Source organism: Colletotrichum fioriniae (assembly GCF_027942845.1).
Source record: "Colletotrichum fioriniae strain IMI 355084 chromosome Unknown scaffold_1, whole genome shotgun sequence".
Lineage (NCBI taxonomy): Eukaryota > Fungi > Ascomycota > Sordariomycetes > Glomerellales > Glomerellaceae > Colletotrichum > Colletotrichum fioriniae.
This window is the reverse complement of record NW_027076837.1, coordinates 4,351,533-4,624,072: the sequence shown is the minus strand read 5'-3', so window position 1 is coordinate 4,624,072 and position 272,540 is coordinate 4,351,533. Positions and strand designations below refer to the sequence as shown.

General features: G+C 52.7%; 64 protein-coding genes and 1 non-coding gene across 65 annotated transcripts; 28 read left to right on the top strand and 37 right to left on the bottom strand.

Moving 5' to 3' along the window:
- Nucleotides 1-453: 453 nt before the first annotated feature.
- On the bottom strand, nt 454-2,270 carry N0V96_001164 (uncharacterized protein; the record flags this gene model as incomplete). Its single annotated transcript, XM_053196853.1, has 6 exons — nt 454-478; nt 530-1,044; nt 1,110-1,491; nt 1,544-1,951; nt 2,011-2,058; nt 2,119-2,270. The coding sequence occupies 6 exons, from the start codon at nt 2,268-2,270 to the stop codon at nt 454-456; spliced, it is 1,530 nt and encodes a 509-aa protein (XP_053045780.1).
- An 893-nt stretch (nt 2,271-3,163) lies between these two features.
- SUB2_1 (Suppressor of the cold-sensitive snRNP biogenesis mutant brr1-1) lies at nt 3,164-4,522 on the bottom strand (the record flags this gene model as incomplete). The annotated part of the gene is made up of 3 exons (XM_065756150.1): nt 3,164-3,618; nt 3,677-4,145; nt 4,217-4,522. 3 exons carry the CDS (start codon nt 4,520-4,522, stop codon nt 3,164-3,166), a joined length of 1,230 nt encoding a protein of 409 aa, XP_065615390.1.
- A 1,665-nt stretch (nt 4,523-6,187) lies between these two features.
- Nucleotides 6,188-7,319, top strand: N0V96_001162 (uncharacterized protein; the record flags this gene model as incomplete). The annotated part of the gene is made up of 4 exons (XM_053196855.1): nt 6,188-6,214; nt 6,276-6,461; nt 6,535-6,866; nt 6,926-7,319. 4 exons carry the CDS (start codon nt 6,188-6,190, stop codon nt 7,317-7,319), a joined length of 939 nt encoding a protein of 312 aa, XP_053045782.1.
- A 997-nt stretch (nt 7,320-8,316) lies between these two features.
- N0V96_001161 (uncharacterized protein) lies at nt 8,317-10,348 on the top strand (the record flags this gene model as incomplete). The annotated part of the gene is made up of 4 exons (XM_053196856.1): nt 8,317-8,707; nt 8,762-9,778; nt 9,832-9,910; nt 10,258-10,348. The coding sequence occupies 4 exons, from the start codon at nt 8,317-8,319 to the stop codon at nt 10,346-10,348; spliced, it is 1,578 nt and encodes a 525-aa protein (XP_053045783.1).
- A 4,336-nt stretch (nt 10,349-14,684) lies between these two features.
- N0V96_001160 (uncharacterized protein) lies at nt 14,685-15,417 on the bottom strand (the record flags this gene model as incomplete). Its single annotated transcript, XM_053196858.2, has 2 exons — nt 14,685-15,167; nt 15,409-15,417. 2 exons carry the CDS (start codon nt 15,415-15,417, stop codon nt 14,685-14,687), a joined length of 492 nt encoding a protein of 163 aa, XP_053045785.2.
- Nucleotides 15,418-16,191: 774 nt separating this feature from the next.
- On the bottom strand, nt 16,192-18,038 carry N0V96_001159 (uncharacterized protein; the record flags this gene model as incomplete). Its single annotated transcript, XM_065756149.1, has 3 exons — nt 16,192-16,332; nt 16,403-17,224; nt 17,286-18,038. The coding sequence occupies 3 exons, from the start codon at nt 18,036-18,038 to the stop codon at nt 16,192-16,194; spliced, it is 1,716 nt and encodes a 571-aa protein (XP_065615389.1).
- A 4,048-nt stretch (nt 18,039-22,086) lies between these two features.
- N0V96_001158 (uncharacterized protein) lies at nt 22,087-24,123 on the top strand (the record flags this gene model as incomplete). The annotated part of the gene is made up of 7 exons (XM_065756148.1): nt 22,087-22,410; nt 22,469-22,564; nt 22,627-22,746; nt 22,798-22,920; nt 23,000-23,355; nt 23,408-23,548; nt 23,610-24,123. The coding sequence occupies 7 exons, from the start codon at nt 22,087-22,089 to the stop codon at nt 24,121-24,123; spliced, it is 1,674 nt and encodes a 557-aa protein (XP_065615388.1).
- Nucleotides 24,124-26,597: 2,474 nt separating this feature from the next.
- Nucleotides 26,598-28,456, bottom strand: N0V96_001157 (uncharacterized protein; the record flags this gene model as incomplete). Its single annotated transcript, XM_053196862.1, has 5 exons — nt 26,598-26,713; nt 26,781-27,013; nt 27,069-27,362; nt 27,414-27,838; nt 27,896-28,456. 5 exons carry the CDS (start codon nt 28,454-28,456, stop codon nt 26,598-26,600), a joined length of 1,629 nt encoding a protein of 542 aa, XP_053045789.1.
- A 2,149-nt stretch (nt 28,457-30,605) lies between these two features.
- On the top strand, nt 30,606-31,705 carry N0V96_001156 (uncharacterized protein; the record flags this gene model as incomplete). The annotated part of the gene is made up of 3 exons (XM_053196863.1): nt 30,606-30,865; nt 31,160-31,489; nt 31,543-31,705. 3 exons carry the CDS (start codon nt 30,606-30,608, stop codon nt 31,703-31,705), a joined length of 753 nt encoding a protein of 250 aa, XP_053045790.1.
- Nucleotides 31,706-32,428: 723 nt separating this feature from the next.
- ERG11_1 (Lanosterol 14-alpha-demethylase) lies at nt 32,429-34,146 on the top strand (the record flags this gene model as incomplete). The annotated part of the gene is made up of 2 exons (XM_053196864.1): nt 32,429-32,650; nt 32,818-34,146. The coding sequence occupies 2 exons, from the start codon at nt 32,429-32,431 to the stop codon at nt 34,144-34,146; spliced, it is 1,551 nt and encodes a 516-aa protein (XP_053045791.1).
- Nucleotides 34,147-37,348: 3,202 nt separating this feature from the next.
- N0V96_001154 (uncharacterized protein) lies at nt 37,349-38,309 on the bottom strand (the record flags this gene model as incomplete). The annotated part of the gene is made up of 2 exons (XM_053196865.1): nt 37,349-37,943; nt 38,005-38,309. The coding sequence occupies 2 exons, from the start codon at nt 38,307-38,309 to the stop codon at nt 37,349-37,351; spliced, it is 900 nt and encodes a 299-aa protein (XP_053045792.1).
- Nucleotides 38,310-43,517: 5,208 nt separating this feature from the next.
- On the bottom strand, nt 43,518-46,875 carry N0V96_001153 (uncharacterized protein; the record flags this gene model as incomplete). The annotated part of the gene is made up of 7 exons (XM_065756147.1): nt 43,518-45,260; nt 45,323-45,416; nt 45,468-45,752; nt 45,807-45,903; nt 45,975-46,046; nt 46,097-46,231; nt 46,299-46,875. 7 exons carry the CDS (start codon nt 46,873-46,875, stop codon nt 43,518-43,520), a joined length of 3,003 nt encoding a protein of 1,000 aa, XP_065615387.1.
- Nucleotides 46,876-50,803: 3,928 nt separating this feature from the next.
- N0V96_001152 (uncharacterized protein) lies at nt 50,804-51,686 on the top strand (the record flags this gene model as incomplete). The annotated part of the gene is made up of 3 exons (XM_053196867.1): nt 50,804-50,930; nt 51,148-51,207; nt 51,370-51,686. 3 exons carry the CDS (start codon nt 50,804-50,806, stop codon nt 51,684-51,686), a joined length of 504 nt encoding a protein of 167 aa, XP_053045794.1.
- Nucleotides 51,687-53,014: 1,328 nt separating this feature from the next.
- Nucleotides 53,015-54,451, bottom strand: N0V96_001151 (uncharacterized protein; the record flags this gene model as incomplete). Its single annotated transcript, XM_053196868.2, has 2 exons — nt 53,015-54,218; nt 54,279-54,451. The coding sequence occupies 2 exons, from the start codon at nt 54,449-54,451 to the stop codon at nt 53,015-53,017; spliced, it is 1,377 nt and encodes a 458-aa protein (XP_053045795.2).
- A 2,092-nt stretch (nt 54,452-56,543) lies between these two features.
- Nucleotides 56,544-56,633, bottom strand: N0V96_001150. The gene has a single exon. It is a non-coding gene; the product is annotated as a tRNA-His (tRNA).
- A 2,577-nt stretch (nt 56,634-59,210) lies between these two features.
- Nucleotides 59,211-61,487, bottom strand: SDA1 (Severe Depolymerization of Actin; the record flags this gene model as incomplete). The annotated part of the gene is made up of 2 exons (XM_053196869.2): nt 59,211-61,392; nt 61,441-61,487. The coding sequence occupies 2 exons, from the start codon at nt 61,485-61,487 to the stop codon at nt 59,211-59,213; spliced, it is 2,229 nt and encodes a 742-aa protein (XP_053045796.2).
- A 4,701-nt stretch (nt 61,488-66,188) lies between these two features.
- On the top strand, nt 66,189-67,352 carry N0V96_001148 (uncharacterized protein; the record flags this gene model as incomplete). The annotated part of the gene is made up of 1 exon (XM_065756146.1): nt 66,189-67,352. The coding sequence occupies one exon, from the start codon at nt 66,189-66,191 to the stop codon at nt 67,350-67,352; it is 1,164 nt and encodes a 387-aa protein (XP_065615386.1).
- Nucleotides 67,353-68,070: 718 nt separating this feature from the next.
- N0V96_001147 (uncharacterized protein) lies at nt 68,071-72,030 on the bottom strand (the record flags this gene model as incomplete). The annotated part of the gene is made up of 1 exon (XM_053196872.2): nt 68,071-72,030. One exon carries the CDS (start codon nt 72,028-72,030, stop codon nt 68,071-68,073), a length of 3,960 nt encoding a protein of 1,319 aa, XP_053045799.2.
- Nucleotides 72,031-74,148: 2,118 nt separating this feature from the next.
- On the bottom strand, nt 74,149-75,444 carry MIR1_1 (mitochondrial phosphate carrier protein; the record flags this gene model as incomplete). The annotated part of the gene is given in 4 exon segments (XM_065756145.1): nt 74,149-74,533; nt 74,637-74,890; nt 74,907-75,057; nt 75,275-75,444. The coding sequence occupies 4 exon segments, from the start codon at nt 75,442-75,444 to the stop codon at nt 74,149-74,151; spliced, it is 960 nt and encodes a 319-aa protein (XP_065615385.1).
- Nucleotides 75,445-76,966: 1,522 nt separating this feature from the next.
- On the bottom strand, nt 76,967-79,866 carry N0V96_001145 (uncharacterized protein; the record flags this gene model as incomplete). Its single annotated transcript, XM_065756144.1, has 2 exons — nt 76,967-79,838; nt 79,862-79,866. 2 exons carry the CDS (start codon nt 79,864-79,866, stop codon nt 76,967-76,969), a joined length of 2,877 nt encoding a protein of 958 aa, XP_065615384.1.
- Nucleotides 79,867-83,312: 3,446 nt separating this feature from the next.
- N0V96_001144 (uncharacterized protein) lies at nt 83,313-85,742 on the bottom strand (the record flags this gene model as incomplete). The annotated part of the gene is made up of 6 exons (XM_065756143.1): nt 83,313-84,167; nt 84,221-84,331; nt 84,387-85,256; nt 85,360-85,369; nt 85,438-85,450; nt 85,685-85,742. The coding sequence occupies 6 exons, from the start codon at nt 85,740-85,742 to the stop codon at nt 83,313-83,315; spliced, it is 1,917 nt and encodes a 638-aa protein (XP_065615383.1).
- Nucleotides 85,743-100,593: 14,851 nt separating this feature from the next.
- On the top strand, nt 100,594-101,129 carry N0V96_001143 (uncharacterized protein; the record flags this gene model as incomplete). Its single annotated transcript, XM_053199274.2, has 2 exons — nt 100,594-100,778; nt 100,847-101,129. The coding sequence occupies 2 exons, from the start codon at nt 100,594-100,596 to the stop codon at nt 101,127-101,129; spliced, it is 468 nt and encodes a 155-aa protein (XP_053043297.2).
- Nucleotides 101,130-106,303: 5,174 nt separating this feature from the next.
- Nucleotides 106,304-106,862, top strand: N0V96_001142 (uncharacterized protein; the record flags this gene model as incomplete). Its single annotated transcript, XM_053199272.2, has 3 exons — nt 106,304-106,555; nt 106,640-106,755; nt 106,826-106,862. 3 exons carry the CDS (start codon nt 106,304-106,306, stop codon nt 106,860-106,862), a joined length of 405 nt encoding a protein of 134 aa, XP_053043295.2.
- A 1,010-nt stretch (nt 106,863-107,872) lies between these two features.
- On the top strand, nt 107,873-110,480 carry N0V96_001141 (uncharacterized protein; the record flags this gene model as incomplete). Its single annotated transcript, XM_053199271.1, has 5 exons — nt 107,873-107,933; nt 108,015-108,149; nt 108,538-108,683; nt 108,733-109,002; nt 109,059-110,480. The coding sequence occupies 5 exons, from the start codon at nt 107,873-107,875 to the stop codon at nt 110,478-110,480; spliced, it is 2,034 nt and encodes a 677-aa protein (XP_053043294.1).
- A 2,949-nt stretch (nt 110,481-113,429) lies between these two features.
- On the top strand, nt 113,430-115,045 carry agn1_1 (Glucan endo-1,3-alpha-glucosidase agn1; the record flags this gene model as incomplete). Its single annotated transcript, XM_053199270.2, has 3 exons — nt 113,430-113,510; nt 113,594-114,237; nt 114,301-115,045. The coding sequence occupies 3 exons, from the start codon at nt 113,430-113,432 to the stop codon at nt 115,043-115,045; spliced, it is 1,470 nt and encodes a 489-aa protein (XP_053043293.2).
- An 878-nt stretch (nt 115,046-115,923) lies between these two features.
- N0V96_001139 (uncharacterized protein) lies at nt 115,924-117,423 on the top strand (the record flags this gene model as incomplete). Its single annotated transcript, XM_053199269.2, has 3 exons — nt 115,924-116,112; nt 116,173-117,109; nt 117,173-117,423. The coding sequence occupies 3 exons, from the start codon at nt 115,924-115,926 to the stop codon at nt 117,421-117,423; spliced, it is 1,377 nt and encodes a 458-aa protein (XP_053043292.2).
- Nucleotides 117,424-117,584: 161 nt separating this feature from the next.
- ARO2 (bifunctional chorismate synthase/riboflavin reductase [NAD(P)H] aro2) lies at nt 117,585-118,893 on the bottom strand (the record flags this gene model as incomplete). Its single annotated transcript, XM_065756142.1, has 3 exons — nt 117,585-118,298; nt 118,334-118,775; nt 118,859-118,893. The coding sequence occupies 3 exons, from the start codon at nt 118,891-118,893 to the stop codon at nt 117,585-117,587; spliced, it is 1,191 nt and encodes a 396-aa protein (XP_065615382.1).
- Nucleotides 118,894-119,406: 513 nt separating this feature from the next.
- Nucleotides 119,407-120,372, top strand: N0V96_001137 (uncharacterized protein; the record flags this gene model as incomplete). The annotated part of the gene is made up of 1 exon (XM_053199267.2): nt 119,407-120,372. The coding sequence occupies one exon, from the start codon at nt 119,407-119,409 to the stop codon at nt 120,370-120,372; it is 966 nt and encodes a 321-aa protein (XP_053043290.2).
- Nucleotides 120,373-136,839: 16,467 nt separating this feature from the next.
- Nucleotides 136,840-140,399, top strand: N0V96_001136 (uncharacterized protein; the record flags this gene model as incomplete). Its single annotated transcript, XM_065756141.1, is given in 2 exon segments — nt 136,840-138,052; nt 138,067-140,399. 2 exon segments carry the CDS (start codon nt 136,840-136,842, stop codon nt 140,397-140,399), a joined length of 3,546 nt encoding a protein of 1,181 aa, XP_065615381.1.
- Nucleotides 140,400-142,035: 1,636 nt separating this feature from the next.
- Nucleotides 142,036-145,548, bottom strand: VPS11 (Vacuolar protein sorting-associated protein 11; the record flags this gene model as incomplete). The annotated part of the gene is made up of 6 exons (XM_065756140.1): nt 142,036-143,376; nt 143,427-143,762; nt 143,815-144,702; nt 144,761-144,880; nt 144,936-145,187; nt 145,255-145,548. 6 exons carry the CDS (start codon nt 145,546-145,548, stop codon nt 142,036-142,038), a joined length of 3,231 nt encoding a protein of 1,076 aa, XP_065615380.1.
- A 511-nt stretch (nt 145,549-146,059) lies between these two features.
- Nucleotides 146,060-147,390, bottom strand: N0V96_001134 (uncharacterized protein; the record flags this gene model as incomplete). Its single annotated transcript, XM_053199264.2, has 2 exons — nt 146,060-147,120; nt 147,186-147,390. The coding sequence occupies 2 exons, from the start codon at nt 147,388-147,390 to the stop codon at nt 146,060-146,062; spliced, it is 1,266 nt and encodes a 421-aa protein (XP_053043287.2).
- Nucleotides 147,391-149,088: 1,698 nt separating this feature from the next.
- Nucleotides 149,089-150,293, bottom strand: N0V96_001133 (uncharacterized protein; the record flags this gene model as incomplete). The annotated part of the gene is made up of 5 exons (XM_065756139.1): nt 149,089-149,294; nt 149,391-149,443; nt 149,500-149,915; nt 150,056-150,156; nt 150,215-150,293. The coding sequence occupies 5 exons, from the start codon at nt 150,291-150,293 to the stop codon at nt 149,089-149,091; spliced, it is 855 nt and encodes a 284-aa protein (XP_065615379.1).
- A 705-nt stretch (nt 150,294-150,998) lies between these two features.
- Nucleotides 150,999-151,936, bottom strand: N0V96_001132 (uncharacterized protein; the record flags this gene model as incomplete). Its single annotated transcript, XM_053199262.1, has 3 exons — nt 150,999-151,336; nt 151,393-151,690; nt 151,751-151,936. 3 exons carry the CDS (start codon nt 151,934-151,936, stop codon nt 150,999-151,001), a joined length of 822 nt encoding a protein of 273 aa, XP_053043285.1.
- Nucleotides 151,937-154,182: 2,246 nt separating this feature from the next.
- N0V96_001131 (uncharacterized protein) lies at nt 154,183-154,947 on the top strand (the record flags this gene model as incomplete). The annotated part of the gene is made up of 1 exon (XM_053199261.2): nt 154,183-154,947. One exon carries the CDS (start codon nt 154,183-154,185, stop codon nt 154,945-154,947), a length of 765 nt encoding a protein of 254 aa, XP_053043284.1.
- A 982-nt stretch (nt 154,948-155,929) lies between these two features.
- Nucleotides 155,930-156,500, bottom strand: N0V96_001130 (uncharacterized protein; the record flags this gene model as incomplete). The annotated part of the gene is made up of 2 exons (XM_065756138.1): nt 155,930-156,270; nt 156,494-156,500. 2 exons carry the CDS (start codon nt 156,498-156,500, stop codon nt 155,930-155,932), a joined length of 348 nt encoding a protein of 115 aa, XP_065615378.1.
- Nucleotides 156,501-159,663: 3,163 nt separating this feature from the next.
- On the bottom strand, nt 159,664-161,612 carry N0V96_001129 (uncharacterized protein; the record flags this gene model as incomplete). Its single annotated transcript, XM_053199259.2, has 4 exons — nt 159,664-159,752; nt 159,809-160,069; nt 160,138-161,311; nt 161,388-161,612. 4 exons carry the CDS (start codon nt 161,610-161,612, stop codon nt 159,664-159,666), a joined length of 1,749 nt encoding a protein of 582 aa, XP_053043282.2.
- A 1,393-nt stretch (nt 161,613-163,005) lies between these two features.
- N0V96_001128 (uncharacterized protein) lies at nt 163,006-164,752 on the top strand (the record flags this gene model as incomplete). The annotated part of the gene is made up of 6 exons (XM_053199258.2): nt 163,006-163,509; nt 163,564-163,844; nt 163,931-164,074; nt 164,127-164,236; nt 164,312-164,533; nt 164,610-164,752. 6 exons carry the CDS (start codon nt 163,006-163,008, stop codon nt 164,750-164,752), a joined length of 1,404 nt encoding a protein of 467 aa, XP_053043281.2.
- A 1,025-nt stretch (nt 164,753-165,777) lies between these two features.
- Nucleotides 165,778-166,823, top strand: N0V96_001127 (uncharacterized protein; the record flags this gene model as incomplete). Its single annotated transcript, XM_065756137.1, has 2 exons — nt 165,778-166,005; nt 166,053-166,823. The coding sequence occupies 2 exons, from the start codon at nt 165,778-165,780 to the stop codon at nt 166,821-166,823; spliced, it is 999 nt and encodes a 332-aa protein (XP_065615377.1).
- A 3,364-nt stretch (nt 166,824-170,187) lies between these two features.
- Nucleotides 170,188-171,699, bottom strand: ALG2 (Alpha-1,3-mannosyltransferase-like protein; the record flags this gene model as incomplete). Its single annotated transcript, XM_065756136.1, is given in 3 exon segments — nt 170,188-170,424; nt 170,436-171,436; nt 171,522-171,699. 3 exon segments carry the CDS (start codon nt 171,697-171,699, stop codon nt 170,188-170,190), a joined length of 1,416 nt encoding a protein of 471 aa, XP_065615376.1.
- A 996-nt stretch (nt 171,700-172,695) lies between these two features.
- Nucleotides 172,696-173,527, top strand: N0V96_001125 (uncharacterized protein; the record flags this gene model as incomplete). The annotated part of the gene is given in 2 exon segments (XM_065756135.1): nt 172,696-173,144; nt 173,164-173,527. The coding sequence occupies 2 exon segments, from the start codon at nt 172,696-172,698 to the stop codon at nt 173,525-173,527; spliced, it is 813 nt and encodes a 270-aa protein (XP_065615375.1).
- Nucleotides 173,528-173,793: 266 nt separating this feature from the next.
- Nucleotides 173,794-177,015, bottom strand: N0V96_001124 (uncharacterized protein; the record flags this gene model as incomplete). The annotated part of the gene is made up of 1 exon (XM_053195213.1): nt 173,794-177,015. One exon carries the CDS (start codon nt 177,013-177,015, stop codon nt 173,794-173,796), a length of 3,222 nt encoding a protein of 1,073 aa, XP_053047183.1.
- A 3,051-nt stretch (nt 177,016-180,066) lies between these two features.
- On the bottom strand, nt 180,067-180,852 carry NUD1_2 (Protein nud1; the record flags this gene model as incomplete). The annotated part of the gene is made up of 2 exons (XM_065756134.1): nt 180,067-180,812; nt 180,846-180,852. The coding sequence occupies 2 exons, from the start codon at nt 180,850-180,852 to the stop codon at nt 180,067-180,069; spliced, it is 753 nt and encodes a 250-aa protein (XP_065615374.1).
- Nucleotides 180,853-181,150: 298 nt separating this feature from the next.
- On the bottom strand, nt 181,151-185,271 carry NUD1_1 (Protein nud1; the record flags this gene model as incomplete). Its single annotated transcript, XM_065756133.1, has 2 exons — nt 181,151-185,228; nt 185,264-185,271. The coding sequence occupies 2 exons, from the start codon at nt 185,269-185,271 to the stop codon at nt 181,151-181,153; spliced, it is 4,086 nt and encodes a 1,361-aa protein (XP_065615373.1).
- A 3,352-nt stretch (nt 185,272-188,623) lies between these two features.
- Nucleotides 188,624-189,499, top strand: N0V96_001121 (uncharacterized protein; the record flags this gene model as incomplete). The annotated part of the gene is made up of 1 exon (XM_065756132.1): nt 188,624-189,499. One exon carries the CDS (start codon nt 188,624-188,626, stop codon nt 189,497-189,499), a length of 876 nt encoding a protein of 291 aa, XP_065615372.1.
- Nucleotides 189,500-190,156: 657 nt separating this feature from the next.
- N0V96_001120 (uncharacterized protein) lies at nt 190,157-191,017 on the bottom strand (the record flags this gene model as incomplete). The annotated part of the gene is made up of 2 exons (XM_053195217.1): nt 190,157-190,639; nt 190,724-191,017. The coding sequence occupies 2 exons, from the start codon at nt 191,015-191,017 to the stop codon at nt 190,157-190,159; spliced, it is 777 nt and encodes a 258-aa protein (XP_053047187.1).
- An 8,428-nt stretch (nt 191,018-199,445) lies between these two features.
- On the top strand, nt 199,446-203,717 carry KCS1 (inositol polyphosphate kinase kcs1; the record flags this gene model as incomplete). The annotated part of the gene is made up of 1 exon (XM_065756131.1): nt 199,446-203,717. One exon carries the CDS (start codon nt 199,446-199,448, stop codon nt 203,715-203,717), a length of 4,272 nt encoding a protein of 1,423 aa, XP_065615371.1.
- Nucleotides 203,718-204,629: 912 nt separating this feature from the next.
- N0V96_001118 (uncharacterized protein) lies at nt 204,630-206,375 on the top strand (the record flags this gene model as incomplete). The annotated part of the gene is made up of 1 exon (XM_053195219.2): nt 204,630-206,375. One exon carries the CDS (start codon nt 204,630-204,632, stop codon nt 206,373-206,375), a length of 1,746 nt encoding a protein of 581 aa, XP_053047189.2.
- A 7,119-nt stretch (nt 206,376-213,494) lies between these two features.
- Nucleotides 213,495-214,791, top strand: N0V96_001117 (uncharacterized protein; the record flags this gene model as incomplete). Its single annotated transcript, XM_053195220.1, has 2 exons — nt 213,495-213,989; nt 214,072-214,791. 2 exons carry the CDS (start codon nt 213,495-213,497, stop codon nt 214,789-214,791), a joined length of 1,215 nt encoding a protein of 404 aa, XP_053047190.1.
- Nucleotides 214,792-215,126: 335 nt separating this feature from the next.
- N0V96_001116 (uncharacterized protein) lies at nt 215,127-216,374 on the bottom strand (the record flags this gene model as incomplete). The annotated part of the gene is made up of 1 exon (XM_053195221.1): nt 215,127-216,374. One exon carries the CDS (start codon nt 216,372-216,374, stop codon nt 215,127-215,129), a length of 1,248 nt encoding a protein of 415 aa, XP_053047191.1.
- A 3,021-nt stretch (nt 216,375-219,395) lies between these two features.
- MLH3 (DNA mismatch repair protein) lies at nt 219,396-221,914 on the top strand (the record flags this gene model as incomplete). Its single annotated transcript, XM_065756130.1, has 4 exons — nt 219,396-219,627; nt 219,677-221,044; nt 221,348-221,782; nt 221,844-221,914. The coding sequence occupies 4 exons, from the start codon at nt 219,396-219,398 to the stop codon at nt 221,912-221,914; spliced, it is 2,106 nt and encodes a 701-aa protein (XP_065615370.1).
- Nucleotides 221,915-222,898: 984 nt separating this feature from the next.
- Nucleotides 222,899-223,923, top strand: PMU1_1 (putative phosphoglycerate mutase pmu1; the record flags this gene model as incomplete). Its single annotated transcript, XM_053195223.1, has 2 exons — nt 222,899-223,261; nt 223,324-223,923. The coding sequence occupies 2 exons, from the start codon at nt 222,899-222,901 to the stop codon at nt 223,921-223,923; spliced, it is 963 nt and encodes a 320-aa protein (XP_053047193.1).
- A 90-nt stretch (nt 223,924-224,013) lies between these two features.
- N0V96_001113 (uncharacterized protein) lies at nt 224,014-224,364 on the bottom strand (the record flags this gene model as incomplete). The annotated part of the gene is made up of 1 exon (XM_053195224.1): nt 224,014-224,364. One exon carries the CDS (start codon nt 224,362-224,364, stop codon nt 224,014-224,016), a length of 351 nt encoding a protein of 116 aa, XP_053047194.1.
- Nucleotides 224,365-225,465: 1,101 nt separating this feature from the next.
- N0V96_001112 (uncharacterized protein) lies at nt 225,466-226,807 on the bottom strand (the record flags this gene model as incomplete). Its single annotated transcript, XM_053195225.2, has 4 exons — nt 225,466-225,814; nt 225,879-226,195; nt 226,263-226,392; nt 226,464-226,807. The coding sequence occupies 4 exons, from the start codon at nt 226,805-226,807 to the stop codon at nt 225,466-225,468; spliced, it is 1,140 nt and encodes a 379-aa protein (XP_053047195.1).
- Nucleotides 226,808-229,262: 2,455 nt separating this feature from the next.
- On the bottom strand, nt 229,263-231,169 carry N0V96_001111 (uncharacterized protein; the record flags this gene model as incomplete). The annotated part of the gene is made up of 5 exons (XM_053195226.2): nt 229,263-230,227; nt 230,389-230,649; nt 230,724-230,775; nt 230,832-230,885; nt 230,987-231,169. 5 exons carry the CDS (start codon nt 231,167-231,169, stop codon nt 229,263-229,265), a joined length of 1,515 nt encoding a protein of 504 aa, XP_053047196.1.
- Nucleotides 231,170-234,393: 3,224 nt separating this feature from the next.
- Nucleotides 234,394-234,774, bottom strand: N0V96_001110 (uncharacterized protein; the record flags this gene model as incomplete). The annotated part of the gene is made up of 1 exon (XM_053195227.2): nt 234,394-234,774. The coding sequence occupies one exon, from the start codon at nt 234,772-234,774 to the stop codon at nt 234,394-234,396; it is 381 nt and encodes a 126-aa protein (XP_053047197.2).
- A 42-nt stretch (nt 234,775-234,816) lies between these two features.
- N0V96_001109 (uncharacterized protein) lies at nt 234,817-235,689 on the bottom strand (the record flags this gene model as incomplete). Its single annotated transcript, XM_065756129.1, has 1 exon — nt 234,817-235,689. One exon carries the CDS (start codon nt 235,687-235,689, stop codon nt 234,817-234,819), a length of 873 nt encoding a protein of 290 aa, XP_065615369.1.
- A 2,063-nt stretch (nt 235,690-237,752) lies between these two features.
- Nucleotides 237,753-239,642, bottom strand: N0V96_001108 (uncharacterized protein; the record flags this gene model as incomplete). The annotated part of the gene is made up of 1 exon (XM_053195228.2): nt 237,753-239,642. One exon carries the CDS (start codon nt 239,640-239,642, stop codon nt 237,753-237,755), a length of 1,890 nt encoding a protein of 629 aa, XP_053047198.2.
- Nucleotides 239,643-240,938: 1,296 nt separating this feature from the next.
- Nucleotides 240,939-242,609, bottom strand: UGA2_2 (succinate semialdehyde dehydrogenase NADP+ linked; the record flags this gene model as incomplete). Its single annotated transcript, XM_053195229.2, has 4 exons — nt 240,939-241,063; nt 241,124-242,365; nt 242,425-242,512; nt 242,592-242,609. The coding sequence occupies 4 exons, from the start codon at nt 242,607-242,609 to the stop codon at nt 240,939-240,941; spliced, it is 1,473 nt and encodes a 490-aa protein (XP_053047199.2).
- Nucleotides 242,610-243,310: 701 nt separating this feature from the next.
- UGA1_1 (4-aminobutyrate transaminase) lies at nt 243,311-245,071 on the top strand (the record flags this gene model as incomplete). The annotated part of the gene is made up of 7 exons (XM_053195230.1): nt 243,311-243,450; nt 243,509-243,544; nt 243,638-244,332; nt 244,388-244,541; nt 244,598-244,679; nt 244,733-244,958; nt 245,025-245,071. 7 exons carry the CDS (start codon nt 243,311-243,313, stop codon nt 245,069-245,071), a joined length of 1,380 nt encoding a protein of 459 aa, XP_053047200.1.
- Nucleotides 245,072-246,073: 1,002 nt separating this feature from the next.
- Nucleotides 246,074-248,987, top strand: N0V96_001105 (uncharacterized protein; the record flags this gene model as incomplete). The annotated part of the gene is made up of 3 exons (XM_065756128.1): nt 246,074-246,711; nt 247,507-248,074; nt 248,136-248,987. The coding sequence occupies 3 exons, from the start codon at nt 246,074-246,076 to the stop codon at nt 248,985-248,987; spliced, it is 2,058 nt and encodes a 685-aa protein (XP_065615368.1).
- Nucleotides 248,988-250,475: 1,488 nt separating this feature from the next.
- On the top strand, nt 250,476-253,109 carry N0V96_001104 (uncharacterized protein; the record flags this gene model as incomplete). Its single annotated transcript, XM_065756127.1, has 5 exons — nt 250,476-250,776; nt 250,940-251,010; nt 251,075-251,706; nt 251,767-251,937; nt 251,996-253,109. The coding sequence occupies 5 exons, from the start codon at nt 250,476-250,478 to the stop codon at nt 253,107-253,109; spliced, it is 2,289 nt and encodes a 762-aa protein (XP_065615367.1).
- A 1,143-nt stretch (nt 253,110-254,252) lies between these two features.
- On the bottom strand, nt 254,253-256,114 carry N0V96_001103 (uncharacterized protein; the record flags this gene model as incomplete). The annotated part of the gene is made up of 6 exons (XM_065756126.1): nt 254,253-254,466; nt 254,612-254,634; nt 254,853-255,596; nt 255,676-255,864; nt 255,951-256,018; nt 256,072-256,114. 6 exons carry the CDS (start codon nt 256,112-256,114, stop codon nt 254,253-254,255), a joined length of 1,281 nt encoding a protein of 426 aa, XP_065615366.1.
- A 995-nt stretch (nt 256,115-257,109) lies between these two features.
- N0V96_001102 (uncharacterized protein) lies at nt 257,110-260,762 on the bottom strand (the record flags this gene model as incomplete). The annotated part of the gene is made up of 3 exons (XM_065756125.1): nt 257,110-257,535; nt 257,599-260,429; nt 260,555-260,762. 3 exons carry the CDS (start codon nt 260,760-260,762, stop codon nt 257,110-257,112), a joined length of 3,465 nt encoding a protein of 1,154 aa, XP_065615365.1.
- Nucleotides 260,763-263,743: 2,981 nt separating this feature from the next.
- LET1 (26S protease regulatory subunit 8) lies at nt 263,744-265,028 on the top strand (the record flags this gene model as incomplete). Its single annotated transcript, XM_053195236.2, has 2 exons — nt 263,744-263,978; nt 264,094-265,028. The coding sequence occupies 2 exons, from the start codon at nt 263,744-263,746 to the stop codon at nt 265,026-265,028; spliced, it is 1,170 nt and encodes a 389-aa protein (XP_053047206.1).
- A 1,137-nt stretch (nt 265,029-266,165) lies between these two features.
- On the bottom strand, nt 266,166-269,121 carry Ptp2 (phosphotyrosine-specific ptp2-like protein; the record flags this gene model as incomplete). The annotated part of the gene is made up of 2 exons (XM_053195237.2): nt 266,166-267,221; nt 267,277-269,121. The coding sequence occupies 2 exons, from the start codon at nt 269,119-269,121 to the stop codon at nt 266,166-266,168; spliced, it is 2,901 nt and encodes a 966-aa protein (XP_053047207.2).
- Between the last annotated feature and the right edge of the window lie 3,419 nt (nt 269,122-272,540).

The following is a 272,540-nucleotide window of genomic DNA, read 5'->3' as shown; positions in this document are numbered from 1 at the left end:
AAGTAGGATGAGGTGATATACTAATATTGAGCACCATGGCGGGGTAGGTTGGTCTTCGGGTCCGGGCTACGGGCCCACCTCTCGGCCGCCTGCTCCCCCGAAGATCTCTCTCGAGGCTCTGCCCGGTCACTGGGAGCAAAGACTATAATCTTTTGAAAAGATCTGTGAACAAGAGCTGCCAGTGTGTGCTCATTGTTTCGCATAAAGCTCAGCCGCCATGGCGAGGAACGAACTGCCGAATGGCAGGCGCACCATGTCATGAGTGCAAGGGCACTTGAAGAGCTCGGAAGCGCAAGGCTGAAGAGGACTGTTGTTCCTGAGTTTGACCATTTGATTAAACTTGATTATTTTTCCATCAAACACATACTCGTGTGAAGCATAAAATCTACAGCTACTTGGTAGCTATTCTAGGAACTCCAATTCTTCCCCTGGCCTAGTCCCATCATATCTACTCTATTCCTCGTAGATGTTCGAGTCACTGTCAAGGTTAGTTCCCATTCGCTTCTTCCATGGGGTCACAAATACTCACAATTCTTCGTTGAACTTGTCTCTGCCGTCAGCATTCTTGTTGACAAAGATGCTCACCGAGGTACCAGAGCACACGAACTCGCCAAAGCCGTCGTCGCCAATGGTGACCTCTCTGTCATTCCAGCCCAAAACATCGGTCCAGACCTCGCCGGCGTGCATCTCACCGACATGCATTCGCTTGGATCCCGGCCCAGCGTTGCTGGCCACCACGGCGCAGCCGTAGGGGCGGTCCCAGGTACCGTACTTGACCCAGCCCAGGCATGTCGCGTAGTCAAAGTAGTCGGCTTGCTTGCCATAGGCGTAGAGCTTCCTGGCCAGCGTCATCTTCGGCACCGCGCCGCCGCACGAGGGCGGGAAGGGATGCTCGCCCTTGATGCCGTAAATATCGCCGTACCAAACGCAGGGGTATCCGTCGGTGCGAAGAAGAATGAGGGCGTACGCGATGGGCTTGAACCAGCCCTCGATCGGGGCCTCCAGGGCCTGGTAGGGTTGCGTGTCGTGGTTCATGACCAAGGTCTGCGGACAGTCAGATTACCGTCTCGTTAATGTGGTGGGAGTGAAGCGATGCTGATGATGCGTACCACTGCGTTGATGGGCTCCTTCTGCACCAGAGTGCCGTCAAAGACCTTTCTCATGTCGGCACCGTTACCCTTGCTGATCTCGCTAAAGTTGTAGACCAGAGGCGCATCGAAGAGGGTGAACTGCCTGCCCATGCGCTGCAGGTACTCGGACATGTCGTCGAGACTGTCCTTCCAGAACTCGCCGACAAAGAACCAGCCCTTGCCGTACTCCTTGTCCAGCTCGGTGATGAATTGACGCAAAAAGTCCTCACTATAGTGCTTGATGGCGTCGAAACGGATGCCCTTGAGTGGCACCTCCTGGGCCAGCCACTTGCCCCAGTTGAGAACGTCCTTAACAACCTCGGGGTGGTCGTAGTCGAGATCAGAACCCATCAGGAAGTCGCTACACATTATTAGCATGGCTCATGTTCCAGCCAACGAATGCCTGATCTTACTAGTTGCCCTTCTCGTCATCGACGCTCTCCGCCCACTGCTGGTCACCCTTATCACCCAAGATCTTATAGATTGCCGTCTTCTCGTTTCTGGCATTGTAGTCCACACCACTGAAATGGTACCAATGGTACTTCTGTTCGCTGTACTTGCCCTTGCGACCGGGGAAGTCATAGCCGACCCAGGCGTCGATCTCGTACTTGTCGCTGACGAACTTTGTGCGGTCGTCGGAGTCGACCTCGGCAGCGAGGCACTTCTCCTTGCGGTCGGCCGCGAACTTGTGGTTGAGGACGGCGTCCCAGTAGATGCCGACGCCGTTGTCTTTGGCGGTGTGCGCCAGCTTCAGAAGCTCCTCCTTCGTACCCCATTTTGTCGCTACGGAACCCTTTTGGTCAAATTCACCCAAGTCGTAGCTTTCAGGATGATTAGCAAGATGTGCTGGCTCGGCAGAAAATTGGATCGCAATACGTACAGATCGTAGATGTCGTAACCGTTTCCAGTCTTTGATGATCCCTTGCACCTAGATTCGGAGTCAATTGGGCTGGCCTTGGTCTTCGTGATTCAATCGGGATCGTCTTACGCTGGCGGGATCCAGATGTTGTCCACACCGAATCGCTTGAGCTGGGGAACATGCTTCTCGAGGCGGACCCAGTGCTTCTGATCCGCAGGCACGTACCACTCGAAGCCCTGCATCATCGTGTGGTTCTCGGGGGTCGGTTCCTGGTCTCCCATGATGGGCGATTGTGCCGTTGCGGCTGACGGCTGGCGGGGAAGTGAATGGAGGGGTTGGAGGGGTCGAGGAGGGGGTAGGTAGAACAAGGGTGAATTGGCGTTTAGGAATTTGGGGAAGGCGAATGATTGAGAGGAGAGAGAGAAGAGAAAAAGGGATCGGGACAAGACGTCAGGCTGTAGAAGAAGAAGTAACTCCCATATGATATAATTTCTAGACTGCCGACCGCCGAGCTACAGAATGCACGCACCGTCCTCTCCTATCGGTTGGTTCACCAACAGAATCTTACGACGCATCGTAGCTGCTGCTGCTGCTGCTCCTCATGCAACACAAAACGCAGGTTGACGCGGCGACTGCGAGCAAATCAAATTGTCGAATCGCAGCATTCCACACGGTAGCTCGATACGGTAGCTCCAACGCATGGCCAGACACAAAACTACATGCGCTTTCTGCGACAACAAAGGGCCTGTCTCCCCGAGTCCCCCCCCTAACCTGGAAAATGGCGCGACGCTAGCAGGATGCCATGAATCCATGGACGGCTGGCCCGTCAATTCTGTTGGGACTGGCGTCGAATCGCGATGGAATTCCAGGCGTCTTCTGCCTTGGATTTTCCAACTTGACAGGGAAGCTTGACGTCATGCCGCAGCTGGTGTCCCAGATAAGCCCGCAGAAGCCCGGCGCTTGCATTCAATTGCTTTGTGTTTGCAAAGGTCTAGACCATCCTGCCTGGAACTTTTTGCGTTTAATGGCGGTGGAAAAAGGTCACTAGAGCTTTGCTGACTACTCATACCGAGGTGAGCTTCGGTGACGGCTCCAGATCTGTGCCCTCACCTTGATCGGAGGCAACTCCGGTCTGCGGTTAACATCTGTCCAGTTAACAACACCTTTTAACCCCTCATCGTCGACCATTCCCATTGTATGCAACAAGATTGGGGCTTCCAACTCCAGCATCGGTGACAACATCCTTGGTAGCAAGTTCCTTGATGCGAGCTCCAATCGCCGCAGGTGCATCCACAGCAGAGCCCTCCAATCCCTTCAAGTACAACGCCAACCCGGAAATGTGTGGTGTTGACATTGACGTTCCCGACAGAAGCTCAGTCCCATCTTGGTACAACGAAGTCGATCTCACATCCACACCGGCGGCAAAGACATCCACAGAAGGCCCATAGTTGGACCACGTAGCTCTGGTGCTGTTAATGTCAATCGCGCCAACGGTGAAGGCAGTCGGCGCACTAGCCGGCGATCTCGTGGACGCATCCTTTCCGTCGTTCCCAGCACCGACGACAACGAAGACGCCTAAGCTTGTAGCTGCGTCTACGGCGTCATTCAAAGCCGTGGATGTAGCGGTCGCTAATGTTGGGTCAGAAGTGAGGCTTTGAGCGTTTCAATGAAGGAGCAGACGACCTACCTAGGCTGATGCTGATGACGGACTTGCCAACCCTCCCAGGCGTGTCGGTGATATTCTGTACAGACCACTCCAACGCCTCGATAATCTTGGCCGTCGTGCTATAAGCAACCCTGGTCGTCTTCACGTCGACAATAGTCGCATTCTTTGCGACACCGAACCGTAAGGATCCAATGATGCCAGCCACGTGCGTACCGTGCCCAAAATCATCGTCGTGGGCAACTTCGGGAAAGACGTTGGTGCCCTTGATCGCGCGCCCCTGGAAGTCGGGATGGGAGATGCGAATCCCGGTATCTAGAACATAGGCAAATGTGCCTGTTCCCGCACTCGTGTCGTAGACGTAGCTTTGGTGATCCACGTCGGCGCTGATAAGTTTTGATCGCGACGAGAGGCTGGCTAGGCCCCAGGGCTGGTCGCTAACCTCGGTGAGCGCTGTCAATGCAGCTTCATGATCTGGCTCGATTGCAATGACCTGAGAGGCGCCGTATCAATGTCAATTACCGGGACATCGTCAAGAATCTCGTCACGTCCAGGAACACGCACCTCATCTTTGGCTTCAATCTCGGCCAACAGCTGCTGATCAAACTCGCCAGTGTAGCCATGAAAATTCCCGATTCCGAATGTCCTTTCGATTCCAGTGGTCTGACGACGGGATAAGCTTCGTCTGTGAGTATCATGGATCCAATCGAGATGCTGCTTTACGTCGCTTTTGTCGATACCTAACTTGAGAGTGACGATCCATCTGCAAGGGATAGCAGCCGTGCTTTGTTGTTGCTGCGGATTTGGCGCGGCAGCTCCTTGCGCAACAAGAGAGGCGATGGCGATGCCAAACACACAAAATCCTTTCATTTTGAAGCTCATGAAGGTTGTTGATGGCGGAACTTGGACCAATTTTCAGAATGATAGCTCAGAAAAGTCGATAACTAGACCCTGGTGCAGGACCGGGGCTTTTGATCATTTAATGCTCCTCTTCTCATGTGATGTTTGTCGCATCCTGCCATACCCCTCGACTTTCACGTCAGGCAATTCGAATCTTAGCAAGCCCCGATACGAGATGTCCTCATCTGCATGGCCATTGAGCTGCTCTTCGTGGAAGCCACGCCGCGGAGAGGGTTACGGTGCCAGGTTCTGTGAGTGGGGTGATCGCAACGCCAAGTGCTTGAAACGGAAGGTGTCCGTTGGACGACTGGGATACAGTGTAACTCTGGAAGTCTGACTGGCAACCACAGATCCTACGCCTATAGCCTCAAGGCACCGTGAAAGCAGATAAGCCTCAAGCTTGTAGAAATTGTCAAAGCTTTGAGTCTCACAGAGAAAAGTCGAGTAGACTTCTTCCGGTGAATCTTTTGACCCCTTAGGGACCTGCTTCTCTCCTGGAAGTGAGATTATTTGTCCAATCTCAACTAACAGGTTTCTCAAAATGCCACAATAAGGATATGGTCCCTCGAGCTTGCATTGGGGTGAAATGAGATGTGAATAAGCACTACTGATCCTTCTGAAGATGGGGAAATATTTGCTCAAGGCCTACTATAGATCATGCCATAGTTGATCATGTGTAAACTACCATGGTGTTGGTTAGATCAAGAAGTCAGCAAATTTCATTGCGGAATCGAATTTTTCAAGATGGAAACCGGTAGGGTGGAGGCAATGGGATCTGTATGAGTTGACTCAAACTGACACGAGGCAAGGCAATACCTTTTTAGGACAGGGGCGCACATCTCGTCGTGCCTTCTACTTGAGCCCTTCTTTGAAGCTCAGCAGTGATATATCTTCATGTGAAGTACAAAGCCTTTCTATTATCGTTAAAAGAAGTCAATATTTGACCGGTATCGACGGACCTATAGGCACTTACATACTCCGAGAACTCAAGGGACTGCCCGAAATTGACTTACATCATTCGCCTTTGTGTAAACGCAAAGATAAGATCGGATCTTTACCGAAAGACGCCACCCCTCGGTCTGTAATCCGACAGCAAGCAAGATCGGCCAAGGAATTCGATGAAAGTAGTGCTAAAACAGACCAACGACACTTGTGTCGACTGCTCGGACCTCGACTCCGAAAGCGGGCATGTTAGATCTCTTGGAGTGCGGAGTGGGTCCCGGGCGGATCATCCGAGAGATGCTTATCAGCCATTCTCGGATTGCGGGCCGGCATCGCTGCACCACATCAGCATTTGAGCAGGAAGAGGATTGAGATTGGAAGTAAAAGGTATGGTTTCGTCGATTCGAGCTTAGATTGAAGCTTATCTTTTGTCCACATCATTGATAGGCGATGAGCCATTATCCTCCGCCAGCAATATAGGCCTCACGGCATCGCCGCTTGACGTCGGGTCGCAAGCCGACGAAGGAGGCAAAAATGCTTCAAGAAGCCAGACATAAAGGCCGGTTTACGATGGAAGAAAACAAAACGAATACTGATGAGAATACATTTGGGACTTGGACTACCACTATATTTCGTTCAACTTGAATCTAGAGCCACTCTACCGGCTACCTACTTAGACCTCACTTACACAATATGCAGAAAATCAAGCCTGTCGGCTGGGTAAGTGGACTGAATCGTAACATTTTCAGTTTGTTGGAGTGACGTACTAACCAAGAAGCAGTTCGGCCTTGGATCCATGGGTTTGCCCATGGCCATCAACCTGCAAAAGAAGCTTCAGTCTCACGGCGCCAACCTGACATTCTCAAACCGCACTGTATCAAAGGGAGCCGCTTTGGTAGAAGCAGGAGCTGTTGCAAAGAACAACATCGTAGAGGTTGCGCAAATATGCGACGATATTTTCACCATGGTCAGTCTTGCCATGATACACTACCTCGCCTGGAAGTTGTGTCTTGAGGACTGCCTTCTGACTGTCCAAACAGGTCTCGGCAGACGCGGTTCTCCAATCGCTAGTCGAGGAACTCCTTGCAAGCGGCATCGATCTCAGCGGCAAGACGTTCATCGACTGCTCCACAATACACCCCGACACGGCGGGATCCGTATCGGAGACCCTGCAAAAGGCCGGTGCCACCTTCATCGCTGCCCCGGTCTTTGGTGCCAACCCAGTCGCTCAGGCCGGAAGACTCATCTTCGCCATGGCGGGCCCCGCGGCGGCTATCGAGCGTCTTGAACCTCTGGTTGTTGATGTGATGGGAAGGAAAGTCATCAACATGGGCGAGGATGTCAAGAAGGCCCCCATGTTGAAAGTGACAGGGTATGTGGCGTCTCGAGGTACGCGTGACTTTGCGATGGTGGCTAACATGACCTTTGCAGAAACGTGCTTCTCGTCGTCTTCCTCGAGGCTATTGCCGAGACTCAAGTCTTGGCTGAGCAGAACGGCATTGGCAGCAACGTGATGGAAGATCTCATCTTTGAGAACTTTGGACCGGTATTGGGGAGCTATTCGCGCAGGATGACTAGCGGATCCTGGGCTCCCAAGGAAGGCACGGCTGGATTCCTTGTGTCGAACACCATCAAGGACGCGAAACATGCGCTCCGAGTTGCCAACGACCTGGGTGTGAGGATGCCGGCGCTGGATACTGCGACAAACAATATGCTCAGCGCAAGAGCGTATGGAGGCGAGAACCTGGACGGTGCGGCTCTGTATGGAACTCTCAGGGCCCAGTCAGGTCTTTCCTTCTGGTCCGAGAACAGTCGTCAAGAGTGAGGAATCAGGTTGGAATCAGTGTCGGGAGTATCCATGATTAGAAGATATAGACGGGAGCAGATCCTTAGAAGCATAATGATGTACCACGCATGCGGCGAATGGGCCATGATGCACGCAGATAGAGCACGATAATAGCCAAGTAAAGCTGGACTTTGACTTTGTGGCCAGATCAGATTCCTTTGCAGTAAGTGAAGTCTCGAGACAAGGAATCTTAAAAGAAACTCCTACGAGAGGAAGATCTCCACGGTGGAATAAACCTCGACTGAATTTCCATGTCGCCATGCTTCAACCAAATTACGAAATCGGCACCCGCTCATTATAAATACAGCGCTCGCCTCCTGAACAAGGTTGCCAAGGCGCATTACCAAGACTACCAAGCAACCGCTAAATGCTGCCTGTAGTCTTGTCATTGCAAACTTATCGCAGACAAAAGCACGTCTTTCTCTTGGTAAATCGCATCATCATCCCAGTCTCGCTCACAATTGCTCCTTTCTCACTTCTTCTCGTAGCCATCCTCGGGACGCGAATTGTTCATTCGCTGTCGGCGAGGAACGAACACTGCCACGGCCAAGAACTACCAAGAACACAATTTTGAGGAAATCAGCTGTGAAAATGGATTTAGCTGGGGGTTGAAGTGATGTCTGCGGATACATCATTGGCGTTCAGCCATGAAGTGTCGAGCTATCAGTGTTGAGAATACTTGGCAGTGTCTTCCCCTTGTTTTTTTGTCATTGTTGCCATAAGACCGGGTAGAAGGGATCGAATATCGCGCAAAACAATCTGCCAACTACAGCCTGAACATCCAGGTGCGCAACGCACGAATATTACGCTAACAAGATCACGCCAATGGCCAGGTTGTTGTGTTCACTGTAGCCAGACTAAAAACAGAATCCTCAAATACGTATCCTCGGCCCCCGTGATGTCGAGGGAATGATTCTTTGCTCGAGTTGAGCTTCCAAAAACCATCAACTCTTCTGGGAAGCCTGTGCACCCAAAAATGTCCGAGAAGCAAATCGTCGAGAAATCCTCGGCCTCGGCCTCGGAGCCCGAGAGCAAGAAAGACACTGACACGATCAATCTCGAGGCGACTGACGAGGAGATCGAGCAAACAAAGAATCGCATCCTCCGTGAGCAAGCCGACCTCCGCCAGCAAGATGCTCCCATCATCCCAATTTTGTCCTTCTTCAAGAAGAAGAATGGGTACGATCCCAGTGCGATAGCAACACAGCCGTCCGTCTACGACCACCCTTCCACTGCGAAGTTCTTCCAGCCACATCCAAAGTATGAGAATCTGCATCGCTTTGATCCGACATTTCGATGGAGCTGGGGCGAGGAGCTGCCTCTAATCACGAAGATGGATTGGCGTGTGACACTTTGGGCGTGTCTCGGTATGTGTATCATGGTATATGAACCCCGATGCTTAGATTCTAACGTTGCCACAGCTTTCTTCGCTCTCGATCTGCCTCGAGGCAATCTGAGTCAAGCCAACTCGGCCTCTTTCCTCGAGAACCTTGGCATGAACACCAACGACTACAATCTTGGCAACACAGTCTTCCAAATATCTTTCCTCTGCGCAGAGTTGCCGTCGCAGATGGTCAGCAAGAAGCTCGGCCCGGACCGCTGGATTCCCTTCATCATGTGTTCCTGGAGCCTGGTATCGGGCTGTCAATTCTGGCTAAGTGGTCGAACCTCCTTCCTTGTATGTCGTGCACTCCTGGGTGTCCTTCAGGGCGGCTTCATTCCCGATGTGGTCTTGTACTTGACGTACTTCTTCAAGTCAACCGAGCTCCCCTTTCGACTTGCCATGTTTTGGACAGTCCGTCGAATCACGGACATCGTCGCACCCCTGCTAGCGCTTGGTGTTCTTCGCATGGATGGGATCAACGGCTACGAGGGCTGGAGATGGCTCTTCCTAATTGAAGGGATCATTACTCTGTCAATCAGTGTGTGGTCCTGGTTCGCAATGGCAGCTTCACCAACGCAAACAAAGGCTTGGTGGCGACCTAATGGATGGTTCAACGAACAGGAAGAGAAGATCCTGGTTAACCGAATCCTTCGCGACGACCCCTCGAAATGCGATATGCACAATCGGCAGGCAATCACACCCAAGCTACTCCTCAAATCTCTCGCTGACTGGGAGCTTTGGCCCATTTACATCTTTGGTCTTCTCTGGGAAATCCCGGCCGGCCCTCCCGACCAATATCTCACGCTGACTCTCCGTAACCTGGGATTCAACACGAACGATACGAATTTGCTGAGTATTCCGCCTCAGTTCTTGGGAGCTATTTTCATGTTGATCATGACATATCTATCCGAGATATGGGACACAAGGGCGTTGTTTGGTGCATTCACGCAGCTGTGGTACCTCCCGAATCTCATAGCTATGGCTGTTCTTCCGGCAGATGCTAGTCCCTGGGCGCAGTACGCTGTTGTCACTGTTCTCCTGTCATATCCATCGCGTACGTCTCAGTTCTGTTAAAGATCAGGAAATGACTGAATCTGACGTTATTAGCTCATGCCATGCACGTCTCTTGGGCATCTCGGAACTCTCACTCTGTTCGTACCAGGGCCGTCTCCGCGGCTTTGTATAAGTAAGTCAAGACCAAACTCTACTCAACAAACATCTATCTAATGGTTCCATGTTGCCAGTATGATGGTTCAGCTTGCTCGCGTCATCTACTCCAATATTTACCGAGAAGATGATAGACCGGAATGTGAGTGCCGTCGCATAACTCCATAACTGTCGTGAAAGGCTGACGAGATCTGTGATGTTGAAGACCGACGTGGTAACCGGGTTCTAATTGGAATCTGCTGCATGAATATCTGTGTTTATCTGATTGCTAAGGCGTTCTATATGTGGTGTAACAAGAAAAGAGAAAAAGAATGGAATGCAATGACAGAAGAGGTAAGTCATATCACAGTTATTAATAATCTCCAGAGCTAATGGTGGCCTCCAGGAGAGGATTCACTACCTTGAGACGACAAAGGACGAGGGCAGTAACCGCAAGGACATTCGCTTCAAGCACTAGGCCATATCAGTCTCTGAGAGTTGGAAGTTCTCTTTCGATCTGCCATCAATCAGGTCAACATCAAAGTCGTCCTTGTTTCCTCTACCACCGTACGCCACTGGCTCGTCACACGACCATCGGACGAGGGTCCCCGTTTCCACACTTCATACACAACTTGAGTACCTGTTCTCACAGCCTTGATGCCGTAAACCGCAACCTTCGCATACCACTGGCGAAATCGGTCTTGAAGATGCTGGTCATGAGCTTTCGTTGCCGCCATAAATGCCGGCCAGAAAAGGGGTGCAGCGAGTAGCTTAGTCTTGATCTTGATGGTCTCGATGGCCTCAATGTCATGCAAAACCTCTGTTACGTACTGACGGAGGTATCGATGACTGAGTAGTCTGACGTTCTGGGAGAAGTAAATAATGAGAGCGTTGTGAAATGAACGTGTTTGATGGTAAATGATACCAAAGCTCGTGCCAATGTCGGAATCGCGATACCGAGTGAGTTCCAAGTCGAGTGGCCAGTCAAAGATGTTTTTTTCAATATCATCACATATTTTGTCCAAATCTTTCGGCATCGATGCGATGCCAAGTTTCTCTCTTGCGGCATCGACCTTGTCAACAAGATCAATGGTTCTTTGAAGTAAGACCAGCAAGCTTTGGGGGATGCCGTAAATGCACTCATATGAAGCCATTTCGCTTGCTGCCTGCGCAGGGCCAGAGTACGTAGATATTGTATCCTCGTCTGGGAAAGGAACGGTAATGGTGGAGACCTGTTGACTTGGGGAGCGAGACACATGAAGACCATCTTCTCCAGATGATGGTGAAAAGCGACATGTGTTTATCCTCAAGGGAGCGGTGCTTTCGTAAATAACGCGAAGGTAATAGTATATCCTATGCAAAGCGCGAGCTTTTGAAGACAGCCTGGACTTCCCCCTGCCCATGTGGATGATGAGCTGTTGAGCGCCGTCTAAGTGAACACCACAGGTGCTTGTGTCTCCTGACATAACCTAGCTTCTGTGTTAGTAAGATATGGAAAGATTTCATCGGTATTTATCAAGGATCAAAGAGACTGGAGTGGGTGTAGTAGACGTAGACAGGCAGATCAAGCACAGAATTTCGTTCCTCATCTATGGAAAACTTGATAACCTTTGTTGCGTGGAGGGGTAAAACTGAATAAAACTGCAACTCACGTTTATCGTAATCATCGACAACATTGTTGCTAAGAACTCCTTGTACTTGGGTCTTCCTGGCGTGTGGAGGTCAACTTCCACAGCTTGTTTGAGTAATCCAATTGCATTATAGCGATAGAGAGTGGCTGCTTCCACCCACTTGGACTCTGCTTCCTGCCTTGTTTCTGATGCCTGCACATTTGAGAAGTAGTAGGCACTGACGGAGAGCAGTGCATTTCGAAGGGCGTTGCGGATCCTAGATGTTGTGCCCATCACACTCAGCTCACCGGCTCCCTGAATAGCTCGTGGCAGATGTATTGTCTTCCAGGGACTTTTCGCATTATCGATGACGCAAAATATGTTGACTACTCTATGCATGTAGTGATGCATCAGAAACCGCTCTCGTTCAGAGATCAATGCCAGTGGTGGATTTGCAAGCTCGGTGGGGACGTTGCTCCAAAGCCACCGCTGATGTGTTGATGAAAATGACGAGATTTCGATAACGGGTTCCTCGCCTTGAAGGTCATCTGAATGATCTACGGCAAATTCTGTACCTAAAGTACCTATCTCCGTCTCTGGATGCTGTTGCACATGCAGATTGCACAACTCCCAAGCTGCTTCAGCTTCGGAATGTGAAGGCGATGGCAAAGTTTGCTGTCTTTCGGGACTTGGCACACTGGGAGAGGAACTGTAGAGAGCCAGGTCTATGCCCACAATTTGCTCAGGCTCTTTATCGCAAGCCTTGGTTGCCGTGAAAGTATCTTGCATCAGTAAAGTGCCGGCAGTGATCCGAGAACCGATGATCGATGGTGCCCTTGCACCAAACACTCCGAAATTCTCTACGTTGATACCCACGTCATCGCTCAAGTTGGTTGCCGATGATGGTTCCACAGAGTCAATGAGTTTGAGGATCCCTTCGACCTGACTCCATGTCAGAACTTGTTCAGCGGGTGCTACATAATTCTTAGTTCTGCGTGGAGAGGTGTCTGTGGAGATCGGAGAGCTTACAGACTGGAACTTGTCGCCTTAGAGATCTAAGCGCTGATGCATCGTTCGCCAGTCCGATAGAATCTGACGGGACCGTAGTCTCGGGATGCAGCCATTGAAGCCGAACACCATAACCTTGGCAGTCAAGTCCCCGTACTTTGCATGGAGAGCAGTGTGGTTTGGCCTCGTCACACTTTACTTTTCTTGAGCGGCATGTCCAGCAACCAGTGAAAGTCTTGGTGCGCTTTCGACCGAGATACGCCACAGGCCTCGGAGAGGACATCGGTCAAGTTGAGGTTGACAGCGATCGAGTTGCTGGCTTCTCCTACCCTTGTGTGAAACAGGAAGCTGAGAGCGAGAGCAGCGGACTACTGGATCCCGTCCGACCGACTTCGTAATCTGTTGCTTTCTTGGACGACCCTGGTCTTGGAGATAAACACGGGGCCCCGGAAAGTATCCGGGAGGAGATACGGATAAGCTTATCATGATTCGCGAGGCCGGCGCCGATTGGAGTGGAGACGATGATAAGGCAGGTAGGAGTAGATCCCGCGATGGAAGGCGACAGCGAAGCTAGCAGCTAGTCGCAGTTGATTACCAGATGCAACATGTTCGGGTCGATGGTCAAGGACATCAAGTCTTGCTTGGAATTTGGGCAATGTTCACATTCGTAAAGAGGACTATTGCTGGATAAGAAGCGTGGTAAACGAGCCACCCGGTATTGCATCGCGAGATAAGCAAGATCGCATCTAGTTCACCACTGCATTCGAGTCCGACTACGAGGATTCTATGTACCAAGCACAGGTTTCACCTCAACCATGTCGACAACAATCACTATGGCCGCTGCATATAGCGAAACTATCACACAATCATCGGAAACTCTGGCAACACCGCTAGCCGCCGAAAAGCCTGCGGAAAAATCAGGAGTGACAGCCCTATCGACAGGCGGCTATGAGTTTCCCGGTATCCCAAATATCTCGGACCCGTACAAGAAGAGACAATGGCAGCTCGAGCACATGGCTGGCGCTTTCAGAGTATTTGCGCGTAAAGGGTTCACTGAAGGAACCAGTGGACACATCAGTGTTAGAGACCCAGTAGACCCAAATACTTTCTGGATCAACCCGTGAGAGTCCCTTAGAACCCGTTGTTATCTCGAAATACTTGCTTCTAACACCAAATCAGGCTTGGAAAACACTTTGGAATGCTCAAAGCTAGTGACATGGTTCAAATTGACGAAGAGGGTCAAGTCATCGGTGGCAACAGGGCAGCTGTCAACGCAGCAGGCTTTATGATCCATAGCGCCATTCATAAAGCTCGCCCTGATATTCATGCGGCCTGTCATACACATTCGCCAGCCGGAAAAGCCTGGTCAACATTTGGAAGACCGCTTGACATTATCAGTCAAGACACTTGCAACTTTTGGGGAATTCAGGCTGTGTACAGGTCTTTCGGTGGTGTTGTTTTGGAAGCTGACGAAAGTGAAAAGATCGCGGAGTCTCTGGGTGAAAAGGGCCGCGTCATTATCCTTCAAAATCATGGCTTGTTGACGACTGGAGGCACGGTTGATGAGGCAGCGTATCTTTTCACCCTGATGGAGAAGTCATGCGAGGTTCAGATTATGGTGGAAAGCACAGGTCTCCCCAAGAATATGATCGGGGCAAAGGAGGCTGAGTTCACAGCCAAAGTCAATGCTGATCCGGTATGTAAAAAAGCCTGCGTGATACTCAACCTCGACAAGAATAGCTGAAGGCTAACTCCGATTGAACACATAGGAGACATTATACACAGAGTTTCAACCCGACTTCGAGTATGAAATCTGGAAGTCGCGTGGAGAGTTGTGCAAAGGAGAGTAAAGATTATGTCCGAATCTTTAGTGCCTCTCAAGATTCGTGTATACACGATGACAATTGGACTGTTTCCGGCCGGCCTTGAAAACTTTGATTAGTGGCGCACCTGTTTTGATTTGAGACGGCGTATATGATCGCCGACATTGTGTTTTCCGAAGGTGTTCTCCGAAGGATGTGAAGCGGAGGTGATCTCTAGGTGATGCGCGGGCCTGTATTGGATGTCGTGTTTTCTTTTGGTAAAAGCGAATGATTGCTTGGTTCTTGAACATCTTGAATCTCTCTGTCCAAGTAAAAGTCATTGTATTATATGTTGCGTACGTCTATCGCGATGTAAGCTCTGTGATCCTACGACTCATGCTTTCCCTGTTAAGATCTTCCGGTGGACCTCCACCCAGTTCTTCTCTAGTTCGCCTTTTACAACGCCCACAAGGAAACGGGAACAGTGAGCGTCCACAACCTCTTCTAACTCGAGACTTCCGTCGCTCCCCTTCCGAACACGCCACCGCGTTTCCAAAAGGACGCTCATGGGACAGTGAATTTTGACGAAACTCCCATCCGGGGTAAAAGTAAATTCGTACTCGCTGACGCTCTTCTTCTCCAACATGCCCTTGGGCAGCGCCTTTGGGAGGTTGGTAGGCACCGTATCCGTGATCGTGTAACACTCAGTGACGGCGATAGAATCGACATCGTCGGGGACAGTGGGGGGTACTTTTGGCGTGCGGGGCGTCCAGTGCGTCAAATTGGGGTCGCTCTTGATGTGGACTTCCGCATTGTGGAGGTGGGAGAGGACCTCCTCGCGCGTCATGTAGTCGGGAATCGGTGTGACATGAGTCAACTGGAATGATGTGGTGAGCATTTTGGATGTACAGGTCGCTATGGACGCCGATGTGTCTTCGGAAAGATGTTAAGCTGCCTCGAAAAATCCAGACCTCAGAAGTGACTCGCAAAGAAGTCTACAAGTCGGATTGGGCAGATAAGTCAGTAGATGCCGGCGAAAGGGAAATTCAGAATGAACGCAACCGCTAGCATTCATATCCTCAGACACGTTTTTCAGGCTACGTATTTGAACTACTGACCACATACATGTACAAGACAATCCCATCGATAAGCGCAACATCCAATGTCAAAGTCGCAACCTCAAGGGCCGTTGGTCGAAGTCAAAAGAGGTATGATACATCTAACGTATCAAATCAGGCATTCCCAGAATCCCGAGTCCATCGTACTGGATCGAATTACAGTGGCAGCTTTCCAATTGATACCCTGCACTTCCCCCACAAACCGAGATTACCGAGCGCCCATCAACAAAAGCCAGGCATTATCTGTATCTGCTTGGCTATTGCGACAAACACTACGGTACCAATGCTTCGGAAGGGGAAACCTTAACTCACTGCGCCAGTGAAAAGATCGGCCGATTGTGAATGGATGAAGCTTGTATGCCATGCCGGTGGGCGAAACACCAGGCTGATGCACAGAGGCCGGCACCGCGCGACAGCGCTCTCGTCCCTTGTCTGAGCGGCATGGTCTTCTAGAATGGCAACCATGCAGAAGCCCGGCGCCGCTACATACAACACCGTGAGCTGTTGGTAGTGGACTCTTGAGCCAGATCCCAGCATTCGGGGCTGATACCACGCTGCTTATAAGTTAGCGTGCAGCAATAGTGATATGGTCTGGTAGTAGAACATGATATCTCAGATTATAGCTTCAATGGAGATAAATGCTTACCTCTACTTCAGTAGAAAAGTCAAATGTTTCGTATCGGCAAAGACATACCTTCAAGCCCGTGTAATATTATCGAGCTTATTAACCAAGGAATACATGAGGTAACTAGAGGCGTGATACTAGACCGCCTTGAAGACCTTTCACAACTTCCGCAGCCGCCCGCTCTCCACTTCGTACAGCGCCTTCCATGTATCCCTTCCATTCACCTGCGGTTTCTGTTCCCGCGAAATGGATATCACGATACGGCTCCCGAAGCCCATCTCCACCAAGCGTGTCAAGAACTCCAGGAGTGAGTGACGTGCAAGGGCATCCCCATCCCGAAAACTCATCGTTAACCCATTCGTAGAAAACCATCTGCTTGAAGAGCCGACGAATATTCTCAACACCGTACAGTAGGCTCAGTTGCTGCAGAAGGCTGCTCTCTCGCTCGGCGGTTGCCGTTGCCGCCCATGCCTGGCCAGGCTCGCCGGCCATGAAACATGTAAGTACGAACTTTTTGTCTGCCGGACTGCTCGTGTCACGGATTACAGAAGCAGGGCCGACGAAAGATTGTGCCAATCCGCAATATCCCTTCTCGACCCAGAACGGGGTGCTGAATTCCATCATAGCTTTCGTGTAGTACCCGTATGTTTGGGACTCGATCCAGGCCAGCTTCGTATGGGGTAGCGCCGGCTGAAATGAAATCGCTTTGAGGACGGGGCCAGGTAGGGTAGTGATGACCTTTTGCGCAGAGTAGACCTTACCGCCAGCTTCGACTTTGACGGAGCGATTCTCGTTCTGTACAACAGCCTGAACGGGGCTAGAGAGACGAACGACACCTTCAGGCAATGAAGAGGCCAGCCCTCTAGAGAAGAGCTGCGTGCCTTGCCGGACTCGGAGATACTGTCCTCCATCTTTTCTATCCGACCGCATCTGCAACAGTCCACCGCCCGACTTGCAATAGTTCAGGAAGTACAGTGCTGAGATGTCTCTCGGCTCTTGACCCAACATGGCCCGTGTCCACACAGTGGCTGTGGCTAGAGCAACACTATCAGCACCTCGGGATTTAAGGTAGGCCTCGAATGTGAGAGAGTCGAGAGATGTGTCCCTTGGTCTGAAAACGTCAAGGGCTTGGCAATCTGCTTCTGCCATGTCTCTGATCTGGGCAAGATGATCACGCGTCGTTTCGCTGAACTATTTCCATGACAAACATGTGAGGAATGGTCATATCTGACAGGGTGTATTTGAAACTGACCTTGGGCAGCTCCCCATACGGGAAAGGACTGCATTTGCCATCAAAATCTTGAAGAACACAATTACCCTTGGTGTTCTGCTCGATCAACTCGGCGCCATATCTCTTCGCAAGTTCATACATCCTGCTTTGGTTCGTGTCGTTGATCCACGCCGCGCCGAGGTCGAATACCCCGTTATCCCTGCCATCCTCCATCGGTTGGCTCCACGTTTTGCCGCCTACACGATCTCGGGCCTCTAGGACAACGCAGCTTAGCCCAGCCCGTCGGACCTCATGAGCAGCAGAAAGACCCGCCAATCCCGCACCAATGATGACAACATCGACAGTCTCCTGCCCCGATGGGAGGCTTCGAGGAACTGAAAGTGCATCTGGTCGAGCGACCACGGCGTTGATCTCGATTAACCAGCCCGGCACCGCCAATTTTTGTACGGGAACAAGCGTCATTGCGGGGCGGTGCGTTCCCAGGAACCGCTGAACGTGGCGGGCGTGTTGGCGCTTGGAGGCATCGTAGTCCACAATGTAGAGAGTCAAGCTTGCAATGTTTGATACTGTCGATCCGGCAGCTATGATTACTTTGCGTAAGTTGAGCAGTGCGAGGTGGATTTGGGAGTCGTAGTCTGACGGCACCTGGCCATCTTTGGTGTTGCCGGGCAAGCCTGATACGTGCACTAAGGAACCAGCACGCGTGATTGTTGCTGGAGCGTAGTATGCCGAGGACGTGTTCGAGAGGTCGACAGTTTGGATGAGTTTGGTCATCTTGATTGCCTGGAAATGGGCACGTTGCTTGTGTCTGGTCGGGCCAGGGTGAATTGGGCTGGCTTTTCAAAGATTGATCACCGTCCCCAAAGGCGCTGGTGAGAGTCTATGTCGTCTCTGGATGGCTTCACAAGTGTCGCATTCAACAGGGAAGTGTTCTAAGACAGAGAGCGGTATCAATCTTTCAGAAAAAGACACGAAAGCGACATGATGGTCGCGATACCGGACGTTGATCCAACTCATGGGCTGTGCCACTCCGTTGGCTTCTGGAATAGGCATCCGACAGCGATCGACGACCCCGCTCAGTTGCGATTGCTCAGGTAGCCAACGCCAGGGCTTGACCACAATGAACTGTCGGGGGGGCCTGGGATTGCCCTATCAACACGGCGACCCCTCCCCCAAAGCTGCGCCCACCAGTTCAGTCAACCCCAAGGAGACGTGAGCAAGGTTAAGGGTGCCATGGTGCATCTATCCCGGCAGGGTATTTTCTCCTGATCGGATAATACAGCCGATTGCCCGCGGGCGTTGTTATCTCGAGAAGGCACCCCGCAATCCTTACCCTTTCATATCTACGGAATGCAGCACCGAAGCAGCCAAGCATTCGAGAAAGGTAGACGATGAACAGGCTCTCTAACGAATACGAAGTCACCGAACTCTAGTCTGTCTCGGCGGTTCCTTACCCCTTAGAGTCCAGACCAAGTTGTTGGTCGGCTACAAAGGGAGTCTCACTATTGGTCTTCCCGTATCAACGTACACGGTGATAGAACTTGACGTCTTGTAAGGCCGATTGAAATATCACACAAAACGTCTACTGGCATGAGCGTGGAGACTCGACACAATCCTCACCATTTGCGACACGGTTTCGATCGAAGTAATTTACCCCAGACTCCCGCCACCTCGAAAGGTACAACCTAGAAACCTTTTGTGTAGGTACACATAAGTACTTAGACAAGATACTCCAAGAAGGCATTTGGTGATGGCGAAACGTTTAAGTCTATCTACTCAAGACTCTGAAGCAAGTGAAAAGTCTAGCGTCTAGGTCTAATTGTGCGCTGATCCCCGGACAATTCCTTGTGTCTAATCTACTAAAAGATGAAACTCTATTCCTTCAAGATGCGGTCAACCAGCTTAGTTGCCTGTAACACTTCTTCATCTTGGAAGTGCTTTCCGACAAGCTGTAAACAAATAGGCATGTCGTGGAAAAGGTCGGCGTCATCTGCACAACATCACACCGTCAGCAATCGCGACAAATGAACGAACTCCAGTGAGCTATGGGGGCTGACTTACAGGCCTTCCATTCTTTAGCATCATATTCATTCCGAGGTGTGTAGTCTTCTTCGGGCTCGTCAATGGATTTGTCAACTTTTAGTCCGCTCGGCAAGATGGCTGCTGGTTGGTCGAGCACGTTCCAAATGGCCGTGTAATTCCAGTACTCGGCGCCGCCTTGCAACACACCCGCACCAACGTATGCAGGACACAGTATGACATCCACGCCTTTGTATCTCATTAGAGCATGATAATCTCGCCGATATGCCTCTCTCCGGTAATTGAGGTCCCAGTTCTCTGCGACTGTAAGAGGCTCGTCTTTTGAGAACCTAAAAGCATGCTCGGTAAGTGGGAGGACCGGCTCGCCACTTTCAGCAAATGTGTCGAGGTACGGCTTGGACCCTTGAGGAAAGTACAGGGCGGACTGACTCTAGTTAGTCGAGGTGAATCTTGCACATAGAACCTATCTAATGAAGAAAAGAAAAGAGAGCCTAGGTGAAGGAACAAAAAAACAAGGCGACTTACCACTATTTCCCAGCCGCGCTGGTGGTCAAAGGGTTCCCAATCTACCACTTTCACGCCTGCCTGTTTCAATTTGTCCGCAGCTGAACTAAGAGCCCGCAGAACGGGAGGATGTGGCTTGACGAAACTTAAATCCGCTCAAGTCAGTGGCAAAGATAACAGAAGACGAAAAAATAGACATACCCATCATCAAACATGATTCCCACCGTGAGTTCTTTCCTGATATTGACAGGTCTCCAAGGCACGGGAACCAACATGGTCTCTGTATCCCACGGTTCAGCTGCGAGAACAGCACTCATAAACAGATCCAGATCATCAACGCTCTGGCCCAAAGGTCCAACCACACCCCGGATGCTCTCTTGGCCAGATGTGATACCAAAGTTTCCAAGGTTTGGCACGCGCAGAGCCGTCGGTCGAAGTCCATAACAACCGTTGAAGGCGGCAGGAATGCGTATACTGCCACCGATATCTGTGCCCACGCCAATCACTGAGCATTTTGCGCCGACTGATACTCCTTCGCCACCGGAGGATCCTCCAGGCGAACAAAGAAGGTTGTGTGGATTTCTAGTTAGCCCGGTGATGTTGTTATTGCAGTCCAGATGCTATGGAGGAAAGGATGTTAGCTTATTTGCACACTCTCGAACTTTATTGTCATAAGTAGAAAAGACTGATATACCCACCATGAGACTTTGAGGTTGATTCGTTCTAACATGAATAACTGCTCCAGCCTTTTTCAAAATCTGGATGGAAAGGGCGTCTTCGAGCGGAATGTTTGTGATCTTTGATACAAACCCTGCGTGAGTGATATGGCCACCCATACCGATGTGTTCCTTTTAGAAGCGAGTTAGCAACCGGATGTCTCCATACGGGAAGGGAAAAATCAACCTTGACTGATATTGGGATGCCATGAAGAGGGCCGGCCAACTGGCCTGTTTTTTGGAGGTGCGCATCAAGCTCCCCAGCCTTCTTCATAGCATCATCTGCTAGAATCTCGGTGGCAAAGTTGGTCTGCCACGTGAAAACCTCCGTTAGCTAGGAATATTATGTCCTATACCATGTGAATTATTCATACCAATTGCTGAATGATGGTTGTCTTTTTTAGAAAAGCCGTGACAACTTGTTTCACAGTCCATTGGCCGCTCTTGTACTTTTCTAACAAGCTTGAGGCATCTTGCTCAGTCATCCGAATTTCCTCCGTAGTCAAAATTCCAGACTCGGCTGGGACATTAAGCACATTTCGACGATCTTTGGGAGGAACTTGGCCGCTTGGCAGTTCATATTGCTTGGGTATTGACTTTTGCTGGATGTCGATGCAGACTTGTGCGAGTTCCCGCCAGCCTTTCGGAATTGCGGTGATTGCCATTGTGGGCGAACTTCGGAATGGTTGGGGTCGGGATGCTGTCTAAGTTGCGGTCACGTTGCACAGCACTTCAAAGCAAGACCACAAAAACGAAAACATAGCACAAAACAGCTGCTTGACTTCACAAATATCATTTGCCCACCTCTAGAGTACACGTTGTAAGAGGCATCCTACCTTATCTGAAGCGATAATGTCTTCCCTATCTGCCATTCCCAGATAGCGCCAAACTGAGCTCTGTCGGCCTATCGCTGTCAACTGCCAACTTGGTCTAGTGGTGGGCCTTGAAGCCTCTATCCTAGTGCAACATCCCGCACCCTTGTTTTTGGGGGGCTCCGCTCTATGCGGGCGGTTGACGACCCAGGAACGAGGAGATGTAAGCGCATATCTTTAAGCGGATCCATGGTAGATGTCTGCTATCGTTATCCAGGGCTCTCCTAAAGCGTGGCGTTCAACGTTCGCGTGCCTCTCGGGCGTCGTTATCTAGCATTCGGCACAGTTCGACTGTCAGTCATCTCGTGCGGGACGCCCATGGCAATGTCCGAGACTGAGAACCTGGTTGTCTTATCATTATTCCCGGCAAAGTGACGCCTTGGCCAACGCAGGCTGTTATAAATGCAATCCGTAACTCGCTGCATACCGAGATAGCTGAGTGCCGTACCCGGGTGGCTGATGTATGCATCTAGTTTGGTTGAACCGTTCCTGGGGATTGCCATACCGCGTCAACGTTTCCACGAGTAATGCTGATAAGTAGCTGAAGTCGCACATGGATCCCATCTATTCAAGAACACTCTTCTACTGATTCAAATACCTCCTACGCCAGCTGCCATCTGCGCAGGACGTCTGAAAGATAGACACAGCCGCATCATTTGAGTCTCTTTGGGGTTGACAGACAGCAACCGAATGGCTCACGCAAACCCCGCTCAGACTAATGGCGATGGCCTCCCTCCTGGCACCACCAGACTCATTGACGTGGACGGCACCGTCATCAGCAAACATGCTACCGGATCCGATGAGGCGGACATCGTCCTCATTCCTCGCCCGTCGGAAGACCCAGAGGACCCATTAAATTGGACAAAGAAGCGAAAATGGCTTGCGACATCTTGCGTCTTGGTTTACACCGTCATGATCGCAATCCCGAGTAGTGCTGTCTATTCTGTCGTTACCCCCATCAGAAAGGCAACTGGATTATCGCTTTCAGATATCAACAATGGCACGGGAATCATGGTGAGGAGAGTCCGAATCTCAACTTCGGTGCAATGCTGACATGTTACTCTTGCTCTAGTTTCTGTTCTATGGCTGGGGTTGTCTGATCTGGCAACCATTTGCGCTTCAATATGGGAAGCGACCAGCGTACCTGGCGTCTCTTATCGCCAACATTGTAAGTCCTTCGAGCGAACCCAGCGTCCAAGGTGGAATCATTCCTAATGTCTCGGCTCCCAGATTATCCTTGCTACCGCCCCGATGTGCACCACGAAACACACATATCTAGCTAATCGCATCCTACTAGGTCTATTTGGGGCTCCGGTGGAATCTTTGTGCGAAATTTCCATCACAGATATAGTAGGAACCCAAGCAGGCCCCCATGAATGTGCTCAACTGACAATCGAACAGTGGTTCGCGCACCAGCGCCCCAAATACCTTGCACTCTACGGGTGGGGTCTCTCAATGACGGGAAAGCTCGCCCCAATGCTTTCAGGCTTCATCAACGTGGGCATGGGTTGGAAATGGACTCTGGTAAGTCATGTTCTCTTGCAGCCTCGCGCCCCCCTCCCTGACGCACCTGGCGCACCTGGCTAACTTTCGCCTTTCAAAGTGGTGGTGTTCTATTTTCAACGGCATTGCTCTCGTCTACTGCTTCCTTTTCATGGAGGAGACCAATTATGATCGTCCTGCGAGGCTTGTCGAGGACAGAACATCCTTAGGCCATGCGGCCGGAGCTCAAGAGCAACACAACGGAAGCGATGCGGACGAGAAGTCTTCTGATAAAGCGGGCGAGAAAAACTTGACAAATGCCAAACCTATTGATACCGAAACCGGACAGATGATCTATCCTCGCAAGACTTATATCCAAAAGCTCAGTGTCAAGGACAAGCCTAGGCCCAATCGCATGTTGGATATCGCACTAGGTGGACTTAGAGGCTTCACATACCCCTCAGTCGTCTACGCAGGGTGAGAACTTGCTTCTACAATAAGTTGAATCCAGAAGTTAACTTTTGCTTAGCCTGATGTACGGTGCCAACAACTTGGTATGGTCGGGTGTGCAGAATGCTACCGCTGGCACTGTCTACACCACCATGTACGGCTTCTCTACTGCCGGTGTAGCAGCGGCCTATGCCGGAGGCTTACTTGGTACTATGGTTGGGTAAGTGTTCCCTGCATACTTCCCAAGATAAAAGAGATCATTGACTTACGCGTCTTGACAGAGGCTATTACTGCGGCAAGGTTGGTCGGCTGCTCACGATCCGCCTCGCCCGACGCAACAATGGAATCTCCGAGTCGGAACACTCCCTCTGGCTCTTCTCCGCATCAATGTTCCTGGTCCCGTTCAGCATGCTCCTGTACGGTCTGGGTGTGACCTACCATATTCACTGGATGGGTCTCGTAATCTCCCAGTTCACCCTCGCCATCAACAACGCCCTCGCCGTGGCAGGATCCCTCGGATATGCTATCGCGTCGTATCCGCAGCTTAGCGGTGACATGATTACCACATGCGTCATCATCCGCAACACCATGTCGTTTGCAATCAACTATGGAATCACTCCTTGGTTGAATCACATGGGATATCGCGATACCTACATCATTGTTGCCGCGATTGGATTCGTCTGGAATGCTAGTATCTTTGTCATGACCAAGTATGGTAGAACTATCAGAGAGAAGAGTGCAAAGAGGTACTGGCGCCATGTTGCCAAAGCGCATGCTAAAGGCCTCAGTCACTGAGTTGCGGTGCAACCACGATGCTCGTCGCCGATTGTTGTTTAATTAGTACCATAGAATGGAAAAATATCATGAGCGCTGTATACTTGAGCGACTATCCCCCAACAATCTCCCACCTTCTCGTGTTGTAAGTTGGATACGGAGGCGTTCGCCCACATCCCTTCATCACAACGAACAAGTCCTCTCAATAGCACCTGTCACCAAAGACTCTCTCAGAATCTCGCCACCTGGGTTCCGACAATCAGCGCGCATAGTCCAGACTCCTTCCAGATCATCGAGAATCCTTTGAATTTCCCCATACCCCATACGCTCTACCATTTGCGTCAGAACACCTCGTATCAACGAGATATCCTCAGATGAGGTAACGGAGTACCCAAGTATCAACATCGGCCAAGCACCCAAGAAGCACCGAGTCCACGTTTCATAAGCGGCTGGTCGACGAAGAATCTCAAAGGCTCGCTGCACTTGCCACCTGGGTGCACTTAATGCTTGCTGTTGTGGGTTCCATCTGTCCTGCGTATTCCTTGAAACCTGGGGCGTTGACATGTGGTTAGAGAATGAAGACTCTGCGACGTAGTCTAGGAGCAGCGAAGCGCCCAAAACGAAGAGAGTAACAGCGTCTTTGTGGAAGCTCGTCATAGACGAAGGGTATCTGGCTGCGCCATCGTCTACCAGTACGAGGCCTTCCCATGTTTCTATCTCCTCTCTCATCCGAATCACGAACGCTTCACTCGGGTGCTTGGGTGAGTTGAGGAAGTCAATGAGGTCCGTTATTAGACGGTATAACGGCAGTGGTAAGCCCAGTACGGGGCTATCGCCTTCGGATAATATGTCGATAAGTTTCCTTGTGTTGAGAACATGTTCGGATCGATCGAGAAATTGTTCATCCACATGGAAGTTGGGCGCGAATGGCTTTCGCATTGCAAGCAGGAATGCCTGATAAAGCACGCTCTCGGTATTGATTCGGTGTAGAGGCCTCGACATTGACATGGGTGAGTAAGTGTCTTCGTATCTGAGCTTGAGCAGGTTCATAGCGCCGTCGACATGCTTCCTCGCGTCTAAAGTCTCGTCGGGCGGCCCCCACATCTTTCGAAATAATGAGACTGGGATGGAATTTGAGACTCAAAAACAACGGGGAACTTACATCGTACAAGTAAAGATACACAACGGTGGTCAGCAGGGGATCGTCCGGCCCCTTGGCGGATGCACCCAAGTCATGGAGAGCACGGTTGACCAGTTCCACGGCGCGGAAGTAGTACCCCAGTGCTGCATCGTGATACTTTCTTGACCTCAAAAGCATGTACTTGTTTGAAGCACACGCAGCAAGGACAGCGCATTTTACGCTTTCTGAGCGAAGCATCATGCTCATTACCTGCGACCCATAGCCTTCCAGGTCACTTTCCCTCACTGTGGGGAGTAAGAGCACCGAGAGAAATACGTTAAGATAGTGGTGGCTCAGTTCCTGTTCAAGGTCCGGCAGCTCTCTCAACTCGAGAGAGATGGTGGATTCCTCGCTACAAGAGGACGGCGAAGGTAACGTCCTATCATCAGAGAAAGATCGACGAGATCGGTGACGTCTGTCATACATGTCGTCGGAGGATGGCCACATGCAACTGCGTCCTGAAGCAACGCAGGCGCGACATACCGGTTTCTCCTCGCCACATTTCACTCTTCTCTTCCTACCTGTTCTGTATCAGCAACGTTACCGACGTCCGATAGGTGAACAGGATGAACTTACAAGTAGAGCACCCGGTCTTCGTTCGCAATTTGGCTTTGGGCATTTTGACGCATGTATAATGTACATGTATTGATGCGCTGAAATCAGCAATCGGCAATGACGAAGCATATACGCCAGCCCCGAAGCCAGGCTACTCCAAAGACCCGACGAAAGAGATTGCGCAGGATCGGCATGTCTTATCATGGGAGGTCGGATGTACAACCCCGCATGAAAATCTTCCTAACATTCTTGGTGGGTCGGTCGGCTTATCGTGTCGCTTGGAGTAGCTCCCAGTCCTTTGCGGGGTTAAGTTGGTCGCACATGTCTACAACCTAGAACCTTGCACACCCTTTGAGTTCGTCTGTGGTATATAAGGCATTCACCCCAGGCAGTTGCTCAATGAAAAACATATTCTTTCGCACAAATGCGTGTTGTCCGTTCAGATTGACGTCTTGGAGGGGCCAGGATTCTGGCTCACTTGTCAAGTCTGCAATCTGGAGGATGACTTCGAGTATTGATTGGCCGTCGTGATGGGTTCGTATTATCATGGTGGCGTTGCAAACTTTGGCTCAGAAATCTAGTCCTGAGCTACGCTGCGAGGGTCCAAATTGAGCAATCTACCTATAAAGGGACTTATGTTCTCTTGATGATTGGAATATATGTGGTCGGCAATGATTCAAAATCATTTAATTATTCAACGGTAACTCCAAATCATCCAAACAGGGATTCATTGCAAAATGAAGGGCCAACCAAGGTTACCTCAATTTTGGATGATCTTCGTCACTAAATCTGCTGCGGCCACTGTCTCCTCATCCCGGAAGTGTTTGCCGGCGAGCTGTAAGGCAACCGGGGCATCTACAAATGCTTCGGGAATATCTAAGTTTTGGTAAATATCAATAGCTCAACCGAGAAAGTATAGCCACAGGGCGTGTTATAGTCTTACATTTCTTGTACTCCCTCTCATCGGTTGCTGAGCGAGGCTTGTAATCGGCATCAACTACGTCAACCGTAGGATCGGCATAAAGCCCAGTTGGGAAAGTGATACTTGGTTGATCCAGAATATTCCAGATGGTCGTGTAATGCCAGTATTGAGGAGTGCCGCACTTCGCGGCAACGCCGACATAGGCGGGGCAGAGGATGAAATCCACGCCGCGATCTTTCATCACCTTATGATACCTGAAAGCCAACGGTATCAGCTATAAGCCAAGATAACGAATATGATAGTCCTTACTCTTCACGGAAAGCTTCCCTTCGTAAGTTGAGTTCCCAGTTCTCTCTGATGGTGAGCGGCTCCGGCTTTGAGTACTGGAATGCCCACTCCGTAAGTGGTGCTACCGGCTCACCTCCTTCTGCAAGGACCTCCTTCTGTGTCTCGGCTGCATCTGGGAAATAGAGAAGCTCAATTATCTCGGCCCCTTCGCTATGCTTGTATGGCTCAAAGTCTACAACTTTGACCCCAGCTGCCTTAAGCTTGTCGACAGCGTGCTTGAGGCCACGGATTACTGGAGGATGAGGATGAACCATTCTGAATAACTAGTATCAGTGCCAATTCAAAGACATGGGTCAAATCACCTACCCATCATCCCAAATAACACCAACAGTAAATTGGCCTGGTTGATATGGCTCCATCTTCTTCCAGGGCAGAGGAACCAGAGAGGTCTCTTCGTCCCAGGGCTCTTGGTTAAGTACAACATCTTCAAAGAGCTGAATATCTGAGATGCTGTTCGCCAAGGGGCCCAGGATACACTTGATGCTCTCTTGACCTAGGCCTGGCAGGCAAATGCCCTTGTAGGGATTGCGCAGAGCCGTTGTACGAAGGCCATAACAGCCGCAAAAGGCCGCCGGTCCACGAACGGAACCCCCGATATCTGTGCCGAGTCCCAAGACAGAGCCACGAAGTCCGAGGCACGCTCCTTCACCGCCACTAGAGCCGCCCGATGTGAGGTTGCGATTGTAAGGGTTGACTGTTGTGCCGTAAATGGGATTGCTGCAGTCCAGGTGCTGTAGTACGACCAGTCAGTCTGGTTGTCTCGGAATATCATGAACGACGTGGCTCACCATGCAACTCTGTGGTACATTGGTGCGGACATGGAAGACAGCACCCGCCTTCGCAGCCAGTCGAAGAACAAGAGCGTCTTCTTGGGCAATATTGTCCGCCCAAGCCACGTAGGCAGAATGCACAATCTTCCCTTTGAGTCCGATATGCTCTTTGATAGAAATCGGCAGACCATGCAGCGGTCCAACGATCTTTCCAGTCTCCTGAAATTTCGCATCGAGCTTTGCAGCAGCAGCTAAAGAGTCGTCTACCAAGAACTCGGTCGCAAAGTTGGTCAGCTGATGAGCCACATGGGCGCGCTTGAGAAACGCTGTCACTGTCTCAACGGCGGTAAGCTTGCCAGCGGCCATCCGGCTAACTAGCTCGGTGCCGCTACATGCCGTGATCTCCTGCTCCTGTGGGGTCAACAGTTTGCATGTGTCGATGAACTTGGAGATGTTCAGCTGGCCTGGAGGAGGCAGGTCTTCAGGGGCCAAGAGCCATTTCGGATTGAGAGAGTCTTTGAGGATCTTCCTCAACTTATCGGCCTTAAGTTCCCACCGAGCTGGTGCAAGTGAGCCCATGATGGATGATGCACTGGAGAAGATACTGGGACGAAATGATGGAAGTTGATGATGGCGAAAGAGGGTGTACTAGGGGAAACAACCACCAGACGTCAGATATGATTGGGATAATGTCTTTATCAATGTTCCTATTCTAAGGAAGGGAGGGAGGGGTAATCAGCAACCCGACCGTTCCCCATTGACTGAAGATTGGAACTTATCCAACTTTACATGCACATCGACCGATGACTTATCGCCGCTGGTTGTGACGACAGCGTACATAATCTGTTGGAGTCTGGAAATGGATTCCCCTCATCAATGCAGCTTTGTCTCCCTCGGCCTAAGATGGATATATGGCCAAAACAGGTACTAGTAGACAGGACTTGGCGCCACAACCTCCTCTTGAGATACCGCAGTTGGAGTACCCCCTCGGCATGCTCTGCCGATCTGGTGACATTCTATTGCTGTCGCATCAGGCAAATTCTTTTGTTGTCGCTGGTGTCTCCTCAAGGATCAGATTATCACCCCAACAAGAGGACGGGCTTGATCCGTGCCTTATCAGAGTTGGCTCCTCTCAATCCCTCGCAAATCCAAGTGATTGGCTGGTTCACGGCATTTAACAGCAATCAGCCGGTGCCGAACTCTCGTAATTCTCAGTCATTGGCTATTTTCTTATCCACACCAGTTTGATGCATGTCATAATCTGCTGGTCGTTGTCAAGGTAGCAGACAAAGGAGGCAGAATTTATCCTCACACTCACACTCATCATTTGGTGCATCTGCAACCCTGTAACAGTGTAACTACGACAGTGCAGGGCGCAGCAAAATTGCTGGGCGCGCAGAGATCAAGTCCATCTACCCCATCGTCAAGTCACCCATATGGTGGAGATTACCCCAGACTCAAGGGCCGACCCATATGAGATAAGTTCGTAATTACACATGATTGGCTCCACTCAAGAAAGTTGCGGCCGCCGCGTCGACCATGGTCCCTTTAGTTGCTACCATGCTTCCCATGTGCTTTATCAAGAAGATGTTTATCTTCTCACAATGAAACTTGGAACATGTGGTCAAAGTCTGATATCACCCGTTCCGGAATTACTTCTCAGCTTCATTTTCATCAGTGTTATCAATATCTGAGCAGAAGATAGATAGAGTCGATTGTCTCTTCTACATATTACCTACGTTTACTCCCTTCTCGGAACCCTTTAGTTTACTCCATGCCTCACGGACCACGCAAACTTTTCCACAAACCTCTCTTTCAACATCGACCATGGGCTCTGACACGGTCGGAACGGCCCCGCCGCCGGGCTTCATCCCTGGAACGGTCCATTTGGTAGATCTTGAGGGTACGATGGCCTCACGGCACGCCGAGGGCAATGGGAAAGACATCGTTCTAATTCCAACGCCATCCAATGACCCGGACGACCCTTTGAATTGGAGTTCCCGCAGAAAATATCAGCTCCTAGCATGCATCTGCGTGTAAGTCGACTCCATCCAGCGACTCTTTTGCACTCCTTGGAGCTAATCAGACGACATTTTCCTGCAGTTACTGCCTCGCCGTTGGCATTGCATCAGCTGCGATCTACTCTGTCCTTGTACCGATATCCACCGCGACCGGTCTGACTCTCGCAGACTTGAACTCTGGAACCGGCTATATGTTTCTGGCATTTGGCTGGGGCTGTCTGATATGGCAGCCGCTTGCCCAGAAATTTGGCAAACGTCCAGTATACTTGTTTACTCTGCTGGGAAGCATGGTCAGTTCTCACACAATGTCGGCTGATGCTAGTCTTCGACCTGACACTAGGCAACCTAGGCCATCATGTTGTGGGCTCCATATGCCACCACGGGCAGTAATTGGATTGCGAATAAAGTATTGCAGGGAGCCATCGGTGCCCCCATAGAATCTCTGTGCGAGATATCCATTGCTGATGTGGTACGTGAAGCGTTCATATATACTTTAGATACCTATCTTAGTATTCTTACCTTTTGTATCTCAGCTGACCATGCAAAAAGTGGTTCACACACGAGAGAGGCACTTACATGGGCTTCTATGCCTTGTTCTTAGTGGGAAGCAATTTTCTTGCACCAGTCATTGCCGGATTCGTCAATGACGGCCAAGGTTGGGAATGGGTCTTGGTGAGTCTTCGAATCCGGAGGTTGCATTCGCTCCTATGGCTGACTCCGAAATCCAGTACTGGTGTGCTATCTTCTGCGGAGCTGGCTTTGTCATCTGTTTCTTCTTCATGGAAGAGACCAATTATCAGCGTGTGGACGTGTTGACGGCTGAACCCTACCAAGTGGACTACACACCATCAGCACTTGAGAAGGGCTCCAAAGACCCATCCGACTCAGATCGAGTAGCGCCTGTGCAGACGCCTCCCAGCCCCGAACCAACTATGACAAAGAAGTCATACCTTGACAAGCTCAAAATGTTCAGAAAACAGGACATCAATCATCACGCCTCACTTGTAGAGATGGTGGTCAGACCATTCCTTTACTTCCAATTCCCATCAATCGTATTCGCAGGCTTCATGTATGGAGCTGTTGTTTGTTATTTCAATGTCTTGAATGGTACTGCATCGTTGATTTATCGAGCTCGCCTTACAATTTCAGATCAAGCATTGTTGGATTGTCATACATATCATGTTTGATCGGCGTCGGCATTGGGTAAGTAACGTTAACCTGTCTCTCTCGCTATGGTATAGTCTCTAATGCGTTTCTTTAGGACAGTATACTCAGGCCTCTTTGGCGACAAGTTCGTCATATGGAAGGCACGCCGTAACAACGGAATAATGGAACCTGAGTTTCGATTGTGGCTCTTCACAGCACTGTTGATCTGCATCCCAGGCGCTCTTCTCCTCTGGGGCGTCGGGGCTGCGCACGAAGTCCACTGGTTTGGCCTTATCTTTGCAATGGGGGTCTTCGGCGCAGCCATTACTGCTGGCAGTCAGCTTTCGATCAGCTACTGCATTGACTGCTACAAGGAGCTGGGCGAAGATGCCATTGTCACCGTCATCCTGATCCGCAACACAATGTCTTTTGCTGTTTCCTATGGGTAAGTCGCCATTAATCTGTTGGCAAGGGGTGTATCTGGCTAACTGGCATCAGCATAACCCCTTGGGTTGAAAACATGGGGTATCAAAACGCGTTTCTAGTTGCTGCGTTTGCTGCTCTTGCGCAGATCTCGTCATACTTCGCCATGATCAAATGGGGTCGACAGATCCGTGCAGCGAGCGTCATCCGGTATTGGAAGTACTGCCAGAAAGAGTAGAGAAACTTGAAGTGCAACAAGTCTAATACCCCAAGAGAGACTTGCATTTGAATCCTTATCCATCATGTATTCTAAGTAAAACATGCATGTAAGGGTAAACACTAGAGAAGTGGATATGGGTAGACCAAGATCCGACTTGCATGAGATCCAACCTGCTCCAAGTTAATACCTTACCTTAGGGAGCAAGATCTGAGTAATGGCGACTGAACCGCACCGTAGTCGCACAAGCTTTATGAAACGTTGAGATTGTGCATTCGTCAATAAAGATGTTCTAGGAGACCACAGTGATTCTCTAGTGCTTATCCCTAGGCCCACTGGTCTCAACTGAAATCAGCAGCGCCTACGGCTTAATGGAGGTGGGTACGTACCTAATACGAATACGAACCACCTTTGAGCTCCAGGGTCATCAATGAAAGCAGGAAACTCGATGTGGACATCGCCGTTACTAACACGTCGAATGCCTGTAGGTCCAGACGAATACGAATTCGAGAGGCATTGGGTGTTGTCAGGTTGCTGGACTTGGCTCCAAATCACCGACGGAGTTTTGGGTAATTGCCATTGCCTACTACCGACACAAGTACGAGTTGAAAAGAAATCTCGTGGTCTTGCCTGACCAAGCTATCGCAATGTTTTGTGTTAGTCCAGACACAGTCCTCGTCCACTTCTTACCGACAAACCTTTTTAATCATTCTGCAAAATATCGACAAAGTCCAATCGCTGAAAATGGCAGACTCTTTCAAGGCCGTAGACCTATCGAGTTTGGCCACCATTGCCTTTTATGGCTTCATCGGGTTAATCGTCTCGGTTCTGGTCAATGCCTGCCGTCAGACGTTTTTTCACGGGAAGAGCGAACCGCCAGCTGTGTTTCATTGGATTCCCTACATTGGCAATGCTATTTCCTATGGCATGGATCCCGTAGCGTTCTTCGTCAAGTACCGTGCTCAGGTATGTTCTATCAGAGTCCCGCGCAGGATATGTATGAGCTCTCGACGTTCATTTCGCTAACATTTGGTGAGTACGGTGATGTCTTCACTTTCACCCTTTTTGGGAGGAAAATGACGTGTTATCTGGGGATCGAAGGCAACGACTTCATTCTCAATGGAAAGCTACAGGACATCAACGCCGAAGAAATTTACGGCCCCCTCACAATTCCCGTATTTGGGAAAGATGTTATTTACGACTGCCCTAACTCAAAGCTCATGGAGCAGAAGAAGTTCGTCAAGTTTGGACTGACACAAAAGGCTCTGGAATCTCACGTCCCGTTAATTGAGAAGGAAGTGGTGGATTACATCAAGATGAGCCCTGCATGGAAGGGGTCGTCGGGTGTTGTTGATATTTCTACCGCCATGTCTGAGATCACGCTGTTCACAGCAGCGCGCTCATTGCAAGGAGAAGAAGTCAGGCAAAAGCTGACGGCTGAGTTTGCGGGATTGTACCATGACCTCGACATGGTAGGTGCCCCCTATTCCGTGCCCCAATCCATATATGGCTTCTCAAGATGCAAGGATGATACTGATAGCGGGGCCATCCAGGGCTTCACCCCAATCAACTTTCTCTTCCCTTGGTTACCTCTACCCCGAAATCGCCGTCGCGATGTTGCCCATAATAAGATGCGAGACGTCTACGAGGATATCATCATTCAACGTCGTAAACATGGTCTCGAGTCCGACGACGAGTACGACATGCTCTGGAATCTCATGAACTCGAACTACAAAGATGGAACGCCGGTGCCCGATAAAGAGGTTGCGTGCATGATGATCACACTACTCATGGGAGGTCAACACTCGTCGTCCTCGGCAAGTGCATGGATCATGCATCGTTTAGCCGCGCATCCCGACATTGCAGAAGAGCTCTATCAAGAGCAAATACAGAATCTTGGCCATGGAGACAAACGACTACTCTCACCAATGCAGTATTCCGACCTAGACAAGCTGCCGCTTTTACACAACGTCGTGAAGGAGACCCTTCGCCTACATGGCTCCATACATTCCATTCTTCGCAAGGTTATGAACCCTCTGACCATCCCCGGAAGTCCTTACGTGGTCGGCACTGACAAAGTGTTGCTGGCCTCGCCAATGGTAACTGCCATAAGCGACGACTATTTCCTGGACGCAAAGGCTTGGAATCCTCATCGATGGGATGAGCCCCAGCCTAGTGAGGACATCGTTGATGCCAACGATGTTGTAGACTACGGCTATGGTGCAGTTTCCAAGGGTACCAGGAGTCCTTACATCCCGTTCGGGGCGGGGCGACACCGCTGCATTGGCGAGAAATTTGCATACTTGAATCTAGGTGTCATTGTCGGCACTATCGTGCGCAACTTCAAATTGGGCACTATGGATGGAAGAACAGGCATCGTGCCGCCGACGGATCACACATCTATGTTTGCGCGCCCGGTTCAACCTGGGCTCATCCGTTGGACTCGCCGGGAGTATGAATAATCGGCGCCGAACTGATACAATTCAGGAAATCGAACATGACGTTTTCCCTTTCTGTCTTTCTGTCTTTCTATCTCTCTCTCTCTCTGAGGTGAAAAAAAAGTGATGATACGTACTCTCACTCAGGAATCTAGGCGTTACCTAGCTATAAGACCGCACTTGCCTTTGAGCAAGAGAAAGTTTATTGGCCCATCTTATGTCAAGTGGACAGACTCAATTGACATGACTACATGATGCTTGTTCCAAACGAGGTCTGCGGTAGAACAATAAGGCTAATCATCGGGTCAGATCGAAGCTATGAGATTTGGTCTGAGCACAAGACACAACCGCCAACACTCCATCAGTGAACCTTGTTACGAAGCGCAAGCAAAAGTAACAAAGTTGGAACATGTTCCTAAAAAGGCAACGTCTAGACGATCATCCGAAGCTTTGCCGACTCAGCTCTCAAGCCCTGAAACCGTTAATAATCACTGACACCCTCCATTCCAACTCATTAACTTACCCCAATGTCATAAGGTAGTCTAAGGAAGCAACATAGCAGCCAATTTTCGTTCATGGTGACCCTAACACCTCCAAGTATGGCACCCAACACGATACCATCAGAATTCAATGGTGCAACAGAATCAGAACGGTTGCTTGGCACTGGAAGTGCAGATTCAATAATCGAGCCCAGGACACATGAATTTATCAGCGGACAAGACCGAGAAGCCATCGCATTGAAACTTGCCGCGGCAGCCTACTCCTTCGTAGTCGCGGGCCTCTTCGTGGCTACAATTGGAGTTACACTCCCGCACCAGCAAACATATTATCAGCTCAACGACATTCAAGTCTCTGCCATTTTTCTCGTTGGACCAGTCGGCTACTGCTTGGCATCTCTTCTCAATAGTCGCATCCATGAGAAACTCGGGCAACGCGGAATTGCTTTCGTAGGCCCCGCGTGCCATCTGGTCTACGCCGCAGTAGGCTCCTTCCATCCACCTTTCCCGGTATTGCTTCTGGGAGTCACTGTTGGTTCTTTCGGAGTTGGCATAGTCGATGGATCCTGGTGTGCTTGGGTCGCTGCACTGAACAACGCGAATACCCTATCGGGTCTCTTGCATGGCTCATTCTCGATTGGAGCTGCGACTTGCCCCTACCTAGCAGGGATTATGTTGTCTGCAAACAACGGACAGTGGTACCAGTGGTTCTATGTGTTGGTGAGTTTCTATCAAGTAGACTTGGGCAAGACTTGAGTCCTTTCTTGGTTGGTTACTAACATTTTTAAGGCTATTGCATCTACTGCAGAAGTGGTCTTTCTGCCACTGGCGTTCAGACACGAGACTGCCGCGATGTACCACGAAAAAAAGAAGAAGCAGGGAAACACTGAAGATGGGGTTGACCAACGAGCCATCTTTCGATACAGCGCGACCTGGATATACGCCGCTTACCTTCTGGCATACGTAGGCACTGAGTGCACTGTTTCCGGCTGGGTTGTCACTTTCATGCTCCGCGTCCGCCACACCAGCACTTACGCATCCAGTATATGCTCCTCTGGCTTCTGGGCAGGTATGGCGGTTGGACGACTGGCTTTGGGTGCAGTCACGGAGAAATTGACCCCAAAACGGGCAGTCATCATCTACTTGGCGCTCGCTCCCGCCATCGTGATGCTTTTCATGATAGTGCAGGTTCTGTGGGTCTCGGTACTTTCGATGGCGCTGCTCGGCTTCGTCATGGGCCCGCTGTTCCCCTCTTGCATCGTCGAGTTTGTTCATTACCTACCAAAAGAGCTGCATGTTGGTGCGGTTTCGTTTGTTGCTTCCCTCGGCCAAGTCGGCGGCGCCATACTTCCATATATGCTCGGCGTTATCACACAAGTGGCAGGGCTTCATGTGTTTCCTTACATGCTTCTTTCACAGTTTGCTGTCATTCTTCTTCTATGGCTCATTTCATTTAAGGTGGCAGGGAAGAAGATACTCCCAGAAGAGCCCGTGCGAATAAGACAAGACTAGATGGTACACATAACCAGAGTGCTTTGTGTTTGATAGCAGGGTGACTTGGAAAACAAGGTGAAGGGGTTAAGTGGGGATCAGAGGCGGGGTCTCTAAATAATACTGCCTATAGTCAAAGACGCGCAAGAGCCATCGCAAATATACCGGTATCAAACTGCTTACAAGACTAATGTGTAACTATAAGTCCCAGCATACGATTTTGGCAGGAATCTTGAATCAAGGACAGAATATCAAGACTCCACACTCTTCTAAAATATTATCTATGGAAATGAGACAGTAGTTGGCCTTCCTACAGTCCTGGTTGGGCCGATCGAGCCTTTTACTTGACTTAGCTGCGCGCTGAGCCGTGGCATTCAAACTACCCTCTACCTACCTTGTCTGCATGCATAGAAGAAGGAAGCCTGCTTAAATTAAGGCTTGTTCTTAGTCCTTGTTGTGTGCAAAGAGAACGAAGTTAAGGCGTCTTCCCCTTTGCTCATACACCTCTGTGGAATCGTAAACCATCTTCTGTAACGGGCCTCGAATACGAAACGTCCTTGGGATATTGTCTTTGATTGCAATGACGCTGATCACAACTACTTTGGCAATCCTTGACGCAGGTGCGTTTCCGCGTTTCGCAATGTCGAAAAACATGCCTCTCTTTTTCGGAGGAATATTCTTTATCTATTATCGTACACTTGCGTCTTTCTCGGCGAATCGGAACTTCAATGTACGCGTTATTGTCTCCAAGTGACAGGAATTTCAAAGTTCCAATAAAATCATACCGTTGAAATCGAATTGAGCAGTTGAGACGCTAAGAAAAAGACTTATGATACACTCTATATGCGGAAGGGAAAGCGAGATAGAAGACCATCAAACTTAGAATCAACCGGGAAAGAAATTGTCTGGAAATTCCACCACCCAAGCCAAATACCAAAGCCAAAACCAGACCTATCCGGCACTCGAGTGCAGTTCTCCGTGTCCTGCACGTCCTGCCTCAAAGCACTAATCCCTGTTGTCGTTGATAGAAGTCTCCCAGGCCCTAGCTCCCTTCCTCGATCGGGTTCGTCCTCCAAGTCGGAATCTTCCGGTCTGAGCTGAATCTTCTTCTTCCTAAGGCCCGAAAATTCGTCAGTCTCCTGACCCGTTGGTTCGTTTTCTTTCGCTACGCAATGCAATGGAAAATAATCTCTCAGAAAAAGTCCAAAGGAAACGACGAACGCCAAGCTTTTGATGCTTTAGACGAAGCCCTGCTTCGCTCTGGCAATGTCGTCTCTGCTCCAGTCCCGGGTCAAAGGAATGTCGTCACGCACAAGATTGTTGTTGCCTTCGACATCGGTAGGGGTGAGTTCTACCTGCACGGCCTTGGGCATGTCGGCGCTCATGCCGAGCCAGCCTCCTGCGAGCATGGCGATGGTGACACCGAGGTATGTGCCGAAAATCAGGACAAGCTTCGTTGCGAAAGATCCCATGATAGGGTCGAGGCTGGAGATCTGGTTGAAGGCGTAGGTCGTGGTGTAAGCCAGGTGAATCAGCTGGAACGGCAAGCCGACGACAGCAGCGCGGATCATGAGCATCGCGGGACGACAGTTGGGGCTGGACGAGGATCGAATCTTCTTGTAGGTGGGCCACAGCCAGGCGCAGACGGCGAACATGACGAAGAGCTCCAAGCAGTTACCGATTTGGTTCAAGCTGTTGTTGATAAGGCCGCCTTCGTGGCTCGGGGATCCTCCGTAGGTTGCCATGCCGATACCCGCAGTGTTCATGAGATGAGTGACGCCCAAAATGATCTTCTCGGTCCATCGCTTCGGTGACCCGGGCAGGATGATGTTGCTATAGAACACACGTGAGTCAGTCTCTTTTATCGACCCAAGATATTCACGGATTGCCTTACGCCTCGTAAACAATACCAATCAAGGTCAGTGACAGGCAAGCCAAACTACCGGCGCTAGTCATAATGTTGAACTGGTTTGGAAGCAATGGCTCGTCTCGTTTGATGACTTGGTAGATATCGGCAATGAATCTCATTCCGAAGTGAGAGACAAAGATAGGCCAGCAAACCATGCCCTTCTTTCCGTGCTTCCAAGTGATCCATACTGCGGGAGGGAACATGAGGCCATAGAGAACTAGCTCCGCAATCGCCAGGTTGACGACCTCGCTAGAGACGGGAGGGAAGTTGTGTGCTGCGGCTTCGGCCATGTTGACGGATTTCCGTTAATGGCAAGTTGGCGAATCGTGATTGGCGCGTTCGGTGTCGAATCCAAATCGGGCAATTGAAGATTGACTTTGCGTAAATGATGTGATTTCAAGATTGGCAAGTTGCGCTCTTGGGTATCTTATTCGATGAAGATGCTGTTGTTGTCAACTTGGCTCGAGATGATGCTGAATTGTCGGCTGATTTAACCATGATCTTGCGTCGTTGATGGACTATTAAAGTAAACCCCTATGTTGAGGCCGAGTCATTTGTCATGACGACGTTTTAGTCTAAAACCAGATCAGGCCGCACAATACTGGTAGATCACTGCAACGATTGACAGCCAAATCATTCGTGTTTGGTGTATTGCACTGTTGCACAGCCGGTCGATGGAACTCTCCCACTCTATACTGCGATACCGAGACCGAGACCGATTCAAACCCAAATTAACGCCCCTGCGCCGTTACGCAGCGCGGGTAACCCCGAGTGGAGCATTTGGTCTTTGACACAGGCGGGGATCCAATGAACGATTGCCGGCAGGCTCTATCCGGCTCTCAAGGCTAGGATGGACCTAGAACAGACCAAGGATCTGCTATCTTGTGAGTGCAAAAGATGGTGACTGAGTGCAACAAGGCGTTTCACTGCCAGTTGTCTGCTCGCACCTGTCTGCCTTGCCCCCAAGCCTTGCAACGATCTGCCCTATGGTGAACTAGCGGAGAATTTTATCTGAAGCCAAGCCACCCATCCAATCTACGTGAACCCATCCGTCCAGTCGATGTCACCCATTCCGACAGAGAGTGGGGGACAACTGGGCATCAGATCGGCACTAGGGTTGTAAATACCGGCAAAGACCAATCAAGGGGCCCTTGATAGCATGGAAAATCTGGCAAACTTTACCTCAAAACAGATTGGAAGCTCGGTTTCGAGAACCAGCGTGACCTTGAACGTTGTCAATTGGCCCCGAGCTCCTACCAATGCTTCGCTTCCCCATCAGATGCGGTGCAACTATCCATAGCTGCGGAGGAAAAAGAACGCCTCAATTGTCCATGACCCTCTTTTCTCCCGTCACGTCTTTCCGGACATATTGATATTTGATTGATTCTGGATCTGGAATTCTCCATCGGCACTTCTTTTCCGTCTCAACTTTATTTCTCGCATTGTTGCCATCGATGGCGTTCGCCCAGTAACTAAGTACTTGGACTTGTTGTATCTAACGAATCGAACGATTAAGATGCCTTCGTACGCTTACACACAGGAGTAACTATAATTAAGCTGTCCAGATATTTTCTAACGAGGCCACCTAAGACTCCAGGGTTTGTGAGACTCGCTCTCGCCGTCCGGAATGTCGATGCTTGAGTAAGCACAGGCCAATCGTCCCGTGTTTGACGACTGAACTACTTAAGACAGCTGAACTTGAGGCACGTCTGGCCCAACTTGACTTTCACCTCGCTTTCGCGGTGTTTTGTGGGGAACCAGGATGCAGCTTGCGCTGCCACGCTGGGGGGGCCACAGAAAACCACAATACGACATCAACACCACTACGAATTCTACGACTCTGCTCTGAGTGGCTATATTGACAAATACCATAAAAAAACTCTTTAGGCCGTTTATCCGATCTTCTCGACAATCATTCCGGGCTGAGTTGAGATGACTGTCATTTGAAACCCCAACGCGTCTCCATCATTGGGGCTTTTTCGACAACGCTGAGCTCTGCGAAACCGAATTGCAGCATGCACGATGATCGCGAGATTTTCGAGAACGCCTTGCAATTCGACTACGAGAAAGAGAATCTTTTGCAGCAGGACATTGCATTTGCTAACCGTCGCATTGTGTACGAAATCGCACGAATCAGTATCAACTCCCGAAGTTGCTTGTCCTAGTCGTGTCCGGACTTGTGCCACCGATTCAGTGTCCAAATACAACTCGAGTCTGCAAGCTACAATGCAACGTCGAGGTGGGCAATGTTTGGCTGTCGAATGCCGAAGGACAGATCAGAGCCGAAAGAAGCAAGTCTGGTTTAGATGGCAGATTGTGCAAGTTCAGCCACCTGAACTTTCTAGAGCGCTTCAAGACACCCCTGCGCCGCCCAGCCCTTGGTATTAATGACGAATGTCCTTGATCAACTAGCTAGCCGTCGTCTACGTCACATTGAGCTAGTTTTAGGAGGTTGTTTTGGGTCCTGGGGAAGCAGACTTAGCGCTTGGTGTAGGCGATATGCCGCATGGTGTAGGCGATATGCCGCATGGTGTAGGCGATATGCCGCATGGTGCAGCCGCCCTAGGTTGCATGCAGACGCAGCCAAGTTCCGGCATCAAATATGACTACCGCAACAAACTTGGAAGTTGGGAAGTTGATATCATCGATCTTTCGCCCAAGACCTCACCCACATGTTCATCGAAAACTGAACTAACTCTTACCTCCCCTTTCTGGAGCAACATGTTACCCTCCGAGTTACCGTCTCAGGGTTACAACGGCTAGAATGACCTTTTGACCCCTCATAACTGTTCGACACATTACTGCCAAGATCTGTTCCTCCCGTTGATGCAGGCTGCAGCAAGAATCAACTTGACACCTCGGGTGACAGATCTTTGGCATGTGTTTATCTCTTAGTTTGGCCAATCCAATGCAAGACCTGAACCAAATAGAGGGGGCCTAGGTAAGATATGAAGCATTCAATCTTGTCAGTAATTTGACGAATTTGATGTTCACTGTTAACATAGCTCTATTCAGAGTATTAGTCCCTACCGCGAAACGTCCACGAAGATCTAGCCACCCGCAGACTGACGACACTTAGCAATCAGACCCATTTGCTCGGTGCCAAAAACAGCGATAAAAGCTCTCACATAACTCAAAGCTCATGCTTGTCATCCCAGTTAATGCAGAAGTTGCACTCTTCAACGACTGGTAACATATACATCAAGGTCGGCCGGCTGCAGCCATATTGCATATTCGACACCCGATCAACATTCGCGGTAGCTACACACAAGTACCAAGCGCATCAGGAATCGTAGGACAGCATCGACTATGCTGTTGAGAGTAACCTTCCTTGATCAGAACCGAGGTTTTGCATGATGCAGAGGCACCTTGAGCCTCGGCAACACACATCTGTCAACCTCTCGCCAGCCACGTATGTCTCAGAAACCGATTTACTTGGCATTTGGCATATTATCTGCCCAATTTCTTCTGAGCTCCTTTGTTAGGAAGCTGATCGTCTATCTTGCAGCAATTAGGCTTGTTTTGCGCTGTGTTGAATATTGAATGCAATGCTTCCTAACTGCAGACGCCTTCACGATGTGATTATATGCATATTATGCGGCCTAGGGTTATTAATGAAGCAACGACAACCGAACCATACCAATGCTACTGTTACCACACTTTAATGAATGCTTTATCAAGTTATTGGAGTTCAAAACAGGTTTTGGACAAGACACATGCTTTGAACATTAGATGGAGGAACAGAAATACCTTCCTGGCATAGTACATGTACTTAGCATCTACCCTTTCCAAATGCGGTGACACTTTCCGCAGACTGGTGGCTATGTGTCCATGGCTACATACTGTCGGATTGAAAGTCCAATTCGACCTCGAGGCAAGGGGCCCGCGCAGCGACCACTTACAACCCGTACTTACGTGAATCGCGGCCTGCTCAACCTCCGGTTAGAACCTACCTTTTGCACCTCACGCAGAAGTTAAGATAGATCAATTGACCTCTTCGTCAACCCACGGTTCGAACCAACTATCCTGTGGTAGGGATACCAACACATACCAAAGCTTCTGCAATATTGGATTCATAGGAAGAGACAACACCAAAGGACGCATCTTGTTCTAAATGGTAAAGACTTGGTGCAAATTGCACTATCATGTGTACCAAGACGACCTAAGCACGATGCCACCGAAGCCAGCACGCTACCCCTCAATCCATGCACCACGCGTATCTTGAAATATTTTAGGCCACATCACAGATCTTTGTTTTCACATCCCCGACCCCTTGAGGTTACAGCGACTGCTGCGCTGCTGTGTTTAATTACCTCAAGTCCAACTGGCCAGAGAGTTATCGCCAAGTGCAGCTCCGTGTAAACTATCAGCCATCCATCTAATCGATGACACACGTGTGCCCGATCATCAGAGCGCTCAGACCCCGGGGGCTTCGAAGACTTCTGGAGAGCTAGCAAGTCCAGCCGCCAGGCTCTTCAAGCCACCGGCGAATAAGATTCAAGGCAGGAAGACAGGACACTAGAAGGCAACCTCGTGTCCGGAGTTAGTCGTCGGACATGACTGGACGCACGCATAATCTCGGCGAGTCATAGATTACCATTGCCAAGAAAGTGAGCTAATCTTGCAAAGGTTGTTTGTGTTGTTCTTGATATCTACAGATAGGACCGATGACATTGCAGCCTCTCGAGTCTTTGGCCAAAGACTTCTGGAGTATGGATGTCTCGGCAAACTAGACTGGAGAACTCATCCCTATTCTGTCCGCAGCGCACGAGTCTGCCTTGGCCACCTGGTAGGCTCTCCGTGGTCCCTCATTATTGATTGGTGACTGACTAATTCCCCGATCTAGTTGTGGGCCTTGTATCAGCAATGGCCGCCGTCATTTCCCAGTCCTCGCGTTGTTTATGAAGATAGAGTAGCTTCACTCGGCCATCCTATTCCATTCTGATTTCATTTTCGTATTCCTGGTCAACCAGAACAAAGCATAATGTCAACATATACCTGCATTAGTATGTGACGGACGAAATGTATTGGAAAGATGGGATACAACTAGCAGTCTGTCTAATTTGGCGACGAGAAATCACCTACGAGGAGTCACCACGTAATTGCTCGGAACAACGAAGCCGTTTGAAGTAGACTACAAGTATGTGTTATTCCCTGGATGGAAGCTGCTCTGACAATCTGCGAAAGTCAATGTCATTGCCTTAATATGGCTGTATCCGCCAAACGTGTACTTAGGTAAATGGCGATATCCCTCGGTTGCGGATGACTTCATTGCAAAAGACACAGCTTGAACATCATAGTAAAGAGTGGACTGAGATCACTATCTAGCTAACAGTTTGGATGACAATCATGGGAGAGAAATGTGAGATATTGGCCGACTGAGTCGCACCATAAATGAAAATCATCCGGGAAACGCCAAACTCCATTTAAAAGTCAAGGAACAATGAAAAACAGCAAGGAAAGGAATCATCCATTGGCGCTTCCAACAAGCAACTCGCTCAAGAGTCCCAAATAGCGCCATATGCCGGAACACCTCTAGTTTCAAGACCATAAACAACCTTCTTCGTGATCTTTTCGTTCGCAATGATAATGACAGCTTCGGCGTTGAAGCTCTGAACAAGGTTGTATCCCATCTTCACCAGATCCGGACGGCCCGATACCTTGGTATCGTGAATCACCGCGTTGGGAATCTTTTTCTTGATGGCGTCAAGCAAAGGCTTGCCAAATGTCTGCTCGGGTTTCGGTGTGGACCAGATTAACTGTGTCGCGCAGCTCGGCTGCTGAATGTGGCCGAGAAGAGGCCCAATTCCGGATCCAGTGGCGATGACAACAACGCGATTGAAGCAAGTCGCGATGCGCATGACACCACAGGTCGGGACACCACGAACCCAAATGTGGGTAGGGGGCTTCTGGATGCAATTTTTGGTCCAATCGCCTGCGTTGGAAACAACCAGAGAGAAACCCTTCTCGCGGTGCTCGACCTTCTCAGGGGCTGGAATCGTGGCGAACGAGTGCCACTCAAGAAGAGGCCTCTGAGAGAGTCTAACGAAGCTACCGTTGACGGGAACTGTGTAGTCAAAGTGCAGTCTCACTGCGTGGCCGGAAAGCACCTCAGCTTCGACGGGGACTTTCTTGAGGAACAGCCAAGAGGAGGCGATGCTCATCGTGGCGACCGCCAGCATCCAGAAGCCGGGCGTACGGATGCATGCGTCACCCAGAGACATCTCTTCGACCTTGCTATCGTTCGCGCCGAGGACAACCTGGACCCAAAACAGTCCTAGCATGGTCCATCCCACGAAACGATGGGTCTTCTCAAAGAGGTCGTGATGGGTCTTGCGGAATCCGGGCCAAGCGAGACCGATAGCGATGGTGAACAGACCCGTAAGAAGCCAAGAGACGACCTTTGAAGCTACAGACTGGTGGCCCCAATTGGGGCACTCGGTCAGCTGGCAGACCTCATCGCTAATGTTGGAAGCCAAAAGCCAAGCTCCGGCAGAAACAGCAGCGCCCGAGTGAACACCACCAAAGTGGAAAATCTTGGCGCAGCGCTTCCTGATGGCAAGGGGCCAGGACTTTGGCACGTTGCAGGTGATTGTGTAAAGCGCGTTGATGACAAAGTCCTGACGGGCGAGAACGGCGACGACCAAGTTGATGGCTGTGAGAGTGCTGAGCCAGTTGCGCTGGAACCCGGCAAAGACGAGGGCGATGACGGCCGCAATGTTGAAGAGACCCACGATTGTGAACAGACGACGGTAGACGATGGCGATCCGGTGAACGAAACCACGGTAGGGACGGCCGAGGTTCTTGTCGGGGACGTCGCCGGTGAGGTCGAGCTTCTCGTCTGTCTCGGTGAAACTAGAGGCGGAGGATTCGGCCTTGAGGTCCGTGGTAGTGGAGTTGCTGTCCGTGGATAGGGACTCCTTTGAGGCGGTCTCCCTGATGGTGACATCGGCAACTTCCTTCTTGTCGGTATCTCCAGTCTCGGTGACCATATCTTGAAGCGCCCGCTTGTCGACCTTGCCATTCGCAGTCAGGGGAAGGGCATCAAGGAAGTGGAACTTGGTCGGGATCGCGTAGTAAGGCTGACGGGCCCTGACGTGGACTTGGATCGTGTCGAGATCGCAGTTCTTGGGGGCGACGAACCCGTGGATCTCGTTGCTGATGAACAGCGCGGTGGCTTTTGAGACAATGGGACAAGAGCTGATCGAAGAGGTAACTCCGTCAAGCTCGACCCGGAAACCCTGCAAAGTATGCGTTAGAGAGTCCTTCATACCATGAGGATGAGGTTAGAGATGCGACTCACTTTAATCTTGATTTGGTCATCGACTCTTCCGAGGATGTCAATGGAGCCGTCTGATCTCCATCGACCGAGGTCACCAGTATTGTACATCATAGACCTACAAGAGTGTTAGCAGGTACATCTGAGTAGCTTGATGAATTGTACTCACCCATCATTGGCAAAAGGGTCCAGCTTGTATCTCTCAGCAGTCTTCTCGGGCAGAGAGACATAGCCCCGAGAGATCCCGTGGCCACCGGCCCACATAACTCCGGCTTCTCCAACTCCAAGAGAGTTGCCCTGCGCGTCAAGGACGTAGACAGTGTTGTTTGGGGTAGGCTTTCCGATTGTCAGAGCTTCACCTGGGCGGTGAAGATGCATGGTGTTGACAATGGTAGTCTCCGTAGGTCCACAGCAGTTGTAGTAGGTTGCGTGGGTGGCCCAAAGGTCGGCGAGCCTATCAAGCCCATCGTCAGTGTAATTTACTTCAAACTTGCAATAGAAGTCTCACCTTTGAGAGCTAGGTTCACCTGCCGTCGCAGCAACTCTGATGTTGGAGTACTCCCTAGGATCATACTTGGCCAAGATGCTTGGTGTGCAAATCAGGACTTGGGCCTGGGGGTCATGTTAGTCTTGTTTTGTTGGATGCTTAGTCTTAGTTATCTCACCTCTCTCAGACACGGCTCCCATTTTGAGCCTCTCAAGACGAGAGTTCCTCCGTTGCAGAGACATCCCAGCATCTCCCAGGCAGCTACCACGAAGTCAGCAACAGCGATTAGGGTACTAGCAACTAAGGCCTACCCATATCAAAGCTGATGTTCAACACCTGACCCACCCGCGTTCCAGGTGAGATACCCAGGCCACCGGGTGAAAGGCAAACGAGGTTAGTCACATTTTTGTGGGTGACATCCACTCCTTTGGGAGTGCCTGTGGTTCCTACAGCCCCAAAGCATTAGCCCAAATGTTTTCTCAACTCTAAATGGACGATGACATGTTCGCTTACCAGAGGTGTAGATGACGTAGCAGCCATGGTCTGGCTGGGCCAGGTCCTGGATAGGGTAGGATTGCGAAAGCTCCTTATCTTTCTCCGAATCTTCATCAATGACAAAGGTCTCGCAGGGAACACCGAGAGTCTCGAATCGATGCTTTGTCGACTTGAGACATAAAACGTGCTTGCCGCCCGCCTGTTCCAAAACAAACCGTAGTGTAGAATCTGGCACCACACCACCGTCGAGAGGAACGTACTGAGCACCGCAAGAAAGAATTGCAACGATACCGACTAGCATGTCAATGCCTCGCTTTACGACAAGCGGCACCCTATCTCCAGGCTTGACCCCGAGTGTGGTCAGTTTCCTTGAGAGCTGGTTGGCTCGAGTAGCAAGATCACCGTAAGTGATCTCACGAATCTGCTGCGACGACAAGTCACGCCCTGCGGTGACATCAGGATGAGTCTCTGCATGATGATAGAATGCGGCCGTAACAGTGGGATAGGTGGACTTGATTCGTTCGCCTTGGGTGAAGGATAGAGGGGCTGGCCCAACCGGAGTTGACGCCGAGTCTTGGACGATAGTGTTCTGCATGGCTGCGGGACTAAAATAGACTGGAGGAGGGAACTGGCAAGGATAAATTCCAAATGAGAGCCAAATAAAGACCAGACTATTCCAAATCCTAATAGATCTGAAGGAGTAAATGCTCCTGTTGCTTGTCGACTCGTCACCATGTTGGCGAGCGCTCGAGACTTTAAATATCTTCGCCAGCCTCCTTTGGGCCCCGTCGACAACCTCGACCCCCAATACCCTGACAACGCAAGTCCTCATCCTCCTTCCTGGACCGGACGCAAGAAGGAAAATCTCTCACCATCACGTACATCCGTGTTGAGTTGCATCACACCCAAGGTCATCCACCGGGGTTGTTGCGTGAATCCTCCCACTGATGGCCAGCAGACATCTTTGAACTCCACCCGAGCTACATCGAGAGGTTCGGACTGACACATCAAAATTCTCCTTCCGCGTTGAGAAGACCTCGCAGCCATCTCGAGAAAGAAACCATGTCCTTGTCAGGACTGCGGGTGAAGTTGACCGCCGGCTCTCAAACAGGAAAGTTGTCGGGGCCGACGTGCGCGCATACATCCATTCATCCATCCATCCATCACATCACATCCAAACATCGATAACATCCTCATCAAGGTGTATCAACCACGTTGGCAGAATCCTGCAACGTGCTGCAAGACCCCACCTCACAACTCGTGGGACCAAGCCTCCAGGTGTGGTGCTTCATGCAAGCACTTTCAACCTAGTTGCAAGCTACCGCGTTAATCTTTACAACCAAGTCCAAGTCCACAAATGACATCGGTCTAACGCCCACGGCCCGGCCTGCGGAGTGGGCCCGCGACTGCCGGTGGGCGGGGTGGAACTTGGTTGTCACGATTAACTACCTTCTCGGCCGAGCTTAGGACTATCTGGCCGCCGGAATACGAGACCGCAAACGAAAGCAACGCAGCGTTTCATCGCCTGCTGGCTACCGACATAAAGGCACTAATCACTGATCAATGATCACTGATCGTCCACTCAGTCGCGATCAACGACTTTTGGGGCCTGATTGTCCTGTGCGGCGCAGCGGGGAGCTCGGGATCGACTCGGAGGATCGTCGAGGCTTCCAGGATCATGTCCTTGAAAACGAAACCGCAAGGAACCGCTCCAGGCTTTTTCCAGCTGAGGCCTTGTGACCAACGAAGCTGTCCTTCTTCCCTCCCCCAGGTCCCAGTCTCTGCGTAAAAGGCTCTGGCGACAAGCTAGGCTTCGACAGTGAGTGGAGGGAGGATCCAGACCCCAGAGAGTCCAGATCGAGATGGCTCCAGAGTGGCTGCGACGCAATCTAATCAATCTCTACGAGTGGATTCAAGTGGTGTGATTTTCTGCCCCCGCGATCCGTGGGCAGCAACTGGGCCAAGCCTTGAAAGTTGGTGTTGTTGCTGGCTGGCCTCTCTTCGAGCCGGGCCCCGGCGCAACCTATGGAGCCGGGCAACCGTGGGGGACGATTTAGACGCGGACAGGGCGATTCCGTTTGCACTGCGACGTTCCGGAACTATCCCTTGTTGAGAAGCTCTATGTGCCGATGCAACCTCACGTCACTGAACCGAACGCAACCAAACGACCTATTGAGAGGCCCCAAGAGGTGGCCAAGACGCGGGAAGCACATCATACAACACCTAAAGACGCGGTTCCCCTTCTTCGCGCCTAAATTCTACAGGTACATGTCACATGTGAGCGAGGCACAGTTGTTCAAAACCAGAACTTGGCAGCTTTTCGGGAAACTGCTTGTGGATGACAGATGCTGATGTAAAACCGTACAGACTTTGCTTCTAACCGGTTTTTGTCGACCTTTTTCGGACGCTTTCTTCTTCCATATTACGCGGAAAGAGGTAACATTGGACTAGGCAAAAACAGCGCAAGGCGGGTGATCACATTGCAGTTGCCGCAACGAGCCATCTCCTCCGAGCCGCTGCCGCCGTCTGCATCGGAAGCCCGACCGTAGTGGAGTCGCGGAGCTGGGGGTGGGCCGGGGCGACCAGGACTGGATTTCTCAAGGTTGCTGGTGTTTTGAACTTTTGAGGAGCTTCAGACGCGCGCGCGCGGGAGATCGGGAGACATCGCAGGGCTTCGGCCGTTGGCCTACAACGCTGTCCTGCACTTTGTCAAGTTTTCGTCAGCATCTTCAAGGTCCGTTTACCGCGGAAATTCGTCGCGATCTTGGCCTTCGGAGGCCCTGTGACGTTTACTCCGAGTCATTTTCGAACGCGCGGGATAAGTTGTGACGTCGCTTCGTCAGCTCCCCCGGTCTCGATTACAACCGATGTCGGACATTTTCTCACACAAGGTGGCTGGGCTATTTCTCTTGCTCCCCTATAACGCGTCAAAGGGTGGTATGGCCTGCGACTGTAGCAAAAGCCTCAATTCGCCAAGTCGGCGACATTGTCCGAGTATCAGACGGAGGAGGACCGGTCAGCGTGGGTTTCCTTGGCATGTCAGAGGTTGTGTCGGACTTCGGAGCAGGATCCGCTCGAAGTTAATCGGTCAGCGATCAGATCTCAATCAGAATTGGCAACTCTAACCTGCCCATGCACACCTTGTTTGGACTTCCCACGATCTTCACGTGCTGTATGAGATAGCATCAAGTTGGTGTTTTGCTCGGTGCTCGGGGAGACCAACCTTTTGGCCCACTCGGCACGCAAAAGGACTTGAAGATTGCGCGCTTGTCGGATTCGCATCAATTAACGTCATTTGCGGCATGTGTGCAGTATGAAGAACCGATCTTGTCTTACCCTCCTGCCGAATCTAGCAGCTGTTTGTCTGTGTCGCGCATAAGCCTCGGAGCTATCCGCAGTGCTACAGAACAAACTTGACATTGCTTGCATACGGCGCGGAACATGTGGCAATTCATGGAGCATCCATCTTTTCCTTCACGGTACTTGAACATGGAGACCCTGGAGCTTGAAATAAAGTCCGAGGGCCTTTTGCAGATCTTCCAGAACAGGGCAACGGTGCCTGACATATGTGTACACCTAACTAAAGGGGTGTAGCGGCAGATCGTTAAGCACGCTTAGCGATATTCAGTCACATACGCATAGCTTGAGATTGAACGGAAACCTATGCCTTATCAAGACTCAGAATTTGTGTCATATTCAATGCCAAATACGGCTTCAGATGAGCAACGATATCTGATATGGGCCTTCTGCGGCAGCACCTGCTACCAAAGTAGGCAGGAACTCCCACAATCTGTGCGGTCGGCGTGGCGAGGCAGCAATAATTTGTCATGACGCCGCAAACTTCAAAGGCATCAGTGAAGGTGAAGTAGGTTTCAATGTAGTCAAGATGCAGATTTCCAAGTCCAGAAGCTGCTACTATGCCCGAGGAACTTTTGATAAGTCTAAAAGTGGTTTCTACTGGTGTTTCAAATGTCGAGATCGCCCTTTTGTTCTCTTTGCAGTATGAGTGTTTCTATGCAGTATGAGGAGGAATATTGTGGGCAGCAAAGCAGATTGATATCGATCTTTGTTCCAAAAGCGAGGGAGGACTCAAACAAAGGATACCCAGGGTTTCAAGCGCTCTTTTCCAGGCAGCAAACGGAAGAACAATTAACAAAAGACCAACTTGGCGGTACACTTCGGATGAAATTGGTACCGTTCAGGCAGGAACCAGACCTCTTGTCTAAACATTTCTTCTGGCACAACTCAACAGTCTCCATTGTATTCCACAATCAAACGCGAAATATGAGAATATCTTCAACAAACCACCAAACAGACACAATGGTATAAACATGGAGGGTACAGTCCCCACTGCAACTTTCGCTCCTTCCGTTTTCCATTGCGACAGACAGCCCCATCTCATCAAACGCCGCATCCGAGTTCCGAAAAAGAAGCACCATTGCTACACTCGATCCAGAACATTCCCAAAACAGGAAAGTCACATTCTCGCGATAGCATTTCGAGGTAGCACCCCTAGCATCAGCATGTCTCGTTCCAGCTCTGGCAAAGTCAGCGCTTCCTCGGGTTCCACGGCCAACCTCAACCCGTCCGCTCAGCCCTTCACCCCCACGCGCGTTGATAGTTCTCCTACCAGTACACCAGTTGATCACGGTATGTATATGCACATGTTAGCCAAATACAGACATCTCAATTCTCCTCCTCCTCCTCCTCCTCCTCCTCACATGAGACGCTTCATTCCCCGCGATTTCACGTGCCAGCCCCACTCCCCACCGTTTGGCCCCGTCGATCAGCAACCCGGATCTTCACATGGACATGGTGCCATCCCACCATCTTCATCACAACATAACGCTAACCCCCAAAATCGCAGGCGATCTTGCCTACCACCAGGCCAAAGCCGTTGAGGCTGCAAACATGGCGGCAGCTCAAGGTATGCCTTATCCTGGCTACGATCCTACCCACCCTCTTCAGCCTCCATACCCGCCTCACCCATTATACCGTCCTTCCCATTACGGCGCGCCTCATGCGGCTCATGCAGGCCCAATCCCTCCTTCTCATCCCGGTCTCAAGTTCCGTCCTGACAATAATCTAGGCTCTCGGCCTCCCGGCTACGGCCCTGACGATCATCGCTCTTCTCCAGTCGATCCAGCAGCAGCTGCTGCTGGCTATTCGAACTACAACCCGTACGCTCAATACATTCACCACACCCCTCCCGGACGTTCTCCTACGCCAGGTTCGGCCGGTCTCTCGGCCGGTCCCTTCAACCCTACCACCCCGCCCAACCGGCACAGCAGACCTGGCCAAGCTGACCCCACTCCGCCAGCGCATACGTTTTCCGATGATGGCGAATTTTACCCCGGTACTGACCCACGCCTGAAGAACCATAACCGCGCGTCAAGCTCTCAGTAAGGAAGTTGGGAAATAAAGGGAGAGATCGTCGGGCTGGAGGTCGTACCGTTACTACGTTGCAAGGCTGCGGATGGTTCCTTTCGTTATCTCGTGGATGTCGACAAGTGTTGCAGTGAAAAGACGATGAAGTCACGTCATAGGACAGCAGAGATTCGCACTTAGGCTTCTTACCTGTCAGGCATCGACTATGATCGATACCTAAGTATTGCTTTATGGCTTGTTGTCTTCCCGCAGAATCATACAAAACTTGGAACCTCGTGAAGAAACGTAAGGAGATGCTGCTACCACTGGGAGCGGATAGTGAGACTTCTGAGCGTATCCTCGAGGAACTTGCTTGATGCTAGGCAGCTCGGTGTTCGCTCTAGCTCGTCAGAAGTTGGCCTGCTCCCCGCCAACCCTTCCACAAGGTGGGCTTCTACTTCACTTTTGGCGTGTTGAACATACAAAATATTTGAGTCATTTTCGGCTTCCGTGGTTCTCAGTAGAGACCAGAGGTAAATTACCCCAGAACCCCATAAGAAACGAACTTGAACAGAACACAAGAGATACCTACTACCCTTAGCTGATCACGAGCACAAGAGTAGCTCTTCGCGATCGATAATTTATGGATAACTCGGTCCTTCTCCATACACGGGGGATAAAGAAGACACAAGTTCACATCCCTAAAGTAAAATGTATGCGCTAGTTCTCAGATAAGGTGTTACCTATGCTTCTTGTATCTAAACGACAGTTTGGGAAAGATTCACCACAGAGTAAAAGCCGGCACATGCTCCAAGAGCGGTAGCACCGTGGTAGCAGCACCTGGTGAATACGTGTGATCACGTGGGAGTATACGTAGGTAAATGGCTCAGGGTAGGTACTCAAGGGTCTTCTCCCTCCCTCCTTCCATCAAGCAATTTTGGGACCGTGGTCGAGGGGTTAAGGAGGCGCCGGTGGAATCCATTCTTACTAGAACTACGCGAAACCAACGCTTAAACTTTTGTTCGATTCCCTACTGAGGATCTTTTTTTCCATCCGCATCCCCCATTTCATCTCCTCTTGGCAATAAACTGGTGAGGAATGTTTATCCCTAATTCGACTTGGTACGTGTCCCACACAGAATGGATTGTTGATTACCTAGTACTTATTCAATTTTTGCGTAAGCCCATCTATCATATTCCAAACATCGCTACAGCATGCAAAAATTGAAGCTGCAAACAATAAAAAGCAAATTAGACCGGGGGGAAACACTGTTCTGGCACCACCTTGAACAGGGCAGGTGCTCTTCATCAAATTTATCTCGTTAAGCCTCGAGCCTCGGGCGCAATTACCTACTGGCTCACACAACTTCACTTAGACGCCTTCCCCCTCCCAAAGTCCAGCTTCTCCCACTTCATGAAACAACCACTCAGGAAAGCAACAGCTCCCGCCGCCATAATCACAAATTGCATATCGGCAATGACACTCGCGACATCCTGAACGGCAATCGCAACCACCCGACGATCCGCAGCCGTCCAAATCTTGGAGTCGAGACCAGCCAGTGCTTCCCTAATGTCGTGATCGTTATATCCGAGCCCAGAGAGCGATGCGTGGAGACGGTTGAAGCCGAGGTTTGAAAAGACACATCCTGCTAGGGCAAGTGTGACTGAGATACCGCCAAGCTGAACCATGATGAAGAGAGCGGTGACATCGAGACGACGGTTCGCCGGTACAGCCTGTGTCATAATGGCGACTCCAGTCTGCCACATGCATCCCGTCCCGGCCCCGATTAGGGTACTGACTCCCATCACTCGGGCCTCGGAGGTCTGAGGTGTGATTTGAGTTTGGAGGCCGGCGCCGATCATTGCCAGGGCACCACCTGCCACGTAGAACGGGGCATATCGACCAATGACGGGTATCATGCCGGCCATGACGATTGTGAAGATAATGAAGGTGAAGATGAAAGGAAGTATGCGGACGGCGGCATCAACTGGCTCAACTCCCTTTGTAAAGGCAAAGAACAATGGTGTGTAGTACAAGGCGATTCCGTAACAGCTGCCGGCAGCCATTGTTCCAAGGCCGACGAGGGCGACGGTTCGGCTCCTGAGGAGGTCGGCGGGGATTGCTCGGTGCTCCTTGCTAGTGAAAAAACAGAAGTATTGCTGCGTAAGATAAATGGCGTAGATTACGCCCACGAAAACCCAGGCCACGATCGCTGAATGAGACGACCAATCCCAAGTGGAACCGCTGAAGATGAGGGCGGAGCATAAGAGGATAAACCCGGCCATGTGCAGGACGATACCGAACCAGTCGATGGCAAGGAGACCGCTGATAAGTGGCGTTTTGACGCCAACCTCGATGGGAGGCATAGCTACGAAGTTGAGAACAGCGATGACAGCCAGAATGGGAAGATTGAGATACATGGCCCATCTCCAAGTAGCACTTTGGTTCTCAGCAAAGGCCCCTCCGATGACGGGACCCAATGTCAGTCCGATTGCCCACGAGACGGCCATGATACCTTGAACGCGAGGAAGCTCAGCTGGAGTCGTGAGAAGGACGTTGACCAAGATACAGCTACATCATATCGTCAGCTAATGCGGATAGAGTGAACGGGGTAGCGTGCATATCACTTACAGCTGGTAGATCCCAGCACCACCGATTCCGGAGACCGCACGGCCGATAATGACAGAGTTCATGCTGGTTGCGGATCCAGACACGGCCGCACCAATGAGGAAGATCAAGGTGTAGGCGACTATCTGCAACTTCACATGGCCCAAGAGCGCCAGCTTGCGGACCAGAGGAACCATGCAGACTTGGGCCGCCGTGTAACCTGTCGCAACCCATGGCAGAAGATGAACCTGGCCGAAGGCTTCGTAGATCGGTGGTTGGATGTTCGCAATGTTACTGACATCGTATCCTATGTAGATGTTCCCAGCAGAAGTCAGTTAATGTTTGGAGTTTTGTAAACTCAGAAGAAACGAGCAATCCTACCAAGCAGCATGCCTCCGAGGAAGAAAGCAGACTGGATGCATGGCCAACGCCAGGCCGCCATGCCATCTCTGGGGTGTTTATTCGGCGACGCTCCATCGACGACTTCCTTGGTTTCTGGAAGAACACTGCCTGTGTACGAGCTCCCTCGCTCGACATCACTTCCAGCTGTGGGCTTCGTGTCTGTCTCCATAGCGTCGAGGCAAATTTGGGGGAAATATGCGTGGTCTAGTGGGCTGCGTGTAAGAAGGCCAAATCAAGCCGCAGAAGTGGACTGTGAGACAGTAAGAACAAAATTGCTGCAGTGTCTAAGCACAGAAGAGAGGATAGAAAGGCAACGGGGCACAGTCTTCTGCATATATATAACGCACTCTTCCTTCGGAGAATTGGCATCTGCCTGGGCAAGGCAAGGACGTGCCGTATCTCTGCGTTTCTTCGGACGGGAACCGCGGCGCGCCACACCCATTCAATCCTTACCGCTCGCCCGTGTTCTCCTCTGCGCCGCTGCGGCATGCAGTTTGCTTCAGCCCGCCCCCGGGACGGGCCCCCAATGGTAACCGAGTTGCAACGCCCAACGCATCGTTTCCCAGCATCAAAGTTGCAGTGAAGTTCTATTTAGGTTGAGTTACCAGGGTGGACCACAAAAGCCGTGTGATGAGATCGAACAAACAAACCAAATATGGCTGTTCGTCCGAATCACAAACAGCGGCAACAGAGTTGGAACCAACGAAGAAAATTTGACGTGCTTTCTTTATCCCGGTGCTGCGCCGCACTTTATTCCGCAACCAACAACGTGACTCTTCGCCCACAGGCAAACACTTTTCTTCGATCGAGACGAGCGGTCAAAAATGCTCGAGTCAAAAGTCGGGAATGTCGTAAGTCTTCGTACAGCCTGATCTGGTTATCGAAAAGAGCCCGACATATCAACACCAATTAAGCCTTAAACGAAGTTGACAGGCTCACGTCAGCCCCGCAATCCAATCTACTGGTACAGCGTCCACCCACCTTTTCAAACTTTGACGTGTCGATAGGGCCACGGAAGGAGCCTCGTAGAGCCGGTTGTGGTAAGATTACCCTTCCCTAGCGGCCGCAACCCCCGGCTTCCGACCGCGTGTCCACCTTGGTTGGACCGCTGTGCCGGCAGGAATCCATGCGGTGAGACGCAGCCAGGGATTTGTTGGCCCCCTCCGACTTCAGCGAATTGTAGGAGCCGCTAGGTTGGATGTGTGCTATTCCAATCTCGCTGATCGTCTCATGTCGGGCGGCTGAAAGGCCTTGGCGGGGGCAGAGTTGAACTGAGTTCCAACGGCAATGCATGTATGTACACATGGTCATATCAGTTACAAAGGGCTGCCTCCACGCGCAACCTGCCGTATTGTGGCGATTAATCAGAAACCTATGAATCCGAAGACCAATGATAGGTGCTTGGTGCTCCTGGCTCGCCTTCATTAGTCCAAACCAGGTTTACCTAATTTCGACCTTCTTAGATACTCAGAAAGACATCATTGCCAATTGGAGGAACATGGATGATACAAGGTAGGATACGGAGTAGTCGTTGGACCCCAACTCCTCCGAGCCAAATCGGACGCAATTGTGGTTCTAATGAAACCTTGAACTCGATAAGTCGAGTTAAGTTGCAGTGTCCATTTCTTTCTACCTTGCTCTAAGCAAACCAGAAAGAGGTAGGATGCGTAGCAAGTCTCCAGCATGCCGCGAAGACATCGGCGAAAGTACCCCACTTTCGTCTGAGCTTACACGTCCCGCTGCATCATCCGGTGTTGTAGGATCTTCAAAACCTAAAGTATCTCAAGGCACGCAAAGCAACCAACCCCAACAAAAATCACAACAAAGAGTCGATTAAAGCCAAACCCTGTATTCTACGACGAGCAAAAGAGGAAACAAAAGGTTTCGTGCCCAGAGGCGGATTCGAACCGCCGTCAACACGGATCGCTGTATAGAAGAACCACAACGTATCATCCTAACCAACTAGACGATCTGGGCTACGGTTACTAGGGCTGTGAACCCTTGCTTGACGGGGCAGCCTGAGAGCAGCGATATGAATGGTTACTGTAGACCAGTGCAGCAATTCGGCCACCAATATCGACCAGAACGATGCTGGACACCTTCATAAAAGTGAGACTTTGTTCCCCAACCCCACTCCGTAATTCTTCATTCAATTCTCATCATTGGAGACAATTGGGGAGGGTCCAGCGGCCGCACATGTCTTTGGACTGACTATACATGTAGCCGGGAGTTGGTTTGCGATTGGAAACATCGAATTAGCTCGAATCTATACACGAACCACTTTCTCTCTTTCTGGCAGTCCTCTTTTTCTTTATGAGTTCTAGAAACAAATTGCCAAGTTGCGCCATGATCGGCCCGAAGCAGGCAACAAGACTCGCCTGTAAGAAGACATGTCAAAAGTGCTTGCTGCGGTAAAGTTGTTCATGTCACTCGAGCCAGATCCTGTTCACTACTTCGAGTAGAAAATCACGCTTTGTCCTCGACAAAAAATTTTCCATTCTTGCCGAGATGATAAAGGTCAAGAACTTTGTTTTAATTGTCATTCGGGCTGAGTCGATGAACAATGAACTGGTCCTTTGAAGCCGTTTAACATTGTCAATTCAAGACACAACCATTTCAGTCATGATGTATTTAAGATGACAGGATTTCAGAATAGAAGGTGTCTTCTCGGAGCATCTTGATCATCTCAGCGTCTCTTAGGCCTCCACCGTCAACATTCGTACTTAACCACCACAGCATTTACAGCAGCATCTTGTAAGTCAACTAAACACTCACACAACTGACAGCCTTCTTAGTGGAGAGCAAGATGCCTTGTGGTACTCCCGGACACCCTGGTAAGAGATGGGTAGAACCATCAAACACAGACCGTTCACAAAAGAGGCCTCGTCTCAATATCAACACGTCGTGTGACGGACTAAACACACGTTCAGAAACCTCCCCTATCCCCCCTTAGTCCAACAACAGACATCTTGTCGATCTACCGCCGAGGCCCATACGTTCCTCGGGGAGCAACTGGCTCTCAGATCCAGCCAGTCCCCGATTTTCTTCAACTCAACCCCCTCCAATCGAACCGGCCCTCAGACAGCTTGCCAGTCACCCTGCCTCCTCTCAGGTCCATCATAGCCAACAGTTCCCAGTATGCTGACGGCCAAGCTTGCCGGACATGTCCTCAATGCTCCGAGACCCTTCTAGGCCCGGAACCCATCGGCACCAACGGACAACCCGTCTCCACCGTATGCGAGAACTGCAGGCAGGGCAATGTCAGGGAGCAGGTCCTCCGCAACATCGCCGCCGAAGCCCTTCTCCTACTCAACACCGGCGTCGTTCCAATCCGCGACAAAGCAGGTGAAGTGTCCGCGGCCCCCGTCAGCCCTCCAAAGCAAGATGACCGTCACAGGCTATCCCATGAGTATCAACAATTCCAGCCACATAGGCCGCTCCTCTGCGTCCGCTGTAACAGGCCAGGGGTGCCATGTGCCCCCGGACGACGGCGATGCGCAGAGTGCATCTGCATCCTCGTCGCCTTTGGCCCAGATGATGGTTCCGGGCCCCAAGAAGGTAACAGTCAACCCAGCCCGTTCAGAAACGTCCCTCTCTCATCACAAAACCTCACTAGGCCGCCAATCCTCTGCGACGTCTGCCATGTTAAGAACGTGCCCCCAGGCACGAAGCGCTGCGAGGATTGCATTGCCCCAAACACCCCAAACACACCGCTGACAGCCTTCTTCACCGCACAGGGAATCTGCGTCATATGCGAGCGTAACCACGCAGTGCAAGGTAAGTCCCACTGCAGAAAGTGTCTCTTCGAGGGAACGACCAGCGCCGAGCCCCTACGGGCCCTCCATAGCCTCCCGGCGGCCGAGATCATGCAGTGTACGGGTTGCGGCCACCAGGTCCACAGGACTCCCGAGGGTTACTGCCGCGAATGTCGAGATAACATGCCGGGCGGCAGCGGAAATCAGTCTCAGGGCGGGTCGATGGATATCGACGACAAGCCTGCGGAAAGTGTGTCCTCCACGGGTATCTTGGTGAGGACGAAGTGCGGTTGCCAGAAGAATTTTGCACGACTAGGCAAAAATTTGTGTGCGGACTGCCTGGCTGCCAAACATATGGTGGGTAGTAAAGGTTGGGCTGCGTGGAGGAAGGCACATTGGCCAAAATTGTTCCCCAATGGCACGAAAAAGAAGCATAGAACCTGATGTGCGCAAACCTCAAGTGAGGTGTAGTCAGATAAGGTGTCCGGCTCAGCTCTGTTCAAAGAAGAAAAACGATGCTCCATTTGTTTTAGTCGTTTTGCTGCTGAAAGAGCAGATTTGAGAAAGGCTAGGTAGAGATAACTCGAAATGAAGCATTCTGCAGGCTGGAACAGTCCATGTACTACCGTATGGGCAGTCCACTTTGCGAGGAGTTGTCGTGAACGTGAACGGACACTTAATTGAAGAAACCAGACTTGTTTTCTTGCAGGACCCCAAAGCCTTTGATTACATACGCTATCATCCCCAAACTAAGAACCAAGGTTTCAAACAGAGAAACTCTGCAATAGCCTCGCCCAGCCTATGTACCGTTGGCACGTCTTCCGCCACGTTTACTCCTCTCAATGTGACCCTGCAGCACCTTCTTCGTCTGTACCAAACTCCTCTTGTTCTTGTACTTGGCCTTGTTCAGCGTCATCATGAAGTTCTTCTGGCGCGCCTTCTCCTTGTTCGTCGAACTCTTGCCCTCGGCTTCCTTCTTGGACCGGCGGATCGCCTGTGTCGACTTGTGCTCCTCGCGACCCGGCTTGCCCTCCTGAGCCAACGCGACTCTCTCCTCCTTGGTTGTCTTGCGCAGCCTGGCGGGAGCCTCGATCTGCTCAGCCGTGAGGCCGTCGTCTGCGTGACGGGCCAGAGCCTTCTCCGCCTCCTTTGAACGTTTCGAGGTCTTGCCAAGTGTCTTGTTGAGACTGGCCTCCATACGCAGCTCTTGGAGCTTCGCGAGGTCGGCGGGTGTGAGAATAGTGGTCGTGGCGAGTTTTTGTATCCGCTCGAGTTCATCTGCGTCGTCCTCTTCGTCCTCCTCCTCGTCATCCGAGCCGTCCTCTGCTGTCCTGCGCTTCTTCGGCGCAGGCTCGTCCTCATCATCCGAGTGATCAACGTTGATCCAACCGCCCGAGTCGTCGCTGTCGTCCGAGTCCACTTCCCAGTCCTCTGACTTGTAGCCCTCCTCGTCCTCGTCTTCGTCCTTGTCGGCGCCGTCTTCTGGCAAGCCCTTGGCGGCGCGCTTGAGCTTGCGCTGCTCTTCCTTGTATCTTGCCAACAGTTCGATGCCCTCGATGCCACCAACTTCCTCCTCGCCGAATCTCTTCGTCTTGATCTCTCCGCTTCTGAGACCCATGGACGCGTCCTTGCCTCGGTCCTTCTTCTGCAGCAGGTCAGCACCGACCTCTCTGTACAGAGACAGAAGACCCTTGGCCGCCATCATTGTTCCCTTGTCTTTGCTCTTCCTGTACTGAACAAGATCTTGCAACAGGGTATCGGACATGGCCAGGGGTTGTCTGACGCAGATTTCACGGATAGCATTCAGACCAGCTGCAGCGACCTCGGCAGCAGCAGCTTCTGAGACGAATTCGTTGGCAATCTTCTGAATGAGGGGCTCAACCGCATCAGGGGGAACCAAGCTATGCGTTCCCTGAGCCAGAGAGGCCAAGTAAGAAGTAACCGACTCTTGGCGGGGCGTGAGGAATTTGATGAACCAGGAGTACAGGCTGATGATAGTCAACTTGTGAAGACCAACCAGTCTCGTAACCAGCTGCAGGACGAGGAGCTTGTTCTCGTGGGAGAACTTTGTTTTGGTGTTTTGCAGGTGCTTCTGGAACACGGTCTCGGCGAACCCTTGAGGATCGTGCAGTAGGTGGAAGGCGGAGAAGTTGAGCGGGTGAGGCTTGCCCTTGCCGCGCTCCTGCTTGTGAATCTTGGCAACGGCCTTCTTGTACGCATTTGCCTGCTTCTTTGACTTCTTGTTGATGCCGATCTGATGCTTCATCTTTTGCAAATCAATCTGCTCCTCGTCACTGCTGTCGTCCTCCAGCTCCTCACGCTCCTTGTCGCCACCGAGGAAGAACCTCACGGAACCAACGACAACCTTTTCGTTGTCGGAGAGAGCGGCTTCCTTCATAACGTCGACCGTCTTGGCATCGGTCCAGATTTGTCGCTTCCACAGCTCGCGGGTCAGCTTGACAGCCCAAACAGCTTTCGGTGATGTGCGGTCGGCAGTGATGAGGTTGTAGAGGACGGTCTGGATCGTGCGGTTGAGGGGATGGTTCGTCGCCTTGGAGTTCGCATTGCGCATCTCGGTAAGGATCTTGCCGAACAGGAGCGTTCGTAGCGACTTGCTGGGTGACGAAACGAGAATGGGGAACAATGTCGTGAGGTAGTACGTCGAGTCGATGACGTCCTTCTTGCGGAGGAGCGCCAGAGCTCCAACAATCTTTTCGCGCAGCTCGGGGTGCAGGACCTCATGGTGCTGCAACAAGATCGCCTTCAGGTCATCGGGGAACGCGACTGCGTGCTTCGGGTACAGGTCCACGGTATGGGCGAGGAGATCGACGAGGTTATGAAAGGACTCTGTGTACTCTCTCGTCGCTGTCGTCGGCGAGACGAGGAAGACCTCGCGCTGACTCTCGTACTGGCCCCATTGCTGGAGGAAGTTCTCTTCATACGACTTGGGATCGCGGCGGATCTTGTACTGCAAGCCGGCGCTGTGCTTGTTAGTGATTGACATGTCGGCTAGATCGCGAGTAACTCACAAGTCGACATCGACCTTCTCGAGGGCGGTGACCTTGCGCTTTCCCATGATTGCTGTTTTCGCGATTGGAGTCGACGAATTGATCGGTGTCTGAGCGACGGCGGGGGGACCTGACCATCAAAAATCTCGACGGTCGGCAACTTTTTTTGCTTATCGCTATCTTATCGCAAACTCCCAGCTTATCGGCGCCACCGAGCAGTTCTGGAGGGTTCGTTGGGTGCACTCCACCAATCGGAGGCAGTCAAGCGGGCACCTCTGTCCCTTCCTCTTTGAGGCATCGCAAGATGGAGATACTTACTCGAGAGTAACAATCCCCACGATCACAGACAACTTATGAGAATGTTGCATGTACTCATAAAGAATTTCAGGGTAGTAAGAAACGTTTTGGTTGATTCTGAATCAAAAGTAAGAATGGTGTTGGTGGTGATACTAGAGACAACAGGGAAGTCCCTCAACATCAACATGTTGCACCAAGAGAGCCTCACCTTGGCATTGTGCCCGTGCTGCATGCATCTCCGTCACTGCCAGGCTTTCTTGAACTCATAAAGTCAAGTGGCAAGTATTTGAAACTCATGTAGCCTGTAAGAAGACTTCTAGCTGAGCAAAGTAAGACTACTCTTCATCGTTTTCGCGAAGCGCCTTGTGAACAAGGATAAGTACACCTGGTGCGGGCCCCATATCATGTCCATGTCATACGTCCTGCAAAGATTAATTGTCATTTTATAAAGGACTTCGGCGGGAGATTTGAAACTAGAGGCCGCTGGGGCGTGGCATGATGGTGTGTTCCAGGAATGCTTTCCAAAACAATGAAAAGCCCTCGAAACTCCATAAACTTCCTAAAGTCGCCGGTCAGGCGGCTTCGTCACCGGAAGTTGTCGCAAGCATCCGCTTTTTGGGAGGGCAGGAAAGGCATCTACCACCTTTCCCATGAAGAATTATAAATGCCAAACAAAATCCGATTAACCCACAGCTTGGATCAACACCATCAGTTCATCGGATCTTCAACTACCTTAGCTCACAAGAAAACCGGTCATTTAAAGCTTTACATCCGATTACCTTCTAGCCAACAATGAAATTCTCAATCATCGCCGTTGCCTTTTCCCTCTTGGCAGGAAACGCGTACGCGCTTCATGTAAGTTCTTCGCCAATATGGCCTTGTCACCTCTCCATCCCGAAAATGGATGACTTTCGAAACTGGGTGACCTTCTGCGCCCTACTTTGCTCTACCGAATTGTTCTAACGGTAATTTATCATAGAGATGCTCTTGTCAGCTTGGATCATCGTGCCAAAGCTTCTCTCAGGTGGAAGATAATCAGAGCTGCGGGGACTTCTGCAAGTCAAGCTTCAATAATGCGAAGACGTGTTGATTGCAAATTAGTGGAGTGAAGTTTGTAGCTAATTTGCGAACACGGTTCTCAATACATATATTTTCTGGCCTAAAGAATTTGATGGGCACTCTGTATACAGGCAGTAATGCAACTACTTTCTAAGTCGCATCAACAGAATCCCAGCAGAGCTAAGAGGCACGGCCTTGGGGGCAGGACGCGCCCCAATAATCCTTCTCCAGTCAGTTGTTCCATGGCTTCTCTGTGAAGTTGATGACTGTGGGCGTATCAGAGAGCTTTAAAATGGCATAGACCGCCTGGTTTGGTCGAGTAGTTCGCCACGACACTTCTTCAGGCAACCGGAACTTTTGCTGCCTAGGGGCTTTTGTTGGGCACCACACGCACCTTGAGCAAAAGGCCCATGCAGGCTGGTGCGTGCGGGCAAGACACAGAGACACCTGCAAGCCTATCAACTCTTGGTGTTACACAGCTCCGTCACGACTCGCTCTGGCACTGGTCGTCTGCACGATTCTCGCAGCTCTAGCACCTCTTGATAAGCCTTGGCAAACACCAGGCGACCAATGCACTGTCACTCGTCTTTTGCTATGTAGCAGAAGTCCTTGTCAGCTCATCAGGCTGTACTTTGCTCGGTGTTGTTCTCACAAAAGGTCCATTTCTCCAAGGCATGCAATCATATAAGTTGAAATGTAAATCGCACGACCACTTTGACAGCATTCAGTATCCTCATCAGGAATCTGGCGTGGTACTTTCAATCTCACACCACATTACTTTCGCTAAGTCGAGAATTTAGCGATATCTCTTTCGCATAATTGCAGATACAGCGGCATCGCTCGATTGACCACCGCCATGTCTCCTATCGAATGGGAGAGGTGGAACGATGAGATCACTCAACTCTACGTCACTGAAGACAGATCTGCGGAGGAAACAATCAAGACATTGAATCTTAGACACAAACTGAGGATCACGTATGCGTAGACGTTTGTTGACCATCCGAAACTTTCAAACGAACATAAGCCCCTAACACTGGAGAAGTATTAAGCAGTTCAAGAATCGGTATCAACGCCTCAAGAAGGTGCGCGCCAACGAATGGAGAGCCATCAAACGAGAGATGCAAAAGCAAAAGGCCGCAGGCAAAGTGTGTTTGGTATTCCTCAATGGGCGTCAGCTTGGACCTGAACGGGTCGCCAGAGAAATGCGTCGATATAGCGGCATTCGCGGTCGACACGTGGAGGATGGTGGTGTCCCAGTCGGTGAGTAGCCTGGAAACTTGAACTCGTGTCATTGTTGAGCGCCATATCTCTAAGACAAAGTAGACATTGGAATCGATACCACAGGCATGCATCGGATAGAACTTCGCACGAAGAACCTCTCAGAGAGTGAGATATTGGCAGTCTGTGAATCGAGTGTTTCACGATATGATTCTTCAGCAGATGCCCCTTATGTTGTAGAATCTTATGGAGCAAACTCAGCAAATGTCAACTTTGCAGCGGAGCACTCTTTCGATTTTGACTGGAACGATATGAGCATGAGCTCTTCTCGCTCTATCGATGTCCTGCTCCAGAATGATTCTCAGGGTCCATTACCCATGCAGAGCATCGTTCGCACATGTAGTGCTCAAGCAGCTTTCCACGGCAATAGTGGGAGCACGACACCAGCTGTCTTACGGCGTCTGTCTTCAACGCCCAGATGCTCTATTCCCGACTTGGACATCTCTGATGCGAGAATATCGCTGAAACCTCGTTTCAATTTACCAGCTCGCTTCTCGAGGTTGCTGCATGGTGTGGCGTGGGATATTTCTCGTATGTAGCAGTCAAAACCCCATCAAATGCTTGTTGAGACTTCGCTGACGACCGCCGCAGAAGCGAATCGCTTTTGGAAAGCCCTTGAAAGGGATATGGGTACATTTGCCGCCAAAGTTAGTCGTGTTCAGTGGCCAAGTAGGCCGGAGACACGAAGCTCTGATTGTGACTGGACAGCTCTGGTCAGCGTCGATACTTCTCTTCATGTTTTGAAGCCCATCTACTTCATTGCCGAGAAAATTCTCCACGCCGAAGACGTCTTGAGATGCCTTCAAAATGCGGAAACAAAAGATTGCCAAATAGTCATGTGCCAAGATCAGCGTTTGCTAAACCTGTTCTTCTCCGCTGTTCTGCATCTCATCTGCAACAACATGACAGGAGCCGGTGCAATTCCCTCGTTACTACAATGGGTGACGAAAATGAATGTAGTGGATCAACTTGCGATGTATTTGAAGATAAACTCCGGAGACGCCGACGCCCTTCTAGAAGCAGCTCTACGTCGACTCAAACTTCGCTCGGCCACAACTCAAATATTATCTTCTTCTGAGATACCCAAAAAAAAACCTTTTTGGTGGCAACAGCTAGTTGAGTTCTTCGATAACAAGGGGCTGGGACTTTCCAAAGAAGTGTCTTCTCTTATCCTTCACGCTATAGCGAGAATGTCGGCAGCAGTCTCAACTGCAAAGATACTACTTGCTCATGGAGCTGATATCAATGTAAACGCACCCATCGGACCCGAATCTGTCTGGCACAAGGGATATATCCGACCCCGAGCTCCCCCTTTGGGTCCCCCGCTTTTTCAAGCCATATATTCCAACGACTTCGACATGGCGGAATTTCTCATCGAGGAAGGATGTGAAATCAACCGCTGCTACCCGGCAGATTCTCCCGGGTTGTCTTGTAACGCCCTCAGTTTCTCCATCGCCGAAGAACTCCCAAGATTTGCAGATCTTCTGCTTAAGAAGGGAGCTGAGATACCGTCATCGATCAATATCGATTTGCGGCCCCTGCAACTCTCGTTGGAGAACTTCCTCAACGATGGAAAGTATCCGCTACTTCGGTCATGGATCCATCATCACCTGCCACTCATTGATATAGTCGTTCAAGCTGCGAGCATTGGTAGTATCGAGCTCTCTAAGGTCCTTCTAGAACACAATATTCTTCAGGAGACGGCTTTGGAATGTGCCTTGCGTAGAGCCGTCAAGACGCAAGACACTCTTGCCGTTCAAACGCTACTCCAACGTGGCGTGAATCCAGATCCGCCTCCATGTCAGATCTCATGCTCGAAGTTCCTCGGTATCGACGAGGAATTAGTCGGAGTAGCACCAATAAATTTGATCGACTATAATAGTGTCGCAGGTGCAGAAACCACGTATCTACTAGTACAGGCTGGTTTGCACGTGCCTGATCACATTCTTGTAGACATTTTTCGACACAGCATACACGATACACTACTGCTATACTGCCTTTTGGGATCGAGAGTATCAGCGATGCCAGTCATTGGAGCTTCCGCCTTGGTTAATGCAGTCGGAACAGGTCGCCTGATCTCATGCAGCCACCTCCTTGATCTGAAGGCTCCCCTCAACTACCATGGAGCCCGCAGAATGAGTTGCTTACAACAGGCGGCACGTGAGGAAAATTTGCTCCTGACACGTTTTCTCCTCGAACGTGGCGCGGATGTTAACTTTGCTGCTCATGAGGATGGAGGACGTACGGCACTACAGTGCGCTGTCGAAAGTGGCGCAACCTCAGTTGCAGATTGTCTCCTCAGTGCCGGAGCAGACCTCAAGGCTGCTCCGGCGAAGGTGAAGGGAATCACGGTTCTAGAAGCCTTCGCAAAGTCTAACCAGAGTCGGTTCTACCCGAGATTCGCAACCAGATCTTCGTATACGCCACCGCAGTACGAAAAAGATCAAGTTTCCAAACTAGGTCGTTTCCGAAATTGGGTGGCGATGGGTGCCCCCGTAAACCGGCCAAACGGTGATGACGGTAGCTTACTGCATCACTTGGTATACAACTTCCATTATGAATGCCTGGAGGCAGCATTGGCACTAGGAGCACGAACAGAAGCCAGGTGGCACGTGGATATGAACATGGATGAGTTTGAGGATGAGCTTGAGCATGCATCTTCAAAGGGTACGAAGACTCCGCTTCAACTTGCTGCGTACTTGGACGAAGTTGAAGCTGCTCGCTTGCTGTTAGGGTATAAGGCAGATATTAACGGCCACCCTAGTGAAGAGTACGGCAGGACTGCGTTACAGGCAGCGGCGTGCAACTTCAAAGAACAGTGCGGGCGTGCCATGCTGCAGCTTCTGCTTTCCTTCAGCCCAGATATAAATGCGCTTCCTGCAAGAGAAGGCGGCATCACAGCACTACAGGGGGCAGCAATCAGCGGTGATTTGGGTGTTGTCAAGATGCTGCTCGAGCGAGGCGCAGATGTCAACGCTCCTGCCGCAGCCGAGGACGGGAGGACGGCGGTCGAAGGAGCTGCTGAACACGGCCGCCTGGACGTAGTTCAACTTCTGCTTGAAAATGGTGCGAAAGGAGATCCAGAGACTGGGTTCTGTAGAGCTATTGAACTTGCGGAAGCGGAGGTCCATTTCGGAGTTGCAAAAATCCTACGAGAACACGTTGCCATGTCGGCGCTTCTCGACTTCGATCTGGCACACGAAGAAGCGGGTGGCGATCTGGTTGGACCTCTGCCGTCTCCAGGGTTTGTCTTCTCCGACGAGGTCTTTGCAGATTTCAACTTTGAGATGCCGAGTTGAGTACCTTGAATATATGACTGGATGACGGCGTATGAAGATGGGTCTTAAGAAGAATTGGTGTCTTGGCAAGAACCTAGCAAATATTAGACGCTTTCGGCATAATTTGGACGGTGTTGGAGTTAGAAGGTGGGAGGGCTTGACGGTATGACTCTGGCCAAGAGCGAAGGATCTGTAAGGAGCTTTCCGACCTCGAGATTGAAAGGATATTTCTTCAAATGTTGGTACTTTGCTATTTAAGTGGCCGGTAATAGTACATACTTTACTCAAGAAAGTAATATCTCGTGTTGACATGGAACATTGAGTCAAGTTAGGACTATAATTACACATGTGCGATCAGGTATGAGGCTAACATAAAGCAACCATTGATAAACTCCAGTTTTCATCACCAGCTCTAACAAGCTGGCCCCCTCACTCTCACTACTTCTCTATATACAATCTCCCCAAATCCAACCTCATCCAAATCCCACATCTATACCACCCCACCCTTCTTCTGAAAAAGACTGTAAAGGCAGATCCACCTCCTAAAAGACTGACTGGCTTGCTTGCTAGGCGATATGAAGAATCATTCAATGCATGTGCGTGCGTTGCGTAAACAAGACGTGTGGTTGTGATATCGTAACACTTTGCTTCATTCCTTCTTCTCCTCTTCCTTCCTAACCTCGTTCATTTCACATATCCTCTTTGTCCCTTCTTGCACATGCCAACTCGTTCATTCCTTTCACAGCTCATCCCGTTCATTCTCATCCATTTCCTCCATTTGCTCAGTCTCTTCATTCACATCCCGTGCTTGCTCATCTGCAACTTCGTTCTCCACGTCCTCTGCGACGGGGAGAGCTGACTCAGTAGCCGGTTCTTCTTCCTCGGACTCGGCATCTTCTGTGAACTCTTCGACAGGTGACACAGTCTCAAAAGCCGATGCCTCTTCAGTCTCGGATGCATTCTCGGAGACGAGAGTCTCAGAAGCGTCCTCCGCAACTGTAGCGTCAGCAACAGCCTCGTCAATATTGGCCTCATCGGCCTCAACCTCATCAACATCAGCCGCAACACTAGCCGTCGGCTGAACCCTAACGACCTCCGTCTCCGTAACAACAGCCTTGACCGTCTCCGTCACAGTCTCAATAATACGCACCAACTCCCTGGTAGTGATGGTCTCATGAACCGGAGTAGGCAAAGGAGCCCTCACCTCCTCAGAAGACGAGGAAGGAGAAGCAGTCACAGAAGTCTCCTGCTCCACAGCAGAAGTCTGCTCAGTAGCTGAAGTAGCCGTACTCTCAACCTCCTCAACACTCGCAACAGACTCAGGCACGAAAACCTCCACACTAGGTTCCGGTTCAGCGACTTCAACATCAGGCGTAGGCTGAACAACAACCTCTGCCGAAGCCTCAGACGCCGTCACAGACTCCACGACAGCCTCAATACTCTCCATCAACGGCGGCGCCTGCGCCTGCGAGGAAGGAACCTCAGCCACAGGCGCAGCAGCATGATCGACAAACTGCCCATCCCAATCCTTCACCTCCCTCGGCGCAGGACGAATCGCCATAAACAGCACGAGCAAACTCATGACCACAATGGCGAGGTTCTTCTTATCCTGCATAAATACACGCGCAGCCTCGAGGAGCAGCTCCGTGAGTCCGGCGTTCTGGAAGGCTTGTTGCCGCTGGTGGTGCTGGGCGTAGGCTTCCTCTGGCGGGGGCGGGGACTGATGGTGCTGATGTTGCTGCTCGTGGTAATGAGCTTGTTGGGGTTCCGGCTCAGGTTGCTGTTGTGGGGGAGGGGCGGAGCGAGCTGAGTAGGCATCGTGGTGAGATGATGCCGGCCGAGATTCGGGTGCTGGCTTGTGGTGCTCTGATTCAGGCGCCGGAGAGTGTCCGTAGATCTCACGCATGCGCGCCTCGTCACGGAGACGACGCTCCTCGCTTTGGTCGTAGCGGGGCATCGGCTCCGGAGACGGAGGGCGGACGTCCTCTGCCGCAGCGGGGGGAGGTGATGAGACCGGGATATGGGCCTCGCTCTCAATGTAATTCGGCTCCAAGAGATGAGTCTCCTCAATATGCGACGTCTCGTGCAGAGGCTCCTCCATGGACGGCATGTCGCGATCAAAGTCTGACATACCGCGGTCCTCCGGCATATCTCTCCCCTCGGTAGACTCAAGGATCGTAGGATCGTGCTTGACGAGCGACATCTGCTGCGACTGCGCCACAACAAGCCGCTCCAGCTCATCCAGCACAGCCGACTCGACAATGGGCTCAATCTCGACATCAACACGCTCCATCTCCTTCCAGCACGCCGCCCAGGCACCGGTCCTCATAAGGCCGTTGCTAGCGTACACCTTGATGCGGAAGATCTTGCCAGGACCGAGGGACTCGTAGCGGATCTCGTGACGACACGTCTGGCACCAGTGCGTTTTCGCGAAGGCGCTCTTGCGTCTCGACTCTTCGTCGTACTCATCCTCGTCGCTGTCCATGTCCTCGCCGAGCGTCATCTCATTGGAGGGGCCGAGGTAGTGCCCACACTCGAGGACGCGCGCCCGCCGGCGCAGGGGCAGGTCGAGGGCTTCTAGCAGCCGTTCCTCGAGGATCTCGTACTCGTCTTGCGGGTGGGAGAGGAGAATGCCGCGCTCGCAGACGGTATCGGCGACACGGTCATGGAGGTGGTGCCACGCCTCGCGGAGAGTCTTTGCCTCAGGGGACAGGGTCTCAGAGGACGTCTGCTCCAGAATCTCGGCCCATTGCCAGCGGAGCGGGAGCAGGGTGACGTGTAGAAGGACGAGCGGGGCGGGCTCCTTTTTGGGGTTGAAGCGGGTAGGTGTCTTGCGGCCCTTGGCGGAGTATTGGGCGGAGACGTTGGGGCTGCCGAGGCGGGAGATGGTCGGCACCTGGGAGCGTTTGCTGGAGCGCGGCGAGTAGGAGCCGCCGGACACGGATGGCGCGGGGGATGAGTATTGCAGAGCCCGGACGTCGGAGGGGGAGCGGAAGGGCATCCTGGGCGCGCCGCGGATGGTTGGGACGAAGTCTTCCTTGTCGTAGTAGGACATCTCGGACACAGACACGTCGTCGGACATGTGGGAGAATCTCTTGGACGAGCGGTTGCTGGTGTCCTTGTGATGGTCAATGTTGCCATCAAAGGAACCGAGTGAGCTACGCGGGCTGCGGTCGCTGAAGACATCCGAGTCGCCGTGCTGGGAGGAGCTGTCGCCGCCGTCTTCGTGATGTGCAGGTCGACGGCGGGCATCGCTCTCCCGACGGCTGGATTGCGATTGTGTGTTGTAGGACTCGCGACGACTTGCCCTCGATTCCGTGTTATAAGACTCACGGCGGCTGGCACGCGAGTCGGTGTTGTAGGATTCGCGGCGAGTGCTCACATCGTAGTGTAGCTCTGTGCCATTGTTTGTAGATCCCGTGGAGTCGTGGCGTGCGTGTGACCTATTTCTGATAGTCTCCATGGTTTGGGCCTCGAGTCGCTCGAGGACCTCCTTGGCGGCAGCCTGAATGAGAGCATCGGTACGACCGGAAACGCGGCGGAGGGAAGAAGAGGAGCGACTGGCTTCTTGGACAGCGGCAGGCTCATCGTGGTCCTCGTCGGCGACTTCGATGGCAGGCGCGGGTGTTGGGGTGTCGTCAGAATCTGTCTGAGCCATGTTGAGTGAGTCTGCGACCTGCTCTGCGAGTTCACTGGTGGTGATTTCGGCTGCGGGTCCAAGTGACCTTCCCCTCTCGACTTCTTCGTCTTCAGGTTCTGTTTCCAGGGCGGGTGTAGATTCTTTCTCACCCTCGACTTCGACCTCTACTTCGGGTTCGGGCTCTGGCTGAACCTCCGGCTCAGCTTCTGGCTCGACGACCTCTGGCTCGGGCTCTGGTAGGGCCGGCTCTTCTTTGCTCTCTTCCTCCACTTCGGCCTCAGCTTCTGCCGGGGGTGTTGTCTCTTCAGCAGCTTCCTCAGCCTCAACAACGGCTTCAGGCTCGGCTTCAGGCTCGGCCCCAAGCTCTGCCTCTATTTCAGCCACCAAATCTTCGAGCTCGGTCTCCGCCTCAGCTGGTGGTGCGGGAGTATCTTCTGAAGCTTTCTCTTCGGATTCAACCTCCACCGCTGAAGGCTCCTCCTCAGGTGTATCTTTAGTATCGATATTCGCAGACGAATCCTCCTCTGCTGGTGTGCTTTCGACTTCTTCTGCCGCTGTCGCTTCCGGTGTATCCTCCTCAGTGGTATGTGTTTCTTCCGAGGCAGGTTCCGCCTCTTCGACCTTGCTCTTAGGTTCTTCAGAGGTATTCTCCGCAGCAGGCTTCGTCTCCTCAGCCTCCGCAGTCTCATCAGGTGTCGTCTCGGCTTCCTTCTCAGCAGTGCCTTCAGTATCAGCCTCCACAACAGCGTCTGTTGCAGCTGCCCCAGCCACCGTTGTGTCTTCTTCGTCCTTGTCGTCTTCCTTCACATCGTCAGACTCGATCTTTGACTCCTCCACAACGACCTCGGGAGTCTCGTCTTTGACATCTTCTGGTGTAACTTCCGGCGCATCTTCCACCGTCTTCACCTCCTCGGCCTCGGCCTTGGCAGCAGCAGCAGCGGGGACGTCGTCGTCCATGAGTTCGGGCTCGGCAGCTTCGTGCGCGGGTGTGTTCAAGCAAGACTGATCAACATGGATCTCAAAGTCGAGATCCTCGGGTTTCGGCCCGGATCGTAGCATCTGTCAGTAGTCGACAGACAGACAGACGGACACTTGAGAAATCCCCCGTTCGCTCAAGTCGTTAAGGTAGAACGGGACGGGAAGCAGTAGTAAGCTGGATAAAAAAAAGCGGGCTTGAGGAATGCGGTGAATGCGGGTTGGGATAATCCTCCTTTCTCTTTAGAGACGAGAAAGAGAGACACAAGTCTCGAGAAACGTGAGGAAGCTGTGTGTGGGGGTGGTACCCTATAATTCCAGTCTGTTTATGGCCCCCGGTCCGGGACGGGTCGAGGGAGCAACCGGTTTTTTTTGGAGGTGGTTCGTTTGGGATGGTTTGGTTGAAATTGTGGTGCTGCTCTTTTCGAACAGGTAGAAATCAAGGTGGGACCTTGGCTTAGAGAGACTTTTCAATGTTGACTTCGAACTTGTTCTGGACAGACAGAACGACAGAGACAGAGACACGAAGAGAGGTGTTGGGCTAATATGTGATGCTTCGTTGTCTCCCGGTGGTTGGTCAAACTATTGCAAGTGGGTTTTCTTCCTCTCGTCTTTTGGCGCCGGTTGGGCATTCACGAGAGAAAAAAAGGGAGCTGCGGTGAGAGTGAGGCGCGTCTAGCCAAAGGGCCTCTTGGGTCAGGGTGCATGCATCTTGCATTTCCCTTTGCATTGACAAGTGACGGGAGTGGCTGGCGCATCGACTGGGGGTTGCGTGAGCTGTGTGCTGCTCAATCTGTTTTGTTTACTTTCGTTGCCGGGTCGAAATACGGGGGTTTCTAGCGGGTGGGTGGTGGTGGACGGTCACTGGTGACGGAGTGGGGGTGGAAATTTGACCCGCAAATCTTTTCCTACGCCCAACCATGCCATTTTTATGATGCCTTCTTTTCGCCCAATTGGGTTCTTTGCCTCAACGTTCTGGACACACACGAGAGTCTTTGAATTCGGATGGTTGGGGGAGGATACTCGTGTACGAATCTGCAGTGTCATGGTATAATATTTTCCTGTCCAGGATGTAATCTGTACTTTCATATTCGTCTCTTCCCGTTGTCAAGGAGCTTCAAACAAAAGGATTCAAAAGCTCGCTTTCCCACGGCGAGTTCCCTTCTATTCGACTTCAAGAGGGAATTTGACGTCATCCAATAAACGCCCGATAAGAAGATAGTTGCACCATCAACGGGAATCCCGGACTCTCTCTGTCTCTCTCCGTCTTGAAAGCTCCTGTCTCCAGGGGTTCAAAATGTCGGTGACCGGTCTGGGCACCGTCTTAGCCACCCGGATCACCCCATCCGGTCTCCCCATCCTATCCGTGGTCCCCTTCACTCCGTACTACTTACAGTCTACAGTGCAGTGCCCATCCCGTTGTGGCGGCATGGCGGCATGGCCCAGTTGCCGGGCCGCTTTGACGGTCACAAAAAGTCAATCCAACTATCCGTCCTCTCTGTACAGATAAAACTAGTGAATATTGGAAATGAAGTGCTCTGACGATCGCGACAGCTTAGCTTCGATCCCGCTTGTTGATGTGAATATGTCATGTTGTGATTTCGTCAGTGGCTTGCCTTTTATTGTTCGTCTTTACCTGGACAGAAGGCTGAGCAACTATCCTCCACGCGTACAGAAAACATACATGAATAGCACAGATCAACATTCGCATTCACAACAGTTGGAATCAACTGAGAGGTTCAAACTCCCGGTCTATGATTGCAAACTACAAAGCGACTATTATACAACCCTCCGGCAGGCCAGCCATCTTTTCGTCTATCATGCTCTATGCTTCTATGATAGGCAGTGTCCTGAAAAGATTACCCAAGTCCCCACCCCCAAGGAGTCTTGCTGAACAGATGAAACAAGAAGTTTGCCCAGGCCGATGTTCGTTAAGAGAAATTTCTAATGCAGAGAAGAAATGCAGCCCCGTCTAGTGGAGGGGGGGCCGGCAATGCTGCTTGCTGCTGTGAGAGGATATCATAAAAATGTGGTTCCCCGCCGTTTGGTTTTCATTCCTGGGTTATGCAATCCTGGGTCCAGGGTGATGAATAGGGGACGGAGGAGACATCTCTGTCCTCATCCAGAAACCAACACCATTCTTCTTCGTCTTCTTCGCCAACCATCTTCTCGCCTCGTCTTTCCGGTTCGTCAAGTCGTTGTTTATTTGGAGATCTCAACACCGCCGGTGGCACCGAGGGCCTTCTTGAGGTCACCGTAGATGGCGAACTGACCGGCAGTAAGGGTACCGACCATGAAGAGACGGGCACCGATACCGGTGTAAGAGCCGCGGATGCCGAGCTCCTTGGCGATCTTGATGAGGCGGGAGGTGGTGCCTTCACCGGGGAGACCCTTGGTCTTGTTGATCTTGGAGAGCATGGTGTCGGCGGGCTGGGAAACGATGGCGGCGGCGAAACCGGCCATGAGACCGGAGCCGAGGTTGACGGCGGTCTGGGCACCGTCGGAGAGGGTGTTCTTGGGGTACTGGCGGAAGATGGCCTCGGAGACCTTCTCGAAGACGACGAACTTGGACATGGTGTAGGGGATCCTGAAAAGGTAGCGTTAGTTTTTGGTGTTCTATTTGAATTCCGTGCGGCGCAGGACGCATCGTGGGTGTCGATTCAACACCGAAGCTGTGATATTGCACTTACTGCTTGAACAGAATGGGTCCGAAACCGGCGTAGAAGGCACCGACACCCTCGTTCTTGAGCATCTTGCTGAAGCCGCCAATGAGACCGTTGGCGTAGGTGGGCTCGGAGACGAGACGGATACGGGTGGCCTCAAGAGGGCACAGGGCAATGTCGGCGAAGAACTCGGCGGCAGCGGAGGAGGCGAGGTAGACAGCAGTGCGGTTGTTGACGGCGTTCTCGTAGCCGATCAAGTTGATGGACTGCTGCTTGAAGAACTCGTATCCACCGAACTTCAGGGAGCCCTGGAGGGAAGTAACCGGCAGCGGTAGGTCCGAAGCCGGTGAGAAGAGCGCCGGCACCCTCGTTCTGGATGACCTGCTTGAAACCACCGATCATACCGCGGTTGTAGGTGGCGGGGTCGAGCTGGATTCTGGTCTTGACGCTGTTTATCTCATGTTAGCCATTTGTGCCAATTGGTTTGGATACCGTTACGGTCCGTCATTGTTGACGGTCGCGATTGAGCAGAGAGCTTCTCTGGCGGACTGCGGTCTTGCTCTTCCATTGTCCGCCATTTGGCTTGTGAAAGGACACGCGCACCGACCAGAGAGAAGATTCTCCCCTAGCTCAACTGAGGAATCCGGGAAAGAAAAAACACCTACACATCGACGGGAGTGAGGGCACCGTGGGTGACGGAGCAGCAGACGGCACCGGCAAGGGCGAATCTGGAGTAGAGGGCAAGACCGGAGAGCTGGCCAGGGGCGGCGGCAGCAGCCTTCTCAACGACGGCATCGACCTTGGCCGAGCCAGTGGAAGGAACAGAAGAGGCCATTGTGGATGTGATGTGTGAATCGAACCGGAGAAAAAAGTACAAAAGGCTGAGTGGGGAGGGACTTGTCACGAAGAGCCGCGCAACGGGATCGTGAGGTTCAAGGGGATGGGGGATGGATGGTTAAAAAAAGGGAGAAACTTTTTTTTTGTTGTTGTCGAGGGACGGGAAGTAAGAGGTGGCCGGGTAAAAATTGTGAGGCCTTTTTTTAGCGGCGCCGCGGCTGGGGGGGAGGAGCGAACTAGGACCGAGACAGGCGCAATTGGGAACTTGTCCTTTGCAGCGGAAAAGATTGGCTCGGGATTACTCGGGTACCCGCGATTGCGCACTGCTCCAAAGGTACGTATCTGCTATCAGACCGGGGTGAGCTCTTTGCTTCGGTCTCTCGGAAAAATCTTTGCGTGGCCAGTCGCTGGTCGGCCAAGGTTTAGCCGGGGCGGTCCTCCCGCAGCATCCAGTCCTTGCTCGCTTTGCTATGCATTCCATCGCCGCAGTTCAAGTTTTTTTTCTTCTTCGTTTCCTTCCAACGCAGCACGCAAAAACCACAAAGGGATCCACCCGTCCACTTAGCGCCCTTCATTGACCCATGTGTTTGCCCGTCAGTGTCGTCAGAGCTGTCCGGGATGGGCCATCTAGAGATACCTTACGGATAACTCCCGCTACCTCTAGCTGCGTAGCTATCGCCGTTGGATGCAATCTGTGATAATTACCTAATCCTCAACCTTGAAGTTCTTGGGCATTAGCAATTCCATCCATGGCACTCTTCGCGGCGCACATCGAGGCCGCCTGGCCCAAGTTCTGTTCCGTACATCTTACGTCCCTGAAACATCGTTGCGATGTCCGGCTTGGTGTGAATTCGACACCTGCGTCAGAGTCGCCCTCCATCATGACTCAAATTCGCCATCTTCCCGCACGCCCTCCTCCTAGCGGATGAGGTAAGCTCGGGAACCTCTCCGGCCACACCCAGCCGCCAAGTATCGTCCGGTTCCGCTGCTCCGATACCTCCGGGTAAACTACCGTCTCCCGACAAATGTGAGGCATTCGTGAACAAGTACGGAGTCAGCTCTAGATGTTTATCAGAGCAGGTGAGTTGCAGTGTTAATAATTCTCTTTTATGGACATGAAGAATCTTGATTCCCCAGCACCAAACTGTGTTCCAAAGACGTTGTGTGAAGAAGCGCGCGCTGAAAAATTCTGCCTTCAATAAGAGTACAACCTCAGAATAAATAATACATCGCCAAGAATATGCATTTCAGTACCGCTTAATAGTTTGCGTCCAAAAGGCCGCACCGAAACTCAGGCCGTCATCATCAAATAATTGCATATATCGCAAAGCATTGTCCGCCGATAATTCTTTTCGTTCCTGTCCCAACACCTAGATTTTGGTTGCCCAACCAGTCCCAGCTCGTAGTATACCGATTGATCGTGCTTCTGGGGGTATATGTAAAATGACAGTCCAGTTCTGTGGAATGATAATAAGACGCAACGTGGTTGTAGATGATGATGATCTCGACAAGATGTCAACTTAGGAGCCTGAATCCATATTGTTGTTCTCAAATAGGCCCAGCACGTCTCCGGGCAGATACTCCAACCAGGGTGGCATCATCTCGTTTGGCAAACCTAACGCTCCAATATCAATCGGGTTTTCAAAGGTGATGACATCAGTGATGGGGCCCATGCCTTGCCCAAGATAGGAGTATGTCGCATTGGCGTACGTAGGATCAAAAGCGATGTGCTGCCCATTATGATGATGTTGCGATACCGCATCCTGCATAGTGCCGGATGGGGAGACCGATGGCATCATGGAGTGATCGTATCCTGCCGAGTTGTGTGACGAAGGTGTAAACGACGTCGATTGCTGCGGGTGTGAAGTTGCAGCAAGCATTGGCCCGGCATTGCGTGTCGGAGGTGAGGTTTGCTCTTCGTGGATGCCTTCAAACTGCAGATGGCCTCGTCCTTGATGAGGCGGGCTCATGGATGATGTCGATAAGCGTTGATGATGGTGAGAACGTGACGTTTGTCGCATGGCAGAAATGACTGGTTGGGGATATGCAGTGGCGAAGATGGAATGGGGAGCCGCCTCGGGCAAGCTCTGGCGGATTGGGTCGTATATCATATTCCCAGGGGGTGTGGGCGCAGATGTGGGAATGTTGGATTGCTGAGGCTGCATGGTGCCGTGATGACCAGACTGATTAGCATGCATGTTCTGGTACATCAGCGTAAGGCTGGAATTTGGCGAGTTCGTCGTGCCCGTAAGAGACCAAGCTATTGGCGGCATATTGGGCGTCGACGGGTGTGGGAAACGTCCGCCGATTGAGCCTCGGCGAGGTAGTCGGGCGCTCTCGTACTCCTCATTGGTGTACGTCTCACAGTCCCATATCCCCTTGGACTTCTGGTCGAGCGCCGTCAGGATGTATTTGACTCCGCCCCAATATTTATGCAATTGCTGGAGGCTCTTGTAGCAACGAGAGTAATTTTGGTTGGCAGCTGACGCAAGGAGAGAGTGCTTTGTAGACATTCTTTGCTCATGCGAGGATGACTTTTGTTTCTGACCCTCCATCTTGGGTTCATTGGGCGGGGATGTTTCTCTCGACGTGGGGTTCGACGCGTTCGCAATAGATTCCATTAGGAAAGCGCATGCAGCGATGTACATGGGCTGGGATGTGAACGGGTTTCCTATAAAGCTCTTGGGGTCGATGAGTTCTGCAAAGGCAAGGATATCGGCAATCGTCTTGGCGCTAGACATGGAAAGCTCGCGACTATTAGGTAGAAGCTGATGTGTGCTCCTTAATGAGCCAAAGGGAGTGAGTAGAGTAGGTTGGTGCAGTATAATGATGAGTGCATGGAACCAGAAGTGAAGGAGTATAAAGTTCGTCCCCTGGCCCAACTTCAAGTACGTCTTGAAGTTGGAGACGCTGAAGTGTAGTCGGGGATCTTGCTTTTGATAGAGCTTCGTCAGCTCATGTTCCATCCGCGAAAGCTTTGCCCACTTCTCAGAGGTCAGATCGTTTGCGTTGCGAATGTTATTCAAGACATCGGATACACGGCCGTAGAGATGGATGATTTGGATGAAGACGGGAAAAGGAGCAGGCCAGCCCGATGCCGGGTCGAGAGTCGATACCGGCAGAGCCAACTCGAAGTCGTCATCACGAATTGTCACGGGCCTGCCCGTTCCAGAAGATATTACTCTGTCAAGAACGAAAACTGCCCAGAACGTATCGGTACGTTCTTGCTCAACCTCGAGCTGTTCTTCGCGAGTGAGACCGTTGTCATCCTCTTGTAGACCGTCAGTTGCTCCCGTATCACTGCTCGCTTGGTCTCCGTGGCGAGTATACCAAGGGTCCCTTTCACCTTGATATATCACGCCGACCATCTTCTGCAAGCCCAGGTCAACAGCCATGCGGATGGCCAGGCCCAAGTACATCCACAAAGCACTGTCTTGATCCGCCCCGAAACCTTCGTACGCCATCATCAAAAGCGCCTGAACAGCGCCTACAGACGGACAGGGGAAAGTATCGACAGTGGCAGCCTTTGCTCTGTGGGCATAGAATTGGCCTTGCTCAGCATGAGACGCCTCTTCGTCTTTACTATGCCCGAGCTGTTGTGAGTCGGAGAAACGGGCGGCCAACGCACACACAGCGTCGACAAGAATAGGCTCCACGCGCTTCTCCTTGACCATACGGATGAAGTTGTCCTCCTTCAAGAAGGGATAGTTGCAGCCCAAATGCAAGAAGAAGATTTTGACTAGGTGTAGAACAAGAGGATGGACTGGCGCAGGATCGTTGGGATCGTAGAATGGTAGGTCCTCGTCGGCGACTGCGACCTCTTCGTGCTGAGGTATACCTGAGAGAGCCATTCCCATAGACTGAACTACACTAGAACCCGAGCTTGGAGAGGTAGCACCGGCAGACCCGCCAGTGCTTCGCCTACGGTCCCGTACGGACACCACCATCTGTTTGTAGCCGGGCACAATGGCAGTCGGGCCAAAGTAGCGAAAGTAGGGCACCCTGTGGCGCTCTGTATGGTGCGACACAGGAGAGCGGCTCTGGGTACTGCGTGCATCGTCGGAGAAGGATGTTGCGCGAGGATGTGATGGTCGTCGAGGTCGAGAGCTCTGGTCTTGGTCACGAGAGCTATGTTCTGACGAACGTCGCAGGAAGGTCGGCGAGTGGCCCGCATTGGGTTCGACAACGTTCTTGGGCGGTAGTTCGGTTTCTGACTTGAGTCCAGAGAGGCGCCGGCCGGTGGCTATGTTCTTTCCATGTTTCCTTTTGTCGAGATTTCCTCCCCCTCCTCCTCCTCCTTCTTCTTCACGAATATGTTCGTCGTCCTCGTCCTCGTCTTCCTCTACGTCGTCGTCCTCGTCATGGTGGAGGTCCCGGGTGGCGATGGCGCCACTTGAAGATTTCTTCTCAATCACTTCATTATACCCCAAGCAGGTGTGTCCGTTCTTGGCGCAAGTTGAGCAGCTGGGGCGCTCGCCGGCGCATCTCGTCTTTCGTTTGCGACAAGTCAGGCATCTGTCGAGGGCCGAGTCAGGTTAGTTTCTGCATGCAAGAAACGATTCATGGGCAGACATGCAGCAGCTGTGCTAGCAAAGGAGCACCGACAGCAGGGACCAGCAGAAAGGCAGCAAAGGGGAAAACTCACGCGGCGTTGATCCTGCGTCTTTTTGATGGCGGGTGGCCTTGGTTTGTGACGAAGCGGATCTGCTTGGGCGCGGGGGGTCGCTCCGTTGACGATGGAGGTCATGGCGCGCAAGGTGAAGGAACCTCTCAATAGCGACGCAGCATGATGCTGCGCTACAGTGGGCGGAGAAAGACTGAAAGGGCCAGAAGGGGGACCAGACCAGCAGTAGAAGACTTTACTTTACTGCGTAGTGACAGAACAGCAGCGGGCGCAGCAGCAGCAGAGCGGCGGAGCAGCGGAGAGTGATCCACGTTGGGCCTCCAAGTCAGGTCAGGCCTGGGTGGAGATGGCAGGTGTCTCCCGGCTCTGAGGGGCGAGGGAAGTTGTAATAGCGGATTGCTTAAACCGGGGTGTAGCTTCCGGGGCAAGAGTGCTAGGTATTACGGAGTAGATACCGGTGCGGCGTGCCTTGGGGAAAGCTTGGGTTGTGCAGGATGTAAAGGGGTTCTGGTGGAGACGTGGTTCGGTAGCTCCAGATCCAGGCGGGTAGGGCTCGAGCTTCAGCTGAGGGATCGGGCGACGGAAGTCAAATGTGTGTTGGATGGAGGTGGGACATGGCGGCGGGAAGTCTCATGGAAGAAATGGACATGTCTTGAGGGCTGTAGTCGTGCAACGTAGAAACATGGCCGTTTCATCCCGTCCCGAGGAGGGGGATAAAAAAGAAAGTAGTGAGAGGTGGCAAAGTGACGGGTTACCTGCACTAATTAGACCACCAACAAAGGGGGAATAATGGGATGATGGGATAGGATGGGAGGAGGGGGGAAAGAAAGTAGATGGGCAGAAAAAGATCAGCAACCTTGGACGGGCTGGCCTGGTGAGTGGTGAGTGGTGAATGGTGGTGACTGGGCAATGCGGCAGATGAGGAGCGAAGGCAACCGAGGAAGGGGGTGACGAAGATGAGCGAGGAAGAATGAGGGGAAGGGGGAAGGGGGATATTGGGAGGACACTAGGGGATGAAGGCGGTCGGGAGAGGCGCAGACGACGACGACGATGTTGATGCGTATGGAGTACGGAGTGGGAGTTGAGGAGTATAGCGTAGGCGTGGACACTCGGCGTCGTTAGAACTTTTCTCGTCTTGTCTTAGATTGGCATTGAAGGTCCTTTTGGACGGGATTTCGGGAAAGCGATCGTGCGTTGGACTGGACTGGATAATGGATGGACTGTTGGTGTTCGGGGAAGACGGGGAAAAGGGATCGGGGGCCTAGGTAGGTGGGATGGATGGTGGGAGACGCAGGATGCATATGGACCAGGGTCCTGTCGGGTCGGGGGAGAAAAGCGGAGGGAAACGATTCAATTAATGCTTCCATCCGATGCATATTGTAAGGTAAGGTAGATAATTAGCTTAAGGCACTTGATTACCTATGGAAGAAATCCATCTCATTCCGACGTACCTACCTTATGTTCCTCCTTGCTTGACTAATTACTGGGGAAAGAATACGTCCCATAAGGTATACACGATGTACTCCGTGAGAGTGAGGTAAAATGGAAGGTTCCTGCTTCGTCACATTGTATTGTGACCACATACAACTGCACCTTCCCGCACACAGCAATTCCGAAGCAATGGATGGAAAGCACGGAAAACTGGGTCCGTCATCCGTCAAGTCGGCATCCGCATGAGATGATCATCAATCATCTCACCAGTCTCCGCGTCTTCGGGTCCGTCCTTGCATTCTTGATTCTTGGTTAGTAAAGGGTGAAGTGAGGGAGGGGCTGCTGCTACCTCTGAAGAAGCGTCACCTCCGAAGAAGCGTGGCTACTGGGCAGAAAAGGTATAAGTGAGCACATTGCCATGGGCCGAGCAATCTTGACAAGACATGGGCCAAGCCCAGTTAAACACCTACCACTTGTACGGATATCCGTAATTCATTCAGGGAATCTCGCATACCTTGAGTTTCTTGAGCATAGCCTCGTGCGATTTGGTCCGAAAGATTACCAACTCAGGCTTCATCAATGAAGTTGATAACTGACCAAAATGGCCGCCGACACACCAGTCCAAACTTTCTCTTCTCTCTCTCTCTCTCTCTCTCTCAAGCTGCCGTCCACCGAGTCTCACCGCTTGCACAAGCCCGGACATATCGGTGAGGTGAATGAACACTGACTATTCGGAGGCAGAGCCGAGATAGGCTTCATGTCGGAGTGTGTCGCTTCAGGCAGTTACTTCCACCGTGAGTTTGGAGACTTTCTTTTTTCCACCCCGCCTTACTCACCTTTACATGTATCCGATGTGTCGGCACTTGCTTAGATCACATCTCAGAATCCTCCTGTTTGAAGAACTCAACGCCCCCTACCGTCTCTCCTCTCGCCAAGTCTATACTGCCGGTAAGGTAATACCCAAACGCACTCATAGAACCATCTTCCTCATCCCCCATCCCCCATCTGCCGTATCCTCTCACAACCTCACCCAGCCTCATCCAACCCATCCAAACCCCCCTCCTCAAGAACCTCAAGAACCCTTGATGTGGTATTCTCATCTGACCATGCATCAAAAAGTGAAATCCCGGGCGATTTGCTCTACTTACAACGGAATATCCAACCAGACTTACTCAGACTCATGCCGGTATTCCCTCCTCCCCTCCTCCCTCCCCCTCCTTGCCCAGGACCACACCACATGAATAGTGACCCGCTTTACCCCAGATCCCCGAGGCCCGCGTCAGCCCACCTGCGCCCTCGGGAACCACGGGAAGCCCGCGCGGACTGGTGCCACCAATGACGGCACGATTGGAGACCAGAGAGTGGGCGGTAAACGCTCACCTTGGGCCCTCGGCTGCCCTAAATCTGGGACAGCAAGCCTTGCTATTCCACGGTCAAGGCTGCCTCGAATAACAAGAACGGTCAGATGATGAAGAGGAACTCAGATTAACTAACGCCTACTGCAAGGTGATGATATCGTAAATTCTCAGATAAACTCCCTGTCCCGCAAACACACATGCCGCTCCGGCTGGCCCCCTTTGGAATACTGCTTCCTCATGTGCAACTTCAAAAGAACCGGTAGCGCCGAAACCACCGCCCATGTTACCGTTGAACCCCCCGCCCCCGTAAAAGTTTTTTTTTATGTAAACCACACCTTCCTGATATGCCTGTCTTTGCTCATTACGTTCAATCTCATCCATGACTCCCTACTATATACGGTGGGCGGTGATGCACAAGTTCGCGTCCATATAGAGACCACGAGTCGTGTCTCTTTACCCGAAGACAATCGTAACGCCCATGTCCTCGCTGACACGTCTCCATAAGTCGGCTCCTTTACCAAGTCGTTGACCAGGCGTGGACATTCCAATGGCATGATCTTCGTACGCAGCATGGTCGTCAATCATGTCTGCTCGTCTCCAAACCTCTTGCGCAATCGTCCAGGCGCGCTGGATGTTCGTCATGCCCTGCCGGCGTTCAACGGCCACGAAAGCCTGACGGGCTAGTTGGCGGTCGCTCGGGCTGATGGCTTCGCATGCTGCCACAAACAGTGGCCACAAAAGAGCCGCCATGGGTCCGGCATGATTCACTGTTGCAGCGCAATGGCTAAGTGCCGCATGCGTATGGTGTTGCACCAGATGGTGCCGTCTCGGGTATCCGTAGATGCTGCGGTAGAGATAAACAAACGCAGAGTGACGATAAGCGAGGGCATTGTTGAGAATGGAGTGCAGGCGTGCGCGCTCAGAGACAACGTCAGGCTCATCTGAGCTCAAGTCATCCATCGTGTCAGGCGAGAACCCCGGAGGAAAGCTGGGCTGCCATTGCTTGAGTGCGTGCTCAATTGCGTCTGAAGTGGTCTCGAATTCGGAGCGCAGCACGGCGACCTTTGTGAGCTGGCCGTTGGTGATGGCTGTCTGAAGCTCAGTCTTGAGGGCGAGAAGGTTCGAAAGGCGGTGAATAATGGGCCAGAGCGTTGTAGAAAAGCCAAGCAATGTGTCGACTGAGTTGAGAGGCGATGTGGTAGGAGAGTCAACCGGTGGGAATGGAATAAGACAACCTGTCGCTGGTGCGGTGGAGAGGGGAGCTGTGCCAAAGGAAAGCGCGGCAATAACGTCGTAGAAACGGAATGCCTGACAAAATGGGTCAGTCAAGTGCAACACGAACCGGGATACAGATGACTTACGCGTTCAAGGAAAGCGGTGGTCGGATCGGTGTTGTCACTACTGCCGCTCATGATCGCAATGGCACCTTTCAGATGACCATCAACAATATTGGACCGGCCTTGTTGCACGAGCTATCGATCAGTTAGTTGAGAGTGCGTACAAGACATTGGAGGCAGGAAAACTCACTACTTCGTAATAGACGAGCAACATGATCGTGGCCAAAAGCTCATTCTTGTTTGCTTCCCCACCTAGTTCAATCAACCGAGCCAGGCCTTGGATGGCCTGGTTGTGGAAATAAACCGCCTTTTCTTCCGTGTGACCGCAGCCTCTGTTCTCCAAATGCGCACTCGCGAGCGCATAGATGGCATTTGTGACGGTCTTACTCCTGTGGCACAGCGGCAGCACAAGTTGCTGGAACGGGTTTCCGGCTTCCGTCTCTCGTAGCACTATGAGGTGTGACATGACATTGGTAAAGTGGTCAACTAATGCCCGTCGGTTTGGCCGTTCCGAGAACTCGGAGAACGTCGGGAATAGGAACTCGAGACGCGGCGATGCCACCGGGACAGGTGCTATCATGGCGAGGTCCGGATGGCGCTGAGCCCGTGTGACTGCAAGATTTTGAATCGCATCCTGCTGTACAGAGCGGCGGCGGACAATCTCCTCGTCTGCGTCTTCCAACGAAAGATTGAAAGCGACAGAATCTACTGGAGAGATCAGCGGAGCATCGTCCTTGTCCTGGTGCAGACCAAACATCTTCTTGAAGTCGTAGGCCAGCGGGTCGGCACTGTCTTCCGGCTCCTCTAGAATGGCCTCCTCTACCGCTCCATCGTCCTCGTCATCCAGAGCCTCCTCCTTCCAGCGTCTAATGGTGGCATCGGGTGCAGAATATCGTCGAATGAGGGCGCTTCCGCTCGTGTGAGATGCTGTGTCGGAACCGAAACCGGCAATCGAATCACGCTTCTTGCGTTGTCGAGGCTTAACTGGTTCGTAGGAGCATTCCTGACCGCGCTCGGCGCATCGAGAACACTGCGGGCGGGATTCGTCGCATTTCTTCTTCTATAGGCAAGGAAATAACAGTTAGAACCGTTTGACAGGTGACTTGGAAGGATTGCTGCCGTGATCCGAGGACAGTTGTGTCACCGAATTGGGAGGCCCATACCTTTTCTTTGCTGTTCAAGAAAGTCAGTAAGGAACTTGCATCATGACGGTGAAGAGGGGTTGTTTGGGGTTGACTCACCAATAAGTACATCCTGCATGGTGCGAATGAGTTCATGTCAGAGATCGGCTCAAATTATGACCAGTAAAGGCAAGTGTGTCATGACGGGATAAAAGGGTGCGAGATCTGGGGCAGCATCACGAAGCCATTCGAGCGGCAATAGCGAGGCGCGATCAGGCATTGAATTGGCCCAAACGAGGACCGCTTGGCTGGGGGCGGGAGCAAACAAAGCGGAGGCAAAGGGCAGAGCGTTTGGGTATCTACTCACCTGATCTGGATCGTCTCTTGGGAGCCTTTGGCGGGGCGAGTTTAGTATACAGCAACATGATGCTCAAGAGCTGGAACCTGCGGCGCGCACAGGCATGGCGGTTTTCAAGATTGCCGAAGTTGTGTTTCTTTCAGAAGATGTGGTATATGGACGAAGTTGCCCTACACCTACATCACGCATGGAGAGAAGGGAGAAGGCGTGCGGTAAGAGTGTGTGGACCGAGGCTACTTGGCCTAGAAGAAGAGCGAAGACAGGCTTTCACGATGTCGGGTAGGGTCCCGCAGTAATAGGTGACGGTCGGGGTCAGCGGGCGCAAGGTAGTGCTGGTTTTGCTGGTGGTGCCTTATGGGATGGAGGGGTGAATAAGGTAGAATCGAGAAGCTCGTGGGGACTGGAGGAAGTCGACCAAGTCTGTGTAGTGGGTATTTCCCTCGTCTCTTTTTCCCCCCTTGACTCTGTTCTAGCCTAATGCTCCTTGCTTTCTGCTTAAGAATCGATTTGTCGGTCTGGTGCCGAGGGTAAACGGGCTTCAACGAGGAAAGCTTTTCTCTCTTTCTTGGTTCTTGTTCTCGCCCTTTTTCGACGGGGCCGCAAGCTTGGGAGACCAGGGGCCGGGGGCCGATGCGCTGAGGTGAAGACGGATGCGTATTGTTGGTCCGTTCTCTTAGGGCGTGGGGGATGGGGAATGGAGGTGGTGCCTCTGGAGACTGGAGCAGAACGGCGAGATATGGGGAATTTGGAGAGGGCGGAGAAAGGGGAGAAGAAGAAGAAGAAAAAGAGTCGAAAGCGCACTCGTGCGAGTCAAGTAACATGTAGGGTAAGAGCCGGCTCAAATACCATTGAAAGAAAGGAGGCAGAATCCGAGACGGCGAGAAACTTCAAGAGGCAAATGGGCAAAGGGGCTCGTTCAGCCAGGCGTTTTGGCGATTCTTCTCCAACAAAAGCCCGCCCACCCCAAAAGCAACCAAAATGGACCAAGGTCAAGGTCGAATCCAAAGTCGCGCTGGCGTACCGAGCGAGTACCTAAGGCCCGCCGCCCAACAGCCGGCGATGGCGGCGTCCTTCCCAATGCTGACAAGACCGCTGCCATCACGCACATCGTGACCAAGTGATCCTAGGAGACTAAGATGTGCTAGAAGCAGAAAGGTGGAGAAATTTGCGGGGTTACAGCGGCGATTCTTGGTGCGGAGATGGGTGTCACAATCTCGGTCGACATGTCTGCAGCCCGTTGGCTCCAGTCCAGTCTCGATGGTGGTGCACTGGTGTCTGTGCCTGTTCTCCGTTTGGTGGCAGATGTGAAGGTGATTCTCTTTCTATCTGTGGGTGTGTGGTATCTGGTAGCCGTGAGGAAGGCTTTCCCTGCGAGGTGTGAGCGAGAGCAACGCCTGGAGAGCTACGGGATTACAGCACTGTACAGTAGGCACCGAGACTTGTCTGGATGTTGGAGTAAAGGGGGGCTGCCCCATGACAGGGTAGATGCTGGTTGGTAATAATTTGTTAATGTGTTCTTGAGGGGATGGCATCTGAACCGGGGGAGCCTTCGAGAGGCGCTGCCTCGTAGTATCCATGTATTCTCTGTCGAGCTCAGCTAAACCACGGCGAGGTGCAATCTTGCGCCGTGACGATTTGGGTCGACCCTAATGCTGCCAATTTCCCTCGTCGAATACTGTTTCGCCATGGTCTTGTCAAATAAGAGAACCGAAGCAGTTCATTGAATCTCTCGTCCGGTACTTCGTCAAGGTGAGTGGCCTGTTGCTGCGAGGCATCTGCCATACCTAGCTGCCATGCCGCGCCCCCGGGACTTGATTGCCATTGTGTCAATGTCCGATGCCAGCTGCCAAAAGCGCGTCCTTTGTCAACCGCCCGCAAGCCGAATAGGGCAGAAATAGAACAGAATGAGAAGGTGGCGTGGCGTAGCGTTCTTTGCAAAGTTCGTATACGGTCATCCTAGCTAGAAACGAAGCTAAGACGACGCTTCTGCTGCTTCTTAGCTCCGGCTAGTCGCTGAACCTTCCACAACTGTTCCGGCTCATGAACGGCTCTGCAGCCTTCTGCCGCATTCCTTTCGGTAGCGAGCCAGAAACGTCATGCCTCCTTGTTGATGCGAAATGGTCGCCCTTCTGCATTGCCACTATTGCCTGAGGCCTGGTGATGTTCACATCTCCCTTGCAGGTCTCACAGACCTCGACTGTCAGTGGACGAATACCATCGGTTCCTGTGATTTGGACCCTGCAGCAACCGGCAAAGTTTAAACGGTGTAGTCGTTCAGACGGCTCGGAACTCTGATTCTTGCCAGGCAACCAGGCTTGAGCTCCGCTTAGGGCAGTGCTGGCATTGGAGACTGGCACGATTGGTTGTCTCCGTAGGGTCGCCAGGGCTGCGGTTGCGTTGATTAATTGGGTTGGAGAAGAATGAATCGAGTCACTTGACTATGTTGTTCTGTCCACCAATCCAGCAGCAGTGTGGTGCCGTCCTTCAGTCTATGTACCAGAGCAACCGAGATGGCTACTGCGCAATTCATTTCCCGTGGGCCGTAATTGTTGTTGTAGCAAGGGGCCTTGAACTGGCTGGCAGCCTATAATTCGAACTTGAATTGTGACATTGTCGAGTATTGCCGTCTATTGGGATATCGAGCGCATGACAACAATCAGCGAAGGCAGTTGGTCTCAATGCAGGTGGACGATGTGAGGGTGCGTGGGTGCCAAGCTCTGTATGTTTTCTCAATGGTCCCGCTCCTTTTTGCCTCTTTTTTCACTGAATGCAAGCATTCGTCGAGGCACACGCTTGTGACGACACGGCTCGAGCGCTATATTAGCTCGGGATGGTAGCTGTAGCCTGTGGTTGAGACACAAACACAACCACACACACACCCATGATCCTAGAGGCAGGCCGCCAAGTAACGAAGAAAGTTTGCTTCCCCGCATTCTCCGAGCCCTCAACCGCCGTTGATCCGTCCAAGCCATGGGGTAGCGTGCCCAGAGTCTGGAGATGACACAGACTGGGTGGTTGTGACGATGTTCTCGATGCCTTCCAGCCCCTTTCCAGCTGGGTAAGACCCGGAGTCCTAGACGGCCCTCGTGTCTCCGATGCTACCACATGGCGCAGGATGAGATTGGTGCCAGGTGGTGGGTGACGGAGGAGAGACGGGCTGACGGGATCCTGGGTGCGGGTTACGACGCTTGCTAGTGGCAGGATGAGGAGGTTGTCGGTGAGGGGAGCGATTTGAGCGGTCAGGGCGATCTTTCTGGATGTTTTGTCTGCCTCAGCTGGACAGAATACAAAGTCGAGTCCCGTACTTGAGCTGTATAAAGTTGTATCTTGTTGGCTGCAAGGTAAGTCTCAAGAGGGACATTAGTAGTATGTACCTTGAGCTGCACGGGTGGCTGCGAATTGGTACAACCTGGCACTGCGTTCTTGAAGACTCCCGTGTGTTCGTGTACGAATACACTTTCCGTTGCCCATGCCCTGCCTGGTAGGTATTCATGGCACTGAAGTATCCCGAAGCACAGGGCAGAGTTTGCCTCTTCTTTTTGGCGAAAGACAGAAGCGAAGACAAAAGATGAGACGAATCCGGGGAAGGTCTCCCAAAGCAGAACTTGTAGCGGTTGATCAGCGGAGCGTCCTGTCGATATTCTGGGGACTCTTGAAGGAAGTGTCGGGCTGCGGGCAACCGGCGGGAGCGTCAAGCGTGAATGGAGACGAAGGCTGGGCGGCGGGTCGTAAAGAAACCCCAAGGGACCAGAGCCCACCTCAGGCGGACGATTTGACTCCACGAGCCCACTGACAAGGTGAGGTTCCCACCGACGGTGGTTCCCTCGCGCTGTCCAATCGCATTGGGGTCTGAGACTGAGCAAAGAGCAAAAGTTCTGCCCTCTTTGTCGCCATTCTTCCGTCGATATTGCTGTGGAGCCAGCGTTCCTCGCCAAGGGCTGGAACTTGGTCCTTGTTAGGTAAGGGGAGAAGTGTTATTCCTAGACTTGTCTTGATATGAGAGTCTACGGCGTATCCGTACGGCTTTGCAACCCCGCAGGTCCTGGGAATCCAAAATATGTCGTGCCAGAGGCTGCCTAGCAGTCTGGCGAATCGTGAAGCTGGTGATGGGAGGCAAGCACTGCGTGGTTGCCCGTACGGATACTCGCTCCTGCTCTTGCTGCTTCTCACCAACACACTAAATGAACCAATAAACACTGCAGGTGTACGAAGATCAAACCTTGAGGAAAGTGCGAGCAATCCCTTAGAGACCTACGGGCAGGCACACAGAAAACGGGAAGCACACGTGGAAGGGAAGTCCGCACCTGCATTCGTGCGGCGTGTCTGCTCTTTCCGCTCTTAGGGTGTCTGTCATTCATCAGTACTGTAGGTACCCCACTCCATATGCCTCAGGCAAAAGAACATCCAAATCGAGGCACTTGCAACTTTTGCTGTGTGCCTGCCGCGCCCACGCCTTGTCCACGCCTTCCTGCCTCGTTCCCATCGGTGATCACGCCGATCTTCTCCCCCTTCTACTTCCAGTGCAGGCAGGCACGCAGTTTATGTTCCTTCCGTTGGGACTTGGCCCATCGTCAATACTCCGTAGTCCATGGGATGGGCAATCATGGGCTTTCCCTCTTTTCCTCCATTCTCCACCGCTGCAGTTGCCATGTCGTTATGCCTGAGATAATTTATAAATAGTCGACCAGTACGTACCCATTCCGGCACCGAGGGGATTCTGCCGTCGGGTGCACGCCTTCTTGGAAGAACTCGAGCCAAGCAACTTGCCTTCTGCATCTTCGTTGCTGCGATGAGCAAACAAGACACTATTCCCAATTCCAGTGTCTCTCAGTTTCATCGATGGCTCAGAGACGCTCAGCGAGCACCAGGCATCGATCTGCCGCCTTGGTTTCATAGTGTTTCCTTGAGCAAGGTACAAATAGTCTTTCTGTCATCGTATCGTGCCGTTAGGCATTTGGCGACGGGAATTTACTTCGGTGCTCTTCTGAACACTCGGTAGGCTTCTGATCGAGTAACAACACCTACAGATTCCCAAGTTTTCATCTAATGAACAAATTAGATCCGAGTGAATGGTTCGCTCGTTTGCAACTTTCTTTTTTCCATCCCATGCCCTGCGTCATCCAAACGCAAGGTCCGTGCCAAACAAAGTCGACTTCATCCGTCAGTTTGCCATGAGGGATCATAGCACACCTTTTACAAGTTGAGACAAGAGTGTATCAGAAAAACATTGACTTCATTGCAAGTTTGCAATGGAAGATTTCTTCAACAGGCTCGCTGCAGCCATCTCGATTTTGGCGTCGTTCACAGCCTTGGCCTTGCTTCGCCGACCTGGTTAGCGTATAGGGTGCCGTTAGTTCGTGAGACACGGGAAATCTGCAAGCATCAACATGGGCCCCAAATCGATGTCTTGCTTCTGTTTTCTGGAATATGCAGCCATCCTTGTGGCTCGGATATTGACTAGCCCCTTCAAAGACGCTGGCCCGCTCTTGAAGGCCATGGCGAGGCCATGTCTAGCCAGGGCTTCGACGACATGTGGTTTCATCAAGTGATGATAAGCCTCGTTGGACATCTTACCTATCTTCACAAATAGATACTGTGGGATATCTGCATATGCCCCTTCAAGAAGTCTGGGCGACAGGAGAGAAGCAGCCGAATGAGTGCTCGTCACTGCAGACGTAACAAACCTCGACTTACGCTGTTGGTCGTTGGCTATGGAAGCGCTGGTGTTGGCTCAGTGTTACATTCACTCGGATACAGCCCCCAAAGACGACCAAGGACGGAAAACATTGCAGACAGCAATCCCAGATATGCGCATCGCCAACAAGCTGCCCACTCGCATCTACGTCCCGGGCTCCTCCAGCGACAAGCCGCTGTTCTGCATGCTTGCTTCCCAGCCCGTTTTCCTTTGAGCTGCCGCTCCCGTTGGCTCCTTGTCGTTGACTTGCAGCTCACGCCTTCATCTTATTGGTGGCCTTCGACATTCTCACCAAACGATGCCCACTCTCGACGGTAAGACAGGCATTGTCGTGCCGCATCACCGCATACAACGTCCGACGAGGTCGTCAGCTGCTCCGTTTCTATTTGCTCCTCGAGTCTGAGACCGGTCGCGCCTAGCATACTCGCAGCAGTGGCGGTGATCGAGAGCAACCAGAGAAAGTGCCATTTCTCAAGTACCCCTCCATCTTGGTGTTCCGCCATGGTGCTATCGTGGCTTACCAGAGGCTGGGACAGTTATTTACTCTCTTCCCATTGGGAGAGCATCATCCCTCGTTTCTCCCATTATGGGCAAGTCTGTTCTCCAGCGTGCTGACACTCTGACAGAAAAGCCACTTTAGAAATCCCATCATCCCAAAGATGCCCCCGTGGAGCCAGCTGCGAGCCACGGCCCTCCCGTCACACATGCCCGCAGTTTAGGGATCCGTCCATTCCCCTCCCAAACAGTCCATGATCGCCCCCTTCTCTTCCATCTTCATCTGCATCCACCCGCTGTCGGGTCGATCATACCTGACGAAAAGAAGACTGGCACGTACGCGCGGTATCGAGTTCAACTTGACGCTGCCAGCGCGAGCTATACGGCCGAAAGGTTTTCAAGTGGGCGACACGCGCTTTATTAAATCACTTCCCCATCTTCGTCGTCTCTCAGCCCTACTGCTGTGCCCCCGATCGCCGATTATTATATCGCGGGGTGTGACTGCTTGTGGTTCTGCGGTGCTGTGCTGTACACCCGCTCAGCCCCCCAAGACAGACCTGCAGCTGGGTCATCTCGATCCTCCTCGCGCCTCAAGGCACCAGGATAACTTACCCTCTTCACAACCCACCCGACCGGCTCTCCAAGTTACTCCAGTCGGAAGATCTTCTCAACGCTCCTTACACCGCCGCCGATCTTTCAACAACCTTACACTATCGCTCGTTCTATCACTCACGCTCAAGGCTGTCGACGAAACGCTCGCTGATCCGAAGAATCATAGATGATCGTCGAATCCCGCAATTCAGTTGTATCGCTCAACACTTGCACTTACTCGCTCGATCAACACCACAATGAGGGTGATAGCTTGCTCGCTTTGTGTGCTGTACTTAGGGGTTGATTTGTTGGGCGGAGCGGTAGAAGGGGCTGAATTCAAGAGACGGGATGGGGTGCACCGCCTGGAGAAGGCACATGTCACGGTCTTTCACGACCTCAATCGAAGGGGCACAACGACTTGTGCGACCGGCTACTCTGCTTGCGCATCAAGCTTGGATGGAGGGTGTTGCGCTTCAGGCTATGCATGCGCGACGGATTCTTGTTATGCGACTACAAGTGCAGCGCAAACCTGCGCAGGAAAACCTGGATATTATCAATGTAACACAGTCTTGGGTGGTGAGTTGATGCGCTTCCAAGCCCCTGTTTTAGTATCGTGAGCTGACTCGAGCTGTACAGGCGGCTGTTGCCCAGAGGGATATCAGTGTCAAAGAGGCTCAAATTGCGTTCCGGCGTCTGGAGTCATATACTCTCAGTCATGTCCGGCGAGTTACTACTTATGTCCAGCGAGCCTGAGCTACGGCTGCTGTCGAGATGGACTTGGTTGCGCCGTAAGCGCTTGCTACTCGACGGAGCCCTCAACTGTCACAGAGACGACGACGATCACGACGACGAACGATGCCGCGCAGGCAATAACCACGACTGTAACCGCAACTGCTGTTCTGACGCCCTCAAGACCTACCACGGCGCCGATAGTAGCAACAGGGGCGAGCGATCCGGACCAAGTCGTGTTCAAGTACTATCCGAGCACTGTTCCAAAAGAGCAACCTATATCGAGCGGCGATGACAAGAGTGATGGACTGACGTCGGGACAAATCGCGGGTATCGTAGCTGGAGGAGTTGGCTTGCTCATTATTGTGCTAGTGACTGCGTGGATCATCATTCGACACCTCAACAAGGTTGTCCAAGCGGTTGAGACAAGCAACAAGGGAACTTCTTCGGGGGCCAAGTCACGTCCCTCAATGTATGAGTTCAAGCCAACCCCGTCAGAGGTTGATGACTTGAGCATAGACCCCCTCATGATGTCTCCACGGCCATCACACCGCAGACATAATTCTGATACGACCGCCGACTTTACACCCCCGTATCGTGGGACCCCGGGCTCCGGTGACTATCAAGCAGTGCCACAAGGCTCAGGATCCGATCGACACGCCAGCTACGACTCGGCATATACAGGAGGTTACTTCGATGTCGCGCCAGACAGGAGTCAGCGCGTTAGCCAGGGATCAAGCGCGTGGATCGGACTCCATCGCGGAAGTACGGATTCACAAGGAACCTACGCGCATCTTCGTCACTGGAGCAATGCCAGCGAAGCAAGCAGTGATCACGGCAGCGCGGGTACTCGAACGCCGCTCCAAGAGCTCGACTCGACGCCATACGTGCCGGAGTTGGCTGCCTCACCCGTCCCTGACGCCGTGGCAGAGGCGCGTCGACGGTCAGGGAGCGGCCTATCGGGCATGAGCCGACCACCTGCGGTTCATCAGCGGCGAAGGAGCAGTGAAGGAGGCCATGGCAGAACGAGGAGTGACAGCTCTGCTCCAGCTGGGCTGAGTGTCGTGAATGAGGCTTCAGAGCTCATCGGTCATTATGGCCCGACGGATCGAGCGAATGGTCAGACGTCGATTGGAAAGTAAAGCTGCCTCCAGTGCATAGCTTTCCTATGACTATATTTCGCCTCGAACACATGCCGCTGCAAGTTGGACTATCCGGTGCTACGAAATTAGTCATATCATGGCTTTCGAACCAACGCAAAACTTGGAATTGAATATCAGGCACCAGACGAAGCTTTCTGACGCTGCTAGGCTGGGGATGCTTGCGTCTCTTCTTAAGCTGCATTATCTTTTTGTCGGAGGGTCTGGACAATCATTCTAGAGACATAATGTCCTGGTTGACCTGATGGGCCTTCATGCCATTGCCGGAGAGGCATTCTAATCACCACAAAAGGCGGACCCCCATACCCCTTTGGGGATAGAAGTGGTTGGTTTTCAATTGAGGACGGTCAGGACTAGGGAGTCCTACCGGTGAACGCGGCGCGAAGAAAAGGGAGGATAGTCGGTGACCGCTCAGGGTTGGGAAATACGATATAGAGAGCGGATGGCGTTTCTAAAGGCAAGGGATTTGATGCCGACTATTGAGCACCTCACCGCGAAAAATTGCGGAAAGGCGGGCTTACTCTGGCGTAAAGTATTTGGTCTTGCTTATGCCCAGTCCCAATACATGATACCTCCTTTTTTTTTTCTTCTTGCTTTTCAAATCCGCCCTGAACTATTCGTGTGCCTCGCTTTCCAATGTTGCCCAAGATAAATACAGAAGAATCCCACTCGATGAGTGGTGATACAAGAAATTGCGATGTTGATATTAGGGATTTGGTTTCTTTCGACTTCAACCACGGGCTGGGCCAATAGTCTTGCTTTTGATAGAATTACGAAGAGTGCGAAAAGAGCAATATGAGGCATTCGCTGTCTGTGGTATCCTCCAAGTGAGGGCCCAATGCCTCTAGTACGTCGACAAAACCAACATGAAAGAGAAACAACGCGAACACGATACCGGGCTGGTATGTACGACCCGCGGCCCCGACTTTATCTGCGTGAGTATAAGGAAGGGATACGAAGAACAGCCATCAAAACCGATAGCCAAGTCTCCAAGGCCCTTTTTCTTCTCTCGGGGTAGCATCATCGCGAGACCAGAGGCTCGTCGGAAGAGATGAGACGTTCCAACGAGGAGACAGCTCGGGAAGAGGCGAACGCGAGGCTTGGCTGACGATACATGGTGCCCTCCCACTATAACTACTGTCGATCATATCTGATGAGGTGGTACCCCATCATCCTGCTCGTCGGGACGACAACAACACACTCGCTTGAGATTCGCTTTTGAGTCTGGCATGCGGAGGGGAAGGGGATGGGGAAGTGTGGGGAGGCGGCACTCCCGCGGGTCACAACATGTCGGCTCCTCGGGATCTCGAACAGAGCCCCAGCCAACCAGTACCCCGTTGAACGAGAATCTACGTGACTTCTTCCGCGGACCGTGGATTTGGAGTCGAAGCAAGAAGGCGAAGAAGGAGACTAGACCTCGGGGCAGACTCCTCCGTCAATCAGATGCGGCCTTGATCAACCCCCTGGGAGAAGGACGCACGTTGCTTAGACGGGGCGGAGTCCGCACCGGGGATAGCAGGATAGGTACTAGATACATGTCGGTGAGGAGGGACGGTGCGGGGAGGTGCACGCTCGTGGTTCAAGGGCTGGGGAACAGCGGTGATGGGCGGGGAAAGAAGCTGGGGATGGGGGATTCAGGGTTGACGGTCAAGAGAGGGCAAGATTTTGCTTCGCGGAGATTTGATGTCCGAAGAAATATCCTGGGGAAGCTGCTGAGGGGAAAAGGAAAACTTGGAAGAGAGGGGGAATGAATATCACGGCCGGATAAAGTGAGCTTGTTTACTAGGAGGAACGGCGTGCTTCTTGTTGGATGCACTTGACCCTTGCGCAGGGGAAGATGAAGTCGAAGCCGGTGTTGGTGTATTGATGGATTGGCTACCTGGACTCTAGCATCGCGGCGTTAGGGGCACGAAAGCCAGGTATCTTGAACTGGGTAGCAAGCTCTTGATTAGGACTTCAAAGCAAGAGAGAGAAAAAAAGTACTTCAATTTGGCACGTGGCGTTTCTAGGCCGGGAGGTTGCCCCAGGACTTGTGTATCTCGGCTTGACGGAAGAGAAGTTTTCAATGTCTATACATGCCATCCCGAGGAGGCCAACATTATTCAGAGTCCCGGCATCGGGAAGAGCGCAAGCGAGAGCATGATTGAGACTAGCAACGTGGGTGAGAGTCTGAAGCAATCTCCCAGGATACACACGTATCTTTCTAAGGATTTAAACCTGGAGAATGGGAGAGGCAGGGGTAACGACGGCCAACGGTGAATAGAGCAGTGAGCTTCGCGATAGCGACAACGTGCCGCCGTGCCTTTGTCCGCCAAGGTGCTGGACTTTTCCATTTTCCCCATTCACCGAGAGGAACCCACCTCGCTTCCTAGGGCAGCGGAAGTCACCAAGGTCTACACGTGCTACCAGAGCCTAGTCCAGCGGCCGAGAGGTGGACATGTGCCCTAAACGACTGGAAAAGTTGGCTCTAGCTTTTTCATCTCTTTGACTCCTTCTCTTTCGTTTCTCACAGCTCGGCGGGCCGGAGATGGAACGGGTGGGCTTCTTGGTTGACCTTAGGCTGTAAACGGGAATGATGCGCCGATGGGGACTAGCCTTATTGATGGAGTTGGGCCAGGGGACAGAGACGATCGAGTGGCGACTGGAAAGGAGAATGAGAGCCTAAATACTTGATCCTGGGTTATTCAAGTCATCGGCTGGACGAGTGTAAATAGTCGTCTGAGTTGATGGATCAAACTTCTGTTGCCACGTGCCACACAAGAAGGAAGTTCAATCAAAACAACATCAACAGCCTTCCTTGCAAAGTAAGGAAAGATAATGATGCTTAAAAAGCTCGAGAAAGAAAAAGAAAAAAAATTGGAAGGAAAATTCGGGAACGGTGGAAATTGGGAAGCTTAGTCCAGCAAAAGGCCCCAGCCGGCGCGGGACCAACGAACCAGCCTCCACCACCTCGCTGGGCACGCCCCCCAATTGCTCCAGCTGCCTCTTTCGGTGAAGCGGGCTGCTTGTATCGGGGGATTCCCCCTGTTGATTAGCTTTTTGGCTCCCGCCGCTTCTCGCTCTCTACGAGTAGTTATCGTTGGAAGGCCGCAGCCGATGACTCGAGGTGTGCCGGTTTGGTATCTGACTATCTGTTGATGATAGAGGAGCATTGGGCGGCGATAGTAGGCAAAGAGGGAAGTTGAATTTACCTTGTCGCAACGGCCAGCGCCGATGAGATCGAGCGGCGCGTTCCTGGCGCCGTTTGGCCGTTGGGAAGAGTGGGAGACTATGCTGTATTCGTTGCTGATAGCCAGCCTCCGGCTCGGGAATGGCGCCGACCAGGTCGACGGGCACTCTTGGTGTGTTTAGGCACAGACATTTTGGTCAATCTTCTGTGTACGGGTAGTGTCTCTCGATAAGCTGAAGGCCTGAGCCAGTTTCTATGAATGACTAACAGGGACCAACAACTGTGGACGTTGACGGCGATACCGTAATTTGCGCTGTTGGTCGGTCAGCAGAGGCTGCCAGCAGAGATGGGGTCAGGGTTACAGCGCAAGGGAGCTACGGTGCTGCCAACCTCTATTCTGGGTCTTTGCCAGGCCTTTTGCCCAGGTGAACGCTTGCCAACCGTCGCATGGCGAACGGGGGTGTACAGTGTGTTCGATGTCATGGGTCTCGGCTTGCGACGCTGATGCTTTCGATAGCTCTGTCCTGCGCCGACTGGACGGCGGACCACCTGAGGTGGGTAGTGCGCAAGCACAACTCATAAGCATAAAAGCTTCGTGGAGTGCCCTTTCCGCCATCGCCCCATTGCATGGCCATCTCCGGCTATCGGTAGGGGGAACATCCCCCCCTCCACACCATGGGCTGATGGGCAGGGCGGTTGACAGGTCCAGGTCATCGCCTAGTTAGACTTTGTACACGAGAACGAATCTTCCGGGCTGAAGTGCTATGAGCGATTGTACCGCGCGGGTGAGGTCAAACTATTCGTGCCTCGGGTTGGTTGGCCTATCTTCAGTCAACTACCGATTGAGGCCAAGAGGCCTTGAAGAGATTCAAGAATTCTAAAGCAGTGCAGGTTATGAGATTTTTATGCCAACGAACTTATTCATGACTAAGATTGTCCCCCATGGATGCCAATGTACGGTTTGAAGAGAGAGAAAGAGCGAGATGGTGGCCGAGAGTCGCATCGGATCATCACCGACAACATTATCGCCAATGCAGCTCGGCGGCGCGGCCCTTTAGCGACGCGTTCCAATTGGCGGGTTCCCTGCCACTAACGACTCCTATCCAAACTTGGGCTCTTCCTTTTTTCTTTCTCTCTGCACTATTCTTCGCTCTTGACTTTGCTTTCGCTCCCCGTCCTGTCATACGGTCACAGACATTGAACTTATAGTGTCCATGTAACTCCCATGACCTTGCCTGCATACCTAGACTTACCGTTTCTTTGCTTCACTTCTCCTCATTTCCCTTCTGCGTATCGGATTCCCCCGCGTTCCTGTTCAGACTACGACCAGTTCCGAGACGGTGTTGAACTGAGGCACAGCAGTCCAGATCTATGCTTCGTCTCCGGCTGCGCCATCAAACAGTTCACTCATCAAAACGCTACTAGGGCACGATATTGACGGGTAATTAAGAATGCTTCCAACAGCGTGTTGCTTCTGTAATCCCAGGAGTCTGGTCAGCTCCCCCGGCACTGGCAGACCAAGAAGTTTGAAGTAAGGAATAGCTCGATGACTGGTAGGCTTTCTCTTGTGTTGTTTGCCTGTAGTCATAACACTTTGTAGCCGTACAGCAAAGTCTAGCTCGCGCCTGAACGGATGGTCTATCCGTACCGTCACACCTCGGCGTCTCTCTGCCAATCGCCTCCGCACCTATTGCTTCCGTCGCCCGCTGCCGCCTCAAATCCAGGATACAGCTGAGAACGCCATGAATTCTTCTACGACACCAGAATAGCAAAGACAACAGCCACAATCTGACTCTCGCTGTGTCATTACTGCCAATTGCAAATCGGCCATAGATGCCCACCAGCTAAGCCGCGCGTTGTGCAGATTTCGATAGCGTCGATGAGAATCAAGGCGTTTGCCCAACATACCTCCCCAGGTAACATCCCTTGTATCCGGCCGCGAAGTTGACCCAGAATGTGATCCTCGCCCTTTGTCTCTCGGCGAGGCAACAAGCGTCGTCCCTAGGCATTATCCATAGGCTCCCCAGGAATTCCCGACGTCAATATAGGGCTAAGCCGGATCAGACCAGCTTCCCCCACCGTAATAGCGCGGGCAAGGGGGCGTGGAAAATCAATCTCGAGGTTCCCACGAGGGGGAGGAGAAGAATACACGCGTTTTGTTTCTCATCGGAATACTAGCTTTCGAGATCAAATGTCACTCTTGGCCTTGCTTGTCAGCTAAGAGGTACCTTTTCTCACGGTCTCGGCCCCAAACTCATGGGCCAACCTTTGCTGCGGATACACTGCGCTACTTCGCACGCTACGCCTGCGATGCGCATCTTTTCATGTTCCTGCTGTTCGCCGCCTGTCCACACGCTTTCCCAACCTGCCTCATGCGGATGTTCAGCCTGCTGATAGGTGGGAATTGCAACCTTCGCCAGGAGATGGGCTGAACGGGCTGGAGCTACTGCGGTTCGCTTCTTCCTCGCTTTTCCATGTTTCCCTACAGGCTCCCCCTCTTTCGACCCCTGGTCCTGTCTAGCTCTCAGGAACAGGGTGTCACTGTACCGGGGGTGCCTAGCTCCCCAATATGTCTCTTTGGTAAACCCACGATGCTCGCTGCCCGTGGCTCCTGGAATAACCACCCTCCCACCCCTGTCGGTTCATCCCAGGTCCCGGTCGATGACCCGCCCTTCCTATCGCCGCCTCTTCTGGGCGCTGCTCAGAATGGGCGGGTGAACTCCGCTGCTTTTGTGGCTGCTGCGGTTCGTATTGAACCGGCCGGCTGGCTGGCTGGCTGTTTGCTGTACCAAACTTGCTCGCTTCTGCGTCCCAGTTCTGTTAGTCCCCATCTGCGAGGAGCATGGGACCCGGCTCCCCCAGTCCAACTCGAACCCGTCCACCACCAAGTCCCAACACCAGTCGAGGTCCCATCCCGCATCTCACGGATATATATCACGGTGCCTCCGTCTCCATGTAACCATTCCCTTTGCCTCCCTCCTTTCCCCTTCCCTCATCCACCGACTTCCTACCAGATCCATCCAATCAACTCCCATCCATCTCTTAGGACCTCAGTCGATCGTCTCCTCCAACCGTCAAAATGAAGGCCGCCGTCATCTTCTCCCTCGTCAGCTTGGCTCTCGGCTCCGTCGTCGAGAAGCGCGCCTGCGCCGGCAACAACTGCAACCGTCAGGTCACCGGTACCCGTGACGGCCTCCTGCCCATCACCTCCCGCCAGGCCGACTGCTCTTCCTTCATGCAGGCCACCGTCACCCCCTCCCCTACGTATGTCGACACCTCTCCATCAGTGTAATTGCTTGGTGATTTGTTGTAAACTAACTCTCTTCATCCAGCACCGTCACCGTTACCGTCACTGCCGCTCCCGCCCGTCTCCGCCGCAACGGCGAGATCGCCAACCGCCAGGTCACCGCTCTCCCTACCCTCATTCCCGCATACGCCTCCTCATGCGGTGACTCTGCTGCTTACTCCTCCGCCTGCGCTTGCTGGGGCATCACCGCTGTCACCACCACTGCGCCCAAGCCCACCGTCACTGTCACTACCACTGTTGACTACTGCGAGGGTGAGTTCTTGCCATATATTCCAGCTAGCAGAAGGTTTCATGATGCTGACTCATGACAGACTTGTAAACGTCTCATTCGACGTGAAGATGGAAAGGTTAAGGGGATGAGAAAGGCCATTCGTCAGTTTCTCGAGGCTCAATAATGAGGGAGGGAAAAGGCATGAGACTGTGGGAGGAGGCCCCAGTCGAGCTTGTATAGGAACGCACGGTCACCGCCGCCGTCTCCTGAATTTCGCAGAGATCCCCTCGATTACGAATTCAATGGACTTGATCACTCATTCATTCAATCTCTTTGGGACCCTGCTTGTAGCCTTCATCACACTTTTGCCTGTTCCGACACGTATGAGCCTTGGGAAGCGGGCGATATTCGAAGGGTCTTGTGGTTTGGATGGATTTATGACGAAGGAAAAATGTTAATGACCGGTTTGATGGCAGACATGACAACCAGCTCTGGCTGGCATTAGTCTGTCACTGTTATGATATTCACATTCATGTGTAATAATTAAGACTAATTCTTCCTAACTTCGCAAAACACTGCCTGATGACTTAACGATTGCTGATGGATGCTCGAGCATTGAGGTGCTTTCACGTTTTACGGCTGTCGATGCTTGAGACAGGGCACTCATCGAATGAGACAAGGCAGCCGTAATGACAAGAGGTATCCATCAGTCCCAGATGGCATGTCTCTGACCAGCCTCACTTACTTATTCGCGAACCATGTTTTACACAATTGAGTCTTGTCCGAAAGGAAGGGTAAGTGAGCATTTATTGCTTATCCCTAGCCTTACTCATTACTTCTTTTCTTCGTTGATTTCTTTTGATTCAGTTCCCATGTCAATAGGATCTATAAAGATTCTGTGCGAGTTTAAGCCGCAAGTTTTGACTCCTCAAACGTTAATCGAGCCGCAGATTGCGTGATACCCGTCCCCCACGGAGGCCCCTCGCCGGACGGGGCACGTTATCCCATGACGCCGCGCAAATGGGTCGCTGTCAATGTCGATCTTTTCTTTCCATCCGAACTCTGTTTCGAGGTTACCCACACATGTTCTCAGCATTCCCCAGAAAATGTTTCGAAACACGTACGGATATATCCCACCGTAGCGGGTAAGCCCCCACACAGTTGCGGTTGTCTTTCTCGCGTGGCTTTCGTCAGGGGTCCCGGGTAATGATTGTGATAGTATTAGTCGGAGCCCACTGTGCCCGGATCATCCCTCGCGTCAGATGCAAGCGTTACGATTCATTAGCTTAGAGCAATGAACTTCATAGTATATATACCGAATGTCTGTGATTACGCAACAACGAGGGCCAACTGAACGAAGCTTCGTCACCTTATTAGTATTTCTCACGATCACCGCCCACAACCCGTTGTAAGTGCGCGTCGCACGACAGACGTGTGCATGTGGTCCATCGCCATGCTTTACAAAACCCGAGACATTGCCCTCACTTTCTTCAGTCCCGCCCTCGACGCCACTTGCTGTCTGCCGATGTCTCCCTTGGTCCCCTTCGTTAGTGTCCTCTCGCCCTGCAACCAATACTCTTCCCGATCGACGCCCTTCCCTTCGCCCCTAAGCTGGTGTTCTACATTCCCATCAGCCTAGAAACGCCCCCTTCCGAAGTCATGCTTATCAGCGCGTCGGCACAAAGAAATAACCTTGATGATAGGCTTACACCATTTCCCGATAACGTCAACTCAACCAAGATGCCGGTGGTCCCGTGGGGTAGTGAACATTCCAAAGGCCAGCACAACGTTTCTCTACTCTCGCGGCGAAGCAGACGAGCCTCGTCATCAACAGTCTCAGCTAGCCTCTCGCGCATGCCCGCCCGCCGCCCGCCGGTCCGCTCCCGGCGGCAGCTGACGACATCGACGAGCGGGGCGCGGGTCCGAGCCACGTCGACAGTCTCGGGATCATCAGCCCCTTGTCTACGGCGTATTTCTAACAGATGACTACCATCGCTTCTCACCTGTGGCTCTAACAGCCAACCCTGACAACCGATTGGGGCCACCTCATCACCTCGTTAGGTCCGCATCGAAGGCGCAACTGTGAGTTGTTCTGGCAATGTTCTCGAACCCAGCGGCAGTAAACTGAACGTTGTACTGGGGATAAAAGAACTCATGGGAAGCTCAGGCCCGCTGGGTACAACATGTGGTTATCGTGAAGACCTCTTCTCTCGGATCTCACAATGTGGCGACCCATATAATTCTCCTCAACAGCGTTCGTGTTTGCTATCGTGGACTGCACCACCGTCGGTACCTGGGGTAAGTGACTGCGCCCACATAGGACTGCATGGACATAAGGTACTTGTACGGGCTCACTGTTTATATAGTTGATGGATATGAGAAGGTCTAAATGGCAATAAGAGTCCCGTTTCTTTCGCAGCCTTGGACGGCTTCAAAAGTCTCGAATTAGAACCAACCAATCCGTCTTGAATCTTGATTTGAGCGTCCGTACTATATCATCACTCTAGGTCCTGCATCTTCGAATAATGTAGAGATACAGCTTGATTTCCCAATGGGGTCATCTCGATAATAAGCTACGTTACCTATTATCTGACATCCAAGGTGAAGCATCTGCCATCAGGCCCCTCGAGCCCGATAGATATGCCAAGTTAAGACCGAGATCAATTGCTACTACTCTTCTGGAAGAAAAAAAACCATAATAACTCTGGACCTCGTATGAACGAAGCCACCAAAAGCTTAGGATCTCCGTGTCTGCCAATCCTATTACTTATCGCGCCGGGACATCGACTTCCGTCGACTACTGCAAGAGCCACTTCAACAGTTCTCTGCATCGTGCCATTAAAGAGCCCACATAGCCAAAGTGACGCTCTGTTGAGAACTCGACTGGTGCGAAGTACTATTCTTCTTCCATCGTCATCTGCTTAAGGGGTTCATACATTGGACGCCAAAACTGATTCCAAGCCTGTGCGAACTGCTCGGCGGACGGGAATTCACTTATGCCACCAATTATTTGGGACCAAGCCAACAGCTGTTTCGCACAGGCATTTGATCCAGCAAAACATTTCAACCAGAAACATCTAAAACTGCGTCAGCTACATGTTTCATGTGTGGTCCAAGGTAGGTATATGTTGAACTCGGCTCACTCGTGGAATTGTCTTGCTTCGGTCCAGCGCATAGTCTCGGTGGCGACCTTACACACCCACACGCAGTTGACCTGTGAATTGCGGTGTTAGCCAGAGGGGTAATCATGGTTCATGGGAAACTTCTCTCAAGGAGAGAGGCGAGCAGATTACGATGAGAAGTGCTATAGCTGATGTTTCTGACACGTCAAGAGAATCCATTTACTCACGCAGTACGCAAATGAGTCAGTCATGGCTGGAGGGTCAGCCCTTCCGGTGAGATTGAGGGCAACTTCACGGATCTCGACGTCCGTCGTTCTAGTGAGCCCAAGAAAAAGAGCGAGTCAGTAATTTGTACCTCGAAGACAAGGTTCGACTGAAGCTTTTAACAGCCTCTCCTAGTCACTTCATGTACTTACTGTGATTCGCCATCACGTAGCGAGTTCGAGATGCCATCTTGCCTTTCTCCGGATCCGACAATCAGTTTGGCAAAAGTGGCCCTTCCAGTGTTGATTGAGTCGAGCAGCATTTCGTCGCTGTTTGGGGTGGTAATGGCTAGCTCCGACACGGTTCTCTTCAGTTTCTGGTCCTCGGTACCACTGGCGATACTCCGGGTACTACGGTCGTCGATAACGCCTGCTAGTGCCAGGGAGAGGCACAAGACATGGCGAATAAAGATTTTGAAGAACTGCATATCGTAATCTTCTGAAGAGATCGGGTGATACAGGTAATATTGGCGATGAGGTAGATGATGCTGTAGTTCTGTCGTGACACTACCTCAAGGTTCTTGGGAACCAGAGCATATTATATAGTTGAGGTTTCACGGCCGATGCCGTAGCTCCGATAATCTCATCCCAGATAGAGGTGCTCCAGTCGGGAAACTTCCGCCGGCTGAGATTTGACCGAACAGATACCAATTCCTCAAGTTCCCAATTTGTGTTCTGAGTCCTCAGACCTGCACCTTCGCACGCCTATCCTTGAATGCCTCGTTCTTTTGACCTTGAGACACGGATTTCATTCCCGTTCGAGGGATTGAAACTCCTGGAAGCGTCATTTCTGGACGACACATGAGGGTCAGGAGATATGAAGTCAACACCCAAACAGCGTTGTTTGTGCGTGTATGCATCATGTTGTCTTGGGTTGAAAGCATCCCGCAAAATTTTGGTCTTGATGTGTTCATCTGATGTCTTTGCCTCTCTGAGATTAACATGTTACATGCGTAGTGACACAAACTTCATCTTTCAGTGAGGCTCCGAGTGAAGGGACCAACACAAAAGCCTGCATCCCGGAATAGTTTGTGGCACGGCGGGTAAAGTTACTCTAACCAATTTGCAATCGAAGAAGTAACCATCGACTTCTCAAGTCACGCATTGGCTTAAGCGTGCAAACTGGGCAATGATCTGGCGATGTGTATGCCGATATGAGCCGGAGGTAGCGAGGAGCAAATACGACTTTACTTAACATCGTGATAAACAACAATGAATGCAATCTATCAAGCAGCCGAGGCAAACAGTTGAGAAGAAAACTCGCAATCAATACTGGCAGAACGACAGGCTCATGCGTTTAAGCCATGAAACCTCTGAACAAAGGAAATTCAATACTTCGTTGTTTGCTTAGTCAAGACTATATCTTCGCTTAAGTGAGGTTGGTTTGCTGTGGGCTTCGTAATTATGTGTTTGCCAATCCAGCTTATCACCAGATCGACAATCATCACAGCAAAGACGCTTGGAGCCAAGAGAGGTCCAGCGTCAAACTTTTTTCGTTGATTTTACTTCACAGTTGATTGACTATCAGGCAGCAAAAGAAATGTTCCGCTTTGAGTGCGATAACATAGACATCACCCTTGTCCAACTCCGCACGCACCACGAGATCGAGGCGGCAAAATCATCTGCATCTACTAGTTTGTCTGATGTTTGAGGATGGTCGCTCTTGGATGGCGCAGTCATCCCACAGAAACCAAGAATAGCTGGAAAATTACTATCCCAGGAACATCTTATCTCGAATCAGTCCGAGTCCACGTAGTGAGCACTCGTATCTATATAAGTTCTTATCCTATGTCATCTCCCCCTCTCTTTGTCAATGTGTCTCTCATCCACTCATCTCATCGAGAAAATCCCCTCGTTTTTGGCTCAATAACTTCACTCTCAACAATATGAAGCCCACTACTTTTCTTGCCGTTATGGCGATTGCCGGATCCGGTGTCAATGCCGATTGTTTCCCCAAAGGCATGATCGGCCACTATGGCACATGGCTCAAGCAGAAGGTTACAGCCGTGGGTGCGGACCGCCTTTCTCTTGTCTGCATGGCAATAGCCGGTGCAGCTAAAGAGGCTTTCGTCGGTGAGGAGAGTCGGACATTCTGCATGCAGGAGCAGGACGGCTTGAAGTGGGACTTTTCCATCAAGGTAGGTTACACAGCGATGTCTTGCAGTCTAGATCTCGCTTTCTGCTTTTGATTCCAAGGAAGGTATTCTAACATGTATTTATAGAACCTGAACAGCGGCAATCAAGTTCTAGGACAAGCCGAATGCATGTCTGGGCTGTCGAAGGAGGCCTATAATTGTTATAGAGGAGGCAGGACATCCTATTGGAATTGGGAATACGCGTAAGTTCGTCCTCGGCCCCTTATCTTCACGGTAACCCCAAAAGAATTCTTGCTGACACGCGTCTTATAGTTCCGACCCCAATGCTGGCAGCTGCATGGGGAAATAACCAGGCGGACCTGGTCGCTCTCTCTCTCTCTCTCTCTCTTTTGATCCCGCGCCTGTATTGTCTTTCTCTTCCTTCATTCGCCTGATATATGTATACCAGAAACTTCTCATCTACTTAGTACTATAGGATCATTCTCACTCTTTGAACAAATTTATCTCTGAGGCGTATAAGTGGAACCCGTCAATACATGTGCCTATGACAGCAGACTTGAGCCGACTAAGTCCTAAGTCATGACTCTGCAACACAACGGTACAAATTATGCGAGTAGAAAATCTAATTTAAAGAATAGCTTTGAGCATATTTCATACTTATTTGCACACCCCATTTCTGCATGACGGGGTTTCTCGAAATTTTGGCGCGACGAAGAAAGATGGATGGAAATGGGCTTAATGATAAACTTGGATATCATCCGAGTTATATTATGATTGCTGTCGTTCACAAGTTTCAAGCCACAGAAGATGACCTCCTACTTGTTCTCTATACATGCAACCTTCGCTTACACCCACAAAGCTGATCAGTCTTGGCCTAGACATCAGCAGGAACAACCTGACAAACAATTCATCGCCTAAAATGAGCCCGAGGTGAGCTGCTGCCCAGGAAATACGGTGGCTGGATGTTTTAGAAAGTAGCCTATCGTATCTGCCCGTCATCTCGGTGAGTGATCCAGTGAATCTATCATTGGCTCTTTGCCGCAAGACTGAAAGCAGCTGAGACGCCATGGCTGGCTGAGCGCCCCATGCTTACTCTGTCGTTCTGACTTCTTTCCCGAACAAGAGATATCTTATGCTGATATGCGCCACCATTACGAATCTGAAGAACATTTTACAGGCAGCACTTCTGCCTGAAACTTGGCAAAGATGTTGCAATCTTGTGTACATAGAAGTATGTATGACTTGCCGGCAACCATATATAAGCCATGTCCTGAGTATCTGATAGCCATTTACTGAGGGGTTATCTTCTATATTCTCATACCTAAAATCATCAATCGTCAGATTCACTTTTCTCTCATCATGTCTTCAGATGGAACTGAGGGACCCGTGCTTGTCCGCGGCATCAAGGCAGACAATCCAGGTATGTTTTCCTGTCAACTGGCAAATTCCACTTTTATGATACATAGCTCACACCTGAAAGCCAAACCACCTGTGCGCATAGAAGTCCGCGACATGATCAAGGACCACCCTGATCAGTGGAATTTGTATCTCTTAGGCTTGGAGAGGTTCCAAAACTCGGTGAAGGAGGACTCGCCTCTCTCCTTCTTCGAGATTGCTGGCAAGTACAAGTTTTTCAGTCTGTGTCAACATCCACCAACCCCCGACAGTACAGTGGCCCCGGTCATACCTCGTCACCCACCCCTAGACTATGTGTAGGGCAAGTAGGACGAGGCTCCCAACCAACTATCACTGGATGCTCACATCCACACTTCCCCGATAGTCTAGTGGTGAGGATATCTGCTTGTCATTGGGGAATTATTCCCTGACAACGATTCGCAGGGGACCGGGGTTCAATTCCCCGTCGAGGAGTCATCTTTTGCTTTTTGCTTAAATGAGCTATAGAATCCTGTTCTTGAACGTCTCCATGTCTCATTCTCATCATTTTGTGACGTTCTCGTCCGATTAGAGAAGTGCACTGGGAACTGGGAGATGGAATGAGGATTGTATGGTTCTGACACCAGCAGGCATCCATGGGCTTCCGTACAAGAAGTGGCCAGACAGGGGCTGGAACAACAAGATGGTCAGAGTCGACAATGATTTCGGCGGATTCTGTACTCATAGCTCGATCCTCTTTCTTACCTGGCACCGTCCATACCTTGCTCTCTTCGAGGTAAGCTCCCCTGACCACCGTCAAACAGACATATTCTAACGTGGCTCAGGCCGAGTTGTACAAGCATGTCAACGCTGTTGCGAATGAGTTTGCTGAGACTGAGCGCCGAAGTGACTATGTGAAGGCGGCCAAGGACTTCAGAATGCCATACTGGGACTGGGCTCGGCCTGATCTTGGAGTCTTTCCAGCAGAGGCTACATCCCAAGCTAGGGTCCAAGTCAAGCGTCCCCATAATAACCAGAAGGATTCTCGTATCGATCCAAACCCACTGGCAACCTACAAATTCCGAGAGTCGCGCACGAATACGAGCATCAATCAGGTACTTTTATCTTTAGACCAACTTCATGTCTGCGTAATGCTGATCGGCGCTCTTAGTTCCCGAGGGTCGGAGGCACCATTCGCTACCCAGACCAGCCCAACAACGACAGAATGATCCAGAGACTGACACAGTTCTTCTCTGGAACCGATCCTCAACAAGCTTCAAGAGGGAAGAATCTGACGGAGCGTGTTATCTTCATCCTTCAGTCGTATCGGGACTTTGGATCTGCGTCCCACAACCGATTCAATCCCCCGAGACAACCGGGTCAGCCCAACTTCGCCGAATGGGGCAGTATTGAAGATATTCATAATGCTATCCACACCTACTCTGGAGGCAGTGGTCACATGGGAAACCCAGCGATTGCCGCGTTTGACCCCATCTTCTGGCTCCATCACACCAACGTCGATCGGCTGTTTGCTATCTGGCAAGCTTGCCACGACAACCCCAACGACCCATCAACCTATGTGACTGACCAACGTGCGGGCGAGAGCTGGGGTAACTTCATCGTCAAAGCCGGTGACCCGGAGACCATCAAAACCCCGCTGGCACCATTTGCCCAGTCCGGTACGAAGGACAATCAAGTTTTTTGGACGTCCGAGGGTGTCAGATACACCACTGAGTTTGGATACGTCTACCCGGAAACTCAGTCCTGGAAATTTCCTACCAAGGAGTCCATTCTTAACGAGCTGGACCGGGTGTATGGTAAGACTGCCTCTTTTGCCAACATCTTGAGAAGTGGTGAGGAAGATTTCAAATCCTCTACCGAAGAGTTCAAGAGTCGTGCCAAAGCACATTTGAAGGCCGAAAACACTCCAGTCTCGGCCTCAACCTTCTCGCTGGCTGCGGAACAAGATGAGCAAGAACCACTCCAAGAGACCAATGAGCCCGACGATTTCAGTCTTCCAGAGGATCGTGGCCTGAAGAGCTTGATCGGTACCGACAACAAGTACCTTGAATGGCTTGTCAACATTAAGGCCGAAAAAGCCGAACTCGGAGGCAACTACGTTGTCCACGTGTTCCTGGGTTACCCTGATGATTCGGTTCCCTTGTTGTATGTGACCAACCACTCTCACGTCGGTGCCTTTGCCACGTTCGGCCAAGACGAGAATACCTCGTGTAAGAACTGTCAACAGGGCCGTGCTTTAGGACAGAGAATCACCGGCCAGGTCCCTCTCACGCTCGCTCTCGTCGAGCGATATGTTGCTGGCCTAATCGATAGTCTTACGCCGCAGCATGTCATCCCCTACTTGCAGAAGCACCTCCATTGGCGTGTTACATTGGCCAATGGTGATCTCCAGGCCAGGAGCAACCTCAATAATCTCTTGGTTAGTGTCGTTACGAACGAAGTAACCATCCCCAGCAACCCGTCGGAACTTCCACGATACGCCGATGAGGTGATTCCCCAACCAGATGTCACCACTAACCGTGCGGGAAGTGGCCGTGGCGATGGAACTGGTTACGATGGTACCAACTTCTAGTTCAAAGACAGATAGTCTAAGCGTCGAGGCATTGATCCAGAAAATACGACTGGAATATGAAGGAACAAGATTTTGATGAGTTGCGGACGTTTTCTATTGTTGAGCTGAAGGATCAGTCAACTAGGAACCTAGCTAGAGACTACATTTATGTTACGATGTTGTCCAAGCAAACCCTGTGATGGAATAACTTAGCGCCGTTAAAACGACAGCAGTCCAATTGATTCATGTTATGACATACTCTCCGAGATGCCTTCAGAGTGAGGTCCAAGGGCGAAGATATCGGGGTTCAACAAGTCGTCAGTTGAAAGGAATGAGGCGCATCATAGATGAAACTATGTCCATTGCGGTGATAACGTGACCGTTGAGGTGAGCCTGGCTAAACAGGTTACCCAGATCTGCAAGCCGAGACTCCGCCTTTTTGCGCGTTTGCTACAACAGACACCAACAGGAGCGGCTGGGAATTGACTGGTGAACGACTTTCGCTTTCTGGTTAGAGACGCAAGAGAGCGGGCCGAATCGGTGGCTCTAAGTCACTGCAACTCGCTGCAACTCGACTTCAAAGGGTCTAGAACAGTGGATTCGGACAGGGGACAGGGATCAGGGTGGCTTAAGGTTCTCGATCATGCTGTTGGAACATGGTCTTTTTTCCCTCTTTGCTTTGCTCTTTTGGCCTCTTTTTTCTTCACTCAATTTTCTCTTGTGGTACCCATAGACTCATGCAGTCGCTTATCCTTTTACTCCCTTGGCGTCTGGGATTGCTCCCGGGGCAATGAATAACCGAGGCGGTCGGATATCTTGCTGACAGCCCAGCGACATGAGAATCCACCCATGCCAGTGTTGGTGTGATTTTCTGCCCCCCTCTGGTCTGTTGGTGTGGTTGGTCCAAAGTGCGAAGTACAGCACGAAACCCCTGTCACAAGCAGCTCTAAGGGAGTCCGGACGATTGGCCGGCGACAGCGCACGTTGTCTGAGACCAGCGCGACGCCCAGATGGGGTTTTTGGTCTCGTCAGCCCAGTGCAAACCGTATCCAAGCCGCCGGTTATCCGTCTTTGCCGATCTAAAATAGCCTGACAGCTGCCACGAGAGCCACTAAACAGCCCTCCGTGTATGCGATTTGGCGGGATTCCGATACACTTACGGTCGACTAACCCACCGCCGATGACGTTGCCGGCTCCGGTATCCGTACATCTTCTCGTTCTCAACGTCGAAGGAAGCCCCCCACAAGGCTGGTTCCCTCTCGCTCGGTATGCACGTCCCTTACTCTTTAGATGTTTCGATCGGGTCTCAACGGTGTGGTTGGCTGCGACTACGAGGCGCCACGGACGACACGAAGGTGGACTAGAGCTAAGCTTTGCAAAAGATGGCTAAGCAAGGCCGGCCCCTCTACAACATGGTATCTCAAGACTCACAGACCTCAATATTGCCCGGTGCTGCCTGGGAATAGTGGGCAGATACGTTTATTCATCGCGGAACCCTTGCTGCCGATATAGATCCTTGCCCTGAATGTCAGATATCCGACGATGCACGGTCCTTAAGAATTACCTGGGTAATAGCGGAACCTTTCTTCTAAACAACCGTAGCATTTGCCTATTTAATCTTAAATCTAGAGGCACAGCTGCAGGTTGGGTTAGGCAGACCGTTGCTAGGCTGTCTACGCACTCAGTCGACGAGCGGTTTGATGTGACGGACAGGGGCCGCTCGGCCGATTCCGCACGTGTAGGCCGTCAGACGACAGGGATCGTGAGTGTCTTGATGGGTGAGCGGAAAGCCGCTAGTGTAGGATCCGGCATGACGTCCGGCTGCGCGGCAGTCTCCGGATGATTGGTCTTAAAAGGATCCTGGGCGGGCTCAACAAGCTTAAGATGTCGGGCGAGCAACTTGACAGGGTCCAGGGTAAAAGCCAAGTTGGAAAGATGGGTGTCTGCTGGAGGAGGAGGAGGACAAGAGGCCCAGAAGGTCCCGAAACATCGTACCGCTGAGCAGATCTACTACTTTCAGTCTCCAGAAATGTTTCCCGGGTCGTGTTTTGCCGTCGATCTCTCTCGACTTCGTATTCGATCAGCGCAAGGAATAGGAGCTTTCGATGGGCTTCACTTTGGATGACATATCGCGCCAAGTTCACGAACCTACACGAACTCTTACAGCCGCTTTCTTACTCACGTCTTCGCATCAAACTCCGCGTGAAAGCTATTTCCCTCACCGCCAGCAAGAACACTTCGGACTCATCGCACTCACGATGCAGAGTAAGCAGAGTCGGGCGAGGCAATTTCCCACGGCAAAAGCGGCCTTATCCAAATCATCAGGCTTGGCCCGCTGCATCTTTTCGCGCCATCGTCCAGCGGCACAGCAGGCACAAGAGGCACAAAATGGCACAGCAGACAGAGAAATCACTTTAGACATTGGAAACTGATATCCACACAGCCCATTTGTTCAGAGACGTATCCAACGGCGTCTCACAAAGCACTCGCCCCCTGCTCTTTTCATGTAGCCCTATCAGGCAAGCGCCCTTCGTAACCCTGTCAGAGACGAGCAGGCCCCCCCTTGCTTGTCTGTTTGACGGTGGGAGTTTGAGGCCGTGTAGTTCCAGCCGCATGTACCGCCTACCGTTGGCCTACCTGCCTATCTCGCGATGGAGTCAGGTTGTCGCCATGCCAGGGGGTGTGATCATGGACAATGGCGTACAGCGCCAGAGGGGCGGTACCGTGGTCGCCATGGCCGGTTCGCAAGGCAGAAACCGACATGATGGGTAGACATGCAAGCCATACCTGACATGGCCCCCTCTTCAAGTGAAGGAGGCCACGATACATAATGCAGCGGTCGCGGCCTTTGGTCTCCCATGTGGCACTGTGGTTCTCCTGCAAGATCTGTAAACTCTGATTTCCGTGTCGATCAAAGTTGATATCGACGACTTGATCTGCGTATCACGCAAGCTCTTGCTCGCTGTGACGATGAAGTTCACTACCTGTCTCGCCGGCCTTCTGGCCGCAGTCACACAAGTACAAGCAGCGTCCGTCTTTGCTCACTTCATGGTATGTTCGCCTCTGATGCTGGCATCCCTGCCAGGTCTTTGACTCTATCCTTCCATGTCTCAGCTGCTAACACTCATCACCAGCTCATCAACACCAAGAACTACACTCTCAGCGAATTCGAAGATGACTTCAAGATCGCCAAGGACGCCCACATCGACGCTTTCGCCCTCAACATGGGCCTGACAGACCCCAACACCAACTCGTCTCTCGAGACTGCCTTCGTCGCCGCCAAGAATGTTGGATTCCAGCTCTTCTTCTCCTTCGACTACAACGGCGGCTACCACGGGGGCAAGCCCTGGCCCAAGGAGACCATTCTGGACATGGCAGACAAGTACTTCAAGCTCGATGAGTACTTCAAGTATGCCGACAAGCCACTCGCCTCGACCTTTGAGGGCACAGAGAACGCCGAGGATTGGATCGAGATCAAGAATAAGACCGGCGCTTTCTTCATCCCCGACTGGTCCTCCGTGTCTCCCGAGGACGCACTGGCACTAGGAGGAGGCGTTGCTGATGGGCTTTTCAGCTGGAACGCTTGGCCAGTTGGTGACCAGGACATGACTGATAAGAGTGACGCTGCTTATGCTTGGGCCCTGAAGGGCAAGCCCTACATGATGCCCGTTTCCCCCTGGTTTTACACCAACCTGCCTGGCTACAACAAGAACTGGGTGTGGCGCGGCGATGATCTCTGGTACGACCGGTGGAACCAAGTAATGGATGTGATGCCTGCGTAAGTCAACCATGGATGAACCATTTTCTCCCCATTGTCATTCGAGTAACTGACAGTTCGCAGCTTCGTTCAAATCATCTCCTGGAACGATTACGGCGAATCGCACCACATCGGGCCGGTCCGCACCAACGCCATGGAAGCTTTCGAAGTTGGCGAAGCCCCCTTCAACTACGCCCTCGACCATCCCCATGACGGCTGGCGTCACTTCCTCCCCTACCTCGTCGACAGCTACAAAGCCGCCGTGCCCCCTTCGATCAAGGATGAAGCCCTTATGACATGGTACCGCGGCTCGCCAGCCCTCTCCTGCAAGGACGGCGGTACCACAGCCAACACCGTCGCACATGACCAAGAGACTCTGACGGCAGCTCAGGTTGTCCGTGACAAGATCTTCTACTCGGCCCTCCTCACATCCGCTGCAGAGGTCACCGTCTCTGTTGGGGGCAACGCACAGAAGGGCAACTGGACCTCAACCCCTGACGGCGGCAAGGGCGTGTACCACGGAAGCATCCCCTTTCTGGGCACCGGCGACGTCGTCATCACCATGACCAAGTACGGGACCGAGATCGCCAAGATCGATGGGCGCACGATTGCCAATGAATGCCCCGGTGGCTTGACCAACTGGAACGCCTGGACGGGCAGCACAAATGCCCTCCATGTCGATGATCCGAGCCCGTCACCCACGCAGACGGGAGGTGGCCCCCAATCCACGGCCAGTGACAATGACTCTGGGGCACCCAGCCTCTCGCAAAGCGGTTTTGTTTACGTTTTCGTTGCTATCGCCAGCTTGGCTGTTGCTGGAGTAGTGTGAACGGGCCAGTGACTGCAAAGCGTTGGGACACACCAAAATACCAATATTCGAACGTCTCTACCTCCCCGGGAGACTGCGAATACGACCGCGAGGCATCTCAGTGAGCTTAGTCGAAGCTTAGAGACAGAAAGAGGCATCAGACTTGACTAGTCTCGAACATGGGCATAACTTCGTAAGTACAGCCTTCTTGGCCCTCGTTCATCATGCAAACGGCTAACACATGCTTCCAACAGAACGTCTCAATTTGGCGTCGAATTTTCACTTCTCCTGTTCATGTTTACTTCAATAGGCATATCCTGCCGCATCCACAATTTTAATGCACGAGTTCAGGAACGATAGCGTTATGAAGCTTTATGATTTTCGACTGGCAATTTTCATGTACAATACCAATACCCCTCTATATAGAACTAGATAGAACACACCTCAATTCCTACGAGCACGAGCTTCATGGGCTTTCGCAAGAGCTTTGTAGCAAAAGGTCTCGATCAAAAACACACTTCCACTACGCCGTTCACGTTGGGAAATAATATAAAAATGTCGCACGTGAACCCCAGGACGAATAATCTAGTGCGGGTGTTCACTGACGATAATCTTGGCCTCCAGTCGCGCGACGTAATGCCCGATCTCGGTGAACAGACTCACCGAGGGCGGGGATCAGCATCCATGCAGCGTGGGATCCAAGGTTGCGATCATCGAGCTGCCTTTCCGGGACTAGACGACGCGCTCAAGTAATTCAACTTCAGAGCTGCATTCTTCAAACGGGGCATCCGGGACGTCATCCGATCTCACATCCTCCATCCTATCTTTAACCTCAACACCCCTCCCTTCAACCTCACACATCCTCAACTCGCTCTTTTAGTGAGATCAACAGATCCGCAATGCATTGGCTAATACCACTACTCCCGGCCGCCGCTTTGTTCTGGCAACAGGTGGCCAGCGATCCAACGCCAAAATATAATCCTCTACCGCCTCTCCGCGAGCAAGCCCGCATCCAGGATGCATGGACTGACGAGCGCAAGGCGGGCATCCCCGCCCTCCTCAAGAAACACGGCGTCGACGCCTGGCTGGTTCGCCCTCGCTCACTCACACTTCATTCCGCAAGATGACGAAGCTGACACAGACAATAGATAAGCCAACGGGAGTACGCCGAAGAAACAGTCTTCTGGTCGCTTAAACCGGCATCAACCTTCTCCGCCCGCCGCCGCACAACGTGCCTCTTCCTCGCCGAGCCCCTCGCCTCCACCAACTCCTCTGACGGCACCACCACCACCACCCTCCCACAGCAACCCGGGTGCATCATAGGCTGGACTGCAGACGTATGGGCGACGCTCAAATCCCAGCTCGAAGCCGCGAACCCAGCCACCATCGCCGTCAACGCGCACCCGGAAATCGCCTTCGCCAGCGGCCTGCACGCGGGCGAGTACCAGGCCATGGCCTCCGGGCTCGGCGGAGAGTGGACCTCGCGCTTGGTCGTCAAGCCCGAGATCGCCGTCGAGTTCATCTCGGCCCAGCCTGCGTCCAAGATGCCGCAGTACAGGGAGATCATGGAGACGGCGTGGGCGATGATTGCCAAGGGGTTCAGCGAGGCGGTCGTCGTGCCGGGGAAGACGACGACGGGGGATCTGGAGTGGTGGTTCCGGGAGGAGATTCTGGCGCACAACTTCTCGACGTGGTTCCAGCCGAGCGTGAGCGTTGTCGATGAGGCGCTGCCTTGGACTATGAGGTTGGAGACGACTGTTGACGAGGGTGCGGGAGGGAGAATCATTCAGTACGGGGATATGCTGCATGTTGATTTTGGGTTGACGGCCATGGGCCTGAACACGGATACGCAGCATCTCGGATACGTGCTTCGTCCTGACGAGACCGATGTGCCTCAAGATCTGAAAGACGGCTTGAAGAAGGGTAACAAGCTTCAGGATATCGTGAGGCGAAACATTGCTGTCGGCAAAACGGGCAACGAGATGCTTAAGGCGTCGCTGGGAGAGATGCATGCTGAGGGCATCGAGGGACGGGTCTACTCACACCCAATCGGTGACTGGGGACATTCTGCTGGTCCTCTTATCGGTAAGAAGCCTAGATGTTTTCGTTATAAGACCATTGATCTGGTGCGGCGCTGACTTCGTATAGGAATGACCAACATGCAAGAGTACGTGTCGGCGGCTGGTGAATTGGCAGCCATCCGTAGTATGTGGTTCAGCGTGGAGCTTCTCATTGAGCATTATGTGCCTTCAAGAAACACGACCCTCTGGTTTGCCCTGGAAGAGGATGTGTATTGGGCCGGCGAGAAAGAGGGATGGCAATGGGTCTACGGCCGACAGGAGGAGTTTCACCTAGTGAAGGCGGCTAAGCAGCAGGAGCAAATGCCGGAGGAGTTGTGAGATGAGTCACTCATTCATTCAACTTGTATCACTTCACTTCGTACAAGATATTGCACAAAAAAAAAAAAAGACTGTTCGCTGACAAACCGAAAAAGGGGAATCTCATCATGAATTTGCTTTTAGTGCCCGTTATTTACAACACATACCAGTCTCCAACCCGCTTACGCCTTGCCATTCTCTCTCTTAATGGGAGGCAACAGGCTCTTTGTCATCTGTCTTGCGTGCTGCGCCATGAGCGCGTCCAGGAGGACGATCGCCGCCATACCCTCAACGATGGGGATGGCACGGGGAACGACGCAAGGATCGTGACGGCCCTTGGCGGCCAGCACGCCCTCCTCTGAACCGTCGTAGGTCGCCGTCGTCTGGTCCACGCCAATGGTCGCGGGGGGCTTGAAGGCGATGCGGAAGTAGATAGGCGCGCCGTTGGAAATACCGCCCTGGATGCCGCCAGAGTAGTTGGTCTTGGTGGTCAACTTGGACCGGGGGATACCCATGCGCTGGGCGTCGGCCTGAAGCTCCGACTCGGGCGCCTTGATGAAGGCGTCGTTGTGCTGAGATCCCGGGATCTCGCAGCCGCCAAAGCCCGAGCCGATTTCGAAGCCCTTTGTGGCGGGGATGCTGAGCATAGCGTGTGCGAGCGAGGCCTCGAGCTTGTCGAAGCAGGGCTCGCCGAGCGCGGAGGGCGGGTTGCGGATGACGCAGGTGACGGTTCCGCCAATGCTGTCGTCGCGCGCCTTATAGTCGCTGATGAGGTCAATCATCTTCTCGTTGGTCTCCTCGTGTGGGCAGCGGACGGGGAGGAACTGGTCGACGGTCTTGCGGTCGACAGTGTTGAGGAGCGAGAGGAAGGCGGGGTTCGTTGAGGGGCTCGGGTGCTCAGGGGTCGGGGGAAGAGGTGGCAGTTGCCGACGCTCGTGGTGAAGGCGGTGATCTCGGTGCCATAGGCTTCGCGAAGATACTTCTCGGCGAGGGCGCCGGCGGCGACGCGGGCAATTGTCTCGCGGGCCGAGGAGCGGCCGCCACCGGAGGAGGCCTTGGTGCCGTACTTCTCGAGGTAGGTCCAATCGGCGTGAGACGGGCGGGGGAACATGTCCATGGTGGAGTTGCCGTAGTCCTTGGGGCGCTGGTCCTCGTTCTGGACGAGCATGCCAATCGGGGTGCCGAGGGTGACACCGAACTCGGTACCGCTCTGAATGACGACGCGGTCCTTCTCGTTTCTAGGCGTCGTGATGGAGCTCTGGCCGGGGCGGCGGCGGTTCAGCTGAGGCTGGATATCGGACTCGGTCAGGGCCATGCCGGGCGGGACGCCATCGACAATGACGCCGACGGACTTGCCGTGGGACTCGCCGTAGCTGTGCAGAGGGGCATCTTATGTTAGTCCACAATTGGCCACGAGAGACGGACAGGAGAAATTGGGTCGGAGGAGGCGACGCACGTCGTGACCTTGAAGTAATTGCCGAACGTTGACATTTTTGCTACCGCTATAAAGGGGGTGAAATTGGAGTGTGGGAGAGGAGAGGAGAGGAGAGCGGTATGTAAGTTTGGAAAATTATCTGGGCCGATGTTCGGTGAGTCAACCACAGAAAGAAATCGGCCCAAGTCTGCGGGGTGGAGGGGTTTTCTATGATGTAGTTGAATTGCCCCGTTAATCGGGTGGGTCTTGTTCATACAGGGGTGGGCAGCCTAATCAGAAAGTGGACTCTGTTAGATGCAATTTAATGAGAACCTCATCTCAACGCCTTGCTCACCCATTCAATCCGCCATCGGACGGCAGTAAGTTCATTCTTAACGCAACATTCCTCAGTCATAAACTCATCGAACTGAATTGAACTCATTGTTTTGCTCTCAATTTATCATCAAGTACTCTCTAATTCTTTGGATCACAGTCTGAACTTACGAAACTTTTCATAGGGGCTCATGAAAATGTCAATCTGAAAACATCAGCAGACCCCTTCCACCTAATACATCTCGCAAATCATCACAATGCTGTCACTTCGCGGCATCCCAGCAACTCTGTTCCGCATCAGACCCTCAATACACCAAAATCGCCGCCACACCCGCCTTTTCTCCGCCCTCGCCGCCTCACCAACCTCAAAGACTCAAGTCTACACCTCAAACTCCCGCGACCCCTACGTGAACCTCTCCATCGAGCACCAGCTCCTCCAAACGACCCCGTCTGACTCGACCGTCCTTTTTCTGTACACGAATCGCCCTAGCATCGTCATTGGCCGCAACCAGAACCCGTGGCTCGAGGTCAACCTCCCACTACTCAAGTCTCTACCCCCTTCAGATGCCATCGACCTCGTCCGCCGCCGTAGCGGAGGCGGAACAGTCTTCCACGATGAGGGCAATGTAAATTATTCTGTCATCTGCCCGCCCGCAAACTTTGACCGCGACACCCATGCAGAGATGGTCGTCCGCGCCCTCCGCTCCCTCGGTGTTGAGGGCGCCGCCGTCAACTGCCGCCACGACATCGTCATGACTCTGCCCCCTCCGCCTTCCTCTTCAGGAACCTCCGACAAAGCATCGAATACCACCGCCTCCGCAGCAGCGGCATCATGCAGCAAACCCAATGTGAACGCGGAAAACACGTTCAAGATCTCCGGCTCGGCGTACAAGCTCACCCGCCTCCGCTCCCTGCACCACGGAACATGTCTCCTCTCGTCCCCGAACCTGCCGCGCATCGGCAGCTTCCTGCGGTCTCCCGCGGAACCCTTCATTAAGGCCCGCGGCGTCGAGAGCGTGCGCTCGCGCATCCGCAACGTGGGCATCGCCGACACGTCGACGTTTGAGGATGCGGTGATTGACGAGTTCGGAAAGATGTACGGTGACTTCACCATCCGGGCGGAGCTGGGCGAAAAGGATGCTCTCGGAGAGGAAAAGGTCAAGAAAGGGATCAGGGAGTTGCAGGTAAGCTGGCTTTTGCTCATTTTCTTCATTCGGCGATAGTCCTAGGTCTCTTCGGTCTACTTTGGGATTACCGGAATAGACGATGGAAATGGTGACAAGGTCAGGAACTAATGAGCGTTCACAGTCTCGGGAGTGGACATACGGCCAGACCCCTCTATTCACCTTCTCTACACATCCATCAGAAGACGATACGCGGGAACGTCCTCGTCTCCCAGGGAATGTGAGTAAATCTCTTCATTCGCAGTCTCTCCGCTTCGTTACCAGTTGATCTCGCTTGACGATGCTCAAACATGTATCCAATCTACTCATGACTGCCGACTGACCCCGTCTAGTTCAAACTCACATTTGAAGCCCGCCACGGCCTCATCCAAAGCCTCTCTCTGTCCGGGTTGTCCTCCAGTCAAGGGTTGACCAAGCTCTCGGATTCCATGATCAACACCCAGGTCTGGGAGGTCGCAGACTGGGCAGAGCGTCTCCGCGCAGAGGGTTTAGACCACGGCGAAGCGTTGACCGTGGGAGAGTGGTTGAACTCTGTGCTGGTTAATGGAAAGTAAGCCAGTTTCAAGTGTGAGTTGATGTCATCCTTGATAAAACGTAATCCTGTAAGATAAAGAAGTTGCGAGGCAGGATAGACAGAGCAGTGTATGATACCACATCCAGGATGACGAGCCTGCAGCAACACATCGTGCCTAGCAAGCCGTAATTAATAGCATCTCATCATTGTTACTTATCTCTCCATCATTAAAGTACATACGTGTTGTTCGAAGCATTTCCTTTACCAGGGTCCTTTACAATAACCCTAAAGTTATGTTCAGTCCTTTTTCCTAGTTGTCTATCTTTCTAAATGTGCACGTCCGGCTTCCATTTCCGAGCACGTGGAACGTTAGAACGTGGAACCTCACAGAAAAACGATTTTCCAATGGTTTATTTGTTCCATTCCGATGCAAAACACTCAAGTTTTTTTCTTGCCAACTCCTTCATGTCGCTTCGTCCCTGGACCCAGTCAGCCATGGCTTTACCGCCGCCAGAGCCCAGGCCCTGGAGGCCACGAATCGCCCCTCCTCTGTCACCCTTCACATTTCCTGACATTTTTTTGAACTTCCCCTCCAAGCGGTTGATAGCGATCTCGAAACCAATGATATTCTTCTTCGTCAGTTCAATATACCGCTCAGGAGCAGCCGACACCTTCCTAGGGCCGGGTTTATCCCCATTCCCTGTGTAATCCATGACAGACGTCTTAGAGTGTCTGGACAGGTCATCGATCTGCTTCGACAGGAAGCCAGATGCAGTGTCTGACTTGGTGTCGAAGTGAATAGCTGCTCGGCCGTCATCCTGAACAGCGGCAGTATATTTGGTCGAATCGACATCTGACTTTGAGCCACTCGAGGTGGTTGATAATAATAGTTGGCTCGACTTTGTGTCAGGAGTTAATGGCTCATAATACCTCGCTCATAAATAACATTATGTTTGGGCTACTTACGAAGTAATAGGAGTCAGTTCCAAATTGTCTTTAGTGGAGTTTGTGGTGATATCGCTCACCCTGCTGTGAAGATGAGAGCCTGCCGGCAAGACCGAGAGGAAGGACTATGAAGGGACGAAGCGCCCAACTTCCTTTCCGCGTATCATCGATACATCACAAACAATTGCATCAACGATATCTCTCAACAACTTCAAGTAAACCATCAGACACGCGAAACATTCCAGTTGGCCCATGAGTCACCAATCTTCTTCTCAGAATCTCTCACATCTGCAACGTTTCAACAACCATCCCCATCACTCACAACATCCGCTCTCATCCTTTCTCACCGCATCGATATCAAATGTGATCGACAGCAAAGCAATGAGACAACAACCAAGACGATCCTCACCCACTACGCTCTCTTTTTCCAAATAGTTTCCAACCCAGTAAAGTCAGAGGACGGGTCTCAAAAACTTTCAACACTCCAAGACCTCACATTCCAAGAAGGAGTCGAATGTAAAACCCCCCGAACACGAGACAAAGATAGACAAAAATCACTTGCGAAGTTGGCTTGAACTGAGACATCAAGCACCCCTGGTCAAGTTTTTTCCCGCCTCACTTCCGAAGCGGTTTCCGACGGTGTAACAATACAACTTGATGAAAGATTGGGAAAAAAACGCAACGGCTTGGTGGGTGTACCACAGTGCCACAGTGCCACAATCCTGATCACTACCCACCTCCCATACCACCCCTTACTATCCCATCCGCGATATTCACTGCACTTTCCCCCAGGGTTTGCCCATCTAGCATCACGAGTTTCTAAACCGGCGATAGGAAGGGGCTCACGAGGCGGGAAGGAAGGGGGAGGGGGGGAGGGGCTGGTGAATGAGACATCTCCAAATCAAGTCACGCCCTCCCACCTCCAAAAAGAGGGTTGGCAGTCCCAAAAAGTTCTGGGTTTTCGTACATTAACAGTCTCATTTGCCACAGCAGTGGTTCACATGGACCAAGTAGTACCATAGTAAGACGTTCCGTGTTCGTTTCTTCAAAAGGCGACCAGCCACACGATGACCTACTCTACTTGACGTTATCTAGCATGACCGAAGATCAAGACCCTGAAATAAGCCACCTCCCTCACATGTATATCCGTCTGCTCCAAAAACCTGGAATTCCTTGTGTTACGCCTCCCCCTTCAGTCCGGATCTAGCTACCTCGAGGTAAGGTAGCACACACGCACCATAAATCAAAGGGGCGAGGGAACGTTTCCTCACACGCTGATGTAAGTGCCAACACCTTTCAAAGGGTCATTGAAAAGACGAATAAACAGAGATATAGAGAGGCAGAGGAGAGATAGGAACGCACCCTACCTACCTATCTATCTGCCTGCCTAGTGAGCCACCAATCTCATGAGACCCCAAAAAAAGACCTGCCAAGATCAATTTGACATGGCGGGGAAAACGAATCTACAGTACGTCTATCACCTGTGGCATCAGGTTGAGTAAACATAGTGTAGATGGGACAAGAAAAAAGGTGTGGCTGCAGGACTGCAACGACTAGGCTCGCGTCAGCGTCAACCATTCACTCGGGCTCTCTTTCGTTCTCGCCCATTTTCGTGGCACTGCCATATTTGCTTAGGCGTCTGTTGCGCAAGTACCTCACTGTGTAGGTAGAAACCAGTCAGCCATGGATGGAGTCCAGAGATAAGGAAACAAGTGAATATGGGCGTGTGTCTGTACCCCCCCATCGACATGTGAGTCTTCCCAAGTCTCCGGCCAAAAAGAATGACTACACACTGCTTGTCGCTGCGGATGTCTCGGTCGCTCGCGGTCTCACTAGGGACTGAAATGGTATAGGTGGCTTGCTTTCGTATCGCACTGCGCTTTCCCTGACTGTGTGCCCCGTGTTCGTCACACCATCACATGTATGCCTATACTCTGTGTATACACAAAGTTTCCTCCTCCAAGCTCCAGCCTCGTCTCGTCCCTTTCCATCATCGTCATCTTCTCCCCTCTCATCACTTTTTTCTTCCTCACCCGAAAAGAAATCATTTCCCCTTCGTGCTACCCTTCTTGTGTAACTAGAGCTAGAGGAGAGAGGAGGAGGAGGAGGAGGAGGAGGAGGAGGAGGAGGAGGAGGAGGAGGAGGAGGAGGAGGAGGAGGAGGAGGAATGGGGGACGGGTGGGACACCACCACCAGCTCTGGAATTTCTGCAGTGACAAACTGAACATTCCATCACCCCCTCCTCCTTCTCAACCTTGATCCACCACGAGTAAATCCGCTCCGAAAGGGAGGAAGGGTCATGCAGGGTCTAAGAACACAAAAGACGGCTGATAAAAAGTCATCATTCTCATCGTCGTTTGATGTGTACACCAGCAGAACGAAACTCCATGTCTCGGACGTCTAGTCAGTCAGAGAAATAGAGGAATAAGAGAGAAACAGACGTACCTCTGTACTCCGCAAATCAGCTCGATATCAAAAAAGTGTCTGCTATTCATGGCCAGCACCGCACCCCTTCTCTTCGGTCCTGGCAGATGAACCAGAACCCCAGAACCCCAGAACCCCAGACCTTACTAGACCAGACCATCGGCGAAAATAGGATGACGTGCAGCAAAAAAGCATGGAGAACCACAGCTCGCCCATCCGACTGGCACCTACCCGCTCATGCCCACACTCCCGAACCAACCAAACTTCTCGCACACTCATTCCACTGGCCTAAGCGTGAGAAGACGGCTCCCGGGGAGGGGGGCAGCTCTGAGCTTGTAAACCACGCAACCACGCAACTGCCCATCCAGCCATCAAATCTCCTGGTCAAAGGATTCACCGGATGTCACAGAAACCGTGATAACAGGCAGAAAAATGCCCAGAATCTAGGTGGGTTGCTGCGCCGCGACCGCGCATGCAATGCGAGGGTGAAAACGAGTTGATCGGCTACGAGCTAGGCGTTGGATCTGCTCATCTCGTCAAAGATCACGACCCCTCATCCTCCTCACTCCTAACACTGATGATGTGCACTGCACATCAGTTTAGCAAACCGGGCCTTTTCCCCCCCATCGCATGTCACCCTACAGAGAAGCCATGACCCTGATTTCCGCCGATCACCGTCGACGCCGTTGTGTCTTCTGTTCCCTTTTCGCACCTGTATTCCGGTATTCTTGTTCTCGTCCTGGCCACCTGCGATAAGTGATGGACTAAAACAAGCCAATCCAAAGCTGCGAAACCGAGACATTTTGGAGAACCCGGAGGTGCGGGTTGCATCGGGTCCAACGTATGGATGTGTGGGCAGGCAAAGGCAGGCCAAACTGCGGAGGATAAGGGAACCGTATGCTAGCACGGCTTGTACGGGGCTAGGCCTCTCGCCTCAAGGTATGTATCCGTAGCCCATCATGTAAGTCACTGCATATGGTTGACTTCTCGAGCTGTCGACGCACCAAACTTGCACACCGGCCCGGAGGGGGGTGGCCCTGGTGGGTGATGGAAAAGTGGTCGCCCGGTGTGGAAAGCCAATCAACTTGCCCCATTGCCCAGATCTTGAATGCCGATAGAGTATTAACACCGAGAATGAGCGAAGATGGAGTTGTTGGGAGAGGATTCAATCACATCTTAGGTCAGCGCCAAATCGGTGTGATTCCCTCGCACTTGTACGGAACGCCGTCTCGACGAATAATCGCGACCGTACGGCCCTCCGCACATTCCGCATTTTTGGTCTCCAGACAGCGACTCCTCCCACCACCACCCTTTCCGTACCCCAGATTCACATGTTGCTTTTTTTTTCCTGGGCCCTTGGGGGCAGGCAGGCAGGGCAGCGGGGATGGTGCTGGAGCTGTGCAGAACCGACAACAACAATAACAACCTCATGTGTCTTGCATCATTCCTGAATAGAGTTTCCTTCCCCAGAGAACTGCGAGCGACTTCTTCCTCCGGCGTGATCGTAACACCGAGTCAAGTCCCTGTCAACGGAGCTTTGGTCCGAAGACAGAGATCAGCCCTTTATTTTTCGCCGTGGGTGATGAGGGTGGGAACAGCTGGTATTACTGGACAGTACATGTTTGATGGTCTAGACATGGTGGGATGCCCTGCGCCATGTGGTAAAGCTAGCCCGTCAGCCAGCGAGCAATTATGATGCCATGATGAGAAAAGAGAACCGACGAGAGGAATTTCCCTGTTCAGCTGTCTGTCTGGGGAAAAAGAAGATCCCATGGCTGCCGCCGCTACTTTAGTCGAGCGGCTTCCGGCCTCCCACACTTTTCCCCAGACGTCTGACATTTTGACACTTTTTTCCAAGCAAGCCAGTGCACACAGCTCAAAGAGCGTGGACCGGAGGCGCGTAAGCCGCTCTAGTGGCGAGAAGGGAGCCAGCCTGGCAACAAGCAGTAGGTAAGATGATGGCGGACGGTATGCGGAGAGGAGCATTTAGAAATATGACGAGGCACATGCTAAACCCCGAGTTCCACCACGTACATGAGGTGTGATGGCTGGAAGCAGGGGGCGATGAGCGAGAAAATTCAAGTCCAAAAAGAAAAAAGGGAACGGAGTAAAGTGCCATTGACTGCAACGCCGTACGTAGAGAGATGCCGGCCGGTGTTCTTTGAAACGGCGGAGGTCAAGAGAACCTTCGGATATGAGCAGTCATATTCTGCTTGGTGCCCTGTTGGGACGAAGGACGACCGTTAAAGTTGGGGCAACCGAGCAGTCAGGGAATGCGACACAGAAGGATTTCTGCTTAGCTCACAGAATGACTATTTCGTGTTGTCATGCCAATCATCCAAAACTCGTAGAGAAGTTCGAATTTCGAACAGTCTAACAGAGAAGGGAGCGTCGTCGCCGAAACGTCATGTCGTTTGGGGAGGCTACCTTATGAGCATGCATCGAGGTGATCGACACAAACGACCAACGACCGTCCTTGGATCCTACGGGATTAACGTTCGATGAGGCGAGTTCTATACTAGCAAAAGAAGGGGGACGAACAAAGTAGACAGACTTGCTTCTGTTTGTGTGTGAACGACAGCTGGGATGGATCATGGACGACGACTGGTGTTGGTCTGGATGTCTTAGCTCCCGTTGACTTGCAGATAGGATGATGCATGGTGTTGCTTCTCGACGTGCGCGCGTTCCCTTCTGGTGGCCGCGCATCAATGGCACTGTCGCTTACGGCGGGACGAAGAAAATAAAACACCCCAATACCAAATTACCCCGGACAGCAGAGGCCGAAATTGGTATGTGTGCGAGACAGACAAGCCACGACTCAGACTCTGGCTTTTCGGGTGGCAGAGGTTGACGACGACGGACTCGTGCTTGGGCAGCTGATTGCGCAGGTGCTTCATGGTCGAACAACACGACACCAATGCCGTCTTTCCCCAACCTCTTTTCTTTGGGACTTGTTGTTGTCTGTCGCTCTTATCTGCAACCCGACGAGCAGTCGGGTAATTGAATGGATGGTGATGCAGATGCACTTTGGGCCTGCGACATGTATCTGTAGTTCGTTTCGCTGCAAGCTACGCCGCAAGCAGCAGATGCCCGCGTTTGTTACCGGAGTCAGGGACCCTGTGCAAAGCTGGACCAGCCCAGCGATTGGGGGGTTTCTTGACGGACAAGCCGCCGACAATCGCAGCCCACGCCCTTGCGGCCTTGCCTCCCTCTGGGCCTCTTCTCCGCAGTTCGCGGCTGGCCGCCCTAGTCTGGACCGGGCTATTTGGAGTAGATTTGCACCCCGTGGCCAAGGAAGGGGGGTCGTCCCCGGGCATCGGATGGGAACGCCAGAGCGAAGCTATCGTGAGATTTTTATGCCCCTCATGCTTGTTTGATGATTGGTCCCAAGCCCCTGCTCTCCTGCCACGTCGGCGTTTCTTTCGGGTTCGTTGCAGGGAAGGCAAGCTCACCGGTGAGACCACCCAGCTGTCCCTGGAGGCGTGCGGAAGCCGAAGCATCGTGAGCTTCACTTGTTTCAGTGGGTCTCGCGAACCTTCTATGGAGACACGGCAATGAAGGTACCATCTCATTCCACTCTGACAGGCTCTGCCCATCAGAGAAGCAGAGCCACATCGTGGACCGTTCTGGAACTTGGACCCTTATGTCCCTTATGCCCCTTTTGGTCAGTGGTTCCGAGTTCGTTACGGCCCAGATTCTTCGTGGCCCAAGATGCACCCATTTCTTGCCTCACACATTGCTCTTCACCGACCAGCAGTGGACCGGCTATTGGAGGCTACCCATGGCTGGGCCTGACGGGTGGTGAATTCGTACATGATCCAGTCCCAAGTACAGAGTATTCGTACGCCCGCCCAGCGGCGTGGGTAAAGCGAGCAGGGCAGTTGGTCCTGGAGCGTTTGGGCTGCTAGTGAGGTCTGAATGTCGTGGAACGATGCTCTGGCCCGAGATCGTAGAAAGCTCAGCCAAAGACGAGATCCGCGTGCCTCAATAGCAGATTTTAATAATAAGAGTTGGCCCGTGTATGCTCCATCTTCACTGCTAATATCTGTGCAGGATGCCGGGCTAGAGGCATAAAACATACGGCAACTTTCACTTTCAGGTACAAGTTGATTGATATACTTTCCGCGTTTGCATCTTAAAGCACTAGGTGCAACGAGACGACTTTGCGAATCCAACTACGCCAACTTGTCGAAATCTTCTCGGCGTAGTGGGCCTGACTACTGCGGCGCTGTGTCCGAGTTGACCAGGGATAATCAGTGATCGTCGATACATTCAAGCAGAGGCACAAGTCCCAGAAGCGCTAGACAGGGAGGGTAACAGGTCCCGGAAATATTCATACCTGACTTTAAGCATGCGATGTAGTGAGGTTTCCATTGGATCGAGTCGATCCAGTCTCGAGTCTCGACTACGGCCGGCTCACAAGTATACAATTGAGATTGATGGGCATCGGGCTTTTTGTTGGAGATTATGGCCCGGTGCGCCGTGGTCTCTTTGATCTCTGCATACGAGCGTTGGTTCCGGAAAGGCACTGCGCATGCCGCAGACGAGAAGTCAACGCGCCACTGTGCCAGCGGTATGTGGCTCTCCGTGGTGCCGTCTCTTCCCGAGACTGGGCATTGCCAGCCGGCCAGCGATGCTAATCCGGATCGGCTAAGCTAACGGAACGAGCTGACCTCAAGTCCGATCGCTTCTCGTAAGAAGCAGAGCTGGCTCGGCGGCTTTCTTTGGTTGTCAACGCATTGTCCAATCGCACGGCAACTCCAGTGGTATTGTTGATCAAGCTAATGCCGTCGACGACCCAGGCTTGTGGTTCCTGCACTCTCATCACCTCTGTTATTCAGGCCATTGCCTGGATGGTGGGCAACTGGACCGCCACAATTTGAGAGGAGGAGCGATGTTGTCCTGCAGTCTCTTGAGCTCTTGTCGCGTGACTTGGCCGGCCGTTCAGAATGCCACGATTCTGACAACAGTTTGACTGATCACTTTGACACAGAAACACCTCCGCGGAGTCCCTGGCATTGAGAGACCTTCCAGCAGGAAATGGTATGGCGGATGATTGGGTAATGTTGCGCTTTTTCGTCGCTGAATACGAGCTAAGGAAAACCTGGTAACCTGCTGTTAACTCGTGATATTCTACGGTCTGTCTTTGAATGTCCATGATTCCTCCACGTTCCCTCCTCAAGCGTTGTGCACAGTCATTTTCGTCCTTGAAATTGCGGGTGATGACAATGATGTAAGCTGCGCGGTAGGTGGAGACCGTTAGGCCTCGACGAAACCAGCAGAATAGCCGTGGCCAACGACAGGTGAGGGAACTTGGATGTTTGGGAAGCATCGTCCGCGCCGCGTCTCCACCCAAGACAATACCTAGTGTGACGGTGATGGAGGCTCCATCAGCGACTCCACATATCTCCCGCTCCGACTTTGACGATGGAACCGTAATGCTAGCATCGCTTGCTGCATGGATAAGGGTAGTTCCAAGACCGCCGAGTTGACGATCGTGCTTGATCTGGCGTCTTCCGAGGGCTGAGTTCGGGAGTCGGTGCAGGTCGAGTTGCAACAGAGGAGCAGTTCTTCCGAGGAATAAAAGCACGAGAGTCCAGCAAACTAATGGAGTCAACGATAGCGGCACTACCGGCGACGAAGCAAAGCTCGAGTCGTTCGTCGATAACAGAGCCAGGGTCTATCCTGCTTCACTTTGGCTTGGTGCGAGCGCCGCCCCTGATCGATCGATTGGTAGCTTCCCCGACTCTGAGTGGCTGGCTCATCTGGCGTGCAAAGAAAGCTAGCCCCGTCATCCATGCCAACGGAGGAAATCGTAGTTATTGCCTCGATCGCCGGACGCCGTGTTGTTAATTATCAGTTGATGACCCGGGACTATGGAGCGGTGTTTGACGGAGGTAAAAAGGCTTAACAGTCTAAAGTACCAGTGGCGAAGGTTGCTTGCTGAGGCGAGCATCCCTTCGACTGACAACGAGTGCCTCATGCTGCTGCTCGTTCAATGGTCGAAACCAATGATCAAGTGCCAAGGTACCCTGCGATGTTTATGTGTCCGATGGAACGTGGCTCACGAGCTTGGAAGCAGAAATTGCAGGACATCAGGCCATTGCACGGCATCAGCGTCTTGTCAAGCCAGTGCCAAGCCTTGACTGCGTCTTGGACTGTTGTGTTGATAATTTACTACAGTCGAGGATGTGGTGGGACGTCCCCTTCGTCGCTATAGCTGCTGCCACCGAATGCTCCCCGATGGCCAGATGTACCCGCCAAGGAATGTCCAATAGGTACATGGATTGGAAGATTGGACTGCTCTTGCGACTTAATTGACTGCCGGGCAGTGGCTTTCTCCGTCGTCCAAGTCAATTCCAGGATGATGCGGTTGTCGCATTAGGGTCTTATTCGTGGCGTCCAAGAAGGAAGCATGCAGAGACAGGAGAGATGCAGCTCCGAAACCAGGCGACAAATGAGCGCTGCAGAGGGCTTCTGGCATCCAATGGCCATGCTGCACAGTGAGCCAGGAGAAGGACACTTGCATGTGCGTGCCTTTTGGTTGTAGAGCTGACTCTGCAGTTGTTCAGAGGTGACCGGAGAAGCCAGTTCCAGATGCTCGATTTCGACCAATGCCGAAGAAAGAGTACCTAGGTTCGCTGCTCATAATCGTCTGTTCGTGGTGTTATCAAGGTTTTGTTTCCGCCCGTCGGTGTCGGACCTTGTCAAAGAAAGACGGGATGAGCCACCTCCATGCGCGCGTTCTTTGTGTGCGGCAGGGTGACCTGAGGAAACGTCAGGCTTGCGGGCGCGACAGCCCTAGAAGGAGGACGTCAAGAAATCTAGATTCTCATCTGCCAGATGGTCGATGGTCTCTCCGCGCCATTTCCAACAAGACCAGGCCGTGCTCTCCATGGCCAGCAATTTGTGGCCGTAGCCTGTAGCATGTCTCGTCATAAGTACGCAGCCGGCACCTCGGCCGCTACGCCGCGAACAATTGGATAGTCGCCGCCGCCGACGGCGGCCACCGCTAGAACACCTGCCCGTACTTCGTACTGTGTAGATTCTCCAACGCCCGCATTGGATGGCCGGTAGTGCAATTACTGCGAATGTGTAACTGTAGCACCGTGATCATTGATGCAGGTGGAGAAGATCGGTCGGTTGTGGAAACGCACGTTTAGGCCGGCAGCGCGGGACTTGGGCTCAATGAACGGGGATCGAGAACCGCCTGTGAAAATTGGTAACAACCCCGGGAGCTAGGGAGACATCGGACCAGGGAAATGCCTAACGTCAGGGAAGGCTGTAAGGTAGCTGAAGTCTGGAGTCTGGATCGGAGTCCAAGCCGTTGCCACCGAATAGTGACATTGACAACGGCAACGGGCAATGACAAAGACGCCAACTGCCCGAAGACGGATCAGGCTCCGTTCGGGTTGGGCCGCTGGTCCTGTGTGTTTGCATCGGCCAACTAGAAATTGTTGAATGATTGGGACCGAAGAGGTGGGATTTGTCCCCCAATGTGCCGTGTTAGTCATAGACATGTTAGCCGCCAGGTTGAAGAGTCGGCCGAAAAGATGAGTAGGTATGATATCGATAAGGCAGATACCCAGTGTACTACCCGAAGGTATTCGTAGAGATTTGGGGAAAGACATGTGGGGGAAGAGGCGCCAGACACGTACAGCACGCGAGAAGGCGTGGCGCAGGTCGATGGGCGGTTCCTTTGTTCGAACTGGCGCTGTCAATGCCGCACTGCCAGCGCTGGTATTTGGATGTCTTGGTGTCTTGCAGTCTTAGCCAACTTCGTGCTTGTCTCGCAGACTTTGCCGCAGCCCGGAGACTTGACTGAAATAACTCTTCTCGTCAATGACATCTGCATCACGCGTGTCACACTGTGTCTTGCATGGGTGCATTCCTCGCGAGGCACTTTGGCCAAAGGCGTCGTTGAAGTGTGTCCCAACCCTTTAATGCCGAAGGATTTTGGAGTTGGGAATGGCTTGTACAGTCTTCCAACACACCTCATGGACTGGTGAGGTGAGGTGAGGATAAGGAGTCGTTGGCTTCTTTCTTTCTTTTTTTCTCTCCCGGATGCTCAGGGTTGTGGTGCCGGAAGTGTATTGTAGTACGTATCTATATTCGTCCCGTAGCAAACGGCAAGAGCTTGGGTAGAGATTACCTTGCCGTCCTTCGTTCCTTCTACTGTCCAGGTCAACGGCGGGGAGAAATACACTACCCAGGTACGTGCCTCGTCGTCGGCGCATGTCGCGAAAAAAGGTGAGAGGCTCCAGCGGGCCAATGACGAGATGCAGATCATGGCGCGATAAGGCAAGGTACCTGGTCGGAAGTCCCTCGTTCCCTTTCTCCGTAGCTGCTGCCCTTGCCCTTGCTCCTGCAGTCTTGCAGTCTTGCTTCCATCTGCCCCTGCCCCAGCTCTGGTTGTGGTCCCGTTGGCCCCGCTTTGGCCCTCAGAAGCTGGATCGGTACGTATCTTTCTCGGGATGGTGAGAATTTGGACCGCTCGCTTCTCTTTTTTTCGAGGGGTGGTTTTTTTTGTTGCCGCGATTCTGTCTTCTCAAGCCCCCAAGCAGCCAAGCCCAGGGACTGCCACCAAAATTTTGTCTCACACTCTCTTTTTATCGAATCTTGAACTCGCAGCCGCAGCACGGGCCAAACATCGGCCATCCTTGCCAATGCACGCACACCTATCCGTCTTGGGCCCTTGTGCTCTCGCCAGGCCTTTTGGCTTTTGCAGTTTTGCCAATGCCCACAGCTCGCTGCCTCTCCTGGCTTGGCCAAGACAGCACACAACCTGTTCTCACTTCTCAGGTGTGCGAGTTGTCTCTTTCTTGCAAGGAACACCGCTCAGAACTGGGGCACGGTATCCATAACTATGCAAGCATGCAGGAGGTCAATTAGATGGAGCAAGCGACGTGGTGCGAGGCATGTGCGGCTACCGGGTCGTATGAGGATCCATTTGTACCTGACTGGAGCCTTGGACTGTATGGGATTTTCTTGATTCTCTGAAGCACAGTCCGTCATCGAGATTCGAGGGAGGGATGCCATAGTGTAGGCACTGATTGCTCCTGTGAGGGTGAGGCAAGGAACTGCAAGAAATGGGCATGGTGGAGGGGGGTAACACATAGAAAATAGAATCGAAACGCTCCTAGGGCGGGTTCGACGGAGCTCGATGTCGGCAAGTAGAGTGCAGCATGAGGTCGCAGATGGATAGATGTTGGGAACCCAACCCAAGAGCTGCCCATAGTTTCTACGTAGTGTATGCTATGCTACGTACGGCGTGGCAGCTACAAAAGATGGGCGGTTCGAAACACTGTAGATGGGTTTGTGTCAACCGTAGGTGGCTGCCACGCCCTTGGCTGGCTCTGCATTGCACGTCCCAGTTGAACTGAGCTAGCTTACATGTCTCGACCTGTCAGTTTTGGGCCGACTGCCCTGGACTTTGAAGATGATGGCATGTCATCGCAGCTGAACTTCAGATAGATGGGAGAGGCGTACGGAGTACGCGAACAGGCTACGACGAAGGCCAGGCCGCATCGGGCAGAGCCTAGACGAGAAGCCACAGGGCTCCTCTGAGATGATATGAGCTGCTAACGACCTTTGGTTGCTCGTGATGATGGGACGAGATGGGAGAGAGCCAAGTCCCGTTTGATGCGTATCCGTTGTATGTAGCCTTTGCTGCATGGCGTCTGCAGGGTAAGGTTGCTCTGTTGGGTCATTGCGAGGTGTTACTGGGACGCAAAAGTGAGCTGCGCGCGCTGTTCGTAGGCCGTCAGGCCATGCTGTGCCACAGTGTCCAGATGTAATGTTGTTGCCTTGATGAATCGGACAAATGAACTTTGCAATGAATTGATACGCAACGTACGCGATGTGAGCAGTAATACTTTGGAAGTGTTGAGGATATCTGGACGTCAAATGTGCGGCAGTGAGAACGTACCCGAGGGTGGTACAATGAAGTAGGTACATACTGGGTATAAGGTAAGGTAGGTAGTCAGGAAGTCGCTGCAGGATCATGGCTTCGAACGTGCCTTGGGCCGTGCTTGCGCCTCGTTCCATTGTGTGACCAGGTGCGGATGCTCCTTATCTCTGCAGCGATCTGTGCAAAAAGGAGTGGAATTCCAGGCGGTGACCTGTGCGGATATCCACCAGCATCACCCCAGCACTACGCCAGTCCTAATCCAGATGACCCACTCAAGATAAGGTCCTCCTATGCAATCGGGGCCAATCAAGAGCATGTTGGCCGCGCCCAAGGCATAGACGCGCATACCGTGTCTTCTATCCCTCTGGGCACTGTACATTAGTCGCAAGGTGCAGGCGCCCCTCCTTCCCGGCCCTCTTCTTTTTCGCAGCATCCCTCTTCTTCCCGCCATCCCGTCCTAATGTTGCACGGTGGCCTGTGCAAAAGCGCGAGGCTAATATCGAGCGAGGATGGATCTCTCGAATCGCAAAGGCGTAAGAGCGAGGGCACCTCAATAGTTGGACGGAAAGAAGGAAAAGAAGCAGAGCAAAGTGAGAGCCCGGTCTGGGCAGCCGTAGCGACTTGGACTTCCGTATCTCATCACTTCCGTTCTTCGAGTCTCGTAGGAGAATAAGTCCCAGCTCATCTACAACATTGAATGGACCCCACTGCGAGCGCCGCGCCTACCCACGCAGCATGGCCTGCGGCCTGTCTTGTCTTGTCATGTCCTTGTGTTGTGTCCCGTCGCTAATCAGTCTTCCCAGGAATACCAGACCCGGTTATTCCTCTTTGCCCGCCGCCGCCGCCCTCCTTCCTGACCTTTCCAGGTTCCGGCTCCCCCCTCCAATCGTCTCTATCACAAACGCACACACCCACACAGGGTGGCTTTAGTAAATTCACACGGGGTAGAGCATAGATTGAGAAAAAGCAGAGGCACGGCAATAGCAGCAGTAGCAGCAGCAGCAGAAAGTGTCGTCCAGTGTCGATTTGTCTGGGATCAGTCGTGCCTTCCATTCGCTCTCCAGTCTCCACCATCCACAGCGACCCGAAACCAAAAGCGCTGCTTGATGTGAGGTATGTGTGTATGTACACTATGTCCCACTCTTTGCAGCGCCTACTACTGCCTATATTCCCTCTCCCCAATGAAAAAATAAAATAAAATAAAAATAAAAATAAAAATAACATAGAAGCAAAAATAGATGAAAAAATTAGATGAAGAATAGAGAGAAGCCAAACTTCTTGTTCCCCATCCATTTCCCAATTCGCTCACCACACACCATCATTATCACCAATAACCCCGTTCAGTCACCAACGCAACACCAAGCAGCAAGCACCGGCAGCGGGAACACTCACTCTCACACAGTCAGGATCCCGATCCCGACCCCGGACTCCTCCCTCCCTCACACTTCTCTCTCTGTGTCCCTCTTTCTCCCTCACTCTCACACACCACACATCCATCAAATCACACATACCTACCTCACTACGTACACTACTCACACACACACACACACACACACATCCCGACCTCTCGCTCCGCGGGTTTTCTGGCTCGCGCGCTAGGTACTCTCGTACTGTGCACTATTGCCTCCCCTCACTCCCAACCTTGCCTGGCTTTGCCTTGCTTGGCTTTTCAAATCCACACCCACCCACCCACCACACCAAAAAAGACTGAGATCCCTCGTCTTGTTCCTCCCCTCGTCTTTTAGTCCCGTCCACCCCCCGGAAGTACCAGGCCTTGCCAACCTTTCGATCTTCTTCGGTCTTGTCTCTCGACCGTCTATCCATCCAACTCTTTTTGACTTCACATCGACTCACACTACCTACTTCATCTTGCGTCCCGCCTGCGTCTTGCCTCAGCCCTTTGCCTTTCTGCTAGCGAATTCCGACGACTATTTCGACTTTCCGACAACAAAATCTGCGAACTGCGAACCATCCTTCTCCCTCGCACCACAACGACCCAAATTCTCGTCCAAACCTTCCCTCTGTCACCGCGGGCTCCTTGCGATCCATACATCCTTCCTCGACCTCTTTTCACTCACCCGACCCAAATCTACGCCTACACCACACAATCAAATCGCTTCGACCATCATGGCAATCTGAAGCCCGAACTGTCGTTGCGATCTCTTTCTCGGCCGCCGTGCGAGCCTCGTTCTTCGTTCTCCCACGCTCCTCATTATGTCGAGTCGCCGATTGAGACTTTCACGAACAGTCGAATCTGAGCGCTTCCACGCATACTATGGACCAACAACAGTCTCTTCCTCACCAGAGGAACTCTCACAACCCTCATCTGCTGGCCCTTGTGCCGCCCACTTGCAATACCCTGCCCTTGAGGTCTTCCGCTAGCACGCCAATGACCTCTCCGGGACTTTTCAGTCCCTCAAACCCGCGTCCAAAAATGAACTTTCCGATCCATGCATCGTCCGACTCAAACACTCCGAACGTCGAGACGAGCAGTCCCTACCTTCACCCACTTCAGAACCACAAAGTCAGAGAGTAAGTATAGCTCATCTTTACTTTGCTATGCCATTTTGTGGTCGCGCCGTCTTCTGAACAGAGCCTTTGTGTGAATCGACTTTTTTTTTTACCAGTCGAGGCGGTATCGTGACTACGTAATTGACAGCGGGGGCCAGCCGCGGGCCCCGCGACAAGGGGATGACTATCTGATAAGCTAACCATGTCGGTGACCAGGACACACAAAGCCTTGATTGACTCCGACAGCATCACCGGCCGCAAGCTCATCAATCAGTATGAAGTTATCGAAGAAATTGGCAGAGGCGTGCACGGGAAGGTCAAGCTTGCCCGAAATCTCGAGACGGGCGAAAATGTGGCTATCAAGATCATTCCGCGGTACTCCAAAAGACGCCGACTCGGCAAGGTCATGGCCATGTCCCCGCAGGAAAAGACGATGAGAGAGATCGCCATCCTCAAGAAGATGAGGCATCCCAACGTCGTTTCGCTGCTGGAGATTATCGACGACCCGGAGTTGAAAAAGATCTACCTGATTCTCGAACACGTGGAGCTAGGCGAGGTTGTCTGGAGAAAGAAGGGACTACCACACATTTGCCACCATGAGCGTCGTCGCATCGAGAGAGAATCCAGAGGTCAGCCGCTGACCCCAGAGGAGGAGCATTACGAAAAGATCATGGAGGAGAGGTACAAGATTCGGGAGCAAAAGCGGGAAAAGATGTCTCGAGCCAACATGAACACACATGAATACTGGAGTATCGAGCACGGTATTTCTGACGATGCTAGTTGTGGATCGCAATCCCGCATCCCCTCGAGGGATGATCTAGGAGCCATGGACTTCTTCGGAGGCGAAGGATCACAGCCCAATTCGTTGCAGGCATCCCGGGCCACATCTCGAGCGCCATCGCGGTCCCAGTCTGTGAAGTCGATTCGCGACGCCGTTTTTGACCAGGAAGCCATCGACGACACCGAGGACATTGAGACGCCAGGCCCGCTGCAGACAAGCAACCCAGGCTCAGCTACCGCACTCGATGGCACCATGTATGGCGCCTACATGGAAGACGCCGCCTTTCGAGGTCGTTCACCTAGCATGGCCGATTCCATCATTTCGCACATGTCCTCGGTCGACTGGAACACTCGGATGCACGACCCTTTCGCTGAAGACTTTTCTTACGTTCCCTGCTTTACCATCGACCAGGCAAGAACGACTTTCCGAGACACTGTCTTAGGCCTGGAGTACCTGCATTACCAAGGTGTTGTGCACAGGGATATCAAGCCTGCCAATCTGCTGTGGACCAAAGATCACCGCGTCAAGATCTCCGACTTTGGTGTTTCGTACTTTGGCCGTCCCATCCGAGAAGGCGAGGCCGACGATGAGACAGTCTCAGAATCCGAAGCAAAGATTTTGACGATGATCTCGAGTTGGCCAAGACAGTTGGCACCCCAGCATTCTTCGCACCTGAACTGTGCTACACTGACGCGGACCGCATGGAACAACCGAAAATCTCCGAAATGATCGATATTTGGTCACTTGGCGTAACCCTCTACTGCCTCATCTACGGACGTATTCCTTTCCAGGCTGAAGATGAGTGGCAGATGTTTCGGAAAATTGCTACTGAGGATGTCTTCATCCCCCAAAAACGCCTTAGGGCAGTCGACCCTTCTACCCCTCCCAACTCTGAATCTCTCTTCAAGCGGCATAATGGGCCTCCTTACAGGGACGATAACGAACTTGCCTACGAGAATATCGACCCCATTTTGCAGGATCTCTTACGCAACATGTTTACGAAAAACCCGGACAAGCGAATTCGTCTGAAAGATATCAAGACCCATGCCTGGGTTGCAAAAGGAATCCCAGATGTGGAAGCATGGTTGGCTGAGACTGACCCAGCCAAGAATTCGGGCAGGCGGGTCCAGGTTAACGACAAGGAGGCAGCCCGCGCTGTCGTGCCTATTGCCTTCCTGGAACGCGCACGATCTACTGTGAAGAAGGCAGTTGGAAAGTTGATGCACCCTTTAGGGGATCGAAGCGATAGCCGGTCAAGGCGAAGGGCTGCCAGCAGTGCTGCCAGCTCGGCTGGGGATAGCATGTTCAACGTACCGCCTACGCCACACTCGAGAGAAGCACGCAGAAAGAGTCTCAAGAGTGAAGACTATTTCTCCAACGTCAAAGACTTTGCTTTTGGCGGCTCCGACCATCCTCTTGTCCACAGTGAGACTGTTTCTCCCTACGAATCTCCCTACGACCCTCTCGCTACGGCTATCGCTCAACCCGTCAAGGGCCAAGGGGCTGCCCTTTTACATGCTATTCAGAACAGCTACAACGACTCTAGGACAAACAGTGGCACGGCATCACCTTCAGATCAGTCAACAATTCCTGGGACAGCATCATTCTACAAACCTTTCCAGAGATACTCGCAAAGCCCATCGAATGGCAATAGCTTTTTAACGCTGACAGCTGGATTACCCGAGGTCAGGACACAACCTCCTACGCCTTTCACCGGCGACTCCACATTGGACGATCCGTCTAAGGAAATGCGGCAAACACGTGGATACGATGCCTTGACAGAGGAAGCTCTCCGTGCACGCTCAGCCGAGCGTGGCGTGTTCAGAGACCAAGATAAGCGCGCACCGGCACAAGTCAGCGTCACCACGGCGAGTGTACCCGGCACCCTTCATAGGATGCCTAGCCTTCCTGGCAAGCCTCGAGCTATGCGATCGGTGGACTTGGGTAAGGCGAAGCAGGCTACCAGCGCCCTAGCTTCACCATTGTTCTTCTCGTCTCGATCTGTCACTGGCTACCAGCATGGCCAGCCACAGTCGGACTCAAACATCTACGAGAACCAGCGTCTCACGGCCGACCTAGAGGAGAGACCACAGACAGCACACAGGATCGAAAGTGTGCGGGATATACCGGAGGCCAGGACGCCACCACCGCGCACATACAATACGTCAACTCCCGAGTCGTTCGCCCGCGCCAAAAGCGAGATGCAGCGCAAGCAAATTGCAGAAAGTCTTACACAACAGGCTCCGGACGACGTCAGGTCAGACATTGCCGTGATCGACCCGACCGAAGTACCTTGCCCTCTTTCGCCCGACGACGAGCTGTTTGGCACGCCGCCACCTCCTTCTCGCGAGGGCACAATGGATACCGAAAAGTCCTCACGCTCGACATCCATCGGTGGCCTGGCTTCTCCTATCACAATTCCCAGCGAAGTAGCCAGTCCCGTCTCATCTGTCAACCACCACACGAAAGAGGAGATGCTCGCCTTTCAATCTGATCCTTCGCTTCCTGCCCTTCTCAGCGGTGCCAGCTCGGTTTCCGACGCTGAGCCTGTGGAGCCTGCTCTTGTCAATAAGTCCAGTTTGCTCGAAACGACTGATTCCCTGACACCTCCAGCATACCTCAAGGAGCCCATGGCTGGATTTCCGTTGGAACAGTACGAGCAACAAGGACGATTTGAGACACATAACGCGTCTTTCAATGCCGGTCCGATCCCGCTTCGCATCACACGCAGCCCGGTCTACAGAAGCCCGCCGCCCATTCACCACAGTCCCGACATGCGTCCACAAGACGACGATGATGACGACAGTGATAGTGATGAGGGTCTTTTGATGGCGAAGGCGAAGAAGAAACCTTCAACCAGTACTCACGTCGAACGGATACCTTTCGGTGCAAGGCGACGTGACACAAACGCGAGCATTGCCAGTACAGAGACAGCCAAGAAGGTCGCCATTGGCGAAGAGGTCATCACCTGCGCCGACTGATTTCAACGTGCTCAGCGTGCGGCTACCTACCCAGCTCGCGGTACATTACTTCAAACACCCAACTCGACTCATACATTTACCAACCTTGACACTGGATTTCGGGCTGGCTTTCCTAGTGCAGCATTCATGTCCAGTCGGGAGACTTTCTGAGTTTTCCGCCTGCGTGTTTAATTGCTTGAACACTACTCATTTTCCATTTTCTTGCTTAAAGCATATCCCAAGAACAGCATGCAATCAGATTGCACATTTCCTGCTGGCACGTTTGTGCCGCCAGTTTCGATTCGAGCGCGCTTCCTTTCCATCTAGAGAAGAACTGCAATGGTGGCAGTCTTTTGCTTCAGCGGTTCTCTCTTTCATGTGCCACCATGGTTGGCGGATGAATCATGAGAGCAGACTGAGACGACGACATGTGGCTACGAATGGAGGAGAGACGACAGAGGGGACCACGGGAGGGAGGCTGGTTGGGGGAAATCGTCCATCGGGGGACAAGGCGGCCCATTGGCCATCACAGGAGACTTTGGGGGTAACGGGGCAGAGGAGGATGCATCGACGATTAGACTCTTCCTAAATGCTTTTCATTTGTCTGTAGTTAGAGGTGAGGGCAGCGCAGCAAGTCAGACTTGAATAGGGGGGTCTGTAGCCATGCCTGTTCATCATTTCCACGACCCAAGAAGTTTGAATACTTTTTTTCAACCTAGCATCGGCAGCGAGGTTTCGGGAGGCGGTTGTGTTCATAATAGCGGAAGGGGGGGTTGGTCATCTGGGACCGACTCTATCGCCCAGACGGGACGGCGCTTCTTGTTTCTCGGCGCTTTTTGTGGAGGAGATCATACATGTACACGCCCCATATCCAACTACAGATAGCGAAAGAGAAGCGATGGGAAGATTTGTCTATGAATGGATAGAAGCAATGAGCACATTTTCTCGTATCATGAAAGATCAGTGCTTTGTTGTTGAGAATGTATTCGTGATCTCTACCCAGTGCCTGCAGTGTTTTTGTCGTGTCTTGGTATCCCTTTTTCATACCTGACTGCGATACAATGTCACTAGTGGATGAAGCAATCCGAGTAGGTTACTTTATTGTGACGGCAATCATCATTGCGTCGCCTTGTGACAAGAACAGTTTGGAGATTAAGATGAAAAGCAAACGAGATGAAGAAAAAAAAACCCCCCATCGTTGTAGTGGCCAAAAAAACAGACCATCAAAATCCTCTCTACCAGACAGACTACCTACCTTATCGTAGCTTCCTATTTGCCACTCAAACTACTGCAATCCACGTCACTAGATGAGCAACCCGCGTCAAATCCTTCAAACTAATGGGGAATCTGGTATTTGTGTCTAGCGGTTCTACCCCATAAAGAAGAAGGGCACGACCTATGAAGATGACAGTAATTACGCGATACAAACAGAATAGCTCGGTCTTCTTTCCCTCAACGTGTTCACCAATCCCTCTTCACCGGCACCCCACCACCACAACCACCACAACCCGAGACTAACTGTCCAGGACAGCAGACTTGAGATGAACCGCGAGTAGTCAGTCCCTTCCAGGTCCACATTTAGAAACACGCCTTTCCTCCAAACCGCCCAGTAACCCTCATTTCACGGCAACCCAACCCTTAGGAAGGAAAGGGCCAACTACGCAGTGTCAGCATTAGGCGCCCCCATGACGCCGCGACCAAACCACTCTGCCACCGTCGCAAACCGATCCTCGCTGCGCTCCAGCTCGGCCTTGAACAGGTCATGCTTCCCCGCCGTCTCAATCTGCGTCTTGCGCAGCGCGCGGATCGTCGCGTTATCGTTGGCGCACTGCGGACACTCGCCCTCGGTGCGGAGGCACCGCTGGTGGAAGCTGTGTTTGCAGAGGAAGTGCACCGCGGGCAAATCGAGAGGCGCCGTGCAGACGGCACAGCGCGTCGACTGGAATACGGCCGGCTTGGAGCCGAGGTCGGCGAGCTCCGCCCGCTTCTGTTCTGTCTCGCTGCGGAAAGCCGAGATGCGGCGCCGATTGGCCGCGATTTCCTTGCGCTCACGCTCAATCGTCTCGTGGAGGTAAGGTTTGATCATGCCCATTGTCGCGACACCGCCCGAGGAGCCGGACTGCCCGACAAGAGTCTGGATGACCTGCAACGGCGCCATGAGACCATCCTTGTCAATTTTGTTGAGAACGGCGGAAAGCTCCTCTGATCCGGCCTCTCGAAGAATTCGGGGGTCGGAAGTCAGATATGCCAGGGCTGCCGGGTACAGTTGTGGTTCTTCGGGCCCATACTTTCGAAGGGCTTTGATGGCCCCGCGAGTATCTTTGGCGGAGGTATATGATCGGAAAATGTCAAAGAGTAGGCCGGATTGCTCCTTGACCAAGGTTGTGCCGTCCTTGAAGTCAGAAAGGTGCGAAAGCAGCAGGACATTGGAGCTCTCCATCGGGATATCTTCTCCTTCGATGAGCTTCTTCGCCTTGCTTTCCCACTCTTCCCGATGTTGCTCCCCCTTCTTCTCATTTGACTTGTGTAAGTACATCTCAAAGAGTGTGGTGTAGAGGTCTGTCCTGTCGCTTTCCTTGAGACCTGTGTCTTCTAGGCATGCCTCCAGGAAGACAATGAACTCGTCTGGGTGGTCGATGAAGGACGAGAAAGCCGTCCTAGGAGGTGGTGGGGTGTATTTCGGCGCAGGAATGTCGTCAGGACTCAAGATGATTTGAGCATCGCCGTTGGTGGCTGTTCCATTGCCCGGCGTGGATGGGCTTTGGAGTGAAGATGTGTTCATGTATGGCAGAGGTAAAAAGTTGGAAAGGTTCTGGACGGCACTTGCTGCACCGGCCACCATGCCGCCGGCTACAACAGCCTCTCCATTGTCTTCAATCGGCACAAAGTGTAGCCTTGGACGGTACTTACCAGTGTAATAGTCCACGAAGACTGTGGTCGCATCCTTTGGGCAGTTCTCTATCAGGACTCTGGCATACTTCTTAAGGCAAGGGAATGCCTATTGAATCGTCAGAATTGGTCAAAATATTTGAGAAGCATGGCACTCACCACTTCCGGGTCTTGATGCCATATGAAATCAAGAGCCTCGTTATACAGCTTTGAGTCTTCTATCAGGATGTCCACGACCAGCTCGATTTCGCCGTGCTTCTTAGCCAGGTATGCAGCTTGTTCGTAGTAGCCTCCTTGCCTACACATGGTGATAGCAGTCTCGAGGTCAAACTTCAAATCACCGGGTGATTTGATGAATGCCTCCAGCTTGTCGATATCTTTGAGCTTGGCATAACAGTTCAGGAGTAGTGTAGTATGGTCGGATGTTGCCTTGCGATGTTCGTGTAATTGCTCAAGATACTGTATCAGGTTGTGTATCCTTTGGGTATCCAGGAACTGTGATTGTTAGTCTCCCTGCACTCCATTCCTTCCGGTTGTGAAAGCTTACCTTTCTGATGACCTGCGATGGCTCAGTAGTATCGATCGCCTTGATGTATTGGACCATGGCACCGTCGTAATCAGCTTTTTGATAGAGATGGTCGCCAAATCGGCGGAAGATGCCGCTTTGCTGCGTCGCATCCAGCCGTGACTTTTGCGCCAGTTCAATGGCCAAGGGGTACATGTTGCGCTGGTACAGCATTTCTAGGCGCTGTTGCAGTGATTTTTCGTGGTATCGGTTGACCTTTCCATCTTGTGTGAGAACGAACAGATCGCCCCATATTTGGAAGATGGCTTTGAATGGCGAGATCAGAGACTGGGTGTGGCCGAGCACTCTGAGGTCCGGCTCGAGGAGGACAAACGTTGATGCGTTGAAGAGCGCGTCCGCTGCTCCACCTCCACCTCCAAAGCGGCGCCGCATAGTGTCGGTGCCTTTGTCGGTCGTAGAAGCCGATGGTGGGCATACCAGGGCAACGTAATCCTGGTAGATCGAAACTAGTCTCTTCGGCGATTCGTACGCACGCGGCGCTCCCCTGCCTTCCAAGGTATAGGTGTAGATGGCATCCTCTCGGGCAACTACCACATCTCCTGTCTTCTTGTCAACCGTCATACAGTCAACATGACATCCCATGTCTTCCACAGTCTTGGGCGGGGAGCTGTGGCCCCTCCTCGAAATTCCAAGCTTCAGAATTCGGGCTGTTGTAGAGATGAATAGAGTTGTGACATCTTGAGAATCCGTCATAAGCTCCACGCCTGTGATAGGCTCTTCAGAATCGTGTACCGTCCTTTGCTTCGCCCCCAGGTCGTTGATCAAATCGCCTCGGATCAGGGTCACCGTGCCGTTCGCGAAGCCGACTGCTACTTGGGTAAGGTTGTCGAGAACGTCGATGGCCGAGATCTGGATCAGTAAGTGGTTAGATGATGCTTTGGAGATATCCGCTTGGGTTGTCCCTTACCGGAAATTGCTTCCTGCCATTGTTGATTTGCAAAGTGCTTAAACAAGTCGGCATGTTAGTCTTCTTCACCAGCTTGTCCAGAGCCCAGATCTTCAACACCGGCTCGCTGCTGAGGTCCTCCTACTCGGATGTCAGTTCGCACACTCTTCATCTCGCGGTGGTTACGTTCACCTACAGCAACCGTAACAAGCAGGCTTGTTCCCTCGATCTGGCGCATGTGTGTGATCGTCCCGAGCTCGTGAGCCTGGAAGCTCTTCACCACCTTCCAACTCGACCCGACGATTCGAACGTATCCATCGTAGCTACCGAGAAATAGACTGTCGGAGCCGGAGCAGACACTAGCGATCTCGTTGCTCTCGAAAAAGACTCGGGTCTCCTCGTCGGCGAGCCGGACCTGGCTGACGTCGAAGAAGTCGAATGCCTTCCACTTCAGTGGGGGTCGTTAGTGTACATCGGCTCGCAGAGAGCAGCTTGAGAGGGATTGGTAAACGAACCTGAAAGGCCATGGCTACATCTCCTAGCGACAGCAATTTGTGAGAAAGGCGAAGTCGGCAAGCGTGAGCGCAGCGGCGGTTGTTGATTGACGTCGGTGCCTCGCGCTCCAATGACGCTGCTGTGGGGAGCTTTGGTAGCTGTCGCTGCCGCTGCCGCTGTTCTCCGACCATGACCCACCCGCCTGTGGCAACCTCAATCTGCAGGACCAAAGCTTCCCGGCCTATGCCATGCGCCACAGAAAATGAGCTGTTCTTGTGTGCACCAGCCACACTTCTGACCATCAAGCAGGTCATGCTTGTGTTAATGAAGCATGTTAAGCATCTTGAGTGAGACGTCAAATCGAATATTCATATTTATAGGGTCAAGCTTAGGCTACAATTCAAGCAATTGAATTATATCTAGGTTCCTGTCGCGTTATGAGTGATTCAATACCGCTCCCGATTCCAAACCCAATGTCCAATAGCAAAGTGTACCATCTAACACTCAGTTGTAAATCGAGATGAGGTGCGCCTAGAAGCTGGGTTCATAACGTTGAAACCGTGATATCGATAACGAACATGTCCTTTTCCAAGCGAAATTGAATTTTGTATGGTTTCTAGCACTAGCAAACCACCACATTTGCGCGAAGATAACGCTCCAATTGTTTATGTTTGACTGAAGTTGTCTGCTAACACGGCAAAAGCGCTGTTTCTAGACCCTGTGAATGTTTCCGTAACGTCTCAGGCTCTCGATGGGGCCTGATGCTTCACTCGGACCCTCATGTTGTCAACCGGCCGGGCGGTAATTTGTCTCGTCTGCGACATGTTAGTTAGGCGTGCTCTTGAATGTTTCTCGAAGCGGAAGTCTTACGTTGTAAAGCTGTGTGTTGGACCTGTACTGCCCCTTTTCGTTGATAATGGGGTGGTTCTTCTCATCCAGCGTAGCCTCCCCTAGACCGACCTTTTCAAAGACATACTTGCCCACAACACTAGCCAAAATCACCCTGGCCTCGATGTTGGCAAGCTCCTGTCCGATGCAGTTCCTAGGTCCCCTCTCGAAGGGTCTCCATGCCGCGGCAGGAATCTCGCTCTCGCCAGCTTTGCCGATGCCCATCTTCTCGTCGTCATTTGTCGCCATCGATGTGTCCGTATTCCCGAGCCATCGCTCAGGCACAAAATCATCTTTGGTGCTTCCGTAAACGTCAGGGTCTCGCTGGATTAGAGTGGCGCAGTTGTACAAAACCATCCCGTCGACGCAGAGGCTGCTATTGTCTGGTAACTGCAGGTGGAAGTTTGCGCCCGGGGGGCAAAGGCGCGCAGTTCCGGCTGGGGGGTACAGGCGCAGAATTTCCTTGATGACTGCCGAGGTGTAGGTCATCTTCTGGGTGATCTCCTCACCCCTGGCGAGTAGAGCTTCTCGGACGACTTCGGGGCTCAAGTCCTGACCAAAGAGGCTCTCCAGTTCGGCTCGAAGGCTCTTCATTGCTCGAGGCGTTCGTGACAACTCGTAAAAGGCCCATTGCAAGAGGATGCTGGTAGTGTCGTGCCCTGCGAACATGAAAGTCTTGAGTTGATCCTTTGTCCCGTCGATAATATCCTGTGTCAAGACTTGCGTGTCTTTCAAGCTGAGAGCCAGAATACTGCGGCTCGATGACCCCTTGTCTTGCTTCACATCGTTGAACTTGCGACGAATTACGTCCTCAAGGAAGACGTTGCAAGACTTGGCAAGTCGCCTTCGTTTCCTGCCCAGCTGAGGGTTCTCCCACCATTTGAGTATACCACTGCCCTCCCTATACGAGGTCAAGAACTCTTTATACCCCTTAATGAACTCTATCTGTTGATCTTCTGGAAGCTGTGCGTTAAGGTCAACATCCATCGTCACGGCACCTGTTTGTCAGTTTTTAGTGAGCTGTTGCTATAATTCGGAAATACAGAAACTTGATGACACTTACCAATGATATCAAAAGTAAGATTGGTGCACAGCGGCTCCAGCTCAAACTCTTCACCCGTACCAACGAGTTCGTCGAGTTTTGCGAGGAAAGTCTGAGTCTTTTCCAAGATCACTGGCATGAGACTCATGAGGTGCTGAGGAGCGAAGCCAGGGTTGAAGTGCTTTCTCATATCTTTCCATCCGGAGCCCTGCGGGAAGGACCACATTAAACCTTATTCTTACGGACGATGTTCGCATTCAAATTCTCTGAAAAGTGAACAAATGCGGAACATGCGAGGGAACTCCTTACTTGTGACATTACGATTGACTTCTCACCCAGCAGCGGTGTGAGATACATCATGGTGTCGGACTTCGGTGCGCTGTATGGCCACATTTTTGATTGCCTTGATACCTGTTCCGCGATTTCATGGCTTCGAATTACAAGCAAAGGCCGGCTGACTGGACGAAGGTCGAGAAGCATGATGGGAGGATTCCCGATTTCCTCGAGCATGTCTCCCATGGTAGGATCTGCGAAACCTAGATTAGCCTATACAACAGCACATATCGCCCTCGCTGACACGTACCGAGTTGAGAGTCCTTCTCATTGCGCTTCACATGATGTTCGTTTATGGCCTTGAGATGACCCCATACCACCGAAGGCTTAAGCTGAGGAAAATGAGCGTATTGCTTCAGCCGGCGGTAGCTGAGTGCTGAGTACAGGTACAACAGAAGTGCCGGTAGCGCCAAAAGCGCCACAAACAAAGGGCTTAACATGATCAAATATCACGGTCGAATATCACCAAGCGATCTCTGCCAGAAAGTCAAAGTAAGTTCGGATGCAGGCCCCCAGAGGCGGCTGAAAGCTGGCAACTGGGTGTGGTCATGGATATAAAGGGTGGTGGTTCCCATACCAGCCTGCATCGGATGTGTAAATTCCGTTTCAGCAGGAGCATGGATGAGCAGTCCACCCTTTCAGTCTGGAACCAGTGGCCGCCAGCGCGACCAGCGCTATGATGCCTCGACTTACCAGTAGGAGCGCGCCGTTTCGTTTACTCGCTTGCCTCCAGGACGTACTTGGCTAGGGTAAGACACAAACATTGGGGAGAGCGGACCACAACCGATTTTCAGCTCCCCCATGATGCCTACTTCTTTGTAGTTCTTTCATTGGCTTGCGATTGTGAGTTCGAGGTTGTCCGCCCCAAATGGATGAAGAATGTAGCCAATCTCATGTCTCAGTGGCTCGCGTGGAATGACACATTGCGGGAAGGTTGTCCAGCCGAAGCCAAGAAATCCAGTCAGAACCTAGAATAGCGGGAAGATGCCGGATGGATAATTGCTCCTTCCCGGTACTTGGAGGCGTTGATCCCAAAACTACTCGACTATGGTTGGCTACATCCCTTGTATCCATGTGTTTGCCGCACGTTAGGGTGACATCACCCCGGTTCAGATGTGCAGGAGTAGCGGGGGCAGTCCGCTATGGTCTCCGCATTTCTCACACTCAAATAGTGCCGATTTCCCTGGGTTTCGCTTGTGAGAGCTTTTCCGAATGTCACGAATACGAACCATCGCAAACCTGAGACTTGAGCTAGTTAACCGCCACATCTAAGACTTCATATTCGATGATGAGCGATCCCTGTCGCCTATTGCATCTGAGAGAGCAAACGTAAGTAGTGTCCCTCCGTAGCGGAAGGTAGACCTATTTCATGGGTGATAAAGTAAGTTATCCGGCATATCTGAGCTTCAAGTATATGTGTTTTTCTTTTGGCGTTTTGACAAAGTTTCGCTTTCTCGTGCCTATAACCGAGGCAATGGCACCTCTCCTTGATCGACCACAAGCTATGTATCGCCAAGAGACTGAAGTGTTGAAACTACATCTCAGCTCTTGTAATGTCTCTCGATCATGAACACCTGTAGCTTTAAGTCGCTCAGTAGCTAGACGGCACGATTCCAAGCCTTCCGCCGTCTGTTACGAGCACATTGCCGTTGGTGTAAGCGCCTGCCCTGCTAACCAAGAACAACACCGCTCCAGCCATATCTTCTACGTCTCCCGCTCTCTCTTCCGGAATGGTAGTCTTGGGCCAACCCTCCTTGTGGGCCTCGACCGTTGCTGTTGTCATCTCACTCGGGTAGACTATGAATCGAGATTAGTAGATGATTTAAGACCCCGCCCCATGGACCCCGAGCCCAAATGAGGGCCCTACGTGGCGTCGGAAAGAAGTAGACTTACAACCAGGTGCAATCACGTTGGCGCGGATGTTGAATGGAACCAATGTGGTGCTTCTTTTATGAATGTTAGTAATCGTAAAGGCTCGGACAACTCGCTGGAGTCAGCCTACAATTGCTTGAACATATGCACTACAGCCGCCTTTGACGCTCCATAGGCGAAGCCCATCGGGTTGCGGTTGTACGCGCCAATGCTACTAGTCGCGATAACTTGGCTCCTTTGCTTGAAGTTGCTGCGCTTATTACCCTCATCGAGAAGTTCCAGGAATGCTGCGACCGTGAAGAACACGCCGGTGGTATTCACGGCAAAGGTCTCAGTGAAGTCCTTCTGTTCCCAGCCGAAGACAAACTCGCGGTACTGAGCAATGGTTGGATTAGGAGGCAAGCCCTTGAGAGCCGGTCCGCCGATCCCTGAGTTAGCGATGACGACGTTGACGTATCCATGGGCCTCCTTGATCTCTGCGACCGCTCGCTCGAGGTCGATCTTTGAAGTGATGTCACCCTGGATGGTGCGAATGTTGCTGTTTTTCTATTCGCATTTGGGGCACAAACATCAGTCATGATACTTCTTGAAGCTAGATGCCGTGCACAGCTGGGCTGGGCGATGGCTTTGGCTGGGCATCCCAAGAACATGAAATAGCTAGGCTCAATGCTCTCGCAGAGACTCACAGCTGTCTTTGCCGCCTGTTCCAAAGCCTCTTTCCGTCGGCCGATAATGTACACGATAGCGCCATTGGCCTCGAGGCCTTGTGCAATCATGAGACCGATGCCTAGTTCGAACTTTGAGCGAATGTTGAGAGTTGCCACTACGGTTGGTGAATGACGTACCAGTTCCCCCACCCGTGACTACGGCGATGAGGCCCTTGACGCCGAAAAGGTCGGCAGCGTTGAGATTTGGAGAAGCCATCTTGAGACGAAAAGGTAGATAGACGTTTACCGTAGAATTGATGTGAGTTAGCGACTGGGTATGTAGTTATTTGGTTGAAAACCGTGGAGACTCGAATAGTGTATTCAGGTGATTTAAGTAATGTCCGGCGGGGTTCGGTGGAATGACCCGCACGACCTATGGCGACATACTGCATCAAGTCCGTTATCCATCACATTGATCTGTTGCGAGTGGCTGCTGACTGCATGCAGTCTGATCCCCGATGTTCGGATGTTGCGCGGCCATGATTAGTGGACGGTTAGGTACTCGCTGGGCTTACATTAGGCTTTTGCATGTCGGGAAAACGGCAAGCTATGCTTCTAGTCCTTCTACATGCATTTCCCGGCACACCTTATTAATATCAAGGCATCGGACCATTCATGTACGTTTAACATGACTTTAGGGTAGATATACGCTCGTTGCGCCGATGGAGTGGTTACCGAGTCCACGAGGTCAAGTTGCACAAATTGCTTCAGACCATTTCTACAGCACTGGCATCTATGACTCTACTTCACTTCAACGCTGATGTCCGTGAATAATATTTTCGCATACTGTTGTTTACCTGAAGTCTCGAAGCCTAAAGCAAATCGAGACTTCTTAACAGCAAAATTTGATGGCTTGGATACAAAGAATCTAACTCCGGACTGAATGTGTCTTTCTTCAAGAATGGAAATTTCAACGAGACTTCTACAAGCATTCACCAGGGCTCTCCAACCAATCTTCTAGTCGTGCTCCATCTCTAGGCACAAACTTTGCCTGGAAACCTTTCGGTTTGGCAACGAACGAGAGTCCATCAAGCCCTTCGATCGGATCAATCTCTACATGGTCCTTACCATCTCCAGGCAAGATCTTGAATCGGGCGATCAAGTGCAAAAAGGCTGTATACAAGGCGCTGTGTGCGAGGTGAGACGCTACGCACATCCTTCCACCCATACCGAAGGCGAATTGATGCGCGTATTGGTCTGGTGCATCTGGAAGCCAACGCTCAGGGGCGAATACTTCGGGCTCCTTGAACAAGTCAGGATCTAACTTGGATGGTCAGTCTTAATATGACACTTCATCTGAGTTGCAGGTAAGTCACCTCTGTTACAGGACCAGCTGTTCAAGAAAACCAGAGTGTTGGCCGGGATCGTGGCGGATCCCCAAGTAGCATCAGCGTACGTTGCCTTTGGTAGCGCGAGCTTCAAAACGACAAAGTATCTCGAGATCTCTTTTGTCAGTGCATCTATGTAATCAACCTTCGTAGAAGCATATATGTTGGATGGTTGCTGGAGAACACCAGCATCTCGAATGGCGGCATATGCTTTGCCTTGAATATCAGGGCGGTGTGCAAGTAGAAGAATAGCCCAAGCCAAGGTAGGCTGGTTTGAGTCGGCGCCCTGGAACATGTCAGCGTAGTTCCATGATGAGCTTCCGGTGAAACCGAAAGACGAACTTACTGCCATCATACTGAGGCTCACACTGATCAACTCTTCTCGCGTGAGAGTTGCCGACTCAGGGTCCTTCAAGACAGCGCCCTGAATGCAGGGCTTATCTTTGTCCCACGCAATCTCGTCTTTGAGCCGGCTAAGGAGAACGTCGTTATATTCCAGTCTTCGACGGCCAATATCCTTTGCGTGACTCATCGGTGTGGATTGCAAACCCAACACACTGGCAATCGGCTCCCAGTATCGCAGCAAGGGTATGTAGTTGGTGTAGTTCTTTCCTGTATCTCGAAGTTTTGAGATTTCGGATTCGACATAAATTATCTCGGAAAACAGAGGATCATCCTCCAGGGACTTGACATTGGAGGCTCTTGTCCCATAGTTGAGCGTCAAACTGAGATTGAGGGAAAAGCGCCTGACAGCTGGACGGAAGTCAAGATCTACCGCACCATCACGACATTCTTCGTACAGGTCTTTGAGGAACTCCCGTGCCTCCAAGTTTAAAATGGGTCCGTAGCTTTCTACCCGTGGACGATTCAATGCCCCAGCTGCGAGCTTGCGGCGACGTTTGCAAGAGTCATCCCACGGACTAGTGCCGATGCTAGTAACGGCTTTGCTGACTTTTCCATGAAAAACATAAAAGGTTGGTCGAGAATTCATGGCATGTCGTTGTCCGAGAAAAAGCTGTTTGGCAGAATCCACCGTGTTGACGACAACAGCCGTGGTGTTTCCCAGCTGTATCTGGAATACGGGCCCATACTTCTTTGCCCAGACTCGGTATGTTTCTGCTGGTACTTGGTCTTGGTTCTGTTGCTATGTATTAGCTCCTTTCGTTGAGAACGGTGACTTAGGATGTAAAAATGTTCAGGTACCTGGAAAAGGTTGCCAATCACAGGCCAGCCATTGGGGCCAGGAAGATTTTTGATCCTCCCCCGATACCTTGCTATCTCATTTTGCAGTAAATAGCCCGCAATAAGAACAACAGAGAGAATTGCAGCTTGCTCTAAATGCGTGGTGAAGGTTGATTGCGAGAAAAGGTTTGTTGCGGTCATATTCAAGGTTTCAACATTCAAGATAGGAACCCATACAAAATATTAGCTCTGTTTGAGTTCTGAGGTTAACGAATGTGAGTTATCAAAGTTCTTTGGAGGAAAACATCTGATGACCTTCTTCTCTGATCTACGAGAAACAAACAATGACCATCGACCCCGCCATGTCGCAATATCCACATCTCGGCGGTCTTCTGCATCTATGCAGTCAGTGTTGGTCAAGAAGATTGCTATTGGTTCCATGGGCTGATATATGCGCCAATAGGGATTCATCATGCCCGAATCCCGTGAGTTTTGCTCAAGCGTAGCCTTGATTGCAAAGATGTATGGGGAGTTATGGGCCGGAAGGAATACTTTGTACCAATTTTCCAAAGAAAGCGACCAATAGTTGGAAAAAGAAGGCAATCACGTCAAATCTCTCATTCTCGACTACAATGGTATGAATGACGCCATTGACGGGGTGTATGACGGACTCTTAGATCTTCAAGAGCCGAACTCATAACGCTGCGAGGGCTGGATTACTATTGCTGGCTGCTTAAGATGTAATTCACTACGTTAATTCGAGCAACCTGAACTGACTTGGTGTCTAAAGCCCCAAGCCTCTTTTAAGACCATATTCCATTTAAATTACTTGCCTGACTCCTAGGGGCATCAAGTCCCGCACATTGGATGCTGAATTTCATTTGCTTCATTTGGTGTCAGTCTCTCAATCAATGCTATGCAAGTTTGGATGTTTGAGATACTCCGACTACTTAGCTTATATTCAAACTCCCCTACATCGGCTTGTTCTGCTGACTCTCACCAGAGACTCTCACCATAACGCTGTTGAACTTCCAGGGTAATCAGATGTAGCAGAGTCAGCGAACGCAATTACTGAAGTCGACAGACATACTAGCATCACGTTGGAAGAGAGCGCGTATGTTCAAGGCAAAAGTAACGAAGTAGTACTCCGTAAGGCTGAATCGCCTGCCAGTGACAAATGGAGAAACACAAGTAAGTCATTCAGTTGGCTAATAGCTAAGATAATAATAGAAAACAAGAATGATTTAGTCAGCCAGACATGCGTCCGTCAGCACGGTCAGCAGGTTGCAGCCACTAAATCGGACATAGGCACGTTGAGCAAATCGTGACGTCTTATCCCCGAATTTTAATCACTTTATTCCACTGCAAGTCGGCGTGGGGCACGGCCTGGGCACGGATCGGACGATCAATGACGTCCACGTCCATTGCCTTGGGAAGTCGAGCCAGCACTACTAGAATCATTCTAGTGAGATGTGTGTGTAGGTATATAAAATAGAGGCACACTGATGCTCTAACTCAAAGCCATGTAAACAGAAGCAGTTATTAGAACATCAACCCCTTACTGCAGAACACCATCACAAAGTTAAGACTCACAAAATGGCACCCAAAGGACTCGCGATCATCATCGGTGCAGGACCAACTTCCGGCGCAGGGATCGCTCGCATTCTAGCCAGCCCTCAACATGGCAACTTGGCAGTTGCTCTACTTGCCAGAAACCCCGAAAACCTCCAGAATCTTGCGGCCGATCTACGCAAGTCTTCCGAAGGCATTCTCCACCCTTTCCCCACAGACACTGAGCCTGAAAACCTCCGGCGGACCTTCCAGCAAATCGCAGATCATGCCGACTTCAAAGACCTTAAGTTAAAGCTCGCCATATACCACGTCAAGAATGCTAGCAAGAAGCCATTTCTCGAAGAAACGCCAGAGGCTTTCAATGACAGCATAAGCACCTTCACAACCGGAGGCGTTGTCTTTGCGCAAGAAGCGTTGAAGCTCATGTACGCACAAAATGGAGGGCAGACGCTGCTTTCCGACACCGAGGGTGCAAAGAAGGGTACAATCATCTTCACGGGCACTTTGGGAGCCATGCGCACGAATCAGCAATACGCCGCCTATGGCGCATCTAGGGCGGCGGCGAGGATGGTAGCGCAGGCTATTGCGAAGGAGCACAGCAAATTTGGTGTGCACGTGGTTCATGCTATTGCCAATGGTGGAATCATCGATGAAGAGAACGAGAACACCAAGACTGGCAAGCGGATGCGCGCGGAAGATGTTGGAGAGTTGTATCTTTGGCTGTCGCAGCAGCCGAGCTCCCTCTGGACACACGAGTTGGATATGAGGCCAGCACAGGAGACTTTCTAAGATAGGAAGTCAAAAATGTTAGGAAAGCCTTTATTCCAGAGAAAAGTTTATTGACGTGACAGAAATCAAAGTACTCTAGTTGATGTTGGAAGCCTACCAAATTTCAAAACAAATCATTTGTAGATTCCGTTTCAGGAGGTCTCTAGATTCGAGGTTGTAGTGTGAGGTTGAGCTGCGTTCCAAGCGTTCTATACGTTCCAGACGACGTAATGGAAGCACACTACGTTGACATGTTGACTATGAGTCCGTTACATGATCTATAACACGCTGAAGATCGAATATACTCTGAAAACCCATTAGTTATATCTACACATTGCCTCGTGGCATCTTGGTCTGTAGTCCGACAACATTGCTTTTCTCTGACGCTAAGATGGATTTTTTAACAGATTTACTCCCGTCACACCATGTCACGACCCTGGGCCGGCGGTCTTTCCTCTGTTGAATAGCACTCAGCCACCATGGTGCCGTTCCCACCTCCCTGCCGTACCAAGTCGGTTTGGCTACCGTTGCGACTAACAATCTCGATTTTTGTCTCAATGGCGATGTTTGTATTCGTCTTGGTAGCCTTCCGACTCCGCATCGATTGCATGTGATGCGAGTCCCCGGCATTCATCCCACTGTAAGCATTGCCCGATCGATACCCGCTACGCTGAGTGCTTGCCAACAATTTCGGGAAGGCCTTTACGATGAGAGGTTTGAGAGCAGGTACAGAGGCGCAGGCTATGGCGACATTGATCTCTATACCAGACCATGTCGCAATGTGGACACCATCTCCTATTTATGCAGTGTTAGCGTTTGATGATTTCCTAGTTGCTTTCTGCCGGATCATCTCCAGGTGTAGTCTTACGTGATGTATCGGTAGATACGGAGATCTCGTAAAGAGAGTAAAGCCTAATCATAGAAGTAACGCAAACACTGTCGTGAAAGTTGTCAGTCACACGCTACTATCTTAGACCCAAGATCATCTATGATGGGGAAAAACTCACAACCCTCCTACAGCGAACACCATAATGAGTGCGATCTTCTGCTTCTTCGATATTTGCAGAGATTTGATGAGTGGTATGGGTATGCAGCAAATGACAATATCCGAGACAATGTTTAAAGCTGCGTTGGAAAACCAGAAAGCCAAGCGGTTCATGCACTTCCCCGTGCCGTCGCCCCAGAAGGCTTGCACGGGGACGCACATGAAGATCGAGCCGAAGACAGTCCAGGCACCGTATACCGCAAGCACCGCCAGCATAGTCTTGCAAATCTTTTGTGTCGTCGGAATCTTGAATACACGCAGATATGAGAAGACTATCGACAGCTTGCAAAGCAACAGGGCTAGATTATAGGTCGGAATTGTCGCCCAGAGACACTGCCGATGTGGAAAATTAGAATCCATCCTTCAAGTACATTCATCCATTGTTCACAACTTACCTGGAAGAATCGGACCAGGTCATCTTCTGCGATGGTAGACATCGGCATGCCCAAGCCATATTTGATTTCTGTGGTACTGTGAGCAACGTTTCTTCGACGTTGACATGCGCCTATTCAAGATACTCACGATGCATGACGACGACACAAAAGCCGATTGAGGCCGCCTAGTCAAAGATCTCAGCTTTCCCATCCCTTTCGCACCTAATAGTTGGTAAACTGAGCTCACCAGTGCGGCAGGCATCAACCAGTCATCGATGCCAACATTCTGCACCACTACAATGCGCGTGTATAAGCGCAGCCCAACGAGGACAAAAGAAAGAGTTGTGAATATTATGCTTGTGACGAAAACAGAGACATTGGGTCCCGCAACCATGTTGTAAACTTACGCGCACGGCGCCACGAGGAATAGCGGACTGATGCTAGAAAGATCGTGAGAAATCAGAAACATGAGAAAAAGGAAACTTTGAATATGAAGCATGAAGAGTCTACTAGTTCTCTAAGGCAAGCGCGGCGAAGGGCACTTGGGAAGGATATCATATTGAAAACCATCATCTTCACGGAGCTACTTGCGCAGTTACAGTGCGGCCATATTACCATTACCTGGATCTGTTCCAGGCTGAGATTTCTGCATGAACGGGGGCATTCCAACACTCGAAGGGGGTCTCGTTCCTGAAGAAAGTCGTTCGGGATGTGGGCCCGGATCGTCCCCCGGTTGAAGCCAGGATGAGCCTGCCCCATGCTGCATCAAGGGCAAGTCGCGCCGGGGTCTTCAAGGGATAGCATTCCTTCTTACGGCTATACAACGATGGTACAGCCACGGAGTACTCCTAAATCCCCGCCGCGTATACTACCTTGGCATCGAGGAAGTTGGCCAGCCGTTTTCCAATAAACAGGTTCGGCACAAGCAGAGACTTTAATGGTGCGACAGTTTGTGAAGGAGGGAGGAAAATCAGGTTTCTAGATCCGGATCTTTGGGACTTCTGGAAGGCGTTGGACTATCAGAACTGGACCATCCATGGGCAATAAAGCCGCTGTATAAGCTCTACCAGCCTCCACCGGACGCAAATCTTGATACGCCGACTTAAAGATCTCATATTGGGGATTTCGTGCCAGCAGTCCCCATTCAACTTTTACGGCTTCATCCCTGTGCATGGGAATTTTTCGGTCGAGAATTGCCCTCCGACTCTTGCCAGTCATGCCACATGGACCCTGTCATGAATATCTCGATCTTGATGTGGTAGTCCCGCTATTATTATGAACTGCGCCGTAGATGCTGGCACTAGACTAATGTTGAGGGTTGTTCCGGCCTTCAACCCGTGCTCATATCTTCGGGTTCACCGTCGCCCGAGAGCGCCGAAGGCGATCATACTTCTCTACAAGTACTCTGTAACAGTGACTTGATCCCACTTTAGAGCCTTCAACACCAATACATGTATTCCGCGATCTAACGGCAAAGTTTTACTAATAGTATCATTCGATGCGAATGAGAGGGTTCATTTTCCCCAAAGACTTGAGTTTACACCTCAGGAGGTATCACCATCCGAATCCAGGGAGTTCGTACTCTTTTTATGGAGGTCCAACATCTACCTGCCAATTGCATCTGCCAGGCGTTACTACGATACGCCACAGTACTCCCTGATGCGGCAGTAGTAGTGCTCACCTTCGAATACCCTCAGGGTATCCCGTCCAGAGTAGATGCTACTTTACATATCGTACCGGAGCTGATCCCGTTTCTGCAAGCAATAAAAATCCCTCGAAGCCACGCTGACACATGATGGAACCATGCGTATTCTGCGAGTGTGACCTTTATCTGCCATATCATGGGTGGATCCCTCGGTATAAGTCCGATTAATATTCGCTGTATCGGCGTTAAGGTCAATCTCTCAAACCTCAGAAGTCAACACGGATAATGCTGGTGAGTCCAAAGAATCTTTAGCCCTGGGGCTGGTTAGCTCAATGCTCCCTTCAGAATGTATTCCATTACCCCCTCTTGTATTAATTTGAGCCATTGCTGTTCATTACGGGTTGGGTAAGCGAGTGTGAGCGAAGTTAAGAGACATGGAAGCAGGGGGTGAATCTCGCAACTTGGTTGGTGTCTTCGCGGAGTTCGAAAGATCCCAACCAGGGTCGACCAAAATACCCACTACCTGGGATACAACCCCAGTCTGAACCTGCAGCGACCCGTCCAACTACTTCGTTGGCCGTAAAGAGATTCGCTTTCCGAGTCACGAATGCCACACCTTCTAGACACATTTTCGGACCCAGTCAAACATGATTTTGCTTCATGGTAATAATTCGACGGATATCCAACGTGCGATAGTCGCCACTTGAAGACTTGAAGTCGAAGCAGTCTTGCTGATCGGCCAAGTCTGGGCAGAAAAAACAAGAGTTTAAAATCTGGGCTTCCCCAGAAGACAGAAATCGACTAGCGAGGATCCCCTGCTCTCGGCATCACTTGGTCCGGGCTTGTCCATCCACTGATCACTCGTCCCTGAGAACACCCGCCGTGTGATCGAACCCAGATGTGATTTCCAATCAGTTGGCAAGCCCAAGATCTCGAAGTCTGTGTGGCATTGTCTGTTCGGACGACCCTTACACTACACGGATGGAAGCGCAACGGCCTGGCCCCTTGAGGCTCGGGTACGAATAGGTATCCGTAGTCGTAAAGGGCTGTGTCAATGATTCATGCCACCCTTGCACCGAGGACTGAACAAGGAGCCACAATGCTACGGCTATGAGGGGCCACTTCCCGACGTAAAGTCCGTTTACGACCAACGAAGCCCTGGTCCCTGTGTCTTCAACCTGCTACCAACAGAAAAAACAAGTATGATCCACATCTCTAACATTGGATATGCTACCTCGTACGATATCTGCAGGAGTTGAGCTGTTGGAACTGGGAAATACAACTCTTCAACAATACGCTGCAGAATTTGATGCAGGATATCGACAAGGTATTGTTGAAAAGTTGTAACCGATATTGCACGAGAGATGGCATACGCTATACACCAAATGTAGCTCAACGGAGTATTTTCTCTCACGAGGAGCACGCCGTTAGACTCATGCACCATTTTATTAGTTACTTTCTCGAGTCTGATACACCATGGCGCGTGGATGAATGTCCGGAGTTCGCTCCGCACGCCTTGAGGCAACATGTTGGACAGCAAACGTGAACTAATTATGTTGATTGAGCAAGTTTCTTATTACAATATTCTCTAGGTATTATTTGCTGGCTAAGTTCGAGTCTCATTTTATGCGAATTGGGAGCAGGACATCAGCATGAATGTCAGCATAGTGGGTTTACTTCGAGTACAAATCATCCTCCTTTTCAGCCGGAGCGTCGATGTGCATATTGAACTCATTTTCGAGCTCAACGAGGAAGAAAGCAGCTGCCGCCATTGATTAGCTAAATAGAAACAAGGTGTGTAAGCAAAAGGGAACTCACCAATGGCAGCGGCAACTGTAATGGAGCCAGCAGCGATCCAAACGTAACGGAAGCCAAGGCTGTAAGTCTGCAGAAGCGCACCAGCACCCGCCTGGATGATGTCCAGCGTGACTCCCTCAACTTGACTTAATGCCTCGTTATCGTGAGCAACCAGGAGACCGATAAATTGCCCAAGAGACGATTGAGGAAGTCCAAGGGGCAGAACGGCTGCAGCGATATTAGTGGGCATCCTCGAAAGCTGGTCGGTGATGATGGCGTTGTCTATTGAAAGCTCTTGTCAGCAAGTACTTCGCATCGTGTGCGCTCCAGGTGAGGAGGTCTGAACTTACAAATAGCGAGACCGATGGATCCGCCCAGAGACCTCACGCCAATCATCAGACCACTGGTAATGGCAATGAGCTCCGGAGGAGTGGACAGCTGCGCAATCGTGACGAGTGTGCACAAACAGATACCCAGCCCGATACCCAAGAACACGGGGTAGCCCCAGACAGGGTCAGAGGTGCTCGGTGTAGTTGTAGCCATGCACACGAAAAAGATGATCATGGACACAAACGCCACGACGGTAGGCCAGCGGACGTTGCGGGTCGTCGAGCACCACAACCCGGCCAAGACAGCCGAGACGCCGTAGACAATCATGGTAACACCATACCGGAGCCCGGTGCGCAACGAGTCCGTCTCGTAGAGCACGCCGACCTGGAAAGCAAAGTAGTTGTTGGCCGCGAAGAAGACGAGACCCTCGACAAAAACGCATACCAGCGCAATGGGAAAGTTGCGTCCGTTCCTGAAAAGTCCGTGGTGGAACATGCCGTCCTTCTTGAAGCGCATCTCGTACACGGCCAGAGCCACACAGAGGGCACAGCCGACAACGAAAGGCGCAACGGTGTGGGCGTCAGTCCAGGGATAGGGGTTCTGAGACCACGACAGGCCCATGCAGAAGAGCACCAAGCCCGAGGACAGGAGAGCGTATCCAACCCAGTCGAGCTTCGCGAGCTTCTCCGAGACGCTGAAGCGCGTCTCGTTCGCCGTCTTTGGCGGGTTATACAACGCCAAAACGAGTGCCGTGGCCACGAAGTAGATGGCCGTCGCCATGTACCAGTAATTCCTCACGCCCGCGGCGTTGCCGTTGCGCGTGAGCGCGCCGCCAGCCAGGAGCGCCACAAGGCCTCCCATCGCGGCCGAGAGGTTATCGGCCGCCTGCGCCCAGGGGCGGTAGCGTCGGGGGAGCACCTCGGAGGCAACGGCGTGGAGGAGGGGTTGGGCGCCGTAGGAGCAGCCCGTGATGGTAAAGCCGGCAATGGCCATGCCCATCGTGGATGCGCGGGCGACGACGATGGAGCCGACGACGCCGCAGGCCGTGAGGCCGACGAGGAACCAGCGGCGGCCCCAGTAGTCTGCGGCGTGGGAGACGATGGGGGAGAGAACGACTGTCATGATGGCGATTGTGGAGGTTAGCCATACGCTCTTGTCGCTCTCCCCCAGCACGGCTGCGATGTTTTGGGTTTGCTAGCAGGAGAGGACATGGGTTAGATAACGGTTGAATAAGTGGTTTTTCTTTGCAAAGACGTGGTGAACTACTTACAGCTCCGGCGCCGACAACGTTGATGAGCTGGGCAAAGTAGATGAAGCAAACAGCAAAGACTGTGAGAAAGGTCTTTGCGTGCAAGTGAGGAACCGGCTCATCAGGGCCTTCGATGCTCTCTTTGGGTTCATCACGACTGCTCGGAGGAGCTGCCGGGCCTTTTGCTTCGCTCATCGATCCAGTTTCCTGAACATTGTCCGTGATGACATCCTTCGTGGTTGACATCGTGACGGTCTATGATGCCGGCAGCTACTTACACACTCGGGAATAAATGGATGGCTGGAAACAGAAAAAGAGTTGCGGAAGAACGCAGATATCAAAGTAGAAAATCTACCCAAAAGACACAGGATGTTATTCCCCTTGTGTCTCCTTCATAATCAAAGACATTCTCCTCCCACCTCCTCCCACATCCTGCCCATGCTCGATGCCCTTGACCAACCAGAGTCTTCCAAGACAATGGATTTCTCGACCCTGTACGATTGCTGGCAAACTCTTCATTATCGTCTCTCATCTCGTCCGTTGTTGCATTCTGCTCTACATCGGAGGTTAGGACTCATGCGGTAGCCCAGAACAGGGGATCCAATAACGCCTTCGTCCAACCCAGCTATACATCGCAAGGGTCTCAATTCTCACCAAACCCGGAAGCTACCAAAACGATACCCGGTGCTGTAACCCATGAACCCTGACCGCCCTCTTCAGCGGAGCGCATGACCCCTGTTTCCGGACCATTCCCTGTCGAGTGAGACCCCTGGGAGACGACCTCCTCGTCTGCAAGACTTGCAACCAACCATCCCAAAAGTACCACTCCACACTAGTTTCTACATAGTCAATGGCTCCAAAGACACTGCTCTATGTACGCATATGTCCATCCGGAATATCACCCACCCACCATTGCTCAAGTCCATATGTACCATAACAGAAGCGTACGTGTCGACGTCCCATTGCTAATGAAACTCTTGCCCCGCCAATTGCGGCACAGACTCGGACCAGCTGCTTGTTCACTGGGGCCTGTTCGACCGGTCCTCTAGCCCTGGCTCATCGTCCGACCTATTCCCAGATTCCCAGTCAAGAACCTCAAGGGTTCCCTTCATCTGGCACGATCGAGACGTCTCTGACCCATGGATCTGGTGTTTTTGACTGCGCTCCGTTGGGAGGGACTGGAGACGTTGGACTGCTGCCCCCGTCGGGAGATGCATCGTCATCTGTAAATGGAAACGTGATCCGAACGAAGTCCAAACCACTCACCATCACCACAGGCACTTCGGACTCTGGACAATTGCAACCGAGTATCCGTAGGGCCATGTTCCCTACGAAGCTAACCCCGGCCCGCATCGTCTAGTGCGTGGACCCAAGGGGCCAAAGCCTAGGTCCATGATCCAACCTCAGCATTTCCCGCCTGCCATCTAGACGTAGACGCGCCGTTGGCATCTCACTCCCCTCCCTCCTCGGACGAACCGTTTCGTTTTACACACACACATCACCTACTCTGTAGAGAACTCTTTGCTACGTCTCCAACAAACGTCTGTGCGACCATCTCATACCCGGCGAAAGGCAAACCCCAGTTGTCGCTTCGAAACCCAGCCGCAGAGTAATACTCTGAGAGTTGTTCTCACGCCCAATGGCACCCCTCAAGATCCTCATCGCCGGCGGTGGCATCGCAGGCCTCTCCGCGGCCGTAGGCCTCCGCCGCGCCGGCCACGAGGTCCACGTCTACGAGCGGTCCGCGCTCAACAACGAGATCGGCGCCGCGATCCACGTGTGTCCCAACGCCGCGCGCGCTCTGCTCGCCTGGGGCCTCGACCCCGTCAAGGCCAAGTTCGTCCTCGTCAAGTGCAGCTTCCGCGCAAAGGGGGACACGCTGGAGAAGTTCCACGTCGGCACGGAGGATTACATTGAGGAGCGGTACGGCGCGCCGTGGTACTTTGCGCACCGCGTTGATTTACACGAGGAGTTGAAGAGGTTGGCGACGGAGCCTGAGGGTGGTGTGAATGGTCAGGCTAATGGCAACGGCGTTGAGGAGTCCAATGGGACTGAGACGAATCGTGTCAATGGACATGCGAAGCCGAGGGCTGGATTAGGTCGGCCTGCTACTGTTCATTTGAAGAGTGAGATTGTGGCATATGTGAGAGTCGACTGACCATATCGCCTTCGTCGAGTTTGGCTAATACGTCTTTAGAATCCCGAGGAAGCTTCAATAACCTTAGCTTCTAGCGAGAAAGTCACAGGCGACGTGGTGATCGCGGCAGATGGCGTCCACACCATCGGAGTCGAGGCGATCCTCGGCCGCTCCAACCCCGCGGTGCCTCAAGGACACTACAACTTTTGCTTCCGTTTCCTCATACCAGCTGCCGATGTCGAGGCGGACCCGGTCACGCGCTTTTGGAACGAGGGCGATGATGGGCGGATGAAGTTCCTGGTCGGAGACAAGAAGCGTCTAGTCTCGTATCCTTGCCGAAAGTAAGTTGCGATTTCGACATCACGGTATTGATTGTGGTGTCAGAGTAGGACGCACATGTTACGCGCCCGTGTGCTAACTCAAGCAGCAATGAGGTCCACAACTTTGTCGCCATCTTCAATAATGACGACATCGAGAGCACCAAAAAGGAAGACTGGCACGCCTCTGTAAGCAAAGAGAAGCTGCTTGAGAGGTATTCCGACTTCCACCCAAGCGTCTTGGCCATTCTCGAGTAAGTGCCCTCACTCTGTAGAAAACACGACCAAGACTCACATCGCACTTAGCAAGGCTACCGAGGTGAAGCAGTGGGCACTCCTCTACAGAGCTCCAATTCCTACCTGGACCAAGGGGAAGTTGACATTGGCGGGCGATGCCGCGCATCCCATGTTACCCCGTGAGTTTCAACAACAACACGTCTACACCAACCCTCCTGCCATTCTGCCGATTGCTGACAGATGAATTATGTTAGATCAAGGCCAAGGCGGTGCGCAGGGGATCGAGGACGGCGTGGCGCTTGGCATCGCGCTGGCCGGCGCCGAGGTCAAAGACGTTGAGACTCGTTTGCGAGTGTACGAGAGCATTCGGAGGAACCGCGCCAGCGTGATGCAAATTTTCAGCAACGCTGGCCAGGAGGAGCCCGAGTTGATCCGAGAAGAGGCTGCCAAGTTCATTCCCGCGGACAAGGTGCCCAGTAAGTGCAAGCTCTGTGAAGTCTTCTGATAGTGGTGGCGCTTGTGTGAAGGAGCCGCTGACTGAATATGTTGCAGAAAACCCGGAAGAGTTCTTTGCGTATAACTTTGGGTACGACATCATCAGGGATAGCGTCCAGCAAGTGCAAAAGGTCGAGCCGTCGTTTAGTCTGTCGCCTACGTTTTTCCAGAATGAGCCAGGCAAAGGTGTTTATCCCTAAGTTCAAGTTAGGGTGAGTTGATCAGGGCCAAGGGTGATAAATGGGGCGTCCCTGTCCATAGCCGTTGAAGGTTGGAATCCTATACCCCTCAGAGGACTCGTACTCGAGTACGGCTGGCTGCTGCCAGTATTTAATACACATCAATCAATTGGGCGTTGTTGGAATGTCCCTCATGGAGAAGCAAAGTTTCGTATGTTTTGGAATGTTTCTGGAATTCTTCCAAAAGTGGCTGGAGGTACCGTGATGACGCACCTGGAGGAGCTGCCCTCACCCCCGAAGCTAACGGGCCGTCCCAGGTTTGACACGAGAGTTGAAGCTTGGAGGAGAATGCCATCGCTTTGACCTTGAGGGGTTTTCAAGGCAGTGCCGAGGTCTCGGAGCCTGAGAATCTCTGCTAGTGCAACTACAACTCCAGACACCAATAACGAAAAGGTGTCGAGGTGAAGTTGTAGATCGCCAAGTCTTTGGTTCTTGGGAGCGGCTACCTATCCGGAAGCGGCTCCACCGCAACATCCCCCGCCAATCGCCGCCAGGGTCGGGTACAACTGCAGCTGCATCCATCCGACGGGCAAAAAAGACACAGGAATTCGCTGACCGACCGAACATTCTCTTTGTCTCTCCCAGCTTTTTCCTTCCCTCGTTCATACTCGACTCAGTGAGTTCCTGTCCGCAACCTGTATTTTTTTGCGTTGGAATTTGATCGTCCGGCAGTTTCTGGATTCCTCAGACCCTGCCTTCATTCCTCAACCCTCCACGCTTCACGCTTCACGCCTCACGCCTCATCCCGCAAGCTTCTCATTCAGTTTTGCCTTTCGACCATGGCGAGATCCTCCTACTCAGATGCTCCCACAAGGGACTCTGGATATCGCGAGCCCTATGGCTACCCAACCTCATCCGCGCGGGACTCGAGATGGGACGTCGCTGAATATTCTCTCAGACCGACTACCAGAGGTCAAGACTCTTCTTCCTCCGCTAGGCAGCGCTCACGATCCCGCTCTCGTGACGCCAGACCTCCCCGCGACACAATGCACCGCAAGAAGCGACGCAGCGGCGGCGGAAGCGGAAGCGGCAGCTCCTCGTCGTCAAACGATCCCCCAGCAGCCACCAAAGGAAGCGCCGTTGTGAGCTCAAACACGGCCTCCTTCACACCAGCCGCCATGTTCAACAACCTCCAAAACGCCTTCCACGCCTTCCAATCCATCCCGAACCTCTCCACCTCAACCTTTGAACTGGGACCCCTCCCCGACACCCCGGTGACGAACCTCATCAACCCAAAGAACCTCCACCCGCCCCCTCCCAGGCGGTCCTCCACGACCGCCTCGCCACGAACCTGCCCCGCCACAGCAACGTCTACCTCATCCTCCTCGTCGGCACCCTCCTGGCGACCCACTGGCTCGTCCTCGCCGCCCTCTTCGGCGTCGTCAAGTTTGGCTTCTTCATCCAGTCCTACAACGGCCGTGACCTCGCCCGCGACCTCGGCGTGAGGAAGTACGCCTCCACGCAGAGCATCATGTCCGGTTTCGCCGCCTTGGCCGCCATCGTCGGCCTCTGGGCCTTTTCCTCGCTGTTCGGCGTCGTCTTTACCCTCGTCAAGGTCGCCGGCCTCGTCCTCGTGCACGCGGCGTGCTTTGACGTATCAGCGGCGGGCGGTGGTGGTCGACCGACGGGAGCTGCTGCTGCAGCAGCCGCACCTTCACCCGTGCCGGCTCAAGGGTTCCTGAGACCGCCTGTGGCGCCCGCGGGCTGGGGCGTGGTCTCGCGGGAGGCGACGAACGTGGCCCAGCTCAGATCTGCGAGCGAGGGCCAGCTCAGGTCCGCCAGCGAAGGGAACCTCAGCAGCGGCGGTGGCAGCGGCGCACCACCATACCCGAGCGGGAATGGATGGTACGTGGGCGAGGGGTACACTGGGCCCCCGACGCCAGAGACGTACGCCGAGATGCCGCGGACGCCGCGATCCTTTGAGGCATACGGTCCCGGTCCCCGAAGGGAGGAGCACGATGCCGGAGATCTGGCGTATGGGTATTACGAGTCTGCCAGGCCTCAGAGTTATGCATCAGGCAGGTCGTACTAAAAAGGATTCACACAGCTGGGAAATTATCATAAATCAGCAGATGTGAAGTGATGTTGAAGCTTAGATCTGATAGATAAAAATAGCGCATCACTGGTTTACAATCCCAGGCATTCCATGTCCATATTCCACGACGTTACAAGAGTCCTCCTAGTTCAAGTGCGCAGTTACGGCATTGACAGAAGATCGAATTGACCAATCAAAATCTTCCTCTGGTCGTCGCAGAGCGCTAACTTGAAGCTGTCCGGCTAGCCTGTGGAAAGCCGGGCTTCTCACGCATCGAAGCCCAACAGCTCACAATCTGCAACAAGGATGGAAGAAATGAGATAAAGGCAAATTTAGACAAGGTAACCGTCATGGAAATATCACGTTAGCAGGGATAGATGTTAGCCACGTTTGTGGACCTCGACGTCCACGGTGTAATGGATGCCGCGGTGAGTATTGGACTAAAGAAATTAATCTTCCTTGAACCAAAATAGAGAAAGACCATGGGAGAGCATTGGTGTATCTCGGAGTGTAGTCAAGGTGTGCATCACTGCCATTGAGAGTAAAAAAGGTTTTTTTTTCTTCCTCGCGCCCAGAGAAACAAGCTCCAGCGCGCAACGAAAAAAGAAGAAAAGAATCAGAGCCTGTCAGACGTCCATCGACACCCACCCCCTCCACGCGCCCAAAAGGCAAGACCGCGAAGGGGGACGAGATCATCACCGCCCTCTATACAGTATTTCGTCAAAAGACAAATAACCGCTTTCCTTGCGGAAAGTGCGAGGGCAACCAGAGTTATCACTCTAGGGTGTCGAGGATATCAATCATCAACCAGGGTGGGATCTGTAGCTCCTTTAGGGAACCAAGAGTAGGTCGAATACTATAGAAATGATTCTCTGAAGTATTGTCGACATGAAGAAAAAAGAAGAAGAGAAAATCCTAAGAGCTGCGGTCGGGAGGCGACGTTTTATAGACGTTGGAGAGATGTAAGAGTGGGTCTTTGGTGGGGGACGGCATCAGTAAGGGGTCGGCCAATGAGAATTCGGGATGATGAAAATTGGTAGGTGGGTGAGTACGTACCGGGGCTGGAGATGTAAAAAATCTGCATCGTGAAGATGGAAAGAGCGGGTTTGAAATGGCAAGAGATGCCTGGAAAGATATTGGTGAATCAGGCATCAAGTCAAGAGAAAACTTCTCTTCTTCATATACAGAATTGACGTTGCGAGAAGCTCTCTGGCGGTTGAGGATGGCGCCAACCAAAGGGAAAATGGGTCAATGAGATAGTGTCGATGTCGATGAAAGCATCTTTGGGGTATGGTATGTGCTTTTGCATCAAGAACCCAGTCCCTGATGGCTTGCTTCGCGAAGAGCTAGCAGGTATCTCTGAGGTGCTGGCATAGTATGACTGGATGTCGAGATGTGTCGTGACCGGCCACCCGTATGCACTGAAGGAAGAAATTACTTCCAGCTATCGAGTTGAGAAGTGAAAGTTGAACAGATTGATAGAAGCACACAATGGCCGCAGCAACAGCTATCCGGAGAAGCTGCGGCCCTGGGTTGCCTCCTGATGTTTGAAGCTGGACGAGATTCTTCGGCTCCATGATGTCAATCAGAATGATATTGAGCCTGTGTGCCCATCTACCCATATGAACGACGTCCGCGAACTTGCCGCACATCCTCGATGTTGTTAGAGGCCAACAGAATCTGCCTTGGAAGCCCATGTAGATCAAGCAACACACGAAGCCCTCATCACCCAAATTCCGGTCCTAGGAACTCAACATCTCCCAGATATCAAACTTCACCACCACCTTCACTCACAATATAACCCATCGCCAAGCATCCACCCCTTCACCCTCTCACTTACCAGCCGTCCCAACATCTCTGCATCCCCTTGGGAAGCAGCCTCCCGCACCTTGGTACTACTAACAACCTCCTCCCCTCATCCCTCCCTTGACCATCTCAACCCTTTCCGCCCACGCCCCTCGCCCACCAACCTCCTCCAGCCCTCCGTCTCTCAAACTCTCGAGGTAGGCAACCTGCTCCCCCTCACCACCCCATTCATCATCCGTCCTCATCGTGATGCGTAACCTAGACCTGCCCAGAAACGGATCCAGCGCTCTTCGAATTGGCGTCCCTGCCCCTTCCGGTGATGAAGAAGAAGAAGCATTATAGTACTTTGGGTTAAAGATCCGAATAAGCGTGTCATATCCCGCCAAATACACCTGCTCCGGCTCCCTCCCTCCTTCCCCTCCCCACCGTTCCCTTTGGGCATAAAACCTCGTGTCCGAGATAGCCTGGCTCTTATCGTGAAAATACGGCATCGTCGTCAGCCCCAAGTCGACCTCAACATCCTCCTCCTCCTGCTGCTGCTGCTGCTGCTGCTGCTCCTCCTCCTCGGCCCCATCTACCCCCGTCCGCCGCACCTCATCCCTCAGATCCGCAGCAAACGCATACATCATTCCCAACCTCACCTCAAACGCCGCAGGCTTAGGCTTCTTATCTGCGTTATTCACAGCCAGGAGAAGCAATAACCTCACCGATCCTCCTTGACCCGAATCCCCAACCACACCCGATGATGACGATGCTTCAGCTCCATCTCCCCTCGTCGTCGTAGTTGTACTCCTCCTCCTCCTCCTCCTCCTCTGCAAATCTCTCACCGCAGACGCCGCCATCCGTAAATGCGCAAGCGTAGGCGGGTTAAACGAAGAATCCAACACAACAAGACTCTTCACCGGCCTCCCCTTCACATTCCCATCCGGCCTCCGCGGCGCCGGCGCCGGTGTCGTTGTGCTGAACTCTCCGCTAGCATCTTGGGGAGTTACTCGGGGAGGAAGTGTGCAGACAACGCGAAACGCATCCTTTGAAGATTGGAACGCCTTCAGACTCTGGGAGAAGAAGTCGACGAGGGCTTTTCGGCTTATCATGGCCGCCGGGTCGAGCTTCGTAGTGTTGGATGACATTGGTGATGTTGCGGGAATCCGTGATTTGGTATAGCCCCCTTCGGTATATAAATGAGGTGTGAGGTAAGACATCCGGCTCAAGTAACGGAACGGAGATTCGGAGAGGGAGTTAGTTACGCTACCGTGTACATTGCGTGCCATCCGCGTTTACCCCGCTACGTGGGGGTCAATTCGAGTGACTAACATTGATTCCAAGCTCACTCGCACCATGTGGGGAAGACTGAGTACTCAAGTCTGCGTACTAGGTAGGTAAGGTAGCGCAAGTAGATGGAAAGATGGAAGCAGATTCGAAGGGGTATTGTTTTTTTTGCCAGGAGAATAAAATCTATCAGTATCCGACAACTAGAGTATCGTACAGCCAAGTTCCCTTTTACGACAAAAACCACAAACACAGTTCATCTTTCGCCTTAGACCTGCCCCGTCCCTCAAGCTCTCCTCTGCTTCGCATTGACAAACATCTGCGACGTGACCAATCCCAAGCCGAAAAAGACGACAATGCCCAAAAAGTTGAGCACGGCGTTCATCAGAGGCGGCATCTTGGGCTCTGCCAGCATCTCGTCCTGCAGCCTCTCGATCCGCTCCGCCATCTTCTCCTGCCCGAACCCGGTGCGCACCCTCTGCACGCCCGCCTTGCCCATCTTTCCAAATCGCCCCGGCTGAGGCTGTTGAGCACCTTGTCCATGACCACGGTCCACTCCAGGACCTCGTCCGGCGCCCGCAGCCAGCCCGTCACGCCATCCATGACCGTCTCCTTGGGCCCGCCCGTGTTCGCCGCGAGAACGGGCACGCCGGCTAACATGGCCTCGAGGGGTACAATGCCGAAATGCTCGTTTGAGGGCGTGTAGACGAGGAGCTTAGCCGATCGAAGGAGCGAGTCCTTCAGGCTCGATGGGATGGAGAGGAGGAACAGCACCGGGATGTGCTCGGGCGCAGACAAGGCGGTAATGATATTCTTGGCCGTGAACGACTCCAACCCGTGCGACGCGGCAAGCTTCTCGAGCTCCTTGTGGTACTGGCAGTTCTCGATGCTGCGCGGATCGTATCCGCCAGCGAGGACCAGCCGGACGCCCTTTCTCTTGTCCGCAGGAAGCGCCGCGAAAGCCTTGACGGCGAGCGCAATGTCCTTCTTCCTCTCGAAGCGGTTGATGCTCAGAATGATGTTCCTGTCCGTCCAAATGGCTTCTTCTTTGTCGTTGCCGTTACCAATGGCTCTCTTCTCGCTCTCCTTCTTGGGCGCAATGTCGACGCAGGGGTACACGACCTTGAAGTTCTTGCGCTTGGCGAGCTTCGGCCACGCGCCCGTAGCCATGCCCTTTGTGAAGCCCGAGTTGACGGCAATCTCGTCGGCGAAGCCCATGCTCCACTCCTCGACCCAGTCAAAGGGTACGCGATAGAGACGCTTCCACCACTTTTCGCGGCCGAGGGCGAGGTACATATCGGGGAAGTGGCAGTAGAAGAGGATGGGCGCCTTGGGGGCGAGGTACTGCAGCAGCGGTAGGCCCGCGCTGAGCTGGTCGACGAAGAAGGTGTCTGGGTTTAGGGACTGGAGTTCGCGGGTGGCGTAGATCTGGACGAGGAGGTGGAGCTGGCGCAGGATGGCGCAGAGGATCGTGAGGCGGCCGAGGATGGAGGGAGGGACGATCCAGTTGCCGCGGACGCGGACGTCGAGGGTTCCTAGTAGATAGATACGTTAGATTATAAATGCTTTTTTCAAATGCGAGGCCAGGGGCGAAAGAAGCAAAAGAGGCTGCAGACGTACCATCTCGAGCTTCTTCAAAGCAGTGGCTCTTGTCGCAATGGCTGGTGAAGATGACCACCTTGTGGCCTCGATTCTGCAAGCCGACGGCGGCATCGACAACGAGACGCTCAGCACCACCGATGCCGAGGTCCGGGTGAAAGAAGACGACGGTCCTCTGATCGTCGTCTTTCTCCGCCATGGCCGTGATTCGTCTCTGGCAGGTATTCGAGGGCAAGCTGAAGGGGGGAAGAAATTCCCAATATTGTTTGGTTGTCTGTTTGCCTTTCTTTCCTGCAAGAGGACAGAAGTGCGACTTGTGAGACGTGGACGATCTGACCTGACACTGGAGCCAGCGGGGACCACTGAGTGGGAGTTACGACGCGGTAGCAGCCAGCAGGGCAGTTGGAATTGGGGTAGCTCTGTCAATGGCAGGTGTTGATTGGATACCATAAAGTGGGATTTGGCCTTACGTAAGGAGGAGCCCTGCAGGGGTAGATGGAGACCCACTCAGCTAAGGTAAGCGAATTGTGGATGGCCAGGACGATTCTGGGGTGCATCAGAAGCCGCAGGAGCTTGGCGGTCTTCCTTTTGGGGCTGCTCTTTCTTCACATGTGAAAGCCCGTTAACCTTTCAAAGGTACTTAGCTTGATACTGGATGGAAGTTTCTCCATGAACACAAGGGAGCTCGGAAAAAGGATTCCATCCATCCCAAAATCTGGGAACTGGAAAAGATGACAAGCTATGTGATTGGATGACTGACACTTGTGCATCGGAATAACAGAGCTTGCCTTGCCTCGAGGTACCTCAGATTTGGGGATTCGGGGAAGGGTGTCAGCCGAGTTGCGCGCTGCACGTTGGATTTTCTAATCATGACTGCGTCTGAGGCATGTTCTTCCTTAGTGCCTTTTGCCGAACCGAGGTCAGCAGCGCTTACTTAGAACCCATCCGTCGATTTCTTCAACTTCAATCAAGCCTTTGTGATCTAAAGCCATCTCAACTGTCATCCATTCTCATACTATAGCTTCACTATCAAGACTACACTACGTGTATTATAATCCTTATACAAGTTTCAAGTCTTTTCTGGCCATCGCCTGCCCGATCTGTCCTCAGGCTTCCTCGTGTGGAAACGACATAAACCCCCCTTCTCACCAATCTCACTCTCATCAACATCACCACCAAACACCATCTCACAAAAATGGCCTCGCAAACCCCCCTCTTCACAATCCCCATCCCCAAAATCGACTCCCACCAAGGCGGCACCATAGTCTGCACAACCCCAGCACCCCTAGTCTACCTCCTCACCTGGTCCTCGCCCCCGGACAACCGCCTCACGACCCCCTTCTGCAAAGCCCTCCTCGCCGCCCTCGACATCATCGAATTCGCCCACCCAACCGGCGTCCTCGTCACAACCTCTGCAATCCCAAAATTCTACTCAAACGGCCTCGACCTCGAACACGCCTTCGCCACGCCCCGATTCTTCCCCGACACTTTGTACGCCCTCTTCAAACGCCTGCTAACCTACCCGATGCCCACCGTCGCCCTAATCCCAGGCCACGCCTTCGCAGGCGGCTTCATGACGGCAATGCACCACGACTACCGCGTCATGAACCCGCAAAAGGGCTTCCTCTGCATGAACGAGCTCGAGTTCGGGGCACCTCTGAAGCCCCCCCATGTCCGCCATCTTCCGTATCAAATGCGCATCCCCCAAAATCTACCAGGACATCGTCCTCGAAGCCAAACGATTCCCCGGCCCCGCGGCCCTCGAGGCGGGTCTCGTCGACGCGCTAGGCGGGCTCGACGAGGCGCTGAAGCTGATTGCGGAGAGGAAGTTGACGGAGAGGGGCAAGAGCGGGGTGTATGCCGTGCTCAAGATGGAGATGTGGAAGGAGAGCGCGTACGTGCTGAGCAAGGAGAATTATGAGAGCGAGGAGAAGATTTGGGATCAGAGGGAGGAGTTGGAGAAGGCGAGGGTTGCGGAGGGAAAGAGGTTTGTGCAGAAATGGAAGGCTGGTAGGGCCAAGTTGTAGGAGACGAGCACTAGATTTGGAAGTCTCTGGGTAGGGTAGTTATAGAAGTCGAGTACGATAGTTACGAATACTGCACGAAAGTTGAACCCATACATCACAGCATATCATTCATGTCGTACTTCCATTGCTCAAGAGATCGTGTATTGTGTTGTCGAAAAAAAGAAAAAAAAAAAGAGACGCTATTTTTGTGTCTTCCCAATCGGACAGAGGGGGTATCATGGACGTCCATTCAAACACCTGAAATGCATCACCGCTGCTCTCATCTCTCACGTCTGCACGTCTTGCTCCATCGGCATGGGGTCACGGACATCCAAATCCGGCTCAGTTGCTCCGTTCTCCTCCTGGCCGCTGCCACTGTCATTGCCGACGCCGTTCCCATTCCTGTTCGCCTTGTTCGCCTTCTTGGCCGCGTTCATCTCATCTCTCTGCCTCGTAACATCCTTCTCCGCCTGGATCGCCTTGTCGCGACGTGCCTCCACATCCTCGCGCTTCACCAGCTTCCTCAGAGCATCAGAGGCCTTGATCATGTTGTCGATACTGATGGCGTGGTTGGTCATCTGGCGGTTGATGTAAGTGTACACGCTCGCCGGCGTGTCGCACTGCAGAAGCTGCGTCTCGTTCAGCTTAAGCAGCGCCAACGCCACCTGGAACAGAAAAGTGCTCCCGTCGTTCATGCAAAGCACCACATCCCAGACCCGGAACAAAGCCTCAGCGCAAAGGCAGTCGGTAAAGACGCTGAGAAACCACTGGAAGGTGAGTGCCTCTAGTTCGATGCTGAGATCGTCCAGGTGTTGCGACAGCTTAGGTAGCACGTCCACGACATACTGGCGCAACACCTGCTGATCTGCGCGAGACGCAAGGAGACTGTGGTCGTAATATCCAGACGGCAGGATGTTTTCGATGATACTGGTCAGAATCCAAAACGCGTCCTCTGCTGACGGCATTATCAACAGCAGATTAGCTGCGATGAGATTCATGCCCTGGCAGTAGCCGACCTCTGGGTTTCGGCGGGCGTAGGCTTTGAGCACCTCCTTAAGCTTCGACACGCCCGGCCCCTTGCGGAAGAAGATGTTGTCGGTCAGAGTACGGTTGATGTCCATATCGATCTGGGACACTGCCAGCGGGTCATCATCTTCGTCCGGTCGAGCAATTATATCTTGATAGTATCCGGGAACACGAAGCGTGGTGGCGCCAGAGCACTCAGACCAGACTTTTGCGCGCAAATTCACCGGGATGCCTCCGAGAACCAAGTTCCTCAACTCCGACCTCTTGGCGCGCCCAACCTTGCCTTTGTTTCCGAGACCGGTGATTCCAATCAGCTCGCCATCGGCTATGGCAGCTTCGGGTATGGTCATGGCCGGCCGCTCAAAACGAGCCTCGGCAAGCGCGGCTGCTGCTGCGGCCGCAGCCTCGCCATCTCGCTTCCTCTCCGCCCTGACTTTGCGGAGGAACTCGTTCCAACGGGCCGCCTTGTCTCTTTGCAGAGAATCGTGCAGCTCGCCCATGTGCTGGAGAAGGAGCTTCACAGGTTCTGTGTCGTCCCTGACAACCGTTCCTGCAGCGGCATCAGTCTCAACCGGGGGTGTCGCCTCGCTGTCGATGACGGATGTTGTTGTGCTCGCAATCGGGACGAATCCTCGCTCGTCGGCTGCAATGAGTCCAGGTGACTTGAGGCCCAATTCTCCGCCTTCCAGCACCTCAAGAGATGGTGCGCCGAGTGAGGGGGTGTGAGACAAGAGCTCCGTGGGGAATGTGGCCAGCTTGAGGTAATCTTGCCACTTTTTGGGCTTCCCCTCACCGGCGCGTTCCTCCGTAGACGATGGACTGCCAGGTCGTTCTTCGCTGCCAGGACTTGCAAGCACCTCCTCTTCCTCTTCAATCATTGGCGAAGTCAAGTCTGACCGGCCGTTTGACAGCATCTCGGTACGCCCGCCCTGCTTCAAGTGACGAGCCATCTGTGCAGATTCGCGCTGCCTCTTCTTTCTGCGTTGATCGTAAATGAAGCCGAAGCGATCAGTAAGATACTCGCTTCCAATATAGTTGTTGTAGATGTGCGTCAAGGTGGGCGGTTGTGTCTCGGGTGGGAGGATTGCATCCATCTCGACGGGGCCGTAACTTTCCTGGCGGTTCGAGGTTGCATTCGTCGGACTATTCACCATAGTGTCCCATCTCTCTTGCGGCTGAGTCCTGGCGGTAGTGTTGACTGGTGGAGCGTTCGCGGTGCCTGTGGTTCTGCGCATGGCCATGAGAGCCTTGGGGCCGCCCGCCGTCGAGACCGCTCGGCTGGACTGAGTGGTTTTGGCGCTAGAGGTTGAGGACGCTCGCGGGGTCGACTGCGATTGCGGCTGGGTAGCACTATTAGACCTCCCGCGATTAGGACCACCCTCGCGCGTGTTGATTGCGCCTCCGGCCACCAGTCTCATGAGGCTAGCTGCGACCGAAGTTGAGGCTTTGCGCGACCCTGGGGGTCCAGACTGAATGCTAGACGCTCGACTGGGCGTTCTTGGTGGCACGCTCTCAGGGGGCACGCCCTCGCTGGGCGGACTGAAGAGATCGTCCTGGAGACCGGGTCGCCTTTCAGCAGTGGACTGCGCTCTCACAACAGTTGAAGGTCTCGCGATGTCGTCGCCGTTGATGCTGCTGGGCATGCTGCCCTTTCTGCTGGTTCCGCCCCAGAGATAATCCTTCCATCCTCTCGCGGTTCCTCTTCCGTCGGGGACGGAGGGCATGGCTAGGTTGCTAGCGCGGATCGTGGCGTCGTTACCATCAGTCTGTCCAAAGACGTTGACGTTGACGGTATCCTGCATGGCATCGCTCATGAGGTCAGAAAGCCCGCTCTCGTTGCGACGATTGCCGGGGCGTTCGGTCTTGACCTCGATTTCGATGGTTCTTAATCTCTTCTCGAGGTCTAGGTTAGATAAGCCGCATTCCAGTATAATCTTGCGCAAAGCCCTCTCCCTTTCGTCGGCCTTTCTCCTCAGCTGGGCGATTTGGGCATCGCGCTGTGCCAGGTCGGTCGCAACCTGCCTGACGAGCGCAACGGCGCCATGTCTGGCAATGAGACGGCCAATGTGCTCGTCGTCGGAGTGATGAAGGGCACCTGGTATCTTGTGGGTTGAAATGGGCGAGTCCTCGAACAGCGCATCGCGAGCCGCTTGTTCAGCGGAAGAACCAGTCAGATTTCCCAGCAGGGAGATGGGACCAGGCCTGGTATCGGAGATCTTGCGTACGGTAGGAGGCGCTTCGGGTTCCGGGGTCAGTGGCGGAGGAGGAAAGGCGTGTTCGCCCCTTGGTGAGTCGGGGGAGAAGGAGGGGAAGCTCGTCAGCGACTTGTCTTCGGAGGCGGCGATGGAGCTCGCGGAGCTCGAGGGTTGGGAGTTGAGCTTTGATCGTTTGGCTCGTACGGTATGTGAGCGTCCGCTTCTCATGGACGTTGCGCTGTGCTGCGAGACGGAGCGCTCGAGAGGGAGAGTAGGCTCGGGGTCCATGTTGGTTGGCGGGCGATGATGTCGCCAAACGTCATGGTTTCATAAAAGCAAACGGCAGCAGGATGTTGCAGGATGCGCCCGCTGCTGTAAGCCTGCGCCCTGGTGAGAGGACTGTCGAGTTGAGTGTTCTTTCAGTGACTATCGCGAGCTTCGTGGGAAGTAGGAAGGGAGGATAGAGAAAAGGGTGAGGTGCGCGACCTAGCTGAGTAGGTAGGAAATGTTTGGTGGATTATAGCGCAGACGCTAAAGCGGAGAGCCAAAGAATGGCGGTAATATCGAGGTCAGAAATGGGAAGTGTAGTCAATGTGTGTTGTGTGTGTTGTGTGTGTGCAGTGTGTGTGCAGTGTGTGCGTGGGTGCGGGTGCGGTTGCGGTTGCGGTTGCGGGTGTGCGTGTGTGTATGTGTGGGCGGGACGATATCATTATGCAATCCGACGCTCCTCTCCCAAGCCCCAGCGATGCAATGGAAGCGCATTTGCGGCTTTGCCTGACGTGGACCAGGGGTGGAAGGCAAACCGGGGGGCGATGATCACCCAGCATGTCTGGGGTGCTTCGCTGTGACTCTGCCCTGTATCCGTCGTAGTGTAGCCTGTCTCCGTACCTAGGTAGCCCAGGTGAGCACTGCGAGCAGCTAGTGGCTACCTTACAGTGGATAATAAGGGGACTTGGGTTCCGCAGCTTCCATCAAGATTCCATCCACCTCAGGTACGAGTACAAGCTCCAGCTCAAATTACCACCAATTCCACCCGTCTTAGCGCGGCGACGATACGTCCTGCTACGTACGGATACCTATCTCAGGTACCACCCGATGACATGCCTCTGAGGTGCGTCCGCCGCGATTACCTCACCGCAGGCCTCTTGACCTGCAGCCCACTGCAAATCCACAAATTGAGCCCTTGTCAAGCTATCGCGGAAGGAGAACATCCTCCTAACCCATCAATGCCTTACGTAGTACATCCATACGGATACATGCACATCTCGGGGCATCAGATCGCGATATTCAGACTTTTTTCTTTCTGCCTTGAACCTTGAGGGCAGCGCCTCGTTTGTTGATCTCTTCCCTTGCCCCATCTCCATAAGGTAAGTACCTTGCCACATGAATGTCAACATTGACACGTCTGAAGAAAAACAAGCGCGAGAAAAAGGGCCACATCGCACAAAACTTAATACCTACCTAGTTTGCATACACAGCAGACAAGAAAAAGTCAGCGCCGGGTTCCCACGAGATGCAACACGCAAGGGACATCCAGAAACACACCAAGCCCAGGCTACTTGTCGCATACTCTACAGTACAGGACAGCAAAGCACCGTAGCACCATCCCGTCAACTATGACAACTAATACACTTACGTGCCACGCCCCGGCCGGCTCTCCCTCCATTCGACCTCCCCGTTCTCGTGGCCTCTTCCTCGTCCCAAACCAAGACTTCTTTTTTTAAGTCTTGCCAACTTAGCCCTGCCATACCCATGCCGTCCCCTGTCTCCAAGGGAGTTCCCTGACTTTGCTCCTCCAATTCTCCCGTCCCAGCTCCACCGTGGATCCTTGGAAACTCGACAGAACTGAGAAGACTGGATTTGGAACAGCGGAGGATAGAGGAATATCCCTAGGCGCTCGCTCTCTTTCTCCTAATAATACAGCCTCACTATCGAGCCCTACACACCAAAACATTCACATCGAAAAAAAGCTCATCGCGTCCCAGACTCCCACTTAGCACTGACTTCCCTGTCTTGGCGGCCTCCAACACCAATCTCTACACAGGCAATCCCCTCCCTTCCAGCGCGCCTATCTGAAGACTGGACGCCTCCCACGCGCGCATCTCGCGTGCGTCAGTCGTCCCAAGGGGAGGGGGCTCGGAAAGGAGACTAACGATTTAGGGGTCCAAAAGGGGTGATCTCCTTTGCGTGTGTGGACTGTGGATACCTTACCTTACCTTTCCGCCTTGCATCTCGTCTCGTCGGGCGCATCATCCGGATTTTGTGCATTTCACACTGGACGACGACGACGCCGCCCCCGGCACTACCGTTTATTAGGCTCCGAAAAGAAAGCCAAGCATCAAATCTCATTATTTAGCACCACTCACACAAAAATTCGCAAACTATGCGTGACAGTGCCTTTTTCTAAGATTACCTCAGGGGGTTGCTTATTTTAACCACACCACGCGATGCGGCGATGGCCAAATTTCCCTGCTGCCCAACTCGGATCGTTCGTTCGTCGCCCTCCCTTCTAAACCGGGAAACTGGTTGAAAGGTGTGAGTGGGCGAATTGCACCGCGTCCACGGAAGAAATTGATTTCTTACTTGCTTGATTCGGCCGCCGATAATCTCCCCTTGAAACCCAAAGACTCTTCTATCCCAAGGACCATGACCCGACTCAGGAACGCTTCGCACACACACTTGTGCACCGTGATTACGGAGACACCAAATTCATTAATCATGTGGCGCCTTGACCATCACCCAACTGACGACACCTAGCCAAATACGAGGGCCACCGCCAGGTAGATTTCCGATCCTGCTGTACATAATCGAAATCTGGTGGTAGTGGGTATCTGTAGCGCTTCACATGTCTTTCTCATACTCGATCCCATCATCCCTCTCCCCGGAGGCGCCGGCTCGGCAATCGTGACGACGACGGAGTGTGGGACCCGGCTACACGGGGCTTCACTTTGCCTATCAAGGTACCGGGTACTCTCACATGGCAGACAACATGGAACACCACAGTGCACCGTCATCACCATCATCTTGAACCAGTCTCAAAACCAAGGTATTGCATATACAGAGCCTGTATTCTCTCTTTCATGTTCCTGAAGCAATGCTTTCTACCGTGACGTACTCGTACAATACTCCTCTCGTTTCAGTCATTAATAATAGTGGTAGTCCCTTTGGCACCCTTTTTTTTTCGATCAATTACCCAGACGCCTTTCTTGTTTTCGAACCCGAAAAATATCCCATATGGATGAAAAGAGATGATAGAAAAAGAACAACCCATGCTATACTCAAAACGCCTATTTTTTGAGCCCACTCGTTTCTGTTGTTGTACATCCTCCCTCTGCGGTCTCAAGCGAAGCTATCCTCTGCATTCCAACGGCTGCTGTCGTCAGCCTTGACGGAGACCGGAGCCCGCGCCGGTGTTTGCTTCTGGGCCGGCGCTGGCGTCTCACTCGGAGCCTCGCCTGCCAAAGAAGCAACAATCGGAACTTGGGCGACATCGCTAGGGAGCAGACCTTCCTTCACCAACGCCTGAAATGAAGGGTCGCGGGCAAGCATATGCTGACGCTTGACAGGTAGCCCGTCCAGCAGCTTCAGCTTCTTGCAGCATCCAACAAAAACAACCTGGTACAGTCGTCGCCGGAGACGCGTCGTCTCGTCGAGACGCCGGGCAAACATCGCGTCTCTCTCCGGATCGGCCTCGGGGAGCGTAAAGGGGTCCGCGACGTGACCTCGGTCCGCTGACACAGTCACGTGGACTGGCGGGTAGAAGCCCTGCGTGATTGGATTGTCCCGCAAATCCAATTGCGTCAGGTGCGGGAAGTCCGTCAAGAGTTCCGTGACCGTCGTCGAATCTGCCAGGCGGTTGCCGGCGACAAGAAGTTTCTTGAGCCGGGGAATGAATCGAATCGGTGACAGGTCTGCGACAGCGTTGAAGTTGAGGTTCAACGAGCGCAGGTTCGGCATCAGCTGGCCGAGCCCTTCCGGCAGGCAACGGAGCCCGCAGTTGGCAAGTTCAAGCAGCTGCAGGTTGAGGAAATCTACCTTGGGCTCAAAAGTGCCAATGTAGTTGCCGGAAAGGAAGAGTTTGCGGACTTCGTATGCCGAGGAAAGGAAGGAAGATCAACTGGACATCACCGCGCTGCTCTCTTAGAGAGAGGCTATCCAGATGTCGGGCCTTGGTAAAGCCAGTAATCTTGCTGATGCGGTTCCTGTCGGCATGGAGCAGGCGCACACCTGGCAAGCGACTGATATCAAGCTCTCAGGATATCGTTATCGCTGAGGTCAAGGTACCGCAACCCGTCTAGGCCCTGGGCATTTTCCGCAGTGAAGGCTTCAAGGCAGTTCTTTGAGAGCTTGAGCGTCTGCAGAGAAGAGAGCTGTCCGAGTTCACGAAGCTCCGAAACTTTGTTGCCAGTCAAATCAAGCTCGGTCAATCGGAGCAGCCTAGTGCCATCGAAATCGGCCACCTCGATCTGATTGTTGCGTGCCCGTAGCGAAGAAGTCCATCATGCTGGTTCAAGCCATCCAAAGAGGTGAGCTTGTTGTTGTCGGCCCGCAGGCTCCGGAGATGAACGAGGTTCTTTAACGCCGACAGACTGGACAGGTCGTTATTAGATATGTCGACGTATTGCAAGTTGGCGAGATGGTCCCAGGACGTCAGCTCAGTCAACATGTTGTGCGTCATCTTGAGTTGTCGGATCGAAGTCGGCACTCCGTCAAGATGACCAATGCTGTTGTTGGACGCGTCCAAGCTCACCAAACGGCCACAGAACTCGTCCAGCATATGGAGGCTCGACAATCGTTTCTCGCTCATGTCAAGTTCCGTGAAATCCTCCCAGTATGGCTCAAATGGCTCAATCTCCGTCAGGCGATCAACGAGCTCACGAACCGTCAAAGACAAAACTTTCTTAGAGCCGTCGCCAGTGACAAGACGCTGGTCCTCCACAATGTAGCTGACTTCAAAGCCGAACGACTTTTCGTGGTGGTTCAGTGTGAACTCTGACATGGGACTCAGGGACAAGTTGCCAACATTGTGGCTGATGATGGCGCTTGCGTCCGGATAGAGACCGCCCATTCTTGTCTTGCCAGGAGTCTTGATGATGAAGCTCAGACTCTTCTCCTGGTTCTTGGGGGAGACGTAGCTCAAAGCACTGTTCTCGCCCAGGATACTGACTTGACGCTCGTCAGCATTGTCGCCAATTATACTGTCTTCTTCCCTCTCGTCAATTCGGGAGACGGGCCGAGGAACAAAAGACTGGCCGCGAAGTGAAAATTGTCGTGATGGACCACGAGCCGGGGCGGTGCGTGGGCGTGGTTGCAGCAAAGTGCGCCTTGCAGTCTTCGTCAAGCTTTGGTATTTGCCTCGCTTGGACTCCTCAATCATCGAGTCCGCGTCCACGAAACTGCCCTCATCATCCTCGAGGCTATCGATATCCTCAGCGGCAACATCCTGTATGATAGAGGCAATGGGCGAAGAAAATGATATCGTCATTCGTCTCCGGGACGGAGAGGAATCAATGATGCGATCCTCGTCGAGCTGGATTTCATGCTCAACGTCTCCGTCTCCTGCCTTGCTTTCAAGCTTGTGGAACTCAGTCCTTGCCTGTAGCGCGATATCCCGGGGCAGTGCCGCATCGGGCGACAGCGTCACAAAGCCTCGGCCGGATGAGCTCCGAGGAGTGTCCATGGAGCCCTTTGGTGTTTGTGTCATGTTGGCTTCCCGCTCTTCAGCCTCCTTTTGTGCTGTCACCAACCTCAAGTGTAGCATCTCTTTCGTAATGTCAACGGATAAGTCGGGAATGCTAGCAAAAGGATCGTCTTCACTATCCTCAGACGGGATGACAACATGCGAGCTCTTAGGCCGGATGCTCTCGCCCCTCCGTTTGATCCAAATGTTCTGCTGGCGATCAAGATACATGCTTCCAACCTGATCAGGTATCAGATGCGACACACTCTGCGGCGCAATCGTTTTCCTTGACTCGGAGCCTCGAGAGGAGCCAGTGTGCATGGTACGGTTGGTAGATGCCCCTGACGAGTGAGTACCGAAATCGTCATACTCGGTAGAGCCATCTCGCTGTCTGTTCGGGTTTGCGGAGATACGGATGTTGGGGGGATCGCTGATGGTCTCGTCTCCTCCAAGATACTGGAGGTCATCAACATTATTTCTAGAGCGGCTGCTCTCTTCGATCTGTCGCTCAACCTCCTGCGCAGCGCGGATGGCATCTTGTGCTTGATCCATAGATCTAAGCGAAGATGTAATGACGTCTCCCATGTCGCTCAGCTCCTGGTACTTCTTAAGGTAGTCAAGAATCTCTGGATTCTCCTGGCGTTGCGGTGCCCTTTGCACTGGTTTTCCTTCGCGACTCGGGGGTCGGGACAACGGTTCCCTGGTCGACTCATATGAGTCGTCAAAAGCAGGACTGGGCTCGCCGTATTCCGCATCAGATTCTTCCACACTGGTCAGGCCGCTAGGGGCCTTCACGCCATTTCGAATCATAGCCATGATCTTGCCAGCCTCATCCAAGAAGTCTTGAGTTCTGATAGATGGCTTACGGTCTGTGTCGAGTGTTGCACTGCGGTCATTGCCACTAGATGTGAACTGGGATCCACGGTGAGGGGTGCGTCGTACGGGCCGCTCTTCATCTTCGTCTTCGGCATAGTCCTCGAGCAAGTTATCCTGGAATGGAAACTCGCCAGCTTGCAGGGAAGACCTTGAGCTTGGGGTCGGAGTTCGTGGCCGTAGGATATGGCGCGTGGCCAGCACGCTGGGATGTGCTCTTTGTTGCAAACTTCCTGGGCGAGCGTCTTTGCGCTTCTTGCCCATCATGCTCTGCATCAAAGCATGGGTTTCCTGAACGGTGTCTAGAAGTGCATACCGCTCTTCCCTTCCATACGCAATATCTGACTTGTGCAAGGTCCTCCTCCGCTTCGGCGTCGGGTCCTTCGATGGCGAGGTACGTGGTCGCTTCCCTTCTGATGCATCACGTCTTTGGGGTGTACCTAGCATGAATGCCTCGGCTCCCGCGAACTGGACGTTACCTCTTTGAACACTTCCTTCGCTGGCTGATGGTGTGTGCTTGGAAGACGAGGCAGTCGTAGTGCCAGACTTTGCTCGTTTCCTGGGAACAAACATCGACGCTTCATCTGGCACCGGCGAGCCCGCGACATGCTCGAATCGAAGGACAGGCTCTTCATCTTCCGCTTCATGTTCAGATCCCTCGTCGTCCTCGAAGAATTGGGACTCCTCCTCAAGCCGGATAGACAAGTCTTGATTGAACTGGTAACCTTCAAGGTCGCCCGCGCCAAACTGACTCACAGATCGGGAGCTCGTGGCTGTTTCTTGCTTTGGCACCGACAGGTAGTCGCCAGGTGCAGTGTGCGGTCTTCGGTTTCTAGCAGCTGGGGCGAATTCACCGCTGACAGACTGCCGTGATGATCCAGATGTTTGATCCTCGAATTGACTGATGCGACGGAGCAGCGTCTGGTTTGTGAATGTATCGTACGGGCCGAACAACTTCAAAGGACTCGTGCTATTCGTTCCCGACGTGCCGGGTTTCTCCGGACTCGGATTTGGCACGCGCGGTGGTGGTGGGCTCTGAGACCCGAACCGAATCGAAGTGTAGCCGGGGGAGTACGTTCTTACACTTGGGAACTGCTTGGGTGTACTAGCTTGTAGAGACTCTTCAGGAAGCATCTCAGACGTGTCAACGCCCATGCCAGGACTGAGACCTCTGTATCTGAAGGATCCATCACCAGACCGTCCACCGCGCCGAGTGTTGAGGAAGCCTCCCTTTCGCGCATAGTCCTCGGTCGTCTCTGCTCTGTCGCTGTCCCCCTCTTCTCCACTGCCATCCATATCAAAATTTAGCTCACCCTGTGAGTCCAAAAGCATCTGATCAATGCGCAGTTTCTCGAGGCGATTCTGGAGTTGGTCGACGGGGAGTTCGGTGGGGGCGGAAGTCTGTTTTGCTTCATCCTGCTTCTGGCGCATCAGCGTTAGGACGATTGGACTGAAATCCTCATTTCGGATGACACTCTGTCCGCTGGTCTTCCGAGAAGCATCGTTCGGTGGTGCAAGTCCTGAAACAGAAGCCGCCAGACTTGACTCCTGTGCAAAAGTGTTGTCTTGCTGCGGACTGAGTTGGCTTTGATTGCTGTGATCGGGAGAGTCGTCGGTCATCTTGTAGGTAATGTGTGGCGCGCGTGGCCTAGGGCTCGGGCTCGGGCTTGGGTCCATATGGCTCCTGCCATCTGATTCGTCCTCGTCATCTTCGTGATCCTCGTGCTGGCGGTGGAAAAAGGGCGGGCTAGAGGGCATTGTTGTATTTTGTCGCACGCTTTGATCGGCGATCGAGCTATCTTGGGGAGGAGACGGCGGCTTGAACATGTTTTCGAGACCTGTGGCTGCAGAACAGAAGAGATCCCGTTGTTCGCCATATGCGACGTCGCCGTACACTAGCCTGCGCTTCCATTCCGGAGTGTCGCCGGCTCCTCGCAGTGGAGAAGACCTGATGGATTTATGATGTACAGTATTATGAATAACAGAGCCATTTGTTGAGGCTGAGAATGCGCGACTCGCTTGACGTGATTGGTCGTTGGGTTTGATCTCGCGGGAAAGCTTCGAGGGGCCCCTTTGGGACAATGGAAGATTAATGTCATTGGTGCTTCGTTCGCTCAGGACACCGGTACTCTTGTCGCTGTTGCCAGCACTCGAAGGTCGTATCCTACTGACGGGGAGAGGTATGCGACTACCGGATCCTTTTCCGCTTGGTGTGTTGTTGTTATCTGTCGGCTTCAGAGGCGGCAGCTGGGCGGGAGAAGTCTCGGATCCAGCTTGCGAGGGCCAATCCTCAGAGAGGGAGTCGAGCCAAGCATGAGCCATGGTGGGTTGGCGTATGCGATCAGGGTTGAGGGACTTCTGAGACTATAAGCAGTCCATCGAGGGGGGTGGCAGATCGTCGTCGTGAGTTGTTGTCGCGGTTTGCGGGGTGCTAAGATTGGTGGCTTGGATGCGATTGAAGTCTGTTTACGCGGGCAATTGCAATGCAGAAGTCGCGCGGGAGAAAATGCAAATGAATAAAATGCAGTATGGCGAGCCGAAGAAAATGGCGAAAAGACTGCTGGCGAAATCGCCTCTGCTGCGTCCGCTATTTGCGGTGACGTTTGGTCGTGATGTGGGAAAAAAGAGGTGTTGGTATTGTTCCGTGGGGAACGCGGTCGAGCGATCGCGTTTGGGGCCGGCGTTATGTCAATCTCAAAAGCCCACCCTCAGTGTTGAATTTCCCCGAATAAACATAACTAATTCAATGTTATGCTTGATTGGCAGGCCGCGGGTTGCTGTGTCAACCGCCACAGACCAACCTTTGAATGGAACCAGGCCGGGCCATGACCGTGACCCAAAATTCCCCGATCGTCCGATGGCGCTAATCGCTCTATCGAGTCGTGGGGATTGTGTCCTTTTGTTGCATCTATCTGATATCTACACTAACTCCAAGTGGGATCTGTGCTGAACATCTGCGCCACAGCAACGTCAGCCACCGTAACCGCGAAGATCAAATCAATTAAACACGATATCACGTGCAGAGCCGCCCTAGACGCGATTGTTCGTGCTGGGTCGCGTCGTCTGGTGAACGTGCACGGTCACCGACCCGCCCAATATGGGACCTCTTTGTCTGGTCATGTTTGTGCAGTGCGCTGGATCTGGGGACTTTCGCCTTTCAACGACCGACGACCGCAATCCGGACCACCGCCCGGCGCCAATGCGACCGTAGCGCTTCCGACTTCTCCCCCCTTCGTCCCCGTTCCGTCCCTAAGGTTCATGACTTTTTATGACAAAAGTCCTTTCAAACTACCATGATGGATATGAAGGATGGCTGGAGAGTCCGCCGACTGGACGACGAACCGATGTACTGCGAGGCTCCGCACGACAAATCCGATATCTTGTGCGCCAGCTTTGACAACGAAGATCTTGAGAGCCTCAAAAAAGAGGAGACGCCGATATGAGGAGGCTGCGAACCGATTTCTGCAAGGACACACGCCAAGGCTACTCTCTACAGTTCTCAGAGGCCCTTTCGAAGGACCAGACGCAAAAGGTTGGGTGAATCCATGGCAGTCAAGACGGGAACCAACTTTGGCTGCCACCCCGCCACCGCCAACGGCTGCTGTCATCAAAACAACCACGGAAGTCGAAGAAAGCGTCGTAGAAGAGGTGGACGTTGAGGATGCAGCGTCTTGCCATCTACCGAGCCCGCGAAGCCTGGATCAACCCAACTTGAGCTCGCACCCTTTCATGGAAACAGACGAACTAGAACGAGTTGAAGCATGGCGAAATACTGCGGAATCTGTGAGCGATACACAAGAGTTTGCTTGGTCAGTAGAAGCCTCTCCTTCGCAGCCTCAATCACAGACACAACGTAAGCGACGGTCAACAGGGTCAGAATGGCTTAAGCGGCAAGACACCAAACGACGAAAAGCAGGGGATACAAATAGTCTCCGTGAGGACCCGGCTGCTACCCAGCGTGATGGCGCACGTTTTAGCCAAAATATTATACAGAAGCAAGGGGACACCGCCATGGAGGATGATGAGACTGCAAGCTTGGAGAGCTCTCAAATAAACCCACAAACCCCGCGCAAGGCCTTGAACTCAAGTGCCAGTCGCTCACACCAGCAACAAACCTCACAAATATCCAACAAATACGGCAGTACTGCACAAGAAGAGATATCAGCGCCGCTGAGCACCCCGATCCAGACTCCCCAGTCCAATAGGAAGGCAGTGGTCAAGACTGGAGACGGTGCTCCTCCCAGCAGTGTTGTCACTGTAGTCAAGGAAGAGGAATGGAGTGAATTCGAGACGCAGCAGGACGAAAGCTTCTTGTTCCGTGCAAGGCCAAGGAACCATGCCATCAATACCTTGAACTCAAGTCCCTTGAAGAGAATCTCCTTCGGCCAAGGTTCTTCCGCCGCTTCCACTTCTTCGAGCGAGAGCGACTCCCAAGGCGATGTCCAAGATTTGGAGGGTGACACTTGCATGGCAGACGACACTAAAGCTACTTCCCCAGGATCCAGCGAGGAAGATGGAGATCAACATTCCCCAGGGAAAGTTACAGCGCAAGGAGGGGAGAGCGGCGAGTTTATATCCGAGCCCCTGAGCAGTAGCATAGCCCTCGACGCGATGGAAAGCGACGTGTGTCCCACAAAAACGACAGACGCCGAAGTCCCAGAAATGGCCGAGAACCTTGATCAGCATCTGCCAGTTGAGACGGTCGCAACAGCAGAAATCGCGGATTTGACATCAAGCCAAGAGCCGACGATCGTGGCAACTGCTGCATCACAAGAGCAAGAAGTGAATTTGCCACCCGAAAGAGCCAGCGCAGTGCCGCAACCGCCGACGCCAGAAATCCGGGCCACTTCACCAAAGGAACCAGCAAGCCAAACCTCTAGCTCGTTCGCAGGCATACTACCGAATTTCTTTCCTCAAAGTCCCTGGTCGAAGCTGAGCCAATTCATCATTCCGCGTACTCCTCGTCCATGTAGCAACACTGATCAGAACCACCAACAACTGACTAATTCCAACATATCCACTGTTGAAAGCCCCAATGCTTCACCATTGGCTGCGTCAGTTGTGGAAACTGTTGTATCTGTGGGTGGAACTTCTGATCGAACAGTTGAGCGACATTCAGCATGCATTGTTGATAGATTGGTGGACGCGGCCAATCTTCACAACAGTCCCGCCTTACCAGCTTCACAACAGAGCCCGTGGAATATGGACGTGCCAGTCCTTCCTCAGCCGCAGCCGCAACAACAGCCGAGGGACGGTGATGCATTTAATACCATTGACCCAAGCTGCCAGAGTCCTTGGACTGCGAGCCCGACTAAAATGCGTCAAGCTGCTCAAGAAGCTCTCATGTCAAAGCTCTTCAATGTTGCCGAACCAGCTTCGCCTTCTCCGCTTGCTCCCACCGCTGCGATCACTCCTAAAGGTCCGTCTGTCACTACTGAACAGCCCAATGCTGCCGACACGTCAGAGTCAGTTTCGCCTGAGCCTATCTTCTCTATCAAGTCCTTTGCGAACTTTCTGTCCTCATCGCCCGAAAAACCACGTCGGCGTCTCAACAAGGCTCGCCTCAGTGGCGGTCACCTGCCTAGTACGCAGAACCTCATCGCCGCTACAACCAACAATCCATGGGAAAGCGCACCAAAGTCTGCCAAGAGGGTCAGATGGGCTTTACTGCCCAACGAAGTCGAAGGCGAAGAATCTTTAGAGAGCCAGAATCCTCACACGCCTACAACGCAAAGAGCTGCTTCGCCGCCGCCAGAAACCGCGGTAGCTGATTTACCAACCGGCGAAGACGATCAGTATAAAAAACACTTCCAAGCTGTTTCCCTTCGAAAAAGGCTTCATCACCATCTCTTGCCTTCAGCATCTCAGCAAGTGTTGCAAAGCCCAGGCCCGATGGCTATGGCAGAGGCTTTTGTCTCGGCTGACTCTTTCCGAGCTCCTCCAGTCCCGATGACCATCGTGCATGTCGACGATGCCCCACTGGTGCAAGACTATGCCGAGACGCAGGAGTCCGCCGTGGATGATGTTGACGACATCCTTCGTAACCTTAACGAGTTTATCGAAATGGTCGATGTCGAAGCTGATCTCGCGAGAGCCAAGGAAGAAGAGCAGAAGCAGAATGATAAACAACAGCAGCAGCGAATAGGCCAGCCTGTAAGCAAAAGCTTCACAGGGGGCTTCACTTTCGACGGGATGATGGACGCAGGAGTTTGGGATTGAGAATCTCTGATCAAAGGAGATGCCGTAGACGATGCATCATACTATTAATGTGTTCGGATGCAAGCAAGGAGTAGCCGCGCAGGCGGCGTCATTATGCGAATTATTATACTAGCGAGGTGTTTGGGGTCATGACAAAATACCAATTCATGGGTGGAGCAACTGCTTTGCTTTACTTACTCTGCGACGAATAGGTAGTTGCTACTCAGTCCATTTACTATAGTTAGCGGTTCCACCTGCAGCAAAGACCTGACCTTTGTCAAATGTTATGAAGTCAGTAATATGATCCTCATGCAACTTCTGCTGTGAACGATCACTTGGCTGTTTGCAAGATACGCCATGCGGTCAAAGTCGGGTACGTTTCAAAATGCCTCTCAGAGTGCTCCCGGGCTTTCATCGGAACACCTCCTAGAATCCCAACGCAGAGGTTTCTGTCTTAAATTTGTAGACGTGAAGTACTTTGCCGCTACTAGTCCTCCATCTTCCCCCTTGAGTCCAAGCAACGGAGAGCTTGATCGCTTGCAAAAGAAAGTCCACGCGTCTGCACTGAGTACTGTAGTCTCGATGCAAGCAAATCAACACTGTTCAGGCAATCAGTACTCAATTGCTCAAGAGCTACCGTCGAGCGCTTCAGAAGGAGAGAGAGGGGGGGCGAACTCACTACATGATGACTGGGAAGAAGCACTCCAGCGTATACGCAACCCGATCCGCGTAGCTCGTGACAGGATTACTCTGCGATATATTCAAAGAATGCGTGACGGTCCTCATGACCCCCGTCACCGCCAGCGTCGCGAGACGCACCTCGGTGCTCCGCACCAGATATCGCACGAATCCGATCCGGAGACCCGCCTGCGCCGACGCCGCCCGCGCCTCCGCGAACGCGCCGAGGAGGAAGTAGGCGCTCACGCACTCGGTCATGGCGAGCGGGCAGAAGTAGCCAATGTGCAGGCCGTTGATGAGGCTCTGCAGGCTGCCGTCGGCGCGGAGGATGTGCTCGACGCGGAAGACGATGATGAGGACGCGGACAGCGAGGATGGCGAAGAGGGCTAGCCAAAAGACTGTGGTGAAGATTTTGCGGCGTGTGTCGCGGAGGATGTTGCGGAGGATGATGTAGCTGTAGAAGGGGAGGCCGGCTTCTTGGACCTGTTGTTACTCGTGTAAGTCATCGGCATTTGAGTGTCCCAACAACCTTAGTCGGGATTTTCTCTCTCGGCATCCCTTTCTTACCATCCAGAAAAAGTCTCCAAAAGCCGCGACGACTGCTTTTCTTTCGAGGGGGTAGTACGTCTCGTCGTAGTAGGCGTAATAGCACAGCCCGTTCGCGATAGCCCCGGCGGCGGATGAGATGATGGGAACGATAGCGACCTTGGAGAAGGATGTGATACCAATGACGAGGAATCCGAGAATGACATTGAGCGCTCCAACGGTGCTCAACGGCGACCAGCTCAGCTCGAAATATGGCAGGTTGGACTGCGACTTCAAGGAGCTGTCAAACACGTTGAGAGTGCCCAAGGAACCCATACCCGGTTAGCGATGAACTTTGGCTAGCCAATGAGGCCGAAATTGGAGTGTCTCTCGGAGCCTCATGTGTAGTTGTTGTTAATAGCTCTCAAGAAACCCTATGACTCGTCTGCGTTTGAGTTGATATTGACATCTATTCCCAGGGAGTGTTTGGCGTTGGAGCCGTACATGAGTCTTCAAGTTTGTCGACGGCTGAAGAAACTCGGCTATTGCTGTCAACGGACCGGCGGGCCGTTTGCTTCAATCTCCTAGCCGCTCCCGTGTATCAGTCTTTGGATAGGTCGCCGTGTCCCCTTGGCTAAGGAGAGTTCTTCTACCTTTCGCATCGAGACTCTAGAGAATGTCGGAACAAAGGGGGCGGGGTTCTCAGGAGCGAACAGGTCCAGGAGGATCTGGGCCTTGGGGGGGGGCTATGACTAGCGGTTTGACATGAACCTTCGGGAGGCTTTATCTCGGAGCCTCACCGTCGGGACGAGAAGAGATGAACCTTAAATCCGTATGGACGGGTGCGGTTGACGCCGTGTGCCACATGCGGCACATCGCGTCGGCACCCTTCATAGGAGTTTCGGCCCCCCAAAAATGAGTTTACCAACTTGACGCTGCAAAATGCAGCGACTGTCCTTTACCTCATCTCGTATCCATACGCGGCGCGGCTAAAGCTGGGAAGACTAAATGGCACGACCGGAAAGTTACTGCCCATGGTTTCGACACATTTGCCGTTTGGTGCCAGCTAGCTGCGAGCTCTAAACGCGTTATCCTTTAGTCCGATATGGTTTACATGATTGGTATCATCGATCTTTGAGCAGACGGCTGTCACGTTTTCCATTTACAGTGGTAACTCTGGAAGAATCCAGCGCACGGCGGAAGCGTTACCCATTTACGACATCAATTTTAGAGCTTTGATAATACCTGCGCGTTTACCCAAGGTTTCGCCTTATCAAGCATCACAGGCTAAAACCTTATAGGGGTTGAGAATGGTTATATTAGTAAGAGATGTGTTCCCCCTTCCTGCTCCGTCTATTGGCTTTTCGTATAGTCGAAACAGACCTTGATACCCACCAACTCAACGATCAAGTTCACAGTCCATTGTTAGCCACCAAAATCATCTCTAAGCATGTTCTCAGCTCAGGTCACAGCCTGTCCGAAAAGCCAATTTCAGTGAACGAAGTTGTTAAACCCCCACTGCAGACAACACAACGACCACTCTTTCCAATAACTAACAGAGGTTGAGTCAAGCTCAACTTCTAGCCAACAACAAGCCACAGCCTGGGGGCAGACTTTTCTCTCACTCCCAGGATTTTTGAAAGATGGTATAGCCTTAAGCATACTCAACGCCCCTAATAACTTCCAGTCTAACAAGTTTTCATCCAGATGTAGTTATGTCAAGTACTTTAAGCTATTGTACCGATACCAGTATCGAGAAACCCCGTGCTTCCGACCTACTCAGTACCGCCTCCTAGTAATAGTGCGCTGCTTCGAACGTGGCGTCCCACAGCACCGAGATTGTCTCAACCACAAGTTTACTGTCTCAAAAGAACTCCATCAACGACAGTTTTCCGCTCAGGTTATGTTATGCGAACGAAAACCTCTCATAATACTCGTCATCGGCTTCTGGACCTCACGCTACTTCGTGAGTGACATTTCACACTCCACAATGAGGTGAAAAGCCTCAGCTGTGGTTGTGATCTCTGGTAAGGCGACGCGTCAGAGGCATAACACCTCACCCAAGATTTTACACTACCAATCTTTGACTGTTGTCCTCATGCCCGGATTTTCGAGATACAAATCAATTTCTTCCTCGTCTAGGTGAGATGCTGAGGGCTTGACGACAGCAAATTTGCCTGCGGTTGGAGAGAGCCTTGACATGCAGGAAACTCAGTCGACACACCACCTCTTTGGTCAGAGATCGCAAGCTTCTGGGGCTTCATGATTATCACTGAGCGAGGGCAAACCTCGAATGAGGTGCCCAGCCGGCGAATCTCGTCAAATGTAACCAGACGCGCGTCAAGATAACGAGGTCTCAATGATTTCACCACCAGTCTACTCATCTCGCCTGCCTGATAACGATTATTCGCCATTGAAGCGAAAGCCTTTACTTGCATAACGCGACTTGGAAAGAGCGTAGTCCTATCAACATGTTATGATTCTGATACCCTTTTGGATGACACTTGAAGACAGAAGGACAGGCTTTGACATTTCTCTACGAGAAACTTGAATTCAAACTTGCATTGGAGGTCCAAGGTGATGAGGACGGCTTACGACTATGTATGTCAAATTACTTTTCCATTCGTGAATAATCTATGTAATCGAAATACGTCTTACTACCATCAGTCGTAGCCTGCTTTCAATATCCTCCAGACAACACAACTCTCTTCTCGCCTGCTCAAGGGTCTCTGCCACCGTGGTCGAGACTTGAACAAAATGATTCTAAGAGCGGGAGGACAAGACAAACAGTGTGTTCCCGAGGAATTGACTTTTCTCGAAACTGAGAAATAAACTTGGACTTCACGAAGAAATGAGTAAACGCTGCAGCTACTGCCCCAAATCCCACGACACGGCCCTACCATCTCCTACTGGCCACTTGATATGCGCATATCAAACGAGTCATCATAGAACACGGAGGAGAACGGGGGGCAGTAACTTCCCAGCAGCAACAACAACAACAGCCAAACAAACGAGCTCATTCCCATGGCTATTCATCTTTACGCCCAACAAGATGAGCTTTGATCCACGGCCCACAAGTTCTAGAACAGACAATCATCGCAAGCAAGGGTTTATCTAAACGTGTAGCGCAGGTGGCCATCCGACTGGATAAATCCTGATTTCTCATCAGAAAGAGCCTTGGACACACACGTGGAAGACATGTAACAAAGAGCCTCTGTCCATAGAGAGGCAGCTTGTCATTGAGACAACACATCCAATTACTCCCTATCATATATCTCCGCCCTCGGTGTCTCTTTCCGGTTTTCTCTTCCCCAGAGTCCCGGAAAACTCAGCCGTGACCATCTATTGGGAGTAGCTATAGCCCTCCTCGGGCTCACCGACTCACCGTCTCCAAGGTTCAAGGATCTCAACACTCGCAGTGCTCCAATTTGCCGGGCTAGCTCGTAAGGCTTGACCCGACCCAAGCAGGATGTGAGCTTCCGAGTGACAGGCCACATGGCGGATCCCCGACCTCTCTTTGGACAAGAAAATAAAAAAGCAAAAGACAAAAAGTTCAAGGAAAGGTGGCCTGAAAGGTCAATGCCAGCCCCAGTGCGTCCGCACCCGGACTCTCCCAAAAAGAAACACCATCATCCCATGTCCGGACCAAGTCAGAGGGTTCGGGGGGCGTGTGTGTTCTTCGGTTACCGGGCCCCATGTGGCCCGTATCATTGAGACATGAAGCCCCACGAGGGAGGATCATCTATACTATTGCCAGAGCCATGTTCAATCCCAAGCCTTCCATCCGGAGTACATAGGTCTTGTCACAAACCGTTGGGGGCATTACATGGTGTATGGATAGTGTAAGAGATGAGCGATGCCCCTGAATTGGGGTTTCAGAGAGATCGGCAGGAACATTTCAGGGCCTTAGGTGCCTATCCTTACCGGTGGCAATGATGAAGCAAGCCGGCTGCGCCTCGCTGGCAATCCGGGGGAAGGAGACATGGTTTCCGGCAGAGCCTCAGGGGAAAAGAGCAATAAGATGAGAGTGTTGTCTCTCACAGGCTATGCTTTCCTCACGTGGGTGGGTTGATAGGATTCAAGACTTAGGTAGCCTCGAGGCTTGACTTCAAGCGGGCCAACCCATGTCAGGACTGTAAATGCCCAGTAACAACAACGCAAGCCCAGAATTTGGCTTGTGTAGGTACGGATGAAGAAAAGGGCCCAACTTTTGTCTTGGGGCAAGTCAAGCCGAACCGTTAGTATCACGCCCCATAGTCCTCGGCGACGAAGTGCACCACCAAGACGCCAGAAGCACGCAATATTGTATGATTGTGGGAAACACAAATCGATTGCCATGAGGTCAGACCAAACAGATCCGTCTGAACAGAGTACCATCTTTGGCGCGTCTATCATGCAGCAGCGTACTCTGTGCCCGGTCGATCATATCAAAGGGCCGCGCGGGTCTCCCGTGCTTTTCCTATTAGATATGTTGTGTAAAGCGCACGCACGGCGTGGCCAGTTCTTGCTCATAGCCAAGGCAGGAGAGTTTGATGCATAGACTTGAACAACCTTGGGTGGCTGTCGATTGAGGATGAGAGCGAAAGTAAGTACGGAGTATAGGAGTGGGCGATATGTTGGGTTACTTGGGTTGATGTCTTGGTTGGGCCGTTGCGAGGCGGTCTGGAGAGCACGTTGTCGGATGATTGGCAGCGAAGGGTCCGTTGGAGTTCTGGCAGATAAGTTGCGGATTGGGCTTGGCGCAAGCTTGTTCTTCCAGACTTCCGGGGATGGGGAATGGAGCCCCTCGAGCTGTTTAGAACCAAGAAAAACATTGGCATCTGCAAAGGGCATTTTGAGACGTGTCAGAAAACCGACATGCGTTTGGCTTAGACCGCAGATAAACGCTCCGTCCCGTCTCGACTGCCTTTGGCGGGGAAACTATTCCGCAGACCGACGAAACAAGGAGGAATGATGTTGAAATCGAGGCGGGTGGCCAGGGCCGGGTCTATGAACCTTGTAAATACACAGGGTCGACGCTACTCCGTACTCTTAGAGAGATTGCCAACGGTCCGATGGAACCGATTGCGGCCTCATTTTCAACATGGTTTGTACCTCGCACTTGGTGATGGGTGTTTGGTGTCATGGTAGTTAGTGTACTTGAGTGACTAATGCGATGATGCTGTGGAACACCTGCGATAGTCGTGCTGCGAAAGCGGATCCAACTGTCCACTATCTCAATGACACCTGGTTGGCTAACGATGTAGAGACGCGCCGATGAGTTGGTCGTCCGTCTGTCTAGTCGGAGAAATGGGCGGAGTGTTCTTTTCAATGCCAGCAGGGCATGCTCTTCAAGACGTGCCGCAGTGTAACCACACCTACTGGAACAAGGCTTCCATTCATTTGCTCTTGGCGGATGACGGATGGAACCATGTTCAGGCCCGGTCAGCAACCCGGACACCGGACAAAACAAGCGAGAAGACCAGCAAGCAGCCCTGGGACGGGGACGCTAGCCAGTGGTCCAAGGGTTGGCCCGCACCGGCGATGTGTGGCATCCTGGGGAAACATCAGGGGGTCCGGCAAAAAGAATTATCAAGGGTGCTGATAGACGCTAGGTAGTTCTGGTTCGGCTCTGCTTCTGGCATCTGCTCCTGCTTGGATGGAACTGATAGTCCGCGTACGCCAAAGACCGAATATTCCGCCATCTGCGTGGCATGCCAATACTCTCTCTCTCAATTGTGCCGCCGTCGTTTTGCGCAACCAAGCGACCAAGCACTCATCTGATACATCAAATTCCGGTAGGCGAGACACCGAGAACTGTGGCACTCGAGACGAGCCTGTAGAATCGAGGGAAGCGACAACGTGCTCTCTGGAAGTTTCGGGATCAGCGGCCGAGCAAATTTGTCGTGTCGGTGAAAGGGAGAAGGTAGAATTCGACGAAACCCAGCTATGCCGGCATGGCGCGGTGTACATTGCGGTCTGAGATGTTGCTAAGCCGGGGAACGGACCCGAGATACTGTCGCGTCCAAATACATGTACGCAGTGACACTGCTTACATCATGGCGGCAGTCCAGTCGTTTGTGGTACAGGTCGTCAATTATCCTTGGGTAATAGTGGTTCCCGTGACCAAGACCTAGGACAAAGGCTCTTCAAAACGTTGGGCAAGGCTGTTGTTCAGAGGCGGCAGGGTAGTCTACAGGCAAGATGCAGGCAGACGGAGGTCAGCCGGTTAATGATCCCAATGGCTGAAGGGACGAAGGTTCGGCCCCTCCTTCTTTTGTGGCCCATGAGAAGAGGGATACCTGCTGCTGGCTGATGCTAGCTAGGGCTTCTCCAACCGTTTGGCGTCTAGGCCTAGACCCAAGCTCTCTGTACTCCGTAGACTCTATGCGCTCAAGTGGTATGTGGTGTTTGGAAGTCTTGACTTTGGGTAAGCAGGATTGGATTGAGCCAGGGACGACGTAAAAACCTAGGAACGATTCCGGGCTGGCTAGTAATGCCCCTGGCGCTTGTGAGTTCTGAGGTTTGTGTTCGTAGTGTATCCGTTCGGAGTAGCTGGAGGTGTCCAAGACGAGCCACTGGGAGGGCTCCGGGAGCCAAGTTAGCAGTCCCGTGGACGGCGTCACACCGTACAAGCGGGGTTTAGACGAAGGGCTACTGGGTTGATACTGGAAGCGACTAGGGTCGCGCAGGGGCGCCCGCAGCCATGGGAACGAGAGCGACGGGGGGATGGCCATGTTTCGATTGACTTAGCGGCATGCGCAAAGCCAGCTGACAGGTTGGGTACCCGTACTTTGAAGAAGCAACGGTGTTATTCTTGTTGTGATGCGATGCGATGCGCTGCGAACTAGAGACGATAAAGTGTGGCATAGTTGGTGCTTTGGGTACTAAGGTTGTTTGCCAGCATGCTGGCTGTGTCAGTAACGTGGGGCATAGATAAGAGAATCGCATTCTTTGGCTAAGCTGTCCATGAAGGCCAGAGTGACACGACCAATTCGTTATCGACCTGGACATGTGGTGTAATGTCTGGGAAGCGAGGATGAATGAGGGTTGATGCAAGGTGGTGTTGATGTCAGAAATTGGGTTGACATCCGCTGCCGCGCCGACGGGAGCTGATCCCAAGGGATTGCGTCGATGCTTGAGCTGACCCGATTCAAGGCAAGTACCTTACGGGATAGGTACCTTACACTATGTGACTGCCTTATCAGATGTACAGAGAGCTTCCATTTGCAACTTTGGGAACAGGAAAGTGGAAAGTTGAGAGTGGTTCCTTCTCGTCGTAAATGTTTCCTCCCCCAGGTGCCACTACTTTCCACACGTGGGAGTAGCAGAAGTACTTTTCACGTGTATTTGCTGGGAAAGTGTACATGAATGTCATTTTGAGAGGTTGCGTCCTTATCCTCGGTACTTTGTCTACCGTCTGATGAGTCACTTAATTGGATGTACCTCATCTGTGATCACACTACGTAGGTACAGACTGCCCGTCTTGGCCTCCCTATCAGGGGCGCCAGGGCCCTGGACATCCCTGCTGGTTACGTCCACTCCTCCGCTCCGAGGCGTCGCGCCGTCTTTCTGCTAGAAACTTTGGCCCCCGCTGTTATCAGCAAAAAAAAAGGTGCGAACCCCAAACCCCAAACCCCAACATGCTCTCGCCATTGGGACCTCCCGCTTTCGATAAGGACGATGTCTGGTGAGTAGCGTGGTAGCTTAGGATAAGAGGCTGCCTTGTAGCGCATCTGAAAGTATTGTCGCTCACAATTTGGCCGGGAGGCTACCTGCATTTGCGCTGCTCTGAACGCGATTGTCATGGTGTGTTTGCCCCTCCAACACATACATACACACACACACACAAACAATCTCATCCCCTCACTCATCAACCCCAACGTGAGGAGACGCCTCTACTTGACTTATTGTCTGGGTATGCAGTTGACTGTGCAGTACTCCGTATTGGTGCCAGATATTCATCTACGGAACACAAGTAATCGGTGTTGCATCTTTCTGCCCAGCCTCATGAGATCGAACCCATGAGATTTGAGCATCCACATACCTTGCGGTACTTAGCCCACAGGGCAGCAGCAAAACCCACTCACCTCCACCGCTCACAGACGCATAGTAGCGCATCGCATCCCTGGCATTCATTCAGTATCTCACTGGCTCTATCACTCACACCACTGTCGTTGCCAGCCACTACCGGCACTAAGTGCGAAACTCACTTGCTTGCTCACTCGAGTACTCACTCACTCGAATGGACTCCTTTACTTTCCTTAAACCGAGCCTTAGGTAACCTACCTATCCGTACGGTATCCGTAAGGTGAGGGAAGCATCTAGGAACCAATGGAAGGTACCTAACCTAAACTCAGGCACCTTGTAACGTGTACACCCTCCGGCCTCTCGTCCCGACCCCGGGCCCCTGGCCTGCCCTGGCCTGCCCTGGCCTGCCCTGTCCTGTCCCGTTCCCCCTCTGGGCGCTGGGCGCTGGGCTCTCTGGTCACTCGCTCGCTCCTTCCTTTGCCACTGTCCTGCCCAATCCTGCGCCCACACCTTTTTTCCCAGCCCGCCCACTTTACTCTTTCCTCTCGCCTACCGCCGCATGTCGTGACGTTCCTTTCCCTTCCCCCATTCTTACACCTTACCGAACCTCCCACACACACACTTCCGTCACTCACTCATTCACCACACCACGCAGGAGACGCAACCACGCCGCTCTCTATCCCTCCTGCCGCCCCAGAAACAATCGGCGACCAATCCTCCCATATCGTCCAGACTCTCGCCAGATGTTTCCCTCATGTCCAGCCCGCCTCGTAACGCCGAAAATGCCGCACCCGCGACCCTGGTGAGCCCCGCGCATTTGTCGTCGTCGTCGTCCACTCCCAGTTCCGCCTCCGCTTCCGCCCCCATCATCTCCAGTCCAAAGTCCAGTCAAAGTCCCAGTCCGAGAGATCCAGCTGCCAACGCGACTGGTCTTGACGAACCTGGTACCGAACCTGATACCGATGCTGGTCTCGCTGCCCCGGTCGCTGCTCCTGCTCCTACTGCCGCTGCCGCTCTCCAACACCAAACTCTACCTCAAGTCCCTCCGCAATCACTTCAAGTTCTAGACACCCCCCTAGCCCAAGCTGCAGATCCACCCCCTGCCACGGCCGCTGTCACCCAGCACCAGCAGGATGTCTCGAGCCATGTCGACCCGAATATTAAAAAGCCCCGAGGCCCTGCTGCCCTCCCGAGGCAGTCCGGTCCGTCCTTGCTAACCCAAGCCCTCGCCTCAGCTCGCGGCATCCCTTCGAGAACACACTCCCACCAAGACCAAACATCACAACCTTCCAGCCAGCTTTCCACCCGCTCGCTGCCTTCGCCTACCGCCGACTTCGTCCCTTCCAACTCAAACTCAAACTCCAACCCATCCTCTGCTACTGCTGGCCTGGATCCTCTCGCCGTCGACGACCTCCGCAATGTTCCCTCCCTTCCCGGCCATGGCGCCTCAGTAACTCCCCGAAGCGCTCCTCAACCCGGCATCGTACCCCCTTCCGACGTTATCACCCAGACTGCTGCTGTCCATACCCCCGACGCCGACATGGAGATAATGACATCGCCCACCTACGATATGGCCAGTTTTCAGGGTATTCGAGCAATGCTGCTGGATCACCGCGACTTTCTCAAGAGCACGCGCTCGCCTCGTGGCAGGGGTTCCTCCTTGGAGCGGGTTGATCCGGAGATGCGAGCACAGGGAGGCCTCCGAAAAAGCAGAGCTCATTCTCACTCCACCAGCCCAGAGGGATCTCTTAGTTCAGTTGCTCAAATGGATCAGAAACTACACCAGGATACCACTACCGTGCCTGAAGGCCGACCGAAGAAACTGGAGCAACGCTTCTCCGTTGGACCCGAAAAGATATGGTCGATTGGGTCCAGCGAGGCCATCGACGGACAAGAAGATGGACAGGTGGAGAAGTCCGTTCACGAAGCCATGATTGGCGCCGAGCCCAACGCTCGCAGCCGAAAGGCTAGCTACAGTCTACGATTCTTTCGAGAGGGATTGCCTAAGGAGGAGAAGACGCCAGGACGCAGAAAGGAGCAGCGCCCCAAGGAGAAGCCCTCTCTGAGCTCAGATTCACAGGAACCGCTCTCGTCAGACATTGCCATTGAAGATTTCGCCAAGGCTGCCAGTGCTCAGCCCTCGCCTAGGATCCTTGACAAGAAGGACTGGGTGCCAAAGCAACTCGAAAGAGTCAAGACTTTTCCCCTTCAGTCGCCTCAGGCTGGCGAGACCCCCATCTTGACCGACTCGCCTACTCAAGATTATTTCGGGTTAAGGAAGGTCAATGGCGACATTTTCCATAAGGTGGATACAGAAGGCACTAGACCGGTCAGCAACACGTCCGTTCCTGCGAATGGAGAGAAAGAGGGCGACACCTCGCTGCCCTCAATTGAAGAATCCGTAGCGGTCGAGACTCGACGTCTGTCAGCCGACAGCAGCGACCCTGGAGAAAGTCACGAGGAGGGAGACGAGTCTTCCGAGGAGAAAATCTCTTCAGCTGTGTTTGTGCCGCACCCTGGCTTGGAGGAGGCAGCTGAACGCGAGAGAGACGTGGCGAAGCCGAGACAGACACCCGGTCGCACCATGTCGAAAGCCAGAGCCGAGGACTTCCACCCCTGGCTGGTGAAGGCCGATGAGCCTGAGCCCGAGGAGGAGCTGCTCTCTCCTGACCAGCCTCCCGAAACTCCTTCCAAGTCGAAGCCGAAGCGCTTGCCCGGCGAGCCCAACATCACTCTACGTGAGGTTCAACCGGGCACCATTGAAGATGTGATGGCTGACGAAGAGCCGGAGCCGCCGACGCCAAAGCACATCCCTGCACATATTGATGATCACGCACACCATCATCAAGTCGAGCAGAAAGAGCCTCTCGAGGCCATCGAACTCATCCCCTACAAGCACCAGGTTGGCGGTCATACCACACTTTGGCGCTTTTCGAAGAGAGCTGTCTGCAAACAGCTCAACAACCGGGAGAATGAGTTTTACGAAAATGTGGAACAGGATCATCCTGATTTGCTCTCATTCCTCCCACGGTACATTGGCGTCCTGAATGTAACTTTCCACAAGCAACCCCGGCGAAAGTCGACCCATAGGCGCGATGACGCTCCTTTGCTGGAGCGGAAGCCGACCGGAGAGATTGGTGCCACGGCGTTAGCGGACGCGACCAAGTCGAACGGATTCAACGGCGCATCTCAACCGAGCCAAGAGCATCGCCGCATCATCAGCCAGTCACTTTCCTCCGCTCCCGAGCCAATCCCGACGGTGACTTTTGACGACAACTGGCATATCTTGCCCCGGAATCTGCTGCAGCCGACGCCTCCTCCAGTAGTCATGCCGACTCGGGGTCGAAGCACATCATCTGCAGGTCTTCCTGACAACCCTGAGCAGAGCAAAATGGCATCTCCAACAAGGCCAAGCCTGGATGACAGACATGCGAATAGCTGGGGTGCAACTACCGTGAATAAGCGGCTGCGCAATGAGGTGTTCAACGACGTCTTCTTGAAGCAGCCAATTCCGATCCACAAGCACCGCCGCCCACATCAAAAGTCGATGGCATTCCGTAAGCAGCAGACGTTGAGGCCAGCTAGCTCCGTACCCGACTTAGTGCGCAGACAAGATCCGTCTGCCGTAGAAGGTCACGCACCTCAAAGGCCTAGCCCGCTTCGGCCCAGCAGCTCCTCGCCACCACCCACAGAGAGCATTGCCATGGAGCGCCCGAGCCATCTCGAGGCTACCGAGGGAGAGGCCGAAGATAGCGATGTCAAGGACGTGACGGGCACCAGTGCACCGGAGCCGGAAACTCTTGCAGACAAAATTATTGCCCAAAAGAAGAAGAGACGCTATTCTGGAACAGGCCTCCGACGGAAGCCACGAACAGTGACGGAGTCTAGAGGGCATCTCAAGTACTGGGAAGAGGCGGATGACGCTGGTTATAGAGGTGAAGACGAAGGCGCGCAGTCCCTCATCTCGTCCCAAGTGAACTCGCCCATGATCGAAGCGCCAAGCACGAATGGCACAAACGCCAGTGAAGGTGCCGCGAAAGAACTGAGTCTCCCAGTGCCTGCTGCTGATGCATCTCAAGCCGACGTCCCGACCGAAGCTGAGCACTCTACGTATGCTTCAACTGTCCCGTCCGAGGTGCCTAGCCCTACCCAAGAGTTCCGCAGAATCCCGCGACCTGTGAATCCGAAGGAAGCGCAAACGCAGAGAGACTCCCGCGTTGAGTACTTCCTCCTGTTAGAAGATCTCACAGCAGGCATGAAGCGGCCTTGTATCATGGACCTAAAGATGGGCACCAGACAGTACGGTGTTGAGGCCACGCCCAAGAAGCAAAAGTCGCAGCAGGGCAAGTGTGCCAGGACCACCTCGCGTGAACTTGGCGTGCGTGTATGCGGACTTCAAGTCTGGGATGTCAAGAGCCAGAGCTACGTTTTCAAGGACAAGTACTTTGGACGTGATCTCAAGGCCGGTCAAGAGTTCCAGGACGCTTTGACGCGATTCTTATACGATGGCGTCGACTACTCGAGCATTTTGCGACACATACCGACGATCCTGCAAAAGCTGGACCACCTCGAGTCGATTGTCCGGGGACTGGACGGCTACCGATTTTACGCCGCCAGTCTCCTCATGTTTTACGATGGCGACACGACCAACGAGGGCAATGAATACGATACAGTCGTTGACGATTCTACGACTGACTTTGCAACCGACACGGAGGAGACGTCGGCGTTGCGCGAGAAGAAGAAGCAGAAGAAGAAGCGCGGCATCGACTTCAAGATTGCCGACTTTGCAAACAGCCTGACCAAGGGCGACCTTGCAGAGGGAAAGCCGTGTCCGCCGCGGCATCCCAATGAGCCGGACCGTGGCTTCCTCCGAGGTCTTCGAACGTTGAGGAAGTATTTCCTCAAGATCCAGAAGGATATTCGTGCTGAGATGGGTCCGGATTGTCACGGACGAGGTCACAGTATGGATGTTGATGATATTGATATCGACCACGTATCGGACGAGGAGGGGTCTGTCAGCGAATGATTTGGAAGAAGGGGGGAAATGAGGGGGGGTGTTCTCTTTCTTCTTGTTGATAATTTGGGAAATTCTTTTTCTTATTCTGGATTGGGGTGTGTGTGTGGTTTTTTTATGGGATAGGAAGGGAATTGGGGTTCGGCGGAGTCAGGGACGGCATTTGACAACATACCCGGCATCGGTTCGGCGTCACAAATACAGATTTCAAGGCAACTGAGATGTTTTGTACTTTCACTTTTGTTTCTCTGTCTCTCTCATGAGCTTGAGTGGTGGCTGCCGCAGAATGTGCCGTGTCTGACGTGAGTCTTGCTGATGAGGAATGCGGTGATGTGTAGTATTGGTGAGGGGGGCGGGTGGGCTTGATCTGCCCAGGTGGTGAAGGCGTTGCGTTTTCTTTCGTTGCTTGTGGATCTGGTTTAGACATCAAGGTAGACAAAATGAGTAGAATTCTTCTCGCCCGAAATTCCCTTTTGAACAATATGGCTTTTTTGTGTTTCAATGATGGAAAAATCCCGATTTAGTAAACGCCACGACCACGGTCCTCTCTCACCCTTTGCGTCTCTGTTTCCGAGTTGCCGGGTTGCCGGCCGCTTGAGGTCCGGGTGTCTTATGTAAGCTTCCGACGTCGAGCGAAGTATAATACCAGGGGGGGGTGCTCTTTGCCGGCACACTTTGACACATGGCTATGTTGGTTTCATCCAACATCCCATGACGAACTTGATCAGTGCTCTCATCCATATACTTAAGTCATTTTAAATCCCAGTAGGAGCTTTGTCGTCGGGCAGTAGTACCATATCTGGCGGGCCACCAAGAGATAACATCACATGGTCGCATGCTCTACTCGCTTCCGTCGCGAATAAGAGAACATCATCCACATCCCCCTTCCAAGCCTTGAAGGAGAATCAAGAACACAAGCCACAAATGGGCTCCGTCATCTCCGCCCTCCGCGGCGCAACAAAAACCGTCGGCGCCGTAGCAAAGCTCCTCCTGGACCTGAACAAGACATACCAGGCCCTCCTGGCCCGCGTCAACGCACCGCCGGGCCTACCGTACGCGAACCCTTCGAAACCCTACTGGCTCGACGACCCGCCGTTCCCGGAGCTCGTGGACGCGCGGTCCGAGAAGCTGCCGGCGGAGGCGGATGTTGTGATTATCGGGAGCGGAATTACGGGGGCTGCGGTGGCGAGGAGTCTGTATACCGCCGCAGGTGCATCGGATGCGTCGGATGAGGGGGGAGAGAAGAAGGGGCCTAGGGTTGTGGTGCTTGAAGCGAGAAGTTTATGTGCCGGTGCGACGGGGCGGAATGGAGGACACGTCAAGGCGAGTCCGCACGAGCTCTTTCCTAAACTCGCAAAGTATTTCGGCAAAGAGGGCGCCGCGAGGTTGACGAAATTCGCGTTGCGGACCGCGGAGGCCGTGTTGGAGGTTGGCGGGGAGCAAGGCAGGGAAGTGGCCGAATGCAGACGCGTCGAGACGGTGGATTTCTTCCTCGATGACAAGGGATTCGAGGCGGGGAAGAAGGAGGTGGAGGAGTTGAGGCGGTGGGTGCCCGAGGTTGAGATTGCGGTGCTGGGGAGGAAGGAGACGAAGGCAAAGTTTGGGGTTGAGACGGCGCATGTTGCTGGGGGGTTGGTGTATTCTGCTGGCGCGATGTGGCCGTATCGGCTTGTTGCGAAGATTTGGAAAGAGTTGGTTGATGAGTTTGGGGGTAGGTTGAGCCTGGAGATGAATACGCCTGTTGAGGAGGTCGTGGTTGATGGCGAGGGGGGTGGGAGGCCGTATGTTGTTAGGACGGCGAGGGGGGCGATTAGGGCGAGACATGTTGTTCATGCTACGAATGCGCATGCGGGACAGTTTTTGCCTGGGTTGAGGGGGAAGATGGCGGGTGTGAAGGCTCATATGACTGCCCAGCGGCCCTCGACGACGACGGCGACGACGACACTCTCCGGGCAAACGACTCAACAAGACGGAGCAGGAGAAGCAGGCTTTCAGTGGCCGGATGATAGTCGCGCCGGAAGCAAATCATGGAGCATCATCTACGGCAACGGCGCCTTCGACTACGTCACGCAGCGGCCCAATGGAGACGTGATGCTCGGCGGCGGGTTCGCGCGGAGCGCGGGCGAGGGCGTGGACATGGTTGGCGTGTACGACGATTCCGGGACGGACGGGATGACGATTGCGCATGTGTCTGGGGTCATGAGCGCCGTGTTTGGGGCAAGGTGGAGGGGCGATGTGGTGAGGGTTTGGAGCGGTGTTTTGGGTGTTACGGGGGATATGGCGCCTTTTGTTGGGCGGGTTCCTGCGAGTGTTGCTGGGGTTAGGGAGAAGATTGTTTCGTCTCCTTGGTTTGGGTCGAAGAAGGGGAGGGAGTGTGTCAAGGTGAAGAAGGTCGGGAAGACGGTTGATGAGACGGAGGAGGAACAGCCGTGGATGGGGGCTGAAGCTGGACAGTGGGTTAGTGCTGGGTATTGTGGTGATGGTATGGTTTGGGCTTGGCTTTGCGGGACTGCGTTGGGGGTCATGGTTGCGGGTAAGGAGGACGTTGTGCTAGAGAAGGGCGTTGGGTTTCCTGGGGGTCGCTTGGCTGAGTGGTTTCCCAAGGAGTTGTTGCTTACGGAGGCGAGGTTGAGGAAGGCTGATATGAGTAATTTGGTGGACGAGATATAATGTGATGTAATACTGGTGACAGATAATTCCGCTGGAGAATATGGCTAATCATCCTATCGAATACTAGAAAGACCACTACGGTCCATAAAAAAAGTGACAAAAGGAAGATTCGAACTGGCAAAATGGCAGACTATAGTGCCTCTGCAAGACGCTGGGTGCAGAGGGCTTAGACAGATTTCAGTTTGCGATCTATGGACGAAGACGTCACACGCTAGACCACTTGGCCAGAGTGCAGTGGCTCGCCCACCCCGACAGACACTCCAACTTTGCTCGGCTATGAGGGTATGGGCTGTGGGCTCAAGGTTGGAAGCAACCTTGGTGGATTTCTCACTGTGTTGAGCGGTTTCCGCCATAAGCAGACTAATCTTCAACCTTATGTTACCTTGATAAAAGGTATCTATCTGTCAGGTCGCCTCGAACCACCCGGAAAAGTCACTCACACCATCATGATATATGCTTTTTCTTCAGTCTTCATTATTGTTCAAAGTTCCTGAGCTCACCCAATACTCTGAGATCAAGAGCCTTTCGACTGTATCTGAATAAAAACCATCAGTACTGCCGCGTATCTATACTCGTGTTAGTCGTGAACCTTGTATTGGCGGCAGAGGAAATCATACGCGGCTGTCGCGCCCAGAGCTTCAAAAGGTTTCGCGACCATGGCCAAGGAAAGAACTAAGAGGAAGATAAAGATGAAGCCCGTGATAACAGCAAGCTTCGGTTTCAGCTCCGTCAACGCTTGGAGGATCCATATTGGCGTGATGAGCATCAGAACTCCGATGGCAATAATGACTGTCGAAGCGAAATTGTCCATTCGTCTGTCGGAATAGTAAGTGACTTCTTTCTTATCGTACGTCGCGACCTTCTCCTTTCTATGTCTCCATAGGGAAAGGGTTCGTAGACGAAGAGACCCGTCGATAACTTGTCGTAGCGGGGTCTTTTCTTTATGAGAGAGAGCGACAAGATCCTCCTCGTGGTTTAGGTACTTCTGTTCCTCGGCTGAAATGGCGGCATGGTCATGATTGTAATGCCAGTTGCGAAGGTTCTTAACGTCTCGTCGTGGCGCTATTGAAAGCTTTCGGAGTGTATGTTGTTGTATTAGAAACTCATCTAGTTGCTGTCAGCTACGAGCGACAACGCAACTCCTCAGGGAGATAACCTACTATATTTCCCTAGCTTTTTCGAAATCGTTTTGACCAGATCAGACCGTTCCTCCACGTCTTGTCTCAGGGTGCCGTTATCGAAGTCTTGCGCAGTTTTCCCGCTAAGTGAGTTATCTATCGCCTCTAGCTCATCTTCAAGCTCCGATATCTCATCTTGTAGCGCCAACGCCACGCGCACATTCAGTGAGTCGAACCTGCGAAGAAGAAAGAAGTCGTCTTCGGATGTTATGAAATCGGTGTATCCTCTGTAACCAATGTACTTCCATGGCTTTTCTTCTATGTCTTTTTCTGTGGGCTTGTCTTTTCCCTCGAATGTTCTCTGCTCAACTTGTGAATGAGAACTGGGGAGCGTCGATACTGATCCTCCGGCATCCTGATGTATCGACAGCTGTAAAGTCATGACTGTAGATGCTGCATGAGTGGTGTTGTATCATTGTTTGAAGTCGCAGGCGGTGGAAACTTGCGTCCCATATGGCGGAATGGAGGGGTTGATGAGGCAGGGCTAGCAAGGCAGGCTCAGGCAACTGGTCGTCGTCCATTCACAGCCAGTCGTTCGCTGATGAAAGAATTCCTGCAAAAGAAAAAAGCACAAGCGATTGGTTACAATTCCGACAGAATTGCACTTTGGGCTCAAGGCAGTGTTGCATTTTCCCGTAAGCGCTGTGGCTGAGTGAGGCAGACTGCCGCCTTATGAGAAGGGCGAACCAGAGCCCGCTTATAGAAAGTGGCTGTTGGACGAATTTGCTCGCATGACAACTGCAATTACGTTCTCGTCTTCATTTCTGCCTTAGTATTCCATGAACCCTTGTGTCGTTACGCTGATAGTTACTCAGAGCGGGAATCGCCATCCATCATGGATTCACCTAGCATGGAGTCCTTGACAACTTCTACATCAGGCGATCCCGAGACGACGCTCGGCCAAAAGATCCATGATCTCAAGTCAGTCTTAAAGGAGAAGCGCCCTGTAATCTCTGAAATACAACAAGTCCAAGTTGCACTACCGACGAATCCGGAGAACACCCGAGAGATTTCCGGACACGTGCGGCGCAAAAGCGCTGGAACCTCACGAGCACAGCCACCACCGAGACGGCAACCGCATATCGCTTCGTCTATCAAAGACTCCAAAACAAGCAAGCGAGAGAAAACCCGAAGAAGCCTTGGAAACAGCGAAGACAGCGACTCAGACTCAGACTCGAACTCTGCCCAGCAAGGTAAAGAGGACGGAACTACCATAGTCACGCGCCAGAAAAAGGTTGAGGATGCGGTCTCGTGCGAAAATGAGCCAGCAGACCTTGAGGCACTGGAACGAGAAGATAGAGAGAGGATGAAACTTTTCCAAGTGCTGAGGAACGTTGCTCTCAAATGGGAAGACGTTGGCCACGTACGCCGCAATCACCGACGGGAAGGAGACTTCAGAAGAGAGAAATTGCTCCGTCGTTTCTGGAAGAAGAGGGACAACGCGCATGCAGAGCTGATGCTTTCTTTCCGGAACATGATCGAACCTCGTCGGCAAAATGAGGCTTTACAAATATTTCATGATTACTACGATGATGCGACCAAATCCGACCGTCTCCGAGAAGAAATCAGAAAATGGGACTCAAGACGGCAAGACTTTCTCGACGAAGCCCTCTACGGTGATATCGAGGAGAAGCTTCGTGAACAGAGCCAGAAAAGAAAGCCAGCCAAGACGTTGGAGGAGATCATACTGCGCGTTGAGTCAGATCTCATCGATTCTTTTCCTGCATTCGACTGTCCTTGGCGTGGATGGGGACTGCAACCTCACGAGAGGTACAGTTCTGATCCTACTAGGCATGGGATGTCTACTCTTAGAGAGAGCCTCAATAGCAAGGTCAGCTCGGAACAACGCCTTGCCAACATTCTCGGCGAAATGTACTTGGAGTGGTGGATTGAGCTAGTCCGGGCACCTCGAATTGGTTTGCGTGAGATGATCACTGCTCGTCTGGAATCCTTTCACAAGACTCACAGAGGTTCGGACGAACTTTCTCGGATTCGGGGTTTTCTTATCGAGCCCTACCTGAAGAGGCTCAGTGCCGGTATTTCCCATGCTTTGGAAGTCGCTTTGGAGTCGGGGGTCTCTCCCGAGGCGTCGATACATCAATTTCCGGACCATTTGGACATCATCCAGACTATCAAAGAATCACGAGTCAACGGGTCTCTTACACGCGATTACATGGATTGGATAAGCTCGGATTTGAGTGTTGAAGACATCGAGAATATCTGCGAGGCATGGACAATAACTTTGAGAACTGATACATGTAGAACGTACCGAACAACCATGGCATCGATTGTCGACATTCGGCAAGAGTTTTGTCTTGGCGTTCGTAAGCCTGGAGTCGTCTCTTTGATTCTCTTGAAAGGAGGCTATCCTGCAACAGTCAAAGACGTTTCGGCAGAAGAACTGGAGAGCATGGGCTGGTTTGAGGATGAGAATGGAGGATATTGGCGGTACGAATATGAGAGCGCCTACTGGAGAGGCACAAAGTCAGGAGAGATGGCAATCTTTCGTGTCACCATGGAAGGGGAAGTTCAGGGCATGCGATCGCTTAATGGTGACTGGATCGGTTGGGGTGATCGTGAAGATACACAAGAAGGCGGACTTAGAAATATATCTTGAGCAGGCAGCAAAGATGGCGTGTTTTTGACCTCGAGATTGACCATAAATACTTCATAATACTACCTACCCAATGATCATATAGATATCGCATAGGTACATCGTGATATTTGCCAATTATGTAGGATTGCCCTGCCGCTGCGATCCCTCAATGGACGGAGCGGCATCTACACTTGGTCATTCGTAATCATCATGTATGACAAAGGTCAAGCTCATAAGAATGGGACTTACATGCAATACGGCAAACCATATGAGTTGATCCGGAAGGCTTCGCAAGGCGTACTCAGGCAACCAGACTCGTGGTCACTTATCAGCCAATCATTTTCCAACATGAAATGGCCTGTTGAATTTGCACGAGCGATTGGATGAAATATGCACTGTCGTTCACTATGCCCTGACTTCGCCGCAGCACACTCCTCTGCTCAGACGCCGAAATTGTACGTCATAGAGTAGTTGACATCAAGCGACAGGTTATAGAGGGCGGACCAGCCCGTCAGTTCAGGAGAGCATGTGAGACTATTTTCTCCAGCCAACTCTCACTAACATCCTTACTGCTCATCTTCAACCACCCAAATCTTCACTCACATTGCAGATTTTCCTCCATTCTTTTTTTTTCCTTTTTTTTTTTTCTTTCTTTTTTTATATATATATATATAGACAATTCGTTAGAAGAAGGCTCAAAATGATGGATTTTTCCACGAAACCCCCGAGATTCGCATCACAACCGTCTCATTACTCGACTCACGACCTCGTGTCCACGTTCAAGGCGCCATCCATTGACCCAGAAGTTGCAAGAGATACGACAACTGTTCAATCTCCAGCAAAACCCCGCGTTCTAGGAAACTCCTCGGAGGAACCGCGGAACGTTGCCGGAGACGTCCGGCGCAAGATTGATGGCCTTGCTAGAGCGCAACCCCCGCCTCTCCAACAGCCAGGAGCGCGGAAATACAGAAGAAGAGCATTGGACTCTGAAAACACTGGGGATTATGATGGAGACAGCTCGGATTTAGAATCGGCATCCTGCCTCTCCAACCAAAGCCTTTCTGCTGTACATGCATTCAATGCAATTGGAATTCATCGCCATGTTCTCGAAGGAGGAGCAAGTAAAGAACCGGTTTTGAGTGAAGACCTACAAGAGGTCTCCAAGAGGTTAGATGAAATACGGCAATTGCGTACCAGGAACAGAGAAGAAGGGTCTATGAGAAGAGAACAGCTGTTGAAGTGGCATCACGACAGACACAGTCAGAGGCACTCGAGGATTCTTTCGTCTTCGGATGGAGAGCGACCAGGCCAACCTGACTCAGCGCTACAGGAACATATCGATGGAGAACATACCGCTTGGACAACAGATATGGAAAAGCAGGTCAGACAATGGGATGCTGCCCTGCGTGATGACATCTCTCCAACCACCCAGCCACATCACGGAGAGCCTTACTCGTCACCCGACATCGTGGAAGACATAATCCGAGTCGTCGAGGAAAACGTCTTGAAAATTTTCACAGAAGCCGAATATTCTTTCCCCAGGCCCTCAATCACTGGCGAGAAGTACGAGCACATCGCAGACGCGGCTGAACACTTCACGAGCACGTATTCTCTCGGTGCAACATTAAAATGGAACCCTGCTGGAGGAGTCGGTCCTTATGAGGCTCTACATAGAGTAACCTCTGTTTGCTTCACGAGGCGACCGGAAGTCTTTGGCGTTACTGATGACCTTTCTCTCATGACTCAGTTCCTAGTCGACAGCTATATGTCCAAGATGACCGAGCATCTAGCCGTCGATCTTGGGAGAGCCCACGGGATATTCGTTCAGCGTGGCCCGAGGCTACACACACTGAGAAGACATGAACTATTCTGCGATTGGTTGAGGAGGATTCGTTCTAACAAACGGTCTTCTATAGAGTATGTGGACTGGGTTTTGTCCGGAGTTGATTCGAAGCAGTTGAGCCGGTGTTGCAGAGATTGGAAGACACCCTTGAAAGATCTGAGGGCTAGGAAGGAATTCTTCCTCGGGATATCACTACCGGGGATCGTCTCCATGGTCATCTTTGAGGAAAATTCGCCGATCATGGTTAAGAATATGCCAGCGCATGAAACGGAGAAGTTGGGATGGTTCCAGTCATCCTCCAGTGATGAACTCTTGGGACACTGGCGCTATGAGTTGAGACATGCGTACGGAAGGGGCTTTGAGAGGGGAGAAATCTTCGTGTATCGTGTCACTATGGACGACGAGGTTCTGGGGATGCACTCGCCGGATGGACGTTGGCACGCGTGGGAAGAGGTTTCTAGAGACCTTCCCAGTATTTAGAGTGAAGACCGGCTTCCCCGAGACGGTGCTGCGTCGTTGTCTCCATTTCTTAACATGGGTAGCTAGGGTACTGAAGGTTGAACATAGAGTCTGTTTGAGAGATCATGCCTTGCACCCTAAGCCTTATCGGAATGGTTCGCGTTGTGAGGTCACTCCAGCCTATATAAACCAGACGAACCCGCCCACCTCCATTCTACTTCGGGCAGTAGTAGGTGCCAGGCGCTCCTTTTGAGGTCTGTGACAGTCCATGGGGAGATCCGACCTTCGCGTGGTTAGATGATAGATTCTATTCACGTCGCGATTCTAGAAGAACGTAGTACAGTTCTGCAAGATATGAATGACCCTGATGCCACCTCCAGGATCGGCAGCACCCGCAACTTGGAGGTAGGTATTCGCATGTGTACAAGCATCCAGGGGCCAGGGTCCCCAAAGGCCCACTTGCGACCACCTAAACCTGGAAGCTCACGCGACGTTACCGAACCGTGGAGCTCCCTTCCGGGGGGTGTTATGTTGTGTGGTTGTTCAGCTTTCGGGGTCCGCCCACCCTGCTGCGGGGTAGCTAAACACAATGTGACAATGACGTCCCCAGTAAAGGCAAAGCTTCCCGTTCCAACATTTCCCCCTCCTTCCGTCCCCCTCCGCTGGCGTCCGCAACGTGGGTCCTTTTTCCTACATGCAAGAAGCAATAGCGTCCCTCGTTCGGCGTTTGAATCACCTCATTCCCAAACTGGAGTCTTCAGCCCAATTTTCTCTCTATTCTTCATCGGCCCGGTTGCCTTTTCAAATCCCGCGGGAAACTGGATTGTTATCTCAATACCATATTTACACCGCTTCAGCTGAACTGACTCACATTATATCCATACAGCTCGGATGTCATCGCTTCAAGCATCCTCGCTGGATCTAGTTCATTAAGGACTCTAAACCGAGCATTTCGCACGCAAATCTCACCACTTACAACCATTACCATCACCAACCTCACACCACCCACCCAACCGCAAACCACACCCCATACAACCGTCAAAATGCCTCCAATCCGCCTCGCAACAGCATCCCCCGCAACCGCCCAAACAACATCCCAAACCCTCTCCGACATCTCCACCCTCGCATCCCGCGCCTCCGCCTCCGGCGCAGACCTCCTTCTCCTGCCCGAAGCCTACCTGGGCGCAGGCTACCCCCGCGGCGCCTCCTTCGGCTCCAAAATCGGCTCTCGCGCCCCCGAGGGCCGCGACGAGTTCCTCGCCTACTTCAACGCCGCTGTCGACTTCGGCGACACCGTCGGCGACGCGGGCGCCGGCGGTGGTGATAAGTGGGTAAAAAAACAGCTTCCCGCGCAACATGCCGGCGCCAAAGTCGAGAGGGGCGACGGCTCGAGAGAGGAGCTGGAAAAGATTGCCGCGCAGACGGGCGTCTTTCTGGTTGTCGGGTGCATCGAGCGCGCCGGCGGGAGCTTATACTGCGCCGTCGTCTACGTCTGTCCCAAGCTGGGCATGATTGGGAAGAGACGCAAAGTGATGCCCGTACGTGCTTTTCCTTTCGCGCCCCGCCCCCCCTATCTCGCTCTTCCAAGCACAGTAGGTGCTAACGCAATTCGAAAAAAAGACGGCAACAGAACGCCTCATCTGGGCCCAAGGCTCCCCCGCGACCCTCCGCGCCGTCTCCACCACAATCAAGGGCGTCCGCATCAACCTCGCCGCCGCAATCTGCTGGGAGAGCTACATGCCCCTCCTCCGCCAATCCCTCTACGCCCAAAACATCAACCTCTACCTCGCACCCACCGCAGACGGCCGCGACACCTGGCTTCCCCTCATGCGCACCGTCGCCTGCGAGGGCCGCTGCTTCGTCGTCTCGTCCAACATGGCCGCCAGGCCCCTTACCGTCGCGTCCTCGTCAGCAACAACAACGGCAGCAGCAGCAGCAGCAGTAGACAACGACAGCGGCATCGAAGACGCCCCAGACGCCCAAATCTACCCCACCCGCGCCCGCCGCAACTCATGCCTCACAGAAGACGGCAACGAGATCGCCCTTCCCGGCACCAGCAACGGCACAAACAAGACAACAGCAAAGGTCACGTCCTCGTCGAAACCGGCCCTCGAATCAAAAGACTGGGTCTCCCGCGGCGGCTCCTCCATCGTCGGCCCCTTTGGCGACGTCCTCGCCGGGCCGCAGTGGGAGGACGACGAGGGCATCATCTACGCCGACGTCGACTTTGAAGACTGCATTCGCGGACGCTTGGACATTGACGTCGGAGGAAGCTACTCGCGCAACGACTCCTTCAAGTTTTCCGTCGAGGGGCTGGACCTGGATCCCCTGCCGTATTAAAACAGTGCTGTCGAGTGGGCAGTCCTGCTGTAAGTATTCATCAAGACTGGCATGTAAGTAATCACCAAACTTGATAATTGGGTAATCAATGCCAAAAACGCAAGAGAAAAAAAAGTACGATAATCAGACCTCGTTCGTAATGCATGTATTTCCGTCAGTGCTCAACTCACGGCTAGATGGCTGCGTATGAGCCCCGTGAGGGTAATATCCATGAAACCATCCCAATCCCAAGTACCGAACCATCCCAGTCTCCCTCCCATGATGCCAGCCAAACACCCAAGCCCCAGACTCATTAATGCGAGAAAATGGTCGTGAATAGTGATGGAATATTGTATTTAGCGCTCCTCGTCGTCCTTGGCCCGATTCGTACCGTCGCTCCTGTCTTCCGTTCCGCTCTTTTCCGACGTCTCTCTTGGACTAGTCAACGGACTGGTCACGCCGCCGATGCTCCCGCTGATGCTGTCAGACCGGCCGTGGCCTAGCAGCCCGCTCCGAACGCTCGCTCCATCCCCAGTGCCGCTCTGCTTCGCATAAAAGCTGTTTCGGTCGCCAGGTATGGCGGGAGCGACACCAGTGGCCGAGTATATACTAGTGCGTTCGGCGTTGGCTATACGCGAGCTGCTTTGGTGAAGCCCCGGAGTTGTCGGCATTCCCGCACCCTGTTCGATGTTGGCGCTTAGGACGCTCAGAGGAAGGCTTTCCCGGCTACCGCCCCAGAGGGAGGAAGGGGCCAGGGCACGGACAGAGGCATCGGTATCGAGTGAGCGACGTCGGCGACGTTGCGACGAGGACGCCAGGGTGATGATGGATGCGTTATCGGTAAGCAGGTTATTGGCCGTAGCCGTTGTATATGTTTGGGGGTTGCCAGAGGCCGACCCTGCAGGTGCAAGATGGGCGGGGATGGCAGATGCTGGCGGTGCTGTTGGGAATGGTTGGTTGAAATGGATGGATTGGGTGTGACCCTGGTGCGATGTGTGATTGCCGTTGTTGGTCGGGTTCGTTGGCACATGGGTGCCGCCGTTGTTTGGCGTCATGGACTGGATTGTGGTCAAGGTGGTCGTCAATGACCGCACTGACGGTGCTGGGGACGAAAATGTGCTGTCCCCCCCTCTGCGAGACTCGACACCTCCAATGGTTCGACTCGTCCCTGCTACGGATGGAGCGCCGTGGGAAGGGGCGACTAGGGAATGAGCGCCATCGTGATCAGTCGAAATCGTGGGGGCCATGGATCTTGCGCCGGCGGTGGGTGGGGCGCGACCATCCTCGGAGGACATTCGAGAAGACATGCGAGAGGATCGTTCAATCGAGGTTGCGCTCCCGCTCAGAGCGGTTGAGAATGAATAGGAACTGGTTTCGACATCGACATCGGCATGGCTAGCGGAGCCTACTCGGCCTGATTGAGGATAGGGGTTATTGTTCTTGGAGGCTCGCATCTTTGCGTGGAGTTTGGCCTGTTGGCGCTTGGAGCTGGGAAGGCGAACGCCGCCTCCATCGCTAGAGGATGAACTTTTGAAGTTGGTGAGCTTCTTGACCCATGTGGAGAAGGGACGGCGGCGGCCAGCACGATCGGGACGATCTACCATGTTGTCAGTTTCTTGTGCGGTTGAGGCGACTGACCACACGGCATGGCCTGGAGCTGCCGAAGGATTGCGCCTTGGGCAGACGGCAGCCGCAGCGATAAAGCAGATGCGGTCAGAAAGGTAGGTTATAATTACCGTGCGGCTGCAGCGCGGCCTCGGTTGTAGCCATTCGGTCGTCTTGCAGGGCTGATTTTATCGCAAGAGATTATCTGCCGGAAGTGGTTGCAAAAGGGGTATCAGCGGAAGAAGTCGAGTGGTGAAATACGGCGAAAATGAGGCGGTAGATGGAAGTCGGGGCGTAGGACTCGAGTTGGAGAAACGAGCGGGCGTTCAAATGAGCGTGCAGGAGAGAGGTAAAGAGAAGCGTCAGCCGATGGGAGAGTCGGGTTTTCGGGAATGAAATGGATGAGTCGGGAAGGTTGAAGGAATGTGAGCAAAATGCGGTGGTCGGAGATCGAGATGGGAGGAAGGTGTGCGGTGTGCGGTGTGTCGAGGTGAGAGTGGTGGTTAGTTAGGTCGAAATCGAGAATGGGAGGAGCGAGAGCAAAGAATGAGATTGAGAATGGAAATGGAAATGGGAATGGAAATAGGACTGGAAACGGAATACTGAAAGTGGGATGGGAAAGAGTCCAAGGCAATGAATGCAGATGGCAGCGGCAGCGACAGCAGTAGCAGTAGCGGCAGCGGCAGTACCCAGCAGTGGCAGCTTAGGTACCTTACCCAGTTGCTGGACCCGGGCTGCACCAAGTCACTTACCTACCTTAGGTACTGTAGGTTCCATCCAAAGCCCACCTCAGGGAAAAGAGGGAACCCAAGGTACCTACCTACCCGTATCTTAGTACCTTACATACCGTGGTAGGTACTTTAGGTATTGCGAAAGGACCAGAACGGATTTGAATCATGGGGGACCAAGGCGTGGAGCTGAGTGGGCCGCAACCGCAAAGCCCCAGCCCAGACGCCCCAGGCGCTGCCCATCGTCGCTGCCCAGCCCGGCGTTTTTTTTCTTGCAACATGTTGTACGGTGTAAGGTATGGTCTCTTTCAGCTTCTCTTCTTTCACCTACCTTAAGTAAAGTCTCTAACTAAGGTAAGCACAACACTCCAAGTCGCCCTAGAGATACTCGTACGTCTCTATCCGTCCTACCAGTGCTCGGACGGCATACGGAATACCCTTCTTCCACTGTTGAATACGACCACACGACAATACCAGAACTGGGGAGGGTGGCACCCAACATCCTGCCCACCTCACCTTACGCAACCACGCACTCACGGCAAGGTCCACATCCCGCCTGCGCCGCCCTACGGTCGATCAGCAACGTATCAGTGGTCCACGGCCGAAGCCATCTTGGAGACCCTGAGACCTTGGGGGTCGCTCTCGCCCATCTCCACTGCCCTAGGTAAGGTATGTAGTCTGCGTCTGCCAACTGCCCGCTGGGTTGGAAGCGCCCAACGTCTGCGCCTCCGAAACTGGCACTACTTACTTTTGTTACTTTTTATTCAAGTAGGTTATGAGGCGGCATCTGGGCCAAGGTAGAGAACCCCCAGCCTTCGTCAGTTTGATAGTGGAGGACGGTGTTATCCCAACAAGCGCAACGCGATCAAGCCAATGTACAACGTGAACCTAGCCCTGGAATTGACGAAATTGGACCACTTGGTGCCATTCGTCCCGACCCAAGCGGAGACTCTCGCCTTCCCAGGACTCCAGTCTTCCGATCATCAATGTCTTTGAAAGAGCTCGACTGGGATCACTGCAAGGCCCCCCGGAAGCGTGGACCCTTCAATCCCATCGAAAACACTGCCAACTGGTGTGGGCTTCATTAATTGCTTACGCCTACTTATACTTGTTGCTGATTGCTGCAAGACAATCCATCAGGTCGCATTATGTCATCATCATCATCATCTGTGCGGTCACTCCAGTGGGCACTCACCAGCCACGCACATGGAACAGTTGCTGTATCCGTACCTAATTCCATCTGATGTGTGATGTCACTCTCTGGATATTTTCGCACACTCTTTACTTTCACGAATCTACCTTAATTCTTATGTGCCGCTGGATGGTAGACCTTCTCAGCACGTTTCTCGAGACGCGATAGAAAGCCCAAGAGATCCCACCAACTTGAGACAGAATTGGTGTGTTCGTATCTCCAATAGGCATCCCATCCTCGTGGCTACCCTTTCGACGTTGGGAAGAAGGAAGACAGGGATCACATGTAAGACAATCAATATTAAACAATAACCATCAGCCACTTTGCTCCTCAACATCAGACGGCAGCTTGAGCTTTTGTACTCCGTACTCCGGATTGATTCTAGATCCCCGCACTTTCGTGATTCCTTGATCTGTCCTAGCCATCCAACACCAATACCTAGAGTGTCAAGCACACCTGAATCACAAGAGAGAGGGCCCCCTGCAATCATGTTCAGAGTCTTGCAGCACCATACGGATATTCAATCTGGCAATCGTCATCGAGTACTGCACGCACCTTGCCATAGAGTCATCCTCAGCCCCATTCCCAACCACCCTCAATAACCGTTCGCAACTTCCCAAGCCGTGGCCAAAGCTCTCAGCTCACTTGTCCGACACTTGCCAAATCTAGCGCTCAAACTGAAACTCAAAAGACTCACATGGCGCCGTCTTTGGTGTGGTTGGAAGGGTTGGAAGCAGGCGCAGCCACAACTGAGGGCGTTGGGCTGTCGGCGAACGGAAATGACCGCCCCCACTACCAAAAGTATCTTATCTAAGGTAATCAATCCACAATCTCTTATCTTATCGTCCGTTATCGCTTATCGCCATTCCTGACGTCGCCTTTCGTTACATTAAGGTACCTTACCTCAGGTAGGTTCATTGCACGAGCTCCGACCTTAGACCAGCGGAAGTTGTCATCGTTGATTGAATCCACAACACATTGGCAGGCAATGGCCATGGCCGTGTAAATCAGCAACTGCAGACATCCATGCACATACGCAGCCATCTCCGGTGGCTCATTCTAACGCGTCTCGATATGGCGCCTTGATCCCAACAGCCATCATGTCCATTAAGCCCTTGCCAGAGGACGTCACCCGCCGCATCAGGTCCTCAGCCACAGTCACGTCTCTCAACAGTGTCGCATGCGCTCTCGTCAAGAATGCTCTCGATGCCGAGGCCACAAGGGTCAATGTTACTATCGACTACTCTCGTGGCAATTGCACGGTTGAGGACGACGGGTTGGGTATTCTACCTGTTGAATTCCAGGAGAATGGAGGACTGGTCAAACAGCATCGTGAGCTACATGAACTCATCATAGCGCGCACTTGCTAAAACATCTTCAGACACATCAAGACTTTCAGCCGAGACAGACTGCCACGGCGTCAACGGCAACTTCTTAGCCTCTGTTGCCGCTCTGTCTCTGCTCTCCGTCACCTCCCACCACCATCTCTACAATTCGCAAAACTCAATCACCATTCACAACTCAAAGGTCTTGGCACGCAACATCCCTGCTCTACCGGAGCAACGCCTAGTGACCTTCAGCCATGGAACCCGCGTCACCGTTAGAGATTTGTTCGGATCCATGGCCGTCAGAGTTAAGCAGAGAGCTGCAGCCTCAGAAAAAGTCGCCGTGGACAAGGAATGGGGCCGATTACTTCATGACCTTACTGCTCTGTTGTTAGCCTGGCCTTCGAGTGTTGCTCTCTTCGTCCGAGACAGCGTCAACAAGAATGAGACACGCTTCAGGCCCAACACGACATCCAAGTCGGACATGGTAGCTCGTTCATCACGCACTCTGACACAATCAGGGCTTGTGGACGGCTTGAACCAAATAGTCTGGACTTCCATCGGCGCATCTGTTGGGAAGTTAACCATCGCAGGATGCATAGCGCTGAAGCCCGTGGCCACACGTCAAGCTCAGTTCATCAGCTTTGGTATCCATCCCGTGTCTGATGAGCATGGGACCAACGTTCTGTACAACGAGGTCAATCGTGTATTTGTCAATTCCGGCTTTGCTATAGAGGAGGACGCGGATATCCGAAACAATTCGACCGGTGTCGTTCTCCCACATCCGCAGGGAACTTCAACCAAACTTCCCAAGCCGAGGCGAGGCTTAGATCGGTGGCCAATGTTCTACTTTCGAATTAGCTCTTCGTCCCGTGCACGTCCTCTTGTAGCTTCATCTTTCGAAGACATCCTCGAGGAACGGAACCACACCCTTGCGAACATGATTGACCTGCTCAAGCTTGTCTGTTATGAGTTCTTGAAGAAGCATCATTTCCGTCCTCACAAAGTCACTACCTCGCTCCAGGGTTCTAGTGGCAAGCATCAAGAAGACGATGCTAGGGAAGGGAGACGCAAAGGCAGCAGCCGATCGCGGACAGTCTCGTCAACGACCAGTCGATCGAATTCGGCTACCCCGCTATCGAGGCCAGAGTCTCCTTTCGATCTCTGGCAACGAGTGAAGGTAGGACGAACATCTGGAGGCACCTCGAAATCGGGGGCATCAACTCCTCTGTCCTCGGAGGTCGCTTTGGGAGCCACAAACAGGCGCACTGCGGAACAAGAGCTGGAAGAGGACGTCACGAAAGCTCAGCCTAGTCTGCGGTACCTCGACGAGTCCGGGAATCTTCTGCGGAAGCCCTTTGACGACTTGATGCCAAAGTCGTCGCCAAAGCAGGTCGAACCTGGCAACCGTTCTATTGCTACGAGTGAGGCTGCTGGGCAATATCTACTTTGCACGCGGCCATCAGTTGAGGTAGAGGAAGGTCAGTCGAAATCGTCTTCGGCAAAGCCCAACGACAATGACGGAGTACGAGGCCACATCAACTTGCTGCCTTCTTCTTCCCAATTCTTCAAGCCAAGGGATGGCCTAAAACCTCAACGGTCGAGCGATAGGCTCAGGGGGATTCTTTCGAAATGGGAGAATCCCGTTTTTCAGCCCGTCGATCCCCCAGTACCTCAACTGGATAGTACACAGGGAGGACTAAAACAAGGCCTGATTCAGTCCCTAGACCTTGACACTACTGGATGTTCACACGGAGCCCACACGTCGAATATCAAGCTCTCTGGTCGAGTCTCCAAGGCTGCTTTGATGGAAGCAGAAGTCGTCTCCCAGGTTGACAATAAGTTCATTCTGGTGAAACTCAGACGAGATCTGATTTCTGGCGGAAACCTGCCAGAAGTTCAAATCAATTCTGTTTTGGTCCTGATTGATCAACACGCCGCAGACGAGAGATGCAGACTCGAGTCACTGATGCGGGACTATTTTTACGTTGCGAATCGTCCGAAAGAGGTGCTTGCACAGACGGAGGCTCTCGAAAAGCCCTTGCAATTCGAGTTCTCGTCCAAGGAATGCAGACTGCTGCGCAAATATATCCACCATCTACGTCGGTGGGGTATTTTGTTCAACATTGATGAACCGGAGCCGACAGACTGGCGGCACAGAAGTAGGCAGCTCCCCAAGGTGGACGTGTTCAGCTTGCCACCTAGCATTCTCGAACGATGCAGATCAGAGCCGAAATTGCTCGCAGATCTTCTTCGGCACGAAATATGGAGAGCCGAGGAAGACGGTAGCCTAGCTTCCAGGTCCTTCAGTTTCGATGCTGGTGGTAGCAGTCAAGAAATCGACTGGGTATCGAACTTTCACGGATGTCCCCAAGGGATCCTCGACTTGCTTAATTCGAGATCCTGCCGCAGTAAGATTCAATCTCCACCTTTGTGAGAAGTCGTAATGCTAACTCGGCAGGTGCCATCATGTTCAATGACGTCCTATCCAGGGACGAATGCGAAGCTCTTGTTCGCAGGCTCAGTCGGTGCTCGTTCCCATTTCAGTGCGCACACGGACGACCATCCATGGTGCCATTGGTGGATATGAGAAGCTTGGGTGTGAAGAAGGAGACGCCTCTGGACAGCTTTGGGAGCTGTCTGAGGCAGTCTGGTCTGTCAAAATAGAGGTGCTCCTGCGATAACTGGCGCTATGGATAATAGTCATTTGAGAACTAAGATACCCCCAAGCGAGTGTTTACTCATTGAAGAAGGCATTGCCAATGGTGGAATGCTGCCAATGGATCTCAAGCGAAGTTCCTCATACATATTTCTTCGGAATGCCGTTCCTGCGAGAGCAAAATGCGTGCTCATTGCTCTAGAATGTTGATATTGGAGTGAATTATGGCTCGTTTTTGCAAGTCTTGTAGATGTCTATTTCGATGCTTCTCACGAGCTTATTGTCCAGGCGCTCGGAAACTCATATCACCAAGGCAGATCCTAAGGCGGATATGGTGAATTGAGTTGGGGGGATTACCTGGGGCCGAATAACGCCGCCAGAGTTTAGACCAGATCCAGCTTGGCCGGAAAGTTGCTCAGCCTCACAAGCACCGTCCATACTCTGCGAATATTAGGTATTTAGTTCGAGCTAGCCCCCACGAAACCCCCACTTCACGGACCTCGTCACATCTTCCAATCTTGCATCAAACTTCGAATCTGGTTGGGTTGCATATCTAGCGTTTCCCTTTGAGCTCATGCCCCCCCCGAGCCTCGTCCCCGCACTCCTCGCTGCAACTAACATGGCCGCCCCAACGTCTGGCCCCGTCTGCCGGTACAAATTCACAATCCTGCCCGAGTACTTTGTAGACTACTACGAGGCCACCGACGCCAGCCCAAACGGGAAAGTAACCACGCAGCCAGGCCTCGGGCTCCTCGACAGAACCTTTGGAGGCGCGACGGCTGATGGTGACGACGGCGTAGTAGAAGGCGAGGGCGATGATGATGATGCTGATGCCAGGCCCTGGGAGCGATTCGCCTCTCACGTGAGGAGGCTCAACACACAGAGCCCCGACGGCGTGGACTACAAGGTCTTGTACCTGACGAGGCACGGCCTCGGGTACCATAATGTCCAAGCAGCCAAGGTCGGGACGGCTGAGTGGGACGTAAGTTCTTTCAAACCTTCTCAATCTTGATGAAAATCGAAGCAACTACTGAAAGCGGGCAGCGATACTGGTCCCACCTGGACGGCGACGGCGTCGTAACCTGGCTCGACGCGGCGCTCGTCGACACAGGCATCCAGCAGGCAAAAGACCTAAGCACTTTCTGGGCGCGCGCAACGTCCACCACCGCCGAGGGCGATGGCGTCCCCTTCCCGGAATCCTTCTACACGAGCCCTCTCCGCCGGTGCCTCGAGACGAGCAACCTCGCCTTTGGGCCCCTCGTCGAATCCAAGGGCGCGGGCCAGGAATTCCGACCCGTCGTCAAGGAAGGGCTTAGGGAGCGCATGACGGACCACACGTGCGACAAGAGGAGCCCGCGGAGCTGGATCGAAGGTGCGTATCCGCGGTACCGTATAGAGCCTGGCTTCACGGAGGAGGACCGGCTTTGGAAGGCGGATCGGTTTGAGACGGCGGAGGCGCACGTCGCGAGGAAGCAGCTTGTGCTGGAGGAGATTTTCTCGACGGATCCGGCGGTGTTTGTGTCGTTGACGGTGCATTCGTATGCTATTTCGGCGATATTGAGGGCCGGTGGGCAGGAGACGTTTAGGGTCCGGGAGGGATCCTCCATTGCTTTGTTGGTTCGTGGGGATAGAGTAGGTAGTTAGGTAGGTAAGTCGTCGAGTGCCATGAAATCAAAACTTTTCCGCTACCTTACTGAGGTACCCTATTTTCCATCACGACTTAGCCCCCCCTGATCACCACACGTTCTTCTCATCCCGCAGAAGCAGCGGAGCCTTCTCGTCGTCATGCTCCCCCTCCGCCCGCCCCAACGAAGCGGTTCTCCTCGCGAGCTCGCGAAGCATGGCGGCGTCTTGCTTGCGCTGCTCCCCGCGCTTCTTCTCAAGTTCGTGCCTCCTCTCGCGTTCCTCAAAATCCCGAATTCTCCGCGCTGCGCCCTCCCTGCGTTCTTGTTCCTCGCGCCGAGCGTCCTCCTCGGGGTCGTCGGTGGAGCGACGGATCGACGTGGTATGCCACACTGCGACAATGACGATCACCTGGAAGAGCACGGCGGAGATGGCAAGCATCATCAGGCCGGGGTCGGACATGATGAGGTATCTTGTCTGCTTGAGTATGTTAAGAGATATTGCGATCGGTTGATTCACATGCAGAGGGACTTACTACGTAAAGTAGAGGTTGTTGTGATAATTTCAAGTTTGGTTTTCGGCGAGCGCGTTCAAGTCTGGCGCGATGTGATATCTTTGCGGGTACGTCTTGGTGAATGGGTATAAACTGTTTGGTAACCAGGCACTTATTGTAGATGGGAAGGAGATATAGAGAAGATTTTCCCGAAAGAGGATGCCAGAAAAGTCGGCTTTATGATCCAGGACAAAAGGTTTCTTCGGCCCGTGGTTTGGTGACACCTTTTCGGCGGTGTACCTCTGTGAATACGGGGGACACGGAAGCTACCTAGCCAAAGCCCGAGGGCTTCGGGTCCGAGTGGGGCACATCGGGGGCTTAGGTTCCGTGTGTGGTGGTGGACCGAGCAGCCCCGGCCCTCCGGGTGCCACCCCGCTCTTCATAACCGAGATCCACAATTTATTCTCAAGATGACGGCTGACAACGAGATTCATGTGCCATGAAAACCTAATGTCAGGTAACTAGGTAGGCTGGTAGATCACTGAATGCCTACTTGGCTCCTGGAGCGTTTTTTTCTTTTTCAGAAATTTAATAGAGTAAAGGATGTAGGTTGGCTGAAGGGCATCCAGATAACTCCAACCACAGTCTATGGTATGCTTGAGAGACGTACCACTTGTTTGGCGGTTGCGTAGAGTAAGCCGAGATTGACTCTCTATTTGAGTGGAAACGTATAAGAGGATTTGTGATGTAATCACCCCACGTTCTCTGTCCTGCAAAATGTCGTGAAGGTCACGGAGGCCTTAAATCGTAAAAGCTCGTCGTTCGACAAAACTAGAACGGTAGTCTTCACACGTATGGAATTCTGGGCCTTGATGTTTTGCGTAATATGTGCAATGTGTGATGCATCAAGCATGATATTTACGTCCTCGACGGTAAAGTAGTAAGATATGTACATGAATCTGTCGTTGGTCTCTTTGCGTGTACCCGACTCAACACCTCCCCCAATTACAACCACTGAAAAACTCCAACAGGAGAGATAAAAAGGGGGCAAGCAATCCAAGCAAAAGCGCTTAGAGCTTGCCGAAGCCGGCGCTGGTGGCAACAGCCTTGGCGTCGTTGGCGGTGCCGGCAGAAGCGACGTTCTTGCCGGCAAAGTTGGCGAGGATGGAGGTATCGGAGCCGACCAGGGTGCCGCTGGAGCCATAGGCGTTGAGCTGGCAGGCGTGGCCGAGGTTGGTGGAGCACTTTGCGTTGGTGGTAGAGTCAGGGGAAGCGAAGACCTGGCCGGCGAGACCGGTCTGGTAGGCAGCGACAACGTTCTGGAAGATGTTGCCCTCGGCGACGATCTTGGCACCAGCGTCGGCCTCGAACGCGTGGCCGGAGTTGTCGTACCAGTAGTTGTTGACGGCGTGGAGGAGACTGTGATGGATCCTTGTTAGTCGGAAAGTTCGCTAGCACCAGAACTGGCAGGAATTATACGTACGTGTTACCGGCGACCTTGGGGGCTCTGCCAGAGGTGTGGTGGACGTAGTTCTTCTTGAAGGTGACCATGTCGTTGCTGCCGGTGAAGTAGAGTCCCCAGTAGTGGTGACCGTCGCAGGTGGCGGACCAGGAGGACGAGCCGTCAATCTCGTTGTTGGAGATGGTGACACGGTTAGAGGCGCCGTTGCCGAGAACAATGTGCTGGCGGCCGATCAGGGAGGTCTTGACGTGGTCGATCCAGACAAGGTCGGAGCCGTCGAGAGTGATGGCATCACCGCCCCAGACGTACTTGGGGTTCAGGTTGGTGATGTGGATGTTCTTGCACCGGTAGTTAGCCCCTTGGCCGGCATGATAGTGACTAGTTCAGTGAAATGAGTCTTCATACCTGGATGATGATGTTCTTGGCGCCGCCGGTGATACGGAGACCCTTGCCAATGATGACACCCTTGCTGCCCTGTCCGATGAGGGACTTGTTGGAGCCGAGCTTGATGGGGTTCAGGCCAGCGTTGTCGTAGCTGTGGAGTGGGTAAGTTAGTATCATGAAAGGCATAGCATATCCGCAGGATGTAAGTGATTTTCTACATACGTCGTGGAGACCTTGGGAGCGTTGGGCTGGTAGTTGGTGCACCAGTTGTCCTTGTTAATGGCAGTCTGGCAAGCAGAGCCAGTACCCCAAGGCGCGCAACCGGTAGCAGTGGTGGTACCCTCAGTGTTGCGGAAGTCAAAGGTCTTGGTCAAGACGATGACGCGGGCGGAGGAGTCGGTAAGGTAGGAGACAAGCTCGGAGGTGGTGGAAGGGTAGACGGGAGTGGCGCTACCACCACCGGTGGTTCCCTTGGCGAAGCCCTCAGCGGCGCCAGAGACGGCGTCGGCTGCGAGAGCCAAGGGGGCGAAGGCAGCCAGTGCCACGGAGAGAAGAGCAGATCTCATATTTGGAAGGCTTTCGAACAAGAAGAATAAAAAGGTAGATACAAAAGAACGAATATGGTTTGGTCGGATGTGAAAGAGAGACAAGAGGACGAAAGCCGCTGGAGTAAGAAGGAGCTTCCAAGTCAAAGAGCGCGGTTCAAGGTCGATCATATATGTTTGTTTGGAAACTGTGCCGTTGTTCGCCGCCGCTCCTTCAACGAAACCCCTTCCTCCATGTCTTCCTTCTCCTTTCCCAGACAACCCAGGTAGTACGGATAGAGTAGCCCCCCTAACCACCAAGCCTTCAAAGAGAACCCCCCACCAGCAGGGCCAGACGAAGGCCTCATCTCATCTCACGGCTCCTCATCCTTCTAGGCCTTCGAAAGAAAAGCACGCCCCCAATTGCGCAGTCGGCCGAGGAACATTGCTTAATCCACCCACACTACTTTCCGAAGAATCATGGCGTTGGATGCCGGAGCCGACTTGTTCGAAGGATAGAGTGGTGGGTAGTCTCCACTGATTCGTGGGGATTTGCTGCGCTCTGTGACCCCTTCATCTACCACGTCACCCCCGTCCGACCCGGGGTTGCGGTGATAGCTTCGGCGGCACAATCCGAATCGAGCCCGTCGACGAAGACGTTCGGCTTAGCTCGCGGGCCCTCGCACGGCCTCGCATTCGTCTGTGGCGTCACTTCCATCAATGAAAAGACGAACAGAAATCTCCGCTGGTAGGGCCGCGTTAAGGGGAGGGGCGGGAGTTGGGAAGTGTGGCTGCCCCCCTCCCGGAGACTAGAGACTGCCAGCGATGGAGCACGGAGAGGACCTGCTGCAGTGAGATGTCACGGGGTCACGGGGTGTCCAAACCAGTCAGTACTCATGTCCACGAGCGGCAGTTCGCGCTCTTAGGGTACCATTCGTTTTTGAGAGGAGAGACTACTCCGTCTGCAAGGTGCCAAACATGGGTTCAGAGAAATTTCCGCCACTAAGGACAATGGGATCCGAGAAAAAGGAGCTGCAAAAATGCAAAGCACCAAGCTCTACTCCGTAGGCTCTCCATAACTCGTTCCGATGAAACGGTTGGAAATTTCCCGGTTGATGGCGTCTTACTAGGTAGGTATCCGTACTTTCTGGCATTTGTTAGCATTAGCAAACTCGGGCACGCCACAAACGCCGCCCTGCGGCACAGACATGGAAGAGCAATACGCGCGTGGGCATTTCATACTCATAGAGCACAGAGACTGAGAGACCCAGTAATACATCAGAACAAATCAGGGGTTGTGAGAAAATAAACTAACAAGCTTCTAGCCTCGGCCTGTCTCCGACTCTACGTGTGACAATGTCACATAATATGTCGTCCTGAGAAGGGATAAGATCTGTTAAGCATAAACCGCGGTAGGCGCATCAGGCTCCAGTTATTTGGCCCAAGCTCCTTCGTGGACTTTATTTTTATTTTACTTTTCGGTTACACGTGTATTGTGACGGCAGTCAGTCTTCCCCCGTACTGCAAAAAGAAAACCTTTTTTTCCAAGGACGTGGTCTGCGGAGGGAGAGAAAGTCAATCGGAAGCAGAAAAAACACACACGCCATTTCTGCTTGGTGCGGGTTGTCTCTCCTTAGTGTTTCGAGTCAGGATGGCGTGGGCAGCCGGATGCCTCGAACGGGGTTAGTTTGGACGGGCTGATTATGAGAAATAGGCGGCTAATGCCTTTGGCTGACATTTCTTCTCCTTCGCAATCCGTGCCCATTCAGGGGTGGGATCCAATCCCGGGCAGAATTGGTACACCAAAAGTTGTCAAGGTCCCAGAGACCAGGATATGCATGCCAAGAAATAGATTGAGCCTCAAGCCCAGCCCACGAGGAACTCGAGAAGGCCCCATATTGGAGGAGCCACAGTTCATAGGGAGCCACAACTTGAGAGATATCCGTTATCAAGCCACAAGGATGACGAGGATGAATTGTGGTTCCCGTCACTTCTTCAAAGGATCGACTTTTCCGGTGAGATGGAAACTCTTGTGGGAACTCTGGGAACAGCACCACAACACCCAGTATTCCCGACCTGTTCCCTTACATCCCTTTGGCCATCAAAATTGGATCTCGGCTCTGTCTGCCGGGACACACGGCAGCAGCGGTCAGACCGTCAGAATGGCGGATAGAAGCGAACCAGAACCTCTAAAGCCTCCAATCATCATGGCTAACCTGAACCTGTGTTTACTGTGATCTGCAACTCTCTTTCCTGGGAGGGAACGCTGTTCCATAAAATATGGCTTTGTGAATTGTCAAGGTACCATTCAAAGTTGCAGTTCATATATTTATATTAACTCCTCGGTACAACCCCCCGCTCCCCTCCTTGCCTTACCAATGCTGATGGAGGCGAATTGAATTCGATCTGGTCCTCTCCCTCCGTCCCCTCCCCCACCGTCCCGACCCGGGCGTCGTTCTGCCTTTGCCCATATTGCCAGTTCGCAACTCATACGACTTTAAACTTCACCAGGGGTTCTGGTGTTCTCAACAAACTCTCTCTCGCGTGCCAAGATCTCCTTCTCAGCCTTGGTGTTACCCTCCTTGGGCAGGTAAGAGAAGATGACAGGAATCAGCGCCGCCAAAATAGTTCCGAAGCCGGTGAAGGCACCCGTGACCGCGAACCCCTTTACGAACCGGGGCCCGTCCGACGAGGGCCAGAGTCTACTGCCGTAGACCGCCGAGAGATTCCCGACAGAGTTGACCAGGGCCACCACCACGGCGCGCTTTTCCGCAGGGAGCGAAATGACCTCGGACGTCCAATTAAGCATGAGCGGGAGCGCCGTGTACAGGCCTGCAATGTAGAAGCACAGCATGGCGTACACGACTTTGGGGTTCGACACGGTCACGCACACGAGCGTGCAGATGAAGCTGAGACACATGCAACCCGTGATGTGCCACCTGCGGTCCCTCGTCTTGTCGGCCGTGTACGAGAGCACGAGCAGGAAGACGGCGCCGACCATCCAGATGGGGATGGTCATGTACTGCGCCATGACCGACGTGTAGCCCATCTGCTTGACGATCGTGGGGATGAAGTAGGAGATTGTGCAGGAGCCCAGGTCCATCGTGAAGAGCACCACAAAGATGTACGTCCGCGGGTCGGCCAGCGCGGCCTTGAGAGATTGCCAGTGAGTGAGGCGCTGGCCGTGTCGCGCCGCCGTCGTCTGCCGATCGTGGATCATGCGGACCACGGCGAGTTGCCGTTCCTCCAATGAGAAGCGCTTCGTTGTCTCGGGGAAGTCGAGCAGCACGAACTTGAAAATCATGGCGAACCCGACCGTGCAGACGCCCTCAATCAGATAGAGCCATCGCCACCCTCGCATGCCTCGAACGCCTTCCATATTACCGGTGATTGCGCCAGCGAGGAGGCCGCTCACGGCGCCGGAGCACACAGAAGCGGTGTAGAAGATTGAAAACCTCTTGCCTGTAAAACGCAATTTCACCTTAGTACGAGCTGACGTAGACCAGTTGTGGGGCTTGGCATCTATCTGTACTTGAGCTACTTTTACAGATGAAAAGTAGATTAAAGTACGGGACTCGCGGGTGATACCGTGACAATAGGTAATAAGGTAGGTAAGTACTTACCGATTTCTGCCTTTTTGTACCAGCAAGTCATCACGTACAAGACACCAGGGAAGAATCCAGCCTCGATGCAGCCGAGGAAGAACCGAAGAGCCAGCATTCCTTCGTAGTTCTTGACGACCGACATCACGGAACATACGGTGCCCCAGACAATCATGATACCGGGTAGGTAGTACGACGGGCGGGATCGAGTGAGCAACATGTTCGAAGGAACTTCGCAGACGAGATAGCCAATGAAGAAGATCGAAAGCAACATGGCATATTCTGCATCATACATCATCTTTGTCAATACCGAATTCTTTGACTCCTTTCGCCTGGACTTGTGTAGGGGCGCTTACGGTCGTCTGTGAGTTTGAGGTCTGCTTCCATACCAGCAACTTTGGCATTGCCCTTTGTGACAAGTCAGTTCGGACACCCCTGCGTGTAATCTGCCGCGATAGACTCACGATATTCTGCCTGTCGATGTACGCTAAAATGTACATGAACCACAATGTCGGCCCCTGCCATGGGCGTTAGCATCGCGCCATTGCTGACTCGGATTTCGACTACTGTTCAACCCAGCAGACGAGCCAGGGGGGAGAAGGGAGAAAAAAAGTCTTACCATGTATAAGTCGAGCTTCCGCACGAGGGCCTTCTCTTCCGGAGAGTCTGGAACATAATTTGCCAACGCTTGTTCCAATTCCAAGTCGTGCTCGGAGAGCGTGACTTTCTCAGTGTACGCCTCAGCCGTGTCCGCAGCGTTGGAAACCTCTGGTTGAGGCTTTTTTGTCTTGATGTCGGCCATGGTGAACGATGCTTATTTTGGATTGACCTGGCACTCAGTTGCTCGTCAAGCAATGCGTCGATCACGGACACGACATCACCAAGGATGTAACTTGAGGGAAGGGAACTAATGCTCTTATAACAGTCTTATCTACCATTGGTGCTGATGATCAACCAGCAGCGCATCACGCGTAATGTGTGCACTGAGTCGGAAAACCGTGTCTTTCCTTGATACGGGACAGATAGAGTTGGGCGTGGCTAAACCCCGCATTGTTATCGGTAGTTCAAGTATACTACGGATAGGTAGGTACTTGGAGAGTTTGATAGACCGAAACCAGGATGACCGAAGCAACTTGTTATCTCCATGCAATGGCGACCGTATCTTCGCACGTTCAACCCCAGCCACTATCACTGTTCCCCGCGTTTCCACAATGAAGATACCTGTGCAGTATGGTAAGCAAGTTAATACATAGTTGAAGTGAAAGCACGCGGGTGGGGTTCTGTCATTCCGGCTGCAAATGATAGATGACGAACGGTGCGTTAGACTGCCTGGGCAGCTATTGGCAGTATGATAGTACCTTTCACTATCATCCCGGATATCAACAACCACTGGAGAGTGGGTCCGGCTCCGGGGCCGGTCGGTCTGTGTGACCCGGCCCGGTGCACTTCCTGACGGACGAGGACGGGGACATCCTCTCTGTCAATGCGGCCGGCATTGCAATGTACAAGCCGTTGAACAAGAACCACGGATACGGATATTGTACGTAGATACATGAATATCCGCACCTGCTAACGCTACCAGACCATCGGGTCCGGTGAATGTGGCATCCGGCCGCCGATGCCACATAGCTGCGATATCTAGGCGCTTAGCGACCGGAGCGTTTCTTTATAGTTCTCCCGCGGCCAAAGGCTTTGCCGCAGGCAACGTAACGCGGGAAAAGGAGACAATGCCATTCTCACAAGCGCAAGTCTTAGCTCTGAATCAACAGTATGGCATCGTTTCCGGGTCGACGGAGCGATAGCGGCGAAGTTGGACTTTTGAAATGTCCAAGAGGTGTTACCTGGGGCCGAGACTGCTCATATCAGGTGGGACCACTGTGTTAGTTGGCGGGCATAGCGGATGATGACGAAGCGCACGAAAGCGACTTTTTGGATGATTCACAATCTGCAGTAGTGGTGGCGGCGGAAAATGGTTCGTACTGCGTTCCAGTATTGGGGTCGCGGAGGAGGTCGTCTGGGGGGAACACCTTCCCGTTCCTATGATGTTTGGCTTTGGTTTATTCCCTGTAGTGTGAAGTTTGTCCAGGTCTTGGGAGGCCCGTATCATCATCGTGAGATGGTTCGTGAGCGAAATATCTGTGCGGTATGGCCATCTTCTTTCCGGAATCATATCAACACACAAGCAGGCACTGGAGATGTTCATCATGAGCCAGAACTACCTCGAGCGCTCTGCATTATCGGTCTGATCGATCGCTATTCTTTTGCTTACAAGCTCTGGATTGTTTCGCATCCGCAGGAGCGCTGTCTTGAGGCTGTGTGTAATTAGTGTGGCCTGGTCGTTGCAGATGACGGTGGTGGCGGGCTTATCGTCGACTTCCTAGACGCTCGCTGGGCTTCGTGTGTACGGGAGGTCATGGCACGGAACCGATCTATTGAGACTGGCCTCGAAGAGAGTAAGTTAGATTGTGTTCAGGTTGTCTTTGGCCTCGATCGCGATGAGTCTGATGTCGTAGACACCTAGGGATAATGCGGGGTAGATTGACGACTGGTCGTGTGTATGAGGATTTCGCTCACTTTTCCAATCGTAATTGACATCGATTTAATCTTTTAAAGATGTATGTGAGCTCTTTAGATGTCTGAGTTCCTTGGATAGTACTCATCATTAACCCATTGTTCACAAGTCTGAAATTCATGTCACCAAGGCAGATACCGAGGCGGACAGGGTGAGTTGAGGGGCTTGCTGTAGCCTCTTAATGCCGCCAGAGTTTGGACCAGATCAAGCCAGACTAGGCACTTGCTCAGCCTCAAAAAGCCTCTGTGGCATTTATTTGAGCTTGGCACCTACGCTGAGCTCCATCTCGAAAGATCTTCAACACATTTCCCATCTTTCATCCGAGTTGAACCTGCTGGGTTACACACTACCTACTGTCGCCCGTAGAGCCTCGTCCCCGCACTTTGCGCCGCAATTAGAATAATTACCCTAACATCTAGCCTCGTTTACTAATATAAATTTACAATCCTATTTAAGTATTTTATATACTATTATAAGGTAATTAATACTAATTTAAACAAGAAATAACTATATAATTAAACCTTAAACTTTTTTAACTTATATATAACGTTTATCATTATAAAAAAATAAAAGTGTTTTTTTATTTGGAAAAAGTTTATATAAATTCTTTTCATTAATATTTTATTTTAAGTTTTTTTATAAGTTCAAAATATAAATTAAACTTTTTAATTTCTAACTAAAAAGAATTAAAAAAGATATATCATAAATTATGTATAATAGCAAAAGTTTATAAAATAAATTGATTTAAAATTAAATAAAATCAAATAAAAAAAGTAATTTATATAAAAAGAGATTTTTTTTAAATAAATTTAAGGTAACTCATACTATTAATAGTATATTTATATATTATTTTAGTTATGATAATAGTTAGTAAATAAGAGGAGTTCCAGGGTTAGGGAAGGATCTTCGATTACTATGCTGGTTCGCGGAGATAAAGTAGGAAATAGATAAGTTGTCTAAGTAGAAACACGAACTACATCAAGCTTCAACATCAGCATCTTCAGCACTATGGAAGACTTGTTCATCACTAACTTCCGCAGCAGCCTCTCAGAGGCACTAAACCGGCGGTGCTCAGTAATTCGTAATCTGAAGCCTTAACGCACCGCCAGTCTAGCACCTTAGCCAGTAGTGCGCCATATCAAGTGATGTCAGTAGTGAAACGTAGGGTCATATGTGGCGACTGTCATTCAAATCTAACAATCTGTGTAGAAACTCTCATTCTCTGCAAATTAGCGGCCCCCTTGAGTCCCTTCGGCTCCAGTATCAATGTCATCCTGGATGTCTGCTCCCCCCCACCCTTTCCTGAACCGATGAACCGGCTGAGGCCATGCACCTTACACTTGCGACCAAAGCTGTCATTTGTGGAAATTGCCTGAGAATTCAACAGTCCCATATAAAACCTCATGTACAATCCTTCCCGGATAGGTAGCTGCCAGGGAGCATACCTCTTTCGTCTATCTGGGCGGGGGCGTTGGTCTCCAATCCTTGGCCGCCTCTACATAAATGAAGTCCTTGTAGCCTCTGTCGAGGAAGCCTGCAATAGCAGCTCTCCACTCTCCGCTGTCCGGAACGAGATAAAGCTCGCAGACGTTTCCGAGACCTTCTTCCATTTGGCGAGCCGCAGTCTCCATGATGCGCATGTTCTTGAAGTAGGCGAAGGCGATGTACTCACCCGTAACAATCGCCCCATGGCGAGTTCTGTGGATCTTGCAGTACTGGCCGATTTGTTGAGAACATATCTCAACGTTGCAGTCCATCTTCTTGCCGGAGCGCAGCGGTCGGGTGACTGCCGCCTCTCGGTGTTGGTGAGCGTCGGGCTCTGCGTCGACAAGCATTTCGTCGTCATCATCGGCTCCACCGCCATGCTCGTCATCCTCCTAGGTGACTCGTGTTTTGGTCTCGTCGATATCCAGATAGACATCCGGGTTCGAAAGGTCATTGATTTGATAGTTGCCGGCAGTGTAGTCATGGGCGATGATGACTGGCTGTTCATCGGCACCAGGTATAGCGATGGTTCTCGTGCCAGCGGCGGTCTTCTTGCCACCGAGGATCTTCTTGCCAGCGCCGAATTCGCCATCACCTTGTTGTGCGGACCGAATCCAAGCTTCCATTGGTATGACATATGGTTGCTTGAACTCAATGTTCAAGACGACTTTACTTCTCTCGTCGTCAATGGTCTTGCCCGGTTGCGTACCTTTCCTAATCTCCATATCGCAGCGGAAAGTGTACTTGAAATCTTGTCCAGCAAGGACGCTTCTCTTGGGGTAATCACGCTGGGCCTTTGCGACAACCGTGCGAGTGTGCTCGCAAAGAGTCTGGACGTCTGTGTGCCGCTTGTATATCTTGACCGCGGGTTTGTTGACAGTTGTGCGGGTCGCTTGGTATGTGCGAGTCTCCTGGTATCCAGAAACGACACCGGCGAAGACGTCTTTGTACAGCCACTTCGTTAACATATCCTCGTTGTGGATGACGAAGGCTGAGTCTTTGGGGGGCCGCTGAGTTTGGCCAAAATCCGTGCCAATGAAGTGGCCAGCATCTCGCGCTCTTTGGAAAAGAGCCACGCCCTCGCCAACGAGTTCGGATGAGTCGCAGAGTTTCAGATCGAAATCAATTTCGAGTTGGGCCACCGATTTGCTGGCTTTATGAGTGTACCGCTTTCTTTCGCCTGCGGATGGGGGGTTTTGTGGCAAATGGTCGTTCAGAGGCTCGCGCTGGATGATGGCATCCAGAAGCAGAAGGGATGATGCCATCGTGAGGCGAATCGATTTCTCTGGGGGCAGTACTGGTCGTCGTCGGGTTTGTAGAGGACGACGTGATGTGAAGAAGGTGCGATGGGGAAAAGGCGCGAAGGAAAGAAGAGGCGGAAGACTATTTCCAGATACCTTTGTATTTAGATAGCAAGGAAAGAATCAGATCTGGAAACTTCCAGAGAGAAAAGGTGGGATTGCTTGTGGAATGATGAGGTGAGGTACCTCAGGTATTAGGTGAGGTACTGTACTTGGCAGATGATTCAAGATTCTTTCTACCTTATTCACGCCTCGTCCTAAAACACATCACAACTTCCATATTAAGATCATGTTTATTACCAAACGCATACTACCCTACCCCTACCACTACCTTTATAAATACTACCTCTACTAGTTTCCCTTTGAGTCTCTGTCTTTGAGTGTATATTCCTAGAAGACTATACGCAAAGCTTTGCAGTATAATAGTGACAAGGAAAATAGAGATAAGGATAGGTGATGGCAATGACACGATGAAGGAAAGGGGCTACCTTTAGGTCGGCTGGCGGATAATGTTGCCATTACCTCACTTCCTCTCTACCAAGTCCTATTCATCCCACCCTCGCTCAAACAGCCTCTTCTAAGACACACCTCCGGAGCCTTACTACCATTTCATGTAGTACTCAAAGCGAACAAAGCCTCCCACTACCGCCTAAAAGGCAGCTACGCCTCCGTCCTTTCATTCGCGCTGGCTCATACGCGACACTTCCAGAAACTCGAAGACTATGATACTTCATTCTCCCACACATTGTAAATAGGGCTCTTTGAGACGTCGAAGAGCCTCATCAGATTAGGGTAAGAGTGAATTGGACGATAGCTGGGTCCGCGACATGCTGCGTCTGAGGGCGGTCTACGGCGACGAGGTCGCCATGGCATTCGTATATGTTGCTGCCGCTGTTCAGATCTTGTAGGATACGGACAACTTGTTTCTGGTAAACTGCGTCGACTTGGGCAAGTTCCAGTATGTCTACTCTGGCGTGATCGTTCCGGATGTTGATGAAGAACCTAGTTTGGAAGAACTCCCGCGTGGATGAGGGGGAGCATTGGATCCGGTCTGGCGTTCCGCAGGCACTGACACCGAGACAATACGCCACAGTGTCTGATGAATTAGAGGTACAAGGTGACCAGCCCTTCACGCAGTGACTTCCAGAGAAGCTCGATGCGATGTCTAAGGGCTTCGGACCTCGGACCTCGTAGCGCACTCTCATCTGGGGAATCACATTTGCCCAGTTTCGCCAGTCGAGCAGATCGATGCCGCAAGGCCTCCGCGCTCTTTCGGTCTCGTCTCTCTATGAAAAATTGCAAGATTTTGACCTAATTGCAATGAACGTCTGAATGGAAGCTTGACCTTACGTGAGGTTTTAACAGCCTTAAGCGATGGGTAGACTTTACAGTTCCATACCTCAACACGATGGCTTGGAGAAAGACGAAGGCCCTCATGCAGAACAGAAAGAGGAATTGTCTTGTAAGGGCGGCTTGTGACTAAGGGTTTCCTCATTTATCAGTAGTAACAGGAATAAGAGCAACGACGGAAACAGAGGTAAGTGCGTAACGGCACGCAGTGGACTGGATGCTTAGCTTGCGACTCAAAACATTCTCAATTTCTAGGTACCACTACCACTACTTGGCGCACCAGCATAGCTTGTTCTTGCAACTTGAATAAGATGTCCCATGTTCAACAGCGGGAAGTCTTTTTCCCATCCAACTGACTGAAAGCACCAAGTCAGGTGGGCTTCATCAAAGCGATTCCATGTTGAGCTACCTACTGACAGCAATGAACTTCCTGCTGGAAAAGATTAACCCTGACTAATATATTCATCAGAATCATCTCTGCTTCATTCGCGTTCCAATGCTCCTCATCCCATCATCTAATGTATTGGTATCACTTTGTGGATATGCCTCCTCCACCATACCCCGACTCCGAACTTTCAGTCCGCCACATTCAGTGTCTCCTGGCCGGTGATCAATCCCAAGGCGTCGTCTCCGTTGTGTCATGATAGAAACCCCCTCACCACTCGCGTTGCGTATGCTCAAGAATGCGAAGGTTGAGAGTCTTGGTCCAGTTCAGGTTGCTTTGATGCCTGACGGGCCTTCGACAGCTTAGGGTTCTTCGATATATTGGGATTCGTATATTTCGGGTCGTCAAGTTGTCCGAAAGTGCGAATTAGCCAGCTGTCGAAGTGCGCAGGCTTCCAATGATGGGGAAACCAGCCGTGAAAGTATTGCATCTTTGGCAAAGACGTCTCGCCCCAGGGATGAGGCGGCTTCTTCCAAATTTGGTAGATCCTGAGAGGCTCCTTCCTCTCATCGTCGATCATCGCATCGACATAGTCAATTGCCACAACACGAGGGTGCTCTGCATCGAGAACCTCATCTCCGCGTTTACCCGTGAGAAGAATGTTTTGGGGATCGAGACGCATGTTGACCCCGTGATGAAGCATATTCACGTAGCCTTCCAGGAGCTCCTTGAAGACTTCCAAGCGAACTTTCCTATCAAAATCCCAAGTGGTGCCATCGGCCATCTTGCACTCCTTCATGTTTCGAGGAACTAGAAGGTATTCTTTGGCGGTCCGGAAACAAAGCTCCTCAATGCTGGTGCCTTCAATGTACTCCATGATGATGGCTCTGGCGAATCGTTGCTTGTCCTCCACAACTGAATTTGTAGTCGTCAGCTTGATGGCCCAGGATCCGTAGTATTGAGGTGCAAGGTGTGAATATCCAGTCTTCTTGTGAGTCCAGAGATGCTTATAAGCACCGGCCTCGCGACTGTGCTCCTGATCGGCTCTAGATGTCACCTTCCAGGGCCCTTGATACATTCCGTACTGGAAAGGGTAGAACATGGCATCGTACACCTTGATGACTGCAAGCTGACCCACGGTCAAGCGTTCACCGTCGAAAGATTCCACAACTGGGGCCTTGCCGGCGACGTCTGGTTCTTTCTTACTCCCAGTCCCTCGAGATAGAGAGGAACTACCCGCATTCTCCTGGCTGAACAAGCTCGCTATCGAGGACCTGGCGAATCGCTTCTTCACCCGTGTGCTTTTCGTTCTCAAGAGTGAAACACTTCGAAGCAAGGTTCCTTTTTGTTTCTTGGACATCCCGTCATCGTAATTGGCTTCGTCAACTTTGCACAGAATGACCTGGGTGCCAGCAACCGGCCCACCGGATATGGTTTTCATGACGGTGAGGTGGACAGTGGCCTTGTATTGGCCGGCAATAGGATTGCTGATATGTCGGTCGTGATAGACCAAGCCAGTGCGAGAGAGGCGCTTTTCGGCTTCGGACAAAACTGTGTCATCGCTGTCGATGCCTGGAGGATTGGGATACTCGGAACGACCGTAAGGTCGGCGCGGAGCTTGGTAGGTGAGCACCAGCTTGCTTCCCTTCTCGTATTGTTCGAAGTCTTTGGACAAGCTGGCATCATCGATGAAAGGCACATTTTGTGATTGGGGTGCGGGTTCCGTGTCGGTAGGAAGTTGATCGCTTAATTGCGGTTGTGGTTCCGGTTGCAGTTGAGGTTGAGGTTGCTCATCCGAGGGCTCATCTTGCTTCTTGGGGGGCTGCTCGGCCGTTGACGGCAGCTGCGTGCCTTTGGGCGGACCATCCTCAGACCCAGAAGGCGGGGTATGCTCGCGCGACGGCCAAGGAGGTTGTGCTTCGTATGAGGAGGTCATGGACTGAATGAATGGAGTCGCCGAGTCCGGAGAGGTAGAGTACTCGGACGAGTATCTCACTGGGTTGGTCAAGCGAATGGGAATGGGTCGGATTGAGACGTTCTGAGTTCCAGGTTGGGGCTGGTTGTGTTGAGATCCCGTTGACTGCGCCAAGATTGTCGGTGATGTTTCGATAGCTCGGACGGTATCTGCACCGGAATCATCGTCAGAGACTTCAGGTTGCTGGATGGGAGCTTTTGGCGGCATCTTGAATGAGTTGTATGCAGATACTACGCATGCGACGATACCGTTGAGTCGAGTGATAGTAGACTGACCGAATTGTGCGTGATCTTTCGAATGAGGCACGCGATTTGAGAAGAAGTAGAATTCGCGCGGCGCAAATCGGACCAAAAGAAGAAGTATTCTGGTCGAGGATTAATAGGATAGATGGTTTTTCTGTGAAGGGAGCAAGAAGATCCGCCTACAGCCTCCAAGGTGCTAGAAGAAGGTTTCCGAAAGGATGGGGACGTGAAAGGCTTCCAATCATTTTCTTTTTCTCCTCATGCCTTTAGGTCACATGACTCCTGTCTGGTAGAAAAATCCAATTCAGCAAATGATTTCTTTACAGTGAAGAGATTTCCGGTTGTCTCCCGCCTCAGGCTCCAGGTCTGCAGAAAGGGAGGCTGACAGGCGACTCGGTGAGGTTTTTGCCAATAAGGGACACATCCAGGCAGCAGGTAGCCACTGGACAATGAATTACCCACCTTTTCTTTTGTGTTCATTCAGGATAATAGGGACTCACCTGCAGGAAAATCTCCTTCAAGCCCCTTGATCGTCCAGCAGGTGCCCATCGTTGGACTACTAGACTAAAATGATCGGAAGAACAAGGTCCCCTGGTGACTTGACTGGGAGAATCTCAAAGAGGAGGGAGCACCTTTTGATGCCTGATGGAAGTCAGTGTAAACCTGCAATGCACAACCTTAAGGGAGTGGATGGGAGCCTACTCAGAATCTGATCATCTTCATGTATTCTATTCCCAGAGCCCAAAAAGAAGTGTGTTCTTCACATGGAAGGGTGAAGCCCACCTTAATGGCCTAGTGGTGTACACTTATGGTAAGGTTTGTGGTCTGGAATAGCATTTCCCTTTCTCATCTTGCTGACCATTCCAACCCTGATAGGCTATTGGCTTTCAAAGTGATGACTTTAAACAACGATTTCTTTCAAATAATGACACCAGCAGCACTGGGAATAAGCTACACTTGACTGCCTACAAAAGAAGGTAGATAGGTGGGTGACAAACTAGTTCCTCTCAAAATCTTGCCTCTATCTCTGTCACTCCTACTCCCGCTGTCCTGTTGACAGTCTTCGTCACTCAAGAGATTTCGCTCTTTATACACTAGTCTATGAAAACTATGCCCCAAGAGAAGTGGCTAGGGGATACTAATGGTAGTGATCATAAGGAAAGTGAAACTCTTGCGTGGACCGGTATTCTATTCTATCATGTAAGGTACTTGGTAGGGTATAGTCTAAGAAAGAAAAGAAAACATGACAGGAAAAGCGGCGTTATTCAATACCAGTCATAACCATCTTGGTGACCAAAAACTCGTCGATGCCGTACTTGCTTCCTTCGCGGCCAAATCCGCTCTGCTTCACGCCACCGAAGGGCGCGGCGGGATCACTAATGGCTCCTAGAAGCAGCTCGTTAGCAAAAGTCTTCCATCAAATGCTCTCACAACTGGACAACTTACCAATGTTTACGCCAACCATGCCAACCTCGAGCGCCTCCGCCACACGCCAGCACCGCGACACGTCCTTGCTGAAGAAGTACCCAGCAAGACCAACGTCCGCATCATTGGCAAGCTCGACAGCCTGCTCCTCGGTATCAAACGCAAACAACGCCGCCACGGGCCCGAACGTCTCCTCGGAGCAAATCTTCATGCCGGGCTTCATGTCCGCCAGCACGGTGAGGTCAAAGTAGTTGGAACCCAGCTCGGCCAGGGGCTTGCCGCCGAGAAGCACCCGCGCGCCCTTGGCGACGGCGTCCTTGACGTGCTCGTCGACCTTGGCGACGGCGCGGTTGTGGATGAGCGGGCCGTGCGTCGTCGTCTCGGCGAACCCGTCGCCGACGGTAAAGGTCTTGATGGCGTCCACGACCATCTGCGAGAACTTGTCGTATACGCTGCTGTGAACCAGGATCCGGTTGGCGCACACGCACGTCTGGCCCGAGATTCTGAACTTGGACGCGATGAGGCCCTTGAGCGCCGCGTCCAGATCGGCATCTTCGAAGACGATGAAGGGGGCGTTGCCGCCGAGCTCAAAGGACAACTTCTTGAGCGTTGAGGAGCATTGGTTCATCAGCAGCTTTCCAACGCCCGTCGAGCCGGTGAAGGACACTTTCTTGATGACCGGGTGCGTCGTCAGCACTTTCCCCACGGAGACGGTGTTATCCAGGGCCGTGATGATGTTCACCACACCCGCGGGGATCCCCGCGCGGTGAGCGAGTTCGGCGAGCGCCAGCGCCGTCAGGGGTGCCTCGGCCGGTGCCTTGACGACGACGGTACACCCGGCCGCCAGCGCGGGCCCGACCTTGCGCGTGATCATTGCGGCGGGGAAGTTCCACGGCGCAATGAGGCCGCAGACGCCGACAGGCTCCTTGAGCGTCACGAGGCGGCAGCTCGGGTTGCTCGCCTGGATGGTGTCGCCGTAGATCCGGGGCGCCTCCTCGGAGAACCACTCGAAGAAGGAGGCGGCGTAGCTGACCTCCGTCTTCGCATCGGCCAGGGGCTTACCGTTTTCGAGGGTGATGATCTTGGCGAGGTCGTCGGCATTTTCCATCATCAGGTCGAACCATTTCCGAAGGAGGCGCGCTCTGGAGCGTGCCGGGGTCTTGCGGAAGGACTTGAAGGCATCGTGGGCAGCGAGGATCGATGCTTCGGTGTCAGCCTCGTCAAACTCGGGACACTTTGCTACCTCGGTGAGGGTTGAAGGGTCTGATGAGAGTGTCAGCTTGGCTGCTCCTCCCGAGTTGATGTGGTGGTGAACTACTCACTCTCGACTGAGAATACTTTCTCAGATTTGGCGCCAACCCATTGCCCGTTGACGTAGCATGATGTCTTCAGCAGGGAAGCATCTTTCAACTGTAACATCACAATAGTTTAGCAAACGAATGGCATTCACTAAGAGGCTCATGTCCTCTAACGGGAGGACCCCACTTACTTGATGTGCTGATGCCATTGTGAGTAAAAGCAATGCACCTCGATCTTGGTTCCTGCAGAAAAGTGGTCTGATGACTACAGAACTACCGCGGCAAGCCGGACAGGCTCATGCGGTCGACTGTTTATATGAACCCTTTCACGATGGCGTCAAAGTTGGCGGCACTGCGATATCGTTGTCGCCTGTCTGATACCGGTGTGGGAACGACAATTGTGGTTTTTTGAGTGGGACCGGCCCGGGCCCGGGGGTGGAGCACTCGGAGGGGGGTTTGACACATCTTGTGATTTGAACCCGCTGAAAATGGCAAGAAAATAGACCAATTCTGTACACTAAAACTTTCGCCCCAAAACGCCTCAATGCACAATGTGTTTGGCATGAGCCGCAATCGGGACTTTAAGGATGGGTCATGCTAGATTCAATGGAGATTTGGCGGGCTTTTCTCTTACGCCTTGGCCTGGGCCCGGATGGGGCGCCGGTTCGGGACCGGCCGGCTCGTGCCCGGCTCCCACACATAGAAGGGGCGAACGGAAGCTTTCGGGCGTCACCACGGACGATAAATACTCGATCTCCCAACACTTGACGATGAGTTTTTGTATCAATCAAGCTTCAAGTGTCTCTTAGAAAAACGGACAGGTATAAACCTTACACTATATCGCGCCTTCTCCGACTCGTTCACAAGATCACCACATCTCAGTTGCTCAGATCAAGACTAGACCTTCAAGATGCCTGCCGTCATTGAGCACTCGGTCACCACGGAGGTCCCTGGACCTATCTCCAAGGCCAGCGCGAAGAAGCTCGACACCTTCTTCGACGCCCGCGCTGTTCACTTCGTCGTCGACTACGACAAGAGCTCCGGAAACTAGTACGCAGCAACCAACGGCTGTATTGACGAAATTAGCGCTAACGACTCTCCTTTGCAGCATTGTCGACGTTGACGGCAACAAGTACCTCGATGTGTAAGTCTACTCCCCGGAGCCGCAGCCGCCGATCACCTCGCCCGGCATACCAATCGACCCGCATCTCGCTAATCTCCCTCGTTCTCAAAACAGCTACTCCCAGATCGCCTCCATCCCGGTAGGCTACAACAACCCCACCCTCATCGAGGCCGCCAAGTCCCCCGAGATGATCTCCGCCCTCGTCAACAGACCCGCCATCGGCAACTTCCCCTCGGGCGCCTGGCACGACCTCCTCCAGAACGGCCTCATGAAGGCCGCCCCGGAGGGACTCAACCACATCTTCACCGCCCAGTCCGGCTCCGAGGCCAACGAGCTGGCCTACAAGGCCGCCTTCATGCTCTACCGCCGCCGCGAGCGCGGCGAGGCCGAGTGGTCCCACGAGGAGATCCACTCGTGCCTGCACAACACCACCCCCGGTTCCCCCGAGCTGGCCATCATGAGCTTCAAGAACTCCTTCCACGGACGCGGCTTCGGCAGCTTGTCCACCACGCGCAGCAAGGCCGTGCACAAGCTCGATATCCCCTCGTTCAACTGGCCCCAGGCTTCGTTCCCGGCGCTCAAGTACCCCCTGGACAAATACGCGGCCGAGAACGAGGCCGAGGAGAAGCGCTGCCTGAAGGAGGTGGAGGAGCTGATCCAGAGCTGGCACTGCCCCGTTGCTGCTGTTATCGTTGAGCCTATCCAGTCCGAGGGCGGTGATAACCACGCTTCCCCTGCCTTCTTCCAAGGTCTGCGCGACATCACGCAGAAGCATGCTGTTGTCATGATTGTTGATGAAGTCCAGACTGGTGAGTGACTCTCTGACCTGGGTACTTTTATATGCATTTGTACTTATATGATTAGGCTTCGGCGCCACTGGCAAGTTCTGGGGCCACGCTCACTGGAACCTCACCTCCCCTCCCGACATCGTCACCTTCTCCAAGAAGGCCCAGACTGCCGGCTACTACTTTGGCGACCGCATGCTGGTCCCCGACAAGGCCTACCGCCAGTTCAACACGTATGTCGTCCCTATCATTGTTGTCTTTCATTGAACCACCGCTAACAAGCCTGCAGCTGGATGGGTGATGCCGCCCGCGTCATCGTCTGCAAGGCAGTCATTGACGAGATCCGCGAGAAGAAGCTCGTGGAGCAAACTGTAAGTGAACCATTCCAGACGCATTATGACTCACAAACTCACACGTGTTACAGGCTCGCGTTGGTGAAGTCCTCTACGCCGAGATGGAGAAGCTCGCCCAAAAGTACCCCGACCACGTCATGAACCTCCGCGGCAAGGGCCAGGGAACCTACGTCGCCTTTGACACCCAGAGCGCGGCGGCCGTCACGGGCTCGATGAAGCGCCTCGGCGTCAACATTGGCGCTTGCGGCAAGGAGACCATCCGTCTCCGCCCCATGCTCATCTTTGAGGAGGCACATGGTAAGTCTTTTGAAGAAAAGCCTACCTTATCTTATACGAACAGGAGTCTAACACACATCTCTATAGTTCCCATTTTAATCTCTGCATTTGAGAAGACCTTTTCTTCATTGTAAAAAAATCATCACGAAAGCATGGCATGGACGGGAAAAAACAAAATATTTGGCGGGTTTAGCATAGCATGGATTTACAGCTCCGACGATAGACCCAAGGTGGGGATCACAGTTTAGGATGCTCTTTTCTCTTTTTGATACCATAATGATAGAGCCGATGATGGCCTTGAAAACGGAACATATCTCCCTAACGTTCTCATAGTGAACTCTCAAACGAAAGGAGGGAACTTGATTAATACCTCCAATGATTGGCACATGTTTTTCTATTGGCAAATAGTTGTCACGTCAAAACCATCACCGATAGTTTCCACGTGCATCTTGGTATGGATGGCTGACTCGGGTAAAATGACAAGGTTCCTGTGCGATGAAGTCGTGTAAGTCCTCCCAACGACCTTTGAGTCGCAATCCTCATCGACGAGTTAAACACACATTTTCAGTGTACCCATTCAGGACCCCCATCCCCACGATCTTTGTCTCACAGACAGCCACTCGGGTATACCAACCACCGCACCGCACCGCACAGTCTAAGTCGGAGGGGGATACTGACTACCGGGCGGAACCAACGGGTAGCGCAGCCGGCGGCCGGTAGCTTATCAAACAACAACCGGGAAATGCCTGTGGTCTCTATTTTCGGGGCATCCCCCTTCTCGGGACTGGTCGCCTCGCCGAGTGATACGCAACCGGTTCATCGGATCCGCCTTGACAGCCGGCTGGGGTAACAGGGGTCCGTCGCGGTATGGCACATGCGGTGGTACACCGTACCCCGCTCATCCCCGCGGGCCCAGGCGCCGAGATAGGGCGATGATGCGCACCGGTGATGAGGCTATCTATGGCCTTTTTGGCTTAATAATGGTCTACTTTCAATGGCTGGAAAGTTCGTGATGGTCTCATATAAACCTTCAAGACCAGATTCGAAATGACAAAGACTCACCTTACCCGAAAATAAGCTCTTCACATGATCAAAATCACTTTGTGATTCACCTTCACAATTACACATCCCAAAACATGTCATCACCAAGGAAACACGTCGTCTTCGACATCGTAGGCACCTGCATGTCCTACGACGCCATCCCCCGCGCCATCGAAACCCGTCTCGGCCCCAAACTCGCAGAACACAACATCAAGCCCGCCCTCCTCAGCTTCGCCTGGATCGAGGCCGCCGAGCGCGAGTACACCTACCTCTCCATCCAAGGCCGCTACCGCCGCTTCTACGACATCTTCCGCAGCCTCTTCTACCGCATGCTCTTCCAAGCCGGCGTCCCGGAACCGCGCAAGCTCGCCACCGATGACGACGTAGCCTACATCATGGACCGCTTCCTCGAGCTCGAGGCCCGGCCCGGCACAAAGGAGTGCTTCACGCTGCTGCGAGAAGCCGGCTTCACCGTCTGGGCTTTCACGGCGGGTGACGCGAAGCGCGTGGGCGGGTACTTTGCCAAAGCGGGCATCGACATGCCCGCGGAGAACCTCAAGAGCTGCGACGCGGACGGCATCGGCAAGCCGGATCCCAGGGCGTATAAGCCCGTGCTGGAGAGCTTTGGCGGGGAGGAGGCGTGGTTCGCGGCCGCGCATATGTGGGATGCGTCGGCGGCTAAAGGGTGCGGGTTCAAGGGGGCGTGGTGCGCCGTGTACGAGGGGGGAGCCGTGTACGGATTTGTTTGGGGAGATGGATGTCATGGCGGCCGAGTTGCCGGAGATGGCGCGGAAGATTATAGCCGCGTCGGAGGGGGCGGCCGCGGCGTAAACGGCGTGATGGAAGGGGATCCTTATCCGTTTGATGGGCAAAGGTCACGGGGCGGTTTGGTCCTCTCGGTCTCGCTTTTCTATGCGGTAAACTTCCCCGTAACAATGAACAAAATGACCAATCTACATGCAAGTGCTTTCTACTGTGAAGAAGATATCGTTCTCGGGTTGTTGGTTGAAGCTGATTCGCTGTGGACATCTTGCATGTCACTGGGCGCCTGTCATTTGCTTATCACACCTCAGAGGGGAAAAAGAGAGGACCCGGCAAATTGCCGGTCCCGTCCTCCCCGCCGCCGGTTCGGCCTCCGGTCTCGGACACTCGCCGTGTTTTCCGTCACAAAGCCCCCCCCCAACAAGCAACAACATCCACCCGTGACCCGGAGCTGGAACCACAGAGATATCGGGGGGCATGGGTCCCATGCCCGATGGATGCTATCTCAGTTTTCCGACCTTCACTGCTTCTTATCAGTCCCAGTTGAGCTTCAGCGGCACGTTGGTTGATTGAAACGTGCCGGTTCGTTTTGATAGTAGTGCCAGCCCAAAGAAGCGCTTGTCTTCCCAACCTTGGTATATAGAAAGTCCACACATATTGCTTATCAGCTCGGGCTTCACTTCTAGCCTGCCCAATAAACCTTTGCCCCTCCTTTGGTGAAAAAGAGAAACCCGAAAGAAGCCTGCCAAGCACACCTCCCATCCAGGCCCATCCACTCACACCCCAAAATCATGCCCGCACCAAAGCCGACGAACCGGACCCCGGTCCCCAACCCCGTTCCCTCCTTCTGGAACGCCGCCCCCCGGCCCCTCGACGACCACCGCACGACCCCGGACCTCCCCGCCACGAGCGACATCGTCATCATCGGCGCCGGCTTCGCGGGCGTCGCCACGGCCTACCATATCCTCAAGGACAATCCGTCCCCGCCGTCCATTACCATCCTCGAGGCCAGGAAGGTGTGTTCCGGCGCCTCGGGTCGCAATGGCGGGCACGTCAAGCCCGACACGTATTTCCAGGTGCCAAAGTACACCAAGCTCTTTGGCCCCGAGCAGGCGGCCAAGTTGGCTGCGTTTGAGGCCTCGAATGTGTACGCCGTCAAGGAGCTCGTGGAAAGCGAGGGCTTGGATTGCGATTTTCATCTGACGAGGGCGGTTGATGTGTATCTTGATCCGGAGCATGCCAAGGAGACTGAGGCTGCGTATCGGGAATTAGTGAAGGCGGGAGTTGTGAATATGAAGGATGTTGCTTTCACTCCAAAGAAGGATGCTGAAAGGGTAAGTCTATTTCTCCCCTTACACCGATGATGAGAGATCTAGACTAATGATCCAAATACAGGTCTCAGGAGTAAAAGGCGCGCAGTGCGCCTTCTCCTTCACGGCAGCACATCTATGGCCAGCCAAAATGGTCCACCAACTCCTAGACCGCCTCCTCAAAAAGGGGCTGAACCTACAAGCCAACACGCCAGTAACATCAGTCTCATCAAAACCAGACGCCGCCGGCCGCTGGACAGTCCAGACCCCGCGCGGTGCCATCAGCGCGGGCAAAGTCGTCGTAGCCACAAATGGCTACACGGCACAAGTCCTCCCGCAATACGAAGACCGCATCGTCCCCGTCCGCGGCCTCTGCAGCCGCATCACGACCCCCGGCGGCCCCAATAGCCCGCACCTGGTCAACACGTACGGCATCCGCTTCGACGCGCGGAACAACGACTACCTCATCCCCCGAGCGGACGGGAGCATCGTCGTCGGCGGCGCGCGGCAAATGTTTTGGCACAAGCGCGGCGAGTGGTTCGACAACGTCCGGGACGACGAGCTGGTGAAGGGCGCGTCGTCGTACTTTGACGGGTACATGCAGAGGCACTTCCGCGGGTGGGAGGAGAGCGGCGCGACGACGGAGAGGGTGTGGACGGGTATCATGGGGTACAGCTCCGATTTCATGCCGCATTTGGGCGAGGTGCCTGGGAAGCCGGGGCAGTTTATCATTGCTGGGTTTTCTGGTCACGGCATGCCGGAGATTCTGCTCTCGAGCAAAGGCGTGGCGGCTATGATTCGCGATGGGGCTTCGTTTCAGAGCACGGGGCTGCCGAGTATCATGGAGACGTCGAGGGCGAGGATCGAGAGGAAAGATAGTCCGCTTGAGGACGGGCTCAAATCTTTGTGGGAGGATGACGTGAAGGCGAAGCTATGAAAGAGAAGAGATTTGTTTTTCCGGACCACAGTTCTAACTAATATGATGACAAGTCAACAAGAGACTGGTCTACTCGGTGTACTACCTTGCTGAATCTCAAATCCTCGAGAACACTCTTTTCCTTTACTTTTCTCCCTCGTAAGAGCTTTCATCTGTCATTAAACACATCACTGAACATCGGTTGTCTACCTAGGATCTAGAATGGAAATATTAGGAGACCAAACGAGCCTAGAACACGATCAGATGCCGCACCACGAGTCAAGCCAGCTCCAGAATCTGGGTTCCTGGGTTCGTGCTTCATGCAACATTTCGGCTCCGACCGGGATATAGCCGGCTTCCCCGCGTCTATGGTCGCGAAAAAGAGCGGGTCCACTCCCTCCGACCCCCCGCCGACCGCGGCGCTGGAGGTTTCGCCGAAATTCTGCCTCCCCGACCCCCTCCCCTTCTGGGAAATGGGGCGCGCGGCGGTGGAGGACTAAAGTTAGTAGAGAGAGGATTGGAACTCAGCAGGCCTATCTTAGCTCCCCTCACACACAAACTTGGAACAAGCACTCTCATTCACTCACTCACTCATTCCTTTATCCACCCGCATACCTTGCCCACTCTCACTCCCGAGGAATTGCAAGGGCATTGAGAGACAGGACCAGACCTTCCTTTCTAAACACGGACTTCCTTCGTTACGGCGGGGTCACTTGAGAAACACTTTCCGCGGAGAGTTAAGCAAACCTCCCTGAGTCCCCTACACACAAAGAAGACCAAGCCAGAGAGACAATAGAGAAAGAGAACACATAGAGACAGAGAGAGTCCTCCACCACCGGCCCGGGTCCTCGCCTGGCCCTGTTGATCGGCACTGTCCACCCTCTCTCTCTCACTATCTACTACAGTCCCCTTATCGGCCATTGCGACTCCAAGAAGAAGTTGTAAATGGATCCCGAGGATGGCCTGCGCCTGCAACGACACAAGCAGCGTCGCGTAGCGGATAAGGAGCGGAAGAGGGCAGTTCGAGCGTACGATGAAGCCCTTTTTTTCTTCTTCTGCTTCATGATTTCTTTTGTTTCCCTCACCCCCTCCCATTACTAGTTACTTGGGTTCCCGTGTTCCAATTGATGTTGAGAGAACCTCCCTCATGCTGACGCGACCAAGCTGTGACGGATGTCGGCGACTCAAGGAAAAATGCGACGGAGGTGTCCCTTGCCGCCGGTGCACCCGTCTGCGCCGGCAGTGCGAGTTCCTCACGCCCACGACGAGAGATGAGCCCGGATCAGAAAACTCGACAAGGTGAGACTATTAGACCTCTCATCTCAATTCATCCCATTCCTCCCCAAATATAAATCTGTCATGAGATTGCTTCTCAAAATGAAATCTCAATGCTTTCCATTGGTTCACGCCAATAAGACATCTGGCTGACGAAAGGGCCGTATGGCGGGTTATTTTAATAATAGACCCCGCCACTCGCAACATCATGAAGACGCCCAGTTGAGCCAGAGAATGTCCTACATGGAACGGCTCCTGGCGCACTACACCGGAAAGAGCACTCTCGACGCCGAGACTCTAAAGACCTTGGCCGAGTCCGTGGAGAAGATGAAGTCGCCTGCTGGACGACCGCGCACCGGCCCGGAGGGCGCGGTGACCGGGGCCGGCGGTGGTGCTGGTGGTACTGGTGCTGGTGGTGAAGCGGATGCCACCATGGAGCCGGACGTCGGCGCCGAAGCAGAGGTGCAATCGCAGAGCTCCGACTCTTTCAAGGTTGACGAGATAACGGTTCAGCCTCTGGAGAACAACATCACACGTAAGGCGGGCCCCCTTCTATCTCCCTCCTCCCCGTCCCCTACCCTCCCCCCTGCTCTACGCCTCCCCCTTCCCCGGGACCGCTTCCCCGGACCCTCAACAGTCTCGGCTTTAGCATCCCGAAGGACCTCTCCCCGAAGAGCGCCATGTTGACCTCCGAGCAGATTACTCCGGCGAGTTCTCACACTGGAACTTCTCCATGCGGATAAAGCAATGGATCGAACAGTGTGTAAACGTAAGCATGCCCCCTCTGATCACAGAGCCTACACCAAGCCAGCATCGCTGAACCCCCCTCATAGGACGCCCCGGATGGTCCAAAGACACAATTCAAAGAATACTACCGCCCAGAAGAACTCCAGTCCCCCTCCAACACAGTAGCCTCCCTCTCCTCCCTCCCGCCCCGCTACGTCGCAGACTTCCTCGTCCAGGCCTTCTTCAACCATGCCGAGACGAGCTACTTCTACGTCGAGCGCCACTGGCTCATGGACAGGCTCGACCTCGTCTACGAGAACTCGGCCTCATTGACGCGCCGTGACGTCGGCACCGTCTGCATGATCCTCATCATCTTTGCCATCGGTACGCAGTACGCCTACCTCGACTCCCGGAACGAGAGGGGCGGCCCGCCCAGCGCCGCCGCCGACTCGAGCCCCTTTTCGGAGGACACCATCGGCATCATGTTTTACCAGCAGGCGTGCCGGCTGGTCCCCGACGTGATTACCATTTCGTCGCTGGAGAGCGTTCAGGCGTGTCTGCTCATCGGCCTCTATACGTTACCCCTCGACGCCTCGGGGCTGTCGTACGTGTACTTGAACCTGGCGGTCAAGCTCGCAATCCAGAATGGTATGCATCGGAAGCACCCCGGGGCCGCCATCGACCCTGTCATCCGGGAGACGAGGAACCGTGTCTGGTGGACGGCCTACACAACGGAAAAGTGAGCACGCTTTTGTCCTGAGTCACTTACTCCTTCTCACATGTTGACTTCATCTCCTAGGCGTATCGGTATATTCCACGGTCGGCCAGTATCCATCGCAGCAAGTGACGTTGACGCCGAACTCCCCGTCGACAGACCAGAAATCTGGCCCGGTTCAGCACCGCCAAACACGGCACACATGCTAGCCACACTCCAGCTCAACAACGCCCTCAGCAGAATAGCTCACCAAATGTAGGTCGTCCCCTACACCGAACCCTCTTATCTCCTCGCGCTAACATCAGCCCACAAGATCCCTCTTTAAAACTTTTGAAAAGAACGAAATCCCAGAAGGCATGGCCAAGCTCGTCGAGATGAAAGCCCAACTCCACAACTGGTGGAACAGCCTCCCAGAACCAACCTTCATCAAGGACCCAACCACGGGCCCCGCCGTCTTCCGCCCGACAATGCACCTGAGGCTAGAATACTGCCTCGTCCGCATGTTCGCCGGCCGCCCCTTCATCTTCCCCCGCGAATCGGCCCACCGCGGCAGCACAGCAAGCTCCTCCGGGTCCCCCGCAGACTCCGTCGCCGTCACCGTAGTCGCAGGCGGCGGCGGCCCTTCCTCCGGTGGTGCCGGTGCCGGCCGCGCCACGACGAGCAGCTCAACCGGCAAAACAACACACCCGCGCGCCGTCCTCGTAGCAGACTGTGTCGACGCCGCCCTCCTCGTCGTAGAAACCTGCCGCCTCCTTCGCAACACGGTAGGCCTCGCCCGCGCCTCGTACACGGAATTCTCCTCGTGCCGCGCTGCGCTGCTCGTCATCATCACTCAGTGCCTCCAGAAGAAGACGGACCGCCTCCGCGACGCTCTCAGAGAAGGCATGGCGATGCTGCGGGAGATGTCGGCGGGCGGAGAGTCTGCGAAATCGGAAATGTCCCTCATCGAGGCCTTTGAGCGCGCCATTTCGAGGCTGGACATGGCGGACGAGAGTAACGGTGGCGCGGGCGGCGCTGGCGGTGGTGCTTCTGGAGTGAAGGAGTCTGATTATGCGAGGTTTAAAAAGTGGGAGATGTTGTGGAAGACGGATACGCCTGCGCAAGGGCACGGGCAGGGAAATGGTGATGCGAGGAGCGAGAGGGATGGACTTGATGCCGCGGGGCTGCCGATCCCGCCGCATCCTGCGGGCATATGGCGGGGTGGAGGACACGGGCACTCTGGTGGCGGAGGAGGACATGTTCCTCCCGGCGCGGGGAGGCAGGGTACGGCGTCGTTGCCGCCGGCGATGCCGTTTTTCGGACTCGATGGGAGTCTATCGCCTATGCCGCCTGCGCTCGACGAGTTCTCGGCCATGTTTGGGAACGGATACGTGCCGGGTTTCGAAGGTATGGGCGGAAGTGTAAACGGGAACTGGATGGGTCTTTGAGTTCAGGTCGTAGGAAACTTTGAAAGAAAAGGAGCCAGTCGGTTGAGACATTGTCTACTCCACGGCCGGCGGAATCTGGAGTTTGCGTGTCTTTGTTCACCTACTTGGATGTGAATATATCTTCACATCGGCCGTACCTTCCACACGGTCATACCTTTCCGCACCTTCCGTGAAAACCCTTTATACCCCCCCTCAAGTTCATTCCTGTCACCCAGCCAGCAGGCGCCCCCTTGGGGGTCAGGTCAAAACTGGCTGGGTGGTGGAGTGGTTGAAGTCCACGAACAGCCTAATCGGTGAAGGCGAAGAGGTCCCGTGTTCGAGTCCCAGCATGTGCGCCAGAGATGTAGCCCCCGTTCGCCACCGGGGGGGTGAACTCTTTTGCTTTTTGGTATCATCAAGGTAGTCTGGTCAGGACGAAGAATAAGTAAACTACGCTCTGAAACAAGACATGATGATGTTACTGCGTGTCTGAACTTGATGAATATTGTTTGATGTGAAGTATTAGGCCGGGAGGGAGTGGGTGATCGATTTCTTACAAGCCGTCTTTGGGCTGCTGTTCCATTTGAAATGAGGAGGGAAGCTACATCAATCCTCAAGAGGCGGTGCATATAAATAATGAAAGTGGTCTGCCTACCACACTGACCCCTCAGATGTGGCCTCATGGCCGACCTCCTGTGCAGGAGACCTATTCAGGCAGAACCACAAAGCCAAGGAGTGAGAACGGAACACGGGGTAAAGGAGAGAGGAGTCTGCTCATGTAAGAAGCTCGATAACTCTGTAAGATAATCTGCAGAATGACCTTGGGAGCTGAACTTGGCATCGGACAGACTCCGGGCCTTTGCCGCCCGCATAGACCTCAAACTTGGTATAATATCAGAATATTTGAGCAGCACTTGCTCGCATACTACTGAATAACATCACGAATGTGATCTTTGTTGTATAGTAAACATGAGAGAACTTCAACCTACAAGAGTCAATATCCTGCAATATGAGCGTCTTGGCTGAGAACTACAACAAAATTAAAGGCTGACCATCGCCACAAAAACAAAACACAGCAAACTAGTTCATTGTCTCGCTTAATATTTCTTCTCCCCAGTTATCTAACCCTTTGATAAACCCAGCCTAACCTAACCATAAACCCCTTCACTCCGTCGGATCCCGCCCGCCCTGCGCCGCCATGTTCCTCTCATACTCCTCATCCGACTCAAAGTCAATCTCGGCAGGCAGCGTAATCGGCACAATGGGAATCCCATTCTCCTCCAGCTTCTTCAGCCTCGCCGCCGTCGCGGGTCTCGACTTGTTGATGCTGTACACCTTGATGCGGTGCGCCGACGACGTGACGTGCAAGTCCCAGTTCCTGTGTAGTCTCATCATCAGTCTCTAGATCATCGTCGCCCTCCTCTGCCCACAAAACCGGAAAGAGATTTTATAAAAATCGTATCCAAAGAATTGTAAAGATGAAGGGCAGAAAGACAAGGGAAAAGGGGGGGTAAAAGACATACCAAGCAGACCTCACAAAAGTAGGCTGCGTATTACACGCATTATCCCACGTCCTCACACAAAACTCCAACCACCCCTCGGCGTCAACAGGCAACTCAATCTCCCACAACCGCCACGCATGGAAATACTTGCCGCTCATCTTCTCCCACGGGACCTCATACCACACCCCGCCCCCATCACCACTGACCTCGACCCTCACAGGCCAATGCCCGCCCCCCGAATACGCCCACCCCTCAACCTCACTTTTCCGCTGTGAACGACCTGCTCCATATCCCGCGGCGTCATAATCGCAGAACTCACAGGCATCTCCTGGATCGAGAACCCGTTGCTGTACTTGACATTCTGCTTCCCCACCTGCGGCGTGTAGTAGATATACTCCCTTCTCTGCACGGGCGCACTACTCTCGCTCGCGATGGCCTTCACTTGCGTCAACCACTTTGTGCTCCGCGCCCCGATATACCCAAACACCACCGTCCGCAACGGAAACCCGTGGATCTTGGGAAGCGGCTGCCCGTTCATCTCCCACGCCAACAGCACCTCGTTCGCCTTCACCTTGCGCCACGGCACGCTCACGACGTAGTTATACACCTTGCCCTTCTTAAAATACGTATCCGCGCCGTAAAACTCCAGGTGCGCCGCGCCGTCCTTTAACCCGCCGCAGTACTTTATGACTTTCTTCAGAGAGACGCCTGTCCACCGCGCCGTGCCGATGGCGCCCTCGCCCCAGGGGGCGTTGATGAGCTCGTCGCCGTCGCCCGGGTACTGCGCGATCTGCTCGATGCGCCGCGTGCCGGAGCACTGGATCGAGACGACGCTGGTCTGGTGCGCGAATTTGGTTTTTAGGTCGTGCAGGGTGAGCGTCTGCGGGTCGTTGACGAGGCCGGCGATGTCGAGGGTGTATTTGTCTTCGTCGATTTCGGGGATGCCGCCGTGGTTGCGGACAAAGTGGTCCTTGTTGGAGGTGATTTCCGTCTCTACCAGGCGTTTCTGTAGTTTTCCCGTGTGTCAGCCCTCTATCGGGATGAGATGAAGGGGCCAGAGAAGAGAATGGGGATGATGAGCTTACACGGGGCGGTTCGCCGTTGTATGGAAATTGAAGAACGTGAATCATATCCTCCGCCTTTTCCTTCTTGACGATATCCCAGCTAATCTCGGGGATATGGCCCAGCCCGCACGCGTAGTGGTACTGCTTCCATCGCTCCCCCGTAAGAATCGGATTGGTATCGGGCAGCGGTCCCAGTTGATACTCAGGCGGCTAACAGCAGGTAAGACGAAGAAGATTCAGTCAGCTGAAGCTCTCCTAACACATCGACACTCGGGGCCATTGACATATTCACTCACATCCGGAAAGTCATACTGCCTCATGAGCTCTTCAACCTGCTTCTTCTTCTCGGGATACTTCTCCCCCACTCAATGTACCCCTTCCAACCATCCCTCTCTTCCTTGAAGTGAGGCGTCTTACCCTTTGCCTTGAAGGGAATCGCGTGAGGTTCAGCAGGAGCCATAGTGAGCAAGATAGATAAAAATTAAAAAAAAAATCAGAAAGCCGATATCAACTACACAGGTCTCTTGATTAAGACCACAAAAGATGGGAAGACGTCGTTAATAAGATGCAAAGCCACTCATCGACAGGCAACCCAACAACACGCCAGAAGTCAATCACGCACGCACGGGCAGAATCACGCCCAGAAACCATGACTTCCATCTCTCAGGTAGTCCAAAAATTTTATTACTACACCCCAACCAATAAACAGCCTCTCATTTAGAATCTGATGCCGTCATGAAGACATCAAGCAACCGTCTCCTCTCATCCGGAAGCTTTGCCGCGGCCCGGCACTAACAACCCGCATTGCAGGCGTGTCAGCGTTGCAGGAGCCATGTTACTTACCTGTTATCTACCCCCCCCCCCCCTCTACCCACGCGAGATAGCAATCAAACTCGAGTCTTCGGATCGGGAATCTCGGTTGCACAGTCGTTGGCAACAAGAGTCTAGCCACAAAGCCAAGATTTGTACCGTTGCCGTTGGTCGTGCCGTTGTGGTACTCCACTTAGTCATGACGTTGATCGTCCGGTTCCCCCCTGTCGTATGTTAAAACAAGCATTTGCCGTTTGGAACGCTATCGCTAGACTCGGTCAAAAGTCGGCGACACCTAGCATTCGACGAGAAACGATGGGTCAGGCATTGACGAGGACTCAAAGATGTTGAGGGCCATGACTTCGGGGTTTGAACATTAAGGGATGTATATTCCGAGCGATCCGCGATGAAACGATAGGGTAATCTAGGTAATGTGCTTCTCTCCTTAACGCCGTCAGCGTCCCATCATAGCCGCCTGCGAAAACCAAAATAATGCAATGTCCCGTCGGACGAAAAACTGACAGAAGCCCCAGAGTTGAAACTGGGGGCTTCATGAACCTCTGACCTTCTACCGCCCTTTATTGATGTTTCCCCCTCTTCGGCTACTGCCTCTCCTCTATACCCATTCATTTTGTCAAAACTCCATCACTGCAGAACAGCGCCGCTCACTCTCCGGCCAACAGTCTTGATGGTCGAGTACTGTCCGTTGGCGCCCATGACATCAAATCGACTCACGCTCATGGCGTCTTCAGTGTACCCGGAAAAGTAGTAGCCCACAATGACTACAAGGTAGCTGAGCAGCAGAATGCTGCCCTTGAAGTAGTTGCTCTTTCCTTCACCGTACATGTAGCTAAGCAGGAACACGCAAATGATGACAGTGACCATGTCCCACTGGGGGAATAGGAGTGAAAAGGTGTGTGCAGTGACGTCTTCGAAACGATCCGAGGTGACGTAAATTGCAGAGAACAGGACAAGAGCTGGAACTTGAAGCAAACAGACTTGAAGCGCATAGGCAGAACCAATTTCCATGGAGAGCGCAATGTTGCCGTTCATAGCGAACGAAATGGCGTTCTACAAATCGTTAGTCATTACCAAAATGTGAAAAATGTGGAATGATGTGCAGGCCAAACTTACCAAAAACTCGGTCGTGTTGGGGACCAACGCGAAGAGAGTAATTCCCAAGAACTTTTCATCAATCGCGAAGCCCTCGAGAACGACGTCTACAGTGTCCACAAGAATCTCGGCAATGATGGCATAGAGCACGGTAGCACCCATGAGGATGAAAGCACTCTTGCCTCGGCTCCAGTTGGGAGCGTCATGTCCACCGTGGGGCACTTGGGCAGTGCTGGCTGCTGCAAGATCTTCGTTGTCGGCAACGGTACCGGTACGGAGGGCCGGGGGACGCGAGGTAGCCGCAGTTGAACCCGGGGGAAGAGCCGAGGTCCTGCGAGGCATCCGCTCCCGTGCAGCAATCGTGGCCGCAGTGGCCGCCATCTCTGCCACCTCTCGGACCAATGCGTTGTTCTCCGCCTCTGAGAATCCAGGGATGTGAACAGTGGAGCGGACCGTATCGCTGCCGCTAGACTTCGGGGGCACGACGTGCGGGATGCTGACGCTGCCATTGCCAGCACTCAAGCCCAATCCGGTGACGGACCCCTGGCGGGAACTATCGTCTTTCTTGTTTGCAAGGCCAACCTGCTTGAGAGACTGGCCGAGGATGCGTTTGTAGAGGTGAGAGTCACGGACGTCGACTGAGGTGCCGGTGGTTTCAGCAAACGAGTGAGGACCCGACTGTCTAGCGTGAGCATGGGCGTGAGCGTGGGCGTGTGCCTCTTCGTGCTTCTTCTCGTCGATTTCAGAGTTCCAAATGACTGCAGCGTGGGTTCGCAGCGTGAACCACAGTCCCACAATGTAGGAGAGGAACAATAACGTGGCGCAAAAGTAGCAGAACGGACGGACAGCCTCGAGATAGAAACGATCATTCAGAGCCGGAGTTTGGGAGAAGAAGCATCGCTTGCAGTCGCGTCCGTCCCCGACAGGAGACAGACCTCCGCCAATGCCACCGTGGTTGACACAGTCCAAACAGTTGAGCTCGTGAGTGCCGTAGATTTGATAGAAGAGCGTGGGTCCGAAGGCGCCGAGGACGGCGAAAAGCAACATTGTCGAAGTGACACCGGCGGACCTGGCATTGAAACGCTGCGTCTTGCGCTTGATGGCACCAAAACACATGGAAAGACCCGGGAGGAAAAGAATACCCGCAAAGATACTTCCCACGATACTGCCTTCCACGAGTTGCCCTTTGCCCTGGCTCAGGGCAACGCAGTAGAGGAACACCTCGACAATGGTGGAGAAGAAAGCGTTGATGGCAGCACCGACACCCATCGAAGACTGTGCCGAGATGGAGGCGACGGCTTGACCGATGAAGTAGGCGAGCGGTACGATGGAGAACAGGCCGGCAATGAAGAGGAAAGCGGGTGACGTGATGAAGAGCTTCAGATCAAGGACTTGGTCGAGAACGAGATAGTCAAAGATGACGAAGAAGACAACTCCCATGAGGTTGATCAAGAATACGTTTGTGCCGTCGATGGTGTATTTCCAGTACTTGATACCGACAGCGCGGTATGTGCACAGCAAGATTGACGAGTGCGGCGTGTCAGCTGTCCGGGCGAGAACGATGTCGGACTCGAATGAGAGTGCCAAGGGGTGGCGGCGCAATTGGTCGAAGAGTAGCATAGTGACCTTGCCCATGGGAATCGAGAAGACGAGGAACCAGCAGATCAAGGATACCAGGATCAGCGAGGGTGAGAGCAAGAGGTAGAAGAACAAGAAGAAGACCACGCGGCCGATGTTCCACTGGCCTCTTCCGAACAAACGGCGCTTGGTCTGGGGTGGTGTCTGGCTTCGCTCTCCGCGTCGGGAACGGCCCAGGAGGCTGTCGGTCTCGCTCGGCTCTGAGTCGATGCTCCTGCGCGAGCGTCCAACAATGGATCGGCTGCGTTCAGAGCCCTCCGGTCCGAAAAAGAGACGGCCGTACTCCAGGTCACCACTTTGCCACTGCTCATACTCGGAAATGCTTCGTCCTTCGCCTTGATCCTCGTCCAGGTAGGCGTCGTCCTGCTCCAGGCGCACATATTTGCCGAATGGATAGAAGAGATAGCCAGCCAAGCCCCAAAGAACTCTGCCGTATTCCCTACCGCTAGGGGTTGCGGCGAACAGGAAACAGACCAGGGCGCCGAGAGCTGAGAAAGCTGCCATCCACCAGCCGAATAACAAGGTCCAGAGAAGGTTGAAGAAGACAAGCCAACTGTGAACTCTCCCACCAGGTGACGAATGAATATCACCCTCGGCATTCTTCTGCACCGAACGATCTTTCTTGTACAACGCAGGCTTCCACAACCTGATACCAAATGGATGGGTCTGGTTGATGGCCTGCTGACGATCCTTGAGCGTAAAGCTCTCGGCGTCGCTCACGTCGCCATCTGACTCTGCATCAATGTCATCTTCGTTAGGGTGTATCGATGGAACGCGCTCGGTTTCCTCGGGAGCATCCTCGTCAGCTCTAGGTGTCCGCGGACCATCCTCGACTTCATCGTTGTCGTCATCGTCGTCGATTCCAGTATCGCTGCGTGAAGATTGGACGCGTGATAGTGTGGTTGCCAGTTGGGGCCGGCGGCGAGTGCCAAAGGCGGTGCTGCCTTGACGGCTTTGTTGACGGCCAACGGCATCTGCCTCGACCTCGTCGATGTCGTCGTCAACGGAAAAGACTTCGCCGCGGTGTGGTGCGGATGGGTTGGTCGACAAACGACGGGGCATGGGAGGCTTTCGCGGCTTCGCAGCTTTGGGGCGTTCGGGACCCATCATGGGCGATCTAGCACTAGCAGTTGTTGTCGAGCGAGAATGCGATCGATCGTGGGCGGACGGGTCGGCCAGGTATTGAGAGCCGGAACCTTGGGTATGTATAGAACCTGCAAGCGCACGGGGGCATGATATCAGCCAGGGGGGTTTTCGCGTTGGGCGACTGGGTAACTCGGACGACCAAGACTCGTTTGGTTTCTGGGCATGCAACAACGCAGCAGCGGGTCGTACGTACCGTAGCCACCACCTTCTGGGCGCCTCCGCACCGTGTCGGTGGACTGGAAGGACTGGAAACTTTCGGACAGACCTTCGTCGCGGGAGGCGACATAAGAGTCGAACCTTGAGGGCTGATGACGAGTATCAGTGGGCGACGCGGTGGTCGAGCTATCGTGGGACTGATGAGATGGATGGGACGGTGTGCCCGGCCCTGTTGAGGGATCCATGGTGGGCGACAACGAATAGGGCGACGAAAGAGCGCGAGCTGTTTGGGGACGATGGAGCAAGATGGGTGGAGGAGATTGGCAAGGTGCCGGAGATGTGGGTTATCAGTGCAGGCGCAGGCGCAGGCGCAGGCGCGGGACGAGACGGCAACCCGGGGGTGGGAGAAGAGAGCGTCGGGTGGATTGCTTGGTTGGAGCTTGGAATTCTCTCGATGTTTTGCTATCTTGGAAAGGCGAGCTGGTGATTAAGCGATTTGAGGAGAAGAAACTGGGAAGGGAAAGAAAAAAAAAAGTTGTATTGTTGTGAGTGTCTGTGCCAGGTAAGGTGGTGTACGAGGTGCGGTTGGGTTTAGGTAGTAGGTCCAGGTCCAGGTCCAGGTTCAGGTTCAGGTTCAGGTTCAGTCAGGTTCGGGCTCAGTGAGGGAAATGTGAGGATTACTCGGAGAGCCCGATTATGGGTCGAGGAGTCGGTGACGGTGTCGGTGTCGAGGCCCCCCCCCTTCAGGCTGGATATCTGACGGGTCTCAGTCTGGTAGCCGAAGGTTTATTGCTTATCAACAATGGAGAGGGAGGAAATCGGAGAAAAGATCGAACCAGGGAACCAGGGAAATGTGTGGTGAGGTAGACCACAGACTGTAGGTAGGTAAGGTAGGTGACCGTGGTGGTGTGGTGTATGTAAACAAGCTAAGTATCCGTAGAAGGGGACCAAAATACATAAACACACGATCGATGGAAAGAAAAGGACGACCGGGGGGACAAGAATGAGAATGATGATGGGATGATTAGGCTATATCGGGTTCGAGAAGAAAAGCGCAGTCTTGTTCCATTCCCGTGCGGCGGAAATTGTTTACTGGGCCAAAGGTACGGACGGACACACAGACAACGGGATCCTTCCATCTGTCGTGCGTAGAAGGATGTCGAGCAAGAAGTACGAAGCACAAAGTATCGATGGATGACCCGAATCACCGATGCTGCAATTTGTGGTAGTGGTTGCTGGTGGTGGAGGTGGTGGAGGAGAGGAGGAGGAGTTCGTACCATGGAAGCTACTTGCCGGCTAACGGTGGGTGCTAGGGAAGCTAAGGTACCGATTGTGTTCCACCAGGATCTACCTCTGTACTTGCTCTTTAGTCTCTACACAGAACTCCGTACCCGTACACTTACAGAACGTATTGTGTGTATGGAGTACGCAGTAGAGGAGAGGAGAGGAGCGGAATGCTTGGGTCTCTCCTCCCCCAGATTCACACATATTTCACAGAGCAACACACCTCAATAAGGTGAGGAACTTGCTGCTGCTGCTGCTGCAGCTCAGAGGCATGCGAGACACTGGGCAGTGGGCAGTGGAGGTAGGATGGAATGTCTGAGTCAGGCGCTGCCCACTGTTGATCAAGCCGCAACCCCAAGTCTCAACTGGCGGTCATGTGTGCGATGTGGATGGCCTCAGATGGCGACTCTCCTCGAAGAAAAGCATGGAAGATGCTTTTATTGGCCCCGCGAGAGGGAGCGAGGACCACCGCGAGGCTGTTTCTCCTCCGCAATGTACTTGTCATCGGGGGGCCGGGAAGACTGGGGAAGATGGACAGGAGATCCCTCGTTTGTCAGTATTGTCAACAGGCATGGCTGGTTTTGTAGTAGCCTTTGGTTGGTGTTTACACTTGCGACTTGCGCAGACACATATACACACACACACACACACACACACACACACACACACACACACACACACACACACACACACGCACACGCACCACTTGGCCTTCTTTTCTTACTTTTGGCGGACGGTTGATAGGTAGAGCCAAGGCAAAAAGTACATGCACATCGCGCAGCGGCACGCAATCTGGGGGAGGATTACCTTAGGTTCCTGAGTGGAGATCAGTGGTACTTTGCAAAGGGGGCACTTGGGGTTCCGAAGGGGGGATAAACATTGGAATTCAGCGTAGGTGTGGATTTTGAAGCCGGCGATGAAGCGGACAGTGGAACGGGAGCATGGGTCATGGACCTGTCCCGAAGCAGACTAGCGCCCGCGTGCTTCAGAATCGCCGCTGGCGCAGGGTGCAACCTCCCATCAGCCGCCACTGGCGAACGTCGAATCCTCGAGTCCTAGTCCCCCCCTCACCGTCCCCATGCCATGCCCCTTCCAGGCTTCCATCGGGGTCCGTTGCCTCCCAGTCCCGTCTTATCCTCGACTCAACCTCACCTTAGCCTTCCCATAGGTTCCGGGCTTCCACGGCTATCACCTCCTCTTGGCCTCTTGGAAAATGCATCCCACGCCGTATATCATCTACAATCTCATGATGATTCGACATCTTCCATCACTTATTCGACATGTGCTCTGATCTCGTGCTGTGCTGTGCTCCACTTGCCCAACTGGGAGAGCAAACGTCACCGTGCTCCGTACTCCATACTTGCAGGCGCCTTTAGCGTTCCATTGCACCTTCTCTTGCAGCAACAACCTTGAGAATAATCGCACACGGACCATAACTCTTTCTATCCGTCGAACCCACAATTACCTAAGTTTCGGGAAACGGCAAGTCTATTCTTCCGAGATAATGCTTACCTAATGTTTGGCTAGGTACTCTCAGATCCTGTCCAAGCTCAAGCTCGAGATGGGAAAAGTGGATCGTGACTTTTCCGGAAATATGTCCATCACGTGACGCCCGGTCTTATTGAACGCGTCGACAGTCGTTTGCCTACTGCGGCTTGCGGCTGACTGACCGACCGACGGAGCCAGCCAGCCCAGCCAGACGTCCAGCCCTGTCACTCTATGAGCTTCCACATCGACAAGCTTCCATCATCACGACCCAACCCACCACCACCACCGACCCCGGCAACTTCAATCATTCAACCCATCACCACCCCGCCCCCCGACGAACGATTGACTCCCCTCACTGGTCCCCGATTGAATCCATACCGACGATAGCTAATCACAAAAGCAACATCACCGCCACTATCCGTCTTTCTCCTCAACCCTCGGGGCATCCATCACGATGGCGCTCGACAGCTACTATCAAAACAAGATCGAGGCGATGAAGCTCGAGATCCTCAAGGGTCAAGCAGTTCTCCGACGCCTCGAAGCCCAAAGAAACGACTACAACTCCCGTGTGAGGCTACTGAGGGAAGAGCTGGGTCTGTTGCAGCAGCCTGGTTCCTACGTTGGTGAAGTCGTCAAGGTCATGAGCACGAAGAAGGTCCTGGTCAAGGTGCATCCCGAAGGCAAATACGGTATGTCACAAACCCGCCAGCCCTGCATCCCATGCAGCTCGTTGCTTGTATCCCTCCCACCTCGACTTCGTGAGCCTCAATCATGCCAACATCAGATCAAACTAACCCCTCGCAGTCGTCGACATCTCCGACAATGTCGACATCACAAAGCTCACCGTCGGCAAGCGGGTAACCCTGCTTTCCGACAGCTATAAGCTCGAGAAGATGCTCCCCTCATCCGTCGACCCCCTCGTCTCCCTCATGATGGTTGAGAAGGTTCCCGACAGCACGTACGATATGATTGGTGGTTTGGATCAGCAGATCAAGGAAATCAAGGAGGTCATCGAGCTCGGCCTCAAGCACCCCGAGCTGTTCGAGTCGCTCGGTATCGCACAACCAAAGGGTGTCCTTCTCTACGGCCCCCCCGGTACGGGAAAGACGCTGCTCGCCCGTGCCGTCGCACATCACACCGACTGCAAGTTCATCAGAGTGTCCGGATCCGAATTGGTGCAAAAGTACATTGGTGAAGGTAGTCGCATGGTTCGCGAGCTCTTCGTCATGGCCCGCGAGCACGCCCCCTCCATCATCTTCATGGACGAGATCGACTCCATCGGTTCCTCCCGTGTTGAGGGCTCATCCGGCGGCGACTCCGAAGTCCAGCGCACCATGCTGGAGCTCCTTAACCAGCTGGACGGTTTCGAGCCCACCAAGAACATCAAGGTCATCATGGCCACCAACCGTCTTGATATCCTCGACCCCGCCCTGCTGCGTCCCGGACGTATCGACCGAAAGATTGAGTTCCCTCCGCCGAGCGTCGAGGCCCGTGCCGACATTCTCCGCATCCACAGCCGCAAGATGAACCTGACAAGAGGTATCAACCTCACAAAGATTGCCGAGAAGATGAACGGATGCTCTGGAGCCGAGCTCAAGGGTGTCTGCACAGAGGCCGGCATGTACGCCCTGCGTGAGCGCAGAGTTCACGTCACCCAAGAGGACTTTGAGCTTGCCACCGCCAAGATCCTCAACAAGCACGACGACAAGGAGGTGTCACTCGGCAAGCTCTGGAAGTAAGTGCATGCCCGCAGTTGGCGGGAGTATGCAACGAGAGGGACAGAGAGAGAGAGAGAAAGAGCAGCAAACGATCGACGACGATATGTTTACTCGGCTGGCGGAGGTCGGCAGGCAGACAGGCAGGCAGGCAGGCAGGCAGGCAGGGCGGAAGACTCAGGAGAGGCGGCGGTAGAAACAGCGTCTGCGCCCCATTTGCGCGCGCATGTGGCGCTTGTACGGCTAATTATGTACGACTACATAGAATCATGGAATCAGCCACCATGACATTACACCGTTCATCACATTTCTTTCTTTCCTTCTTCTCCCAGATTGGCAGTACTGGTAGGCGTTGATGCCACGTTTCAAACCAAGTGACCTCACCTCGCCTTAACCAACGCACGCCTGCATACCTTTGGTATGCCCCACCAAAAAATACTGTTAATCATCGCCGTTCCTCATCGTTTTACCCCTCGCCTTGCCCGCCTTTGCAAGGTAACTATTTCACGGTCCTCGAGGGAAATGCATGTGCTAGGTGGATGGAAGATTGGTGAGGAAGTGAGATGCTATCATGCTAGAACAGGCGTCCGAGGAGGCATGTTGAGTTGTCTCAGTGGTAATAAAAGTCGGTAGACAGATAAGCAGTAAACTCACTGCTGGTTTCTCAAGCTGTTGTCCTGACACGAATCCTGTACATGCCTCACTTCACGGTAATCGAACTCCAGGTTGTTAGGTCAAAGAGGGAGGGAGCAAGCCAGATGGCAGCTCCTCTACTCTCTTTCTTTCGTTCTCATTCATTCAAACGCCTCTCTAATGTACAATTCCAAGGGATTGACCGCAGTCGAGATCCCAAACATGCTGGCGTCGTCAGACACAAAAGTCGAGTACCAAACGCCATGCATCGTATTATATGCTTTGAAGTGCCCAAACGCCTTTAGCCTCATGCCTGACCCGGCCCTGGCCCTGGACCTCGGGCCGGTGTTTGTGTGTCTCTTTCCTTAGTGCCTTATTTGCCGTAAAAGAAAAATGCACAATGCTTTCTTTCTCATCACTCGCTGATGCTAGCATCTTCCGCCGTCCAAGAGGGTATCGCAATACGATTCTCCACGAGTTCCGTTTCCGGTCTTCCATCCGTCTCCCTATGTAAGCCGCGCCACGTAATTAGTTATCTCCTCTAAGTTGCAAGCTTCCGCTTCGTGCTCTTCCTCCCTTGGGAGAACCTGAGCTCTTCTCGTGCCATCGCCACACGTATTCAACAATCGTCTCGTAGCACAAGACGTATTGACGCAGGCTTTGCACCATGCTGAGTCGTTGGTTGCGGAAGTCCTCGACCGTCTTCTGGATGAGATCCATAGTGTCGCTGTCGTCCGCCAACCACGCTGTGTCTAATGGGGTTCTGTCTAGAGAGCCCCGTCGCACGTCGGCGCTAGTGCGGCGGCTGCTCGGAGTGAAATCAAATGTCTTGTCCCGGGGCGAAGACTCCTCTGATCCGCTCATCTTTATATCACCGTCCGAATCCCGCTTCCTCACGGGCTTTGTCGTCGTCTTATTAAGTCGTTGCCGCTTGAGCATATCGATAACGCTGTCGACAGTGCAGAAGGTACCGGTTCGACCACATCCCGCTGAACAATGCACCAGCATTGGCCTGGCCCTCTGGTCCATCTCCGGCTCGTCATACCAATCAATAGGGCCTGATTCCGGAGACGCACGAGCATTGCTCACGGAGGATGTATCGACCGGCAAAGCTGAACGTTGCATCACGTTGGCTAGGTCCACGAGGGCCAGCAGATGTGACGGCTGCGCAGGCGCTCCAAAGTCGGGCCAGGAAGGATAGTGCAAGTGAGTGATCTCACGAATGGGCGCAAAGGGGTGTGTGCCGTGGGATAACGCAAACTTCCGAATGATGACATGCGGCGTCTCGCCTTGTGGAGGGGACGGCGAGGCCGTTGCGTTGGATGCCTCCAATGTAGTCGTCGTCTGCGCGCGCCGGCGTCCGGCTTCCGCTGCAGCTGCGGCAGAAGGAGCACTTGACCCCTGGTTGGTGCGGTGCTTGTCAATGTCCAACGACACTTTCTTCTCCGATAGCGGCTTGAGCTTGATCGAGCCAAAATCCCTGCCTTGCCAGTACGGGTGGCATTTAAGCTGGCCTCCTTCCGACTCCGCGGTCAACATGACGACGACTCGGATATCTTGTTCCCAAACAACAGACCAAAAATCCTTTCTTAGATTAGTATCTAATACAAATATCGCGGAAGTCTTGCCGATAGCTTACCTCAAACGTGGCGGGGAGCGGGCCCTGGGTAGCGATGTACCTCTTATTGCTCCGAGACGCCTTGACATGACTGGCATTGACATAGTCACAAGCCCCCTCGGAACGACCTTGCAGTTTGACCCGAGCGTGCTCGAACGGCAAAATGTCTTTGTAGCGATTTTTGCCGCCCTTCTCGATACCGCACAGCTGCGGAACAGTCTTGTCCTTCTCACTGCCACTGAACATGGAGTAGGCCGCTTTCATCCGCGACTGCTCAGCCTTTTCAATGTTGAGGAACTTGTCTGATACTTGCTTGCCATGATCGCTCGGCTTAGAGGCATCACGGAGCCATCTAGGTAGCGTAGGCGACTCCAGGCCCGACGGTCGAGCAATGTCCAGCTGGCCAACACCATCTGCCAGATCCATGTTTTGGCGAATATTGGAGAAGAACGGATTGGCGTTGTTTTGTGTCATTGGTAGCATTACACCTCCAATGACAGGGGCGATGCCGGGCCTGTTGCCGTCATTCGATGCTGCCGGACCGGAGCCACTTGCTGGAGGACCGAACCCCTCATCCACAAGGTCGGGAAAGGCGTCAGCAAAGGCGTTGAAGCCACCGCGCAGGATGTACATGTTGCCGGAGTACCCTTCATTCGTAAACTTCTTCACCATGTTCATACACGTTACGGCGTCACGCTTCTCAGCAGAGTAAGCATCATAAACAACGAGGTGCTTCGTTGACTTCCACTGCGAAAAGCGCCCTTGCATGTCCGGGCTTTGGAAGGTTTGCTGAAGTTTCGTCAGGTTGAAGGTAGCTCGCTTTAGCAACGTCGTCGGAATGCAGAGATTGAGCGCGCCTTCGATCCGAGCTTGAGCATATTGCTGTGACACCCTCAGATCCAGGAGCAACAGATCACTTTCTGAACCATCAGCCTCGATCAGGTCCTTCAATTGCGATGGTGCTATCAACGATGGTCCGCTCTCCATAGTCGGTGGCAGAGTCTCGGCGCGTGGCTGATTTGCTCGAGCAGCACTAGGCGCTGGCGCATCGGGTTTATTTTGTGAGATAGATAACCTGGGGTGACGATCTTCGACTTTCGACAGTGTTGTTCTACGTTCAAAAGGCGACTCAGATTGCATCGGCGATTCGAATCTCGGCATGTTCAGATTCAAGATCTGTGGGGGTTGTACCGACGCCTCGGAGTTTCGCTTGGAATTCAACGAGGCGTATGCCGAGTCGTTCAAGCTTTGCTGGTCAGCTTCCTTACTCTGCTTTCGCTCCGTGGGAATTCGAGGTATCGTGAAGTCCGAGGCGTGGTCGCTAGCATGCGTATTCCACCGTGGCGGTCGAGGACGAAGTGTGGTCGGGTTCGGGGGAGCTTGCGGGAAGTGTGAGGAAGAGAGGCTGAAGCTCACACCGCGATTGAGATCGGCTTGCCGTTTGAAGGCCTCATAATCGGGATTAGCATCGATGGGAACCTGCTTGGGCAGGGCGGCGCCGAACGAGCGGACGGACGAAGTCGGGGAGCTCCAGTTGTCTCGTGGCATGGAGGCAGATTCTCTTGGATCGACGGACTGCTCGACAACAAGGCCAAAGTAGTTTGGACTCGCGGCTCTCGCCTCTGCCTGTCTCGCCGGGGTAAGGTTCCCAGGAGGCATGGACTGGCCCACCGAGTAGGGCATTCTTGGAGATGCCACGGGAGTAGAAGGGTTAGGAGTCTTTGCGGGCGGAACGGCGAGTTTGGACTGCGAGTGGGAGTGGCTATGGGAAGATCGCGGCGCAGGCGAGGGCCTGGGAGCTGAGTGAGGAGTCTTCATGGTGTAGTGGACGGATGTTGCGCCGTCGTTGCTCCTCTTGTCGAGCATGGTTAGTGTAGGTGTAGGTGTAGGTGTAGGTAGTTGTAAGGAGGACGGGATGTGTGTGAGAGCCACGGATGATTCTGGAGGATATTGTTCCGGACGGCTGGCCAAGTGTTGGAGGCCTTGGTCAACAATTAAAGCGCCATTCCGGTATGGCGGCGTTTTTTTTGGGGCGGGACGGTTAAGGCAAGGTCGGATAGGGTTCAGATAGATCGGAGGGAATGGGAAGGGAGGGAGGGTGTGCGAAAGAGGCTCTTTGAAGGGAAAGAGACAGGCAGTGGGGGTCTTTTAGAGAGAAAAGAAGGTTGCGGGGGATTCTGACGTGACGGCACAAGTGGCGATCTGAACCCGGTATGGACCTGGGGGGGTGGTTGCTTGGCCCTTTGCTTGGTTGAGTTGTGACTTTCTGGAGCGGTGATGGATGCCCTGGGCGAAGGATGAGAGAGCAGAGGCAGAGAGAGAGAGGAGGGGGATACACCTGATGGTTATTACTCTGACTCTGACTCTGACTCTGAAGCTACTCTCAACTGCGAAGAAGACAGGACGGTGTGGTCGACGATGGACTGGGCTGAGCTGACGGGGGCCGGACAAGGCGGTGGCGTTCGGCGTCCCGAGAACCAGTACTTCGTAGGGAGAGATTGAGAGAGTGGACTGTGACAGTGTGACTGCAATGTGTGCTCTAGTAAGGTACCGTACGGAGCATTGGATAATACTCTGAATCGGTATGCGTAGTATGGGAAATAATAGAACAAAGACGCCTCCGGTTGAGCGCAGCGCAATGGAGCTCAAGCAGCGGGACGACACGACACGACACGACGGCGGAAGACGAAGTGGGTGACCAAGCAAGGTCCAAGGAAACAGGCACTGAGGCGAGCAACTGGGCAAATGGGCCAGTGGGGGGGGCACCTAAATCAAAGGCGCACTGGACACGAAAAGGGAAAAAGGAGGACCTGACTTTGCTAGGTCTGGGGGTGTGTGAAAGACAAGGCGAGCATTGGGAACAACAATTCCCAGTAGAAAAGGGAAGGGGGGGAGACGGGAAAGAGAGGGAAAAAGGGTCCAGCTAGGTCTTGCTTTGGAAAGGAGGTGGGAATGGAATGGGAACGCGCACGGCAAAGCAGAAGCAGAAGAAGAGAAGAAGAAGAAGGGGGGGACACCCCTGGCATACGGCAGGGAAGGGATAGTTAGTTGGGTGTGGGAGCCAAGAAACATGTGAGGTGTGTATGTGTGTCGCGGCCGCTATTTTCTTCTCCTTCTCTCTTCTGGTGCACTTTTCCTAGGTATACTCTTTTTCGGTTTTATTTCGCACTTCGATGCTGGTTGGTTGAGCCTGACTTTGCTTGTGAAAGTTTGGATTTCAGTCAGGGGCGCGCCGCATTCACATAGGATACTTCTTCTACTATTTCATGATACCTAGACGATGGGATGGTGGTCTGTCTGGGCAACGGTTTGCAAAAACCAATATGGCTAGAGCTATGCAAGGCAAGGCAAGGCAAGGCAAGCACGGCAAGGCTGCGTGTTCTCAGCCCTCTCTGCAATTTGAAGTGTTCAAAGCACATGTGCGGAACCGCATTCTCTAGCAGCGATACAGAGTACGGAGTACGGGTTATGGTATTGGCAGCAGGCACAATATTGACGGCTGTTCCTGGGCCAAAACGGACCTGATGGTGTATCCGTACGTAGTAAGCATGATACAGGGGGATCCGTAGATGCGCGTCTGAGTTCCAATGACCAAACAATTCTAAAGACACGGGTGCTGAAAGCTGAACAGAGGCAGTGGGAGTGCGAACCAGAAGGAAAGGGCAGCACGAGAGCATGGCGCGCAGTGGGGGAGAGAAAGCACAGAAAAGAGGGTGTCATGTCTGATGAGGTCGTGTGTCGTCCAGAACGGCAGGGATCGGCGCGTTGAGGTTAGCTCGGCGGAGTTCCTGACATCAGCCCTGTGTGAGACACGATCCATCACGTGAGGATGCCTTGATACGTTTTGCATATATAGACACTGTGTTTGGACGCATTGCTGCTAGGAGAAGATTATCAGGAAGCAGGTTCTCGCACGGTACGACACTCAGTGTCCATTTCCACAGGGCTGATGTCTCGTCCACCGCGTCATAGAATGGGGGCGCTCCTTTGACGGGGTCCTTTCATCGTCTCTCATTGGACCAGCTCTGGGTTGTGTGTCCGTCCAGAGATGACCAATGGCGCAGAAGCAGAGAACGCAACCTTCCCACGGATAGAGGTCGTTCTTTCTTTCTTTCTTCAGGTACCTTAGGTTCCAGATTAGGTACCTAGGTAAAGTACCGATCACGTACCGTTTATTCCCACTTGCCTTTGAACCACTGCTCTGGATCCCACAACCACAGAGAGAGACACGGAAGCAGGGGCTTGAAGAGAAGGTTTGATGCTGCAAGATCGTAAGGCCCGTAAAAGCAACGCCGAACAAGTCAACAACACCATGTCCGAAACACACGACACAACAAGCGCAAGCGCCGGCTCGTCAATCCAGCAGTCGACTTTTCAATTCAAGAACCAGGCTTAGCTGTGCTCCTCGTATCTTCTGCGAGGTGACCAAGAGCCAGTGGAGGTGATACTGACAGGGCAAGCCCCCGTTACCTTAGCCGCGCAACAGCAGGGCAGAGACCAAGACGCCCACCTCGCGAACACGCACACACCGTCCAAGACACAACGGTATAAAATTGGGTATACCATCATTTCCAGGGCATACTCGTCCCCGTTCGACCTACCTAGGGCGGAACTAAGTTCCTCATAATAACGCTGTTGCGGCCAGCACAATAGGTAGGCATCGCAGTTGAAATACACCACAACCAGTTACCATGGAGAATACGGATGGAGAGAATTTGCCCTGAGATATCCAGAGGTGAAAGGTTCCGATACCTTCCCTGTACCTTGCGCCCTCCTATGCTGCCCAGACTCGAGATCTCACTCTTTATTTGGGAAGTGGGGTTCGCATGGTGCAGACGTCATAGGGCCCATGTAGATGAGCAATCTAGCATCATCATCCCAAGTCTCGATGAGTCTGGACCCCTTTTCGACGCCGCCAGCCAGCCAATCGCGCCTCTGCGCTCAATTTGTGTCGGAGCACATCGGTTCTCTGAGGATACGTATCTTCTCTACAACCATAACCACAGTACGGATAGGTAGACACCTACGAATACGGGCACTGGGGGAACCGGTTTTTTTTTGCAGCCATCAGTGTGGTCCAGTCCTTCTGCGTAAGACGGGATCATCTGGTACGGAGCACGAGCTACAAACTACGAAGCTATCGAAATCTGCGTCGCTGCCTATTTTCAGCACATGGTTTCTGATTCAATCTGCTGAAAAGAATCATCAGGCCATTTCGTCCGGGAGGCGAGAGTTTGGCATGATTCCTCGCCAAATTGGCTTTTCTGCGAACCGCCCCCCCTTGC